The sequence below is a fragment of the Stegodyphus dumicola genome, chromosome 2 (assembly GCF_044657685.1).
Source record: "Stegodyphus dumicola isolate Sdum_Otavi_A_Nest chromosome 2, ASM4465768v1".
Taxonomy (NCBI): Eukaryota; Metazoa; Arthropoda; class Arachnida; order Araneae; family Eresidae; genus Stegodyphus; species Stegodyphus dumicola.
The window spans coordinates 180,558,434-180,761,211 of NC_140769.1; the positions used below are offsets into that span (position 1 = coordinate 180,558,434).

General features: G+C 32.3%; 2 protein-coding genes across 6 annotated transcripts; one reads left to right on the top strand and one right to left on the bottom strand.

The window, feature by feature from the left end:
• Positions 1 to 5,988: 5,988 nt before the first annotated feature.
• On the bottom strand, positions 5,989 to 62,408 carry Syx18 (syntaxin 18). Of its 3 annotated transcripts, none has more exons than XM_085811485.1 (10): positions 62,058 to 62,402; positions 61,816 to 61,880; positions 58,651 to 58,766; positions 41,852 to 41,926; positions 36,856 to 36,922; positions 26,069 to 26,234; positions 18,640 to 18,698; positions 14,744 to 14,813; positions 8,835 to 8,915; positions 5,989 to 6,236 (listed from the first exon to the last, which is right to left on the bottom strand). In XM_085811485.1, the coding sequence occupies exons 1-10, from the start codon at positions 62,220 to 62,222 to the stop codon at positions 6,141 to 6,143; spliced, it is 960 nt and encodes a 319-aa protein (XP_085667611.1). In that variant the 5' UTR covers positions 62,223 to 62,402; the 3' UTR covers positions 5,989 to 6,140. The 3 variants fall into 3 exon arrangements, 2 of the variants coding, with proteins under 2 accessions (XP_085667611.1, XP_085667612.1); XR_015039666.1 differs by having other exon boundaries at positions 6,079 to 6,236; positions 14,675 to 14,813; positions 62,058 to 62,408; XM_085811486.1 differs by lacking the exon at positions 41,852 to 41,926 and having other exon boundaries at positions 62,058 to 62,403.
• A 616-nt stretch (positions 62,409 to 63,024) lies between these two features.
• Positions 63,025 to 195,071, top strand: LOC118189567 (serine/threonine-protein kinase 10-like). Of its 3 annotated transcripts, none has more exons than XM_085811483.1 (23): positions 63,025 to 64,066; positions 78,653 to 78,817; positions 81,468 to 81,666; positions 84,102 to 84,174; positions 84,334 to 84,528; positions 86,562 to 86,643; positions 95,510 to 95,623; positions 95,702 to 95,810; positions 104,386 to 104,587; positions 115,181 to 115,299; positions 120,116 to 120,224; positions 121,285 to 122,050; positions 134,921 to 135,105; positions 139,348 to 139,392; positions 150,350 to 150,473; positions 157,868 to 157,996; positions 162,329 to 162,472; positions 166,064 to 166,193; positions 168,401 to 168,525; positions 170,025 to 170,222; positions 175,548 to 175,673; positions 181,553 to 181,666; positions 185,502 to 195,071. In XM_085811483.1, exons 1-23 carry the CDS (start codon positions 63,899 to 63,901, stop codon positions 185,652 to 185,654), a joined length of 3,774 nt encoding a protein of 1,257 aa, XP_085667609.1. In that variant the 5' UTR covers positions 63,025 to 63,898; the 3' UTR covers positions 185,655 to 195,071. The 3 variants fall into 3 exon arrangements, with proteins under 3 accessions (XP_085667609.1, XP_085667608.1, XP_085667610.1); XM_085811482.1 differs by having other exon boundaries at positions 63,031 to 64,066; positions 104,350 to 104,587; XM_085811484.1 differs by lacking the exon at positions 139,348 to 139,392 and having other exon boundaries at positions 63,038 to 64,066; positions 104,350 to 104,587.
• Positions 195,072 to 202,778: the final 7,707 nt, after the last annotated feature.

The window sequence follows — 202,778 nt, forward strand, 5'->3', positions numbered from 1 at the left end:
CAGTGGCATAGCATCAGTGGAGCAAGGAGGAATCTGTCCCAGCAAATCCAAGGGGCGCCAAATTGATGCTACGAAATTTTTGATTAAATATTTTCCAATTTTGGCAAACAGATAGGGGCGCAAATTCTTTATTTGTACCCCGGCGTTGGAAACTCTAGCTGCTCCTGGTAAGTACATTTATGATGTACAAATTAAAACTAAATTTAGCGTAAACATAGTAAGGAAATATTTAAATTGTCCAATACAGATTTACAGTATTCATTCATGTTTTTTCTGAAGATCACCTCTTGCGGACGAGCAATTAAGTGAGAATCTTTGATGTAGCAAAGTTTTTTTTAGCTTTTATTCTTCTATGAGTTACTAGTTAGTTGATTGAGAATACTGTCCTATAATACTTGCAGGCAAGACTCAAAAGCAAATACTCATATCTTTAAATGAGTAATATATATTCAAACGAAAAACATATTTGATACAAATTAAAATTTATTATTCATGAATAAAACGATGAGTATTTCTTGTTACACTAATCCCCAAAATTATGCCTCAGCCGAAAAACATTGATACAGGAATGAAATTTCACCTTTAAAACTGAAAGACTTGACCGAAATTTCCTAAAAATTTGATCGAAGTTTCCAAAAAATATTAGATGACCAACATACTGTTTAGAGATTAACAGCACATTGGCCAGTAGATGGCTTTTATCGGCATATTGTACTATAATACTTTGCCAGCATATTATTTTGTCTACTGTTAGAGGGCTTATTGATGGCCTTTACTAGTGTAACTTCATATGATCTTATGAAACCTGAAATTAGAATCTGCCAATTGTGCGGGGAAATATTTCCCAATTCACAAATACAAAATTGTAAATACAGTGCTAGATCTCAAACTGCAACGTAGCATAACATTAAGTGGGGGTGAGGGCTAAGCAGGATAAAATACTGTTGCAAAACTGTTAGACATTAGAATAAAGAACAGTTATTGTTCATAAAAATACATAATGTTTTGAACATCCAATAGTAAAAAGTGTTTGTTTGACACTGCTTGCAGAGAGAGGGAAAAACGTACATGAATGACAGTAAGCACTTTTGAGGATATAAATACGGAGCACAGTCCGTCGTGGCGTGTCATTCTTTGCACATTATCCAGCAGTTGATCCTGCTCTTCTGTCAGTGCACGGATGATAGTGTTCTAGTTCGTTGAAGAATACTTTTGACCAGCAAGTCGCCTTCCCAGAGCACCCATAACATTGTCAATGGAGTTTAGACCTAGAGGATGTGCTGGCCATAAGAGGCTTTGAATATTCTCGTTTACTAGACCAATCCTTAACAGCGAGTGTTTGATGAATCATTCGTTGTCATCAATGAAAAGAAATTTGTCACCAAAAGTACTACAAAAAAGATAGCAGTAGACTTCATCAATGTATCGTTGGCCGGTCAGAGAGAGAATACTTTCTACAGCCTGAATCATCGCTGTGGAAAATGCTGAACTCAATTTCAACATTTGTTCTGTTTTGTCCTTCTGCGATTTTTCTAATGATAAGACTATGAGTAAAATCATCTCAGTCAACTCGAAAAGACATATCGAAACTTTCAAGTTCGTCATTTAAAACCTTCTCGTAAATCTTTCACTTAGTACAACTGCCCGCACACTGCTCTCTAACTTCAAAAGCACAATCTACGTGAGTTGAGTTAATATTTTCCATCTGTCAGAAGTTTTTGAAGAAACATTCTCAATTATGTTGTCATATCTCAAGTTGGAGCCTGCAAAAACCAACTCTTAAGTATTTACAATGGCATCTGTTTACTTTTTTGGAGGTATTCAAAGAGCATCTGCAGCTTTTCCACACAAATATGAGGCCAGATGTACAGCTTTTAAGATGGCATCCCATAAGTTTGCCAATGAAATTATTTCAGATTATATTTCATGATGATTACCTTTTATGACAAAGCTTAATAACGGAATGAGATGACTGAGATGGGACGTTATTCTCAGAAAGCTGAGCCGAGACATTAATCATACAGTGAGCCAAAACATTATTCTCAAATGAAGCCAATTCCAGAAATTTCTTTAATTCTTATATCTTATTTTATTTCATTGATAGCATAACTCTTCATTTACGGAGGCACTAAAGTTACAATTTCATTTGTGAAGCTGGCATTTCTCTAAAATTTTAATCTATAGCCTGAACTTTTATTGGCACTTACAATTTCCTCTTCCATACTGGCAATGATTTCCTTAATCTCTGAAAAAGCACAAGCCGCCATTTCAGAATTCACTTAAGAGGAACTTTTCACTTTAGACACAGATGTCACAGTATTTTCCCTCATTTCTGCAGCATTTCACCCCCCCATTATATTTGAAGTTCATACCTATCTTTATTTCAGAAGAGTTGGATTAAACATTACGCAAAATGAGCATATGCTAAAGACACCAAGGAAAATTCCTGATCACAAAAAATTTCCTATTGCCAATTTTACTAAATAAAGAATGCAACATGCAGCTAAACTAAGACTGAGAGATATGGAGAATGAAGAAAAAAATGGTGTAAATGTATGTGGGGTATCAAAATTTCTTATTCCCGTTTTTACTTCAGAATACATAGCACAGTTAAACCATGGAATGAAGAAACAAAAAATAGTGTAAGTGTGTTTAGTGGGGCATTCTAACGTTTTCCACGCTTTTTCATCTAAAGTCTTAATCCGACTCTGACTTCAGTGATATTGCATCCAATGAGTTCAGTTTGGCAATCAGATTTGTAAGCTTTTAGATGTGCCTGCAACATTCTAGCAAACAGAATTCAAAGCACTAATAAAATGTAGAACATACTTTTAGAATGAAAAAACATGCTTTCTAGAAAATTTCAGAATGTCATCAAGCTGATGAGAAATCTTTATAATGTTGTCAAGACCAGACAGACGTTCTCATCTTATTTTTCTAATTCACCTTGAGCTATAATTACACTAAACAGACTCAGAATTAAAATCTTTACAGGTACTATTCCGTCAGAGAGGCATCAGTTAAAAATGGTTAAGGTTTTCCCAAACTTGCAATATGTGAAACTACAAATTTGAAAACTCATTTCTAAATTAAGCCTCTAGTTATGACAAATGCTGTTTATATTATACATTTTTTGTATACAAAAATTATAAATTTCGAATAAGATTTAAAAATGTGCCTAAAATTATGCTATCTTCAACACGTTGCTTTTATAAAATATTCGATTATCATTTTCTTTTTTTTTACTAAAGAAATATCTTATTTAGAAATAGCTAAGACTAGATTAAAAATATGATGAACATTTATATCATCTCGGTAATTTTACTGTTTATATGGTTTCAAGAAATGTGTACTAAAACATTTGTATTATTTATAATCATACAGTAAATATAAATGCACATCTCATAATTGTAACATATAATTTATTTTATGTTTGCAGTTAAAATTTTAAGCTCTGCGATTTTTTAGTTTTAATAACAATTGCATGATTCTGGGTGATTGCTCAATGAGAAAAAAGATAATGCTGTCTGATCAACTCTTAAGTATTAAAACCTACTGTGACATAGTATATGTATAACATATGTGTGAGGCATTATATGAACAGAGTGTCTGTTTTTGGTCATTTGATGTGTGAAACTTTCATATTTAGATGACATCATCATACTGTCCCAAACTTTTGATAAACACTTAAATAATTTAATATATGCCATTTTCAAGAAGTAATGAGAATTAAAATGTTATGCTAACCTTGATGTATGCAATTTCACTTGCAACCACATAAAGTACTTAGGGCAGACAGTGACTCAAAGTTGATCCATACAAAACAACTGCTATTCAAGAAATACCTACTGCAAAAAAACATGAAGCAAGTGCAATCTTCCTTCCCATCTTTTCAAACTTGCTCATAATACAGACACGTTAACCCAAAATTTTCTGAGATTACAAGTATCTAGTTCTAGAAAGTCATCACTTCAAATAATATCTGGTTGTAATGAAAATTATCTATTAAAAACGTTCTTAGTAAAATTAGAGGGGGGGGACATGAAAGCAGTACCTTTAGCATGGGTAGTAATCACCACAAAATCTATTATTTTCTGCCAACGTTTTGGTAGTTTTTCAAAGCCTTTCACCAGAAACTTAGTGGTCACGAGTCCAAAAATAGATCAACCTCATTTCAGATGTCCTGTTCAGAATGGAAGATAGCACCAGCAAGATGTAGCTGTAGGTGTGAAAAAAGTTAGAAGTCTTAAAGAGCGATGCCGAGGCTATATGGTCGGTGTAGCAAAAGATCCCATTCAAGTACGTACAGAGTCCAGCCAGTGAATGCAGACGCACGTGGTCTTGCAATATCTTGATGGAACATTACCTTTTTGCACTGGATCTTAGTTCAACATTTTTCCTTGATAGCAGCATCAATATGGACTAGCATCTTGCTGTATACCTTACCGTCGAGGGTTTTACCTTTTAACAGATATTCTTTGTGAATAATACCACACCAATCCCACCAGAGATAAAGCATGATCTTTTTGTTAGTCAAATTGCGCTTTGCGATGCTGCTGATGGGCTCACCGGGTGCAGACCAATGCCCTTTTCTGCCTGTGTTGTTGAAGTACATCCACTTTTCATCACAAGTGATGATCCAGTACAGAATTTTGTCCTTGTACTGATATTCAAGCAGATTAGTGCATGCCCAAACACATCTGTTCTTATCTGCTTGAGTCAGCTCATGCGGCACCCAGCGACTGAACTAGTATGTCATGTTTATGCTATGCATAGCATTACTAATAGATATGGCGCTAACATCTAACTCCTTAGCAAGCTCTTGAATGGTTGTATATTGATCTTCTTCAGCAAGTTCTTGCAGTCGGGCTTCATCAACATCAGTAGGCCGGCTAGAATGCTCTGCTTCTTGAACTAATAGTCCTTGTTTTTGAACTTTTGATACCTAACCTTCACAGTGTTACATGATACAACATTAGTACCTAAAGCTATACACGATTTGGTGACATTCTGTAGCTGACTTTCTAAAGCAAGTCTCTTTCTTTCAAATGCCAAAAATCATTTGATAAAATATAATTAAACACGCTAAAATGAACTGTTTGCACAGATGATATTTGTGGTGGGAAATTTACGCTAAAACCTGATACTTTTATATTAGATAACCAACAGTATAAATAATTAATCAATGATTACATGATTTAAAGCTTTTCACAGGATTCTACATTCAAAAGAAAATAATATGCCTTGAGATCACTTTGTAGAAAGTATCAGTCAAAATGTAGGAAGATATGGAAATTAAAATTTTATTCCAATAATTAAATTCTTCGTAATATTTGGTAATGGTCCAAATATTTGAAACACAATTCCCCTACAGATATCAGAAAACTTGTAGTAATCATATGAATTATCCTTAAGACATAAAACCATACTGACCATTTAGAGTATGATTAAGCACATTAGAGTATGATTAAGTATAATGCATAGAATAACATTTAAAAATTAGGAAAAATTCTGTTTCAGTTTGATGTTGGTTTTATAAAGGTGAAGGGGGAATTGCGCATTTCAAAAGAGGAGCAAGAGTTGTCCTTTCTTCAAAAAGGAAAAATACTTTGCTTCTACAATGAGTACTTTTTTTTTTTCTCTTGGAGAACCACTGCCAATTTTGTTTCATTTTGAATTTCATATTGCAAAGCTTCTCTGCCATACACATAATGGCATCTTATTGAGTTCAATCTTCTCATAAAATGTTCTTTTCCAAAATGTTACAATTTACAACAAAATATTTATTTATTTTATAAAATACTATCAGTACAAAATATGGCAAATATAAAAAAATATTTAAAATAAACTAATGTTCATGGAAACATTTCAAGCCTATGATAAAAATATGGTTTAGAAACAATTAATTAAATTTCTATTAAAGTGTCATAATATTAATTTCATATAATGAAGGAAGAATAGTTGAAGAGATAAATAAAAAGTTTGAAATGATCTATTCTGTATAATTTATTTATAATTTTAGTCTGAATTTCATCATTTCCTTTTTCACTTCTCTTAGGGGGGAAATTACAGCCTATAAATATTTAAAATAAATTTAATTAAACAAAACTTTTTACAAATTCTATACTATACAGATATAATCATGGGCTGTACCAATCCAGAAATAACAATGAAAATGATAAAACAATTAAAAAGAATAAGATCCAGACTCTGAAGCCAGCATTTTTCTTCATTGCCTACAGCAAAAAGTAAAACATTAAATTAATACACATTATTGTAAATTTTGGAGACATATAAGACACAGGAAGAATCTGTATTTGCAGTACAAGTATGTTTACCATAAGTAAATACTTATTTATTCATAGTACATATTTCAAAACATATAGGGTTCATTCAAAATAGAAACTTTAAAAAATGAAAAATTGTGTAACATACAATAAAGTGAAATACATATTTTAACAGTTCTGACTTTCTTCTTTGTTAGAAGAAATGAGAACTATAAACTAGCATGCAAAAAATCCCTTTTCTTTCAATACTTCACCTTAGATCTGATTAGTGTGTTTTGATCAATTTTATATGAGTACAAACAGTATATCCAATATAAAGGAAAAATCTGCTATGGATCCTTACTATCTATCCCGTCATTTACCTCAAAATTAACTTTTAATGTAATGAATAACAGAAAAAAGTACTAACTAACATGTTCTTCTTTCTCGATGACAAAAAAAAAAAAAAAAAAAAAAAAAAAAAAAAAAAATGGTTAAAGAAATTTATATGTAATTCAATCTCTCTAACTTAATCTATTTCTTATACAGTAGAAGCAATATAATTGTTGCCCCCCCCCAAAAAAAAAGATCAGATTGAAAGGTTTTAATGCTAATTAACCAGTTATTATGATTTTGATCCATACTATAATTTCTCTCCATATTCCTCACCAGATTACACAGTACATAAGCTGAGGGTTTTGAATGTTAGAGAGAGTTTCTGGCACTTGCACCACACTGTTAGAATTTATCCGGATCTATCTAAAAGTGATTATTATGGCTTTTGCATTCTCTCCCAGACAATACTTTAAACTTACATGCTGGTAAAATTATTTGAGTCAGCTTATTTATTTGACTGGATAGTCTTTGACTACTTTATCAATGTTTAAATTTATTCGATTGTTATTGCTTAATTTAATGTAGGCCTAAATAGTGATATTTATAGCACAAATTATGCCTTTTAAAAGTTCAAATTAAATAAAAAGGTTATTTAAACTTTTTCAAGGTCTTAATATAATATTCCGGACATAGCGATAACTAGTTATCATTGTCTAGTGAGGTCTGCAGGGCTTAACTTCCACATCAATAGCAACTTTACAAAATAACAAGAAAAAAATTTAGTTAGGAGGAATTACTGCACATCTTTAAGGGATATCTACGATATTACTGCAGCTTTATGATGGGGAATAAGTATGCTGTGTTTGTTGCTTCATTGCCAAAATATTTAGGCCCCCCCCTTTTTTTTTTCATTTCTGAAGTTTAAGCTTCTTGACATATATTTATAACATCAGTACATGGTATGTGAAATTTAGTTGGTTATTTATTTCTTGAATGCCAAGAATATTAATCCAGCTGAAATTTATCTGCAAATTATCCAAGTTTAAGGAGAACATGTAATGAATGATTCAATGGTATGAATGGATACGACTTTTTAATGAAGGATACAGATATAAATGATGATGAACAAAGATTAAGGTTAATTCTATCCATCATTTTTTGTGACTGACAACATGGGGCATTTATGTAAACAAAAGCAACAAAGCAGGTAAGTCAGTGTAATGCACATTTAAAAGTTTGCACATTTAAAAGTTTTACACTAATTTTGTCATAAAATTGTGCAACAGGAACTACCAAAAATTGTATGAACGCTGGGTGCTAAAGGTGTTGAAACTGTTTAGAGAACATCCTAAACTGAAATAACGTTGCAATGAAATGGACTCGTTGACATATTTTCATGAGCAACATTATCACTGAGGATGAAACTATTATTGCTGGCCACCCTTGAATCCAAATAGTAATACTGCAGTGGAGGCATCGTAATCACAATAAACGATGACAGCGGGTCAGATGATCTTCACTTATAAAATAACATGCACCATGTTAGGGACAGAAAAAAAAAATTTGCTGACAGATTTATAGTTTCAAGGTTTCACAACTGATGCTGAACACTTAAAAACTACTATATATTACTGAATTATAATATTACTGAACACTTAAAAACTACATAACACTGAACAACAACATGGAATGTTTACCAAGGGCACTGACTTTTTTTCATGCTACACCTACTCAAACCTAGCCACCATAACATAACTTCTAGTCATCTTTGACTAGAAACAATTTAAATATTTAATTACAGTTCAGATCTTACATCTAGTAGCTTTCACCAGCTCAAACACATGAAAGCCAACAGCAATTGCAAGATGATAACCAGGTTGAAAAACTAATTAACACATGATTTACATCCTGGGCAAACCTTCTAAGGTGAAGAGATACAACTCCTGGTTGCCCTGTTATGATAAGAACCTTAACAATGGTGGAAATATAGTGTAGCATATTTACTTAAATAATTAACACCCCCTCAAATTCATAAATGTATTCATGTTTTCCTGGAAACATTAGAATTTATCTTCTGGATATTATACACAGTTTTATAGCAGTGAATTTAACATATTTAAAAAATCTTCCCAATTTTAACTATGGAAGTATGGAAAAAACTGCAACATACGATTTAGGACCATATTCAGCTTTAAGAATTAAATCTGTAAAAATATATAAATGACAAATCACCTCACGCAGTTCTTCATTTCCTTCTTTAATGTTTTCAGTGGTACCCATGACAGTATCAGATATTCTATTTATGTCTTGATCCTGTAGGAATAATGACAAAAGTTATTGTATTTGTCTGTCGTAGTTAGAAGTTTTTTATGTATTCTAACTGAAGGTTAAAATACATAAACATGACAATACATAAACAACACAAATACATACACTACAATACATAAACATGACAAATGCATATGCACTACAATAATAATAAATGTAGCCTTTTCTTAATAAAAATCTAGAAGGTTACGTTGCAGTTCATCAATTAACACATCTGTAATAAAATTAAATAAACTCACTGCTCTCTTTGTATTTTAATATTTCCAGTTATTTAATGCTGCTTACTTCCTATAATTTTATTTTCCTCTCTTTCAGATATAAAACTACAGGTATGAAAACAATTTTCTTTAAAATAATTTTTATGTACTTTGCAAATGATATTTAACATTAACAAATTAGAAATTATTATTTTTTAAGTATTTTTCAACATTTCTAAAAAACAAAAAACACACATACAAAAAAAGGGGGGAAGAAAAGGGTAATAGAAATAGTTTTGATGACATGTACGAAATAATTAACAGGAATGGATTATAATGGAAACAATCAATAAAATAACACATACTCCTACTGATGAAAACAGCAACAACATGAAAGAATCATGCAAATAAATTACAATTTACACAGAATATGCAGCAGGATATCATATGCAAATAACTAGAATTTTAGAGTGATAGTGCATTTGTGGGATGAGCAGCTAACTCTGAACTGTCATGTTAGCTATATAAATAGACAGCTGTAGCAGAAAAACATTATAAGCACTGCTTTACTATTGGCCAACATTAACTATTTCATGTGATTTCACTACACCTCATTGATGACAAAGGGGCTTACATGTGGAAGTTATACCACTTGAACAGAGGTGAATAATTGGTTTGAGAGTAAGAGGATTTTTCGTAAATAAGATGTGGATAAGCCATTAACCTTTCAGCGGACAATGAAATAACAGAAAACTTATCCACATGACAGTGACAGACTGCACAGCTTTATTTTGACAGTTGGTGCAACTTTAGATCACGGCCTCAGGTATGTCTTTGCGTCTTTGAGAGATTCAGAAGTTTGCCAGCATGTCTTGTGACATGTACTGCATACATGCACTTTTTTGTGCAGGATTTTCTTAATACAAATGCAGGTACAATGGTCTCACTAACTCAGTCACTTGCATACCGATTAGCAACAGATTATCTTTCCAAAGAATCTTGCTTTAATATGGAATATACCTACGGTCGAGTACATGTTAGATGCTGTAGGATTGAACGCTATCTTTTAGACTGCATTATCCAATATCTTACAGGCCAGTCACTAAATGTGATGGTCTGGAGTGCCACTGGATATGATGGGTGATCTCATCTATTAAGAATTTAAGGTACTGTCATTAGCAACCACTTCATCATGGAGGTTGTGCACCCTAAGCTAGTGGTCTTGAACTGGTGGCATGTGAACCACATGCAGCCTCCAAAGATACTACAATAATGTATTTTTTGCAAAGATTTCAAGATTTTAGTTATTTGAAGTCCGAGTTCTTCTTATTTTTATTTTCATTAAAAACAAATGTGAATAACGCTCCCCAAAAACTATAAACAAAGACTGTGAATTTAAAGTGTGATATAAATCTTATTCAGAGATTTCAAGATACAGATTTTATTAAATTTTATCCATACCTGTCAAAAAATAAATTTGGTTAGTTATGAACTTTTCTCACTAGGAATATTTGCTTTGTTTTGGAATGCATTTATTTGTGAAAAACAGTTTTTTGCAGATGAAAATTAATAAGAAAGAGCATAATTGACCAGTAAGCTTTTACGATCAGTGATGAAGATAACTTTTAGTAACTTCTCCAAGTCTATAAACATTATCAGAAATGAAATGTTACAAGTGTCAGGCTACAGTAAGAAATAAAGTTTAAAATTATTTACATACAAACACATATATTTTATTTATGCATCAAAGAAAAATTTAATACATAACAGAAAGAGACTCGGTTGTTATTAATTAGTCTCAAGTTTTCTTCTACTTGATGAATTTTTATTAAAACTTACAAAGTTTTTAGAATTTGTTTACTTTCAGTTTAAATTAAAGAAGTTTACTTACTAATTAATAAAGCATGTTAGAACTGTTTAAAAGAAGCATCAGTCTAAGAATTTAATATTTAGCTGCCAATATATTTGAATTATAACTGTTATCAGCAAAAATATCTTACAGGTACAAAATTTAAGATTTCAGAAGGAAAATAAATATAAATTTGAATTTTTTTATCCTTTAAATATTTTGTAAGTGAAGTTTAAAATTTAATAAAAATATTTTTTATTTTGTTTATAAAATATTTCATTTTGTCTGGGGGGAGGATTGATCATCAGCTGATTTCAGATCTTCCATTAAGCCCTCATACAGCCTGAGTTTGGTCTAAGCAAAACACAGTTAAAATTTCAAAAGACAAGACATGAATGTCTGTTTACTGAAATGACTTAAATGTAACATCAGCTTTCTAAATAATAACACAAAGAAATTTAATACTGAATGAACAGGGTTTTTATTAGCGATCAGAATCTGATAAAGATAAATAATAATACAGAACAAAAATTGCATTAAAGATTAAAGTAAAAAAACAATGAATTAAAAGAATGAACTGCCAATTCAAAAAAATTAGCACAATAGGGCTACAAATCCAAATGTAAAGTAATATTGTAGAGATATTAGGTTATTTTTAAAGCAAGAGTATATGAAAAAGGTGCAATCCCCTTGCTGGGACTCGTACCTCTCGAATACACGCTGAGTGTGCCACCTATACACCATAAAGGCATGAAGAAAATACCTCATATACTCCCCCTTTTAAAGGGTGATTGGGATTAGGGAAATCAATTGCCAGATCCTGGTGGTGAAGAATCATCATCCACCACCTTTTAGTTCGGGTGCCACTGTAGAGTCATTAAGTTATTTTGAAGCAAGAGATGTGAAAAATGCATAATGCCCTCGCTGGGATTCAAACCTGGACCTCTCGAATACGCACACCGAGTGTGTTACCTTTACATTACGAAGGCATGCAGAAAGGAGGGAGAAAATACCTCATAACACTTAACAATAGATATGAACAAATTTATTTTAAAATAAAAATATAAATTAACTGAGAATTAATTAAAAGAAGAAATGAATGGCTATGGAAAATTAGCAATATAGATTTTAAAATTTTTGTTAAAACAAAGATAGGGAATTCAAACGACTAGAATCAAATTACAGTCCATAATTTATGAAGCCAATGGCGACTGAATTTGTGATTCTATCAGAGGTCATGTGAATATCATAATTATGATTTCACAAATATCATGTCATCTCAGACATAATGTGCTACTTTTTGAGTCTGCTACTGCTACTTTAGCTGAAAAACTTCTGGTAACACAGCTTCAGCATGTTATTTTTTTTAATATTGGACATGGGATTTAAAAACTGCTTAACAAATTTCACAATCATTTCATCGTCTAAATGTAAAATACTGTTTCTAAGAACAAATGATAAACTTTTATATATTTTACTACCTTTTGAATATCAAAGAGAAGGTTCGTTGGTTTATTTTAAAATAGCAAAGCATGCGAGGGTTATTTGCCAAAGGGAAAAAATGCCTTCGTGGAGGCCTTTCTATGGGAAACTGGCTTTAATCCATGTCATACATGTGGAAAACCACAAAAATGCCCATGCAGCCAACCCACTTACCTGGGATCGAACCCTGGTCAAACTAACAGTGTGCAGTGACTTTACTACTCAACTGCTGGTTGGCCAATAAAGGGAAGGAGAAATATTCATTTAATTTACAAATATCATAAATCTGCAATTTAGCAACAGAAATTTTAAATAAAATGTTTTCTTTAGAGAAACACAGATATGAACAAATTTTTGGAGTGGAAAAACAGTTGCTACAAAAAGTAAAAGTTTGTGTTAAAAGAATATAAATGTAAATATGCTATAAAAATATGAAAAAGCAGACAGAATATTTGCATTCTTATTATTGAAATAAAACTATAACATAGAACCTCTTACCTGCAGTAAATATTCTCATTTGTTATGAAATTTGAATTAACTTGTAGAGTTTGAGAGTTTTGAAAATGATCTGTGCTGGAAACCTGTTTCCAGAGATCTAGTAAATTTAGAGTTTTTTAGGTTACCAGTTAACTGCTAAATGCTGGGCATTTTATGGAAATTTAATCTAGCTAATTATCTGCATAAGCTGTGGCTACAGATAAAATACCCTTTTCAAGAGAAATATTTTGAAGACAAATTACTAATGGTCACAGATATGGATGTAAAACAGCAATTTTCATATTTAAAATAAAATATTGCTATTTTCTAGTTTCACAAAAGATGTCAAAGTTCATATTAAAAATGATGTATAAATATAATAAATGGCAAAAGCTTTTGACTCTTAAAACTACATGCACCCTCTAGAACCAGAAGATACATTCCCTTTTTTATTTTTCAAAATACTTTGCCTCCAGTCATAAATGAATACATGGATGATATTATGATTAAATGAATAAAAAATTTCAAAAATAATGAAAATACTATGAAATTTATGGCTGTTCTTCTTGTGTTATAAAAATCTTTTTAAATAAAGCAATATCTTACATAGTTTGGCTTTGCTCAGTCCTGATTCACCATAGTCGAGTTTGAAAAATTTATAAATTATAATTTAGCAAAATAAAAATAGATACGAAAAAAACTACCACACAGCAATATTTTTTAAATACATAAATGATCAGATTTTCCATTTATAAAGCTCCTTTATGAAGTTTATTTTTATGCTGTTTTAAATTAATGTGATACAATGCATACTTCAACTCTTTCTGAGGTTCCTTGCAGTATATATATTGGGTTTTAACAAAAGTTTCCCGCCACTGCAAATATCGCCTGCGCAAACAGTTTACATTGGTTTGTTTAACCATATTTTGTCAAATGATTTTTGGCATTTGAAAGAAAGAAACTTGGTTTAGAACACTGTGTTATAAAATATGCAAAAAAAGAATATTGCAATCATTAAGTACAAGGTGTCTGAAATGAAAACATCACACTACCAAATTAGAATCATTATTTACTTCCTGTTCTGTTGCAAAAAGTCAACTACAGAATGTCACCAAATCATGTGTATAGCTTTAGGTACTAATGCTGTATCATAGGACATTGTGAAGGTTTGGTACTAAAAGTTCAAAAATAAGGACTCTCTTTTTTCACACCTGCAGCCACATCTTCCTGGTGCTATCTTCCATTCTGCAGTGGATGCCTGAAATGAGGTTGATCTGTTTTTGTGCACTCACAGCCACCATGTTTCTGAGCTGAAGGCTTCGAAAACAATGCCAAAACATTGGCAGAAAATCACAGATTCAGGTGCTCATTACTACCCACACTAAAGGTACTGCTTTTATGTTTTATTTTTTTCCCTAAACTTTATTAAGAATGTTTCATTTTGGGGAAAAACTATCATTACATTCAGATTAGTATCTATGCCTGAGCTCTGACTACTGTTACTGGAGAAGATGAATACAGCACTGATGAGGAATGATCCATGTTGACCTTCATCATTGCTTGATAACAGCACCTACAACTATGAAGACTCAAGGTCTTGGTGGAACCTGCTACCCAGACTATGCAAGATATTGCTGTAATTAGGCTCATCAGTTCTGAACTATTTTTTAAATCAAATTCACTGCCCTAAAAGTTTTAGATAAATAACTGATAAAAGAGAGCTATAATAATGAAATTACCATCTCTTATGATCATGTAATATGAAAACATAAAAGGTGGAAGGAAGATTTTCTATAAAATATTATAACCTGCTGAAGAACTTTTTCAGAGAGTATTTCTTGTAATCTTCCAATTTCAACAACTTTTCCTTCTATTTCCCTATAAAAGATATTTTAAAGATATGAAAAATTACAATAAATATATAAATGCTACATGTAAAATTAGGTACTTGCGTATTATCACAACCACTGTGGTGCTTTTTTAAAGAAGAAAAAGGTGATTTGGTGAATTTTCAGATTGCAGCTTACAGTGGATATGGCTACATAAAGAACTGTTATGCACATGCTTGCCAGAGTTCGGCTACTTCTGAAAATTTTGTGACTACTGCTAAGATAGCTGCAATAATATGCAAGTGCCTAAAATATTACTTATATCTGTAATCAGAAAACATATAACATCATAAAATTAATTTTTTAAGAAATTAATTAAAATAAGAAAAAATGGGGTATGGACTTCCTAAATTCTCTGAAGTATAGTTTACGAATAACATATACCATGTTTATAATTCCTTAATTTTAGCTGGTAGCAGACTCTTAATAGTGATGGCCCTTTGATTTGCATCTTACTTGTGCTAAGTTTAAATCCAGCAAATAGGAGGCCCGACTTCTAATGCCAAACTTACAGGAGTATTTATCAAGCCATAATCTAATGACTGCAGACTTATAGGGTAGAGTTGAAGATCAACTATCTAGCTTTCAACTAACTAGAATTTTTTCAAATTTTATAATCTGACTCGGATGCCATTTTTAATGAAAAATTCAGCAAATGGCAAACTTGTAAAGCCATCATAAAGAATATACAGGATTATGAATTACAGAAAAATAAATAAATAAATAAAATAAAATAAAATAAAAACTGCATAAAAACTGTCACCAAACAGTATTATTTAGTGGCAAAAATGGATAAGTGCGACATAACAATATGCTCATATTATCTTTGCTTTGGTTTCATGCAATTCTGCTTAATTCTCAAAAAGCTGGTTTAGTTTTTATGAAGGATATAAGTTAACTGTTATTTATCTGTTCTGCCTCTGCATTTTGAAAAATATGGGACCTTCCCAAAAGTAGCACACGTAGAATTTAGTTTTTGAACGTGCAATGATAAGGACCTGATTTGAGTAATACTAATTTAAAAGTTCTTTAGACCAACGATTGTCAACCAGTGGTATGCAAGAGAAAAATAGGTGGTACACAAAGAAACAAAGTATTTTTAACTATTAATTTCAAAAATCTCGAGAAGAAAAAGAACAATTGATTGAAATTTTCTGTGACTGAACTCTAACTGAAGATTTTAAAAACAACCGTCTTGTTAACTTTAGGCTGAACTGAAAAAAATAATTTAAAGGCATATCAAATAAAGCTATTAAATTTTTATTCTTTTTTCGCACATCCTATTTGTGTAAATGTTACATTTGGAAAAAAAAAAAGGATCCTAATTTACGGTTAAAGCTAAGTGAAATATGACCAGACATAAAGAAACTGATCTCTCTTAAACAGGCCCAAATTTCACAATAAATTTTAAAATTAAAAAATAATAACTTAAATTTTGATAATTAAAATGGTAATTTATTATTAATTTAATATTTTATGTGTGCATATTTAATACAAATAACCAACAGGTTGAACAAATGGCAAAATATATTTTTTTAAATATTTCTATTGAGAAATTGAAAAATAATCATTGTAAAATGTAGTGGTGGTACTAAAGTATTATAATTTTTGTTTAGATGGTCAGCGTTAGTCAAAAGGTTGAGAACCGCTACTTTAGACCTTATAAGACTGCCATCTGTAAAGGTACAACAAAGTTCTATGAAGGTTTTAAATAACTTTTTGTACTAAAATTTGAACTTAACAAAAGGCATAACAACCATTAACAGAAAACTGAAAATACACTCTAAAACGGATTCGTAGCCTGGAACTAAACAAACGTGCCTCCTAAGCATTGACTGAAAACTTCTAATGATGGCATTTAATTTTGCTCAAAGAATGGTTAAGACCATTTTTCTCAACCAAACATGAGAAGATAAAGCTGCGAGCCTCATTGTTATAAGCTCTGTAGTTTGTCCACTATGCCTCTTAGAAATGGAGTTCACTTTGTAGAATGCCTCCATGCCTCTTAGAAACGAAGTTTTTTTTGTAGAGATATTAGGTATTTTTTTTGGAAGCAGGAGAAGTGAAAAATGAGCAATGCCCTCACCAGGACTCGAACCATGAACCTCTTAAATTTGCATCGAGCGTACTGACCACTACACCGCAAAGGCAGGAGAAATACCATATATACTCCCCCTTTTAATGGGCAACTGGTGTTTTAGGGGACCCAATCACCATATCCTGATGATGAAGAATTATCACTGATCATCTTTTAGTTTGGGTGCCATTGTAGAGACATTAGGTATTTTTTTGTAAGCAGGATAGAGGAAAAACGAGCAATGCCCTCGCCGGGACTCAAACCTCGGACCTCTCGAATATGTGTTGAGCGTGTAGACCACTACAACTCTAAGGCATGCTAAGAAGGCGGGAGAAATATCTTATATACTCCCCTTTTAAAAGGTGACTGGGAATTAAAGGACACAATTGCCAAATCCTGGTGGTGGAGGATTATCATTTACTACCATTTAGTTCAGGCACCACTGTAGAGATGTTAGGTTATTTCAAAGCAGAAGATGTGAAAAATGAGCAATATCCTTTTGACTGTACAGTCAAAAGTCTTTAATCCGGACTCGTCCCGCGATTCCGGATTATCAGTTTTTCCAGATTATAGATCATCAGTTTAAATCTGGTAAGATGGCATGCAAAAATTATAAAATTAAAAATATGAAACCATAATTTATGAAATAAAGAGGAATTATGATTTTAAGGGTATCAAAATTTACCCAAAAAAAATGCTTAATATATGTTTACTTTATTAAACATTTCTTTCAACACGCACATGCGTAAAGCATACATTACGCATAGTCGAAATTAGAAAATTGCAACCAGAAAACTATTTGATGTGTATTTGTGATATTTATAATAAGGAGAAATTTGATTTAAATCATATCAAAGAACGAGTACATCGAGATGAAATACTACATTTAGTAAGGATTTGTAAGCCGAATAATATAAAAACATCTGCTCTGAAGATAAGGATAGTGCTGACAAATCAACTTAAAGTTCATTGCACGCCACGACGTCCCCCCCCCCTGCAGAACAGTGGGAAATTGATAAACAGATTTCGGAATGGTTAGAGAAACAAAGGATATGCCTTTATCCATTTTTTGCAGCAATTCCATTTTTTGTTTGATAGACATCTAAACATGCTTTCGCTTTATAGATCCTCTGGCAGCTCCAGAATCAGAAACTCTTTTTGACATAATCGAAAGTTCAAGCTTACTTTTATAAAATTGCTCAACATTCTGAAAAAAATAATAAGCCGGATCCGATTTGAAGATTAAGGAACAACGCAATCTGTAACATTAACTGAAATAGATAATTAGATAATTTCAGCTTAGGTTATACTGTCCGTTATACTTTAAACGGGCATGCATAAACATATTATGCACATGTGTAAAGGTATTATGAGCATGCATAAATGCATTATGCGTTTATGCATGCACAGAAAGTTTGTAGCTTAGAGGTCTGGATTATAGATCATTCTGGATTATGGATGTCTGGATTAAAGACTTTTGACTGTATTTTTGAGAACACCAGTCTTTTGCACTGTGCAAAATTGAAAAATTGTACTGAGAAAACATGAGAGTTGGCAAATCTGCATCACATAATTATGGATTATTCACATATGATTTCACCACGATTGTCAAACCCCATGGAGAATGTAAAAAGATTTATTAATGCATTTTCTTTCCTTTCCACTAAAACACATCAAATAATTTTCCCATCTAATTAACTTATTCATAGAAATCTAAAAGTTTTTATAACTTTCATACCTAACTTCATCCACCAGAGTATTCATGTCTTCATATAGCCTCTGATTTTCTTCTTCAAACTGAAACAATTGAAAATTACATTGACTTTAAAAAGAATATGACAATTCAAAAAATCAGTATGTCACATTAAATTCAGCTAAATTTTGGTTAATATTTACAAAATATGAATATTTAAATGAGCTCATTCACAATATCTTGAAAGAAAAGTGAACTAAGAAAGTATATTTATGTTAAAATCTAAAATTATATTCTATAATGACACAAGAAAAGTTCATTCCTTTTGAGAAACAATATACAGTACAAAGTCCGAAATCCGGATTCGTTGGGACTTCGGCAATTCCAGATTTGGGATTTTTCCCGATAATAGATCATCAATTTAAATCTGGTAAGATGGCATGTAGAAGTTATACTATTAAAAATATGAAATCATAATTTATGAAATAAAGAACAATTATGATCTAAAGGGTATCAAATTTACAAAAAAAAAAAAAAAAAAACTTAATATTTATTTGTTTGTTTTATTAAACATTTCTTTCAATGTAAGTTGTTGAAGATGCTTCCATAACAAATTCAAAAATTTCCTTTTTCTTATGTCATATACAGTTGACTTTCCAATTCTATACTCTTCACATGATTTTGAGACAGATATGCCTTTATCCATTTTTTGCAGCAATTCCACTTTTTGTTCAATGGACATCAAAACATGGTTTCGCTTTGTAGATCCAATGGCAGCTCCAGAACTGGAAACTCTTTTCGATATAATCGAAAGTTCAAGCTTAATTTTTTATAAAATTGCTATAATAATAACAGTCTTAAAAAATAATAAGCTAGATCAAATTAGAAGATCAAGGAGCAGCACAGTCTGCTACATTAACTGAAATGCATTAGAATCAGTTAAGATAATTTTAGCCTAGCTTAATAGTGTCCGTTATACATTATTGGCTGTGTATCACAAGATTGGCAACGAAAGCCAAGTTCTGCTAAATTTTGTCTTGCTCCTATTGCGTACTGAATTAAGCCTATATTGTATTAGTTATTTACTATACCTACATTTACTTTTTGCACATGCTTAAAACTAATCTGAGTTCTGAATAAATAAACTCCCACATATACTTAAGGCTTTATCTAGGGCCGATGCTAGAAACCGCCTGGGCAGTCCCTATATTCTGCTACAAAGCACCTTCCTAAGTTCTAAATTTTCACCGCACCTAAACTTTAGATACCAGTGCTTTCCCCCTAAATTATAAAAAACTTCTCATACCTTTTTGCCGCTTGGTGCTTCCCCAAATTTCAAAAATTATGTCTTCCTAAATTCTGCCATCCAGTGTGGCCATATTCTGCCGCCGCTTCTAGTTTTATGGTGAATAACATATCAGTTATTCTTAATTAAAATAGCACTAAATGTAATCTTTTGGCCTATGAATTTCATTCACATAATCTATTTTTAGCATATGAAAAGAAATTTTTGTTGAATTTTTCCTCGTGAACATATCTTAGAGCATTTAAAAAATCTATAATCATTGCCAAGCATAATCTTAGCAGAAAAGGTTACCTTACTCTTGTTATTCTATTACCAATATAAAAAAAAAAAAAAAAAAGTTTAGACTTCACTGCACAAGTTATTACTGAAGCTGTCATGTATTGATGAACATGCGGTGATGAAAGCAAAATATAATAAATAATGACTCACCAAGTCGGCGTCAAGGATATAAAATAGGTGAATGTTTGAGATGTAATCCCAAGCAGACACTCAGCTACGGAGCCAAAATATTAATCTCACAAATTTATGCTTAAATGATTGTTTTTTCATAATGATGTATTTTATTTAGTGCCTAAGTGAAATTAAGAAACGGAATTTTTAAGTGAGAATCTTCACATGTTTTATTATGGAAGGAAAAGTCAAATGCGCATGTGTAAAGCATACCCTCCCCCAAAAAGGTGTATGGCTTTGAAGTCCAGATTTTCATATCATTCCGGATAATGGACGTCCGGATTTTGTACTGTATTACAAATATTGTGTAGTTTTCAATGACATTTTTGACTCTGTTCAATAATAATCAGAACCCATATTTTTGTACAAGTAAATATTTTATTAAACTTAGACACACATTCACAAGTAACATGATGTATTATTGATGTTTTTTGGCAATCTGATAAACACTCATGCTACACAAATAAGCACCAAATGCTATAAAAAAAGGCACAAATGTAAAGAGGGTAATTAAAACAAACTATTTACATATGAAGTAGAGATTGCATCGCTGAATGCAAATAGGCAACCAAAATTAACTTAAAACACAATCCCCAGTCACACCAAAAAGGAACATGGCGGACCTATGCATCAGTTAGCAAACAGCAGTAGTTCTATGTAATCCAAGATGGCCAAAGCGGAAAGCATGACTAAAGATACCACTTACAAGATGAAATGGGTTGGAGAGCTGTTGGGATGTTACAAGCTGGTGAAAGACAATTTGTGGTTCCAGAAGAGCTAAATATGCATTACAGTATCATGAATAGGCTATGGAATCGTTAAGAGGATCAAAACATTATCACTGTGGGTGTGCTATGCATCCCACAATTTTATACAGCTTACATCTTAAACAATGGGTGAATTTAGAGAAGTAAATTTTGCATGGCTAGTGACAATCATAAAGCGGAAAGCAGAAGAGGGAGTTGTGACAAACTTTTATACAAATTCCATTTCAAATCACATGACAGTTTAATGTAGAGGTGTTAGTTTTAGGCTTCTTTGATTAGTCTGCAATACAGATAAAATGACAGATCTTTTTTGTTTAGAAAATTTATTGTTCTGTTATTTTTAGAATGAAGACAGGAATTAAAGGGCTATTAAGTTATTATTTGAAAGCTAGATTTTGTATTTTACACACACACACACACATATATATATATATTAGCATTTAAAAAAAATTACAAGGTTAAAAAAAAAAAAAGCATTACTATAGCAGAAACACTGGGTAGAATTTTCTAAAGTGCGAGTTTGATTTTCGATACTTGGTTTACAATTCTAAAAGTAAACAAAAATATAATACATAATTCAAAAAGTCAAACATCAATTTTAGCAAACATTGAATGTACCACTAAAACACTAAGATAAGTTTGCTAAATGAACAAATATATAGTACATAGAATATTCAGCGAATGAGAAAATATTAGCCTTTAAAACACTTGAAACAGTCTCCTAAATATAAACAACACTATGGGAACAGTTGAATGGTTTATGATTAAAAATGGTAAAATACATACATATATAGTATATACAGTCAAAAGTCGTTAATTCGGACACCCATAATCCGGACCTCAAAGCTACAAACTTTCTGCGCATGCGTCGCTTTGACGCATGCGCGTAAGACCTTTACTGCTGCGAATTTGCGTGTGCGCGTGCGCAAAATACGTTTACGAATGCGCGTTTAATGTATAACGGACGGGATAAGCTAAGCTAAAATTATCTAATTATCTATTTCAGTTAATGTTGCAGATTGCGTTGTTCCTTAATCTTCGAATTGGATCCGGATTATTATTTTTTGCAGACTGTTAGAGCAATTTTATAAAAGTAAACTTGAACTTTCGATTATGTCAAATAGAATTTCCGATATATATTTACTAATATGTAAAGGATATACAAAGTGAAAGTATCTTTTGGAGTCCATTAAACAAAAAGTGGAATTGCTGCAAAAAATGGATAAAGGCATATCCTTTGTTTATCTAAACTTTAACGTTTGTTTATCTAAACTTTGTTTATCTTTAACGCTGCGGCTGCATGCAATGAATTGGAAGTTGATCTGTCAGCACTATCCTTATCTTAAGGGCAAATGTTTTTATTTTATTTGGCTTATAATTGCTTACTCAGTGTAGTATTTCATCTGGATGTACTCCGTCTTTGATATGATTTAAATCAAATGCCTCGTCATTATAATTCGCTTCCGATAGCGAAGAAAGTGACAGAGGTTATTGAAAACGAAAAAATTTCGATTGACAAATTAGTCGGTATTCTCGACACAGCAATTATAGGACTTGAACAGCGGAACTTTGTAACTGAACAAGAAATTATATCTGTTTATAGAATTAAAGAGAATGTATTATCACATAAAAAACGAAGCAACTTAAACAACTTACATTGAAAGAAATGTTTAATCAAGTAAACAAATAAATATTAAGCTTTTTTTTTTTGTAAATTTTGATACCCTTTAGATCATAATTGTTCTTTATTTCGTAAATTACGGTTTCATATTTTTAATTTTATAATTTCTGCATGCCATTTTACCAGATTTAAACTGATGATCTATAATCCGGAAAAATCGATAATCCGGAATCGCCGAAGTCCCGACGAGTCCGGATTAACGACTTTTGACTGTACATATATAAAATCTATGTGAAAAGGGTAGGGAGATATAACATCTAAATGACTTCATTAATGTATACAGGATGTCTCAAGAGGTCGTTGCCAAACTTAACATACTGGTCTGTATTACAATGACAAACACGATTTGCATAGGAACTTGTGCCCGAAAATTGGAACAGTGACCATTAGAGGACTATGTTTGCAGGCTTATGGGAGAGTGGGAAGTGTGTTCATTTCAGCCAAGTAGGCTGCAAGAGGAGGATGAATCAGTTTCTAACTCAGTTTTTTATGGATTTTTTGTGGAAAAGTGTTGCTAGATCTGATGGTTGATGTTCCAGCAGCTACATGCCAAAGCATCTAGTTCCAGCATGATGGAGCACCTGCATATTTATAGCAGCACTATGTGGGAATACCTTAATAGGACACGTTTAATCACTGGATTGGCAGAGGCAGACCAGTCACATGTCCAACTTGATCCTCCAAACTGACTCCCATGGATTTATGCCTGTGAAGGTACATGAAATCTATGGTGTACGAGATGACTATAATGTCAGACATGGATCTCGTCGCCAGGATCGCGGAAGTGGCAACACCTGTCCATAACACACCTGCCTGTTTTGAATGGGGTCTGTGAATCCATGTGTCGACATTGTAAAATATGCAATTTGGTGAATGGAAGGTATTCTGAACATCTTCTATGACTTAAACATGTTCTTTGATAAATGTCATATTAATACCTCTTTCAACATCCTTTCTTTCTCCGCCCTCCACCGGTCACCATTTGCATTTCTGGATACAAGTTCCTGTGTAAATCTTGTTTGTCACGGTATGACAGACCAGCATGTTAAGTTTGGAAATGACCTTTTGAGACAACCCTGCATACTTGAAAATTTCTTTAAAAAAATTTTTAAATCCGAAAGGTTTTAAATTATGTCCAAAGGGGCGTTTTTTGCACATTTTGTGTGTTACCTTTATTTATAAAATATCATGTTCTTTGCACTTAAATCATAAAATTTAGTTCAACAGCAATGTCACAAAATAATTTTAAAATTGGCATATTTTTAGAATTTTTGATATACAGTTCCGTGCACTGGAGATAAAAAAGGCCCCCACCCCCCGTAGAGTGTTGCCAAAGCTCACTTTTAAATCGTTGAGTTTGTTACTCAAAAATTCATTAAAGTTTTAAAAAACATGAAATAGATAATAAAACAAATTCCAAATTCAGACTTCCAGATCCCCACTGGAGGGCAACTAACACTGAATTTCATCTAATTTTTCAATGCCCACCAGAATATGAATTGAGCCTGATAAACCAATCCTAAACAATTTCAAGTCCATACCCATTATTTATTTATTTTTTATGTACTTTGGAAAAAAAAAAAGAAAGACAAAGAAATTTGAAAAGTTTCAGATTTTAAATTACATCCAAAGGGGCGTTTTTTTAACATTTTGTGTGTTACATTTATTTATTAAATATCACATTCTTTGCACTTAAACCATAAAATTCAGTTCAACAGCAATATCGCAAAATAGTTTTAAAATGAGCATATCTTTAAAATATTCGATACAGAGAATTGCACACTGGAGATAAGAATGTTTTTCCTGTACAACGTTGCCCTTGCTCGCTTTGAAATCTTTGATTTTGGTTTGTTAATCAAAAATTCTTTAAAGTTTTACAAAATAGGAAATCGATAATAAAACAAATTCCAAATTTCAAATTTGGTCTTCCATATGCCCATATTCTTAGGAGGATTACATCATTAAAAATTCAATGGCTCTGTGTACCGTTGTTTTATCACAATGCGAGAAATATAGATACATTTCTGCAGATTTTTCATTATTTAATTTCTTCAAATATAATGCAGGACTCTAACATTTGGCGGCAACAGTTTGAAAAGCGATTTGCCATTTATGGTGATTCAACGCAAAATTGCAAAACGAAAACAATAGTCCTTCAGGGACAAAGTCCCTTTGGACTAAAAAGGAACTATGCAAATACTTGGTATTAGATTTAAGAGCAAAAATTATGTAAAATCAATACTTGACACAACTTATCACATATCCTTAAGATTTACAACTATGGTATTGCCAACAAGAAAATTTCTCATCAAGTGTTAATCCAATAGCTAAGCATGCAATTTTAGATTATTTAACATGTTGCTCTAAACAGCACTGTCTCTAACAGCTGGTGCATGCATATGTATACAGCTTAATACATATAAAATGATTTAAAACAATGATGCACTCCCAGGTTTTTAATGGAAGGGGGGAAGAGATATAAAATATTTGCAGATTAGTTTAAACTCAGCAAAAAATGCAGCATTCCACCGATCTGAGATAGCAGCTCCTTAAATAGAAAATATTATGCCTGGAAATATTTAGAAAAAGAGAAAGTGCTTAGATTTACAATGTGTGGGCTGCAAAAAAATTAATTTTTTCCTTTTTTTGCTTAATAAGGCCTTTTTTTCCACCACTTATGAGAAAATAACGTAAGAATAGCATTACTATTTTTATTATTTTAAATACTTTTTATGTGATGACATTATTTTCCTTCTCTTTCTATGCACAATGTTCTAATATACAGCCACTTCAAAATTAAAATCTTTGCACAATTACTCTAAACATATTCTGTTCTAATGAATAAGCATTTTTAAATTCAGACTCATCAATTTTAATGTAAAAGTGAATGAAAGAAATTTAATTTAAAGCAAGCTGTATTTAATATTAACAACATCAATGCATCTTTGGTATACATCCATAAGAAATATGAAGCAAAAAACATGAAATGGAAGATAGAAAATTATAAGAAACAAAATACTGAAAGGTTCCATTTGGTCGCAATATCAATCAAGTGCTTTTAAGTGATCTTTGACTAAAACAGTAAAATGATATGAAAAGAAAAAGACATGTTTCTTACTCATAAAATGCAAAATAATTCTACATTTCTATTTCTCTGCCTCAATACCAAATCTGAGCATATTAATGGAATCAGTAAGTTGAAAATAAAGATGTTAGACAGTTATAAGGGCGAACTGCATAAAAATACATACAGAATTCATAAAAACACACCATTTGTAATTCTTCAGGAGAAAATTCTACATTGGCAGAATCCAAGGATAGATACTCATCAACAACAGGAAGTTCTTTAGAAGGAGATATTCTGGTCTCATCATTCGCATCCAACTTTGTTTCAGGTAAAGACTTTCCTTTTCTGAAGTCACTTTCTAGCCTCAACCTAAAAAATTAAGTTTCATAAAGAAAACATAGTACTGTTCTTACTCTCTTTCCAATTACCAAATATTTTGTAAAGATTTTCAAAAGATTTTTAAAAAAGTCAGTGGATTAATAGAGGGGAAATAATTATTAAAAAATATTATAAAATGTCATACTCTTTCTGGGTTTGTACACACTTTTGCACAGTGAAATTAAACACTTTTAAGGACCATTAATAAAAAGAACCATAAATAAACTAAGGACCATAATTAATTTAAGGACCATAATTAAACTAAGGATCTATCAGCAAAGGGAATTGAATAAACAAAAGAAATTATCTATACCCAAACTTCACTTTTGTAATATCATTCAAAGAATAAAAAAATTATGTACAATTGAATTAAACATAACCTAATACTTAACTATAAAACAACTTTGTAAAATTTATCAAGTAATTATCATTAAATTACAGAATTCCTACAAAATTTACACTTATTTATATTTTACCTTATAATAGTCTCAGATATTTTAAAGAAGATTAATGACATTTAAGTTTTACTAACAATTAGGTTTATGTTAATTCTTTCTTTTATGTCTCATTTCGCAATGTACTCACCCAGTCCAAAGATTTATGCAAATTTTATATCAAACGACACAGGTTAAAATCAGAAGTACAAGGTAGCCATAAATAAATTTGAAATTTTAGAGCAGTCTGTAGCAAAAATAGTACAGAGGAACTACATATAAATTGGGTAATGGCAGAATGAAATGATAGGACATTTAGATGTAAAACTATTCTTCATTCGTAATCTATTGAACAGGGAAATTTTTGATCTAAAATATGTTCCAAGCAAAGATAATCTGGCTGATCCCATGACAAAACCGCTGACTAAACATAACTTGATAAGATTTTGTGGAGCAATTTTCTTGTGAAACTTGTTTTTGTGTGTATTCAACTTTAAATTAAGAATTTTGTTTAGTAGAAAATATTATGTTGTAAGTCATATTATGATGAGTATTAGATAATGTAAAATTGTATAGTGTAGAATGTAGTATGATTGACAGGGCCCTGGGTAAATGTATTGAATGTATGATCATACATATGTCTTTGTAATGTTCGCAACATGTTGGACTTCCTTATTATGGTAAAATTTTGAAAAATGGGATAAGATATCCCCAAAGGAAAGTTTTCTTAAAACTTCCTGAATTGAATGGAGTTGTGATATTTATTTATTTATTCTTGTTTTGAATTTCATAAAAAATACTTGTGTTCAGTTTTTATTTCAGGTCGGAGATGATGATGTGGGGGGCATTTGTTGGAAAATATGACCTATTGTAACCCTTTTTCTGCATCATCTCTCCTCCTTGAAATATTTCTAACTTTTACATAAGGTTTAGTTCTTATTTTAAAGGGATATAATAATTACTTCTACTTCGTTTTTTCACTGCCACTGTTTGTATTAAGAACGGACTGTTCCAGCCTAATTAAGATGCAAAAACGAAGCTTGATGTTACGTCATCTGGAAAGCTGAGTCGTGCTGATAGCTGTTTGGTTGCCGTGAGATGACGTCATGTCTACTTCAAGTACAAGTATCTCGCGTCGCTCTGGCTTATTCCTTCTGGTTCCTGGTTCTTTGCTCCGTGGTGTGCCGTTCCAGCCCCCATTGGAAGACGATATTGAGATGCGTGCTGTCCAGTGATAAGTGCCGTGGTTCCAGTCTACAAGATGACTTTTCCTGGATTCTCAAAAGAGGCTACGATGTGAGCGACTGCCGTGGCCGGCATCCTGTTTCCATGAAGGCGGCATCTTCAACACAAGTGTTTTTCCCGAATTAGCGGCGATGCTTTCCCAAGCTGTGATTTCTTGTGTGTAACTACAGTGAGCGGCGTTTTGCCGGTTTAAGTGATCTCAAAGATTTAATTTAATTTTCCACGTGCCTTGACCACGAAGCATGGACTTATTGATAGTGTAGCGAATTTCATTATAACCGTATAATTTCTGTTTAGTAATATGTTTTTCGCATATTGAATGCCAGTATTTGGAGATCAGGTAAAATATTCTTTAATAGTGTGACATTCTTTAAAGGAAAAACCCTTGGGGTTAATGGATTATCCACTAAGTGTAATTTTTGATAATGATTATGTTATACTCTTTAAGTTTCTGATATTGATTAAATTTATTCATTGTGTTTTTATTTTTATATATTGTTAATAAATTGGTTAAGTTTAAAAATTTTTTGTCTTCAATATCTGCACAGTACATAACCTTAGGGAGTTCTATTGCTACTTTTGCTAAAAGTTTAATTTTACAACTTTAAGCTTTGCTTTTGCATCATTTTGGTTATGGGCCCAGTTCCTGAGTTATCTTTAGTGCAGACTTTTGAAGTTTAAAATTAATTTAGGACTTAAGAGACTGGGGAACGGTTTTTGTTGAAATTCAAATATGGCTACTGTTAATGTTATGCATAGTATTGCTAAACTTGATGCATGTAATTACTTTACATGGTCTAAAGACTTGAAGTTTGTCTTAAATGAGAAAAATGCATGGCTTTTGGTTAAAGGTATTGAAAAATGTCCTGATTTAAATGATGTTAAGTGTATAACAAAAGAAATTGTTGCAGACTATCAAAATAGAAGTCGTTTGGCATTATCATTGATTTATATGAATGTAAGCCCTGAATATAGAAACTTAATACAGTCAAAAGTCGTTAATCCGGACTCGTCGGGACTTCGGCGATTCTGGATTATCGATTTTTCCGGATTACAGATCATCAGTTTAAATCGCGTAAGATGGCATGCAGAAATTCTAAAATTAAAAATATGAAACCGTAATTTATGAAATAAAGAACAATTATGATCTAAAGGGTATCAAAATTTACAAAAAAAAAGCTTAATATTTATTTGTTTACTTTATTAAACATTTCTTTCAATGTAAGTTGTTTAAGTTGCTTCGTTTACTTTCTCTTGCTAATTCTATAAACAGACATAATTTTTTGTTCAGTTACAAAGTTCCGCTGTTCAAGTCCCGTTAATTGCTGTGCCGAGAATACCGACTAACTTGTCAATCGAAATTTTTTCGTTTTCACTAACCTCTCTGTCACATTCTTCACGTCTTTATCCATTTTTTTCAGCAATTCTACTTTTTGTTTGATGGACATCGAAACCTACTTTCGTTTTGTACGATCCTTTGGGAGCTCCAGATTCGGAAATTCTATTTGACATAATTGAAAGTTCAAGTTTACTTTTATAGTATTGCTCTTACAGTCTGCAAAAAATAATAAGCCGCATCCAATTCAAAAATTAAGGAACAACGCAATCATCAACATTAACTGAAATAGATAATTTTAGCTTATACCGTTCATTCGTTATACATAAAACGTGCACTCGTAAACGCCTATGCGCATGTGTCAACGCGGCGCATGCGCAGAAAGTTTTTAGCTTTGAGGTCTGGATTATAGATCATTCTGGATTATGGGTGTCCGAATTAATGACTTTTGACTGTATGTGAAATAGATGATCCGGTAGTTGCATGGAATGTGCTTGCCAAATTTTTTCAGCCAGATTATCGATCTAGACATATGTCCTTGTTTTCAGAGTTCTTAAATTGTAAAATTAAGCCAAATGAAAGTATTAGTTTCTTTTCTTCTAGATTAAAACGAATAACTGAACAATTGGCTGATATTAATCAGGCTGTAAGAGATGTATATATATGTTTTCAGTTTCTAAGGTTTCTTAGAGAAAAATATGATCAGGTAGTTCAGAAAGTTTTGAGGTGGCCAGATGAAAAGTTCATATTTAAAAATGTTGAACTCGAAATACTAGCAGAGGAAACGCGTCTTAATTTAAGGGAGATAGATATGGAAAATTCCAATAAGACTATACAAGTTCAAAGTACTCACTTTGAACCTAAATTTAAGCAGATTAAAGGCTTCAAGTGTTACAAATGTGGCCGTCCAGGTCATATTCAAAGATACTGTAGAAGGAAAGATAATTTTTCCAGATCACCCTCGCCTGCTTCTTCTGTTTCTTCAGCTGTATCTAGTAGTAATAAAACATCCCCTAAGTGTAAGAATAAACCCAAGTTGTGTAAAGGTAAAAATAATTCCCATGCTCAGTCCCTTTTCATAGCTCAAGCTAATGTTAACAACTTGGAAGAAAATGATGATAGTTGAATTTTTGATACTGCTGCATCTCATCATTTTTGTAAAAATCGTGAATTGTACGATACTTTTTCTCCTGTGAAGAATGAGAATATGCTAGTAGCTGTTAATGGGACAACTTTTCCAATTCATGGGAAAGGTACTGTTAAAATGAAATTTGGGGATAGAATTATTTTGTTTAAATATGTTTTATATTCACCTGAACTGAGACGAAATTTAATATCTGGACCTAAGGTGGATATCAATGGAGCAAGATTTTATGGTAAAAATGGGCAAATTAAAATTACTAATGATGAAAATGAAACTATTTTCAAGGCTAAGTTTATAGGAAGTAACTATCATGTATTCCCAAAAATAGTGAAAAAAGGGGTCAAATCTGTGAAATTTGAGGCATCCATAGTTCAGCATAACAATAGTGAATTATGGCATGGTCGGTTTGGTCATATAAATTATGGTGCTATTGTCAGGACTAGTAAGAGACATTCAGTTCGAGGTCTTCCTGTGTTAAAGAATTCACCTAATTTGTTTTGTGAACATTGCCAAATCAATAAGCAAAGACGAATCTCCTATAGACCTTTCAAAGGTATTCAAGTGAAGAGACCGCTTGAAAGGGTTTTTTTCTGATATATGGGAACCTATTAACATTCCAGGCAGGAATAGTGAACGTTATTTCGTTTCCTTTATTGACGAATATTCTCGTTATGTGGTAGTGTACCCCACTGTAGAGAAAAGTCAAGTGTTTGAAGTATTTGAAAGGCATATAGCACGTGCTGAAAGATCTCTGAACCTTAAGTTGAAATACTTTAGAACTGATAATGGACGAGAATATGACAATGAACAATTCAGGTCATATTGTAATAAACATGGAGTAAAGCATGAATTCACAGATATATATACTCCGGAACAAAATGGAGTTTGTGAGAGATTCAATCAAACAGCTCTCAACAATGTAAGTGCAATTTTACATGATAGTGGAATGAGTCCTGAATTTTGGTCAGATGCAGTGATGTATTTTGCATATTCATTTAATAGAATTTGTCATATAGGCCAAGATAGAACCCCATTCGAATTGTATACTAAGCGGAAACCATCAGTGCATCACCTTAACGCATTTGGAACGATTGCCTATGTGGGAATTCCAAAGGCTAAAAGAAATTCTAAGCTTGATCCAAAGGCAACAAAGGGCCAATTGATTTGATACAGTGTACGAACAAAAGGGTATAAGATTTGATTGGAAAATGAACAAAAGGTAGTAGAAACCCTAAATGCTACTTTTAAAGAGTCATTTGGAATGCAGAGAAGTGGCAGTGGAGCTGCACTGGGCACCCTTCCTGATTTGGAATCTGAAGAGAGGGTCGAGTTCCAATCTACTGATACTCCAGTTGGCTATTTTCCTGAAATAGAGGAAAGAATTGATACCAGTGTACCATCTTCTATACCTAGCACTGACATTCAATCTACATTGAGACAGGAAACTTGGCTTTGTAAACCTGTTCCAAGGCCAGACGGCACTCGTACGGATGTATACTATTTTGAGAAGGGGTCTAATCAAAGACTACGATCACCAAATGATGTAGAAAAGTATTGCACTGAGCATAATATTCAGTATGATCCTACCTTGTTTGATTTCAAGGGAAGCAATACTTATAGTGGTGAAATCGACCCAACTGGCACTCGTTCAACATCATATACCCAAAATAGCTGACTAGAGGTTTCAATTCCAAACACTTATAACCAGGCAATGAAATCCACAGAAAAGCATAAATGGATAGAAGCGATGGAAGAGGAAATAGCCAAAATGCGAAAGCATAAGGTATGGCATCTTGTTCCACTTTCTAAAGACAAGACTCCACTAGGTTGCAAAGGATTTTCAACATTAAACATGACGAATTTGGAAACATTGTTCGTTTTAAAGCTCGTTTAGTGGCTCAGGGTTATCGGCAAATTAAATACAATACCTATGACGAAACCTACTCACCTGTGGTCAACTTTTCAGTAATAAGGCTCTTTTTCTCTCTCTTAGTTGCACACCTTGGATGGGCAAATATACAATGCGATGTAAAAAGTGCCTATCTCAACGCTCCTTTATCTGAGGAAATTTACATGTCCCAACCTCAGGGTTTTGTAGAGCAAGATAAAGAAACTTTTGTGTGTCGTTTAGATAGAGCCTTGTATGATCTGCATCAGAGTGGGCGATTATGGTACTACGAGTTGGATAGAACACTATGTAACCTAGGGTTTACCAAGTTTAAATGGTGTAATTGTGTCTATCGTTTTAAAGATTTTGTCATTCTGTTGGTTTATGTTGATGATATTGTTGTATTTGGAAAAAGTGAAGTTCAGGCTAAAAGGATATTAAAAGTCCTGAATCCACATTTTGATTTGAAAATTTTGGGTAAAACAAAAAAGCTTTTGGGTGTGGAATTTGAATATGAGAACAACAGTGTCTTGATTCACCAGCTATTATATATAGAAGACATAGTTGATCGATTCAAGGATTTTAAAATACAAATTACTTCCAATAATTAAAGGTGTGAAATACTTAAAGTTCCAGTACACAAGAAGAAACGACTGACATGTTGAATTATCCTTATAGAAATGTTTTGGAATGCCTCTCATTTCTTTGCAATCGTACTCGTCCAGATATAGCGTATGCTGTTAATATATTTTCTCAGTTTCAAAGCAATCCTGGTAAGTTTCACTGGGAAGGATTACTCAAACTTTGAGGATACGTTTCCAATACCAGACATCACAAACTTAAACTGGTATGCAAGGAACTGAAGCTCAATATATATTCAGATTTGGATTTTGCTTCAACCAGGGATGATATAGTGTCTATTGGTGGACAAATAGCTTTGTTGGAAGAATCACCTGTATCTTGGTGTACATTTAAAGAAAGGGGAGCGAGTTTGTCTACTATGGACGCTGAATTTATCTCCATGACTGAATCAGCAAAAGAATTAGTTTGGTTTAAAAACATTTTGGTTTTGGCATTCAGTTTAAGATTGCAAGTAACTATGTTTCCAAACCTATATTATTTGGGGATAACATGGCTGCTATATGTTTTACAAAATAACCCATTGAAAACTCAAGGACAAAACATATAGATGTAAAACTATTCCTCATTCATGATCTATTGAACAGGGAAATTTTTTATCTAAAATATGTTCCAAGCAAAGATATTCTGGCTGATCCCATGACAAAACCGCTGACTAAACATAACTTGATAAGATTTTATGAAGCAATTTTCTTGTGAAACTTGTTTTTGTGTGTATTCAACTTTAAATTAAGAGTTTTGTTTAGTAGAAAATAATATGTTGTAAGTCATATTATGATAAGTATTGGATAATGTAAAATTGTATAGTGTAGAATGTTGTATGATTGACTAGGGCCCTGGGTAAATGTATTGAATGTATGATCATATATATGTCTTTGTATTGTTTTGTAACATGTTGGACTTTCTTATTATGATAAAATTTTGAAAAATGGAATAAGATATCCCCAAAGAAAAGTTTTCCTAAAACTTTCTGAACTGAATGGAGTTGTGATATTTATTTATTCTTGTTTTGAATTTCATAAAAAATACTTGTGTTCAGTTTTTATTTCAGGTCGGAGATGATGATGTGGGGGGGCATTTGTTGGAAAATATGACCTATTGTAACCCTTTTTCTGCATCATCTCTCCTCCTTGAAATATTTCTAACTTTTACATAAGGTTTAGTTCTTATTTTAAAGGGATATAATAATTACTTCTACTTCGTTTTTTCACTGCCACTGTTTGTATTAAGAACGGACTGTTCCAGCCTAATTAAGATGCAAAAACGAAGCTTGATGTTACGTCATCTGGAAAGCTGAGTCGTGCTGATAGCTGTTTGGTTGCCGTGAGATGACGTCATGTCTACTTCAAGTACAAGTATCTTGCATCGCTCTGGCTTATTCCTTCTGGTTCCTGGTTCTTTGCTCCGTGGTGTGCCGTTCCAGCCCCCATTGGAAGACGATATTGAGATGCGTGCCGTCCAGTGATAAGTGCCGTGGTTCCAGTCTACAAGATGACTTTTCCTGGATTCTCAAAAGAGGCTACGATGTGAGCGACTGCCACGGCCAGCATCCTGTTTCCATGAAGGCAGCGTTTTGCCGGTTTAACCCTTTAAGCGTGCTTGACGAACTCACCTCGTCATCGTCCCCACTGCAGTGCACGCGCAGGAGCAAACGCTACACGCTTAAAGGGTTAAGTGCTCTCAAGGACTTAATTTAATTTTCCACGTGCCTTCTTCACCACGAAGCATGGACTCGTTGATAGTGTAGCGAATTTCATTATAACCACATAATTTCTGTTTAGTAATATGTTTTTCACATATTGAATGCCAGTATTTGGAGATCAGGTAAAATATTCTTTAATAGTGTGACATTCTTTAAAGGAAAAACCCTTGGGGTTAATGGATTATCAACTAAGTGTAATTTTTGATAATGATTATGTTATTACTAAGTTTCTGATATTGATTAAATTTATTCATTGTATTTTTATTTTTATATACTGGTAATAAATTGGTTAAGTTTAAAAATTTTTGTGTTCAATGTCTGCAAAGTACATAACCTTAGGGAGCTTCTATTGCTACTTTTTCTAAAAGTTTAATTTTAGAACTTTAAGCTTTGCTTTTGCATCAAAAACCTGTTTGAAGCTTTCCACATCTATAAAAACACATGTGATGAAGCAACTAAATGACCAACATATTAGGACACTGCAGGGAGAAAATACAAATACAGTCAAAAGTCGTTAATTCAGACACCCATAATCCGGAATGATCTATAATCCGAACATCAAAGCTAAAAACTTTCTGCGCATGCATCGCGCATAGGTGTTTACGCGTGCACGTAAGACCTTTACGGCTGCACATATGTGTGTGTGCATGAGCATAATACGTTTACGCATGCGCGTTTAATCTATAACAGACGATATAAACTAAAATGATCTAATTATCTATTTCAGTTAATGTTGCAGATTGCGTTGTTCCTTAATCTTTGAATTGGATCGGGCTTATTATTTTTTGCAGACCGTTAGAGCAATTTTATAAAAGTAAGCTTGAACATCTCGATTATATCAAATAGAATTTCCGATGCTGGAGCTGCCAAAGAATATACAAAGCGAAAGTATGTTTCGATGTCCATCAAACAAAAAGTGGAATTGCTGCAAAAAATGGATAAACGCATATCCTTTGTTTCTCTAACCATTTCGAAATCTATTTATCAATTCCCCGCTGCACTGCAAGGGGGGGATGTCGAGGCGCGCAAAGAACTGGAAGTTGATCTGTCAGCACTATCCTTATCTTCAGGGCAGATGTTTTTATTTTATTTGGCTTATTCCTTACTAAATGTAGTATTTCATCTCGATGTACTCCGTCTTTGATATGATTTAAATCAAATTCCTCGTCATTATAATTCGCTTCCGATACTGAAGAAAGTGACACAGAGGTTATTGGAAACGAAAAAATTTCGGTTGACAAATTAGTCGGTATTCTCGACACAGCAGTTATAGGACTTGAACAGCGGAACTTTGTAACTGAACAAGAAATTATGTCTGTTTATAGAATTAAAGAGAAAGTATTATCACATAAAATGAAGCAACTTAAACAGCTTACATTGAAAGAAATGTTTAATAAAGTAAACAAATAAATATTAAGCTTTTTTTTTGTAAATTTTGATACCCTTTAGATCATAATTATTCTTTATTTCATAAATTACGGTTTCATATTTTTAATTTTGTAATTTCTGCATGCCATCTTACCAGATTTAAACTGATGATCTATGATCCGGAAAAATCGATAATCCAGAATCGCCGAAGTCCCGACGAGTCCGGATTAACGACTTTTGACTGTATGTCATTTTCCACCTATTTTAATTCTCAGCTTTTCTTTCTCTCTTTCTTTCTACATATTTAGAGTACAAAGACTAAAATTGGGAATTCGGACTATTTATCTATTACACTCAAGGCTGTGTATCTGCACAGCATTTGCTTTTCACAATAAAAAATATATCATAAACATAATATTTATATTTTAAACTTCATGTTTAAAATTAATATCAATTAAGACTGAACTTTCCATTTTTCTTTTTTAATTGATCGTAACATCACTTTATACAAATTTTGCTACAGATATCTGGCAAAGAAATAATATTTCTCAACTCGTGATAAATGGTAAGTGCTAGATACAAATTATCCGTTTTTTTGAACTAAACAACAGAAATTTAGTTTTATAAACTGACATTTTTAAAAATCTTTGAAAAAAGTACTTAAGTTATTTTAAAATATCACTTCCATAAATAGATGAAAAATTTAATCTGTATATCAGGACAAAATATTAAATTATGAATTCATCATTACACTCAGTTCCAGAAAAATAAGAAAAGTATCAAAATTTCATCTCTCATGTATGTACTTAGGCACATTATTTTTTAATGCATATTATATTAAAACAAAACAACTCACATTTTTTGACGGTCTACAGCTTGTTTCACACGAATTGCTTTTTGACCACTGTATATTTTACATACGGCTGAAATGAAATTAAAATCAATTATTATTTTTAAAAAATAGTGCCCAAATAACATAGCACTTTTAAAATTAATTAAAAAAGTCCCCAATTTTAATTTTAAAGAAGTAATCTTACTTCATCCCTCCCAAAAAATACTTTATGAAAGCAACAGCAATATGTACTTCCATTCAAGGCTATTTATAACTTACAAAGTCAATAATTACTTTATAATTATAATTTAATTACAGCAAATGTTCAAGGTGATCATCCCCATTTCCAGATGATTTTGCTCTTTAATGAAGGAGGCAGAATGTAACTATTAATGACGACAATTATCAGTTTCCATAATGTCTCGATTTTTATTTGATAGAACAGTCCCATCACTTCTATAAGTATTTATTTTAATATCTATTATCTTACTATATTACTGTTATTTATATTAAATGCATACTTCATAATTTTTATAAAATATGTATAGAAAATACCTACTAAATTAAATGCAGATGCATAAATTTTATTCTATGTCACAGTCTTTTAACAAAGTTTAATGAAAGGCTTAGATAAATGAATGAAAGGCTTATGATAAAAAATTCCCAGCCATATTTGTAAAGTATTTTTCTAATTCTTTTCAGTTGACTTTTAAAACTAAGACAAATTCTTATTCTCCTAGGAATAGTATAAATCCACTTCATCAAAAATATGGGTACTCTTCTGTTATCTCAGGGGGACCAGATTCAGAAATGTATATACAGTCAAAAGTCGTTAATTCGGACACCCATAATCCGGACCTCAAAGCTACAAACTTTCTGTGCATGCTTCGCTTTGACGCATGCGCGTAAGACCTTTACGGCTGCGCATATGTGTGTGCGCATGCACATAGTACGTTTACGCATGCGAGTTTAATGTATAACAGACGGTATAAGCTAAAATTATCTAATTATCTATTTCAGTTCATGTTGCAGATTGCGTTGTTCCTTAATCTTCGAATGGGATCCGGCTTATTATTTTTTGCAGACTGTTAGAGCAATTTTATAAAAGTAAGCTTGAACTTTCGACAGGGTTCATAGCCACATTTTGGTTAAAAAAATAAGCACCTATAAGCACTTTTCAAGCACATTTTAAGAAAAAACTAAGCACCTGTCTAATTACATTATACACAACTGCATAACCTTAAAAATTAGACTTGTAATTTAAAATATGAGAAATGCAGCATTTATTAAGAGAGAATAAGCATTACCTCAACCATGGAAAATAATTACTTTTTTTTTAATTTTAAATAACAGTTCAATTTACAGAACTAGTTTACAATGAGAGAAAAAAAAAAACTATGCAGAACTAAACTATATTACAAGATTTAATGACGAAATTTCAGTTCAAAATAGAGGAAATAAATAATAATAAGGCATATTTATTCTATTCGCTTGGAACTTAATAATAAATACAATTTATTTTCTCCCTTATATTGATATTTAACTAATTTAAATCTAAATTCTTAACATTTTCTAAATTTTCATTGTATATCAGTTTTCCCTTAACAGATATTGCAAGCAAAGTAATTTAAGTAAAAAAGAGGAACATTTCTGAAATCAGAAGACAGAAATTTGCTTCATGCAGTCATCCTTTAACAGTAAACTTTAACTACCTGCATACTTAAAAATTGACGAATATTCGGACAGTCGAGCATAACTTGAAAAAGAGGAGCGGAGGGGGGATAGACTGTAGTCGTTCTTTAGATTTTTCTGCTAAATAAATACTTTTGACATTTCGGTATGTGCATCACATAAAAACAAACCAACGGAACAGAAAAATATTCTGCTTAGCAAGCACAGTAAAACTCTTTTAAGTATTCATAAACAAATCTCGGACCGAACATCAAAATTAATTATCTCTGCAAAATATCGCAAACGTTATTGCGCAATAAGTGCGCGGTAATTCTTCCCTACATGATATTACGAAATAGGATTCAACAGCTGCCGGTATTGGGAGAATAAAGAACTAAATAAAGGAAAAGAAAGAGACTTACCAATCTGCGGTGTTTTTCATTCTAATTTTCAACAGACTGCATTAAATTTCCGGAATAGAATCATTTTTCTCTTGGGTTGGTAGACCGCAGAACTTTTAGTACTATTCAATCCAGATTGGAAAATGACAAACAAAAAAACAAAAAACAAAAAAAAAGTCCGTTGCTTGTTTTGCAGTGAACTGTAACAGTTTCAATATTCGAGATTTTGCGGAGAAAGGGGAGAACCTTTCAACCTTTGTACTGTATAATGTATTGGTCAAAAAAATGAAATTATTTTGACTATTCGATTACTTTCCCTTTGTTTAAGCCATTCCGAATATTATTAATTAGAAAGCTAATCTGTTAAAACACAACCATTTTTGGAAGTCTATTATACTTCAGCAGTTACTGCAACTATGTTATTATAAGCATTCATACATATGCTCATAATATAAGCATAATGATCATAATAAACACGAATATGAACTGACCAAGCGGAACGAGAATGCAAATTATTAAGATCTTGATAGAAATTCAAACGTGTGTAGTATTTGGGTGGGAGGAAAAGAATGCCGAATGTACCAGAATTTTCTACTGCTTTCGCAATTCTTTGAGCAACAGAACGACGGGCACCTGTCTGTACTCTCCGTGCACACCATAGGTTATGTTTATACAGAGAAAGGGGGAAAAGCTATTTCCAAGAGTATGATTCACCATTTGACATTCCATATTAGGAAGAAAAGTTTATTGAGTTTCGGCTTTGGTACGGGGAAAAATTGTGCGGTTATTTAAAAAAAAAGCACTAAAAGCAAAAAATAAGCACTAAAAACAAAAAAATAAGGGCTTTAAAGAAAAGTAAGCACCTATAAGGGCCTTTATATTTTATTTTCAAATATAAGGACTTATAAGCACTTATAAGGACCGCTACGAACCCTGTTCGATTATGTCAAATAGAATTTCCGATGCTGGAGCTCCCAAAGGATCTACAAAGCGAAAGTATGTTTCGATGTCCATCAAACAAAATTTGGAACTGCTGCAAAAAATGGATAATGGCATATCCTTTGTTCTCTAACCATTCTGAAATCTGTTTATCAATTTCACGCTGCTCTTTGGGGGGGGGGCGACACCGCGGCGCGCAATGAACTGGAAGTTGATCTGTCAGCAATATACTTATCTTCAGGGCATATGTTTTTCTTTTATTTGGCTTATAATTCCTTACTAAATGTAGCATTTCATCTCGATGTACTCCGTCTTTGGTATGATTTAAATCATATTCCTCGTCATTATAATTCGCTTCCGATAGTGACGAAAGTGACACAGAGATTATTGAAAACGAAAAAATTTCGATTGACAAATTAGTCGGTATTCTCGACACAACAATTATAGGACTTGAACAGCGGAAGTTTGTAACTGAACAAGAAATTATGTCTGTTTATAGAATTAAAGAAAAAGTATTATCACATAAAACGAGGCAACTTAAATAACTTACATTGAAAGAAATGTTTATTAAAGTAACCAAATAAATATTAAGCTTTTTTTTTGTAAATTTTGATACCCTTTAGATCATAATTGATCTTTATTTCATAAATTACAGTTTCATATTTTTTATTTTATAATTTCTGCATGCCATCTTACCAGATTTGAACTGATGATCTATAATGTGGAAAAATCGATAATCCGGAATCGCCGAAGTCCCAACGAGTTAGGATTAATGACTTTTAACTGTATATATATATATATATATATATGCATGTAATGTATGTGTTCATGGATGCATATGTATGTATATTTGTGTATATGCTTACAGGTGATGATGAATAAGCCTTTGGGTCTGAAAATTTCTGTTAACATATGTGCACACACAAACATTTCTGAATCTGGTCCCAATAACAGAACAGTACCAAAATATGCTTCTCAGAATTAGGTAATGGAAAGTTACTGATTTTAGAGTTGCATTTACATCGAATGTACTTTTAAGGGAAACCTTTTTATATTTATCAATAATACATATACAGTACAAAGTCTTTAATCTGGACGTCCATAATCCGGAATGATCTATAATCCAGACCTCAAAGCTACAAACTTTATGCACATAACACCTTTACACACGTGCATAATACGTTTACGCATGCACGCTTAATGTATAACTGACAGTATAAGCTAGGCTAAAATTATTTAATTATCTATTTCAGTTAATGTTGCAGATTGCGTTGTACCTTAATCTTCTAATTGGATCTGGCTTATTATTTTTTGCAGACTGTTAGAGCAATGTTATAAAAAGTAAGCTTGAACTTTTGATTATGTCAGAAAGAGTTTCCGATTCTGGAGCTGCCAAAGGATCTACAAAGTGAAAGCATGTTTCGATGTACCACTTCCGATAGTGAAGAAAGTGACAGAGAGGTTAGTGAAAACGAAAAAATTTCAATTGACAAGTTAGTCTTGACACAGCAATTACAGGACTTGAACAGTGGAACTGAACAAGAAATCATGTCTGTTTATAGAATTCAAGAGAAAGTATTAGCACAAAAAAGAAGCAACTTAAACAACTTACATTGAAAGAGATTTGTTTAATAAATTAAACAAATAAATATTAAGCTTTTTTTTGTAAATTTTGATACTCTTTATATCATAATTGCTCTTTATTTCATACATTACGGTTTAATATTTTTAATCTTATAATTTCTGCATGTCATCTTAGAAGATTTAAATTAATTATCTATAATCCGGAATACCCCCTAATCCGGAATCGCCGAAGTCCCGACGAGCCCGGATTAAAGACTTTGTACTGTATAAGTATCTTAAAATGCGAAATAAGTATTACAATACTGACTAGAAATAGCACATAGGTTTTTAAAAATTAAACCTAAAATTTAATCTAATGCACATTACCATTTTTTGACATCATATTTGGTTATAATTTTTGATAAATGAGCAAATACAATTCTTACCTTTTAAATATTGCTCAATCAAAGATATTACAGCTGATTGATGTTCTTTTAATTGTGGAGAGAACGGTTTTTGAACTAAAAATGTTAAAAGAGAATAGACTTTTATATTTTACAAATATAACAAAAATTTAATATGTTGAAGCTAATATTATGCTATAAAATATTAAAACTCACAGCATTATGTAAATTATAAGCTTTACGCCACTAAGTACCTATTTCTGAAGAATTAATAAGTCTTTGATTTAGTATGCAAAAATGATTATTATTCTGATACTCATATTTCATGTCATTTTGCAATCTATCTACTCTATACTATTAAAATCTGTGTGCCTCTGTCTGTTTGTTTGTGTGTTTGTAACATCATCTTCTCAAGAACGGCTGGGTGCAGAGCTTAGCGGAAGGTACCGTTGGATTCGGAATTCCCGTGGCTCGCCGTATTGACCATCGGCATCTTCGTGCGACTTTAATTAGCCGAGATATTAATTAAAAACTGATTTTCTCCCTACTTTCCCTACGTTTTGCACTTTCTTTCACGGGTTTTCCCTATTTTAGGGATTTGGCCGAGTGCCAAATTCGTTTTTCTCGAATATCTGCGGAACGGCTCCGAATTGCGATTCGAAACGCATATCCCCGGATTCGAAAAAAATCAACGAATCCGTCGATACCGGTCCCATCTTCGTACGACAATAATCGGCGGAGTTATTAATTAAAAACTGCGAAAACGTTATTTCATTTTTCGGAGTGGCAACAGTCTCGGAATTAGATGAGATAAAATTGCTTTTTCGAAAGCGCCGGGGGGAGGCAATTGCTTCCGTTTCAGATTTGTGCTGGCGAAAGGTCACATGTCAATTTCTTTTTTTCCCAAATATCTATGGAACCGGGTCGAGTTGGAATTCGAGAGAGGTATCGCCGGATTGCAAAAAATTCTCGGAATCCATTGATACCATTCTCATCTTCGTACGACTTTAATCAGCTGAGATATTAATTAAAAACTGTGAAAATGCTAATTTTCCCCCTCATCTTTCCGAGTGGCTACAGTTTCTTGAACCGCTAGAGATAAAAATCAAGGTTATATTCTGAAGTTTTAATAAAACACGCGATTTCATGTTACCTCACAGTGTATTGAAAATATTTCGTTAATGTCAGCAGCATTTTAAACTAACATTCTTTTAATTTCAGGTTTTTATAATTGCCACGATATGTTATTGCCACGTTAATTCTTTTATTACTATTGAGTAAAAGTTGTTATATTACATTCAATTTAAGTGATGGCGTTCTTGAAGTTTTACAATTTTAATCAGCTGAGATATTAATTAAAAAATCTGAAAGCGCTTTTTTTTTTAAATATGTAATTTTTTTTGAATAATAAATTTATTCTTTTTGAATAATATATTTTTTCATGGTTTTGGATACGTCTACTTAATTTACATACGCTTTTTGAATTTAAATGATATCGTAAATTAGTTCGCAACAGTAATAATTATTAATTTTTTTTTACGATTCAAAATTTCTTAATTAAATTTTAATTGAATATGAGCTTTTCCTTGCAGCAACGACGCAAAAGAATTATTTAAATTTAATTTAACTTAACTATATTCTTGTGAAACAATTTTGTTGAAACTTTGTGCGGATTCGGCTGAAGTTCAAGAAAAGGAATTTTAATAACGAATATACTGTTGGAATAATAAAGCCGAAAAAGTCGCTGAACTGATTCGTAAAGACGCTGAACACTGGTAGTTTGTTTCAACTTTCGAATCCCGGCGAGACGGCCGGCTGCACGGGTGTTTGCGTGATTTTCCGCATATGTATCGTGCATGCAGTATCTTCTGGATGCATATAGGAATCAGCCCGCGCAAAACCGCTGACACTGGTACAAATTTCGAATCCCCGGCAAGCGCGCTGGCTGCATGGGTGTTTTCGTGATTTTAAGCACGTGTATCGTGTATGCAGTACCTTCTGGATGCATATGTTAATAAAGCGGGCGCAACACGTTGAAATCCGCTGAACACTGGTAGTTCAGTCCAGCTTTCGAATACCCGCGAAACGGCTGGCAGCGTGGGTGTTTTTGTGATTTTCCGCATGTATAAAGTGTATGCAGTATCTTCTGGATGCATACGTGAATAAAGCGGAGGAAAAACCGCTGAACACTGGTAGTTCGGCTTAACTTTAGAATACCGGTGAACCGGCGAGCTGCATGGGTGTTTTCGTGATTGTTCGCATGTGTAACATTTATAAAGTATCTCATGGATGCATACGTGAATAAAGCGGGCACAGAATACTGGTAATGCGGTAATTTCGAATTCCGACGAACTGGCTGGCTCCATGGGTGTTTTCGTGATTTTACGCATGCGTATAGTGTATGCAGTATCTTCTGGATGCATATGTGAATAAAGCAGGCGCAGCCCGCGCAAAGCCGCATGACACTGGTAGTTTAGTCGAACTTTCGAATCCTGGCGAACGGGCTGGTTGCATGGGTGTTTTTTTTATTTTCTGCATGTGTAATGCGTATGCAGTATCTTCTGCATGTGAATAAAGCTGGCGCAGACCGCGCAAAACCACTGAACACTGGAGTTCGGTCCAACTTTCGAATCCGAGCGAGCGGGCTGGCAGGATGGGGGTTTTCGTGATTTTCCGCATGCTTAACGTTTATGAAGTATCTTGTGGATGCATACGGGAATAAAGCGGGCGGAGAACACTGGTAGTTCAGCCCAAATTTCGAATTCAGGCGTACGGGCTGGCTGTATGGGGTATTTCATGATTTTGCGAATGTGTAACGTTTATGAAATATCTTGTAGATGCATACGTGAATAAAGCGGGCGCAGCCCGCGTAGAACCATTCAACACTGGTAATTCGGTCCAACGTTCAAATCCCGGCTAACAGGCTGGCTGAATGGGTATTTGCTTGATTTTCCCCATGTGTATAGTGTATGCAGTATCTTCTGTATCCATACGTGAATAAAGCGGGCGCAGCTCGCGCAAAACCGTTTAACGCTGGTAGTTCGGTCTAACATTCGAATCCCGGCAAGCGCGCTGGCTGCATGGGTGTTTTCGTGATTTTCTGCATGTGTATCGTGTATGCATTGTCTTCTGGAAGAATACGTGAATAAAGTGGGCGTAGGCATCGGAAAACAGTTAAACGCTGGTAGTTCGGCCCATCTTTCGAACACCACAAAGGCATCCAACCCCAGAGTTAGCGGGCTTCAGCCCGCTCAGCTGGCGGGCTTGCCCGCTAGTTCTATACTATTATATATATTAAAATCTGTCCGCGTCTGTTTGTTTGTAACCTCATCTTCTCAAGAACGGCTTTATGGAGAGCTTAGTGGAAGGTACCGTTGGATTCACAATTCCCGTATCTCGCCATATTGACCATTGGCATCTTCGTGCGACTTTAATTAGCCGCATGTGTATGGTGTATGCAGTATCTTCTGGATGCATACGAGAAGAGAGCGGGCAAAGCCCGCGCAAATCCGCTGAACGGTGGTAGTTCGATCCAACTTTCGAATCCCGGCGAACAGGCTGCCTCCATGTATGTTTTCATGAATTTCCGCATGTGTAACGTGTATGCAGTATCTTTTGGATGCTCGAGATTATATTTGGTACAACCGCCCATTATCGGCTGAGCGGTAAAGTCGCTGAACACTGGTAGTTCGGTCCAAATTTCAAATCCCGGCAAATGGGCTGGCTGCATGGATGTTTTCGTGATTTTCCACATGTGTATCGTGTATGCAGTATCTTCTAAATGCATACGTAAATAAAGCGGGCGCAGCCCGCACAAAACCACTGAACACTGGTAGTTCAGTCCAGTTTTTGAATAACGGCGAACGGGCTGGCTGCATGGGTACTTTCGTGATTTTACGCATGTGTGTCGTATATGCAGTATATTCTCAGGATGCATACTTTAATAAAGCGGGCGCAGCCCGCGCAAAACCGCTGAACATTGGTAGTTCGGTCCAACTTTCGAATCCCGGCCAGCCGGCTGGGTGCATGGGTGTTTTCGTGATTTTCCGCATGTTATTATTAACTTTGTTAATTAGTATTGTGCTGACTTTAATTTACTTCTCAGTGCGGTTTGAATGTGTGAATTAGTATCAATTTGCATTATTCAAAATCGTTTATAAGTGCCCCATGTCTAGCAGCATGGGTCTTTTCGTGTTTTTACATATGTATATCGTGTATACAGTATCTTGTGGCTGCATACGTGAATAAAGCGGGCGCAGCCCGCGCAAAACCTCTGAACACTGGTAGTCCTGTCCAACTTTCGATTGTCGGCGAAATTTAATATGGGAACTCTTTTAGAAACGAACAATGGTCCAACTTTCGAATAAAGGGCCAACGAAAGCGGCATGGGTGTTTTTGTGATTTTCCGCATGTGTTACGTGCATGCAGTATTTTCTAGATGCATAAGTGAATAAAGCGGGCTCAGCCCGCGCGAAACCGCTTAACACGGGTAGTTCGTCCCAACTTTCGATTCCCGGGGTACGGGCCGACTCCACGGGTGTTTGCGTGATTATACGCATGTGTATCGTGCATACGGTATGTTCTGGATGCATGCGTTAATAAAGCGGGCGAAGCCCGCGCAAATCCGATGAACGTTGGTAGTTCGGTCAACTTTCGAATCCCGGGGAACGGGGTGGCTGAATGGGTGTCTTCGTGATTTTCCGCATGTGTAAGGTGTGTGCAGTACCTTATGGATGCATACTGGAATATAAACCAGTTAAAATCGCTGGACACTGGTAGATCGGTTCAACTTTCGAAAACTGCGAATTTTAATATGCGAACTCTTTCAAAAAAGAACAATAAAAAGCGGGCTTCAGCCCGCTCAGCTGGCGGGCTTGCCCGCTAGTCTATACTATTAAAATCTGTGCGGAAGCTTAGCGGAAGGTACCGTTGGATTCAGAATTCCCGTATCTCGCCATATTGACCATTGGCATCTTCGTGCGACTTTAATTAGCCGAGATATTAATTAAAAACTCATTTTCCCCTACGTTTTTGGTATTTCTTTCGCTTTCTTTGTTGGGTTTTTCCCTATTAAAGGGACATTTTTCCGCGGGAAGGGGCGAAATTAAGGTACTGGAGCATTTTCGGTCATGTCGCTAATTAAGCTTCTAATTGGCCGATCGACTTGGGATAAACGGCATACGTCGTTTGAAGATCCGCGAATTAAAAATTTGAAAATTTCAAGAAAATTGGATGATTGGTTCCCAAATTACGAATTTTCCTTAATTAAACTAAATCAGTCGGAAAAATGCACCAAAAATACGTATCTCCGGATCTAACCGACGGATTTTTTTCAAATTTTGAATTTTGCACTTCCCGGATGCTCAAATGAACGTTAGCGTTGATTGTAAACTGTTTTGCTAATTAGGAGCCTAATTAGCAGGTTCATTAAAAAAGCGCTACTACTCTTATCTCCCCTTCCTAACTCTTCCTTGAGGCCTTTGACTCGGAAAGCGACGGGTGTCGGAGGGGGGAGATGGTATTCGCTCGACTGTTGAAATCGTCAAGGCCATTCGCGAGGGGTGAAATTAGCGTAGTGGCGCTTTTTTATTCATTATGCTAATTAATCATTTAATTTGCCAATCCATCTAGAACAAAGAGCATCCTTCATTTGACCATCTATCTGTTGTAAATTTCTAAATTTGGAGCCGATCGCATGATTGGTTCCCGAGATACAAAATTTTTCTAAATTTTTCTTAATTACAGAAATTGAGCCGGAAAAATGCACAAAAATACGTAACTTTTGAAAGAATTAACCGATATCGTTCAAATTTTGCACTTCCCGGATGATCAAATAGAGGTTAGCGTTCATTGTAAACTGTTTTGCTAATTAGGAGCTTAATTAGAAGGTTCACTAAAAAAGCGCTACTACCTTCATTTCCCCTTCCAAACTCTTGGTTGACGGCCTTTGATTCGAAAGCGACAGGTGTCCGGGAGGGGAAGATGGGTGTCCACAGTACTTTTGGAATCGTCAAGGCCATTCGGCATGGATGAAATTAACGCAGTGGAGGATTTTTATTCATTATGCTAATTAATCTTCTAATTTGCCAATCTGTTTGGAACAAAGACCAAACCTCTTTTCAAAATCTGGCAATTATAAGATTCTAAATTTCGAGCCGATCGGCCTGTTAGTTGCCGAGATACGTTAATTTTGTGCATTTTTCGAACAATTCGTGATTTTTTGGATCTGAATAAGAAAAGCAAATTTGAATAATACAAATTAATATTTCTAATAGCTTAAATCAGCGTGCTCATTTGTGTTACTGAGCTACGTAATCATTCACTGCTTTTGTTATTATATATAAGTTCATTATTATATATACTGTCGTATTTTTGGTAACAAATATTTCTGTTCGCATAAAGCTAATATTACATATAATTTTAATTAAGAAATTTTAATTGCAAAAAAATAAATATAAACATAAATAAACTATTTATTTAAATTCCGACCAATTATTTTTTCGTTCAGAATTTTAAATTAAATTATTGTTGCTTGAACATGGTATATGGAAAGTTTTCTTAATATAAATAATTATTGTTGATTAATTACATTAATATATATATTGATGCACTTTTGTGTGTGATTATCTTGAAGTTTATCAAAAGGAGTTTTAATAACGAATGTACTGTTTGAATATTAAACCCGAAAAGTTTTGCGGTTACACTTGGCAAAAAGCCTGAGCAGTAAAATCGCTGAACACTGGTAGTTCAGTCCAAATTTCGAATCCCGGCAAACGGGTTGGCTCCATAAGTGTTTTCGTAATTTTGAGTATGTGTAACGTGTATGCAGTATATTGTGAATGCATACGTAAATAAAGCGGGCGCAGCCCGCGCAAACCGCTGAACACTGGTAGTTCGGTCCAGCTTTCGAATAAAGGCGATCTGGCTGGCTGCATGGGTATTTTCGTGATTTTAGGTATGTTTATCGTATATGCAGTATTTTCTGGACTTATATGCGAATAAAGCGGGCGCAGTCCGCGCTGAACACTGGTAGTTAGGTTCATCCTTCGAATTCCAGCGAGCGGGCTGGCTGCATGCGTACTTTCGCGATTTAACGCATGTGTATCGTGTACGCAGTACCTTCTGGACACATATGTGAATAAAGCGGGCGCAGCCCGCTCAAAACCGCTGAACACTGGTAGTTCGGTCCAACTTTCGAATAGCCGTTAAAGAGCTGTCTGTATGGGTATTTTCGTGATTTCACGCACGTGTATCGTGTATGCAGTATCTTCTGGATGCATACGAGAATAGAGCGGGCGAAGCCCGCGCAAATCTGCTGATCACTGGTAGTTCGATCCAACTTTCGAATCTCGGCGAACGGGCTGCCTCCATGTATGTTTCATGATTTTCCGCATGTGTAACGTGTATGCAGTATCTTTTGGATGCATACGCGAATAAAGCGGGCGCAGCCCGGGTAAAATCGCTGAACACTGGTAGTGTAATCGCTGAACACTGGAACTTTCGAATAAAGGCCAACGGGGCTAGACACTGGTAGTTCGTTCCAACTTTCGGCAAGCGGGCTGGGTGCAAGTTGTTTTCGTGATTTTACGCATGTGTAACGTGTATGCAGTATCTTCTCGATACATACGTGAATTAAGCGGGCGCAGCCCGGGTGAAATCGGTGAACACTGGTATTTCGGTCAAACTTTCGAATTTGACCGGCGAAATTTAACACGGGAACTCTTTTACACACGAGCAATATATAGCGGGCTTCAGCCCGCTCAGCTGGCGGGTTGGCCCGCTAGTCTACTATATATTAAAATCTGTCCGCGTCTGTTTGTTTGTAACCTCATCTTCTCAAGAACGGCTTTCTGGAGAGCTTAGTGGGAGGTACCGTTGGATTCAGAATTCCCGTATCTCGCCATATTGACCATTGGTATCTTCGTGCGACTTTAATTAGCCGAGATATTAATTAAAAACTCATTTTTCCCTACGTTTTTAGCATTTCTTTCGCTTTTTTTGTTGGGTTTTCCGCTATGAAAGGGATATTTCTCCGCGGCAAGGGGCGAAATTAAGGTACTGGAGCATTTTTAGGCATGCCGCTAATTAAGCGTCTAATTGGCGGATCGACTTGGGGCAAACGGCATCCGTCATTTGAAGATCCGCAAATTAAAAGTTTCGAAATTTCAAGAAAATTGGATGATTGGTTCCCAAATTACGAATTTTCCTTAATTAAACTAAATGAGTCGGAAAAATGCACAAAAAATACGTATCTCCGGATCTTACCGACCGATTTTTTTCAAATTTTGAATATTGCACTTCTCGGATGCTCAAATGAACGTTAGCGTTGATTGTAATCTGTTTTGCTAATTAGGAGCCTAATTAGCAGGCTCATTAAAAAAGCGCTACTACCTCTATCTCCCCTTCCTAACTCTTGGTTGACGGCCTTCCACTCGGAAAGCGACGGGTGTCGGGGGGGAGAGATGGTATCCACTCGACTGTTGGAATCGTCAAGGCCATTCGCCGGGGTTGAAATTAGCGTAGTGGCGCTTTTTTATTCATTAAAATTTCACTGAATTTTTCTTAATTACCGAAATTGAGCCGGAAAAGTGCACAAAAATACGTAACTTTTCAAAGAATTAACGGATTTCGTTCAAATTTTGAATTTTGCACTTCCCGGATGCTCAAATAAAGGTTAGCGTTAATTGTAAACTGTTTTGCTAATTAGGAGCCTAATTAGAAGGTTCATTAAAAAAGCGCTACTACCTTTATCTCCCCTTCCTAACTCTTGGTTGAGGGCCTTCCACTCGGAAAGCGACGGGTGTCGGGGGGGGAGATGGTTCCTGCAGGACTGTTGGAATCGTCAAGGCCATTCGCCATGGATGAAATTAACGCAGTGGAGGATTTTTATTCATTATGCTAATTAATCTTCTAATTTGCCAATCTCTCTGGAACAAAGACCAAACCTCTTTTCAAAATCTGGCAATTATAAGATTGTAAATTTCGAGCCGATCGGACTGTTAGTTGTTGAGATACTATTTTTTGCGCATCTTTCGAACAATTCGTGATTTTTGGATCTGAATAAGAAAAGCAACTTTGAATAATACAAATTAATATTTCTAATAGCTTAAATCAGCGTCCTCATTTGTGTTACTGAGCTACGTAATCATTCACTGCTTTTGTTATTATATATAAATTCATTAATATATATACTGTCGTATTTTTGGTAAGAAATGTTTCTGTTCGCATAAAGCTAATATTAAATATAATTTTAATTAAGAAATTTTAATTGCAAAAAAATAAATATAAATATAAATAAACTATTTATTTAAATTCCGACTAATTACTTTTTCGTTCAGAATTTTAAATTAAATTATTGTTGCTTGAACATGGTATATGGAAAGTTTTCTTAATATAAATAATTATTGTTGATTAATTACATTAATATATATATTGATGCACTTTTGTGTGTGATTATGTTGAAGTTTATCAAAAGGAGTTTTAATAACGAATCTACTGTTTGAATATTAAACCCGAAAAGTTTTGCGGTTACACTTGGCAAAAAGCCTGAGCAGTAAAATCGCTGAACACTGGTAGTTCAGTCCAAATTTCGAATCCCGGCAAACGGGTTGGCTCCATAAGTGTTTTCGTAATTTTGAGTATGTGTAATGTGTATGCAGTATATTGTGAATGCTTACGTAAATAAAGCGGGCGCAGCCCGCGCAAACCGCTGAACACTGGTAGTTCGGTCCAGCTTTCGAATAAAGGCGATCTGGCTGGCTGAAAGGGTATTTTCGTGATTTTAGGTATGTTTATCGTGTATGCACTATTTTCTGGACTTATATGCGAATAAAGCGGGCGCAGTCAGCGCTGAACACTGGTAGTTAGTTCATCCTTCGAATTCCAGCGAGCGGGCTGGCTGTATGCGTACTTTCGTGATTTAACGCATGTGTATCATGGACGCAGTATCTTCTGGACACATATGTGAATAAAGCGGGCGCAGCCCACTCAAAACTGGTAGTTCGGTCCAACTGGAGTTCGGAACACTGGTAGTTCGGTCCAACTTTCGAATAGCTGTTAAAGAGCTGTCTGTATGGGTATTTTCGTGATTTCACGCACGTGTATCGTGTATGCAGTATCTTCTGGATGCATACGAGAATAGAGCGGGCGAAGCCCGCGCAAATCTGCTGATCACTGGTAGTTCGATCCAATTTTCGTATCTCGGCGAACGGGCTGCCTCCATGTATGTTTCATGATTTTACGCATGTGTAACGTGTATGCAGTATCTTCTCTATATATACGTGAATTAAGCGGGCGCAGCCCGGGTAAAACCGGTGAACACTGGTATTTCGGTCCAACTTTCGTATACCGGGGAAATTTAACACAGGAACTCTTTTACACACGAGCATTATATAGCGGGCTTGCCCGCTAGTAAATTTTTAAAAACTGTCCACAGTAGGATTTATTTTTGCTAATTTATTATGCATATGTAAATCAAAATTATAACAAATTAGCAATAGCCCTACCACTCTTCATTTTAATTTGCATATCTTCTCTTTCTGTTATAAAAGTAGCAATTGCTTATAACTTTTTCTGGATTAAGTATTTTCAAAATTAATCTGTATCATTTTTTTAAAATGTAATCCTGCAATGCTCTTATCCAACCACAGATCAATATACTTCTTGACTCTCCCATACTTCTGAATGTATACTCACTTTCTGCTTTGCCTCGCTGCTGCTAACATATGTCACTCATTTCTCTGTATCATCCATTGTCTATTGTCTATACAAAATCGTGGGACGTATATCAGCAATAACAATGTGTGAAAAATATGTGTCTTAAGAATTAATCGTCCAGCAATAAATTATGTCTTATGTTCAGCCACATATGTCTATGTTCAGCCACATAAGTCATCTTTGTATCCAAGGCCTTAGCTAAATTGTTACAATCTCTAATACATTGCAGCTATCACCCAATCATCAAGATGTTCCAGATTTAGTCAGTAGGATTAGGAATTTCACCTGCCTCATGAAACTCCAATGGAAACGTATCTGCAAGTTCAAAAGTTCTAACACTCAGTAAAATAAAATGTGACATAATGACTGCAACTCACTTTAGAGAGGAAAAAGTGTATTTGAAATAATCAGCAATTCAGCATAATGGTCAAGGTCATCAATCTGTGTGTATTTACAGTGTTGAATAAGAAATAAATTATGTTGTAAACTCATGACATCTGACCTCTAAAAGTAGTTCTAAAAGTTAACTGTGCTGTTCAAAAAGGGAAAAAAAGTTTATTGGTAGTTCTCGAGTACCTCTGAAATGAAAATCTTTGCCCTTTAAATCAAAGTCCAGTTATTTTGAACGCGGACATTTTGTTTGACAAATACTTTGAGTTAACGTGACTGTTTTTGAAAAAAAAAAAAAAAATCGAATATAGTGCTGTCATTAGATTCATTAGATACCTGTTTTTGAAAGGTAATATGCCTACTTGGATTAAAGAGGAGTTGGACACAGTGTATGGGGACTCTGTGTCATCATTTACTACTGTGAAATTTCGGGCAGCTGAATTTAAACGTGGCCATACTAGCTTGGATAATGATGAATATTTAAAATGGCCAAAAACTGCAACCACTGACAAAAACGGTTACAGACGAAAACATCGCGTATGAAAACGTCGTGGGAAAAAACATCGCAGTCCTAAAACATCGTGGTCGAAAATAAAGCTTTTAAAAAACTTTGCAGTTTAAAAACATCGTTGTCGAAAATATCGTGGTAAAAAATAAAGTATCTACAAATCATCACATGACGATAACATTGCAGACATGCTTTAATAACTGTAAATGGGTATTCCCATAATGATTTGTGAGCGCAAGATGGAAAGAAGGATAATTTTTACTTCCATATTTTTTTTAACTAATAAATTTTTGCTGAGAAAATAAGAAGGAAACATAAGCATTGAAAATTAATGCCACTTATAGCACTTAATATAATTTTAAACCGACATAGTTAACTAACAAAGGCCATTAATAAATCATTTTTTATAAAGTTTTTACTGGTAATTTTTCATGAAAAGTATAATCTATAAGTTGCGTTTAATTTTCTATGCTTAAATTTCCTTCTTACTTTTTCAGCAATAATTTATTAGTTAATAAAAAAATGTGAAAGTAAAAATTATCTTTCTTTACATCTTGCACTCACAAATCATTATTTGAATATCCATTTACAATTATTAAAACTTGAAAAAAGCATGTCTGCGATGTTATCGTCATGCGGTGATTTGTAGATACTTTATTTTTTACCGCAATATTTCCAACGACAATGTTTTAGGACTGCAATGTTTTGTAGCACAACATTAGTTTGTAGTTTTCACCTTGCGCTTGCAACATGTAGTTTTCACCTTGTGCTGTTTTCGCCCGCGATATTATCGGCGGACACTGACAAAAACATCGTTAAAATTTATCAAATGGTACTGGATGACCATCGATTCAAGTTTAGAGAGATAGCAGAAGCTATTATTAATCTGTCCAAAGAACGTGCTTGCCACATACAGAACTAAGATTTAGATATATGCGAGCTGGCTGCACATTGGATGTTATCTTTGTTTGGACGCTTTGGACCGAAAACCTATCTGAATGAACATATGCACCGTTCTGTTGGCACAATAAATAAGAGTTTTTTCAACTATGAATCGCTGTACACGAAACCTGGATTCATCATTACAGCCCAAAAACAAAAATACAGTCAAAACAGTGGACTGCAAAGGGAGAATTGACTCCAAAAATGGCAAAAACTGTTCCTTCTGTTGGGAAAGTGATGGTAATAATTTTCTGGGAGAGACATGGGATTGTCTTAATAAATAATCTTGAAAAGGGAAAACCATGACTGATGCATACTATGCAATGTTACTTGATAAGCTGAAGGCAGAAATTGCAGAAAAACAGCCACATTTGAAAGAAAATTTTGTTTCACCAAGACAATGCTCCATCTGACACCTCAGCGGTTACAAAAATAGCAAAAATCCAAGAATTACGATTTGAACTGCTCGATCAAATAACCTATTCACGAGACATAGCACAAAATCACTTTTTCAGTTCCCTAAGCTAAAAGAAGCACTTAAAGGACAAAGATTCTTCAAAAGAAGAGACGTTACAGAGAAAGATTCCACATATTATTTGTGTGGGTTAAAAAGAATGGGAGCATTGCTGGAAGAAATGTATACACTTACAAGGAGACTATGTCATAAAATAAATGTAATTTTGGAGAAAAAATATCTTTTTTTTTTGTTAGGTCCGAAACTTTTCCAAAAGCCCATATACATTAATTAACAAATGCAATCAAATATACTAGATATAAACCAGGGGTGGCCAAAGTGCGGCTCGCGAGCCTGATATGGCTCTCGCAGGCAATTTGTGCAGTTCATGCATATAAAATATATGTATGAAATATGGAAATTAAAACTATTCAGTGTCCAAAAAGAAGTAAGTTATTAATTTAGACTCTTTTTACAAAGTTATCAGGGATTTCTTTCTATCTAAAACTCCTCCACTAATTCAATAATGATGTAAATATGAACTTGTGGCTTTTAGAAAATCTAGATACGGCTTTTGAACATTCCTGAATTCAAATGTGTGGCTCTTACTGACATGAAGTTTGGTCAACCCTGATATAAACTAAAATAAAATGTTATGAAAATACTTTTTTTATACTCACACTGAAATTTGTATGTAATTACTATATACAAGTTCAAAAATTAAGTAATGATTTTAGAACAAAAATATACCTAAATCTCATCATAAAAAAATAATTAAAAGTACAGTCAAAAGTCGTTAATCCGGACTCGCCGGGACTTCGGCGATTCCAGATTATCAATTTTTCCGGATTATAGATCATCAGTTTAAATCTCGTAAGATGGCATGCAGAAATTCTAAAATTAAAAATATGAAACCGTAATTTATGAAATAAAGAACAATTATGATCTAAAGGGTATCAAAATTTGCAAAAAGAAAAAGCTTAATATTTATTTATTTACTTTATTAAACATTTCTTTCAATGTAAGTTGTTTAAGTTTTGCTTCGTTTCATGTGATAATACTTTCTCTTTAATTCTATTAAACAGACATAATTTCTTGTTCAGTTACAAAGTTCCGCTGTTCAAGGCCTATAATTGCTGTGTCGAGAACACCGACTAATTTGTCAATCGAAATTTTTTCGTTTTCAATAACCTCTGTTACTTTCTTCGCTATCGGAAGCGAATTATAATGACGAGAAACTTGTTTTAAATCATATCAAAGACAGAGCATATTGAGATGAAATACTACATTTGGTAAGGAATTATAAGCCAAATAAAATAAAAACATCTCCGCTGAAGATAAGGATAAAGCTGACAGATCAACTTCCAATTCATTACGCGCCCGCTGAGCAGCGTGAAATTGATAAACAGATTTCGGATTTCAAAACATACTTTCGCTTTAGATCCTTTACATATTAACAAATATATATCGGAAATTCTATTTGATATAATCGAAAGTTTAAGCTTACTTTTATAAAATTGCTCTTACAGTCTGCAAAAAATAATAAGCCGGATCCAATTCGAAAATTAAGGAACAACGCAATCATCAACATTAACTGAAATAGATAATTAGATAATTTTAGCTTATACATCCATTATACATAAAATGCGCACGCGAAAACGTATTCTGCACTTGCGCACACTCATATGTGCAGTCGTTAACCCCTTAACTGCCGCGGGCGTATATATACGCCTTGCTCAGCCGATGCGTTAACTTTGCGAATAATTTTAGGTGTAGCAGCGCAAAGCAAATGATAGCAGTTTGGAAGGACGTATATATACGCCTGGGGCAGTTATCGGCTGAGCAAGGCGTATATATACGCCCGCAGCAGTTAAGGGGTTAAAGGTCTTACGCACACGCATAAACGCCTATGCGCATGTGTCAACGTGGCGCATGCGCAGAAAGTTTTTAGTTTTGAGGTCCGGATTATAGATCATTCCGAATTATGGGTGTCCGAATTAACGACTTTTGACTGTATTGTAGAAAACTCATACATTCACATTGAAGGTATGATAACAACTTAAATTCTTGTAACTAGCAATTCAAATACATATAATACTATATAATAATACTAGTAATGATAATAATATTAATAAAAACTTCTTTAGGATATTTTTACACTACATTTAGATTTTTATATCATCTTTTGTATCTCAAATCCCCCCCCCCACTTTCATACGTATGAAAAAACATGCATTCTAAAAAATATTCAAATACTTTATTGAGCATTACATAATATAATATATTATAGTGCACAGAATATTTTATTATTACTTTATTTAATGCTGGGAATGTCTTCCTTGTAAAAGTTATCACTTAAATTTAATTAAATATGTTATATATAATTATGTCATTAATATACGAGGGTTGGAACTTTAATAGTGGCAACTATTTATTTACAAGGAATATAAAAGTGATTCATGTCACCATGTTTTACAGTCCTTCAATATAGTCGCCAGCATTGTGTACAACCCGTTTCCAACGATGTGGAAGTCGCACAATACCTGTAGCAGCGCCTGTTTTGTTGATAGTGATGCTAAAGCAAAGTTTAAAGTTTATAAAATTAAACATTTAGCAGTAGTAGCAATAAAAGCTCCCTGAGATACTATGTTGTGCAGACAACGAAGACAATAAAGAGGTTTCAAACTTAACCAATTTATTAACAATATAAAAAGGATAAAAACACAAAAAATAAATTTAAACAATATCAGAGTCTTAGAAAAAATATAATATAACCATCATTCATCAAATAATATTTTTTACCTGGTCTCCAAAAATACTGGCATTCAATACAAACAAAATGTCCTAAACAGTAATTATGCGGTCTCAAATGAAATTGGCTACACATTCAATAAGTCCATGATCAATGGTCAAGAAAGCACCTGAAATTTAAGTTCTTGAAAACACTTAAATCCAGCCTAACTCCGCTTACATTAGTTGAACACGAGGAATCGCTGCTAACTTACTTTAAATGCCACCTTCATGAAGAACATGGATGCCGCCCACGGCAGTCACTCACACTGTAGCCTCTGGAACCAAGGAACTTATTCAGGAACAGTCATCTTGTGGACAGGAACCAAGGAACTTATTCATCGGACTGCATGCATCCTTCAAAAGGGGCTGGAAACCGCACTCCCAAGTAACTGGCCCAGGAACTAGAAGGGCTGAGCCAGAGCGACGCGAGATACTTATACCAGAAGTAGGCATGACGTCATCTCACGGCAACCAATCAGCTATCGGCACGAATCGGCTTTCCAGATGACGTAACATCACCTTCCGTTTTTGCATCTTAAATAGGTTGAAACAGTCCGTTCTCAACGCAAACAGTGGCAGTAAGAAAAAGAAGTAGAAGTAACTACTATATTACATTAAAATAAGAACTAAACCTAATAAACATTTCAAGGAGGAGAGATGATGCAGTGAAAGGTTTACAATAAGTCATATTTTCCAACAGATAGTTTGAATGGACCGGTCTACTGCCGCAAGAATCTCAGGAACAGTTTCGAAGCGAGTGCCACGAAGTGGTTCCTTCATCTTAGAAATTAAGTCATAGTCACAAGGGCTTAGATCTGGGGAGTATGGTGGATGGTAAGGCACTTCCCAGCCCCATCGCTTGAACAAATCGGTCACAGCTTGCGCTGCTTTCGGCCAAGCATTGTCATGCAAAATGAGAGGAGATAGAAATGAGTGAGTTAGATAGAAATATACTCAGAAATGCACCATTAATGTATAATTAGTTTTGCAAACCTATTTAGCTGATATTTTATGACAATGGTTCATTAAATAACTTACCCTCTAAGCTCAAAGTTTTTATAACTTCAACACACATCTGCATAAATGCTTGGGCATCACTATCTATTTTATCCCGTTCAGAATCTGTCATATTTGATACTCCATGCAAAATATGACTGCAAGACAAACAGATTTAAAAGTGGAAAAAAAAAAAAAAAACCTTCATACTAATTTATAATAAAATATTGCATATAATTATAATATATCAGAAACAAATAATATGAAGCATGCATGCTTTTCAAATACTTTGCACTCAAACAAAATGCTGAACTACAATTTTTTCCTAAAATCCATTCCATCAGGATGATTTAAAGAAGTTACATTTTCATATTTAACACAGAAAATTACTTTTTAAGAACACTTGAGGGAAAAAAAAATGCAAGATTTAACTTTTCTAAACTGAATTCTACATTTAAATTTTTAATATAAGACATACAGTTTTAGAGATAAAGCAATTTGTGTGAAACTGCTGTTGGACAGCAATTTGAATAATTAAATCTTACAATTTTGAATTTCATGTCACATTAAAAATTTGGTACTTATGTATTATCTTATAGCATCCTTCAACCCAGCAACCTTATTTAGAAATTTATTTTATACTTTAAGCTTGTGCATTTGATATTTTTTCATAATAAAACATGTGCACAGTCCCAATTCTTAATTTCACTTAAGCATTAGTACTAATCTGGAAAATCATTATTTACCATTCTTTGCTTTTCTCACCACATAACTATCAGCATGAAAAATTACTCACGCAGCAGAAATTACTCAAATGTCTAAACAATTTTGTTTTTAATTTTTTACATTATTAACTGAATATCAAAGAGCATGGTAAACTTTTGTTTCACACTTTGCTATGATTATAAACTTTAGCTGACTCTGCTGCGTAGTTTTGAATTGTTGACAAGGAGAAATTTACCAAAAGTTTCCATGTGGGGGGAAAAAAATCGTAAATGATACTCATAGGTCAAAAGATTACAATTAGCAGTTTGAATTAAGAATAATTAATTTGTTATTCACTGAAGTCCATAATCTGTACCAAAGATGGTGTGGCTTCACCGGGTGGCAGAATTTAAGACACTCAAAATTTTTAGAATTTAGGAAGGTGCCTGACAGCAGAATTTCATATCTGCAGAGACTGCATATGCCACAAAATGTCTAGCACCAGTCCTGGATAAGCCTTAAGCATATGGGAGAATATATTTATTCAAGACACTGATTAGCTTTAAGCATTTGCATGAAATAGTCATAAGTATAATAAATTACAAAGCTAATATAATTCAGCCTTAACTCAATCAGTATGCAACAGAAGCAAATCTCAAGAAAAAAATCTATCAGAACAGCACGTCTTTAGTAAATTTCATGATACATTGTAAATAATGCATAGTGGACGCTAGTTAAGTTTTATGATGATAGTTGCAAATTTGAAAATTTTCAGCTATCACAAACAAAGAGTAAAATTTTCCAATTAATGAACTTTGTGGTCACAGAAGTTAAAATGATAATAAATGATGATATGGTAACAGAAGTTTTTCATTGTGATGGCAATGTCCCAGTCATCAAACAATTAGCACATGATTCTAAATTCAGAATGAAATCACTATAGATAGTAAAGAAAGTAAGAGGTTAGTTAGAACGAAAAAATTTGATCGACAACTAACTGGGAATTCTTGATGCGGTATTTACAGGACTTGAACAAGTTAACTTTATAACTAATCAAGAAATTATGTGTATCTGTTACCGTGAAAGACCGAAATTGGAGAATGTCAATATTCACCAAATACGCCCGTGAAAGATCGAATATTTCATTACATTCTTGTACATTTGGACCCTCACCGGTGCATGTCGACAATCACAGATATGCTCTGGTGTAGGTCGAAAAGAGAGGAGTGTATGTACACGTTGTCATTGCAAAAGGAAGTGTTCCACAAATAAACGCAGTGGTAAAAGCAAGGGCCTCTTGTGCAATTCAAAGTGCCATAATAGTTTAAGTTGTTGCAATAAATAAGATTTGAATCACATAATTTAGTAAGTTTTTAGCTTCTATTATTTTCTTTTCTCATTTTGAATATACTGTGTGTTTTAAGTTCTTATATTCTTATTTTAAATCTCAAATGCATTTTTTCATGACTGAATTACAGAGAAGAAAATATAATATTGTTATATGTTCAACATTCACCATTAGTACAGGGTGAATGTCGACATTTACTGGTTAAGTCAGAAATAAGAGCATTTGGAAAATGTTTCGGACATACACCAAGCGACTAGGTGAATGTTGACATTCACTGGTGAAAGTCAACATTCTCCAGATTTTGGTGTTTCACCGTAACATATATATAAAATTAAAGGGAAAGCACTACCACAAAATATTAAGCAAATTAAAAATTTATATTGAAAGACACATTTAATAAACCAAACAAATGAATATTCAGCTATTTTTCAATAAATTTTGATTTTCTTAAGGTCACAAATTCTTCATTATTTTATCATTATATAATACAAAACTTTATACAAATTTATGGACACTTTTATAATATGAAATCACTATTTCATATTTTTAATTTTATAATTTGTACACATTGTCTTACTGAATTTAAAATGGTGATTTAACATGCAGAAAATAGCTAAATCTGAAACTGCCGGTGATTTAACATGCAGAAAATAGCTAAATCTGAAATGACATAGACAATGTATTACATGACATAGACATCAAAATGACATAGACTTTATGTATTTTATTTAAATGAAATAATTCAGTACCCAAATTTGCCTAAATGCATGCAATAGAATGTTCATATCTACTTTTTAGTAATAACTACACAGATAGTAACTAAGAATTACAAAATTGCAACAGTAATTAAAAATATCATGCAATCCCTTATGCTTCACAAAAATATTAAAAGCAAATGAAAGTAAAATAACCTAACTGAACTCTAACTCCATGTAAAATACACATAATATCAAGAGTAAATACTAGAATTTTAGAATGCAACACACATCATAACCGCTAAAGTGGATAGTAATGTTATAACACTTATAAAAGCGTTAATTTCAATCTGCAATAAATTTTACCCTAAAATTAAGCTGAGTGGAAAACAACTGTACTGTCTAAATTCCAAACAATGAGCAGTAGAAACTAATGTGAGTACAGGAATTTGAACTTACCTGACATTAATATAATCTTTACGATGATCCAATAAAAAATCTCTCATCTTCGTAATTGTTCCCAGCTAAGAAGAAAACAAAATAAACTTTAAATTTTATGCCACGTATTTTCAATTGCATATTATAATATATTTTTACAAACTGCAAATTAATATAGTTTCAAAATTCTCCGAAACTGAGCTCTCTGTCGATTTTTTTTTTTTTTTTTTAATTTAAGCTTGCGCTACAGCGCAGAAACTTACCACTTCTTTAGCTTTAACGGTAAATTCCGATTTATTTTTATTTCCTTTAGAACTGCTAGACAAAATTGACTTATCTTTGTCACCCAAACCTAAGGCTTTATTTCGTGTCCTTAATGTTTTGACACATGCTTTAAAGACCGGAGTTACATCCATGACTACATACATGAATTGCAAAGCAATATGGGATAACTAACTATTTTTCTTTCACCGAAATAAACTTGAATTTCACTAAAAATTTTTATTACGATATCAACTTTCAACTACAATCATTTCTAACGCACTACCTCCGCGCTCACAGAGCGCCAACAATCAACATACAAGATTCCTCCTCAAGAAAGTAAATAAATTTTGCTACGCTACTTCGCTGATGCCGTACTTGAACACTTTTACCGGGAGAGGGCACAACAAAACTAAGCACATGAACTACACATGTATTTTTGATCTAATAGAAAAATACAAAAATACATTAATAAACATTATTGTTTAAAGAAATTCCCAGAATTCGTTATTTAACTAGTACATTGTTAATTTAAATAATGTATTTTGATTTCAAATACATGCTGAATCACGCGTAACAAGATGGTTTTTAATTTCCTTAATATATAACAAAAAGTTTATCCAATATCTTCTTCCAGTGATTGACTTTCTTGTAAAAGGGCCATGAACTACGAAACTATATTCTTCATTATAAAGAACTGTAACACAACATACATTAATTTCCTCTACTATTTTCCTCAAGTTATAAGATCATTATGTTTAGGTAAAATCCTGTTGTAACCCATTCCAGTTAATATTTCCATACAAATCTGATAAATTAACTGTTTCAAAAGATTTTGGTAGAAGGAGTAAAAAGGAATGAATTTTTCATCTTCACCAAATCTGTTTCATCATCAACGAAATGGTTAAATTTATCTTTGTTAGCAAATAAACTTTTACTTTGTAATTCTTTACGTATACATATTTATTTCGTCTTGTGATCAACAAGTGGATAGATTTATATTCTACTTTTAATTCAAAATATGGCAATGATGTGCTAATGTTGCTTGCGCTTAATCGCAGGTGTTGTGTGTAAGAGTGCGATTTATATTAAATTATGAGAAGTATTTATTTTGTCTTATAATGTGCCAAATGTATGTAGAGATATTACTCAAGAGCATTGGAATTTGGAAGCTTACTATAATGGTTTCTTAATATATTCAGAAAATTTGTTAGTGTATTATCAATCCAATATTTATTTTCGCCCTCAGGTCGTAAAGCTTCAAAGTGACACGAAAGTTGTGTTTGTGACGTCGGAACAACATTCCATCCTAGCTATCAGGTGGAAAAGTACCACCTATGCGGAATCGAGATTTTTTCGAAATTCTTTTAGTTAAGGAATTGCTTATCAATGCTATTATCTGAAAGGAGTGGGAAAACATGAATGAAATTTGTTTATAGCCTCTGTACCGTGTTCCGGTTGAAACCACTAATTTCAAATGATTTCGTAAAGATGTAATTTTGCCTAAAAATATCGTAGAAAATTTGGGAAAGAAAATAAATTAGTATCTTCCTCCTAGTAGAAAGTGCAAAAAGGAAGGCAATTTCAAGGTCATTTACTGAATTCATAATGAAGCAATGTATGATGCTACGAGGAATAATGTATGCTTGTATCGAGTTGTACTGGTTAAATAACATTTGTTGCTTCTTGAAATATCTGTGATAATAAACCTTTTATACATTGTTGTATCACATAAAATGCCTGTTCTTTATTTATATGTAAATAGTGAAGTTAAGTTTCTCTGACATGTGAAGTAATCATCAGTTCCATAAGTATCTTCTGGTCAGCAGTATAAGTTTTCGAAATGTCTTTTTTTAGCAATTTCAAGAAAATTTTTCACATAGCCGGAAATATTGCTTCAGAATCCAAAAGGAGGAGAGTTTATCACAATATTCGTTTCAATGAAAATCCTGATGAATTCTGGGAAGTTATTGGTGAACTTGGAGATGGAGCATTTGGTAAAGTGTACAAGGTAATTAAAAATGTTTTTATTAACTTTCTAATAACAACTAATAATCTGATATTCTTGCTCAAAATAAAACCTTATCTCTGTGGGAGGGGGAATTGTTTGTCTAGAATGACTGCTAATTTTATATGATGTTGAAAATCTTCATCCTGAAACTCAAAAAATTTGAAATTATTTTAGTGTGTGGTTTGCTCCTGTATCAATAATTCTGTTTCATCTAAATGTTAATCTACATAATATAAAATAAAATATGTTTTGTTTGATCATTTTTATACTCATTTATAGATGTGCCTTATAATTAAGAATTTTATTACCTTTTCATATAATTACAAAGTTTTGTGTGGCTAAAGCTATATTTGAAATTATTAGATCATATGTAAAATTGGTATTTATTCAATCTACCTCTTTCCTGTTTTATGCCATTAACGTAACAGTGATTGGAAAATTAGCGTTTTGTAGTCATTGTCAAAGACGAAAGCATAATATGTTGTTTTCGTAATTATGAGTGCAGAAATTTCTATATCCGTTATTATAACTTCTTGTTACAGAATGCAGTCTTTGCCTTAGGCTCTTATTTTTTATTACATTTATTTTACATTAATTTGTAGGTGATATATATTGTCTGTAGTATTTTGCTAGGATAATTATGCACTTTTATATGTAGTTTACTTCAGTCTCCCTTGCAGATGTATAATATTCCAAATATACAAGTGAATTAAACAAATAGATGGGTTTTTAAATTATAAAATGCTAACCAAGTGAGAATGGACTAGGGAAATACAGCAGTTGATTCATCCAGTGTTAAAACAACTCTCCAACCATGAACGCAAATACAAAAACGTGTATTGGAGGAAAGAATTTTGTTATTCTATCATATTAGTCATATGGGCATTTTTCATATTAAATTGATAACAATTTAAACAATGATGGATTCTTAAAGAAGTTTGGAAAGAATGGTTTAGCAAAATCTTCATTATTCTAAATTTGTCTATTGCTCTAAATCAGTGGTGTCCAACCTTAGGCCTATCGCGAGCACATTTCCAAAACATCAACATTTTTGTTAATATATTTCCAATCTTATGTGATACATCTGAAATATTAATTTTGGCAAATGGGTTTGAGATGAATAATAATATTGGTTGAACATTATGGAAATTGGAGAAGCAGAGTTCAAAATTATTTTCCAGTGTATTCAGGTTCTCTGAGTATTTCTCCATTTCAATCGCCTTGTGGCATGATAAATTCTGAAAATGGGTGAATTTTTTTCCTTTCATTTGATTCATCTACATATTTAACTTTATCTGAAAAGCAGTTGCAGTCCCAGTCAATTGAAAAGGTTTTTTTTTTCTTTTCCCTGGAATCTTCGTTCAGTTTCACTGTTGTTATATCTGTGAGAAAATACAGATCGGATAACCTATTATTATCAACCAATTCTTTATAACTTTTAGTTTCCAGAATCCAAAAACTGCTTTATTGGTGAAAGAAGTTCTGCAAATCATTGAAGTACCTTGGCTGAGCCATCTGACATGTGAATGAAGCAATAAGATTCCATGTTTGTTATCAAGTTCATCAGACAACAACCAGTTATTTTATAACGTCTTGCAAGATATCTCTTATGACTATAAATGCTTACCATATTTTAACAATTAAGAAATATAAATGAATGGTTATTTTTAAAATGTTTTTTGGTCATAGAACCTAATCGGGCTGGCGAGCACATACAAAACGATCGGTGAGCACAACAAGGTTAGACACCATTGCTCTAAATTATTAGAAAGTGTTTTTTGTTAATTTTTATTTCAAAGTATATATTTATTTAAATTTTTCATTTAAAATATTTGTATTACAGAAATTAATCAATGTAAATTTATCAAATACAGTTTATTCTATTGGCCATTGAAAATGTTGCACTATGAAGGAAGTGCACAGGACATGCAAGTATTTCTAAACACGTTATAGGAAAGAGTAATGCCATTTTGAAGTACAAGCTAATCAAAAACGTTCTTGCCATTTTGGACAGTCAGAGAAAAAAAGTTATAAAACAAATAATAATCACCGCTAATCCTCAAAGTAATCACCATCGGCATCCAATGCCTTTTGGCAACGAGCGGCTAGCTGTGTGATGCCATTGCGATAAAACTCAAGTCTTGAATGCAAAGAAGTCCATGCATGCCTTTTCGAGGTCTAGCCGGTTGTTGAATGATTTCCAACAAAGATGGTTGTCCAAGGAATGGAAAAGGTGGTAGTCTGTTGGTGCGAGGTCTGGGGAGTATGGTGGATGGGATAGTGTCTTCAGCACGGTCTCTGGATGATGTCCCTGGCCTCCTGAACTACATGCGGCCTTACGTTGTCATGGAGAAGGAGTACACCCTAATGGTTACCAATGCTAGCTCTTTATGCATCAGTGCCTGATGCACACATTCCAACTGCTGCGAGTACTTGATCAATTCAGGATGCATTGCAGTGTCGAGTAAGCAAAGACAAATAGGCAGTGACACGCTGTTGCTTGTTTGCATTGGACGGTGAGTGATGCACCCACTTGCTCAGCTTGTATGCCTTTCCTATGCGGTGCAAATGACATCTGATCATTTCATCAGATACCTGGAAGTGTGCAGCAAGCTTACCACATGTTTGGTTACTGTCACTCTCTATGGCTGCTCTCAGGGCCTCATCATCCAGCGCTTGGATCCGACCGCTAGGTGATGCATCACTAAGAGATGTATCCCCTGACCTGAACTTCTGGAACTATTGCTTTAAAATCATACAGCAAACAACTCCAAACGAGCGTCTCTGATGCGTGCATTTTCATTGGTTGCTGTGCGAGTTATGTATGAAGTACCAATGCAGCGCATTTTTATACTCTTGGTCAATGTCTTGACTCCCAAAGGTTTGCCGACTATTGTTATGTTGGGGTTCACTCTTTCAGTGTCATTTAAAAAATGAAATATAATTTTTGGTTACCTTGTAGTATAAGTAAACAGACTGAAATTCTGATTTTTCATTTGAAAATTGTGTTTACTCAGTTTTTCTTATTTTAGAGGTTGTGTTATACCTCATAAGAAGGAACTCATATCAGCATATATGAGAATTTGATTGCGGGAGAACTGTAGCCTACCAAGACCACAGCTTATTGTACCATGCAGTTTCTCAAGATCCAACAATTGCAATGAGAATTTGCTATTGTTGAGTGTGGGGAAGCTATATGGTGTAACCTGTGGGCCAAAATAGCAAACATTTTATCTGCATGACTCTTGAGGATCCTTCAGCCATATCATGTATCAGGAAACTGATGTTTTGCACAGTATTATGTAGTGCAAATGTAATGTTTATAATAATTTGATGTTGTAGGTATTATTATAAACACAACATTATGTAGTGTTTATAATAATATCTACAACATCAAATTATCAGCAAAGCTGCGGTAAAAATATATTTACGGGTGCCCCTTGGTGAAAATTGATGATTTTTGGTGGTACATGGATACCGAGTTTGTGCACATCGACCTATTTTCACTTAAAGAAAAAAAAAAAAAAAAAATCAAAGAATTGCACAAACTTGGCATTGTGCATTCTTCCAACTTTATCCATGTACACATTGACCTATTTTCATTTAAAAAAAACCCGAGAGAATTGCACAAACTGGGCATTGCACACTCCTTTCACTTTGTCCATGTACACATCGATTTATTTTCACTCAAAAGGTCAAAGGAGCACCCAATTCTAGAGCCAAACAAAAAATACGTAATCTCGATCAACTACATTTTAAATCAAATTATAAAATAACATAAAAAAGGAAATTCATCTTGTGCATCTAAACACTACACAAAGCAAATACAGTCAAAAGTCGTTAATTCTGACACCCATAATCCGGACCTCAAAGCTACAAACTTTCTGTGCATGCTTCGCTTTGACGCATGCGCGTAAGACCTTTACGGCTGCGAATATGCGTGTGCGCATGTACAAAATACGTTTACGAATGCGCGTTTAATGTATAACGGATGGTATAAGCTAAGCTAAAATTATCTAATTAAGTTAATATTGCAGATTGCGTTGTTCCTTAATCTTTGAATTGGATCCAGCTTATTATTTTTTTAGACTGTTAGTGCGATTTTATAAATGTAAGCTTGAACTTTCGATTATGTCAAATAGAATTTCTGATATATATTTACTAATATGTAAAGGCTCTACAAAGCGAAAGTATGTTTCGAAGTCCATTAAACATAAAGTGGAATTGCTGCAAAAAATGGATAAAGGCATATTCTTTGTTTCTCTAACCATTCCGAAATCTGTTTATCAATTCCATGCTGCACTGTGGGGGGGGGCGTCGAGGCGCGCAATGAATTGGAAGTTGATCTATCAGCACTATCCTTATCTTCAGGGCAGATATTTTTATTTTATTCGGCTTATAATTCCTTACTAAATGTAGTATTTCATCTCGATGTACTCTGTCTTTGATATGATTTAAATCAAATTCCTCGTCATTAGTTTAATAAAGTAAACAAATAAATATTAAGCTTTTTTTTGTAAATTTTGATACCCTTTAGATCATAATTGCTCTTTATTTCATAAATTATGGTTTTATATTTTTAATTTTATAATTTCTGCATGCCATCTTATCAGATTTAAACTGATGATCTATAATCCGGAAAAATTGATAATCCGGAATCGCCGAAGTCCTGACGAGTCCGGATTAACGACTTTTGACTGTATCCTCTTACCTTATTTAGAAATTTCTGCATCTTCAGTCTGTGGCGCACAAAATTCCATAGCAGCATCCAAAAACTTCCAAAAATTATCCGAATTTTTATTAACTCGAATCCGTATGTCAATGTTGCCTACAAGCAGAACACACTATGGCTACTAAGTAAACCATCATTTACACACCAGTCAGTTAATGCTCTTTTCCTCTTTTGTTCCAAATCATACAGAAACTTTGGTTGATCTTTGGATTATGGTAACTTGGCGAAAATTTGGCGACCAACTCTGCTACAGCAACCCTCTATTTTTTTTCACCGCCATTTTGTCTTCATGAAGTAAAGACATGTTTCTTTTCATTTACTCAACACTTTTTCCAACAATCTACTAGCCGAATTGCACTGATGCTAGAAATTTTATGTAACAAAACTGCTTAATTATGACAAATATTAACTGCAAAATTCGGAAAAAGTGCAGAATCGCAAACTCCTTGCGCCTTTTTCAGAATAGCACATACACATAAACCATTTACACGTCGACTTATTTTTACTTAAAAAAACATCCCAGAATTGCACAAAAATGTCATTGCACATACTCTTAACTTTATCAGCTGATCTTTAGAATATGGTAACTGGTAGTTTGGCGACATTTTGGAGGCGATAAAGGTTACTACCTGGGACTTTGGTAATAATGTGAGCAGTACTCAGTTCCGATTACGCATTATTTTGTTTGAGAGAAATGAGAGATCATGGGATATGTCATGTGATATTAATGGACGAATTACGGTTCTTTAATCGGAAAAGGGGGGGTAATTGGGAAAAATCTGGAAATTTTGTATTTGGCTTTATTCTGTGTTGTGTGAAACAGTGTTCATTAATTTTTGGATCCCATGGCCCTAACTAAAGTGAATTCGAAATGGGTATTTAGTGGGATTGAAAATGGTAGTAATAAGTGTTTCTTTAAGGTTGTGCGAGATAGAAGTAAAGATGTTTTATTAAGTTATTTATTTTACCTGGTACCTTGGTGTGAGCTATAAGTATGATTTTAAAGATCCTGAAACAGAAATAAGAAAAGTTTATCGGACACGTAATCAAGATTCTGAAGAAGAATAGGTAAGTTAATATGGTACTATTCGGTTTCGAGGGCCGTAAGAAAATTGCAGCGAAAATGTACGCGCAAAAGCGCCAAATCTAGCAAACGCGCCCATTTAACAACTCGCCAAATCTAGCGTACACGCTGATTTCAGATTACATAAGTTTATATAGATCTATATTTCTTAAGATGCCATTGAAATACTAGTTTAATTTTTTAATCCTTTTTTGATTTTAAATCTTTTTTTGATATCCTATGGATTTAACAATTTGGGAATTGGCCATGACGAAAACTCGGCAATAGAATTTTGGGTAAAGTGCAGAATCAACCGTTGCTTGACGCATTTTTAAGAATTGCACATACTCGGTATCCATGTGCACATCGACCTATTTTCACTTAAAAAAAAAATCCTAGAATTGCACAAAAATGGTACTGGGCAAACCCTTGACTTTATCTATGTACACATCGACCTATTTTCACTTAAAAAGTAAAAAAAAAAATTGACATAAATCCAATTGTCTTTACCCTTGTAAAAAGCGGCAATCAAATAAGTGAGCGATTCTGCACTTTACCGAGAACATTTTCAAAGAAAAGGCATCATTCATTATAGAAAATTACGTTGGAACAACCAACGAGATGAAATTATGCTTTAGCGATATGTCGGTAGCGAAAAAGCGATGCAGGCATCCATTCAGTTATGTTTAGCAATTTTTATATAAATTATAATAATGATCTGAAATAGTTATTTACTCTTATGCTTCCATTCAGTCATGTTTAGCTTTTTTCATATAAATTATAATAATAAAAACGTATTATATGAAGTTAATCTTTCATCTAAATTAAAACATCAATCTTAAATAGTTATTTACTATTGTACTTCCTTTCTTGCCGCATTTATTAGGGTTGCCGCAATTATTTTTGGCAGCATTGGCATCATAAATAGTTTGGCGATTTTTTACGGCCCTCAAAACCGAATAGTACCGTTAATATTTTTAATTATTTGAGGATGTTATTTTTATGCATTGTTCTAAATGTAAGATGGAAGTAAAGTAATTTGCATAAACATGCATGGAAATAATTTAAATATTTGACACTAAGTATTTGTAACCATTTGTAATGTTTGCGGTATGAATTAGTTAGTGACGTTTGTAATATAATAGATAATGTAGAGGTAAAAGATTTTGGATATTTTATTTATTTTATACGGGGAAATGTTCATATTTGGAAAGCGTATATACTTTTTCGCGATCAGGTAATTTCATATATGTTCTTTTTACCGGGTTTAAAGATTCAGAAAATTGTTATGCATTTTCGTGAAATTTTTCTAATTTATGAGAAAAAAGCAGTGTACATGGATACTCAAACTACTCAAACGTATTCCAAAATACTACAAATATATAACTCACAAAATCACGATCATTAAATTAAAATATAATTAAATTAAAAAACACTACTTAAAATATAAATAAGCACATACATTAAATTAATAAAAATTAGATTACAATTCTAATTACTTTAAACTAAATCATTGCTAACAGCAATTTTCCAATAATACCACATTAATTTATTTACTTCTTACATTTAGAACAATGCATAAAAATAATATCCTCAAATGATTAAAAATACTAACTTACCTAATCTTCTTCAGAATCTTCATTACGTGGCTGCAGTACTACTGCTAATTTCTAAATCCTAAATCCAGTAGTCAACTGGAAGTCTATTCACCAAGTAATAAGAAATTAATAAAATTTCACCTAAACTCAAACTACTTTCAGCAAACCACGTACCCTTCCGTACACTCCTTTTCACAAAATGTCCATTTTCACCATATTTCTTGCACCGCCATTTAAACTTAACTGTAATATCCTTCCTTTCACACAATCTCAACTTATTATTATCAGATAAACGCATTAAAAATTTAGAATTCACTTAACATAGCGCCATGCAATCCGAAAATTAATCAACACTATTTCACACAACACACAATGAAGCTTTTCCAAATTAACCCCCTTTTCCGATTAAAGAACTCTAATTCGTCCATTAATGTCACGTTTCACACAACACAGAATATAGCTAAATACGAAATTTCCAGATTTCCCCCCTTTTCCGATTAAACAACTGTAATTCGTCCATTAATGTCACATGACATATCTCATGATCTCTCATTTCCCTCACACAAAATAATGCGTAATCGGAACTGAGTGCTTCTCATATTATTACCAAAGTCCTAGGTAGTAACCTTTATCACCTCCAAAATGTTGCCAAACTACCAGTTACCATATTCCAAAGATCAGCCCTCTTTTCAATACCACTAAATACCCATTTCGAATTCACTTTAGTTACGGCCATGGGATCCAAAAATTCACGAACACTGTTTCACACAACACAGAATAAAGCCAAATACAAAATTTCCAGATTTTTTCCCGATTTCCCCCTTTTTCCGATTAAAGAACCGTAATTCGTCCATTAATATCACATGACATATCCCATGATCTCTCATTTCCCTCACACAAAATAATGCGTAATCGGAACTGAGTACTGCTCACATTATTACCAAAGTCCTAGGTAGTAACCTTTATCGCCTCCAAAATGTCGCCAAACTACCAGTTACCATATTGTAAAGATCAACCAAAAAGGGTAGTAATAAATGTTTGTTTAAGGTTGTGCGAGATAGAAATAAAGATGTTTTATTAAGTTATTTATTTTACCTGGTACCTTGCTGTGAAATATAAGTATGATTTTAAAGATCCTGAAACAGAAAGAAGAAAAGTTTATCGGACATGTAATCAAGATTCTGAAGAAGATTAGGTAAGTTAGTATTTTTAATTATTTGAGGATATTATTTTTATGCGTTGTTCTAAATGTAAGGTGGAAGTAAAGGAATTTGGTATTATTGGGAAAACTGTTATTAGCAATGATTTAGTTTAAAGTAATTAGGATTGTAAGGTAATTTTTATTAATTTAATGTATGTGCTCATTTATATTTTAAGTAGTGTTTTTGAATTTAATTATATTTTAATTAAATGATAGTTATTTTGTGAATTTTATGTTTGTACGAATTTGGTATACGTTTTAGTTGAAGTAAACGTGCATGGAAATAATTTAAATATCTGACACTAAGTATTTGTAATGGTTGCAGTATGAATTCGTTGGTGATGTTTATAGTATAATAGATGATTTAGAGCTAAAAGTTTTTGGATATTTTATTTATTTTATATGTGGAAATGTTCATATTTGGAAAGGGTAAATACTTTTTCGCGATCAGGTAATTTCATATATGTTCTTTTTACCGGGTTTAAAGATTGAGAAAATTGTCATGTATTTTCGTGAAATTTTTCTAATTTATGAGAAAAAAGCAGTGTACATGGATATAGTGAAGAGTGTGCGCAATGCCATTTTTGTGAAATTCTGGGATTTTTTTTAAGTAAAAATAAGTCGGCGTGTACATGGTTTAGTGATATTTTAATTAAATGATAGTTATTTTGTGAGTTTTATGTTTGTAGGAATTTGGTATACGTTTAAGTTGAAGTAAACATGCATGGAAATAATTTAAATATCTGACACTAAGTATTTGTAATGGTTGCAGTATGAATTCGTTGGTGATGTTTATAGTATAATAGATGATTTAGAGCTAAAAGTTTTTGGATATTTTATTTATTTTATATGTGGAAATGTTCATATTTGGAAAGGGTAAATACTTTTTCGCGATCAGGTAATTTCATATATGTTCTTTTTACCGGGTTTAAAGATTGAGAAAATTGTCATGTATTTTCGTGAAATTTTTCTAATTTATGAGAAAAAAGCAGTGTACATGGATATAGTGAAGAGTGTGCGCAATGCCATTTTTGTGAAATTCTGGGATTTTTTTTAAGTAAAAATAAGTCGGCGTGTACATGGTTTAGTGATATTTTAATTAAATGATAGTTATTTTGTGAGTTTTATGTTTGTAGGAATTTGGTATACGTTTAAGTTGAAGTAAACATGCATGGAAATAATTTAAATATCTGACACTAAGTATTTGTAATGCTTGCGGTATGAATTCGTTGGTGACGTGTATAATGTAATAGATGATTTAGAAGTAAAAGTTTTTGGATATTTTATTTATTTTATATGTGGAAATGTTTATATTTGGAAAGGGTAAATACTTTTTCGCGATCAGGTAATTTCATATATGTTCTTTTTACCGGGTTTAAAGATTGAGAAAATTGTCATGTATTTTCGTGAAATTTTTCTAATTTATGAGAAAAAAGCAGTGTACATGGATATAGTGAAGAGTGTGCGCAATGCCATTTTTGTGCAATTCTGGGATGTTTTTTTAAGTAAAAATAAGTCGGCGTGTACATGGTTTATGTGTATGTGTTATTTTGAAAAACGCGTAAGGAGTATGGTATTGTGCACTTTTTCCCAATTTTGCAGTGAATATTTGTCATGATTAAGCAGTTTTGTTAGATAAAATTTCTAGCATAAGTGTAATTCGGCTAGTAGATTGTTGGAAGAAGTGTTCAGTAGATAAAAAGAAAAGAAACATGTCTTTACTTCGTGAAGACAAAATGGCGGCGGGGAAAAAAATAGAGGGTTGCTGTAGGAGAGTTGGTCGCCAAATTTTCGCCAAAAAAACGCCAAGTTACCATAATGTAAAGATCAACGAGTCCTGCTTTTGCTGTTTGCATCCTGGTAACCCTATCCATGTGTGAAATCACTGAGAGAAATGACTTATAAAAAAGCTTTCTTTTTTAATCATCGTACTAACCTAGCATTTGGACACATGATATAAGGTGTTGGTGGATACTCATCTTGTTCATCTTTTGTCCACTTATCTGATTTATGCAAAATATCTTCAACCATTATAAACTGTTGTAAACAGTTTCAAAGGAATAACTGATACATAGAAACTTTAATATCACCACAGGTTGAAATTTAAAACTCATTATTGATATTAAAAATTTTATTTTTTCTGAATTTCGCATTATTAATTTTTATTGGAATCTGTATTAAAATTGATATCTGTTTGTATAAAAAAACACAAGAAACCTAATATGGGACGGTCATCCAGAAAATAAAGACTGTTTAGTTATACAAAATGCAATATTTATTTAAAAACACAATCCTGTTGCATATCTGAAACTTCCTTCACTTCTCTACATAATCACCACCTCCACTTAAGCGTTTGATCATATCTATTCATGAGCTTCTGAATTCCAAAGTTGCTCTTCTGCTATCAGACTTGAAGGCTGAAGTGAACAACAGAATCTTGCAAGACAAGTGCGTAGCTCCCGACAAATTGCACATTGTGTTTCCAGACATTTCTTGTTGTTTGCTTGTTGATATTATGTTGCAATTTCTTGGCTACAACAAGATTTCTGCATGCTGGGTTCTGCAGCAACTGAGTGACCAACACAAAACTTGGAAAATAGCTTAACATTGACATTCTTGACGTAGTGTCGCACAGATGGAGATGCCTTTCTTGATCAGATTGCGAATGGTGATGACACCTGGGTGTCTTGCATCACTCCAGATAGCCAAGCACCAATCATTTGAGTGGCATCATCCCACATCACCCAAACATTCGAGAAAATTGAAACACTCTCTCCACATGTCATGGCATCCATCTTTCTGGATTGTAAAGGTGTTCTTTTGGTGGATTTCATTTCAGAAGATTACGGACAATGCAAATAATTGATGGACAGTTACGATCAGAGCAAATTGTTATTGTGAGACTCCAAAGGAACTGCGACGAGCCATCCAAAACAGGAGTTGAAAAATGCTTTCTGCAGGAATAGTGCTTCATCATGGCATTGCCTACCTTCGCACTGCTGCTGCAGCTCAAGAACTACTGGTTAAATATGGATGGGAAATTTTGAACATCTATCCTATAATCTGGACCTTACTTCTAGTGATTTCCACCTCTTCTCTAAGCTGAAACAGTTTTTGGGTGATAAACATGTTGGAGGTGATGAACAGTTGGAGAGAGCAGTCACCAGCTGGCTTAATGAACTGGCAGCAGAAAAGTATAACATGGGAATTTTGAAGCTCATGACCAGATACAACAAATGTTTAAATGTAGGAAGTGATTATGTACAAAGATGAAGGAAGCTTCAAGTATATAACAATTTTTCCTTTTCCAGTAAATATTGTATTTTTCATTTTTGCATAACTAAAAAGTCTTTGTTTTCTAGATGACCTTCATATTATATATATATCTATATATTTATTTTTGGTTTACTGGAAAGTTCTGCCCATTTTTGGAATAAAACAAAATGCAAATTTTTCTTACCATCAATAAACTTCATTAACCTCTTCGTCGTCCGTAACGCCTCTAGCGCGTTCAAGTGAAACTTCCGCAGGGTGGCCGTAACGCGCCACAAGCATTCTTCTACGTTTTTAAACGTTTAAAACGCTTTCTAAAAGTTTACTTGTTTGAGTTTCTATTTTTGTTTGCTCTAATACCTCTTAGAGGGCAGCACTAATCAGGCATTCTATTTCTAATTGAATTTGCCCCAGGTTTTATGAATATTCATGCCATTTTACCTAAGATACAAGACAGTGAGAGATGGCTTCAACGTCTATGCAGCAGAAAAAGAGAAAAAAATGAGGTTGTGAATTGGAAAGACAAGAAGGATGTACGTTTGATGAGTACAGTCCATAATAACTCAATGAATGATGTTGGAACACGGAAAATAACTGTAAAAAAACAGTAATTGTAAAAGATTACAACAATAAAATGGGAGGAGTGAACTGCTTGGAACAGATGTTATCAAATTATCCTGCTGTTAGAAATAAGCAGAGATATTATTTTTCCATTATGCTTTATTTCTATATAATTTTACTTAATATTCATTGACATTCATCCACTACGAAAGTTATGTATGGATAGTTACGATGTACAGAGAAAACAACATTACACGTTACGAAAAACAGACGGCCGCTGGGGAGAAATTTTCGTGGTCAGGAGAGGACGGCGAAAGGGTTAAATAATATAATTTCCAATATTATTAATGATTTCTTGCCAGCGTGAAGGCAATTTGTATATCCCATTTTTGAAAAATATATCTTTTGATGCAAAAAATTGAACCAGTACTTGTTTGATATTTTCTTTTTTGAATTTTTTGCTCTTCAAAAAATTTGTAAGGACAAAAACAAGTGATATTTGGTGGGTGAATATGGTGGATGAGACAGAATTTCCCAGCCTAGTTCTGAAATTTTTTGATGAGTCCCCAAAGCAGCAGCATGTGGTCTGGCATTATCATGATGCTGTATGTTATCCTTTCTATTGAACATCGCCGGCCTTAGACTGCTGTCTTTAAATTATCCAGTTGCTGACAATACTTCTCCGAATTGAGCTTTTCGTTAGGTTTTAAAAGCTTGTAATGTATTGGTCCTCGAGTGTTCCACCATATACACAACATTCTCTTATTCATAGTCAAATTTGGTTTAGAGTTTGAAGGGCTAAGTTTGCCAGGTTCACAATATGCCCTTTTCCGTGTGATGTTTTCACAGGTAATCCACTTTTCATCCCCAATTTCACCCGGTTCAAGAAGGGCTTGATTTTATTCCGAGCAAGCAGAGATGTGCATATGACGACTCGATTATCCAAATTCTTCTGACTTAATAACACCCATGTTGAATATTTCCATGACAATCTTATCATCTGAATATGGTCCAAAATGGTTTATTGAGCTGAATTAAGCCTTTCTGCAATCTTTGATGTTGTCAGAAAAGGATCTTGCTGCAACATGGTCTTAACAACATCGTCTTCGATCAAAGGTAGTCACCCAGAACGTGGCTTATCAGAAAGGTCGAAATCATCTGTTTCCAATTTTTTTAACCATCTTCTGCATATCCTATCAGAAACTGTACCTTCATCAAACATTTTCAATAAATTTCTACGTGCTTCTGTAGCATTTCTTCCTTGTTGAAATTCGTATAAAATACAGTGGCATACTTCTGTGTTAAAACTTTCTGTGTTCATTTAATAAATGAACAGAACTTTCTGGTAGACCGAATATTTATATATGTTTAAAAGAGGAATGTGCTGTAATGATATACAATATACTTCAATACTCAAATAAGCATGTTATTTACTTTCAAAACACATATATGTGAAAAATTAATTTTGAAAATATAAGATGTTTCTGACAAGGTAAATATCTCATTTTAAACGAAACATATATTCATATAATCTCAAACTTCCTGTCCAGTTCGCGATATATGAATCCATGCTGTTACCAGTCCTGTTACATTCTTTATGTTTACTACCTTGTTTTATATTTTTCAAACTCGGAAAACAATTAACCATAACTCGTGTTCCTTGCAAGCATGGGATTTACTCTGGAGTACATAACAAAAAGTGTAATCTTTATTTCTTTTTAAGCTCTGCATAATATGCACTGCAAGCAACAAATAATTAATATCTATATGTACAGCATAATATTGACAGACAGACAATTGTTCATTATGTTTCCACTTTTCAGCCACTATGATTTTATTAACTGCTTTCTTTTATAGTGTAGAAATTTCAATGGCAGCAGTGTAGTTTTAATTATCAAGGTGTTATTTTTTTTTTACATAATTTAGAATTTTTAATATTGCTGTATAATATAAAGATATAGCAAAGTTTTTTTTTTTTTCTTTTTAGGCCAAAAAATGTCAATTGAATTAAAAAAATTATGCATTTATATAAAATTTAGTAAATATATTGTGACAATTTAAATGCTTCTTTTATTAATGTGTATGAATTTTATTTAAATTATTTTGGCATTTATAATATAAAATATGTGTAACTTTAATAAAACCTCTTTTTTATTAGGCTAGGAATAAAGAAAATGGAAAATTAGCTGCAGCTAAAATTTGTGAATTGAAAGGAGAAGATGATTTGGAAGATTTTACTGTTGAAATTGATATATTATCAGAGTGCAAACATAAGAATATTGTAGAACTTCTAGAAGCATTTTTTTGTGAAGGAAAACTATGGGTAAGATTCTTGTTATAATTTATTAAAAAATTTCTTTTAGCTTTGAAATAAAATGTTAATTAACTGTAAATGTTAAAAATTACGAAAGGAAAAGATTGATGCCTTTCTTTTGTATGTAAATTAGAAAAAAAAAAAAAAAAACTGTATTGTGTAATATTTTTAATTAAATTTGCATTTACTGAATAAAATACTTTTTAATACTTTTAACATTTATTAGCAAACTTTTTTAATATTTTAGTAAAGGGATAGTATTTGGCATTGTATTTTCAATAACTTTCTGCATCTTGTAGTTTTCTTTGACTTACCATGAAATATTTTTTTTTTACATATTTTATTACCCTTATGTTTTCTGACTCAAACTTCTGTAGTCTTTATTTATTTATGAGAGTAGAGTTTGTGTAGATATCTGACTTTTTTATGATTGTGCTGTCTTTTAAAATTAAAAAATCCAGATGTGTTATACAACATTGGAAACTATTACAGTATAAAATCTGAACAGATCACTCTGGATTTAGATCATCAAAAACCAGGGGCGTAGCTAGAGGGGGGCATCTGTCCCCGGGCGCAGAATCCAAGGGGCACCAAACTGATGTTACGACATTTTAGAATTAAATGTTTTCCATCCTTGGCAAGCAGTAGGGAGTGCGAAATCTTCAGTTGTCCCTGGGCGCTGAAAACCCTAGGTACGACTATGTCAAAAACATTTGTTTTGAAAATTTTTCCTGTTTTCACATTGTAGGAACAGGTAATATAATACTCAAGCAAAAGCAAATTATAAATGGACTTTTGTTCTTACTAGCTGAGTACTCCCCAGAAAATATCATTATCTATGATAATACTGAATCATCCAGTATACTTCATCTTTAAACATTTGCTGGGGTAGTGAATGCATTTTCATTTTTGGCTCTCAAATGGTTGTTGGGGGGGTGCAGCATTTTTGTATCCTATTGAGTCCTGCACACAATAAGTGAAACCCAAACACTAGTTTATTTGAAGTTGAACATTGTACCAGAACATAGGCACTTAGCTGATAGGACTAAACAACATCTTTAGCTGATAGCATGCATGGTATGTTTTAGTAAAATTTGACCATATTTATCAGACAAAAGGCCTTTTCCAGAGTATGCAATGAGAAGGTTTATGGACAAAGTCCCATATTTTTCTCTTTATTTAATGCTATACAAAATATAGATTTTAAAATTAGACTGAAAAGCAACCTTAGGTTAGCATAGATTTTGAAATCGTGTTGAGAGTGATCAGACATAGTCTCTGTTTCAGTAGGGAGAATGAAAAATTTAGCACAGGGAAGTGATTTTATATGGAAAATAATGGGTGGAACAAAGTAGTAACAGAGGTGGCATGATCTGTTGTGGAAAATAGTAATGAAATGTGAAAAAGCTAACATGTTAGAATTTAGCAAGGCAATGCAATGAGCTAATGTAGAAAACTGATTTTATTAAATCATGGAAAAAATTTTTTAATGTGAAATGATTTTTGTAGGGAGTCGTAGAAATCCATTTTACTAACCGAAGACGTTTTACAGATAATTTTTGCAGATCTAGAGTCAAAGTTATGATTAAGTGTTCAGTATTTATTAACTATCAAAAATTTGTTTATTACTTCTTTTTGATCATATAATTCATGCTCTATACAAAGAAATTTCAATGCTCTTTCAATTTGGATAATATATGTCAAAACACAATGTGTATGTTAAAATTCTTCAAGAACTAAAATCAGAGATTAAATCGTTAAGAATTGAGCAATGAATTTTATTGATAAAGTTGAACTTAAGGAAAATCCGATAATTGATAGAAAAATTAAATAGATTTTGGATTAATCTGGACCAATTTTAATAAACCAATGCTGCAGGTTTTTGTCTAAATGTGCATGTTTCAACTAAATATATTGTGAGCTAAATGTATATATTGGCTAAATGCTGTTGGATGTGTCAGTAAATGTCCTTTCAGCTAATTATCATGGTCCCATGTTGCATATACTGGTTTCGTTTTGTTTACGTAGTAGGTAAAATAACGTTCTGTTTAATTTAAGCTCAATTAACACTGCTAGTTATGCTTTTCCTTAAATTTCTTATTTGACCCAGTTTATTATTTTGCTTGATCTATTATTATTGCAGTATTATCAAAATTAAAGTTTTATTAAAAATTAACATGTCGGTTTTACTCTACTTTTGAAACTTTATATATATCAGCCAGCCTATCACAAATCTATGTGGCAGTAAGGCCATCCTACAGTTCTTGAAATATCTTAATATAAAATCTGCTATCTAGAGCATTGCTAGGCCATGAGAGAATAAGTTAGCATATATTTAAAAAAATATACTTGCATAGGCCTTGGGTGATCGTTGTTTTCACAAGCAACAAATAAAGATACATTTCACTTTGAATTATGAATGCTTTGTTTATATGGGATGCTGTTCATACTAATTTCCCAGATCACCAAAAATGAAGCTGCTGGAATATATGAAACATGTTTTTAAAAGTTGGCAAGCAAGGCTGTGAAGTGCCTCTGATGATGTTATATCATGCATATATTGTAAACTGGTGTTATGAGTTATTGTATTTAAGAAGTGTTCTTTTAGTTATTATTTATATTTTAAATATTTTTTAATTTAATATTTATTTATTTTTAGATTTTGATTGAATTTTGTGAAGGAGGTGCAGTGGACACAATTATGGTAGATCTAGAAAAACCTTTGACAGAACCTCAAATTCGGTACCTTTGCCGGGAAGTTTGCGAAGGTCTTCAATTTCTACATGAAAACCGAATTATTCACCGTGATCTAAAAGCTGGCAATATACTTCTGACATTGGATGGAGGCGTCAAATTAGGTAAGAATATCTGCGTAAATGAGCGTTACAAAATAATCTAAATATTTCTTACTGTTAATTATTTCTCTAAATATATATTTAATTATTGTTTGTAATGTTATAGATTTAATGTAAATATCAGCTTGTAAATTTAAATTAGTTGAATTAAGTCAAAAAGTATGTTAAAGATGTTCCAAATAAAATTATGCAGCATAATGAAGAATTGCATCTTTAATATTGAGATGCATGGAAATAATTTAAAGATTCCTGAAAATGCAGTTTAGGAATGTTTGAAAAGCTCTGTTTGTTTCATGAAATTTTGTATAAGTTCCAAGCTTTAATGGTGGTTACATTTTAACAATGATAGAAAAGTTTGGTACTTATATATTATCTCATCAACTGTGAAACAACTGTGTTGCTAAACAGTGCAGTTTAGTGCTAATTATGGATAAGCATGATGTAACAGCACCCTCATTTCATCTGCACTTTCTTTTGGTGCAACCCTGATTGATTCTCGATGAGCTGTCTGTGGTTTTTATGAACATGGATTTTTAAGTTAATTTTTATTGCGGTATTTTTCTTGCATTAAAAACATAATTAAAATTTTGGGCCGACCATCTAAAAAATAGCAAGCAGCTGGTTATTTTCAAAGTTATAGATCCATGTCACCAGAAAAGTGTTTATCAATGGACATGATATCTTAGTAAAAGTATAATTCAGGCAATTTTTTATCACCATTCTCGTTTATGTCAATACTCTCTCCAGTAAAATGGCATCCAAAACATAATTAAAACAAAAAATATGCAATTTCAATAAACTGCATTTTAAATCAAACAAGGAAATAACATAAGAATGGAAATACATGTTATCTAATCTCCTCAGTACAGAAAAGGAAATATTGACTTACCTTATTTAAAAATTTCTGTTTCTTTGGTATGTGTGACACACAGAATTCCTTAACAGCATCCAAAAATTATTTAAAATTATCTAAACTAGAATCTATATACTGCCGTGGCCACATAAATTCACAAAAGTAAAAATCAAAAATATCCTCCATACTGCCGGACTATCAGTGGTATTTCTAACTTGCTGAAAACTGAACGAAGCCATTTAAATCTTCATTCAAACACCAGTCAATTAATCCTTTTTCCTCATTCATTCCAAACTGTACAGGAACTTCAGATTAATCTTATCACAGGCAACCAATTTATGGAATACATCCCAAAGTAGGGAATGTACTTCACACCTGACATCCAATGCAGAAATAAGCGCTGAGAAATCAAAATCACTGCGATGACACATTGCAACCAATCATGTCAAGTATTAAATTTTCCGTGTAAGATTGTTAGGCAGGCAGATTCAGCCGTGTACAAATACGCCAATTCGCTGGCCAGTTGCTTCATTTGTGGCACAGAAAACTTAATAGGATTCCATACCCAACCAAATATCGGCTTGTATAAGGTGCCAGGGGTAGCTTTGCCACCTACTGATTTTCACATTCTTTGTAGTGCTACTCATAAATAAAATACTTTTTTTGTCACAGTTTTTTGATCATTTGTTTATCTACTTGAACACTATACTATCGCCGAGTTTCGTAATTGTGGCTCAATTCTTTCTGTGTTCATACTTTTTATTTTTTAGTAACAGACAACGTATTGGACCATCTGGAATAGGTTTATAGAAAATGATTTAAAATTTTCCATGTAAGATTTGTTTTAAAATAATATGTAAAATCTACAAAATCATAAAGTTATGGGAATTACTCCTTAATTAAATAATGGAAACTGTGTTCTTTCATTGGCATTCAAGAGGCAGTTTTTCATATTGCAGATAGCATCTGTGAACTTTTTTCAACATTTTTTGGAGCAAGTAGCTTTTTTTGCGTGTTAGTGTAGTGAGCATTGCCACAGAATAACTATGAAATTATGTTTCAAATAAGAAAAACCACTGCAGAAATCCACCAAATGGTAGTTGCTGAGTTATTAAGTTGCACCAACCTCCATATAGTCTTGATTATGCTTTACCACATTTCTTTCTCTGCCTTCAAACTGGAGTCTGTACTGAAAGAATACATGTTTTGTGCATCCAAGCTGCTGTGATGAGGGAACTAAAAGCATTATGGATCGAGAATGCCTTTTAAAATGTTTTTAATAGTTTTATGAAAATTTTCAGAAGTGCTATGTATCAAAAGAAGATTACTTTGAAGTCCAGTGAGGTATACTACGCTGTGAAAATTCATTGAACTTATCAGTTTAAAAAAAGTGTAAACAATACCCGCCTCCCCCATATTTAAGTAATTCAGCTAATGCAAACTGTATTCGAGCTGTTTGATGTGGAGGCAGAATAATAAATTCTGATTCCACATACTAAAGAAAACTAAATGATTTATTTTTATATGAAGGCTTCATTACAATAAAAATTCTGTTATCTGATTAGGCAGTTTTTTATTATTTTAGCTGACTTTGGAGTATCTGCAAAAAATAAGCATACACTTCAGAAAAGAGATTCTTTTATCGGAACTCCATATTGGTAAGAAAGTTTCATTTCCTTTTTCATGATTAGTTGTCAGTATGTTAATTAGAATAAGAAATAATCTCTTTCTCTCTTCTTTTTTGTTTTTTAACTTATAGTATTGTATCAGTAAATTATACATGGAAAGTAAATGGTATTAATTGCAAATTCTTTTAGGATGGCTCCTGAAGTTGTTCTATGTGAAACATTCAGAGATAATCCATATGATTATAAGGCTGATATTTGGAGTTTAGGTATAACATTAATTGAACTTGCTGAAATGGATCCACCTAATCATGAAATGACTCCTATGCGTGTGCTGCTCAAAATTCAGAAACAAGATCCGCCAACACTAAGCCAGCCATCTAAATGGTATTTCTAAATAACTAATTTATCTTGTTTGTATATATGTATGTATAATTTTGAAAATAATCAGGTATCAAGAATATTTGTAGGTTATCAAAGCAAGTTCATTGTAAATACTATCTTTACGGTTATTGTGTTGCATTATTTGGCTCTTAAGCTATCAGCCACAATTCACTATAATTGCTTGAATCGGTGATTATCATTTTTAATGGATATTTTGATGGGAGTATGTGATTTTCAACATAAAGACATTTTATGCACGTTTTCATTGCTTGTTAATGTCGAAAGTTAGTAATGCCAGGTTTTAGTTTCTGGTCAGTTGCCAGATGAGATTAAATTCCTAAGGAACAGCTAGAGCTTGGAACATCAGGATATGAGAGAAAAGAATAATCAAAAGATTTAAACTAAGAAAAAAAAGTATTGCATATCTTGTAGCGTCTTTTAAAGGGATTGGTGCCATAAAGAAATGTAACAAAATAACCATATATATGAACTGCGTGATGAACAGTACAATAATGCTAAAAATTAAAACAGCAGGTTTCTGTAATTTTGCTTTTAAAGTAACTAATCATCCTGTAAAGATCTTATTCCTACATTATTAGAATAAAAGAAACAAGTACATAGTGTGAATCTAATCAAAATAGTCTGGTAAACAAGCTTAACTTAAAAACAAAATATCTTATTAAACAAATTAAATAGATGTACTTCAAGGGATTAATAATTAAAGAAAATGGCACAAAAGAAATCAATTGAGAGCACAAAAGTAATCAGGAAAATAATAAGAAACTGCAGTATTATAATCAAATCAAAAGGCAGAATTTTAAGAACTGTAATTATTGTAGGAATAATTGTTTTGAAATAAAATAAAATATAAAATTCAAAACTTAAATTAACCCTTTCGCCGTCGTCTTCTGTCCGCGAAAATTTTCCCCAGTGGCCGTCTGTTTTTCGTAGTGTGTAATGTTTTCTTCTCTGTACATCATAACTTTCCATACATGACCATATGTAGTGGATGGATTTTAATGAATATTAAGTAAAATTATAAGAAAATAAAGCATAATGGAAAAATAATAATATCTCTGCTTATTTCTAACTGCAGGATAATTTGATAACATCTGATCCAGGTGGTCCACTCCTCCCATTTTGTTGTTGTAATCTTTTACAATTATTGGTTTTTTTACAGTTCTTTTCCGTGTTCCAATATAAATCATCGAGTTATTATGGTCTGTACGCATCAAATGTATATCCTTCTTGTCTTTCCAATCACAACCTCATTTTTTCTCTTTTTCTGCTGAGTAGACGTTGAAGTCATCTCTCACTGTTTTTTATCTTATGTAAAATGGCGCGAATATTCATAACACCCGGGGGCAAATTCAATTAGAAATAGAATGCCTGATTAGTGCGACCCTCTAGGAGGTATTGGAACAAAAAATATAAACTCAAACAAGTAAACATTTAGAAAGCATTTTAAACGTTTAAAAATTTTAAAATGTAGAAGAATGCTTGAGATCCGTTACGGCCGTCCTGCGGAAGTTTCACTTGAACGCGCTAGATGCGTTACGGATGACGGAGAGGTTAATGTAGTTATTTAATTTCCGAGTTTTTCATTTAAACTGTATGTACGGTACATAAATTAAGGAAATAATAAAATTAATATATAAGAGAAAATTGAGAAAGGAAAAGTAGCATAAAAAACTGTGTAATACCTTGCTTGAACCAAAGTTTCATAAGGCTGCTGAAATGAAAATAAAAGCTTTTATGTGAAAAAAAGTCTATACATGTTGAAATTTATATGTGACAGTTCAACCAAATATATTGTCTAACTGCAACATATGTAACCTTTCAAAGCTGACAACCAATGTGTGCTTTGTCATAAACTGCTTATCTACTGTACTAGACATAAAATGTATAGTATTTTTTACTGAATAATTGCAAGATATTTTTAGTATTGCTAAACAGATGTTTATATGTTGTAAAATGATTTTAAATTTGTCTCCTTTTTTTTAAAATTATTATATTTTGCTATGTATGTTTTGCAGGTCAAAACAGTTTAATGATTTTTTAACAAAATGTCTAATAAAAGATCCACAAAAGAGGGCTTCTGCAAAAGAATTATTAGAGGTATGGATGTTCTTAAAATGTCATCAGAAATTATCAATAATTTATTTTCATGAAAAATTTTACCAGAATTTATGATGAGTAAAGATTAAATAATATTTTCAGGGTTTGTACGGTCCGTAAGAGTCTTTAAAAGTCCTTAGATTTTTTGGAATCGATTTTTGGTTCTTAAAAGTCCTTAATTTTGGCCAAAATCAGCAGAAGGTCCTTAATTTTAATCATCTGAAATTTGTCTCTGTTTTTACGACTGCCATTTTGAGTGTGAATAAGCATTTTGGAGGAATATTTTGCCAGTTCACTCACCTATATGGATATCTTTTGAATGGTTCATGGGTTATAATATGTTTCTATTTCTAATATAAATGATGGGATACTCGAGTTTCTAAGCAAGAAGCATTTCAAAATTCATTTTTTCTAATAAAGAGCTCTTAAACAACTTTTCGCTTTTGGGAATGTGTATTCTTTTATTAAACAGTTCTAAATATAGCGTTTTTTTAAGTTCAGTTTCTATGGAAAACTTTTAATTCCTAGATCTGAGAATTTTTTTGATGATATTTTTTTAAACATCGTAACATTGATAAATTTCATTAAAATAATAGTAATATATTGAAATTATATTTAAAAAATAATATTAAAATAAAACATTTTTATTTTTCGCTGTCATATTATAAAGTTTCATTTTGGCAACTTATTATACAATATTTTGAATCGGGGAAATAAAAAAGGTATAATGCTATAAAGCACAATTTATGAAACAGCTCTTAGCAAAAGCAAAATTAGCTAATTAATTAATTAAAAATGTCTTCTTTTTAATTTTTTCATAGTAAGAGTTTTTCCCATGTAATTGTCTCAAAATATTCAAAATTCTCAGAATATACATCAGTTTTCTCTATAAAATTAATTTTGCACTTTTTCCCTCCCCCCCTTTTTTTTTCAAAATATTTCTGGCTTTTTGCTGTTACAGAATTGGTAGGGATAATTTTTCCATAGGATTTTAGACATTGCAGCTTGGAAAGTATAGAAGGATTTGAAGGCAAGATTTATAGAACCTCGATTCTAGAAGATTCAAGAAATATATGACAAAATGCAAAATGTCTCCATGGTATCAACATGCAATGGATGTATTTTACAGAAAGTTTGCATTGAATTTCTTACTTTTTGGAGAACATCTGGAAGAACAATGAAAACATAATATCTGAATGCTTTACTTCTGATACTAGAATCTTAACATGTTTATCTTCCCTTTAGTTTCTCTACTTTTCACTAGACAAAAGTATGAAAAATATCAAAAATGCTTTTAATCTTATCACATGGGCAGGCATTATAGAGAAGGATTTTTTTTTATTAATAAAGAAATTGAAAACTTAAAATTTAAAAGATTCATCTAATATGTCTTACTGCATCATACACATAGCTGGCACTAAACATTTTCCCACCTGATGCAATTGCTGTAAATTCTAAATTCTGCTGCCTTAATGCCTTTCTAAATTCTGCTTCCAATGCCTGCTCTAAATTCTAAAAGTTTTGCCATTTCTAGATTTAGTTGTTCGGTGTGTCACTAAATTCTAAAAATTCTGCCATATCAGCTCTGTAACTAACCTTTACCATATATATTTCATATTTCTTCTGAATGTTCATATTACTAAAGAAATAAAATTAGTTGCTTTTCCTGTACATTCTAAATGCATTTAGTGTTTTTTAGAATAACAGAAATCCTTAATTAAATCCAAAAATTCTAAAATGAAAAGGAAACATGTTGAAGAAAGGAACTGAATACATAAAGAAAATTATTCTTCAAAGATATGTGCAGTTATTATTATGTAAATTACCCAATTGTTTGATTTCAGCCATTACTATAATTTCCCATTTCTATTTCCTCATATGATAGAGTTACTGAGCCAGATTAAATTAAAATTAAATTGTATAATCTTTGATGTCCACATTTTTAGCTTGAATTTGTCTGTTCTTGTTTAATTACATCGCCACCAGCTGCAGTTGATTTTGTTAGCATAAGAACATGTCCTAATGTTCTAAGTTCTTTTTATAAATATATAATAGGCTTATTTAAACGTATGTCTGACTTTGTAGTTACTTTAAGACTGCAATAATTTGCTTCACGTCTGTCAAAGGTAGGATTTGGACTATTTAACTGTTACCAGATGAACAGGTTTGCCACGCTACCGGGAAAACCAGTCAGGGAATTCGGAAATTGCCCAAACAATTCGGGGAAAAGTCAGGGAATTTAAGTGTTTTAGTCAAAATCTGGAAAAGTCAGGGAATTTCATACAACGATCTCGCCAAAAAAGGCGAGTTTTGCGCCGACGTCGGAAGAGATCACTTTTTTGGCGAATTGTGTATCACGTGAGTGTCATTCGGGCAGCTGGCATAGAGCCAATTTTCGCAGCTCCAATTTGATTGTCTTTTTAGAAAGGCAAAGCAAGTTTCCCGCAACTTTTGGTTTCCAGTAACCTCGAGAATCGCATGTGCAGTGCATGAACTAAAGAAAGTACCTGTTCTCGTATAAAACAAAATGGGTTTAGTCCTAGTATATGGTACCATGAAGGTTAAAATAAAAAAATATGTATTGTAAAGAAGGAAAACCTCTCTACAACAGACGTGGCTCCGTTCCATCATAGCGGGGAAACAGCTGTGCATGCGCGATATATATGTCGGCAAAGCTCGAAACCGGTGTCAAGTTCATAAAATGAATATCGTTTAAAATTTCTTTAAAGGAAAAGAAAATATTTTTTGGCGCAAGTAAATTAATTCATGGATCAGTTATTTGGGGGGGGGAATCTACCGTTTTTAAAATTATTGTGAAAAATCCAAGAAAAAACGTTCTTTGATAAAACGTTTCTTCTTGAATTTTTCACAATAATTTAAAAACGGATTTTCATAGTTTCCTTTTTTGTCAAAGAACGTTTCTTCTTAGCACGTGTTTCTCAATTTTCTGTACACATCGCGGAGAGGGAAATTCTGGCCTCCAGGTTCCGTCGCCAAATCCCTTGGCAAATTATCCCTCCGCTTTTTACACAGACGTTCTTTGGTTAGAATAATCTCCATCTATGGTACAGCGGGATTTGGCGACATAATGATGAGCAGTAAACGGGTCATTTTGTTCTTGGCGGCAATTTTCAAAATCATGCGAAGATCGTATCGATTACAGTCAAAAGTCGTTAATCCGTACTCGTCGGGACTTCGACGGTTCCGGATTATTGATTTTTCCGGATTATAGATCATCAGTTTAAATCTGGTAAGATGGCATGCAGAAATTGTAAAATTAAAAATATGAAACCGTAATTTATGAAATAAAGAACAATTATGATCTAAAGGGTATGAAAATTTACAAAAAAAAAAAAAAAAAAAAAGGCTTAATATTTATTTGTTTACTTTATGAAACATTTCTTTCAATGTAAGTTGTTTAAGTTGCTTCGTTTTATGTGATAATACTTTCTCTTTAATTCTATAAACAGACATAATTTCTTGTTCAGTTACAAAGTTTCGCTGTTTAAGTCCCGTAATTGCTGTGCCGAGAATACCGACTAACTAGTCAATCGAAATTTTTTCATTTTCACTAACCTCTCTGTCACCTTCTTCATGTCTTTATCCATTTTTTGCAGCAATTACACTTTTTGTTTGATGGACATCAAAACATACTTTCGCTTTGTAGATCCTTCGGGAGCTCCAGCATCGGAAATTCTATTTGACATAATCGAAAGTTCAAGTTTACTTTTATAACATTGCTCTTAAAGTCTGCAAAAAATAATAAGCCGCATCCAATTTGAAGATTAAGGAACAACGCAATCATCAACATTAACTGAAATAGATATTTATATAATTTTAGCTTATACCGTCCATTATACATAAAACATGCACGCGAAAACGTATTCTGCACTTGCACGGGTGTCCGAATTAACGACTTTTGACTGTACTAGGATTTTACCGCAAAATCATTTTTTTTTCTTTTTAATAAATACCTTGGCATTTTGCAGTAAAATAAAAAAATAGTAATCAATCATCTAGGATAACCATGTAATGTCATCTAGGATAACCGTGTAAATATTCGCTAAAATATCGTTGATTATTCTAATTAAATTTTTAAGTAATTATCTTTATTTTTATGTTATTCAGATCATTTAATGTTGCTTCTTCCCTCTAAATTTATTTATCATTAGTAAATAATATTTCCAAATTTCAGGAAATTTTCTCTGGCATAATCCTGAAATTAATTCTAGCAGTATGATGACATCACGAAATTTAATGCACATATTTTTTCCTTATGTATGCTGCGAAATAAATATAAAATACCTCAATTTAGTAAAAAAATATCATTAAATAGATTTCTTTCTTTCGTTTAGCTGCAGAATGTTTGCAAAAAAAGCCTTATTTTATTCCAGATTGGGCAGATTCTAATCTCAATCTTGAGTGAAGAAAACAACTCCTATTATAATTATATTTGTGTTTTCAAGTGTTAAGGTGCCTTTTAAGAATACACCTCACACAAATTAAATTTACCTAAAATCTAACCTAACTTTTAGCATTGCGTTGTGATTTATAAGAACTAGCCTCATGTTGAACTGGGGATAATCATGAGTAATAATTAAATAAAACGTACAGTTGTTATATTTGTATATATCTTAAATTTTATTAAGTTTTTTAAGCGGAAAAGTAAACAAAATTATCAAACAAAGTGTACTAAGAATAATTAAGAATAAATGTCCTCTTGGATTTATTGAATAATTAAGTGAATTTGCTACACAGTACAAGTAATACCATAATTAATTTACCTCTTAGCACAGCCAGTGTACATTATGCGGATAGACTGGAATTTTCTCGAAACATACCTGGAAAAGTCAGGGAATTTCATTCTCCTGTTTGAGTGGCAACCCTGATGAAGTGAACCCTCATATGTACATTGTGGTGAGGTTGACAAGTTAGGAGATAAAGCACACAGAAACTAACGAGAGCATTGGTTTGCATATTGAGACAAATCTTTAATTGTTAGAAATGATGTTTGAAGAGAAGGAAATTGATATAAACTAGCCAAAATGTCTGGAAAGGCTTCAAATTAAAATGACGAATAAATATTTTGTTGAGTGTTGTTGTGTTGAGTGTTGTTGTTGAGTGTTTATTCTACAAAACATAAATGTTTTGTAGCTTTTAATGTGTAATTTATCCTAATATCATTTAAGAATCAATGTCATAAATTACATGTATTTTGAACTGTGAAATTTTATTAGATTTTGATTTTAATAGGGCTTTTTTAACAAATATTGTTAAAAAATAAAATTTAATAGTGGTCATGTAAATCCATAATGACTAAGGATATCAAACTACCTAATTTAATTATTTATAACTAACTGCTTACTTTAAAAATTATCTCTACATATTAAAGCAAGTTATATTGCCTTTCATTAATGCTTAAGGTAAAATATAAAAATGTAGAAATTCAAGTAAAACTTATTCTTTAGCAAGACTTAAAATAATACAAAACAACCTGTCATCTCTGGCTTTAATGGCTCATTGGAATCTTAAAATATATTAACTGGGTTACAACCCCTGGAACTCTACATGAAGCTATGACACTAACTGCATCAAACAGAGCTTGACTAACTTTCAACACTTGCCAACCATGCCTACATCAGGCCTTTGAGGTTTTTCTATTCAGCTGATCTCTCTCTTGACAAGCAACAGCGGTGACAACATTCATTCTTTTGTTATGAATCATGCTGATTATGATCTTACTTCTCATTTTAACTTATGTCGTTTGACATAAAAATCTACCTGCTATTTACTAAACCTCTCAACTGACCAAGTATGTGACAAAATGAGATATAAAAAGATCAACATAAGGCTAACTGTTAGTAAAATGTAAATGTCACTTATCTTCTTTTAAATATGTCCAACTATTATAAGTGTAAAATATTTAATGCTACTTGATAAATTGCATAAAGTTTATTGTATTCTCAAACTTATTAATCATTATGTTAATTAATTCATGTTTAGTAATAATGCGTACTACTTAGGGATCTATTTTATTTTTAGCATAGTATTACAAAAGTGAAATTCAGGCATACATGATATTTTGAATTGAATTTATTCAATTCCCATTTGCTCATAGGTCCTTAATTTTTTTTCATTAATGGTCCTTAAAAGTACTTAATTTCAGTGTGCAGAAATGTGTATGAACCCTGAATTCTGTTTCTCAGAGTTGCAGATCTGTTACATGATTTGAATTTCTAGCTCTGCTGAAAATGCTGTAAAATAGATGAGCAGTACGTGACATATAGGCAGTCTTTTGCGAATGCAAACTTCAGATTATTGATTATATGGTGCTGAATTTGTATTTGAAGATATTTTCTTATTTAATATTTGTTATCTGTTTGGTATAAAAGAATACATATTCTTTATCATTATAGGATTTTTTTTTTTTTTTTTTTTTTTTGCAGAATCATTTGTGCCATAAGTGTTTTATGATGCACACAAATGAGTCATTCTATTATTTTAATTGCTCAGTAAATTAAGAAAATTAAAAAATTTTCCTACTGTTTCTTTATTTAAGATGTCATGGAAACCCTTAATTCTTGTTACCCTTTCTTAAATTTTGAAGTTACTTTTATTTTTATAAAATTTGTTAAAGGAAAAGCTTCTTAATCTTTTTTTAATAGAACTGAATTTTAAAACTGTGTTTAAGGTTAATGTTATCTCTTTTTTTTTTTTTTTTTTTTTTGTCTCTGTACCTGTTATAATGAGATTATGGTGTGACTGACCATAAACCTGAAAACACAGGTCAGAGGTTTGAATGATCTTGAACAGTTTTTCACGGTGTCAGTTTGGTAATCTTCATTTATTACTTCATAGAGCTGCATTTTGATTGATCTTTAATGAGAGATTTCAAATGGCATAATTTTTAGTGTCAGTCAGTATGAAAAGAAATTAATGATCTATAATGCTTTCTCTCCTCTCTCATTTTGGCTTTAGTAACACAAACTTGAAAGTAACTCTATGATTCTTTTAAATTTAATTGCATAATTCTTTAGAATTAAATATTGTTATGAATTTTGTATTTCAATAGTTAATTTTAGTAGAATAATAATTAAAATTGTATTTCCCCATGCAATGCAGCACGAGACAAATTTTAAGAAAAAAACTATGCCAGAAAAACTAAGTAAAAATACAGGGAGGCGTGCATTTAACATTGAGTAAATGTGTATCTCGGTAATATGTATTTAAATTGAATAAATGTAATTGACCACTATGTTAGCTGTAACCGTAATTCCACGCTCTTTTTGCTTTCCAGAAATCATGAGAAGCAGAAAGTATTAGAAAGATATCATGCAGCCAGTTGAAAACTAAAAAGCCAGAAAGAGTATCTCAGTTCAGTTGCTTAGTTACTGTTGTTGCGAGTTGTTATTTCCACATGAATTGAGAAATCAGAGTTAGCTTTCTTTTTTACATGCACTTGCATTGCATTTTATTTAATGTTTTTAGTAATTTGAAGTATAACTACTGATTATATTGAATGATATTGTGAACACTTGTATGAATATCTCTGAGGAAAATTCCAGAGTTGTGATAGATTTCTTTTGGATAAGAATAAATTTATTTACCTATTTTCAGACTTATGCATTCAATCTGTTACAAACTCGTATGCATACACCACATTTTGGTGTCAAAAGTAGGATTGAACGCCAGTGACAAGAGCGATGGAGGAACCATTAAGGCAGTTGGTAGCAGCCTTTGCTGCATTCAAAGAGGAGGTGAAAGCTGGCCAAGAATCCGTTAAAGGAAAGGTGGATGTTGGTCAAGAATTCATCGGTTAAAGAAGAGATGATTGCTATTCAAGAAAATATTGAAGCAGGTCAAGAAGAAATGAAAAAAGAAATTACCTGTATAATAGAAAACAAATTTGAGGCTATGGAAGGCAGAGTAGATACTGCTGAAAATAAAGTTGGACACATTAAAGAAAGAGTTTCTTCTTTAAAAGAACAATAGAAGACTTTCTGCTATGGAACAAAAAATTGATGGCAAGGTTTCTGTGGTTGTGAAAGAAGTTGATGCCTTAAAGAAATAGTGATGACAGGGAGCTGTTACTATGAAAGTGATGGTTTTAGATTTTTACCCATGCCTGCTTGTCCCTCTCTGAAGCTATCCATGTATGTTGGGAAGACCTTCTAGAAAGTATGTAAGACACATTTTTCTACAGTGGCGGAAGCAAATGGATGGGATTCCCAAGCTAAGGCCTGTCGTCTCGCTTCTGAGAGCAGACACAGCGGATATTCTTCAGAGTCTTCCACAAAACCAAAGGCTAGATTTTGAAGCTCTATCCGGCACGTTGGAACTGCGCTTTGGCGAGAACTTAAAGTCTTCATCGACAAAAATTTACCAAATTATGTAGTACATTAAATGTTCATTTAAATTGTTTGAAATTAAATAACCTTTGCTAATTGTGTGAATATGAATCTGTAAGATATTCAGAGTTTAAATGTGTCTAGTGGTTTCCTGGGTTTTGCACTTTTTTGGGTGTTGAACTGATAAAGACAAAGATTACTTTTAATTGCTTTTCTGAGATATTTTTAAAGTTTTAATCTTAAATTATGTTTTTATTGATTCAGAAGCAGGCTAATTTATTAAATTCTCTCATGACATCAACACTGTGATGACGATGCAATGAAAGATGTGAATTTCTAATTTCAGTTTTGGTTTAGACATGTATTGCTCACTTTTTCTTGCAGTTTGCTTGTGTGCTTCTGTTTTTTGTTTTTGTTTTGTTTTTGCATATATTAATTCTGAACTGAATATAAGATGAATTTTAAATGCATTATTTATTTTACTTTATTTTGCATTATATATATACTTTTTTTTAAAGCATCCATTCATATGTAATGCATGTGATAGTAGACCACTAAGAGAACTGATTAGTGAACATAAAGCAGAAGTTTTTGAAGAGGTTACCGAAGAAGTTACTGAAGATGACGATGAGGTAACATTTAGTTTTGTGTATACTAAAAATCTTAGTTTGATCTGTTTTTATATGAAACTAACTGTAAATTCTTTTAAGGTTCCATCGGGCTTATCTTCATCACATATGAGTGTTAATAGTGAAGCTGGTGGTGATAGCGGGTCAAATTTGAGTGATGTATCAGATACATCTGGTTTTAAAACAGAAGGTGAGTATATTTTAAATGCATATACACTTTCCCAATTTATGAAGAGGGCTTATATTTTAATTTTACATTTGTGTAGTTTCTAGAAGGGTAGAAGTTCTGTTCCATAACATTAGTTAAAGCAAACTCAAATACATCATTATTAGTCTATAGGTTTACCATTTGTTCTTATTTTCCCAGACATGAGTATATAAATATCTTATTTTAAAGGAATTAATTTACTTTTGATAGACATTTTTGCCATAAAATTATACCTGTAGGTCAGAATTTTAAAAATTCCTGTATAATAGTTGCTTTGAATACTTAGATATGTGGATTGAGCCATTTAAAGAGTTTTCTTTTTTCTAATCGATAAAACTCGGAAATTTGTCCTGTGCAGATCCATTGAATACATAAACTTAAAAAGAAACAATATTGGTGGCAACAGGCAGTTTTAATCTGTTCTGCATTTTAAAGAAATTCACGGTATATGAGGAAAATGAGGAGTATCATTTCATAAAAGAGGGACTCAATACTTCATATCTTTGGAATGTATGATTTTGAATTACTGAAAATTGCACTGCTATTCTTTTTCTTTGCTATTCAGGCTTCCTATGTTAGTGCAGAAAGATTATTTTTGTTTATTCAGATCCAATGCTCTAAAATTGTCTTTTTGTGGAGTCAGTAAAAAAATAACTATTGTGATGTAAAACTTCCAGATGTCTAGCAATCTTTTTTCACATATGAAAGCATTTAGCATTTTAGAACATATCAGATCAGTAGAGCAATATTCTTGGGCTATTTAAATGAAGTTACCTTTTACTTAAAGAACTGAAGTATGATTAATTCATTATTGAAGTTTTTATTTCTGTATGCTGTCAATATGTAATAATTTAGGGAAAATTTATCGGATTATGCACATCCATTTTAATTGTTTGAAATTAAATTACTTTTTCTCTTTATATGAATTTGCATATATGAGATAGTCAGAGTTTAGATGTGTCCAGTGGTGTCCTGACTTTTACATTCAATACATGGACACTGCACTATTGTTTCTTCATGTTTGCATTTGAGGATGTACTTAACTCTAATCAAATATTGTGAAAAAATTTTCTTTTTTTCAAGATTAGTACTTTTATAGTGAAATTCTGTTCATCTAAATTATATAGGTGAGATATTTTTGATAACTTTTGCCTTGAAAGACCCATGGTCAGGATTGTTTACCCCCTTCCCCCCAAAAAATGCATTTTTTAGGTCGCATAATTTTTGACAGTAATGTTACTTTTGAATGCTGTATTTAGGCAGATCAGTTAGTGTCCCTTTTTTTATTTATTTATTTATTTTTTAAAATTCCAGCATTTGAAAATTAAGAAAGAAAATAGCACAGTATAATTTCTAAGGGTTATTAAAAGAAAAATTGAGCTGGTAAAGGAGTGTGAATGAGTTTTTATACACTGGCCATCAAAATTAAAGGATAATAACAGAAATAAAATGTAACTGATACTTAATGAAAAATTATTATTAGAAATTTGTACAAAAGCAGTAGTTAACATAAATTAGAATGGTACTTGATTATTTGCAAAATATTGAAATTAAAACCAAACTTATGGCAATTGCAGAATGATGGAAAAGTTAAGTTACCTCGTATGAAAAGATTTTTTCTTTAATATTATGTATGATCACCTTAAACATATATACATACATACCTCACATACTAATTTCATAAATTTTACTGGAGTATTGATCAAGTCTTGTGGAATTGCATGTGCCACTCTTCTAAAAGTGCTCTTTTTCAGCTCCTTAAGGGTTGGGAAGGAATTTGGCATGTTGAAATATTGCCACCCTAAGGCATCCCACACATGCTGAACTAGATTCAAGTTGGATGAGTAAGGTGGCCAATCCATTTGAGTGATATTTTTTGTTTCCAAGTGTTGTGACGCCACATATGCTTGATGAGGCTGAGCATTGTCATCTCTTAGCAATAAACACTGGGCCTAGAGCAACTCTAAACAGTCTAATTTAGGGTTCCAATACCTTGTCCACCTATCTCAGAGCAGATACAGAACCTCATTGCATATATATATATAAGGAGGAACCCTGTTCACGAAAAGATATGCACCTCATATAATATAACCTTGTCCATGAAAAGATATGCAGCTCGGTCCAGCCATTTGTCGTGATTTATCCCCAAATCATTAAACCACGATTCCGGAAGCGGGCATTTCATGGACAAGGGAAGAAAAGTTTCATGTTTCTTTCTCTTTCCAGATCAAGACATGTGTGGAATCACTGTTCAGACTATATCTGGACTCCTCAGTAAACAATACTTGGCTCAGTCGTCTTGGCTCTATTAAACATGACGACGGCACCAGTTTAAATGGTCCCTTCTAGAAGAAGTGAGTGTGACACAAACCATTAGTTGTCTTACATACAGTCCAACCTGTTTAAACCTTTGTGCAGCAGTAGAATGGCTAATTCCATTTCCATGTGACAGCCTGAAGGTCTAACATCAAATATCTTCAAGCCGACAATGATAGAAAACGGTCTTCTGATGCAGTTGTTGCTCTTGGTCATCTTGACCAGGCTGTCTATCAACTGACCCATTGCTTGGAAAACGTCTTCAAACTCTTGTGATGACACTTTGAGAGGGATTCAAATCTTGGGTGACCTCCATTTGTGTGCTGATCTACCTCGATTCTACCAATTATTCACCACTTTTGACCTTCACTTAAATGATGCCTTTGAACTGTAACTATCGAATACTGGTCACTCTCAGAAACTACACTCGTTTTAAACAACACTACAGACCAGAATTTCAACATGTGTCCATTGTGGCCAACGTTGTCAGTTACCGAATCTGCATATTTTTGGCATTAATGTATGTGTAAGAGTGCAATTTTGTGTTCAGTTGTATTTTATTAACATAAATAGTGGCAGCGTTGAACATTGGTTGTAACATTAATTTAGTGAGCATATTTTTTCTCATTGTCCTTTCATTTTGATGAGTAGTGTATTAATATATCTCAAAGATCTCATAAACAATTATTGCCTTTTACATTGTATTTGTGTTTTACTACATTGCTACCTATTTTTAAACTCTGCAAAGTGGATCTAAAATTTTTAAATCATTCACTAAAAATGCTGGAAAAAGCTACTAATTATTGCATGTTGAACATAAAAATCTTTAAAATATGTTTTTTAACCTTTTTATTTTTTTCTTAATTGCATAAAGGAAACGTTGTGCATTAATTGTAATAACATGTGTTAAGTTTTTATTGCAGTTATCAGTTATGAAATTAGGTGTTCTACAGGTGAAGATGAAAAAATGCATAACGATTATTAATAGTAACATGAGTTTTTTTTAGGTGAACTGGGGGGGGGTCTTGTAATGTACAATAAAGATAAGTACACCCTGCTATTTCCAGATGTGAGTGAAAAATATTGATAGGTTTTCTCATAAACTTGTTAAAATTCACAAGAAGTATGTTATAGAATTTGACTTGTAAGTTATGGGAATTTTTAATATTTTAATTTTTGGATGCGTGGTAGTGTATATATGAACAGAAAATTCTTTTATTGCAAAGCAGTTTTTAATAGATGTGATTTTCCAAAGAGTGGAGGTGTTAAAAATCATTTTTAGTCTAAAGATTTCATGTTGTTTTGTTTTTGCATATAATATTCTTAGGCCATTGATTTCTAATTCAGTATAAGTCAAAATGAATGCCAGGACTTCAAAGCTTTACTATGCAATATTTAATTAATGCGTTTATTCAAAAGTTGCATTATAATTATAATAAGGTATTATACAGAATTTACAAATAGCAGTTTGTTGTTTTATATTTTGCCAGTAGATAGTGATGTAAGTGCACTCACCTTTAGCATCTGGGATAATGAGTTTAAAGAATGAAAGAATGAAAAAGATAAAGAATGAAAATGTTGCATTTAGTTATGTCTTTGTAACATGGTGATGCAGCAGCAGAAAGCATTTTCTGTCCTTGAGTAATAAAATATAGACAGACAATGCTGGATGATAAAGCAGTTTGTTGTTGGTATCCAAAACTTCAAGAGAGAGGCTGCATTTGCAAACAAAAATCAACAGGCCGTTCTTCAGTGGGCATAGTTCAGCATATTCAAGACAGCTTTGTGACAAGCTATCAAAAATCTATATTGAATTGAATGAGAACTGGGTCTGCTGCTGAAAACTGCAGGATGAGTTCTTAGAAGCATTTGCTGAGAAAACCATATCATTTGCAGTTGGTGCAGTAACTGAAATGAGAAGACCTGGTACATCGATTATCTTCCTGTGATACACTTTTGACGTTGATAGAGAATAATGAATTTTTTAATGTTTGGTATTTACATTCCAGATTAGTTACTGAACATTCTCATGAAAATGTGCACTATGGACCTGATTCCCTGAAGGTTAATATGTTATGTGTAACATCTTACTAAAATATATATGAATAATTCTTTTTTGCTGAAACTACCTTGTTGGGAATTGTGTATCTCGATATGCTCCAATTATGACTTGACTGCAGTCACAAGATGACCTGCTTAGATTTATTTTGCAGCAGGATGGTGCACCACCACATTTTCTGATTGAAATGCAGAACCACTCCAATAACACTTTACCGCAACAATGGATTCATCATGTATCTGCTTTAAACAAAACACTGTTACCTTGGTTGCCATAATTCCCAATTCTCAATGGTTTTTTGGGAGTGGGTGGGTTTGTAAAGGGTCACATGTATCTGCCTCCAGGTCCAACAACCATGACTGATTTGAATGGCCTTAATGGAGCTGCTGTTGCCAGCATTGATACTGACATGCTACAGAAGGTTTGGCAAGAATTTATGTTACAGGCTTGATATGTTGTATAACAAAGATAGCATATATTGAACATTGTGAGAATTACCTTCAAAACTTGATTATAATACCTCCATATGTCTTTTGAATAAATACATTAATTATATTTTGCATTGTAAAGCTTTAAAATCCTGGCCTTCATTTTGACTTACCCTGTATAAAATATGTATTTCACTTACAGTAATAAGAAAATGGAAAGAATTCTATTTATAAAATTAAATTGAAGTGTTATTGGATTCACTGGCTCAGTGCTACTTTTTTCCTCCAGTGTTTTGGCTAAATGAAGTTCAGTGTAGTGGCAATGTAGAGGTTGGGCTGATACTAAATTTTCTCAAATCTGAATTCAAAAGTTAAATTGTTGTCAAATTTTGAAGCATTCATGTAAAAATAATGGGAAGAAGGGGAAAAAACAGATTTTGTTTTATATTATAAAGCTTTAATAAAAAACAAAGTTTGAAATGTTTGTATTCAGTGAAAAGTAAAATCTCTGCTATTTTCAAAACACATCTATATTTATTAAGAACATACATGGACTTTAGTAAATAAAGTGCATGATTAAAACTCTTGAATCTTGAAATTCATTTTCTCAACATAATTTAATTAATATATATATATACATGAGTAACTCCTGAAATTTTTTTGTTTGTCCAAAAAAATTTCAAAATCAAAGCATGTGTGCAGAGAAATGAAGAGAAGGATTATTTCAAGAGCTAACATAGATAACATTGAAAGTGAAATACCAAATTCTCTATAGAAAACTGATAATAATCACAAACTCTTTTGATTTTCTTTTAATTAATTCTTACAGATTTCCCAGTAGATCACTGAATTTCTTGATTTTTAATTTTTAGCCTTATTAATGAAAGCATTTTTCATAAATAAAATTAAATTGTATAAAGGAAATTAAATTGAAAAAATATTTGCTCCATTTAAATTTTGCACTGTTGAATCAATGAAACTTGAATTGTACAAATTTCATCACTTCTATGATCTTAAATATTATTTTTCTTATTAAATTTTATTCTAACTGAATTATCTTAATTTATTGTAGATATTCATAAAACTTTATATGAAGATTTGACCATAAATATTTATATTTTATTTTATATCAATGTATGGTGCATTGCTAAGTTTATCTACACTGTAGTATGTATATTAATTAATCATTTTATTTTTACAATGTTTAAAAGTACCTTTGGTAAATCAAAACTTTTCTTTCCTACTCAGGATTAAGAGAGACAAAGAATATAAAATAGAAAATTGTAACTAAATTAGTTTACATCAGAATTATATTATAAATAGTTGAATAAATAGAACCGTACATTAAAAAAATGAATTTAAATAAATTTTGAGCTCTTTTAAAATAATGCCACGTATTAGCAGGAATATTTCATATTACATTACTGGATGTTAATGAAATGTAAAAAAATCAAAATCTTTGATTAAAATGTTTAACGGTTTCAGGTTTTCATATGGGGGGGGCTGAAGATTTGAGTTTTTTAACCTTAAATCCTTTTTAAGATTCACTAGATTCAAGGTTTTGGATGTTCTACCATAACTTTTTGCAGTAATAGCATGGGTGTAATTGATAAATATCAATTATAACAAGATTAATTTGCAGAAATATGCTCCTTCTTGTAATTGGAAGTTTATTCAACTAGTAATTGGAAGACCTGGAGTTTGAGCATCACAAATTTTCCATGTTTTTCAGCCCCCTTCTTAAAAATAGCTAAGGATTTTACAAGCAGTGCCTAGACTTGAGTATGATGGACAGTAATTCGTTATCACCAAGATTTGGTGACTATGTTGTATCCATACTAGTCGCCCTTCAAGTGGGGGGAAAATGTAAGGAATTTTTTCTTTGTTTACCATGTGTAGTTGTTTCTTTGTTTACCAAGCATGTTTGGCTACCAGTCTCTGGAGTTTGAATTTCAGGGAGAGCATCACTGATTCGTTGTGCTTCTTGGCTTTTTTTTTTTTTTTTTTTTTTTTTTTGAGGGGTGGACATAATGACTCTTCAAATTTATATTGTATTTTCTTCTGGGGTATTATGCTTCTCTAAAAGGCAGAGTTACAGTCTGTGTTTGTTCCTTCATATTTAAGAATGGTTTTTTTTTAAGTTACTTTTTGTGTTGAATGATAATTGTTGCTTTTTTATATGACATAATCTACCAAAGATTTCTATAGCTGTATACATTTTCATGTGTGGTATAATATATGGTGTTTATTTGCATGTTTTGACTTCTGAATTTTTCATTTGTGGGTGTAATGAAGTAATGAAGAAAAGACTTTTCCTTTAAAACTTATATTAAATAAAATAGAAATAAATTATCTGTCATGTCAAATCAATAAACTGAATTACTGTTCTTTTGTTGGGACCAAATGCACAAATGTGTAGATAATATGCTTGTATGTATGTGTTCATGTACGTACACAGTGCCAAAAAAAAGAGGGGACAGCTCTATATCTCCCGTTCTACTGGGCCGATTGATGAAATTCAAACTGTGTTTTCCATGCAATATGAAGCAATTTCATGCAATACTTAAGATATATATTAGATTTATATGTAGCATAGTTCTAACGTAGGTATTTTGATGAAAAAATATGACTTTTTCTGAAATGATATGTCAATTTTTTTCAATATTTTGGTTCTGTGACTTAAATTAGGCCTAGATATTAAATTTTGTAATTTTTGGAGAGAAATTAAAAAATTTTTATTGGTTCATTTTTTCCAGGTTGCGCCAAGTATAATTCACTTGGTGAACTGATTAATTTTATAGCAACCTATTTTCCTTTCCTTTTTTCCATTGACCATGAGTGGAAAAAAAAGTCATCATTCATACTTTCAAATAATATTTTAACAAAGTGTGTAAACCACATTTTGTTATTATCGCTTATAATAAATACATTTCAAAACGTGCCAAAAGGTAAATTCATGTATATCTTAGGAAATTTTGAATAAAAACTCTTTAATTTTTTGTAGATATACTTTATAAGGTTATAGGTTATCTTTTATAGGTTATAATTCAATTTTTTGTTGAAAAATGTATAAACATTATTTTAAAAATACAAATTAAAAAATAAATCGTAAAAAATAGGTGAATTTTATTTGGAATGAACACAAATTTCGAAATAGGAAGGGAAGAATCATGTAAGTTTAATAAAAAGAGAGATACTGATAAATATATATCAAAGCCTATTAACATTTAGGAGCTAAAATTTTGCAAGCTAATTTCTTAAAAACTATTTGTGTGATTTTTACAAAACTTGGCAGTTGGCATAATTTGAGGCATAGAATCAAAATTTGGAAAACAAATTGGCATATCATTTCAGAAAATGTCTGATTGTGTGTCAAAATACTTATATTAGAACAATGCTATATATAAATCTAATACATATCCTAAGTCGCTCTTTTGAGACATAAAAAACTCAAACTAAATTTCGTCAATCGGCCCAGTATAAGGGGAAATATAGAATTGTCCCATTTTTTCCCACACTGTACATTCATATATGTATGTACAATTGTCTGTGTACATACATACATACATGCATGCACATACATCCATACTTGTTTAGGTTTCTCAATGCAGTCCCGAAAACAGAAGAGTACATTTTTTTAAATTAGAAGATATGGTATTAAAGTATCAATTAATTGCTGCACTTTATGAATGGGGTCTGTAATATTTGGTTCTTATAGGCCCATCTCTGAAGTCTACTTGTGACTCAATTACAGATTTATCTGAAAATTCAAGGCAAATATCTAAAAACCTCAAGGATCAACATGTAAAACACATGGCTCCAAAGTATCCTGAAGTTGAAACAAAGTCACTTCAGAGACACAAAAGTAAAGAAGATGTGTCGTGTGTTAGAAACGAAAGTTTAAAAAAGGCACAAAGTACTCCATCATTATTAGAAAATGAAACTCTTTTGCCTAGGTAAATTTTGACTGTTTTCTCTTTCATTCTTTCTTTAAATAATTTTTAAAAAATTATATGTGTTTGGTGTAAAGATTCATTTTTAAACTGCGGTAAAAGAAAATTGTCATGTTTGGATTCGTTTGGAAGTGTACTGTCTGTGTATTGTGTACTATCTGTGAATAAATAAATGCAAAATAAATAAATAAAATCCGCAAGCTTTCAGATTTTACATTGTGCCCAAAGGGGTCTTTTTTTTTAACGCTTTGTGTTTTACCTTTATTTATTAAATATCATGTTCTTTGCACTTGAACCATAAAATTCAATTCAACAGCAATATCACAAAATAATTTTAAAAAGTGCATATCTTTAGAATTTCCGATATACACTCTTGCGTGCTGGAGATAAAAACATTGCTTTTTTCCGTACAGTTTTGCTCGCTTAGAAATCATTGAGTTTCTTAATCAAAAACTCATAAATGCTTTAGAAAATATTAAATAGATAATAAAACAAATTCCAAATTTGGGCTTGCAAATACCCATATTTGGGCAGAGATGTAAGTTATTCAAAATTGGGTGGCTCTAGATACCGTTGTTTTATCACAATGCGAGAAACCTACATACATTTATGCAGATTATTCATTGTTTAATTTCTGTAAATATAACGTAGGGCTTGCAGGGCAACAATTTGAAAAGTGAACTGACATTTATAGTGAACCAATGCAAAATACCAAAACGAGGTAAATAGCCCCTGTGAGCTAACAAAAATTCATCTTGGGGAGGGAGGGGTAGAAAAAGAAAAATATTATAACTAATAATATTTTGGTTATATTAAATATATGCAAATAATTTTTCTAATCTTTTGTAAAAATTGTACTTTTACTAAAATTATTGTATTTAGTAATTATGATACAAGATAACCAAAAACGTTCTTGCCATTTTGGTTGGACAGTCGGAAAGAAAAAGTCATAAAGCAAATAATAATCACCGCTAATCCTCAAAGCAATCACCATTGGCATCCATTGCCTTTTACCAACAAGTGGCTATCTGTGCTATGCTATTGCGATAAAACTTAGGAGTCTTGGATGCAAAGAAGTCTGTGAGGGCCTTTTCGAGGTCTGGCTGCGTGTTGAAGGATTTCTCACAAAGATTGTTGTTCAGGGACTGGAAAAGGTGGTAGTCTGTTGGCGTGAGGTCTGGGGAGTATGATGGATGGGGTAGTGTCTCTCAGCCCAGTTGCTGGATGGTGTCCCTGGCCTCCCGAGCCACACGTGGCCTCGCATTGTCATGAAGGAGGAGTACACCCTTATGATTGACCAATGCTGGCTCTTTATGCATCGGTGCCTGATGCACACATTCTAACTGCTGCAAATACAGGCCTGCCATGATGGCTTGGCCCACTGGCAGGAGCTTATAGTGCACCACTTGGTGACTAGTCCACCAGATACAGAGCATGATCTTGTGTGGGTGGAGAGGTCTCACAGTGTGAGGCATAGGGTCCTGTGGTGACAACGAATGTCTGGAACAGAGTGTGTCATATTGGACTTACTTTTCATCGCTGGTGCGTACTCAATCAAATGTTGAGGCATTCCAGTTCCGAGTAAGCAGTGACAAACAGGCAGGGACATGCTGTTGCTTGTTTGCATCACACAGTGAGTGGGGTGGTCACTTGCTGAGCTTATATATCTCTCTTATGGGGGTGCATATCGCATAGTGAGTCTGATTGTTTCATCATATACCTGGAAGTGGGCAACAAGCTCACCACATTTTTGGCTACTGTCACTCTGTATGGCTGCTCTCAGGGTATCATTGTTCAGTGCTTGTGGCTGACCGCTGTGGGGTGCATCACTAAGAGACATATCCCATGACCTCAACTTCTGGAACCATTGCCCTAGCTGTTCGTTCGTTAACAGCATCATTCTCAAAGTCCTGGTAAATTCGGTGACTTGATTCTGCTGCTGATAGGCCCACTTTAAAATCATACAGCAAACAACTCCGAACAAGCGCCTTTGAAGTTTCCATTTCAATCAGTCATTGTGTGAGTTATGTTTGAAATACCGATGCAACACGCTTTTATACTCTAGGTCAATGTCCGAACTTCCAACCTAAACACTTCGTCCCCATGTTGTTGACTATTTTTATGTTGGGGTTATGTCTTCCAATGTCATATCAGAAATGGAAAGAAGTTTTTTGGTTACCTTGAACTTTAATTCAATAATTTATAATTCAAAATGCTATGTTTGCTTATAGGATTTTTGGAAATTTTAAAATTTAGTATTATTTCTTGGGCAAAAATTCTACCTTGTTTATAATTATAGTCTGTATTTTCTTTTTTTGAAATATGTTATTCTGTAATTAGTGAATTTTTTTAATTAGTTTCAAAATGCTTCATAGCAAATCAGATTTAATATTTTCTACTAATGTACTCCTTTGAGTTAAAATAACATGCCATATAGTGATTATTGGAGGAGTTAAGGCAATAAGAATCAGCATAATATTCATAAATTTATAGGATTAGTTTTAGTAGCTTGACTTACTTCCTTTCATTTACATCACCTTATCTTACCACTGGCTTTTCTTTTGTCATTTGCACTTCCGCAGCTAAATAAGAAGGTTCTGTATTTATGTTCTTTTGAAACTGGTTCTGAAAAATTTTGAATATCACACTGATTCTTGTTCCATTAAATCCTTCAATAATTTACTCTTTTTAGATGTCATATTTTGGATTCAAAAATTTCCCAATAAGGATAATATGTATGTATATTGTAAGATTATGTTATAAAATCTGTGCACGGGATTGTTAAGGATTAAATTAAAAGTAGATCGTTTTCATTCCCAGTGTCGGATGTATATGTTACAGTTGATGGAATCCATTAGCTGACTTTAAGAGCTTATCTTGTAGATTTTAAATGTTAATGGATTGATGAGTGTGTTGATTGGACTGCTGAGATAGTCTGCTGTTAAACAGAATTGTATTATGTTGCAGTATTTAAAGGAATGTGGTATTTCTCATATAATGACCAAACATAAACTTTAAAAAATATATATTTGATGTACGTATGCAGGAGTTGGTAGTAATATTGTAATCAATAAGAAACTGAATGAGTTATTAGCAGTTTTAGATTCTAGAGTAATAAAAGCTTTTGATCTATATTATTAGCCTTATGTATCATATATTTATATTTTCAATTCGGATCATTCTGTTGACTACTTTGGGGTTTGTTTTAAATAAATGCTTCTGTGAAAAAACAAGTTGAAGTAATGTCTCATATGGATGAAAATAGGTTTGTATTAATTACAGAAGTATCCCTCTGTTGCCTTTTTTTAAAAGCTGTATTAAACAGTTTCTTGATTATAGAGGTGAAATACTTCACATTGCCTCTGTTATTTTTAAGATTGTATTATAAAAAATCCAGAATAAAGTCCTAAGATTTATCACTGAGAACGGATTCTCAAGAACAACTGTTATTTAAAAAATTTTAGATGAAGATCCTTAAGCAGATGACAAAAGTAATCATTAAACATGCATGAAAAATGCAGACTTTCTGTGAATCACTGCTTAAAATGACTGCTCACCTTCCAATAACAAGTTGAAAACCACTAAAACTTCATTTTCTGCAACAATCAAGATCAATGTAAAATGTGATCATGCATGCTCTATTTATGTTACCTGCTTGTCCCTAACACTCAGAAATTCTTTCTTACTGACATTCTTCTGTTGTTTTAGGGAGGGGGAAGTATAAAGTCTGTCCTGCAACATTAAGAGTGCATGTCTTAGACTGTTCCAGTCTAGAAATTACTTCATTTATATTTCTCAGCTTTTGCATACTTATACTGATATATCTTTTGAAACTAGGAAGTGGTTAGTAGTGTTCGTAGCGGTCCTTATATTTGAAAAATAAAATATAAAGGCCCTTGTAGGTGCTTACTTTTTCTTTAATGCCCTTATTTTTTTTTTATTATTATTATTTATTTATTTTTTTTTAGTGCTTTTTTTTAAATGAACGCGCAATTTTCCCCCATACCAAAGCCGAAACTAAATAAACAACATTTCTTCCTAATATGGGATGTCAGATGGTGAATCATACTCCCGGAAATAGCTTTTCCCCCTTTCTCTGCATTAACATAACCTCTGGTGTGCGCGGAGAGTACAGACAGGTGCCCGTCATTCTGTTGGTCAAAGAATTGCAAAAGCAGTAGAAAATACCGGTACATTTGGCATTCTTTTCCTCCCACCCAAATACTACACTCGTTTGAATTTCTATCAAGATCTTAATAATTTGCATTCTCGTTTCGCTTGGTCAGTTCATATTCGTGTTTATTGTGATCGTTATGCTTATATTATGAGCATGTGTATGAATGTTTATAATAACATAGTTGCAGTAACTGCTGAAGTATAATAAACTTCCAAAAATTGTTGTGTTTTAACACAGATTAGCTTTCTAATTAATAATATTCGGAACGGCTTAAATAAAGGGAAAGTAATTGAATAGTCAAAATAATTTCATTTTTTTGACCAATACATTATACAGTACAAAGGTTGGGAGGTTCTCCCCTTTCTCTGCAAAATTTCGAATATTGAAACTGTTACAGTTCACTGCAAAACAAGCAATGGACTTTTTTTTTTTTTTTTTTTTTTTTTTTTTTGTCACTTTCCAATCTGGATTGAATGGGACTAAAAGTTCTGCGGTCTACCAACCCAAGCGAAGAATGATTCTATTCCGGAAATTTAATGCAGTCTGTTGAAAATTAGAATGAAAAACACCCCAAGTCTCTTTCTTTTCCTTTATTTAGTTTTTTATTCTCCCAATATCGGCAGCTGTTGAATCCGATTGCGTAATATCATGTAGGGAAGAATTACAGTGCACGTATTGCGCAATAACGTTTGGGGTATTTTGCAGAGTTAATTAATTTTGATGTTGGGTCCAAGATTTGTTTATGAACACTTAAAAGAGTTTTTGCTAAGCAGAATATTTTTCTGTTCCGTTGGTTTGTTTTTATATGATGCACATATCGAAATGTCAAAAGCATTAAAGCATTTATTTAGCGGAAAAATCTAAAGAATGGCTGCAGTCTCTTCCCCCCTGCCCATCCGCTCCTCTTTTTCAAGTTACGCTCGACTGTCCGAATATTCGCCAATTTTTAAGTATGTGGGTAGTTAAGCTTTTATTGTTAAAGGATGACTGCATGAAGCAAATTTCTGTCTTCTGATTTCAGAAATGTTCCTCTTTTTTTATTTAAATTACTTTGCTTGCAATATCTGTTAAGGGAAAACTGATATACGATGAAAATTTAGAAAATTTTCAGAATTTAGATTTAAATTAGTTAAATATCAATATGAGTGGAAAAATAAATTGCATTTATTATTAAGTTCCAAGCGAATAGAATAAATATGCCTTATTATTATTATTTATTTCCTCTATTTTGAACTGAAATTTCATCATTAAATCTAGTAATATAGTTTAGTTATGCATAGTTTTTTTTTTCTCTCATTGTAAACTAGTTCTGTAAATTGAACTGTTATTTAAAATTTAAAAAAAAGTGATTATTTTCCATGGTTGAGGTTCCATGCTTATTCTCTCTTAATAAATACTGCATTTCTCATATTTTAAATTACGAGTCTAATTTTTGAAGTTATGCAGTTGTGTATAATGTAATTAGACAGGTGCTTATTTTTTTCTTAAAATGTGCTTGAAAAGTGCTTATTTTTTTAACTAAAATGTGGCTATGAACCCTGGGTTAGGATCTTTCTTCTGTAAGAACGTATTTGAATCTCGCATGAAGTGGCCTTCTATGATTTTAAATTGAAATCGAAGCTGTTAAATTAACATATCTTTATTGACTGACATTTTATATTTTTTTGCTACATATGTCTTAAAAGAAAGGAATGGAGGAGGAATGCTTCTATTATCTTCTAAAAGCGTGGTTCTTAAACATTTTATTGATTGTGCTTTTGTGTCATGACTGAAAATCTAATATATGCTTATGATAAAATTTTCTTGGTGAGGTTTCATAAAGACATTTATACTACCTGGTAATTCTCTACAGCACTTTTTAATTTATTGTAAAGAAATACTTATATTAAAATAACTGAAACATGTTTAATAATCAAAATTTTGTATAATTCCATTATCAGGACCATAAAAAATTGCCAAACTATGCCAGTGATATCAAAAATAATTATGGTAATCCTTTTGCAAGAAAGTGAGAGTGAATAACTGTCTAAGAATATTATCTTAATTGCACATAAAAGTTTAATTTCATACATTACGTTTTTTTATTACAATCCTTAAAATAAATAAATAAATAAGCTGAACATAACTGAAATTAAATATGGGAGGCATAATTTTTTTTTGTATCTTCCAACATTGCAGAAGAAATATGTAAAAGTCTTCACACAAATAAGAATCAAGGTACTGTCATGCAGTTGCTGATGGCATTTATTATGCCATTTAGCTCTGACCCACAGTCATTCTATTTATATATGACAGCCACTTTAGATGGTCCAAAAAATTATGTTTGTGGGTGACAATAAAATGATTAAAACTGGCATCTCGTATGTCATCCAACTTATATGCTTTCTAGCAGTCAGTATAAATAATGCATCCTTCTACAATGTTTTCATTTATGGCATTCCATAAAGTTTTTCCCAATTGATTTGGGACAGGGATTAAAAAATATTCATTTGATTCCTTTCACAATCCCTAAGAAACCCATTGTTGTGGAAGAGCATCAGGGTTGCCACGCTACCTGGAGAACCGGGAAAAGTCAGGGAATTCGAAAATTGACCAAAATATTCAGGGAAAAGTCAAGGAATTTAAGTATTTTTGTCAAAATCTGGAAAAGTCAGGGAAGTTCATACAACGATCCCGCCAAAAAAAGCGATTTTTGCGCCGACGTCGGAAGAGGTAACTTTTTTGGCGAATTATGTATCACGTGAGTGTCATTCGGGTAGCTGGCATAGAGCCAATTTTCGCAGCTCCAATTTGATTGTCTTTTAGAAAGGCAAAGCAACTTTCCCGCAACTTTTGGTTTCCAATATTCTCGAGAATCGCATGTGCAATGCATGAACTAAAGAACTGTTCTCGTATAAAACAAAATGGGTTTAATCCTAGTATACGGTACCATGGAGGTTAGAATCAAAGAATATGTATTGTAAAGAAGGAAAACCTCTCTGCAACAGACGTGGCTGTGGCTCCGTTCCATCTTAAAGGGAAAACAGCTGTGCATGTCTGATATATCTGTTGCCAAAGCTCGAAACCGGTGTCGAAGTTCGAAGGTCACGTTATCAAGAGTTCATAAAATGAATATCGTTTAAAATTTCTTTAACCACTTGCGCTTAAAAAGACGTGCCACGCACGTCAAGATGCTTTTGTCTCAAACCGCGAGCGACGTGAACACCACGTCGATAAGCATTTATCGCAAAAATGAAAATAACGTGGTGCACACGACGCCTAACAACGAGATTGTTTATTTCTCGAGTTACAGCTCTGGATTGCACTCGCAGATGCGGAGCGGCGTAAATGAGACACTTTACGGCTTGTTATATTGTAGCGCACGGCACCGCAACCGTGAAGTTTAGTCTTAGCGCAAGTGGTTAAACTCTAAAGGAAAAGAAAATATTTTTTGGCGCAAGTAAATTAATTCATGGATTAGTTATTTTCAGGGGGAAAAAAAACTACGAAAATCCGTTTTTAAAATTATTGCGAAAAATCCAAGAAGAAACGTCCTTTGATAAAACGTTTCTTCTTGGATTTTTTCGCAATAATTTAAATACGGATTTTCGTAGTTTTCTTTTTGTCAAAAAGCGTTTCTTCTTAACACGTGTTTCTCAATTTCCTGTACACATCGCGGAGAGGGAAATTCTGGCCGCCAGGTTCCGTCGCCAAATCCCTTGGCAAATTTTCCCTCCGCATTCTAGCGGCGTAATAGCATTTTACTTGTATGGAACCTTTTCTTCTTTACATAGACGTTCTTTGGTTGGATAATAATGGGATTTGGCGACATCTTGATGCGCAGTAAACGGGTCATTTTGGTCTTGGCGACAATTTTCAAAATCGTGCCAAAGCCTTACCGTATACTAGAATTTTACCGCAAAATCTTTTTAAACCTTTTTTTTTTTTTTTTTTTTTCTTTTTAATAAATACCTTGCCACTTTGCAGTAAAATAAAAAAATAGTAATCAGTCATCTAGGCTAGTCATGTAATATAACTATATTCCCTAAAATATCGTTGATTATTCTAATTCAATTTTTAAGTAATTATTTTTATGTTATTCATATAATTTAATGTTGCTTCTTCCCTCTAAATTTATTTATCATTAGTAAATAATATTTCCAAATTTCAGGAAATTTTCTCTGGCATAATCCTGAAATTAATTATAGCAGTATGATGACATACCATCACGAAATTTAATGCACATATTTTTTCCTTATGTATGCTGCAAAATAAATATAAAATACCTCAATTTATTAAAATAGATTTCTTTCTTTCGTTTAGCTGCAGAATGTCTGCAAAAAAAGCCTTATTTTATTCCAGATTGGGAAGATTCTAATCTCAATCTTCAGTGGAGAAAACAACAACTATTATAATTATATTTGTGTTTTCAAGTGTTAAGGTGCCTTTTAAGAACATACCTCACGCAAATTAAATTTACCTAAAATCTAACTTAACTATTTAGCATTGCATTGTGATTTATAAGGACCGGATTAGCCTCGTGTTAAACTGGTGATGATCATGAGTAATAATTAAATAAAACATACATTTGTTATCCAATATATATATCTTAAATTTTATTAAGTTTCTTAAGTGGAAAACTAAACAAAATTATCAAACAAAGTATACCAAGAATAATTAAGAATAAATGTCCTCTGGGATTTATTGAATAATTAAGTGAATTTGCTACACAATACAAGTAATACCATAATTAATTTACCTCTTAGCACAGCCAACGTACAATACGCGGATAGACTGGAATTTTCTTGAAATACACCTGGAAAACCTGGAAAAGTCAGAGAATTTCATTCTCCTGTTTGAGTGGCAACCCTGGAGCATGCTCAGAGGGTTTTTTTTTTTTTTTTTTTTTTTTTGAGTGAAATGCTTTTGTCTACTTAAAAATCTTGTTACATCCATTACTTTTCTTCGGTTTGCAATTAAAGCTGTGCTACCTATCTCCATGTAACTTCATCTTCATTTGGAGTTTTCAAAGTTCAATAGATGTCATCTCCCGACATCAAAAATAGATGAACCTCACTGCTGTGAGGAAGAGGATAATTCAGTCCTTTGAACAGATTTGTATTTTTAGTTCTTTCTCCTCATTGCAGGGTTCTTTCCTGCTGTGCCGTTTTGCAGTTGAGTTGTCAGTGAAACATAGGTTTATCTCATGGTGCTTCAAGCATAGTTTTCTATCATGATAGATGTCTTTTCTTTGATAAACATTCTTTTTAAAATTATTAGATCCATACCATTATCAAAGGATTAAAAAATTAAATGAGTATTTCCATGGCAACTTAAAAATCTAGAATTATCTAAATTTATGCACAATCTAAAGTCGTGCATTTTGAGAAATCGAAATTTACTTTCAGTTTGTGGTTAAATGGGTTTTTTTGCTAGATTTAGTGCTTTTACACATACATTAAGCTGCAGTTTCATGTGGTCCAGATAATGAAATTGTGCTCAAATTTTTGTCTCAACATTATCCTTTATTGAGAATCACTACGATCAGAATACAAAGTTTCTATAAAAAATGTTTTGCATTTCAAAAATAAGGAGCAAAAAATAAATCCAAACAGATTTTTTAATAAGTAATAATTTTTAATACTTATGAACATAATAGATTATGGATGTCCAATTCTCTTGTTGAAAGAGTATGCTGGCATGATATAATGTAGCTTTTCAATGCAATTTGAAACATCTAAGCAAAGATGCAGCTTCAAATTAATTCTGTTATTTTTTAAATATACCATGCATAAAAATTTTAATTTCACAAGAGAGGTTTCCCCCCCCCCTTTTAGAAAATCATAGAGTTAAAAGTTTAGCCTGAGGAATATAGCATAGCATCTGAGGAAACTTGTGGCTGGAAAGAGTTACTTTTCTATCCCCTAGAAATTTTCTTATTAAATTATGTGTGCCGCAGTTTTAGAACTACTATTCAAAAGTATCAGTTTTATTGAAATGATATGTCATCGCAGATTACTTTAATTATTAATTTGTCTTTAAAAAAAGGGCGAGGAAAAGTAAATTTGAGATGCATCAAATTGTTTTAGAAATGTAAGAAATTATTCCTTTGACAAAGACTGTGTTCTTTCAATTATTTTTTCTTTTCACCAGCATTGTTTTCTGATTAAGATAACTATTAATGATCAATTTAGCAACATAAGAGTGCCATGTTAAAATTTGCTATTGGCTTCCTTGTCATTTCTTTTGTACCGAATTTTTCACTTACATTTTATGACTATTTGCAATAATACATATCATATCACATATATTATTGTTTTTCTTCTTAGATTTATCATGTTGATAGTATGTTAAAATTTACATGTGATCGTCTAATGTAAATCCTTCAGTTAAATTTTATAAAATAATTTCTTGATTTGCATGATGTTTATCATTCATAGGAAGCCAGCTGCACCAAAAGTTCCAAAGCAAGTTTCTCCAGGCCGTCCTGTCAGTTGCATTGATTCTGTAAAAAGTATAAATTCTGCTCCTTCTGAAAATAAAGTTATTGTTATATCTAGTAAGTTATAATTTTCATATTTTAGCATTTGCTTAGTATTTAAATATCCTAATCAAGAAATACGAGGGCCATCCAGGAAGTAGATTACGTTTCCGTCTGTGTCCGCTAGGGGCGGGGCTAGCGCGGCCATCTTGGGGTCAGAGCGTTGCGCAGCTCAGTCTGCATCTAGCCGTGCTAGTGAGAGGTTCGTGCTGTGCTCCGTTCAGATACTGTGACGGTTTGAAATGTCTGCGTTAATTGAAAATCCCGCGAGCTGCGAGGTGCGCTCAGTAATAAGGTTTCTGACTGCAAAAAACTGTAAACCGATAGAAATCTATCGGCAGCTTCGTGAAGTGTATGGGGACAACATTATCACTGAAGGTGGAGTGCGTCAGTGGGTCATAAGATTTCAAAATGGCCGAACCAATGTTCACGACGAAGATCGAAGTGGGACCAGCATAGTGACCGCCGAACTTCTCGAAAAAGTCGATGCTAAAGTCCGTGAAAATCGAAATTTCACAATAACGGAACTTTCTTTGAGTTTTCCACAAATTTCGCGAAGTTTGTTGCACGAAATCATCAGCGAAAAGCTTGGTTACCACAAGTTTTGTGCAAGATGGATTCCAAAAATCTTGACAGAGGACCACAAAAATCAGCGAATGGCTGCAGCGTTGAACTTTTTGGACGCTTACCATAAGGATGGTGACTCTTTACTCGATCGCATCGTTACTGGTGACGAAACATGGGTGAAACATGTGAACTGTGAAACGAAATTGCAATCAATGCAGTGGGGGCACACAAGTTCTCCCCAAAAACCCAAGAAATGCATGCAAACAATGTCGGCAAGGAAGATGATGGCGACTGTTTTTTGGGACAGAAAAGGTGTAATTTTGGTGGACTTCCTGGAAAGAGGCACTACAATAAACTCTCAAAGGTATTGCCAAACTCTCCAAAAACTCAGAAGAGCAATTCAAAACAAGCGCAGAGGAATGTTGAGCTCTAAGATCTTGTTGATTCACGACAACGCCCGGCCCCACACGGCAAATGTCACTCGTAAAGTTCTTGAATCTTTTAAGTGGGAGTTGTTTCCTCATCCGCCGTACAGTCCCGACCTGGCACCGAGCGACTTCCACCTATTCCCAGCAATGAAGAAGTGGCTGGCTATGCAGCGTTTTGATGACGACGCACAGCTGCAAGAAGAGGTAACGAAGTGGTTGAAGGCGCAGGCGGCCGAATTTTTCGACGAAGGAATTTCCAAGCTCGTACATCGCTACGATAAATGCCTTAATTTGTATGGTGACTATGTAGAAAAGTAGTATTTGAGTGTGGCTTTCATCTGTATATAATAAAATTTGTTTCCTATACTTTGTTTATTTTTTTATTCCAAAACGTAATCTACTTTCTGGATAGCCCTCGTACAAATTAATTTTCCCAAATGAAACACTAACAAATTATGGGTAGCCAACGCATTAATTTTTAAAAATTTTTTTAAAATTTATTTTGAGATATGCAGTGCAAAGACATATTGTATAATTCTGTTTTTGTCTTTTAATAGAAAACATTTTATAATTTTGTCACACATTACTTTATTTGTTCTTATTACAGATATTCTTCTTGTGGGAAGTTAAACTTTGACGGAAGTTGCATACTTTTAATATCTCAAAGCTACATTATTATTTATATTTGATTTATTTAGTTACCATTTATTCTGTGTCTTATTCGATTGTCATTTTGTATAGTGTATTTACTCATGCATTCCCCCTTTTTATTAATTTTAATTGCATGAAAATTTCGGAGTGAATATTGCAAATAATTTTATTTCCCAGTGACATGGTTATAGTAAGTACATAACAAATGAAAAGTATTCATAATAAAATGTAATTATGAATAAAAAATATCTATCTCTATTTCCCTCTATCTTGAATCACACTTGTTCTTCTTGTGGTTCTCTTGCTATTCCCTAGGCCTCAAATCATTCCTTCCTGGTGGAACTGTTGTCTGTGTTTTCTTTTACATCTTATAATCCATCGCTGTTGTCATTGTTATTCTCACTGCTCAAGCTATCTTTCGACTTGCATTGATATTCAAAACCATTAACAGCTCTGGTATCATATCTACAAGCTACCCTCAACAGAGTGTTGGAGGAAACATTTCCCCCCGCCCAAGAAATTTGCCATTTGAATTATCTAATTGACTGATTATGCGAGCACTAGTTCTTTGAAGAAAAGTTATGAGTGGCAAAAATGAGACATTTTCATCCCCCGTGTCCTTTCTGGTGAGACATGTTTTGATTAGGTAGTCACTAGTGATAGGAGAAGGAGAAGCTTGTTTCCGAGAGAAGTTTTCCCCAGCTTTACGAGTCATTAGATATATTTCCATTAGATATCTCCGTTTTCTTGAAGATGTTTATTATATTTGTGTCATCAATCAAAACTCATGCATCCAAAATTCATGAGTAGATCAAACTGATCGTATTTAATGTTTTCCCTAAATTCGATCATATGTTAGAAGGTTCAGTAATGGATCCTTATAAATAGATAACTACTTTGAAGAATTTTTACTGAGTGTTCTAATAATCCCATCCTTACATCCCACTCCTGATGAGAGTAAATAAGAGTGGCTTTGAAAAGTTGCCACCAAATTCTTTCATGATGAGCTGTTCAGAAGAAATTTAAAAATATTTTTAAAAAAATCTGGAAGCTTTAAGATTTTATATTATGCTCAAATGGGCATTTTTTCATTGCAGACTTTCGAAAGCATTTCGGTTAACACCGCATTGTGTAAAATTATTTAAAAACAGCATATCTTTAGAATTTCTGATTGACAGTCTCGCCCGCTGGAGATAGAAATGTTTTATTCCCTACAGTGTTGCCACTGCTCACTTGTTGAGTTTTTTAATCAAAAATTCATTAAAGTTTTACAAAATATGAAATATACAATAAAACAAATTCCGGATTTGGGCTTTCAGGTGCCCATGTCCGTGTTAAGGCTACGTTAATCGAAATTTGACGAGTTCTGGGTACCATTGTTTTTTTTTACAATGCGAGAAAGATACATACAGTCATGTTGATTCTTCATTATTTATTTTCTTTAAATATAATAAAGGGTTATAATATTTGGTGTCAACAATCTGATAAGTGATTTGGGCATTAATATCTGGCTGCAACATTCTCTATGATGATTAATAATTATTTTTATAAATATCATATGAAACATATTTTGAACTTTTGATAATGAAATATAAACACAGCTAAAGCCAGATTTAACAAACTGAAACATAGCTTTCCTTTTTTTCACAGTTGTGCATATTTCTTTAGCAGTGTCATTGCGTGCCTAGCATTACTTATAAAATTAATAGTGTGTGATTTGAAGATTATATGAATTATGTTATCACTTGAAAGAATGATTAATGAGGTCCATTAAAATGCATTTTTGACTCCTCAATATACTACTTCATTCAGATGGCCCTGTTTCCTAAGTAGCCATATGGCTCACAATTTTCAAGCACCAACTTTAATGGCTATTGCAGTGTAAATGAATCCTTTTAACCTACCTAATTTTCAAATTAAAACATAAGTGTTTCTTTTCTTTTCTTTTTTTTTTTTTTTTTTTTTTCAAATTTAGTTTAAAAAGTTGCATTTTTATTGCATTTTTTGTTTTATTTTACATTTGTAAATATAAAAATGTTATTAAAACTAACATTTGATGTATTTTTAAGCATTTAGAACAATTGTTTACAGCAAATAAAACAGTATTTTCTCTGGAAGTTGACTCTTCTTCCTAGATGAGTGACTAAGAGGGAAGTTGCGCTTATGGCTGTATATGTATAAAAAATAAAATTACTCTTGGTTAAATTTACTTAACCTTTCTTTTCTAAAGATTTGATTTAGTATGATATATCTTAAAACAATGCAAGGGGCACAGTTTAACTGGGCAGTCTGATTAAAAATACTGGGTCTGTTTTCTAATCCTTTTGCTGTTGTCATTTTATTTCCATGAACTCACATTGCACATCTTACAGGTGTTTTCCTCCTGCAGATAAAATCACTTCTAAATATGTCTTTCTGCCAGTCTTAATAGAGCAGTCTTAGTAAACATCCAGGAAGACCTTTCTTTAACCTTCTGCTGTTGCCTGCCTTTCAATCAATCAAACAATAATATTTAAATGAAAATGTAAATTAATATTTATACCATCATCTGTTTTATAGTAGTAGCGGTGTCATCTAAAGAACTTTTATTACTCCTAAACTGATCTACAGACATTTCAGATTCCTGATACTGAATCGCAGCCTGAAATGCAAGAAATTAGCGGCATATATTCTGAATGTCATTATTTTATTGTAAAAATCAATTTTAACTACTTGTACATCAATAAAATTATCAAATAATCCATAAAATATATGCAAAAAAATTAAGGACTAAAATATAAAAATTTGCTGAGTCAAACAAATAACATAACAAGTGTGCACTTTTAAATCAATTAGAATGGAACAGAATAGACTTTACAAACCACCGCTTAGAGAACATCTACTGCCACTATACGACTAATTTGATATTTAAAATAGAAAAGAAATAGGCAAAATAATACAAGCAACAGAGAAATGAGATTGCCCACATGCTGTACAGGCAAATCCTCATATGGCACACAGGAAAACCAGAGAAACAGGTTAATGCTCTTTCCATGATTTTTTTATTTATTTATTTTAAATCCATAATTGTGTGTAGTATTGAGGTTATGTACTGAATATTTTATTTTACAAAGTGACAGTAATGAATATTTTTATTGTGCTAAAGTTAGAATAACAGTAATAATAAATTGTATGTAATATATTAACAGATTTTAATGATGAGAAAAATAGTTCCTGTGCTAATGAAAAATCATCACCTCCTGTTTTAAGAAGTCCAGAAAACAAGGATGTGTTTAATAGAAGTCTTTCAAATAGTTGGTATGTATTTTAATTTTCCCCTTATGATATAGTTTAGTACTGTTTGATGCTGCTCATTTAGCTTTGAAGTATATTGCCGTGCTTCATAATGTTATTGTATGCTAGTCTGCTGATATTGTGTTGCTACGAAAGTAAAAAGTAAAGATAAAGAGTAAAAAGGTCGGCATTTTGGTGCAAACAATAAGACAAGGCAGAAATTTAGGAAATTTGGCCAAATTTTGCATAAAAAATGTTTTTTTTTGGGGGGGAAAGGGGATCAGCTTTTTTGTCAAAAATGAAGAATATTGGTTTAAAATTTTGTATTTTAGAATTGAGTTCAAGAACAAAAAATATATCACCAATTTGACAATGAAACTCTGGAACTGGGAATATAACAAAAAGCATGTGAAAATGGCAGCATTGCTTGTTAAAACTGAAGAACTGTTATGTAAATAGCTGGTCACGGTTTGGCTTACTGTGAAAATTTGGCAACTTCTACTAAAGTTGTGCTTATACATAAATACCAAATATTAAAGATAAGATTATTTGAATACTCACTAGTGTCAGGATTCATGCTGAAAATTCCTGTTTCTTACTACAATGCCATCAGGGAATTTTATAATAAAGTAGTGTTGTTTAATATGAATATAACTTTTAACCATGTTTTTCTTGCTTATTTTTGAGAGAGAGCTGTTACTTCACATGCTTCACATTTACTTTAGGAGGTGCTCTGTAACTGTGGTCCCTTGTAAGAATAATGTTTGTAGTATTTATTGTATAACTTTTACGGATTTCTCATTTTTTCTTTCACCTGCTATATATTCCTTTTCAAATTTTACTGACTCATTGATGGTGCATAATGAAATATTGGGGGAAGAGAGAATAAAGTTTATTTATCCAAAACATGTTGAAGAAATTATTAAACTTATATATTCTTTTAAATGTATGTACTTATAACTTTCAAATTAATGATTTTGTAAAATATTTTATCAAATTAATAGTTCTCTTGTATATTAAAGACCATGTATGTACACATAAAAAGTCTTATCTTCCCATAGTATAAATATGTTTTTCCTTTCAGGTCAGTAAGTACATTGTCCAAAACACCTACTCCAGATAGTCCTAAAGTTATTGTGTCTTCCAGTCATAGCATTTTAAATGAACCTGACTGTGCAAAAAGCAATACATCTCCTTCTTCTTTGGATTCCAGTCACATCTCCATTGTTACAATTGGTGATATTGAACAAGTTAAAGATTCCTCAGTTTGTGTGGAAGGCACGACTACCACATCAACTGATGTCGATGCTCTGCCTCTGGAGAGTAATGAAGTTGTAATTCTCCAAACACCATCTACCCACACACTTTCAAAATCAGATGTAGTGGTAGTCAGGACATCAGACTGGACTAATAGCTCATTTAGTGAACCAGTTATTCCACAGAGTGATGATAAAACTCGTAAACCTGTAGTTGTAAATGCAGTACCCAGGTCTATATCTAGTCATAAAGATTTTAAACTGTCTGTAAAAAATACTTCAACTCCCAGAGAAATGAGCTCTGAAAAGAAACCTAAAATTAGAGTTAGTGTCAATTTGAAAAAGGATCCTTCATATCCATCTCCTCCTCATTCCCCAGTGATATCTCAGCCTGCTTCATCACCTACTCATCAGCAGACATCTTCTGATGATGGTTCTGTTTGCCCAGTGCCTTCTGAAAATGGAAGAAATTCATTAGGGAAGAAAATAACTAGTGATTCTGAAAGTGTTTCGACTCTAGATAGTATTGGCAGTAGTGATAAAGAAAACAGAAATCAGGAAGATGAGAATGAAGTAACTTTGAGAAGGAAAAAGGTAATATGGAGATTTTTATGCTGTTTTAATTCATTGAATCAATCATCTTGCTTATCAGAAGTTGTGCTTATGAAATTTGTAATTTTCTTCGTTCATTGGTGCATATTGCCACTGCTTTAAAATACTTCTTAAGAGAGAGATAGCATTATCTACGTCAGGGTTCTGCTATTATTATAGGACTCTTTATAACCAAATAGGGAGATTCTCAGATGGCTGAATTTCCTTCTTTTGTAAGGACTGTTGTAATGATTTTCCTGGTTGCCACAATAAGTTGTTGAGATCTTTGATATTAGATTTAACCTCACACTCTATATCCTTTAAAATTTTTAGATATTTCACATTCACTATAGCTTTATGCATGTATTTAGAAATAAGAAAAATTCTATTTAGGAATTCCCAAACTAAGGTATAAGTAGGCAGTATATTTATAGAAGTAAAAACCTTTAATTCTATAAGAGTTTCTAAACTAGGATATGAATAGACAGTTTATTTATAGAAGTGATAACATTGATGTATTGGGTTATCCGAAAAGTTCTGTGGTATTTTGATGATAAATACAAAATAAATACAAATGAACCAGTATGAAAACAGAAACTTTCCTTAAATCATATAAATCACATTTTTGACTGTATGACTTTTTGCGATGTCTCAGATTGCTGGAAAATTCCTTTTTTGAAGAAATCGAAAGGTTTATTCATAAAGAAGTTATTGATTTACTGTTTCGCAATCTCTAAAGAAATGAATTCCAGGCCATTCAGAGAATTTTGAAGTGACCTGAAGAGATGATATCAAGAGAGCAAGGTCATAGCATTAAACAACTAGCCATACTCTGTGAGTTTTTTTCAGCATTCATCAATATGTGAAGCTGAGTATTGTCATGATGAAGACAACAACTTAAAGATTGGCCAATTCTGGAGCTTTGCTTCAATTTCTGCTTTTAAAACTGCCATTTGAGGACAGTGTAGTTCCAGATTTATTGTTTGATTTAGTGGCAACAGTTCATATTATACAATTTCTTTGTAATCTCATCACATACAAAGCATTACTTTTTTTGGGGGAAATAACCTCCCTCTTGATGTTACTAAAGAAGATTCTTTTGGTCCAACCTGGGCCATAACTAAAGAGTTCGGGCCTTGGGGTATCGAATGATAATGGGCTACCCTTTTTATTGTTTCTGTTCGACTTAACCATTTTTTCCCCTTGTTATGCTTGATCATTTTCAAAATAATGAAACTAGCTTTAGACACTTTAATCGAAAGAAACATTTTCAGATAAGCGTCTTGTGATTAATGTGTGCTATTATGTCATAAGTTTTAGTAATGTTTAATCCTGTTAGATCAAAAAGAACATACTATATGAAACTATTAGGTGTTATACAGAGCATAATATGAAACATGAATTACATAATTATGGCAAAATATTAACTAGCATATTATTCAGGATATACTTTATTTTTACACTTGAAGTGTGAAAAATCTGTTTTCTGACAGCTAAGGTAATAAACTCATTAATTATTTTATCAAGATAAATTTTTTATACTCGATTATTCTCAGCTGAAAACAAAGCAAAACTGGCCAACCTTTCCTGTCCCTGTTTTGGACATATTATTATTATTATTATTATTATTATTATTATTATTATTATTTTCAATTTTGAGATTGATCGTTCAGCCTTAGCTATTATAGAATAGAAATCATTAAGTATATGATGCATACTGTGCATATGTCAGAAAAACTCCATGAATTGAGATTTATTATCAGTAATTGTGCTAATTGATGCTATTTTTTTCCCAAATGCTTCTCTAAATGGCACTTTAACTAAAGAAAACAGCAGCAGAGATGCTGATGATGCATTCTCTAAAAACTTTTGCACAAAATCAGCTGCTATCATAGATCTCTTTTTTTTCATTTGGTTTCATAAAAAATTCTAATTGAACTACTTGGATTCAAGAACATTTTTCATACCTTGGAAATTGTGATGAATCTGCATGCATAAAGAACCTCCCATTGGGTACAACACAGTTACCCTAAATTAAGACTTTTGATATTTTAATCACTCATCTTCACACAATTTATCATAATGTTTTTTTCACCTTCCTAGCACTACTCCAGCAAAACTAATTCTTTCTCAAAACTCAAATATCTCTGCACCAGATCTCTAAATTATGCTGATACTCTATTGTTTGAGATTGCGAAAACTTTGAAACAATACTTAAGAGCAGGACAAAATCAAACGTCTCCAGTTTTTTGTTGTGTCACTTCATTCCTTACTTGTTTTCTTTGGGTATTCAGAATTATGTGATTAAGGCATTTCATTACATCACTAAATCTGTACTTTAAGGCATATGCTTTCTTAAAAGAGATAAATCCTCACAAATTTTTAATTCCTCAGATTTACCTGTTTCTTCATTCACTATTCTCACATATCTACAAACATTCCTCAATTGCTCAGCTTTAGAGAAGTCTTGGGTTATATCCAAAATTAATGAAAAGATTGGGGCATTTTGAAGTTAACGAGCAATGTTATCTATAACTTCAGTTGCTAAAAAGCTGATAAGCCCATTTTGTAGTTTTGGGCTTAAATATTTTACAGTACTGTATAGTAGGAGGGTTGATGTAATTTGGTGAGTCATCAATGCATTTACAAGTACAGTCAAAAGTCGTTAATTCGGACACCCATAATCCGGAATGATCTATAATCTGGACCTCAAAGCTACAAACTTTCTGCGCATGCGTCGCATTGACGCATGTGCGTAAGACCTTTACCGCTGCGAATTTGCGTGTGCGCAAAATACGTTTACGAATACGCGTTTAACGCATTTGCCCGTGTCTCACACGGGCGAAAGTTTCTGGCAAATTTGCATATGCCCGTGTCTCACACGGGTGCCCTTGTATCTTGCGTTATTTTATTTCTAATGCTTGTCTGAGATCCGTTCCAGTAAAAATAAATAGGCTAGATTATAATTAAACTTATTTGACATAGATGGCACCACTATTTAGCATTTTTCTTGTGTAAACCACGTGGTGCATTTTGATGATTAGCTATGAGTTTGCTAGGAATTCTTTGCTATAAAGTAGTCGTTTGGTATGGAAAAGGTAATATATCCATTTTTATTACATAAATATAATAAAAGTAAGCAGTTAACTGCAAATTATATTACTAAGTGTTTTTGTAATTTAAAAAAAGTTATCTGATAATGAGCGACTCTGACGATGACAATTTTGAATATGCCAATTTATCAGACAGTTTCAGCGATGAGAGTGATGATTTCTTGAGTGATGGAAGTGAATCGGAAGATAATGACAATGAGATTTTGGATATAGCAAGGAATTGGTATCAAATTAGTATAAATCAACCAAACGTTGCACCACCGAGATTTCGATTTGAAGCTAACCCTGGCTGTTGTTTTACTCTGACGGATTACGATGATGCTTTGTCATACTTTGAATTATTTTTTGATAACTCTCTCATGGACATAATTCTAACTGAAACAAACAGATATGCATTTCAACATCCAGGATCATCACAGAACCTATGGTCACCGATTACTATGGAAGAATTATACATATTTTTAGCCATAACTATACTACAAGGTATAATTAGAAAGCCTGAGATAAGGATGCAGTACCATGCTTCATGGTATATCATACCAAACTGAATTTTTAGTCAGTTTTATGTTTGCAAGTATGAAAATTTGATTTAATTTGATTTTAATAACTTGAAATTTAAAATAAACATGTAATCAAATCGTTTTCACTTTGTTTGTATAATATATATATATATTTTTAAATTAGCCTATACTTGTACCCCTGTATGTTGTCTTTTCTAATACAAAGGAGCATAACAAAAGACAACTTTAAGTGAAATTATTCCAAAATTAAAAATAAGATTTTTTAATTAAATTTTTAGTTAAAAATTACTTTTATTTGTCGATCATGTCTTAAAATGCACTAGAGAATATGATTATGCAAGAAAAAAAATAGGTGATTTTTTGACCGAAAATTAGAAATTAATGTGTGCCTTAAGGGGTTAATGTATAATGGATGGGATAAGCTAAGCTAAAATTATCTAATTATCTATTTCACTTAATGTTGCAGATTGCGTTGCTCCTTAATCTTTGAATTGGATCCGGATTATTATTTTTTGCAGACTGTTAGAGCAATTTTATAAAAGTAAGCTTGAACTTTCGATTATGTCAAATAGAATTTTCGATATATATTTACTAATATGTAAAGGATATACAAAGCGAAAGTATCTTTTGGAGTCCATTAAACAATAAGTGGAATTGCTGCAAAAAATGGATAAAGGCATATCCTTTGTTTATCTAAACTTTAACGTTTGTTTATCTAAACTTTGTTTATCTTTAATGCTGGGGCGGCGTGCAATGAATTGGAAGTTGATCTGTCAGCACTATCCTTATCTTAAGGGCATATGTTTTTATTTTATTTGGCTTATAATTGCTTACTCAATGTAATATTTCATCTGGATGTACTCCGTCTTTGATATGATTTAAATCAAATGCCTTGTCATTATAATTCGCTTCCGATAGCGAGGAAAGTAACAGAGGTTATTGAAAACGGAAAAATTTCGATTGACAAATTGGTGGGTATTCTCGAGACAGCAATTATAGGACTTGAACAGCGGAACTTCGTAACTGAACAAGAAATTATGTCTGCTTATAGAATTAAAGAGAATGTATTATCACATAAAAAAACGAAGCAACTTAAACAACTTACATTGAAAGAAATGTTTAATAAAGTAAACAAATAAATATTAAGCTTTTTTTTGTAAATTTTGATACCCTTTAGATCATAATTGTTCTTTATTTCGTTAATTATGGTTTCATATTTTTAATTTTATAATTTCTGCATAGCCATTTTACCAGATTTAAACTGATGATCTATGAACCGGAAAAATCGATAATCTGGAATTGCGGAAGTCCCGACGAGTCCGGATTAACGACTTTTGACTATATTTTTTTATTTAATTAGAAATAAACTTTTAATTAGGTACGTAACTTCTGTGTTATCTTTTTTTTTTTTTTTTTTTTTTTTTTTTTTGTAACATTATTACCTAGTATCCATTTCTCATCTCTAGTAATGAGCTATTTCAAAAAAGGAACTTTATTTTTTTCCAGCAAAGAATCACTTGCCAAAACTTGAGCAAGTGTATTCTACTCTGTTAAACTGTGTAAATATACATCATAGCGGCTTACATACCCAATGTTCTTTGAATCGTCATGTATTGTACTTCTTGAAATATTTATTTTGACCAATATTTCTGATTTCTAACTGTATAACTTAAATTTTTAGCTATAGCTTCTTTTAATACGTTGTTATTTACAGGGGATTGTCATCCAGAATGGGCATCGTCTTTGAAGCTAAAATTTCCGTGCTTAACTCAAACTGTCTTCGGACTGTGTCATCAGAAATAGCATTTTCCCCATATGTAACACTACTTTTATGAGCAGTCTGACTAGCATTTTTTTTCTTCTTTCTTTTTTAAAATAAAAGAGCATAATATAATAAAAATGAACTTTTGGAGAAAATATTCTTCACTTCCTATTTGAAAAATGGAAAATTGTTTGTAATGCATTAAAATGCTCATTGATTACTAGCTTATTTTAGTACAACTTAAAGATTATGGATTAAAATTTTCATAAATACCATGTAAAAAGGTAGCACAAGATCTTAACTGGTGTATATCCATTTAAAAGAGAACTGCACTAAACTGCTTTAGAGTTAAACACTATACCATGCATCAGCATGCATGCCGAATGCAACAATAGGTAGATTGATAGATTGAAATAAAATAATTCTAGTCTCATGAAAACTGGAATTTTATGTAAATAAAAGCATAGGAAAGTATTCCTATTTTTAATCTCTTTAAAATGAATGTTCTAGCTGATGAAGGAGATCTGAAGTCAGTAAAATTCTGATTTGTAAAAATAAAAATTATGCCTCCTTATTGTTATAGCCTGCATTTTGTAAACATTAAAAACAAACAAAATTATTGATAGATCACCAACATAAACTATCTTCAAATAGCTAGCAATCTTAGTGACAGTCATTTATAGTTTGCCTATATGATAAGAGCATTAAGTAAACTAGAAGTGGGGAACTTTATTACCCTGAGAGGCCACATCTAAAATAGGCAGTGGTAAAGGAGGCTGCATAAGTTGATATACCTATCAATACGACTTTTGTGAAATTGTTATAATTTTTGTATAGTTTTATCACTTCATTACTTTATATAGAAATAATGAAAAAAAAACTTGAAGTCATTTATTAAAATAAAAATTTACAATGTAAAATATTTTTGTATTTACATAAGGCTAATAACTTATAAGATTAATTTTTAATAAACTGCATATATTTAAATACTGTTTCAATAAAAATAATAAAGTAGAAGTATTTTTCAATAAATTTATTACATTATAAGGGAAAACGATAGAAAATTAAATAATATTAACTTATAAAAAAACAACATAGTAACAGTATGTAAAATAATGTTAAAATCCGATGGAAAACATAATTGAGATATTTGCATTTGTTTCTTGCCTGAAAGTAATTGAATGTTTGGTTCAAGCTTCATAACATGCAGCTTTAACCTTAGTAGATCCTCTAAATAAGGATCTGTAATTAACGTTTTTAAACTAGTTTTAACTTTTGTCATGAGAGAACATGTTGACTTGCAGCAGTAAGTACTTCCAAAGCAGGAAAGTAAACAGCATGCATGTTTTCGTAGGCATGGATATTCAACATCATTTTTGTAGATTTCTACGGGATCCTTTTTAGCGTCAAAACAATTTTGAGGATATTATCTTTCTGCAACTCGAATAACTCCATTTCTAGCTCTGTAGGAGCTTTGGATATATCTACTAAATGTGGTTCAAATGTCAGTTTCATAGCAGAAGTGTGTTCGTCAAAATCTGAAAATCAGTATAAAAAATCCAAGACACCTACATATCCATCGAATGTTTTATTTTTACATTTTTGCTATCTCCGGGAAGTGTTCTGCAGATGTATCTGAGTAAGAGCACAATGTTTTGAAAGATGTTAATTTTTTTTTTTCCAAAATGCTTGGATCTTTTGCCACATTTCATATATATGCTTCATATTACCTTGCAGGCAAATATTTAAATTGTTTTGTCATAATATCAGACAAAAATGCAGTGTTTCTGCAAAATGCTTCATGTAATAGATCACATAGTTTTCCCTGTTCTTGGTAAAAGTTTAACATTTGTCATCATAAAACCTTTATCAAAACCTATCCTGTTGATAGCCAGCAAACCTTGCAGTGATATGGTACATCAACACTATATGTTTCTTCTAAATTTAGCGTCTGCTGAAATTCATGATGATGCATTGCGTTTACGTGAATATAGTTATCAATCGAAATAGTTCCAGAGTGTCTTGTGAAAGGTTTTTTTTTATGCAAAATGCTCATGTTTTTTTAATTCTATTAATTTTCAAATTGTTGTAATCTATATAATTAAATATTTATTAATACAGGAGCTAGAGGCTGCACAAAAAACTCAGGAAAGGCCTCATGTTCCTCACCTCTGAAGTAAACCATATGTTACCATATTTTCTTTCTTTCATTTTTTTAAATATAAATCTTAGCATTTCATGATTACTCATAAGTCTTTTCTCACGAAACTCATATTAACTCTCAGGCTACATACTAATTAATTTTTTCAAATAAATTAATTAATTTAAAGATTATTCCATTTACTGAGAAATGGGAAGGTATATTTTCTTATTAGAAGGATGCATTTTATCATACATTTGAATATGTAAAAATGGCTGTTAAATAAAACTATATATCAGTGAAAGCATTTGGAGGTGCAATATGGAAAGCTGCAAGTGAAGTAAGCGTTTTGACAGCGTATTTATTGTTTGAGTATTGTTAAGCAAAAATTTTTGGAATTTAAGATTTTGGGGAAGTGAAAATTCTGTTTCAGGATTCTCTCTTATTACTGTGATAAACCAACATTAGAAATATTAACTATTGGCTTGTGCTTACAATGGGAAAATTAAAAAAAAAAAAAAAAAATTGGAATACTGTGAAAGAAGGTTTTGGAATTTAAGTACAAGGGTCATTTTATGACATTTAATTACATTCTTGATTCTAGACCAGACTTTTGTTGGCAGTGAATTTTGTATATGAATTAACAAGTTCCAGATAAAGCTTATGTAGTATAGTTTTGGATAACTATCAACGTGTGTCCTTTTTGATGGACCTAAGCAGGGCAAGTTTGCAATTTAGAATAATTTTTTTGAACACAACTAGAAAGTTTTTGATTATGCTTACTCTGAATGAAATTGAGAATCAATTTCTTATGGTTACACTTTCATAAAAAATTAAGGTGATTTAGAAATTTCTGTCATTTCAGGTTTAATTTTGTGAAACGATTAATTGTTTGACAGCGATAAAGAAGATTTAAATAGAATATCTTCAATTGCTGCAAGCCATAAAAGTTGCATATATAAGGTGGTTTCCTGAGAAGAGAAGAAAATTTCCTGTTTAAAGCTATGGGCATGATCCCATTATACACGATTATTCCTCATGTATAATGCGTTAGAGCATTTTTCCTGTAACAAAATTCTGAAATTACGAGGCTAAATATATCCAAGTCCCATATTGTCAAGATATGCAACTGTTAAAGTTTTTGTCTTATTAAAATTCATGTTATTGTTAAAACTTGAGTTTGATGTACATTTACCCTGTATCACAACCCAGGGTTTGCGTAGCATTTTCAGCCACTACACCACAGCAGTAATATTAAAATTGGTGGCAGCGGTTAGGATTGTTCCTAAGAGTAAATTTAGAAACGAACTTTTTGACTGTGGACCTTAGTTAACATCGTACGTTATTTTCCCGTACATCTCGTCGTGTGAGTGTTCCGAATCGTCAAATGGAAGTTCCAGAAAAGGCAGTACTGTAAAGGATATTATCTGAGCAGTCAAGACTTTCTTCTCTGCACAAGAACGATCTAATTTGTGTGCAAGGACAGTTCGCGTGGTGAAGCCTCTACCGTATATTGACGACACTACAGTCCTTTCGCCGACTTGGGACAGGCATATGAAGGATTTGGATGTGATTTTAGGTCGCCTTCAGGAGGCTAAATTGACTGTTAAACCTTCAAAATGCAAATTTGCCCAAGACCATGTGAAATTTCTGGGTCATGAAGTAGGGTCTAGGAAAAGGTTGCCTAGTGAGGCCAAGATTCAAGCAATCAGTGATTTTATGACCCCCTCTACTAAAACACAGATATGTAGCTACCTTGGTTCTGTAGGCTACTACGCAAGGTACATAAAAGAATATGTGCGTATTGCGGTACCTCTGACAGACACTTTTAAGGGCAAATGCAAAAAAGGAAAAGTGATTTGGACAAAAGAGTGCGACGAGGCTTTCAATGAACTGAAGACCAAATTAGTAAAAAGTCTGGTTTTATTTGCACCAGATTATTTTAGATTATTAAGAATTAATTATATTTAAGATTATTAAGAATTTATTGTGCAAACGGATGCCAGTTTATATGGTGCAGGTATTATGAAGTCTCAAATTCAGGCTAGGGAGGAATTGTATCTTAGCAAAAAGTTTTCTAAAGCAGAGTGAAATTATAGCACTATTGAAAAAGAACTAGTGACCATTATTTATGGACCGAAGAAACTAAATCATTACTTAGATGGACAAAAATTCAAGATCCAGGTGGATCATAATCCTTTGACTCTTTAAAACAAAATGATGGGATCAAATTCTTGTTTGACTCGGTGGGCATTGTGTCTCCAACAGTACAACTTTGAAATTGTTCATGGGCCAGGCAAATTACACGGTAATGCAGATGGCTTGAGTCGGGCCTTAGTCAAGTGACTAAACATCACTAGTGGGATACAATGCAACTGAAAATTGGTGAAAATGATTTTTGTAGCATTTTGGAATTATATTTTTGTAGATTCAAAATTGTTTGCATCGTGTGTTTTATTTTCAAAATTGTTAGAATTGAATGTTTTATCGTTATCTTCAGTATTAGATTTTGTAAAATTTGAGGCATGTACTTTGTGTGAGGCAGACATTAGGAGTAGTTTAAATTATTTTTATTGTATTCTTGTTTTTATGTTTATCTGTCTCAATGTGATGTTATCTAGAAATAAGTGCAGGGTAATGTAACTGGCTTTTCTATTATCACTTAAATGGTTACCACTTGGGTTCTGAAAGCGGTCAAAAGTAGTTAGAATTTTCCCTACCATAGTCTAGGAAAATTCTTCTATGAGGGGAGGAGTTGTGATAAGGTGGCATAAAGGTTCTTTGTCTAGGATGAGTGATTTCAGAGTGCAATAGTTTTCATATTAGTGGTGCAATTCTGTGCCTTTGTTAATGATTCTGGTTGCAGCCTCTAGGGTCACTCCAGTGGACAAAGAAGTAAAAGAAGTCTTTTCATTAGGGTCAGGAGATAGACACTTTGTTAGGTATGAGTGAAAGAATCATTTCTCCCTCGGGAGTTCAGCGCAATTAAACACAGGGAGATATATAAAGTGGTTTCCTGAGAAGAGAAGAAAATTTCCTATTTAGAGCTATGGGCATGATCGCATTATACACAATCATTCCTCGTGTATAATGCGTTAGAGCATTTTTCATGTAACAAAATTCAGAAATTACGGGACTAAATTTATCCCATATTGTCAAGATATGCAACTGTTAAGGTTTTCATTTTGTTAAAATTAATGTTATTGTTAAAATTTGAGTTCGAATTTTCAACCCTGGGTTTGTGTAGCGGTTTCGGCCACTACACCACATCATATCTGTCAGTTAATGCTATATGCACCATAAAAAATTCAGAGTTTAGAAGAAAGTAAAAAGCATTTTCCCTTTAAAATTCCTGGTGGTTTCTTTTGCCCTAAAATCATTATTCACTGGTGTTCCATTGGAAGATGTGCTTAAATGTCTCAAAATGAAACTTCGAGAATTTCATTTCTCTTGTAGCTAAACTGATGAATTAATTTCCCTTACTGCACTCTGGCTGAAACAAAAACATTTTGTTTTCCAAAAGAAATATTACAAGCAGACAAAGGGAGTAGCCATGGGAAGGCTTTTTAGTCCTATTCATGCTGATATCCGCATGCATTATTATGAATCAAAATTGCTTGTAGTTTTAAGCTTCTTCTCATGATTCCGTGCATTGAAGATCCTTTACTTTCTTTGATGGTAATAAAGGTGATTTAAATAAAGTTCTTTCAGTAATGAATCTAGTGATCCTGCCATTTCAGATAACTTTTGTACTCAAGACATCCAATTATCTTCCCGTCCTTGACACGCAACAAATGTCGCGGCGTGCAATGAATTACAGTCAAAAGTCGTTAATCCGGACACCCATAATCCGGACCTCAAAGCTACAAACTTTCTGCGGATGCGTCAACGCATAATGCGTTCACGCATGTGCATAGGTGTTTACGCATGCGAGTAATGCTTTTACGCATGCGCACATGTGCCTTATACGTTTACGCATGCGCATTTAATGTATAACAGACAGTATAAGCTAAGCTAAAATTAGCTAATTATCTATTTCAGTTAATGTTGCAGATTGCGTTGTTCTTTAAACTTCGAATTGGATCGGGCTTATTATTTTTTGCAGACTGTTAGAGCAATTTTATAAAAGTAAGCTTGAACTTTCGATTATGTCAAAAAGAATTTATGATTCTGGAGCTGCCAGAGGATCTACAAAGCGAAAGCATGTTTCGATGTCCATCAAACAAAAAATGGAACTGCTGCAAAAAATGGGTAAAGGCATATCCTTTGTTTCTCTAACCATTACGAAATCTGTTGATCAATTTCACACTGTTCTGTGGGGGGAGGGGGAAAACGTTGTAGCGTGCAATGAACTGAAAGTTGATCTGTCAGCACTATCCTTATCTTCAGGGCAGATGTTTTTATTTTATTCGGCTTATAATTCCTTACTAAATGTAGTATTTCATCTCGATGTACTCTGTCTTTGATATGATTTAAATCAAATTCCTCGTCATTATAAATATCACGAATACACATCAAATAGTTTTCTGGTTGCAATTTTCTAATTTCGACTATGTGTAATGTATGCTTTACGCATGTGCATGTTGAAAGAAATGTTTAATAAAGTAAACAAATAAATATTAAGCTTTTTTTTTTTTTTGTAAATTTTGATACCCTTTAGATCATAATTGCTCTTTATTTCATAAATTACGGTTTCATATTTTTAATTTTATAATTTCTGCATGCCATCTTACCAGATTTAAACTGATGATCTATAATCCGGAATCACCGAAGTCCCGACGAGTCTGGATTAAAGACTTTTGACTGTATAGGATTCCTTTCCAATGTAGCTTTAATTTACGTTCATCAAACTAAGAGAGCTTTAAAATGTTCCACTAAGGAACATGGTACGTATATTAGGAAAAAATAAATTCTCTGCTGCCTGATACTGTTAGTCAGAAAATCTTATTTTCTATTTTTCTGCAGCCAAAGTTACTCAAAAAATATCATCTGTTAGTGAATTATTTTTTAGAGGCATTTCATATTCATAAAAATCTTTCAGTCCTAGTTAAGGATCCCATTTTCAATCTGTCTTTACCCTCAGCTTTTAAGGAAATTATTTCTTAGTTGTTTTCATTTTTCATCAATAGATGGTTCCAGTAGCATGATTTCCGTCATGTCATTCTTATCTTGTTATTTCTTAATAAAGGAAGAATACTATATATTTTCTGCTTTGATAGTTTGTAAAGCAGTATGCCAGCTCTTCTTTTTTAAAATTTTATTTTACATTAGAACATCATTTCAAAAAACTAATGAAGTTTTTTTTTTTTTTTGTTTGTTTGTTTGTTTGTTTTCTAGGAATACACAAATAATTTAGCATCTAGAAAACTAAACGGAGTTGCTGTGAAACCTAAAGCACCTCGTCCAAAAACTTTGAAAAAAACAAGAAAATTTATGGTAGATGGTGTTGTAGTTACAACTACTACAAGTAAAATAATATATGAAGATGATGAATTAACTATGAAAGAAGACCATATATTAAGGTATGTTTAAGTTTTTTTATAATTATCAAATTAATTCTGTGTTGATCATTGTCAAAATATTTCTGTTAAAAATAAGTGTAATTTTTATCTTTTAATTTAATGTGCCTCAGAATCATTTGCATTTTATACTTTTTGTAAAATAATCAATTCTGCATTATGGGTTGCACAAATTTGTTAAAAATTGTGTTTAGAATCGTAATTCTTATTTAATACTAGAAGCTGTTAATGTATTTTTATAACAAATTTTTTACACTATAATTAATGTTCAGATATTTAGACCTTAACTATCCTGTCTAATTACCATTCATACATGGGACCAGGTATTCCCAACTCTTTTCTTCCTTCAACCCCTTTCATGTTTTACATTTTTCTCAGTATTATACAGCATTCAACATAATCATAATGCAAGTAATTGCACATGACTAACTTAACCTTCCAAACATGGGATCTGTGAATAATGCATTATCCTTTTATCTTGAATATACATTCGAAATATTCTTATTATGTAGGCAGAAACTGGGTGTCAACTGCGATTGTACAGCAAGAAAAAGTATACTTTTTTTTTAAACACACTTTTATGAATTTTGTACTCGCAGGCAGAGGCAACAATTAAACAATAATTTACAACAATTAGACAGCAATATTTTGAAAAAAAGGGGCTTACTTGATTTATATTTTGTTATTTTTTATTTTAGAAATATAAACAAGTTTTCAGAAGCAAAATCACAGATTCTAATTGCATAGAAGTTCAATTTTAATTAATGTGATGACTGCACTTAATGTTTTGGTGCAATTTTTTTAATATTTGACTTTAATTTGCTTAATCTAATTCTTAAATCACCTTATTCAAAAGTATTCATGTTTTTTGATTTTCCTAGTCAGTTGATTTGACCAAAGCCTGCTTTGACTAGCTAAGAAGAGAGAAAAGTCAATAGTGTTATTTGGTAATAACTTTTATTTTGAGATTTATCTTTCGGATGAAATTTAAATTCCAAAACTTAAGCATATCCATGTGTTTCAATTCATTCATCCTCCTTTTGATGAGACTCCTGAATATCCTCCTTCAGTGTAATCAACTTTTTTTTGCACTGTAATATCAAGATCAGATATATCACATTTCAGCAGTTCTCCGAGTCATACTGACACTTTCAGATTTTCAGTGTTTTGGAAGAGAGCATTCAAATCTTCTTTCTAATTTTACAAGTGGCTTTTTTGTAACGGTATATTTTCTAAGGAAGTACAAACTGTTTCAACAATGGACAGTTACATTATCAGGTTCAATGTTTCTTCTAACCTTCTTCGGAAACATACAATGACCTGACTAGGAACAGAGAGCTTACTAAAGCTATGTTCACTAATTGTAGTAAGTAGACAGGATACAGACGAAGGGTATACAAGACCCTTTATTTTTCTTTATATACAATGACTTCCGTACTTCGGAATACAATGACCCTCCACTCGGGGTCTAAGGTAAAAGGTATAAAAATAAAACTAAACTCTAATTTAACTTTAGAATAAGATTGGCCTTATAATAACAGGAAGCGTATGTAGCACAGAGACTGTGAACACTACAATACGTTTAATTTATCAAGAGGATTAAAACCTCTGGCCTGGAAGGCAAATAGCAACTGCGTAACTTCTAAGGTAAGCGGCCTGCTTCGAACTCACTGCTTCCTCTCTCCTGCTTGGCAAAAAGGCCACACTTAAATACTTGGCGTTCGCCAGACAACTTTGCATAAAATCCTTCACGCTTATAATTCTGGCCGGAAGTAGAAAATAAGAAGTGATAGTAAAGATTTAAAATAAAATAAACGTTAGTAAAACTTAAGATCCTTACAACATTAAGTTATCAAACTAATGAAATTAATCTGAACTCAGTGTTGATATAAAAAAAGCTGCTGTAAGAATGACAATCAATAATCTTTCTAGCTTCAGTGAACCTGGTGTCTCTTCCTTGTAGTTTATTTTGTGCGCTGTTGAATAATTAATATATACCAATCAACTAGAATACATGTTTGTACGGAGTAAAAGGAAGTATTGTAATTGCGAAAAGTTTCAGGCAGCATATTTCAACAAAAATATCCATTTTGACTGCTATCGAATGCAATTTAACGATATTTTTGCGTGACATCTGTACGTAAAAGCCAGAATAAAATACTCTTTTCCTCCAAAAAAATTATAAAACTGCTTTAAAATGAATTCTGAAGAGAATTTTTCGTGGTATCTATATGTACGTACGTATCTCAGATAACTCAAAAACACGTAGCCTCAGAACTTTGAAATTTTTTATATAGGACTGCTATAACATGTAGATGTTCAGCCCGTATTTTGGTTGCAATCGGCCACACCAAACGTATATAAATATATTTATATATATCTATCCACTTTGTTACCCGGCTCAGTGATCACGTTTTTTTTACTCTTATATGCTTTTAAATTGTGCATTTTTTGCTATAAAAATGATTGAATTATGTTGTTTTTATCTTCTGGTTAAGGCTTTTATGCCTTTAGGAAATCTGCAAGCAATATTCGTAGAATTATCAACAATTTAAAAACTGTTTAAGTACGGCTAAGCTTAATTTTTAAATAACGTAGCGGACATGTTTGTTTACATTTGAAACAGCAGAATAGTAAATTTGTTGCCAATCTAGAGAGACTAAGCTTCTCAGCAACAAAGATAACGTCTTCATTTATTATTGTGAATTAAATCATGCCTAATCCTTTCTGGAATTTTTTCGAGGAAATAAGTTTTTAAGATTTACTTCGTAATTTTTAATATAGATATTTTGGGTTTTTATGTATTTTTGCCTTGTCATGAAGTAAGAACTAAATTAGTTGAATGAGAAATACTGAATCGTCTGTGAAAAACTGCTTCTTTTGTGTTTTGTTTGCTTAATTTCTTTTATACATTGTTCTAGATTTGTTATAGTATTTGAATAGAACATGTGGCAACGATTAGATAATTCTTCAAATAATATAAATTTTGTGCATTCTGAGTTATAATATGAACGAAATATAATGCTGTTAATTGAACCTAGTGCCAGAGTGTCGCTATGGTAAACAAATATTGTAAATTTTAAAGAGTGCATTTATTTTATTGTGGTTTATGTGCTATCGACGAAGTAGATTTAATTCAATCCAATAAGTTTAAATGAAATGCAAGAAAAGATGCATATAATTTATTTAATATTTCGTACAAGGAAGTCATGTGGTGTACACATCAGCTTTTTTTTTTTTTTTTTTTAAATTTCATTGATTGTGCCATCGTAAACCCTAAAGCAAAATTCAATCTTGGTTCTAATTCCTTCATATTTCACCCTTGTGGTGGCTTGTATACTGGACTAAACTGCTATAAAAATATAAAATTCTGCTTACGCGACTCTTACTTAATAAAAAGGTTGTTAGATTTTTTTATAAACAGTATTAGCTACATTCACATACATCTTATTTCAAGCTCGGAAACAAGTCATTTCTATTACTTTTGCTCAAAAATATGTCAAAATGTGGGATAATTATTAAAAATTTTTAGAAATGTAAATTCTATAGAAGTAACCTGTAATAATATTGGTAAAAATATTAAATAGCTCATAAAAGAATATAATGCTTAACAAGTCCAAATATTTGCAGTTGTAAAAAGAAAAAAATTAAGCTGTGTAGTACAAGAGTGATGAAAAGTTGATTTTTAATTCAAATAATTGATACACATTTTTTCTATACTTCTAGGCTATTTTTTCATTTTAATTATGCATTTTCCATCTATATAAAATTTTTTATTCAAAAACATTTTGCATTTTCTGTAATAAATTTATTAATGTGTATCAAAACTGAGATGATATTTAACTTGAAATTAAGTCATTATGATTGTTTCAAGACGACCAGTGATGCTGTTTGAAGTTATAAAACTCCAGTGTAAATTCTCACTATGTTATAAAGATGTGTGCGTGTTTAAACTATTTGAATTTTCATTATTTGAAATATTGGGTTGTAGCATTTTTTGAAATGGAGTGCTTCAAATTGTTACTATTTTCAAAGTGTGCTTTAAAAACTACAATTATTTCTTAAATATACTGCTGCCACCAGCCACAATGTTAAAAATATTCAGCTTTAAGTGTCAAACTTAAATTTTTCAATAATATCACTGAATATTCTGTTTTTTAAAAATTTATATGATAGTCAAAAATGACCATTTATGCTCTTCAATAAAAGTAAATTTATCCTCTATGTATTTTCATGCATACACAGGATAAGTGCTGCTCTTGAACCTGAAAACTGGGAAGGCAGAATATGGTTATTTATTTTATGCTATTAATTTATGCATGTTTAATTTATCTAATTTCAAGTTGTATAGAGGCTATTTTCACATTAATATGTAAGGAGCTTGGTTATGAAAATAGGAGTGAAGGAAAACAACCTTTTTTTATTTATATAATGATTATAAAATACTGTTTGTTGTAGCTATTCTTCATTGTACTTATTATTATTTGAGTAAAGATATCTGAAGAAATAAGTTCTACAAGTGTTTAAAATCCAAAATCTTGTTGAAACTCATTGCAAATTGCATAATGTCGGTGAAAAATGTCATGAGTGGCAGTACTGAAGGTAAATGATATTAGATGTTTGAAGTAGAATTATACAAATTTGAGGAAGAAAGTGAGTGGTAACTTACGATTTGTCTCAAATTTTATGAGGGGTCATAAATGCAATGAGCTGTGGCATGCAACAATTAAAAAAAATTTTTGGATAAATGTTTTAATTGGAAAATTGACTAAGTGGATGAATAATATTATACATTACATTTTTGTATATATTTAAAAGTTTTGTTCAATCCCATTTTTATTTCCAAGCTCTTTGGAACTTAATTAAATATCAGTGCATGGCTTGCATCTACAAATTCTTCAAATTAATGTTTTTGTCATTTTAAAATGTAACGTTAATTTCTTTATGATTGTTATGTTGCATGGTGTCTTATAAATTTATAAACATAATTTGAGAAAGTTCTTTTATATGGAATGTTTTTTTTTTTTTATTTTATTAGACATATTATATGCTAAGTGTTATATAATGTTATGTTAAGACATATTATATGTTAATTTATTTTATATAATATATAATGTGTGAACTAACATAAATTCTACCTGATTTTAAAAAGTATCAATACTAATGCAGAACCACATATGAAATAAACTCCCTTGATATATTTCCTTATGTTCTAAACTTTATATTGACAGAGAATTTCATTAGATAACTCCAAACCCTAATTCAAAGTTGTTTTCTGATTGGGAAAAATTTGACTAAGTAATTAGATTAAACTTAACTATAGTGTAAAACAGGGTTCGTACGGTCCTTAAGAGTCGCTAGATTTTTTGGAATCGATTTTTGGTCCTTAAAAGTCCTTAATTTTGGACAAAATCACCAGAAGGTGCTTAATTTTAATCATTTGAAATTTCTGTCTATTTTTACGACTGCGACTTTTGAGTGTGAATTAGCATTTTGGAGGAATACTTTTGGTTCTATGCAAGAAGTGAAACATAAGCATTTCAAAATTCATTTTTTCTAATAAAGAGCTCTTAAACATCTTTTTGCTTTTGGGGATGTGAATTCTTTTATTAAACGGTTCTAAATTTGGTGACGTTTCAACATTTTGGCGATTTTAACAGTAGTTTCTATTAGATTTTAACATTACTTAACTTCGTAACATTGATAAATTTCATTAAGATAATGGTAATATATTTAAAAAATAACATTAAAATAAAACATTTTTATTTTTCGCTGTCATATTATAAAGTTTCAGTTTGGCAACTTATACAATATTTTGAATCTGAGAAATAAACAAGATATAATGCTATAAAGCACAATTTACGAAACAGCTCTTAGCAAAAGTAAAATTAGCTATGTAATTAATTAAAAATGTCTTAAGACACAATAACACGCCGAATAAATACTAATTCAGAAGTCAAACAACAAAAATCAGCGTTAATTTACAAAATTTTCACAGGACTAGTTTCGATGGTTTTACCGAACCATCATCTTCAGCTGCAAAACTGCAAATGAACAAGATATGAAATAATGTTTAGATAAGATAAGAAAGCCTGGACAAGAATAAGCAAGTGGCGCCATCTGTTGGCGAAACCAGAACTAAAACATAATTTCTCTAAAAGCCGAAGGCAAATTTGGATCGGAATTAGGATCGTTAACTAGAACAGAAAGATTTTTATGAATGTGAAATGCCTCTAGAAAATCCAGTTCTCCAATGGAAGATGTTTTTTGAATAATTTTGGCAGCAGAAAAATTGAAAGTGTGATTTTCGGACCAACAATGTTGAGCAACAGAAGACTTCTGTGTTTCCTTTTTTCTAACATATGCCTCATGTTCTTTGACGCGAAATTTTAAGGCTCTCTTAGTTTGGCCAATGTAAATTAAACCGCACTGGCAAGGAATCCTATAAATACCCCAGGAATTCATCTCCGGAATGGGGTCCTTGAGTATAGAAGTTGGAATTTTATTGATGGGAGAGTAAACAACTCGAAAGTTAAATTTCTGCAAAATATGTGCAACTTTATAGCTAATTGATGGAAAGAAGGGAATGACAACAGAATTTTTATAATCTCCTAAAATAAGAGTGTGGCTTTTAGTGTGTTGAGATGAGAATTTTTTAACTGCTTGATTAATAATGTTGGGTGAAAAGCCCCTGTCAATAGCTATTGCTTTTAAATAATTTAGTTCTTCATCAAGGGCTAGTTTGGAGGAGCAAACTTGAAGAGCACGGAAAACTTAGGAATAAAATGAAGCTAACTTTTGTTTAGTCGGATGACATGATTTAAAGTGTGGTGGAAGGCAAACCGATGAAGGTTTACGGTAAACTGTAGTACTGAAGTTGGATGTGTTACGTGTGACCAGAATGTCGAGAAACGGAAGAGAATTGCAAGTCTCAAGTTCAAAAGTGAACTGAATAGCAGGATCAATAGAATTCATTGTTGAAAGAACTCTATTTAAATCATCTTTATTACCTTCAAACAGGGTAAAAGTATCGTCTACGTAGCGGAACCATGCCGGGAAGTTTAAAGTTTCAAATAATTTTGATTCATAATAATGCATGTAGATATCAGCCAGGATGGGACTGAGGGGGCTTCCCATGGCTAATCCCTCAGTTTGCTTGTAATATTTATTTTGGAAAACAAAATGTGTTTGTTTCAAACAGAGTTGAGTGAGAGAAATTAGCTCATCAATTTCGATGCAAGAGAAATGAAATTCGCGAAGTCTGGTTTCTAGACATCTTAATGCACCCTTCACTGGGACATTGGTGAATAATGATTTTACATCAAAAGAAACCATGAGTAAATTACGAGGAGAAATGTTTTTAACCTTTTTTACAAACTCTATTGAATTTTTTATGGTGTAAATGTTATTGTCTAATAGAGTGGAAAATCTAGAAACCAAATATTTAGCTAAAGGATACGAGGCAGTACCTAAATTTGATACAATAGGGCGGAAAGGAATACCACTTTTATGAATTTTGGGAAGAGCATATAATCTGGCACAATTCGCAACAGATGGGATAAGTGAATGTTTTAAGTTGCTTGAAATGATTTGCGAAGATTTGATCGCAGTTTTTATTTTGGATAAGTCCGAAGGTGAAGGATCTTTAGGGATCGGATTATATGGTCCTTCGTTTATCTTATCCATGACGTCGTCATGGATAAGAACACTTACATCGATGGTGTCACTAAACTCTTAAACGAACGACCATATAATCCGATCCCTAAAGATCCTTCACCTTCGGACTTATCCAAAATAAAAACTGCGATCAAATCTTCGCAAATCATTTCAAGCAACTTAAAACATTTGCTTTTCCCAAAATTCATAAAAGTGGTATTCCTTTCCGCCCTATTGTATCAAATTTAGGTACTGCCTCGTATCCATTAGCTAAATATTTAGTTTCTAGATTTTCCACTCTATTAGACAATAACATTTACACCATAAAAAATTCAATAGAGTTTGTAAAAAAGGTTAAAAACATTTCTCCTCGTAATTTACTCATGGTTTCTTTTGATGTAAAATCATTATTCACCAATGTCCCAGTGGAGGGTGCATTAAGATGTCTAGAAACCAGACTTCGCGAATTTCATTTCTCTTGCATCGAAATTGATGAGCTAATTTCTCTCACTCAACTCTGTTTGAAACAAACACATTTTGTTTTCCAAAATAAATATTACAAGCAAACTGAGGGATTAGCCATGGGAAGCCCCCTCAGTCCCATCCTGGCTGATATCTACATGCATTATTATGAATCAAAATTATTTGAAACTTTAAACTTCCCGGCATGGTTCCGCTACGTAGACGATACTTTTACCCTGTTTGAAGGTAATAAAGATGATTTAAATAGAGTTCTTTCAACAATGAATTCTATTGATCCTGCTATTCAGTTCACTTTTGAACTTGAGACTTGCAATTCTCTTCCGTTTCTCGACATTCTGGTCACACGTAACACATCCAACTTCAGTACTACAGTTTACCGTAAACCTTCATCGGTTTGCCTTCCACCACACTTTAAATCATGTCATCCGACTAAACAAAAGTTAGCTTCATTTTATTCCTATGTTTTCCGTGCTCTTCAAGTTTGCTCCTCCAAACTAGCCCTTGATGAAGAACTAAATTATTTAAAAGCAATAGCTATTGACAGGGGCTTTTCACCCAACATTATTAATCAAGCAGTTAAAAAATTCTCATCTCAACACACTAAAAGCCACACTCTTATTTTAGGAGATTATAAAAATTCTGTTGTCATTCCCTTCTTTCCATCAATTAGCTATAAAGTTGCACATATTTTGCAGAAATTTAACTTTCGGGTTGTTTACTCTCCCATCAATAAAATTCCAACTTCTATACTCAAGGACCCCATTCCGGATATGAATTCCTGGGGTATTTATAGGATTCCTTGCCAGTGCGGTTTAATTTACATTGGCCAAACTAAGAGAGCCTTAAAATTTCGCGTCAAAGAACATGAGGCATATGTTAGAAAAAAGGAAACACAGAAGTCTTCTGTTGCTCAACATTGTTGGTCCGAAAATCACACTTTCAATTTTTCTGCTGCCAAAATTATTCAAAAAAACATCTTCCATTGGAGAACTGGATTTTCTAGAGGCATTTCACATTCATAAAAATCTTTCTGTTCTAGTTAACGATCCTAATTCCGATCCAAATTTGCCTTCGGCTTTTAGAGAAATTATGTTTTAGTTCTGGTTTCGCCAACAGATGGCGCCACTTGCTTATTCTTGTCCAGGCTTTCTTATCTTATCTAAACATTATTTCCTATCTTGTTCATTTGCGGTTTTGCAGCTGAAGATGATGGTTCGGTAAAACCATCGAAACTAGTCCTGTGAAAATTTTGTAAATTAACGCTGATTTTTGTTGTTTGACTTCTGAATTAAAAATGTCTTGTTTTTAAATTTTTCATAGTAAGAGTTTTTCCCATGTAATTATCTCAGAATGTGCATCAGTTTTCTCTATAAAATTAATTTTATACTTTTTCTCTCCTTTCCCTCCCCCAAATATGTGTGGCTTTTTGCTGTTACAGAAATGGTAATGATAATTTTTCTTTACGATTTTAGACATTGCAGCTTAGAAAGTTTAGAAGGATTTGAAGGCAAGATTTTTAGACCCACGATTCTAGAAGATTCGAGAAATACACTCATGTCCAAAATTATCTTTACATACCCAAAAATGACGATATTCAATGAAATATCGAATCAATGTGATCCGTATTTGCAGGGAATGTGTGAAAACCAAGCCTAATTAGCATTATCCAATCAAAAGTAATCAAACGGTTTGTGATATGCAAATCTAGGCGTTACGTCATCCAAGGGTGAATCAAGCGCTTTGCGCAAACTGAATATTTGAGTGAATTTCTGCAACATAGCGTTTGATTTCAGTGTGTAGGGACTCAAAGCGGTTTGTTATGGCTTCGAAGTATCATTTGGAAGAATCTGTAAAGTGGCGAATTATCGGCCGTTTAGAAGCAGGGCAGTCAATCATGGAAACAGCCACATGTCTGAATATTTCAAGACAAACAGTCTCTAAGCTATGGAAACAGTTTCAAAATGATGGAAGTGTTGTAAGGTCGGAAACGAATGACAACTGCTTCTGAAGATCGGTATCTGGCATTAACTGCCCGTCGTAACAGAAAGGCTACTGCTCGCCAGTTAAGTTCAGAGCTTGCAGCCGCCACTGGAACTGTTGCGTCACGGCAAACAATATACAGAAGGCTTAATGAAAAAGGCCTTTATGCCAGAAAGCCAAGGGTATGTGTTTTACTGTCTTCACAGAAAAAGAGGGATCGCTTTAATTGGTGTAAAGAACATCAAAACTGGACTGAACATCAATGGTCCCATGTTCTCTTTACTGATGAGTCGCGGTTTAGTTTAACTGGTGATTCTAAACGTGTTTACATCTGGAGGGAGTCAGGAACACGAAATGATACCTCGAACATTGTGGAACGTGACCATTTCGGTAGTGGAGGTGTGATGGTATGGGGTGGAAAAATGATCGATGGATGTACGCCCCTACACGTGTTAGGCAGCGGATCTGTGACAGGCCAGATATATCGGGATGAGGTCTTAGATCCTTATGTAAGACTTTTCAGGGGTGCATATGGACCTGACTTTTTATTTATGGATGATAATGCCCGTCCACATCGAGCAAACCTCGTTGATGAATTCCTTGAAAGTGAAGACATTAAGCGAATACCTTGGCCACCAAACTCTCCTGACCTTAACCCGATAGAGAACTTATGGGACTACCTTGGAAGAGCAATTGCACGTATACATCCTCCTCCTAGAGATGTAAATGCTCTGAAGACGGCATTGCTGGAAGAGTGGAGATTAATTCCCCACACTGTGGTTAACAACGTTATTTCCAGCCTTAAAACACGTTGTGATATGTGTGTACAAGTCAGGGGAGATCATATTCCATATTAAATTCGTAAGACTTAATTCTTCTTCTGAATCATTCCTTTTTTTCTTAACTCTCTTTGTCACACTTTATTACCATTTTTATTGTTTCATGCTACAATTTTATATCATATGAGGTGATCTTCAATTTTTTCTTTTGCATTTATGTGTCATCATGTTATGTATGATTCCACGAAAATTCATTAAATTATAAGTCATAGTCTCTGAGAAATCTGTGAATTTATGCATGTAAACATAATTTTGGACATGAGTGTATGTGATAAAATGAAAAGTGTCTCCATGGTTTCAACACATAATGGATGTATTTTACAGAAAGTTTGCAATGAATTTCTCACTTTTTGGAAAATGTCTGGAAGAACAATGATAACATAATATTTGAAATCTGAACATGTTTATCTTCCCGTTATTTTCTCTACTTTTCACTAGACACAAGCATGGAAAATATTAAAAAGGCTTCAAATCTTATCACATGGGCAGGCATTATAGAAAGGGATTTTTTTATTAATAAAGAAATTGAAAACTTACAATTTAAAAGATTCATCTAATATTCTTAATGCATCATACACATCGCTGGCACTAGGCATTTTCCCACCTGATGCAATATCTATGGATCCTAAATTCTAAAAATTTTGCCATTTCTAAATCTTGTTGTTCGGTGTGTCGCTAAATTCTAGAAATTCTGCTACATCAGCTCTGGAAACTGGCCTTTACTATATATAAGTACAAAGTCCATAATCCGGACATCCATTATCTGGAATGATCTATAATCTGGACCTCAAAGCCACAAACTTTACGCATATGAGTGTAAAGAATGTGCATACACTTTATGCCTGCGCACGTTGAAATAAATGTGATGCTAAAGCAAAGTTTAAAGTTTAAAAAATTAAACATTTAGCAATAGTAGCAATAAAAGCTCCCTGAGATAATATGTTGTGCAGACATTGAAGACAATAAAAAGCTTTCAACCTCTAACCAATTTATTAACAATATAATAAATAATAAAAACACAGAAAATAAATTTAAACAATATCAGAGTCTTAGGAAAAATATAATATAACCATCATTCATCAAATAATATTTTTACCTGGTCTCCAAAAACACTGGCATACAATACAAACAAAAATGTCCTAAACAGTAATTATGCGGCCTCAAAATGAAGTTGGCTACACATTCAAAAAGTCCATGATCAATGGTCGAAAAAACACCTGAAATTTAAATCAAGTTCTTGAAAGCACTCAAAACCGGCCTAACTCCGTTTGCATTAGTTGAACACGAGGAATCGCCGCTCACGTATTTTTAATGCCACCTTCATTGAAGAACATGGATGCTGCCCACGGCAGTCACTCACATGGTAGCCTCTGGAACCAAGGAACTTATTCTGGAACAATCATCTTGTGGATATGAACCAAGGAACTTATTCTGGAACAACCATCTTGTATACAGGAACCAAGGAACTTTATTCAGGAACAGTCATCTTGTGAACAGGAACCAAGGAACTTTATTCACCGGACTGCACGCATCCTTCTGAAGGGGTTTCGAGCAACACGAGATACTTATAGCAGAAGTAGGCATGACGTCATCTCACGGCAACCAATCAGCTATCGGCACGAATCAGCTTTCCAGATGACGTAACATCACGTTTCGTTTTTGCATCTCAATTAGGTTGAAACAGTCCGTTCTCAACGCAAACAGTGGCAGTAAAAAAAAAGAAGTAGAAGTAGCTACTATATTACATTAAAATAAGAACTAAACTAAATAAACATTTCAAGGAGGAGAGATGATGCAGTAAAAGGTTTACAATAAGTTATATTTTCCAACAAAATGTTTAATAAAAGAAACAAATATTAAGTGTTTCTTTTTTTATTTATTTGATACCCTTTAGATCATAACTGCTTTCTATTAAATTGAGGTTTCATATTTTTAATAGTATAATTTTTGCATGACATCTTACCAGATTTAAATTGATGATCTATAATCTGGAAGAACCCCTAATCCGGAATCGCCGAAGTTCCGACGAGTCCAGACTACGGACTTTGTACTGTATTTCATATTTCTTCTGAATGCTCATATTAGTAAAGAAATAAAATTAGCTGCTTTTTCTGTACATTCTAAATGCATTTAGTGTTTTTTAGAATAACAGAAATCCTTAATTACCATATTTGACGGCATATAAGATGCACTTTTTTTTCCTAAATTTGGTCTCAAAAAAGTTACCTGTGTCTTATTTGGTAAGGACACAGGTTAACTTTCAATACTGAATGCTATTTTTAGCCCAGATAAAGATCTAGACACACATAACTTTTTCTACATCTACATATGTGTGGCCTTCTAAATAAGGTTGCGTCTTATATGCCGTCAAATACGGTAAATCCAAAAATTCTAAAAGGAAAAGGAAATGTGTTGAACAAAGAAACTGAATACATAAAGAAAATTATTCTTCAAAGATATGTGCAGTTATTATTATGTAAATTACCCATTTTTTTTATGATTTCAGCCTTAACTATAATTTCCCATTTCTATTTCGTCATATGATAGAGTTATTGAGCCAGATTAAATTAAAATTAAATTGTATAATCTTTAACCACTAGTCCACATTATTAGTTTGAATTCGACTGTTCTTGTTTAATTATGTCACCGTGAGCTGTAATTGATTTTGTTATCATCAAAACATACCTTTATGTTACAAGTCCTTTTTAAATAAGAGGCTTATTTAAACCTTTGTCTGATATTGTAGTTAATTTCAGACATAACGATAATATGTTTCTCATCTGTCGGGAGTTTTGGACTATTTAACTTTTACCAGATCAAGTAAACCCTCATAGGTACATTGTGAAGAGGTTGACAAGTTAGGACATAAAACACGCAGGAACTAGCAAGAGCATTGGTTTGCATATTGAAACAAATCTCTAATTGTTAGAAAAAATGCTTAAAGAGAAGGACATCGATATAAACGAGCAAAAATGTCTGGGAAGGCTTCAAATTAAAATGACGGATAAATATTTTGTTGAGTGTTGTTGTTACAAAATGTAAATATTTTGTAGCTTTTAATGTGTAATTATCATAATATCATTTAAGAATCTGTGTCATAAATTACATCTATTTTAAACTGTGAAATTTTATTAGATTGTGATTTTAATAAGGCTTTTTTAACAAATATTGTTAAAAAATAAAATTTAATAGTGGTCATGTAAATCCATAATGATTAAGGATATCAAACTACCTAATTTAATTTTTTATAACTAACTGTTTACAATTAAAAATTATCTCTACATATTAAAACAAGTTATTACCTTTCATTAATGCTCACTATGGTCACAAGATAAAATATAAAAATGTAGAAATTCAAGTAAAACTTATTCTTTAGTGAGACTTAAAATAATACAAAACAACCTATCACTTCTGGTGCTTTAATGGCTTATTGGAACTTTAAAGTATATTAACTGGGTTACAACCCCCGGAACTGTACACGAAGCTACGACACTAACTGCAACAAACAGAGCCTGACTAACTTTCAACACTTTTCAACTGTGCCTACATCAGGCCTTTCAGGTTTGTTCTAATCAGCAGGTCTCTCTAGACAAGCTGCAGTGGTGACAACATTCAGTCTTTTGTTATGAATCATGTTGATTATGATCTTATTTCTCATTTTAACGTATGTCGTTTGATATAAAATCTACCTGCTATTTACTAAACCTCTAGACTGACCAAGTATGTGACAAAGTGATACACACACCCATAAAGCTAACTGTTAGTAAAACGTAAATGTCAGTTATCTTCTTTCAAATATGACCAACTATTATAAGTGTAAAATAGTTTATGCTACTTGATAAATTGCCAAAAGTTTATTTTAATCTCAAACTCATTAACAATTATATGTTAATTCAAGTTTAGTAATAAATGCATACTACTTAGTTATCTATTTTATTTTTAGTGTGGTATTACAAAAGTGAAATTCAGGCATAGATAATACTTTCAATTGAATTTATTCAGTTCCCATTTGCTCATAGGTCCTTAATTTTTTTCATTAATTGTCCTTAAAATCCTTAATTTCCATGTGCAGCAATGTGTACGAACCCTGTAAAAGTAAAAGTAAACTTTTCCTGAGGGGGGGGAATAGAGGGTTATATACACAGTTTTTCCTCAAGAATGAAACTAAAGATATTTCAGTTATTGATGAATAAACAAATAAAATTGATTGGTTAATTTTGGCATTTCATGACTGGAAAATTGTTAGAAATACATCCATTTGTGTGATTTAAATGTATATTTTATTTTAGGAAACAAGAATTGAGGGAATTAAAAATGTTGCAAAAGCAAGAAACAAAACAGTTTCAGGATTTAGCTCTGAAGGCACAGTTTAATAGAGAACAGCAAGAAAAGAAATTTGAGCAAGAAATGATGGTAAATGTGTGGTATTATCATAAATACATTTTTCGTATAAATTTGGAATATTTTATAATTTTTTAAATGCAGTTTAATAATTTTAAGATGAATGTGAGTAAAATAGTAAGCATCCCCTCCACACCCAAAAAGTGATGAGTATGAATAAAATAACAGTTAACAACTAAATGAAATTATTGAAAAGTTCAGAACATTTAGCATATTTAAATATAAGAGGTTCATACTTCTATCTAATCTTTTGAGTAGATCAACCATTTGCATTTAATTTCTGTGTATTATTTAAGGAAAACCTGCTTCTAGTCCTTCATAACAAAATATTTGATACCTTTAGCAAGTGCATTTTTCAGATCATGTGAGATTAAGTAACACAAGTAATACTTAATACAACTTTCATGAATAGAAATGAGGTTTCAACTTCATTTTCTTTATTCTGTTTTCGCTGCACATACTTCTCAGAAGTAATTGTTCCAGTCTATGATACTTATATCCTGCATATCCTGTTCTTTGCAGGATGTGACTAATGCTTATTTCTTACACCAATAATAAATAACTATTACAACTATTTTAAGTATGAACCAGCTTCTTACGAACTAAATGTTCTATTGCCAGTTGTTCTGATTTTCTGCACTTGTTCCACGTTATGTTTTTTATATGATGTATAATTTTGTTATGTAAAAATAAAATATTACCAACTTATCAGCAATATACTGCGATTCCAAGAAAAGTGGATAGTTTTGGTTTTAATGCTGAACTAATTCCAGAGGCTTATTCAGAAAAAAACAAATAGAGAACACATTGAAGCAAACAGAAAAAGATGAACACATTTTTAAACAAATGTGCAAAAGCAAACTAAATTAGGTGACACAGGTGCAAGTTTAGAATCTGTTTCTGACAATGGTTTGGAGTTTATAATCAATTCTGCATCATATAGTGATCATATCTTAATAGAATAAAATATTTTTGCAAGATTTTCAGTGAATGGTGTTTGTTTCCAACCTCGATCAAGTAGATATTCTTAATAAAAGGATTAAATATTGCCAACAGCTGATTACGGATATCTGGAAAAGATTCAGGTCAGAATGCATGGATCTCTTTCTTGATTCAAAGAATTGACCACAAGAAACAGCGATGACAAATTCAACTTCTATTATTGTCAGTGATAATGTAAAATGTACTGATTGCTTTTTAGGTCTTGTTATTGAATTGTTACTTGGGAAAGATTGCTAGTTCATCCACAAACAAGAGAGAACTCTGACCAGTACAGAAACTTTTCCCAGTAGAACTTTTCTGATACTGGTTTAAAGATCATAAAAAGGAAACAAAACATGAAAATTCCAGAATTCCAATAACAGCAGAACTCTTGGTAATTAGATAACACCTGTTGCATTAAAAACAAGGACTGAGAGGACTGTTAAATATCCTCTAAATTTGAACTTATAAAATTTTGTTTTACCCTCTGAACTTCAAAAAGATAAACTTTCATTTGTAAAAACCTGGAAATTTCAAATAGAAAATGTATATTGAGTCTTTAATTTTTAAAAAAAAATTGTATGTTTTATTATACCGTTTATTTGTGTTCCACTGATTTAAGGTGTGAGGATGTCAGATCCCTGAGTTTTAAATTATATTTAGTTTGTAATGAGTGGCAACAAGTTTTATTTTTGGAATTGTTCTTGCTTTGTGTGTTTCATTTGTATCCAGAATTGACTCATTCTGGTTGATTTTATTTTGTTATGAAATGATTCACATTGATGTGCATTTTTGTCCTTAACATGCTGGTAGCTGATGTTTTTGAAATTTCTTGTGAAAGAAGAGCAGCTGTAATCACTATTTAAAATTTGTGTAATTTAAAGGGAAAGAAAAAAGAAAATTGAAAGAAAAGGATGATAATGACTAGAGATAGATTTGTTTATCGTTATTAGTATTGTTTGAATTTTAATATATGAGTAGTGAGTAATATTTCTAAAATTTGAAAAGATGAATTGTTTAATACAGTGTTTTGTTTAATAAACATGTAGCTGAAAGTAAACAGTTGTGCAAAAATTTAGGATAGTAAGTAAAATAGTAGTTTTTAGGATAGTAAGTAATAGCTGTCTTTTTGGCGTATTTTTTAGCATACATGTCACTTTAGTCAGTTTATACAAATATGCTTTACTTGTTGGAGTAAACATGCATTAAGCTTTATATTTAATAGTCATTTCACTGAACAGATCCACTGCTGTAAAATGTAAATATTCACAAATTTTTTACCCTCATTTTATTATCATTTATTTGTAAACAGATCAAACATTATGTATGAGCTGTAAGATGATCAAACAAATGTTTTTCTATAAATTCACAAAATCATGGATGATTTGGGGACTCTTCATGGGGATACAGTTAATCAGAAAGTATCATTTTTAGTTTAAACACTAAATTAATTTTAAAATAATTTTTTGTGTGCCATTTCTTTATGATGAAAATGCATGCAAACTTAACTTCAGTGGATGGTTTATAGATTCATTTTCATGTAGTAGTACAGGAATTTGTTTTGAGATGTTAAAAAGAATATGTGTTCAATATATTATAAACTAACCATTTTTCTTGCATCGGCTCGATGCAAATATATTTGGAAAAAGTACGATAAAAAATAATTTTTTTGTATAAATGAGTAAAAAAATAATTTTGTATAATTTTTATATTAATATTTTTAACTATAGAGTCTGTTACCTGGTTTTAAAATTATACTAGTTTTTTAAACAGAAATAAGTTAGGGTTGACATATTCCATTAAGAAGTTGTTTTAGATATTAATGATGTCTATATTTCTGTGGGTGGAGGAGTTTAAAATAATATCCTTAAGAAAATAACACTTCTACACCACAAAACATTTAATGAATAATAATTGATAATAGAATACCTACAGATCTGAATTAAAATAACAGTACTGTTGCACGTTCTCGTACTTATTAGATACAAGTACAGTTCTGCATGACTTTAAGTATTTAAAATAGCTGCACGGTGCCTACTCGCGCTTGCTATTTTATAAGAGTTCTTTTATTACCACCTTCGCATAGAGTCAACATCTATCTGACATTGTCTTTCGCCTCGCTTTTGCTGCAGGCGCATAGGTGATGCTCTCTGGTGGCTGTGTTGAACTAATGGATACCACAGCTCGGCGATTCTGACTCTGCTTTCGCCCTCAAAAACACAGATCAGCAACACTGATACATCAATACAGCACCTGAAAATAAATTTAAAAAAAGGTACAAGTGTGGAAGAGCAGCATGCATTTCTAAGCAGGAGAGTCCAAGGTTTCATGTGATCAGCTGCTGTGGTTGTATTCATGGTGTCCTAATTTTTCCACCTCGTACCAGTCTTTGCCTTTCCTTCCTTTACTCGGTATGGACCGAAGAACTTTGGCCTTAACTTTAGACCACCTCTATATTGCCTTCTTTGTATGGCAACTAGGTCATTCACATTGTATACCTGTGCCTCTTTTCTCTTCTTGTTGTAAGTTTTTCTATTCTCTTCCTGAATTTTTAGGATGTTTTCCCTTGCTTCCTGTCTCATATCTTCTCTATCTTTCATCATAATATTTGTTTCTTCTTCTTCGAGAATTTTCATAATCTTTAAGTCCTCTCGGTTTCTCATTTTAATACCAGTGAGGAGCTCAAATGCAGAGCTCTTTGTGCTTCTGCTCTTAGTGTTGTTCAAGATCCATTGTACATCTCCAACATATTTGTACCACTTGGTAAGATCATCTATGGATAATTTGGATAGAACTGGAATCAGAATGTGATGAATTTTTTCCACTTGTCCATTCCCTCTAGGAATGCCTAGTTGTAATATGTGCTGGATCTTCTCTTGACTACAGTAATCTTCAAAATCTTTAGAGGTAAAATCTGCATCGCTTATTCTCAAAGGATTACCAAAAATTATTTGTTGCAGTTTCAGCTTCTGCAATGCCTCTTGAGCTGATGTAGACTTTACTAGATAGAGCTACATGAACTTTGTAAATGCATCATCCACGGTCAAGGTATGATTGGAGTTCTTATTTGTCGGAAGCAATGGTCCTATAAAATCAATATGAAAAATGCTCTATTACTATCTTTTGGTATGGGATTCAGCAACCCTTCGCCCTTATCTCGTTCTCTGTCACACAAAATACACTCTTTGCAATTTGAGATAACTTGTTCGACTCACTTTGTAAGGTTAGGAATATAAAAGTCCATTTTCAGCAGATCTTCCAGTTTAGACACTGCGAAGTGTCCCTTGTAATGAGTACTATGTATGATTTCTAGCTCCAATGCTTCCGGTACCAAAAATAACTCGCGACCACTGTCGAACTTGTATAATACACCATTCTTTACTAGGAAATCTTTCTTTAGTGCTTGTTTGACTAAGCAACTGGATACGCTCATCACTTTTTTGCACAACTGCAATTTTGGCTGTAACTTGTCCCTGAGAATAGGTAACCATCATGACAGCGTTTCTGCTTAACGCATCTGCGTGCTTCATTTGCTGCCCAGATCTGTGAACAATTTCATAGTCAAATTCTTCTAGAAGTAACGCCCATCTCGCCACTTTAGAGGTTAAATCTTTCTTGAAGATTCCACCCGCGGCCGAGCGGTAAAGTTGTTGAACACTGGTAGTTCAGTCCGTGGTTTTAATCCCGCGAACGGGCTGCTGCATGGGCGTTTTCGTGGTTTTCCCCATGTGTAACGTGTATACGAGCCAGTTTCCCTTAGAAAGTCCTCCACGAAGGCATTCCTCCCCTTAAGCAGATAGCCCTTGAGGCTTTGCCATAATGACACACTCACACACTTTCTTGAACATAGTCTTCTGCGATTATTTTTAAGTCTTGTTTTCTGATATTATTTAATAAACTCATGATTATAGTAAATTGGTATAAAATGCTACTTTACCTTGCTTGATCTGACTGAGCCCGCAGATTTTCTGTGAATGGAGGAGTTGAAGATGATATCCTTAAAAAAATAACACTTCCACACCACAAAACATTTAATGGATAATAATTGATAATAGAATAGCTACAGATTTGAATTAAAATAACAGAACCATTGCACATTCTCGCGCTTGGTAGATACAAATACAGTTCTGCATGACTTTAAGTATTTAAAATAGCTACACAATGCCTACTCGCGCTTGCTATTTTAACAGAGTTTTTTTGTTACCACCTTTGCGTGGAATCAACATCTATCTGACATCATTGTCTTTCGCCTCGCTCTCGCTGCAGGCACGTAGGTGATGCCCTCTGGTGGCTGTGTTGAACTAACGGATATCATATATATTTAACAAGTGAATAAATTATTTTATAAAATAGTAATTTCCTCACCCCTGAAAATTTATGTATGGTGTTTAGCTAAAGCCTGTAAATATTGTACAAAATTTATTTTTTAAGTAAGGTCCCTTTTGCAATAAAAATTAAATAACATACAGTTCTATTATTTTTCTGCATAATTTCTTTGTTGGTTTAGACATTTATCATAGTTAATAATGAATGTGTGCATACCTCCTCTCAGAACTCTGCTACCTGTAATGATAGCCAGCTATTCACGGTCATTTTCATTTCTCCATCAGTGTCTCAATTTTCTTAAACAATTTTACCCATTTTGATATTTTTCATTTCACTCGTATTGTAGCCATATACTTAGCAACAAATATCTTTTCATGTTTCTTGCTGTTAAGAACTGTTAATTTTCTTAAAATATTTTACCTCATGCTATAAAGTATGTTGTTAGATGATGTGAATGCATGTTTGCATTGGATATGGCACAAGGAATGCCAGGATCTTGTGTGTAACTCTTTCTCACATGCGCATGAAATTTCAAACAGTATTTACAAATGACTTTTTACTTAAGTAACATACAGTGGATGGACAAAAATATGGAAACACCTTGTGAAATGCATGTTTGAAAAGAAAGATTGATTTTAATGAAATATGAAGGTGGCGCTGGCGTTTTTGACTACTGACGCCACCTATACAACATCGTAAATGTTCTAAACAGTTCAGTTGTTGTCGGAGTACTGTTATGTGAGGTTGTCATTGCATTATGTCAGAGTTAACAGACTTCGAACGTGGGCAAATTGTTGGAGCACGTATGGTAGGTGCTTCCGTAAGCAAGGTAGCCGAGGTGTTTAGTGTTTCAAGAGGTACTGTATCGAAGATTTATTCCGCATATTTGAAAAGCGGAAAAACATCATCTGCTAAATCACAGCGCGGACGAAAGTGTGTCCTGAGTGATTGTGACAGACGATCATTAAGGGCAATTGTGACGAAAAATAAGAAGACCACAGCTGCAAAAGTTACTGCTGAAATGAATGTTGTGTTACCGAACCCTGTGAGTACCAAAACAATTAGAAGGGAGCTTCATAAACAGGGAATTGCTGGCCGTGCTGCAATTGAGAAGCCACTCATCAGTGATGCTAATGCCCGTAACAGGAAAAGGGGGTGTTTAAGTCATAAAGCCTGGACTATAGAGCAGTGGGAGCGAGTAATATGGTCTGACGAGTCTTCTTTCACATTGTTTCCCACTTCTGGCTGAGTTTACGTCTGGAGAACGCCATCTCAAGCTTATAATACAGACTGCTTGTTGCCAAGAGTGAAACATGGCGGGGGTTCTGTTATGGTTTGGGCAGCCATATCGTGGTTCTCTGCTAGCCCCATGATAACTGTGTCAGGGCACATGACTGCCAAGACTTATGTGAACATTTTGGCCGATCAGGTTCATCCCATGGTACAAACTTTGTTCCCCAATGGTGATGGTGTCTTCCAAGACGACAAAGCCCCTGTTCATACAGCTCACATTGTCCAGGACTGGTTTTCTGAGCACGAGGATGAGTTGTCCCATCTCCCCTGGCCACCACAGTCACCAGACCTGAATATTATCGAACCTTTGTGGTCTACGTTGGAACGGAAAGTGCGTTCTTGTTATCCACCGCCAACATCGTTATCTGAACTTGCCACCGTTTTGCAGGAAGAATGGTATAATATTCCCTTGGCAAACATACAGGAACTGTATTTATCCATTCCGAGAAGACTGCAAGCTGTTTTGGATGCCAACGGGTTTCCTACACCATATTAAGCAAAGAAACATGTTTTTTTAAAGGTGTTTCCATATTTTTGTCCAACCCCTGTATGTTGTATATTAATAATTATTTTATTTGTTCTAAAATTAATAATCATTCATTTAAAATGTGTGTCTTTTTTAAACATGCTTTTTAGGATATTATAAAAAACAAAGCAGAAATTCCTGAAATTCATTCAGAATTTGTAGAAGGTTTTTTGTTGTTCTTACTGGGAAGGGGGATATTTATTATATGCATATTGAATACTTTGCATTTTAAATTTTTATATATTCCTCTAACATATTAAAATTACTTTTTTCATGTTAGCTGCTGGTAAGAAATTATGATAATGACTTGGAAGCCTTAAACAGACAACAGAAGCAATTAGTTGAAAAAGCAGAACAGCAGCAAGATTTAGATTTGAAGTTTGCTTCTAAAAAAATACGGGCTGATCAGGTACATTTTTTAAAGCTTTTTCATTTATTTCTTTCATGCAATATACAGTCAAAAGTCTTTAATCTGGACTCGTCGGAACTTCGGCACTTCCGGATTTTCAATTTTTCCGAATTATAGATCATCAGTTTAAATCTGGTAAGATGGCACGCAGAAATTGTAAAATTAAAAATATGAAACCGTAATTTATGAAATAAAGAACAATTATGATCTAAAGGGTATGAAAATTTACAAAAAAAAAGGCTTAATATTTATTTGTTTACTTTATTAAACATTTCTTTCAATGCAAGTTGTTTAAGTTGCTTTGTTTTATGTGATAATACTTTCTCTTTAATTCTATAAACAGACATAATTTCTTGTTCAGTTACAAAGTTCTGCTGTTCAAGTTCTATAATTGCTGTGTCGAGAATACCGACTAATTTGTCAATCGAAATTTTTTCGTTTTCAACAACTTCTTCACTATTGGAAGCGAATTATAATGACGAGGAATTTGATTTAAATCATATTGAAGACGGAGTACATCGAGATGAAATGCTACGTTTAGTAAGAAATTATAAGCCAAATAAAATAAAAACATTTGCCCTGAAGATAAGGATAGTGCTGACAGATCAACTTCCAGCATTGATAAACGGATTTCACAATGGTTAGAGAAACAAAGGATATGCCATTATCAATTTTTTGCAGCAATTCCATTTTTTGTTTGATGGACATCGAAACATACTTTCGCTTTGTAGATCCTTTGGCAGCTCCAGCATCGGAAATTCTATTTGACGTAATCGAAAGTTCAAGCTTACTTTTATAAAAGTGTTCTAACAGTCTGCAAAAAATAATAAGCCGGATCCAATTCGAAGATTAAGGAACAACGCAATCTGCAACATTAACTGAAACAGATAATTAGATAATTTTAGCTTAGCTTATACTGTCCGTTATACATTAAAGGTATTACGCGCATGTGTAAACGCCTATGCGCATGCGTCAACGCATTATGCGTTGATGCATGCGCAGAAAGTTTGTAGCTTTGAGGTCCGGATTATGGGTGTCCGAATTAATGACTTTTGACTGTAATTTATTTTCTCTTCTTCTTCTTCATAATCTCTGCTGCCTATTACAGGCCAAGGCTGTCTCTCCAAGTTTCCTCCACTTGACCCCATTCAGCGCAATAGCCAGGGTTCGTAGCGGTCCTTATAAGAGCTTGTAAGCCCTTATATTTGAAAATAAAATATAAAGGCCCTTATAGATGCTTACTTTTTTTTAAAGCCCTTATTTATTGTTTTTAGTGCTTATTTTTTGCTTTTATTGCTTTTTTTTTTTTTTTAATGAACGCTTAATTTTTCCCGGTACCAAAGCAGAAACTAAATAAACAACTTTTCTTCCTAATATGGAATGTCAGATGGTGAATCATACTCATGGAAATAGCTTTTCCCCCTTTCTCTGCATTAACATAACCTTTGGTGTGGGCGGAGAGTATAGACAGGTGCCCGTCATTCTGTTTGTCAAAGAATTGCGAAAGCAGTAAAAATTCCCGTACATTCGGCATTCTTTTCCTCCCACCCAGATACTACACACGTTTGAATTTCTATCAAGATCTTAATAATTTGCACTCTCGTTCCGCTTGATCAGTTCATATTCGTGTTTATTATGATCATTATGCTTATATTATGAGTATATGTATGAATGTTTATAACAACATAGTTGCAGTAACTGCTGAAGTATAGTAAACTTCCAAAAATGGTTGTCTTTTAACACAGATTAGCTTTCTAAGGAATAATATTCGGAATGGCTTAAATAAAGGGAAAGTAATCGAATAGTCAAAATAATTTCATTTTTTTTTGACCAATACATTATACAGTACGAAGGTTGGGAGGTTCTCCCCTTTCTCTGCAAAATCTCGAATATTGAAACTGTTACAGTTCACTGCAAAACAAGCAAAGGACTTTTTTTTTTGGTCACTTTCCAATCTGGATTGAATGGGACTAAAAGTTCTGCAGTCTACCAACCCAAGCGAAGAATGATTCTATTCCGGAAATTTAATGCAGTCTGTTGAAAATTAGAATGAAAAACACCGCAGATTGGTAAGTCTCTTTCTTTTCCTTTATTTAGTTTTTTATTCTCCCAATATCGGCAGCTGTTGAATCCGATTGCGTAATATCATGTAGGGAAGAATTACAGCGCACGTATTGCGCACTAACGTTTGTTATATTTTGCAGAGATAATTAATTTTGATGTTCGGTCCGAGATTTGTTTATGAACACTTAAAAGAGTTTTTGCTAAGTAGAATATTTTTCTGTTCTGTTGGTTTGTTTTTATAAGATGCACGTATCAAAATGTCAAAAGTATTTATTTAGTGGAAAAATCTAAAGAATGGCATCTGTCTCTCCCCCCCCCATCCACTCCTCTTTTTCAAGTTACGCTCTACTGTCCGAATATTCACCAATTTTCAAGTATGCAGGTAGTTAAGCTTTTACTGTTAAAGGACGACTGCATGAAGCAAATTTCTGTCTTCTGATTTCAGAAATGTTCCTCTTTTTTACTTAAATTACTTTGCTTGCAATATCTGTTAATGGAAAACTGATATACGATGAAAATTTAGAAAATGTTCAGAATTTAGATTTAATTTAATTAAATATCAATATGAGTGGAAAAATAAATTGTGTTTAATATTAAGTTCCAAGCAAATAGAATAAATATGCCTTATTATTTTTTATTTCCTCTATATTGAACTGAAATTTCATCATTAAATCTTGTAATATAGTTTAGTTCTGCATAGTTTTTTTCCCCCTCTCATTGTAAACTAGTTCTGTGAATTGGACTGTTATTTAAAATTTAAAGTAATTATTTTCCATGGTTGAGGTAATGCTTATTCTCTCTTAATAAAAACTGCATTTCTCATATTTTAAATTACGAGTCTAATTTTTAAGGTTATGCAGTTGTGTATAATGTAATTAGACAGGTGCTTATTTTTTGTCTTAAAATGTGCTTGAAAAGTGCTTATAGGTGCTTATTTTTTTAACTAAAATGTGGCTATAAACCCTGATAGCCTTCCATCGACTAACTCCAATAATTTATTTTCTCACATATCACAATTATTGTTCCTTTAGTTTATTAAATACCAATTTTAAAAGTACAGTTTTAAGCTATGTTTATTTCCTTAAACTGTATTTATTTGCAGCTAACTGCAAAATATTCTTTTCTATTTACTTTTCCAGTTTCTCATAAAACATACTTAAGTTTTTAATACTATTTTTGAAAGTGATTAATTGAATGGTAAAAAGTGCTTGATTTATTTATTTCCTTGTGTGAAGTAAAGGAAGTATTGTAATCACAAAAATTTCTGGTATCATACTTCAATGAAAACATTCAATTTTGATCGCTCTTCAATCCATTTGAAGGATGTTTTTGCATGTCATTTGTACAACTGGACAGAATAAAGGACTTTTTCCCCCAAAACACATTGTAGAATGAATTTAAGACTAATGTAACACGTAGTTATACACCTCCATTTTTGTTTGTATCAGGCTGCACCAAAATGTAAGTATACATATACCCACTGTGCTACCTAGCTTTGTTAGCTCAGCTTTTTTATTTTTATATGTTGGTAAATTATGCATTTTTTGCTTTAATAGTGATTGAATTATGTTGTTATGTTCTGTTTAAGGTTTTTATGCCTTTAGTTAATCTGCAGGCAATATCTCTAGAATTATCAATAATTTAAAAGTTGTTTAAATGCTACTAAGCATAACAAAGCCGCCATTTGTTTACATTTGAATATCTTAATAGATTAGTAAATTAAGTCAGTTTTTGCATCAACTTCAGTGCCTTTCTGCAGAATGGGACCAAAAGTAAATTTTCAATTTTGTGCACCAAAAAATCTGTCTTCCAGCCTGCTGGCCAAATTTCTTGTTTTTCCGTGGAATAATTATAAGTGTAAATTTTTTTAATTGTTTTTTAACTGTATTTGGTATTTGTGTGCATTTTACAATTTTTAATAAAGATGTTTTGAGTTTTTATGTATTTTTGCCTTTTTGCAAAGTGAGAACTGAATTAATTGAATGAGAAGTATATCTCTAATGAAATTTGATTAAATAAGTTTAAATGAAATCCAGTAAAATATGTGTATAGTTAAATAGGCCATATAAGGAAGTCATGTGATGACCGCATCAGATTTGTTACATTTAAGATATAGTGAAAAAAATTATCATTATTTCATTATTTATTTTTTGCTTTATATCAAATTTTATGTGAAAATTACTCAAATTTCTTTTAAATGTAAATGCTGTTAAATTATTTATTTGTAAATGATGCGATTATTATAAAATTTATTGTATTCTTTTTTAGGAGCGTGAAATCAAAGCTTTCCGCGAATCTTTAAAAAATGAATTCAAATTTCTAAAGCAAGAGACTGATACATTACCAAAAGACAAACGAAAAGATGTTTTTAGGGTTCGTCGAGAACAAATGGAACTGGATCACATTGAAAGGGTTAGCACACTTTCATATCTTTTTATACTTAGTATTTGGTTATACATTAGGATGTGTTGCAAGCATCACTTGGCATATTTTCAATTTTTATTTTTATCACTACCAGATATTGGCCGAGTGGCTAAATATTACTGGCAGTTTGCTCTGTCTTTGATTCTTGTAAGTAGAGCAAGCTAGATGCATGATCTTTTCATTGTTTTTATCATGTATAATGAAAATATGGATTTGTTTCTCTTAGAAAATCTTTCACTAAAGCATCCTTGGCAGATAGGCCCAGAGTGCTGTGTTGTATTCAGATAATCCAGTCTTATTCTGTGGCAATGTTTTTGCTGTGAATTTAAAGGCATGTGTACTTGGATAAACCAAAAAATATGATTCTTTTCTAATTCAGCATTTTACCAATAATATATTTTTAATATTTTCAGTATGACTTTTGTTATAATGTCAGTATCCAGGTTTTTAATCACTCGATGGTTTTCAATGGTTGTTGAAAAAGTCTGTGTGATTTTCTTTTGTGACTAAATTAAAAACTGCAACTTTCAACAGCAAATTATTTTTACTTGTAATCTGATATTTTGTATGCTTCTGAATTCTTCAAGTATAGTGTATTATAAAGTATAGTGACAGGTATATTATGCTGTATACCTGTCACTATACTTTATAATACACTATACTTCAAGTATAGTGACAGGTATATTATGCTGAAATTTCAACATAATATGAAAATAGATTTTTGTAAATAGTTAGATAGTGTTTATATTTGTAATTTTTGCTAAAACAATATTGTTTAAAGCAGCTCTGCTGTATTTTTTTCTTGAGGTTATATGATTTCAGTACAATCTTATGCTTGGAATCACACCAAGAGAGTGACGGAGGCACTTTTGTCAGGTAAAAAAAAAAATGAGAAAGGGCACAAAATTTACAAGTGTAAATATTAATTGTTAATGTAAACATGATGGAAAAAAATTGAGATGCAATTTTGAAATTTGCTCAGATATTATAATCAGTCAGTATATTTTTGCTTACACTGGTGTGCAAAAACTAAGGATGAGACTTTTTTTTTTCAGTATAGCACTGTGCAAAATCTTTCTAAATCAACACAAATAATACCATAAGAGCCCCAAGACATAAGAACATGGGTAATGTTAGCAAAACTCAAATCAAAATATCCTTTTGATTTCTTTTTTGGGAAGTTTTTCTTTATTAAAAGGACTTTATTGAAAAAGTAGCATGGAGCACAATGTGACAGAAGGCCAAAACATCCATCTGACAAGTGTTCTGCAAGAAACAACTAGCCTTTAATAGGGGATATGATCTGAGTGCTGGGCAGGTTTCACATTGTCTGTCCATGCTGAGTATGAGGTTGTCAATGAGTTGTTGAGGAAATGCTGCCCATTCGTCTTGTAGCACAAGTTGCAGCTCCAGAATTGTTACTGCTGATAAGTTGCATGCTGCCACATACCTCCATAGAAAGTCTCATACATTCTTAATATGCTTTATATCTGGAGACTGTGTCAGCCAATACATGCATTCAATATCCTCACTCTCCAAGGGTTCTTTGACAACAGTTGTGTGATGAGGAAGAGCATTGTCATCCACGAAGAGGAACTGAGGACGCATAGTACATCTGGAAAGACACATGTAAAGAAAGAGAACCTTGCTACAATAACAGGCCCGAGAAGATGTCAAAGTCGAGATGGCTACCAAGCATGATGCCTTCCCAAACGAGAACTCTGCAACCTCTGAACTAGCCCTTTTGATGATATTGGAGGAGTTATTGCATGTTCCCCCACTCTCTCCAAATGTATATGTGTCTAGAATAGCTACTCAGTCTAAATCTGTTCTCATCCGTAAAGAGTACTTGACCTCATTAATTATCTGTCCAATTCTGGTTGCCTTCTTCAATGAGCAGAATGGTATACACCGTACAGGTCGTCATGCGAACAGACCCGCATTGTGTAGCCATGGTAAAATGCAATATCGGTAATCTAGTCACCTATTCCATGTATCTTAGATTTCTCTTGCTGTCTGTCACCTTCTTGCCTGTGGGGCAATATACTGGTCATCCACTCCCGTGCTTGCTCATGGGCGACCACTGCTGAACAGTTGTTCCTCTAGTTTGAAATGCTTTCCAAATTTGTGAAATGATTCTGTGATCAATCTCGAGCTCCACAGCTACACTTGTCACACTTCGATCTTCCTCAGTCTTTTCAGTTATTCGACCTTGGGTAAAATTATCCAGATGTCATCTTACAGATTGTTTGACATTTCACACTGAGGCAGCAACTCGACGCCATGTAAACTAATATATGCCATGCAATAGCTTCCCTTATATGCTGAGCTCACACTGTCAATGATCTTTATATCCGTGCGAGACTTCCCCATTACATCTAGCTACATATATGCTCTAGTGATGCCATTCCTGACAGTAGTCGATCTCGTGATTTGTCTTTCAGTCAGCTCTACCTCTTCATTCTGCTGATGAGTTAATTTTTTAACTTGGTCCTTAATTTTTGCACACCAATGTATATTAAATAGTGCAAGTTTTATGTATAAAACTAATATACTCTACAAAGCATTCAGAATGAACTTAATTTCAAAGTGAACATGTTAATACTCTTATTTTATGTTATACAGTCAAAAGTCTTTAATCCGGATGTCCATAATCCGGAATGATCTATAATCCAGACCTCAAAGCTACAAGCTTTCTGCGCATGCGTAAAAGCACAATGCATTTACGCATGCACGTTTAATGTATAACAAACGGTATAAGCTAAGCTAAAATGATCTAATTATCTATTTCAATTAATGTTGCAGATTGCGTTGTTCCTTAATCTTCTAATTGGATCCGGCTTATTATTTTTTTGCAGACTGTTAGAGCAATTTGATAAAAGTAAGCTTGAACTTTCGATTATGGCAAAAAGAATTTCCGATTCTGGAGCTGCCAAATGATCTACAAAGCGAAAGCATGTTTCGATGTCCATCAAATAAAAAGTGGAATTGCTGCAAAAAATGCATAAAGGCATATCCTTTGTTTCTCTAACCATTCTGTGGGGGGGGGGGACTGGAAGTTGGTCTGTCAGCACTATCCTTATCTTCAGGGCAGATGTTTTTATTTTATTTGGCTTATAATTCCTTACTAAATGTAGTATTTCATCTCGATGTACTCCGTCTTTGATATGATTTAAATCAAAATTCTCGTCATTATAAATATCACGAATACACATCAAATAGTTTTCTGGTTGCAATTTTCTAATTTTGACTATGCGTAATGTATGCTTTACGTATGCGCGCGTTGAAAGAAATGTTTAATAAAGTAAACAAATAAATATTAAGTTTTTTTTGTAAATTTTGATACCCTTTAGAGTATAATTGCTCTTTATTTCATAAATTAGGGTTTCATATTTTTAATTTTATAATTTTTGCATGCCATCTTACCAGATTTAAACTGATGATCTATAATCCGGAAAAACCAATAATCCGGAATCACCAAAGTCTCGACGAGTCCGGATTAAAGACTTTTGACTGTATTTCATCTGGTTGGAAAGTAATTCTTCAGAAACTGTATAATGAAATTCTGTTGCACTTTAGGAGAGAATTTTCGTGGAACGTCTGAATGAAAACCATGATTTGGCTATGAAAAGATTAGCAGATGGCCACAGAGAAAAAATAGCACTCCTAGAACGACAATTTTTACAACAAAAGCAGCAGCTTCTTCGAGGTATTTTACAAAACATTAATTATTAATTTTTCAGATTTTTGTAAATGAAAGCAAATGTAATTACTTAATTTTCAGCCTCAAAATATCTGTATTTTATTTAGTTATTTTTCTTTGACGTTTATATTATTATTTAATATGTTTTTATTTTAGTAATGAAAATTTGACCTCATACCAAGGCTTTGGGAGTCAGAAAAAAATATCTATTGTCTCAAACTTTTGATTATTTTTTCAGAGTATTAGTCAGTTCCTTTTAGTTAAAACTCATAACCTGTAAAGTTTTAGTCTAGTTAATAGTTATGCCATGATGGCTTATTTATTTTTCAATAGTTAAATCACATTTCACTCATTATGTGTAAAACAAAATTTTGAATGAAATTGAAAAAATAAGATTATAAAATTCATCATTTAAAGTGTAAAGTCAGACAACTATTTTTCTGCTATACTTTCTTTTATTGAAACTTATTAATTTGATTTGATTATTAGCATATTAACCAAAATCAAGAGTTAGTATTCAATAAAAATGGGCCAAGTCCAATTCTAGAATAATGTTTTTAGTCAGTCCATAAGTTTTTACGCATTAAGAGTATGCATGGAATTCACTATGATGCATTTACTAAAACAATACAATTTTGAACCTGTTGAAACTTGTCATCGTTTGACATTGTTACTCACTTCATCACCAACTTTCGTAAATATCGAACACATTTTAGTACTCATAGAAGATGAATATAGATAATCAGTACAAATGTGCTGTGCTACATTTTTTATTTTCGTGTGGTGAATCTGCCACGTCTGCAGTGATAAAAATTAATAGTGTACATGGTGAACACACTATTAGTGTAAGGACTGCCCAGAAATGGTTAAAAATATTTTAAGTTGGAAAAAGCAGCATTGATGATGAACCCTGTTCAGGACATCCCGTTAATTTTGATGATGACATTCTTCGAAATCTTGTGGAGTCAGAGCCGCAATTAACAGTGAATCAGATCACAGAAAGGATGAATTCATCTCATGGAACAGTTTTTCGTCATTTAAAGAAGATTGGGAAAGTATCCAAGCTTGGAAAGTGGGTACCGTATGAGCTATACGAATCCAATTGCCAGCATCGAATAAACATCTGCACTTCCTTTTTATCACGCTTCGAAAGAGAGCTATTTTTAGATGGTTTGGTAACAGGTGACGAAAAATGGATTATTTATCATAACGTCACAAGAAAAAGAATGTGGACATATAAGCAGCCGATTCCAACAGCAAAGGTGTCTTTATATCCCCAAAAGATTCTTTTAAGTGTTTGGTGGTATATGTATGGTGTAATTTATTTTGAACTGTTAGAACCAAATCAAACTTTAATTCAAAAGTTTATAGTGAACAACTTTGCCGTCTAAACTCAGAATTGATAAAAAAAAATATGCATGATTAGTGAATATCAAGAAAGTGTTGTTTTATCATGATAATACTAGACCGCATACGGCTCGAACAACGCTGCAAAAAATTAATGTATTTAATTGGGAGCTTTGGCCACTTCCTGCTTACTCCCCAGATATTGCCCCAAGTGATTTTCACTTATTTTGTGCCTTGAAAAATTTTTTACTGGGAAAAAAATTAAATTCGAAATGCGGTGTACACAATGAACTTTAAAGTTTTTTTGCATCAAAACCAGAGTCTTTCTACAGCAATGGCATAAAAAAACTGCCTGTAAGATGGTGAGACATTATAGATAATGGAGGAAAATATATAATTGATTAAAATGTTAAATTGTGTTTTTTTTTTTTTTTTTTTTTTATATTATTTAAAAATATACCAAAAAATACGCACAAATTTATGGACTGACCCGGTACTTTACTTTATAATGAATATTGTTTCAGATTTCTGTAACATTCCATAATTGTTGATTAAAAAAATCTCATTTATGATAAAATGTGATTTGCTTTTAATTTAAACAGTGCATGATTTTTAATATAATACATATTTTTATATGCTTTACAATCACTTAAATTTAAAAAATACTAGAGAGAAAAATTAAATATATACTTTCACTTTATTTCAAAGAACATTAATATATTACTTATACTATGAATTACTTACTGCAAGCTAATGATAATGTTATGAAATAATATAAACAAGTATTAATGTTTTTCATGAATTTTTCTTTTTTTAAAACACTACTGAGGAGAGCTTTCCAAAGTATACTATGTTTCATATTCTAGCTCGTGAAGCTGCAATTTGGGAACTTGAAGAAAGGCATTTACATGAGAAGCATCAGTTAGCTAAGCGACAGTTAAAAGACTTATTTTTCCTTCAAAGACATCAGATGTTGGTGAGGCATGAAAAGGTTAGTTTAAATGTTAAATAAAATGTTTTGATGCATTTCATGTTAAATATATCTTATTCATTTTTTATGAAGTATTTGACTGTGTAATGCTGTTATTGCAAAATCATAAATTTAAGTTAGTTTTAAAAGTCGCTAAATAGTAAGATATAAATTTCATCATGTTCATGTTTATAGATCAACTTTTAAATATTCCTGCTTTTTTCTTATTTATCTCATGTCCAGATGGGCAAGCCAAATGAAAAATAGCAGCTGCAAAATGAATGCATCTTTGGTTGCTTGTAAATGTGTGAGCATCACTATTGATAGATGACTTTACCAAACACCTTCCAATTTAGATTTAGAGCAGCTAAAAAAAAAAAAAAAGTGTGACTCTCAAACCTTCCCTTTTTATGAAATAAGTAGACCATTTTTAATTGTTTTTACTGATGGATGATCACAACTGGCATTTAGCCATAAAATTTTTGTGTAGCAACTGTATCTACTAATACCACATGGAGTAGAAAACATATGTGAAACAAATAAACTGTGATTGAGATTTGAAATATATGGCTTTGGTTCGGAAATCAGTTTTTAGTCCAAAGGTGCTTTGTCCCTGAAGGACTATTGTTTTCGTTTTGCGATTTTGCGTCGATTCACTATAAATGGCGAATCACTTTCCAAGTTGTTGCCACCAATTGTTAGAGTCCTGCATTATATTTGAAGAAATTAAATAATGAAAAATCTGCATAAATGTATGTATATTTCTTGCATTGTGATAAAACAATGGTACATAGAGCCATCAAATTTTTAATGACGTAATCCTCCCAAGAATATGGGCATATGGAAGACCAAATTTGAAATTTGTTTTATTATTGATTTCCTATTTTATAAAACTTAAGGAATTTTTGATTAACAAACCAAATTCAAAGATTTCAAAGTGAGCAATGGCAATGTTGTACAGAAAAAACATTCGTATCTCCAGCGCGCAATTCTCTGTATCGAAAATTCTAAAGATATGCTCATTTTAAAACTATTTTGCGATATTGCTGTTGAACTGAATTTTATGGTTTAAGTGCAAAGAATATGATATTTAATAAATAAATGTAACACACAAAATGTTAAAAAAATGGCCCTTTGGACGTTATTTAAAATCTGAAACATTTCAGATCTCTTTTCCTTTCTTTTTTTCCAAAGTATATGAAAAATAAGTAAGTAATGGGTATGGACTTGAGATTGTTTAGGATTAGTTTATCAAGCTCAATTCATATTCCGGTGGGTATTGAAAAATTAGATCAATGTTAGATTTATACTAATTTCACAAATGTGCTGTGTATTTCAAAAGATAGTCTAGCACAGTCATCTTCATCGTATGCAGTAGTTTGAGAATGTTTAAATATGCTATACTTTGTTTAAATGTTAGCTTGCATTTTTTTATTGTGATATATTTTTTCGTAACTATATTCTAGGTTTAAGAAGCTTAATATATTCTTTATTATCATTTAATTTTTGCTGAACTACAGGAGTTAGAACAGATACGTCGCATGAATGATGCTAAAGAAGAAGAAATGTTGAAGCAACAGGCTGTAGAAAAACGTCAGTGGCCAAAAAGAATGCGTTCTGAGATGAAAACTAGGGAGTTGATGTTTCGGGAAAGTCTACGTATTAGTTATGCAAATTTGTCTGAATCCCATGAAGACGAGAGAGAGAAACTTAGAAAGGTTTGTTTACATCTCATTGTTATCTATTTCAGTCCTTTTTTTTACTGTGAATTAAAAAAAATGTGAGATTTTTATTCATGTTCCTTTATCATGAGATATGTGATCTGCACTAAAATTATAAACATATAATGTATATAATAATTAAAAAATTTTAGCCAAATTTTGTAATAATTAGTAATTAAATATTTTCATAGAGTTTCACTATTCACCCTAATTTCATATTCAGTCTTTTGGCATGATTCTTTTTTACTTTATACACTACTCTCAGTACCCTAAATACTCTAAAATGCTTTCTTAGATCCCTTTTCACTCTAATAGGATACGCAAATTTTTTTCTTCATGCTATCAAACTCAGTTACACTGACTTTTCTAATGTCTTGTAAGAACATTGCAGGATTCGAGGTTCGAAGTCTTTGCGATTATCTGAAAGAAAGTCAGTGGTTTTGAATTGATCAAGCTTTCTCAGTCGTGTAGAATGTCATTAATTTCTTCATGATTTAATAAAATTTTACCTAAAGACATTTTGCTAAAGTTTTTCTCAAAACTGTCTTTATAAGCCCAATCAGCCTTTTCCAAAAACCTTGCCACCAAGGGGTGTTACGAGATATGAAAATCCACATAATTGGATTTAGTTCCCATATGTTCTTCAGTTCTTTCTAAATCCCTTTTCTCTAAGGCTCCGTGTCATAACTGGTTAAAGCCAATCTTTATTGTTAGGTAACAAAACCTTGCTACGTCACAAAAACTGGTTTAAGGATTTTGGTATAATGTTCGAAGTTTTCAACTCTATGCTGTGTTGGTATAAGAGACGATCAACCAGAGCAAACGTGCGAAATGTGTTGAGTGGGAGAACAGTGCAGGAAAGCCGTAGACACATCCAATATATGTGCAAATTTAACTTTTCTAACTGGCTGTGGCTTAGACCTTGTCTGGCAGGTGTGAACAGAAATCCTGTATGTTATGCCATATGACTAAACCTCTGTGACATTTATTCCACCATCTGAACAGAGCCTTTGAAGTCTTCCTTTGTGTGCTATAAATCTCTCCAAGCTAACAAGAACATTTCGAGTTAAGATTGAGGTTAACAATTCGAGATGCACTTCATGGTAGATTGCACAAGTCAAGGTCAAAATCTAAGCCTTTTTTTTTCCCTTGAGAATGAGGCAGCCTGCAAGATCCACTCAAAGATTAAAAAAATTATGGCATCTCTTCTACGATCTTGTGGTAAATCATTCTGATACAATTATAGGTTTCGCCTTAAACCTATTGCAGATGATACAAGGCCTGATTACTTTTTTAACAATTTTTCTAGTTTTTAGATTTGAATAATTCTCTCTAGGAGGGCTCATAAGCATCTGAATTCCAGCATGTCCTAAATTTTCTTGTGTATAAATAATGAGAGCTTTCATAACTTTATGTTTGAATGAAAGTATAATGGACGAAACTCAATTCTTTATTATCATCTCCTAAATTCATTCTTATCATTTTCTTTATAGCAGTTTGCAAAAAGATGTTTTGAATGTCCAATATGACCTCTATTTTTCCTAATCTGAAGGGATTCAAAATTGCAGGTATCATTTCAGTGAGATTGGAGCCCTTTTTTACACAATCATTAAGAGAACGTAAAGTTCTTTGTTGAGCAGACCCATCAAAAACTGAGCAAATTTTATTTGTAGAATTTTCTTCAAACACCAGGTGATGGGGCAAGTAGTAAAATTTCCCAGTTTTACTAGATTAATTTGAGTTGACCTTTTTAATAATGGCTTCATTTTTCCATTCATCGAACAGCTGTTCATAATCAGTGAGTTTTCCTACAGTTCTAAAGATCTTAAGTGCTCTTCAATATTTTTTCAGCCGAATACTATCTCCAAATTTTGCTTGGTATTATATCCATGGAATGTGAATGAGCATCTGCCTTCTTCATTTCTAGATCTCGAGTTTTCAAAATACTTCAAAGCAAGATCTTGTAATTCTACTTTTGTTTACTTTTTACTGAGATCTTTTCTGCGAAACGAATCCAGTTTCCATAAATCTGATATTTTTTCAAGATTCGTAAGTAAAGAGTTCACCAATATTGAACTTTTTGGTTCAAAGCCAGATTTGTATTTATGTTTTCCTAAAATGCATTTTTACTGCCTTGAGTCTGTCAGAATGTTGTTTTTTATTACTACACAACAGTTTTCCCACAATGTCAGAGCCAAATAAAATATGAATTTCATTATCATCTTTTTTGAAAGAACAAAGCTTTGTATTCAAGAATCGATTACAAATGTATTCATTCCCTTGAGTTCTTGTAAAATGTTATAATCATTAATTCTAGGTATGCCCAAGCAAATATTCTCCTGATGATTGACTTCCATAACCAATTTAAAGTTTTCATCATGACTGTATAACTTTATCATGTGTCTATCATGAACTGAGCTAATATTATTTTTTCCTTTCCAATATTCTTCAAACCCATGGTTTTTTGTATCCTGTTTTGAAATTTATCTTCTCTGGCTTCCAATGTCTAAAATCACCATCACTAGTTGACTTGAACTTTCATTTAAAAAAATAAAAAAAAACCTCTCCTTCTCTTTGATTAGTTAGATTGGTAGACTCTGATTTGATATTATTTATTCTTTCCCCCCTTTTTTGTTGCTAAAAGGGGGGAAGAAAAAAAAGATGTAATCCAGAACAGCGGTCGTCCGTGAAGACTTCTTGATGGTCCGCAGAAAAATTGCAACATAATTTATATTTTTATGAAGATTTAGTTTAAAAAATGATGAGTAACAACACCTATTATGGAATATAGATTATACTTTTTTAAAAATTTTAGCTGCTACATTTAACAAAATTCTGTTTGAATTTAGCTACTTTTGCAAGTGTATCTAGCGACATTAGAAAATGAGAGTTGGCATCCACGAATATGCTGCTGTTATAGGTAATAGACAAGGAGGTTAGAATAGGATAATAGCACGAATTGAAATCCTCTTTCCTTTTGAATTTTAAACATAGGCTATTGTAGTTGTTAATGGCACAGATTTTTTCCATACTTGATGGATTTTTCTGAGAACCATCTTCTTTCTTTTTTATAATTGCATCACTCAAAGTTTCAGTTTTTGTTTTATCTAACTGTTTATCGATGGCGCCATTGAGTAAGCGATGATGATTGTGTTTACAATAATTAAAAAAATTTGTGGCATAATATCAGTTTATTGATACTGCTGTGTGTTTGCCAGTTTGTTCTTGCTTTTCGTGAAGTTCCTTCTCAATGATATGGAAATGTGAAACAAGAAGGTAAGATTTTTGTACTTTTCATGTAATTTTCAATGTGAACAAACTGTGTAGTTTGCTGGTTATTATAGTATAAATGTATTTACCTTTTTTTAATTAATATTAGTGGTCCACCAAATGTAAAATTATGTATGTAGTGGTCTGTGAAGTTCTAAGGGTTGACAACCGCTGATCCAGAACATAATTCACATTTAGATCTCTTAATGAGGCAATTTCGTGATATATGCTTTGCTTTTTGTAAACATTTAAAGCAAGCTCTTTTATGTCATAAAATATTTATTCTGTCTTCCAAGAAAAGATTAATCATAACATTGCAGCTTTTTGATGTACGAATTATAGAATAACAAAATAAAATAGCTGCTATCTTTTTGTCTGTATTAAATTGATATGATTGGTTACTAGTTCGTGGTTGGAAGATCCTTTAAATTTGGTTTTCTTTTCAAATTTGTTTCTCGCACAAAATTATATCTAAAATCATGTTTTCAATTGCATAATTTGAAAGACAGTTTATTTTTAGGATATGTCTTGTCACATGCTGTCAAAGCATGAGTAAGAAATGAAAGCAAACGCTGAATGTCCGAGATAGATTTGTCTTGTTATAATCTAGCACTAAATAAGTTGAAACAAAATACTTCAAAATATCTTATTGGGAGAGGTGTCTGATGATTTTAAATTTCTTAATTGCACGTTATAATTGTCAAAAAATTTCCTAAAAATTTTACCACCTCTAGTTTTTTTATGGCTGCATAGTTAGATCTTATTCATGTGTGCTTAAATCAATATCTCGGGATTGTTAAATCTGTCCTTTAATATTTATATATCTTTATCATAGTCTTCTGCCAAAATGTGAAAACTCTCGATGCTCAAAGCAGATTCACCCAGACCAGCCGTTAAATAATTTAATTTATCTACTTTGTTTAGGGATTCATTATTGTGCACAGCTGTTTTGAAACTGTTCCAAAAGGTAAGCCGTTTTGAGCTACATCTGCAAAGAATCAGGCAATACGGTATTTTCGGACTTTTAATACAAAATGACTGTGAGAGTTCAAAATTACTTCTAATTAAGGAGCTGTTGGAAGCCCATAGGTTGTCATGACTTGAGTATTTGGAAATTCTTCAATTTTATTTTATGCATGAAACTGCCAAAGCAATACTCTTTCTCTATATTCTTGTGTTGTTTTAAATTCGATATCAAATTTCTCAGGCTTCTTAAGTGTTAAGTTGTTGGTCAACTGAAGTTAAAGAGTCAAATTTAATTGAAAGAATTTATATAAGCTCCTCTCTCTTTCTAGCATTTTAATTTGTGTTTCATAATTCAGCTCCTAAATCATTAACTATCTTTATAACAGCTGTGATTTAAATTTCCTCTTTAACAACTCATATGGTTGTGCTCCAGCCGTATTTTAACTTGTATACAAATTTCCGAGGATACAGTCAATATCAAATTGAGTTCAGAATATAAAAATTTTCAGTAAACACCAGTTTTTTTGAAAGCGTACACCACACAGCTCATTTTAAGAACAAATATTTGACAACTTTTTTTTCCTTAAAAGTTCTAATCTCGGCTAAGCTTACCTTGACAAAATTTCTTGAAATTTATATTACTAGAAAACACTTCTCTTTCAAATAATCTTACACGTTGGACATGAAAAACAATTACAGAGCATTACATATATATGCGGAAAAAAAACGATCGAAAAAAGTTGCAGGCATCTTACATAATCTCTCTCTCTTTTTTTTTTAATTTGATTTCTTGTTCTCAATTTTAAATGATATATAATTTAAATATAACGTACAAAAAAACATAACTTTTCACGCCACATGCCATCTGATAAAAACGGATTTGTCTATTTTTTTTAATGGAGGCTGATTTCAACAAAAGCTGTTGTTATTATTACTTTAAAAACAGTTATTTTGTAGCATTATTTTCTGTGAGATTTCATGCATATTTTTTATATAGCTGATAGTATCTTAATTTTTTTTTCTTTTCATACTTTTTTTTTCTTTCAAATCCATCACTTTTTTTTTTTTTTTTTTTTTATTGTGAAGTTCCAAGAAGGTGAAAAGCGTCGTTACAAAGCTGAGCAACAGCGTCAAGAATTGAAACATAAAAAACAGCTAGAAGAATTAAGAGCTCATGCTGAGGCTACTGTGAAGGAACTGGAGCAAATGCAAGTGAGTAGCAAATAAAAATATTTTAATTATTTTAAACAAAATTTAGGTATAAATAGAATACAGTTAAACTGTTGTTCAAGATTCCACCCCAAATATTTGACATGTGATATAATTTGATATATAAAATAATAACAGCAGCATGCATGCATATATGTGCATTTTAGCTGCTATAAAATATAAAAAATCTTAGACAAATGCATATGATTTTAGAATTTAGAATATTACATTATAAAACTATAATTGATGATGATGTGACTTAGTTCACTTGTCTGGCAGTAACATCAGAACAAGCCCACGGAATTCATTGTGATAAGAAGTGTAAGATTGTGCAAGTCTTTGGTAAGAGCCTTGAGTACAGTACAGGTTGATAGTATGACTTTGCTCAGTCCCCCCCCCCCCCCCCCCGCAAATTCAAAGGACAGTACCTTGGGGAGACGGGACCAAAAGTTTCTCTACCATCAACTTCTGGAGAGGACTTGTGGCTTGCCACATCAAAAGAGTGCCCCATTCCACACATACACTATACATGTACAAACATCCATGACTTCTCCATGATTTGAACTCGGGCTCTTCCGTAAGACAGGCAGCATTGCTAACCACTATCCCGGTTGAACGGCAAACTATATTTATAAATTAAATATCCATAATTGTGCAATTGTACATAAACACACATATATGTAATGGAAAATATCTTCTCCACTAAATCCTTTCATGGTACTATTTTCTAAAATATTACTTCTAAAAGGAGAAGCATCAACATTATATATTTGTGTGTCAAGATAGATAGTGGGAATTTATTAAAAGAGAAATTTCTAACTTAATTTCCAACTTCTTAATTTTTAACTCAGTGCTTTATCTCAGTCACTTGTAGTAAATTTAAAGACACAGATAAGTATTTCAGATAGAAACTAAAATTATACTGCATTGAAATTAAGTGATCAAATTCTAATTGAGTCTCTCACTCAAGCAACATCATATGTTGTTATCTGTCCAAAACATAACTTCCCTTCACAATTGGATTTTACTAGCATAAAAATTATTCCCAACTAAAGAATTATAAAGCATCAGTAATGTGCCCAGGTTTTCTGTTCCTAGGCAAAATCCTCATTCATGTTTTAGTTTTCCAACATACCCTACTCCAAGATCATTTTATCTTATGTCTTATTTGCCTCAAAATCAGGAGAAAATGTTCAGCCACCATCATTGAAATATCTAAATTCCTGGTATATTGTCTTTGATTATAATCAAACTTTTGCCTTAAAAACAACAATATTTTAAAGTTAAATATTAACTCAGGGAGCAATAAATTTCTGCTACTATGGATATGGGTAGTCAGGTTAAATATAATTTCTGGAAATATTTTAAGTTGTGTTGATAATTTTGAAACTACTGAACATGAAACCTCAAGTTATTGTCTCTATCTGGAGTTATTTTTATCACTAAATTAATTAAATTGTCAAAATATGAAAGTCGAAATATGATATCAAGTCGAAATATGATATCTTACATTCTTAATTCTCATTTGAATTATTTATTATTCTCTTCATCTTGTGTCCCTTGTTTAAATCGCAGTTGAAATTTACTGATTAAGACATGTATCAATTTAAGAAAAATGTAAGTTAAGATGTATGTCTAAATAATCCTTTTAATAATAATTTCTTATATTTATGTGAAAATATTCAAAATGAAAAAGATTATGCTAATCATATTTCAAATAATGAGTGTGAAAATTACTGTGTAAATAACCAGTTTAAAGAATTATTAAGTAATTATTCTGATATATTTGCAAAAAGTAAATGATGTAGGCTGCATTAATATTGAACCTTCAAGAGCAATATTGACTTCACAAATTCCTGTCACTTTTCAACCATATAGAACATCCGCTAAAGATAATGCTGAAATTAAAAAACAAATAGGCGAGTTATTACATGCAGGTATTATAAAATTCATTTAGTCTTTATGCTGCCCTGTAACATTAACTTATAAAAGAGATAAAAGTACAAAAACTAGATTATGCATTGATTGTAGAAAACATAGCCAAATTACTAAAGCAGATTCTGAACCCATACCTAGAATAGATGCAGTACTTGATCAATTTAACAAATGCAAAAGTGTTTTCAGCCTTAGATTTAGCATCTGGTTATGGGCATATCAAGTTAAATGAGAAAAGTACTGAAAAAATTACTTTTCAACTAATTTTGGTCTTCATAAATTTAATAGACAGGGTTGCCACACTACCTGGAAAACCGGAAAAAGTCAGGGAATTCGGAAATTGACCAAAAAATTCAGAGAAAAGTCAGGGAATTTAAGTGTTTTAGTCAAAATCTGGAAAAGTCAGGGAATTTCATACAACGATCCCGCCAAAAAAGTCGAGTTTTGCACCAACGTCGGAAGAGATCACTTTTTTGGCGAATTGTGTATCACGTGAGCGTCATTCGGGCAGCTGGCATAGAGCCAATTTTCGCAGCTCCAATTTGATTGTCTTTTTAGAAAGGCAAGCAAGTTTCCCGCAACTTTTAGTTTCCAGTAACCTCGAGAATTGCATGTGCAGTGCAAGAACTAAAGAAAGTACCTGTTCTCGTATAAAATAAAATGGGTTTAATCCTAGTATACGGTACCATTAAGGTTAGAATAAAAAAATATGTATTGTAAAGAAGGAAAACCTCTCTGCAACAGACGTGGCTCCGTTCCATCATAGCAGGAAACAACTGTGCATGCGCGAAATATCTGTCGCCAAAGGTCGAAACGGTGTCGAAGTTCGAAGGTCACGTTATCAAGAGTTCATAAAATGAATATCGTTTAAAATTTCTTTAAACTCTAAAGGAAAAGAAAATATTTTTTGGCGCAAGTAAACTAATTCATGGATTAGTTATTTTGAGAGGGGGGGGGGGGAATCTACGAAAATCCGTTTTTAAAATTATTGCGAAAAATCCAAGAAAAAACGTTCTTTGATAAAACATTTCTTCTTGGATTTTTCGCAATAATTTAAAAACGGATTTTCGTAGTTTTCTTTTTTGTCTAAGAACGTTTCTTAACACGTGTTTCCCAATTTCCTGTACACATCGCGGAGAGGGAAATTCTGGTCGCCAGGTTCCGTCGCCAAATCCCTTGGCAAAATTTCCCTCCGCTTTTTACATAGACGTTCTTTGGTTAGAATAATCTCCATGTATGGTACAGCGGGATTTGGCGACATGATGATGAGCAGTAAACGGGTCATTTTGTTCTTGGCGACAATTTTCAAAATCATGCGAAGGCCGTATCGTATACTAGGATTTTACCGCAAAATCTTTTTTTTTTTTTTTTTTTTTTTTCTTTTCTTTTTAATAAATACCTTGTCATTTTGCAGTAAAATAAAAAAATAGTAATCAATCATCTAGGATACCCATGTAATATAACTATATTCGGTAAAATATTAATAAGTATTATAATAAGTCTTGTGTCTTAATTATAATAAGTATTAATGTGTATTATAAATTCATTTCAAACTATGCAAGAATTAGAGCCTTTGTATCAAATTTATTTAAAAAAGATATTCCATATAAATGGATGCTTGAATACCAAAACAGTCTTTTAAAATTTAAAAGCTGCTTTAATTTTCAGACTTATTTTAACTTTACTTAAATATAAAATATCTCAGTCGTGTTTGTAGATGTATCTAAAGAAGCGGTTGGCGAAATTTTAAAACAAGAGACCCGAGACGTAGTTTACCCTGTATAAGATAGGATCTACAGGATGTACAGTCTTATCTACATGATGTGCAATTATTGTAGGCATAATTTTACATCCTGCAACTTACAATTCTTGAAAATTAAGAACTTAGAAGAAATTTTATGCAGTTACTGAATTAGAATGTTTAGCTATTATAGATGCTAATAAGAAATTTTATTATTATTTGTATAACCATTTTATTATGCATACTGATGCTGCTGCCCTAGTTTGGCTTAAAAATATATAACACCCTATAGGTAATTAAGATATCCTATAATTAGTCTATTTTTGTGATTGTTAAAATTATCCATGTATTATTTTGAAATATAAAAAAGGTTCTGCTAATGTTAAAGCTGACATATTAACTAGAAATCTTATTCGTCAACATGTGTACAAACTAATTTATTACCATTAGAAGAAATTAAAGATCATCAAAATTTATATAATGTTTGCATAATCCTATGTATAAGAAAATTAATGATGTGTCAACTGTAAAGAAATAAGAACTGTATCACATTGTAATTACCGTGTGTCTTTGTACTAAAGTACTGGAAAAAGCTGATGTTAAATTTGGATATGTTGGTGTCTCTTCAGTATTACTGGGGGGGGGGGAATAGTAGTGCAAAACATTTGAAATTATTGTAAACATTTTGAAGTATATGAGTTTAATAAGAAAATTAAACAAAAGAAATTAAGTTTGATGCAAGCCTTACCTTCGGTATGTGAACCTTTTGAATTGTTATCTTTTGATACTGTAGGTGGTTTAAATTATTATAATTCTACTAAAAAGTACATTCACATTCTTACAGATCATGCTAAGACTTTTGCTTCTGAAAGTGTGACTAGTGATACTTATATAAATTGTTTAAGACATTTTTTTTTTTAAATTCAGGCCCCCAAAGAAAATTTTACATCCACCAAATTGAGAAAGCTATCAAAATTGCTGACAAAAGGATGATTATCATAACCTAAATAAAAAGATATGACTCCCATTTTAAAGCAAGTAATTTTAAACCTGGAGATTTAGTAATGTATGAGGAATTCCAATATCTTAACACTAGAAAACTTTCTATCTTCCTTTTTCAGGCTATTATATATTTTCAAAACAATATTCTTATAAAGTTATTTTTGAAGTAGATAAACCAAATTCCCTAAATCAGAAACTGACCATTCTATCCTACCTGTCTTTTAATGGAGCAAGTGAATTGAAATTAAATGTTAGAAATAATAGAATATTCTGTTGCTATTCAAAATTAATGAATTATTTTCTCCAAATAATTTATTAAAATTTTATCAAACTTCTAAAAATATTTGTAACTCGATTTTAACTTTTTAACGTGATGAAGATTTTAACACCTAATTGTTTCATTTTAATCTCAATTTTGACTTTCTCCCAATCTGGCTTCCTTTCCTTCTTCCCAGAGTTTTGTTGTGTGAGACACAGCCCAGAGATGAGAAGAGGGAAAACTCTACCCAGTATTTTACAATCTGGATAATAGGCCAGATTTTACAAAGACAACACTTTATTCTGCTGTAATCTTCCTCGAGATTTTACACTGTGTGTATTACTTCTCAAATCATGTTCTTAGGGAGGATACAAGCAATTGAACATGCCTACTGCCCCCATAGGAGTATTCTTAATACACAAATTAAAAATTTTTGTTATTATTAGGAGAGTCGTCTATTTTTAGGATAATCATGCTTTCTGCTGCAATTTTCAGTAAATTGTGGCAATGTGGATATGTCTGCCCAATAAATGCATATGAAAGGAAGGAATATGTGGTGTGTAATGATGCACGACAGTTTGTTTAGTCATGGCAAAAATAGACATCAGTGTTTGGTCAGTGAAATAATAAAACGTATGGCAGAGTGGCCAGATGGCTACCTTGAATATTGATGCCAGACCTTAAGGAAATTATATTGTTTGGACTTAAAAAAAGACAAATTAAAATTAACTGTTAGAAATAATAGAAAATTCTGTTGCTATCTTAAAAACTCATGTAGCTAACCACTGCTGTTTTGCTCTTAACTGAACTAATGGATACAAGAAGATGCTTGTATTATTTAGTTTTATGGTGTTACTTATTAATAGCTTGGATTCATTTACCATGTAATTTATTTTTAAGCTACTTGTGCATAATTTTTATTCATATATTTTTAATTAATTTTAGAATGAAAAAAGAAAGATGTTAATGGAACATGAAACCTTAAAATTGAAGCAGTTAGAAGAAGAACATTTAAATGAACTTAAAGAATGGAAAGCAAATCTTAAGCCTCGTAAACAGGTAATAACTAACACAGCTTTTAGTATCTGTATATGCATTTACAGTTTGTTTTGCATTTTCGATAGACTAAATATGAAAATGCATGCATTTTTTATTGCATTTTTGCATTATCAGTAAAATTTATGCATTATATTTACTGATATTATTAGATTAAAATTTAAAAAAATATTTTATATATATACAGGTAAAATATATAAAAACATGTAAAATGAATCCATAGGGGAAAATTGTTGGGGGGGAGGAAATTAAATAATTTGTACATCTGGTATTGGTTTATGTATTTTTATGAGTATTGGTGTTTACCCTGTAATATTTCAAAGTTATTTCGATTACCAGTATTTTCATTTAAATAAGTATTTTCATTTAACTGTCATAAACCATCTAAATTATAAGGGTAGCAGCTATAAATATTATTTTAATAAAATTTAAATACTGTATCCTTTCATTTATTTTTCACACTTTTTTCACAGAAAAGCAGATGAAAATGGGTGTGGTTTATACATGCGAATGATTAGAAACTACTGGTTAAGCATGTGACAACCCAGCAGCACATGCAACATAACAGCTTGTACTGAGCAACTGAGTAATTGATTATAAAATACATTATTATTGGATGACCGTTATTTAGGATTGTTTAAGTTTACTTATGATCAAATGAGTACAGGAAGCCATGACATTACCTCAAAAACAGCAAAAAGAAAAATAAAACATTTGAGTGTGCAACATGCATGTGAATGGATTCTGGAGGCTGTCGATGTGTCAAGTCCGAAACAATCATTAAGGGATTTTTTAAGTGTGGTAATATCCAGTGCTTTAGATGGCTCTGAGAATGACGTGCCTTGGAATAGCAGTACCAGCAATAGTTGTTCAGGTAACTACTCTAGTGGTACTAACAGTGACTATGAATAAGAGGTGTTAAACATATTATTGACATGTTCCCTTTGGCCGATTCTGTGGAAAGCACTGTTTTCATTTTAACTGCTTTCATAACTCCAAGGTAATTTTTAAAAATATTGTAGATAGTAGACACGACTCATCCTCAAGAAATTGTTTTTTCAAAGCTAATTAAGGGTGTGGCTTTTACATGAAAGAATACGATACTCTTTCAGCATATTTAAAATTTTCACAATCTTAAGGAATAATTTTATTTTGGAAGATATTTAAAAGTTTAATGAATACTTGTGAAACATTGTATGAATTTATTATTAGTTATGGTAATGAATTGTTTGCCTTGTGATTCACAGAATAATATGAGATAAGGCAAATTTTAAATGATATGAAATCGAATATAGTGTAATATTTCATGAAAATACCACTATGATGAAAAAAGTATTGGGAATAATTCTATAAAATACAAATTTTCGATTTATTAGTCAATATTTATGATATTTTCTTTAAAGTAATTCCTTTTGACAGCAATGCATTTACACCAATATTTTTCAGTTCTTGAAAAATGTTTAAACGTTGTTGAAACCACATCGGGACTCGCAGGGAGTATTCCTTCATTGCAGAACAGTTATATGATTTTGTACTTTTAACTGTGGAAATTAGAAGGGGTTAAAAAAAATCACATGGTGTCATATCAAGTGAATACAGAGCTTTTGGAGGTGTAACAAATTCCGTGAGTTTTGTCCCCACAGTTCATATCATTTTCTATGAATATTTGAGTTGTCTAATGCAAAAAACCTTAGACAAATCAAATATTCTTTTTTAAAAGTTTGGCCACTTGGTAGAAATTCCTGACTTGCAACATCACAGCAGTTAAAAAGAATATTTAATGTAACCTTCATTTTTGACAAACTTTGTTGTGGTCTTTTTAGTTCTGTGTTAGATTTTAAATACTTTTGTCTTAAATGGTTAGCTATTTCTATGCCTAAAGGATTAATGTATGTTTTATATGCATTGATATAATATGCATAAACATAATGCATTTTAAGGACTGGCCCTTAGAAAGCACATTTTGAGCCATTTAAAGCAGATTGTTATTTTTCTAACAACTTGAGAAGCAAATATATGCAAGTACAAATGGTCGTTTAGAATTGTTCTGCAGAATCCCATTTGATGTAGAAATTTTTTTAATAACATCCTTAACTGTATGATGAGATGTGAGGAGGAAGTCTGTAGCTTGATTGACATATTACTGACGTGAAATGGAAGGTCATCCAAAGTGCAACTCAACATGGATGCATTTCTGCCTTCCGTAAAAAATTGTCCTTCTCTAAAAAATTTTGTCTTTGATAAAATTCAATATTTCAATAATTTTTGCAGCAGAAATTCTATTTCAAAAACAAAATTTAATGTATAATCTTTTTTCATTTGCATTTGCAATTTTTGAGAAAATGTCTTAATTCCCTGTAAATGAATTTGTTTGCAAATAATAAAAGAAAGCCAACTGTCAGTGAAAACTGTTAAAATTTCGGAAAAAAAAAAAAAAAAAAAAAAAAAAAAACTGAACCAACAGTTTCTTCAAGAGAGAAGAGAAACATGCCAAAGTGAAATTAAGAATTAGACAGAACAGCAACCACGTGTATGGCTTATATTTTGAAGAAAACTCTGTCAATTTCAAGGGCAGATAGGCAAGGTTGTCAAGAGCAGAAAAATTCTGCAAAGAAGGGAAGAGACAAACATGTTTATACTGAAAACAAACAGGTGGAGCAAACTGAATATGAGCATAGTGCCATCTGTCTAGGGAAATAGTAATGAAACATTAAAAATTATTAGAATTTTAAAAGTAGTCGGAAGGACTAGATTGGAATTACTTTCATTAACTGAAGATAGTTTTTTTTTTTTTTTTTAATATGAAATGCTTTGTGGAAATTCAGTTCACCAATGGAAGAAGCTGTATGGATGATTTTTGTAAACCCAAAGTCAAAATTGTGATTAAATTCTCAGTTATGATTAGCTATCAAAGATTTATTTATTTCTTCATTTCATGTTCATAACAGTCGTGACTATGAAAAGACATAACATTCGTGTTTAACATGAATTTTTACACTCTTTTAGTTTGTCTGATATAGCGCAAACTTACTGTCATGACATACTATAAGTTTCCTAAAAATTAGAGATGGAATCTTTAAGAATAGAACACTGCGTTTTATTTTTATCGATAGGGGGAAAGTTATTTAACCACTTAACTGTGGCACTCTCGTTTAAGAGTGCGCACAGTTTTGTGTCGCCAGAATCGAGCCATGACGAGTATATTTGTCAATCACAGAGTAAGTTGAGCTGGTAAGATATTTGATGAAAAAGATGGGTTTATTTTATAAAATTGAAAATTTTATTACTAATATTTACTTATTTGGTTAACATAAGCATATATTACATACATATTAAACTAAAAACACAATAAATCAAATTAAATATTATACTTATAAAAGTGAGAATTTAAATTCCTGCTGTGGAGTGATATTCAGTGAAACAGGGTACTATATGCAATGGGATTTTGCAAATTGAACACCAGTAACGCGATTCCTTACTGATTTTACATTTGCAGCAATGTGAACACCTTCGCGTAGGGTTGTTTTTTTCGATGTTCCTGGTATATAATCTGGAACATGATTCCCGTTTCACTGAATTTTGAGCTAAATTTTGAATTTTTTAAACTTACTCTGAAATTTGTATTGTAGGATGTTTTCTTAAAATTAAAAAGCAGCCTTAAATTGTTGTATTTAACATTTTTACAAAGTGTACATTAAAAACTTACGCTTTGTGAGTGAGAGTTTTTCCTTCAAATGTTAACTGAAGTTAACAAGATATTAATTTAGACTTTTTGAAATGATTTTTCTTATTTTCATGTTTCTGAAACTAAAATATTAATTTATGTGAAATGTTTTAGAGACTTGAAGAAGAGTTTGCTCATCAGCGAGAAGAACAAGAAAGATTTTATGGCACTTCTGCTTACCTCCAAGATTATTTATCATCAGGATGTGAATCCCCTCATGCACCTGGAACTCCAAACTCTGAAGCTTCATTCCCTCGTAATTTCTAATTCAGCTATGTGCATTATTTTGATTTAATCATTTGTACAGTGCTTAAAGTATTCTCACATTGTTGTACTTGCATAATGCTTGGTATGATGTCTGATCTCACATTTTGTGTTGAGGGACATTGAGAGATTCCTAATAGGAAAATTAAATCTTTTTTTTTTTTTGTAAAGTATGGAAATTTTAATTTTATCTTCCGTAGATTTGTATTAATTTCTATAAATTGTATTCATAATAATTGGTGTACATAAGATATTTGAATTAGAACATATTCCTATAATTAAAATGAAATCTTTCAAATTTTTAACCACTGCTCATTGACAAAAAATGAATGTTGACATGTATGGGTTTGAGTATTACAATTTTATTAGCTCACATTTTATTTCAAAAAGTAATTTTTTTAAAAATTTATGTTTATAGAAGTTTATTTAAACTGATAAATCACTGGAAAAAAATGAATAGAATGTTTTATCATTTAAAAATGGTATTGAATTTGCTTTTAAATAGCTGGGTAAATATGTTGATCTAGTGTAAAATGCTTTATTTACATTTATATCTACTTTAATTATGTAAATAGTTCATTTGGGTTTGAATGCCTAGTGTATGTCTCATGTAGCAGTGATATGCCTCAGAAGGTTACATGGTAAATTTCTAGCTGTTTTCTGTGTTGTGATTGTCAAACTAGAAGTAAGTGTTGCTAGTCATCTTTTTCAGTTTTCATTATCTAACATTTTAAACCATAGTTTAAAGTAACTGATTTGTTATTTTTCTAACATACAGCAACATATATTTTATATATGGATATTACTAAAGAGATGCTTATCTGAATTTTGAATAACTTTTCTTCCTTGAAGTGTACTTAATATTGCTTCTGATGTTCTTTTTACATCTATGCAAACATTTTGTATTATGTTTAATGTTAAAATATTTCTTATAAACTCTTATGAGAGGAAGCAATGTAAGTGAAGTAGTTGAATATTGAATCGAATTGCCATTAATTAGAAATGATAATAAAAGTAATTTTGCAGCACTGTGTAATATTAAATTCAACTTTCTGTGTGAGATGACTTGAATATATGAACATTAAATGTGAAATATCTGAGAAAGAGAGAATTTTTCCAAATTTTAACATTTGATCATGTGTTATCTGATCTGGGAACAATTAATAGAAATTTACATATTTGTGTATCTATCTCAGTTGAAATATGAATTTATACTTATATTGATGAGAGCTGAATTTGAATAAAAACACTGAGTATGTAAATTGTATGAAGGATTTGTTTTTAATATGCATCTGGTAGAATATTTTACTTCTCTGATATGTAAATTAATGAAACATTAAGTGAGATGCCATGATATATTTACTGGGACATGCCATGATGTATTTCTTAGCATGTTTTTATCTTGATGGGTCTTGTAAATTTATAAATTTTTGTCAAGAAAAAATGTATGAGATTGGTGAAATTGTATATTTTAACTCAATTTTCTTTAGATATATCTCAAATGTCTTAGAAGTGAAACCTTAAGGTGACTTAACTGTGTCTTAATTCTTTATATGAAAAGACCAAGAAATGTGCAATTCCTAATTTCAAAGTCGTGAATGTATCTGCTTCTGGAATGTAATATTTTAGAATTTTGTAATGCTTGTTGTTACATTTGCTTGTTTTGCATTTTGTAATGCTTGAGATAGTTTTCTCTAAATTGATTAATTTTGTTCTGGGGGAAAAAGGGTATTCTTTTGTATAACACTTTTACTGTGGAAAAATGTGTGGACAGCAAGCAGTAAAAAATTTTTGTGCATTAGATAGGTATTTTTGTTTCAGAGTAAAAATTTATAAAATTCTAAATCAAAGCATGTACCAGTGAAATTATTAAAACTGTCTCACCTCTCTTAAAAGACTTAATAAGGTAAAAAAAAAAAAAAAAAAAAAAAAAAAAGTCTTCATATGCATTTGAGCATATGAGGCAAACTTTCATATTGCATTTTCATTAAATAATCTGAGATATATTTAGCTATATAAAATAAGACCTCCTGCCAATATCTATGTGTAGTGCCCGATATTTGACAGTTAGTATCTGTATGAAACTTGAAATGTTTATGAATCTTTCATAGCTGCCAACTCACTTGGTTTTTTTTATCACATCTTCCTGTTTCCCATTAGAATGCAATCTCCCAGATTTTAGTTTTTACTCTTTAAGAAAAATGTTTTCTTGTAATAAATTAAATTTGTTGGGTAATTGAAACTTTATGCAAATTACATTCTCTCATTCCTGTCGAATTTTAACCTAATTTTTCTTATTAAATTTTATGTGGTTTTATTGTCTGAATCTGTTTTATGTAGGGCATTTTATGGAGATGCAACCAATGTTTAATCAGTTAATATTATATTTAATTTTGTTTTGGTGAATAAATGCTATGTATTAATTATAAATTTTATTACTTTAATAAATAAAAGCTTTTCTTCAGTATCAAGATATTCTCAGCATTTAATAAAGTGTAAGAAAATTAAAAAAGGAAATCAGCTAAAGAAAATAAAATTTAGAATATATAATTAAATATTAATATGTTTTGTGTCAGAATTATAAGTAGTTCAACAATGTGAAGCATGCATTATAAAGTGAATTAAAATCAATTTGAAAAACTCCCAGAAACTTCCAACTTTCATATAAGAACTTTGATTTTTCATATTTCAGTGTTGGCAGCTATGATATTTTAATAATATGACAATTTGTATCAAAGATAGGCTGCTTAAGCTTGCAGATAAAAGTCTGTAATAGCGATGATCTTAAGTTCTAGTTTATTCAATATTTTTTATTGGTTTACAAATGCATAATGCTGTACTTAATAAATATTTCCATAAAAGATGTGATTTTCCATTTTTTTTTTCCAGTATCAGATGCTATATCTAATGAATTTTTTTACTGCTGAATGAATTTTAAAGTTTTTTCTATATTTATCTTTGAGGTAATCAGATGCTGAAATTATTTAAGTAAAATTAATAAAAGTGTCTTTTAATTTTTTTCTTTGAGAAACTGGAGGAAAGTGGATACTTTTCATTAACAGAAAATTTTAATTTGCGAGTCTTGCTGCGTGTAAAGAATTTGAAAAGAATATTTTTATCTTCACTTTTATTGCTTTTCACATTAAAAAGATGTTAAATCACATAAAGAAATTTAAAAAATTGAATGATTGGATATTTCTTTTGATTATCATATTAAACATGTAATAAACTATTAGTTATTGATGGTAATCAATGGATTTATTTTTACAATTGAAAACTAAGCAGCAAATTGCAGTGCCCATTATTTTTAGTTGTGTACTCTGAAATATTAATTTTATGTATCATATCCTTTTCAGGTAGAGTATGCATTTATGTCGTTCCTCAGGGTATTTTGTTCTTAGACACATTGCGAGAGAAATAATGATTTCAGTTGTGTTTTTGTATTATTACTTATTCATTTTTAATTCATACAAAAACTAAAATTGCCCCTTCTGAATTTGCTGAATAGGTGCATTTAATCTTTCTATCAAAACAAACTTTTATTTTATATTTATAAGTGTAAGAAAAAATGTCTTGCACATTAATAAGCACTTTGGGGGTGGAGGTAAAACTATGAGCAATAGTTCGAAACCCTTAATTTAGAAATATGTCTTCTCAGGATGTCCAGGAAACATCTCATTTAAACTGTCTTCTCATTACAAAAAATTCTCACAGTTCTCATTTTAATAAATTATTTCCTCGTCAGATCAATAATCAGAATTTGTTTATATTGTACAGAAGAATAACAGTAACTTTGGCATCTCATTATCATCAAATCACTAAAAAATTTGTTGTGAAAAATGAATTTTTCTTATAGTTGATAAAAAATTAATTTCTATTTTCTCCATTTTTTCTATGTGTATAATAATAATTTTTTTTTAATCCATAGATCAATGTATTTCTTCTTATACCACTTTTTTCCCCGTCTTTCCTTCCTATATTTTTTTCTGTGAATATATTTCAGTGCCTTCATTATTGATTAAATATATTTTAGTGAATATGTGTTGTGATGAAGCATTACAAAATATATAATAAGATTACATTAGTATTCATGATTTTGCTCAATATTTATAGCACCATTTTATTGAATCCATTGGTATTTATGTTGAAACTTTATACTAAACTGTGATAAATTATCCTGAAAATGTACAGGGATCTTTAATAAATTAGTTATTTTGAAATTATTTTACGTACTTCAGAATTTTATTTATTGTAAATAATTACAATTCATGTATATGAAGAATTAAACTGTGAAAAATGTGTGTCTTTGTGTGTACTGAAATTTGTAATTTTCTTAATTTAATAATAATTTTGATAGCATCCAAACTTTTTTAATTTTTAAAAATTTTATTTTAATAAGAATCACAGCATTTTTTTAATAATGAAAAGAATTGCTCCTTTTCCCATTCATGCATGAAAATAAACATAGGATAAATTATATATTTTGTAATTATTTGTTGTAATTTTATGATATGTGACATCACTTATACGGTGTTTTACAATCACAAATTTTATTGCAAGTAATATAATCAAAGAATTTTGCAGCAATTTTTTATTCAAATTATGTGGAATGTACCTGTACACTACCCGTGTAAAACTATAATTTATATAGCATTTTTGTTTATTCATTATAATGCTATGTGATATTGTTTGATTTATTATATATTTCTCATTTTATATATTCCACACTTAAAATTAAAAATATATGTTGCTTGATCGTGTCACGTTAATGAGCTAACTTATTAACTAAATGCTGCAAAACTCCTTTTAACTATTTTACCTTATAGCTGAAAATGGTCTTTATTTAATTTTATTTTCCTTAAAATGAATGTAATAATGTAAATATATAAGAAGATTATGATTACATTATATGATTTCATGTTAATATGTTTAGTCTAATTCTTTTTAAATATGATTTCTTTAATATTTTGCATTAATTCCTTCTGATATCATCTTATATACAGAACAGCATGTTTCTTTGTTTAAAAAAGGATTGAAAAATTGAAGGTTTCTGAGTTATTTCATTAATGTTTAACATCTTATGAAACAGTTACTGTAAGTTTGGAATAAAAATTATTATTGTGCTGAACTTATGTACTGCTTTTGATTATGCTGTAAATTTCTGCATATAATTTTTTTTAGCAGTTTTGTTCATTTATTTTAAATTATAAGTAAAATATACAGAAAAATAAATAGCGTATTGTATTGGGTTAAGTTAAATTTTTGCTATTATGTTGCCATATTCCCCTATAAAATTTTATATGTTGAAGAGTATATCAAGATTATGGCTATGAAATTTAGATATTTCATATACAGACATACTGAAAAAAATATTTAAAATTTTTTTAAACTTAAATATTGAAGAATATAAATTTATTATATCAATCAGATTCTTCATAAATATTATTAGAATATAAATTTTACAAATAAGGTCTTTTTGTCCCTTCTTTTTCTTTCTTTCCTTTGAAGCTTATGTGATATGTAAAATGTGGTTTATGCTTTTGTATGCATATTAGCTGTATTGAGAAAGAAGTTTTAAAATGTAATTAATTGTATACTTAAAATGCAGTAAAACCTCGCCAAGTTGATGCATTATGTGGTAAATGATTTATATGCAGGTATGGAGAGAATTTGAAATACATTTTAATTGTTATGAATTTTCTTTAAATTTAGAAGAAAATGATTTAAATTTTTTAATCCAATGAATTTATATATACTCTGCCTCTTTTTCTGTTTATAATATTAACTTACATATAAATCAACATTTATACTATGCATAAGTACCTTACATTTGGTTACAATGCATTTTTTTTTTTTTTTTTTTTTTTTCTAAACATGTTTAAGAAAGTTCTGAAAAGTATTTTGTCCCACCCCATTTTTTCCCCCTCTTTTGACAAACTTAAATGTTACTTGAGTCTTTCAAATCAGCTTCTGTGCCATCTTAAACTCTGATAAATTGAAACTTGATCTATAGCTTGCAAAGCTTTTTATGTTACACTTATTTTTAAATTTATCTTCTGAGCTTTATTTTCTCATCTGTAGTATCCATAAATTTATGGGGCTGTGTTTATGTAATAGCTAAATCATTATTGATATTTATTAGGTATTGCCCAAATTCTGAATCTTCTTTTTCTGAATTATCAGTCATTGCATGTTCTTAAAAATGTAATAAACAGGTGATTTTGTTGAAAGGGAGAGGAACTTATGTCAACTTAAGTGGATTTCCATTTGCCAGTATAAAGGTAACAGGTTTTCTCTCCATAACAAAATGGTGGTTAGAATTAAAACACCCTTACTCTGAGCTCTCTGTACATCGAACTACTGAGTGAAAAGGTACCAGAATTGTTGAACATGCTAGTTAAGACATGCGGAAACGGATTACGTAAAAAAAAAAAAAGAATAAGTTCCAGAAACACCAATAAATGGCGCTGTACAACAGAAAATATGCATAAGGACACAAAATACACATATGTAACACATTTTATTCGAACATACTAAACATTCGTATCACAGATGACCTTATCGATGCAGGGAAAGCTGCTCAATGTGGTTCCCTTCTTCAAGATGTAAAATCTGCAATCTGTGGACAGCTTGTTCAACTGTGGATTGTAATGGGTTGATTGAGATGCTTCTCACATGCAGAGTGATACTGTCTTTCAAATCTGCAAAGGTTATCAAACATTCTCTGTAAACAAGATTTTTTTAAGTAACCCCACAGCCAAAAATCACAGGGATTAAGATCCAGAGAGCGAGATGGCCAGGTTGTCAGAAATGCATGACTAATTACTCTATCATTTGTAAAATGCTGCCAAAGAAACCTCTGTAAACAGAGTCCAATGTGCTCCATCTTGCATAAAGGTAATTGAATCAAGACATTAGTGCTGTTGCATTTGGGGTACAACAGAATTTTCGAGTATGTTTATGCACCTCCTGGCTGTCACGGTGTATGTCACAGGGCCATCATGCATAGCCTCTTCAAAAAGGAAAGGTCCAATAATGAATATGGCTGTGAATCCTCACCAAACTGTAACTTTTGGTGAGTGAAGTGGAATCCCTGGAAGGTATAGGGTTTTCCATGTCCCAAATGTGACAGTTATAGATGTTAACACTTTACCGACCGCTAGCGGTTCAACAGCATATGCACCTCTGCTCAGCCGCAGATTCTTCATGTTCTAAATAACTGTCAGGACAATCTGATAAATTGTCTAAATAAAACTCTCCAGTACCATTTTTTTCGCTCATCGTGAACGGAATTTTTTTAAAAAACGGTGTGAAAAATGTGGGAGTTTATGAAGCAACACACATAACGCAAGTGAGCAATGTACATCAATACTAATAATAAAATGCAGATGATATAGCAAATGGCAATTGTTTATCGCAATGGCTACCGATTGATAGGCTATTTTTAGGTAGTCCCGAGAAAAAAGCAATTAATAGGGTATCGGTCCATAGGCGTTGCCTAAAAAAAGCCGATTAGTAGGCGATCGGTCGGTAGACTTTGGTGATGAAAAGCCGATTAATAGGCTATCGGTTGGTAGGTGTTGGTGATAAAAAGCCGATTAATTAGGCTGCCGGTCGGTAATGTGTTAACTGTTCCACTTAAATGGAAATGTGCATCATCGCTCTATACAATATGCTGTGGCCGCTATTCATCCACTTCGACTCTAGCCAGAAATATTGATGCAAAGGTCAGTCACTTCTTCCTGTCAATGCTGATTATGACAAATTTTGTACGGTAAAAATGCACCATTTTTCTCAATACGTTCTGCACTGTACTGTAGGGAAAGACCCAGGTGCTGTGACACCGCAAGTGCACTACTACATCCTATAATGTTATTCATTGATTGTTCAACAATAGTGGTGGCAGTATGTTCAATAACATCTGAACAAATCGACTTGTGTCCTCGACCCGGCTGAATTCTAAGAACTCCAGTTTTCTTGAATCGAGCAATCATCCTCCTGAGAGCTTGTGAAAGTAATGGTCCTTTGTGTAAATTCTTAAATCAACGAAACTCTAAGTGTAGCTGCAGCATTTCCTTTGTTTTCATAAAACAGCTTTACAAGCAAAGTGCGTTCTAGCAGTGTGACAGCCATCGCTGATAAAAATTACCTTTTCCCAGTTTTATCCCCTTTTATGCCCAAAACAGTAGCCGTGAACCAGGGTTTTATGTGAATTTTTGTGCTTATAGTGCAAAATTGTAGTTACAATGACAGTTTAAGTTTCTTCACTTTTTTATCTCCTTTTTTTCCCTATCAGCAATAGAAATTAAAAAGCAAAAATTCCATACTGCATGTGATTATTTGTCTCTTTTTATCATATTTTCTGTTGTACAGCACTATCCATTAATGTTTCTGAAATTAATTTTTTTTTCGTGTAATCCATTTTCCCATGTCTTGATTAGTATATTCACCAATTTTGGAGCCTTTACACTCAGTAGTTCAATATATAGAGAGATCAGAGTAGGGGTGTTTTAATTCTGACCATTCTGTGTATTCACCAAACAGAATTTTAAGGAAAATCAAATCACTGGAAATGTTGACTTATTGATGGTTGAGATAGCGAGGTTTCACTGTACTTAAAATTCTGTGCAATATTCCTAGGAAATAGCAATTACAGCCAAATTTATGAGGTAGTCATTTTACATTGTGTTCTGGAAAAAGATATCTGTGATCAATATCAATTCTTTTGTCTATTTCAATTCTCTGTTGCACTTTTAATTTATAAAATTATTTATGAAATGGAGGGAAAACAAGAAATGTATGTAAATATTTCGGGTACCTTCTGACTGAAAATAATATGCTAAAGAAATATTATATTGAACTGAATAGTAAAATACAATAATAGATATTAAATATTAAGACTAGGACTACTTTCCATCAAGTTTTGTGTGCATATTCAAACATGTATGTAAGGAAAGTTATATGTAAAAAAAATTGGTGTAATTTACTATTTTCTGTTATTTTCATGTTTTTTTGAGGGGTATTTGTTGTTATTGCGCTGGTGTAATAACATTATGAGAAGAACTAAGTTTAAACTTTTGAGGTAGTTGCAAAATGTTATGGTCAGAAGCTTTTTTATTGATCGACATAAATGAAGTTTCTTATATGACACTAGTTAGTAACTTCATTTCTTTTTTCTATGATATAAATTTTTAAACATTATTATTATTATTATTATTATTATTATTATTATTTTGAAAAAAGTGTAATCCATTTTTGTACATATGTATACCAGATTTGGAAAAATGCCAAATCAGGTGGTTGTGAAAATCACATTCCAGGTTGTAATTACATAATACTGTTATGTATATTTGTCACCATTTGTAATGTCTCTTAGAAGGTAATCAAGTTATGAAAGAATAAAAATTGTTTTCTTTTGCATTCTGCTGAATTATCTTGTGTTATGCATTTTATATGAAATTCAGTTTTAAGGGGGGGAATCTAAAAAATTTATGTTGCTACACTAACGCCCAAAAAGAAAGGGTGATAAATTTTAGGTACATTTTAAGATTTTCATGCTAATAGAAAATGCTGTGTTTTATTAAATGCAATTATTTTTTAATAAACTTAAAGATGTACTGTGATATTATATTATTGAATATTTAAAAGAAAAGGAAAAGAACATGCCTGCAATATAAGAAAATTTATATCCATGTAACACAAGTGTATTTAGTTGAGAGCTGGTGCTAGAACTACTGTAACTGGTGTGGCTGCATTGGTTGCCTCTCCTGAATATTGCCTCTGGTATATGCATCAGGAGAATATAGTCAGGCACTGGGTAGCAGAAAGGTTAGTACCAACCCTGTGTTCAGTTGAGAACTCATTTTGAACAACGAATCATACTATCCATCATAGATTTGATACTTGAGACCACTCAAATGGCTGTAATTACAATATTACCAGTGAGTGTTTTTTTTTTTTAACCTTTCTTTTAAAAGCAAATTATTTACATAATGAGAGCGCATTTGAAAGCTGTGATTACGTTGCTTAACAGGTAAATAAAAGGCTGATTGCATTCTCCCCTGAAACTGTGGAATTCTCCCCCCCCCCTCCTGGCAGGAGAGAATTCTTTCCTGGTTGAAAACTTAAGAAGTACACTCAATGAAATGAAACAGACAAAGGCAGAAAAATGTACTCAGATCAATTGCTAATTAAAGAATAAAATTCAGACGGGTAAGAATATTTTCCAAGGCTTTCAGAGGTGAATAGTGTTTCTGTAAGCTCAAATAATTTGCATCCATTTATCACATGTCTATATAAGATGTTCTTTTGCCATGTGCAGTTCCTCCTTTAATTGCTTTAGTTTTATCAGACATGTTTTCTCTCAGAATCCTCTTATTAATAATTGATAGTCATCTCAATATTTTCAGAATTACGCAGAGGCTGTTTCCACATTTTTTAGACGATTTTGGTAAGCTGTAATAAAAAATAGTTTGCTGCAAAAGAGGTAATTGCAATTGTACTATATTTTTAAAAGTCAAAATTATCGTCTGTGGCGTGAAAGTTTTGTTTTTATTCAAAATGGCGAATTTAACAAAGCAGTGGTTCGAAGGCTACATTTACGCTCTTTCGGAAGAGAAATATGCATACTCTGTTATCCAAAAACGATGTGAGAGTCATGGTTTTTTGATATCTATATATCTATATATCAATAGGTAATATCATCAACAAGAAAGGAAAAAAAAATGTCAAAATGGAGCCTCAAGTGGGACAAAAATTCCAAACAAGTATCCAAGGAAAAAACGGACATCCTCGACTATTGCAAAGGTACGTTGTTTAATGTTAAAAGAAAATACCCCTAGTCAAAGGACAGTTGCAAAATCATTAAAATGTTCGGTGTCCACTGTAAACAAAATGATAAACGTTGATTTAAATCTTAAGAAAGCGAAAAAACGCAATGTGCATCGTCTTCTTCCAAAGCATATCACTCAACGCAGGACACGCTGCAGAATTCTATATGAGAAACACTTATCCAAAGAAAAATAGAAAACAATTGTCACAATAGATGAAGCATGGGTGTATTTAAATGATTGTAACAGAAAAAGAGCCATTTATTATCATAAAAGGGGAGAAAAAAAATTAAGTACTTGGTTCAAAGAATCGAAAGAAAGTTTTTCTAAGGGATTCATGATTGTTGCTGGTTATTCTTATAATGGCAAGTTAAAAATAAAGAGAGCGCAAAAAAATGTTAAGATTAACTCCAAATACTATCAGAAACATATTTTATCGCCAATTTTTCTGAATGAAATACCATTGCTTTACCCACAGTGCCATCAATCTGTGAGACTCCATCAGGACAAAGCTAGCAGTCATACATCAAAATCCACTGCAAATTTCCTAAAAGAAATGGAACAAAAAACTGGTATCAAGGCCATACCCTTCACTGATATCCCTACTAAATCTCCCGATGTGTCACCTATGGATTTTTGTGCTTTCGGACTTTTAAAAACTGCATTATCCAAACGTTGTCCCAAAACCCTAACAGGACTCTGGAAAGCTGTTCGGGAGGAATGGGATAGAATATCTCTTCTGCCACTTCAAAAGGCATTATTATCCTGGAAATTGCGGTGTCGAAAGATAGTTAAGAATAAGGGATGTCAAATAGAACATTTAAAACACAAGAATTTTATGTAATTTAGTTTTGTGAATACAATATACATCGTCTAAAAAATGTGTGAACAGTCTGTAGTAGTGAGACTGTCAGTTGCTGCTGTGTGAAATATCTGTGATCTTTTTTGTCCATGCGCACACCCTGAGTATCTTGTTTCTTTGGCGTTGTACATCAAACATATATTCTAAAATGTTGAATAATCTAAATATTGGTTTCTTTTGACGTTAATTGTGTTTCTCACTTACATGATTTGTTCATATCTCCGTATATGCCAACATACGGAGGTATGGAAGGTTATACGGACAACATACGGAGGTTATTTACATGCGCCATTTCCACATATACGCACACACGGATATTCCATTATAAAATCTGTTTATTCTGGTTCCGTTTGCATTTTTTGTCAGATATATTAGAAGCACCCTTTTCTGCATACGGGTTTAAGGCAGATTTTGTGATTTGACTGTTTGCGAAGAACTTTGCGGTGGAAGTTAAATATTGAAAACAACACCACTAGACGGACCATCCAATAAAAACAGCATCAGTTGGTTCTTTATCTATTTTCCTTTATTATACCATGTTATATGCATTATTTACATTTTTCCTATTATAAGGTGGACCAACTTCCATAAAGTTATACTACATAATAAACCTATTCACGGTTCCCTTCTTCTTACATTATACAACGTTCATCTGCCAGTACTCTGACTGTTTACATTCATTGCAAAGCAGCGCCATCTTTCTCTCTTTCAACGCTCCCTACCAGTAAACGCATATGTTCACACAATCTGCTAGTGACTCGGCAACTCTGCTTTGGTATCATTATCAATTTAAAAAATCTATAGCGATGCCACTTTTATTGAAGTTTAAAAGGGATAGATTCAAGTGTGCAAGTTGCATAAAATGAAACAGCAGTTTTATAAACAAAATGTTTTGTTGCAGCATTTTGATCATGTACAGAATCTCTGAAAATGGTTAAAATTTTATTTCCCACTTCAAAATTTCCATCATCTGTTAATTTTTTAGCAAAAGGAACGTAAAAACCTTCTTGATTATATTGTAAAACTTCTAATTCAACTAGATCTTTAACATTTCAGTCCTTTTATTTCTTATATTGTATTCTTTTTTTTTTAAATAGTTATTATCTGTATATTCCAAAACAAGCTGTTTGTAATGTTTTTCATTTTTCAGATTTCAAAATGATAAACGTTGATTTAAATCTTAATTAAGCGAAAAAACGCAATGTGCATCGTCTTCTTCCAAAGCATATCACTCAGCGCAGGACACGCTGCAGAATTCTATATGAGAAACACTTATCCAAAGAAAAATGGAAAACAATTGTCACAATAGATGAAGCATGGGTGTATTTAAATGATTGTAACAAAAAAAAAGCCATTTATTATCATAAAAGGGGAGAAAAAAAATTAAGTACATGGTTCAAAGAATCGAAAGAAAGTTTTTCTAAGGGATTCATGATTGTTGCTGGTTTTTCTTATAATTTTATTTTCCATATTATAATTTTTCACTTCTCAGGTTGAAACCATATTTTTTTAGCCCAAAGGGCATTAGTCCAGAAGGGCTATTAATTTCGTTTTGGTATTTTGCATTGATTCTCTATAAGCGGCGAACCACTTTTTAAATTGTTACCACCAAATATTCGAGTTCTGTGTTACATTTAAAGATATTAAATAATGAAGAATCTGCATAAATGTATGTTTGTGATGAAACAACGGTACCTAGAGCCATCAAATTTTGAATAACGAATGTTTCCACCCGAATCTGGAAGCCCGAATTTGGAATTTGTTTAATTATCTATTTCATGCTTAGTGAAACTTTAACGAATTTTTGATTAAGAATTTCAAAGCAAGCCATGGCAACATTAAAAAAAAAAAAAAAAAAAAAAATTCTTTATCTTTAGCATGCGAGTCTGTGTATTGAAAATTTTGAAGATATGCTCATATTAAAATTATTTTGCGATATTGCTGTTGAATTGAATTTTATGGTTTAAGTGTGAAGAGCATGATATTTAATAAATAAAGGTAACACACAAGACGTTAAAAAAAAAGTCCGTTTGGGCGTAATGTAAAGCTCAAAGGAGTAACCACTGAAGAAACTTGTTTCACCTTGCAATCCGTATAGAGCTCTTAGGAGCTCGGTAGAAGAATTTTACGAGGATTTAATTTTGATGGAGTGAATCTTCAGCCTCTTACTTGATTGTCTCAATTTTCTGCGGAACTACTTCAAAATAAATTTCCTATCCCTAAGCAAGTCAAGCATTTTTATGCAATTGCTTCATAGATCTCGCAGCTATTCACAATAATATACTTAAGGAACACATTTCTCACATGAAACTTTACCTTTCGTAATAATTCCTTGGTAATACTAGGCAGAGATCATAATTTAATTCACCAATGATTGTGGATGCTGAAATATTTGGAGTCGTGGGAAAAATCACTGATTTGACAGCGATTTCAATTTTATTCGAAATGTTTAATTCCCATTTCATCAAATATTATTATTTCATATAGAGGACTTTCACCTTCATTATCAAATCTTCATATTAATAACGTTGCATCAAGCAATGAGGGATCAATAGAACGCAAACGTCTGTGTTCTCCGAAGTTTTTGTCAAAATCGGCATATTCATATTGGTGAAACCTCTTTAGCTTGTGATATTTTCTTGTATTTTTCGATTTCTTGTTTGATGACCTTTCTTTCTACCTTGCTCTAGGTTAGAGGGATTTTCTTGCACTAGGTTTGAGTCGCCGGTAACTATCGCACTGGGTTAGAGATACTTTGCTGCCCGGCATATCTAAAATCTTTCACCCCTTAGTACTGCTACTCTGCGGCTGCCCAGGCTGTGTTGAGCATGACACTTCTTTTAATCTGTTGATAATTTTGTCTTCCAAATTTTCGATCATTATGTGCGTCTGACACGTCCATCGTGAAAGCTTACTAGCCAAACGAAAAGTTGCACAATGATCCACTACTTGATCACTATAAATTTAAGGCAATAATGTGAAGGTTTGCTCCCGCAAACGTTTATTTTTAAAGTCTTATCTTTTATTTTCTAAAATATTCTCTGCTTACAGACTCCATTTCAAACTCAATTTGAGATTTATTTTCTATATACATGTTAGGTAACCCAATGGAAAGCCGTACTATGTAACCATTAGACTGACAATAATTTATTTTAACCTTTAAGTTATTTTACTTAGAAATTCAAAACGAGACGGTAAGTCATTTGACCACCTTAAGGGGTATAACATTTAGAATATGGTAGATCTGTACACTTATTTGGTAAGAGCTTAGGAAATAAACACAACCGTCTGCTGTGTTACAAAAGGCCTTGAAATCGAACATCTGTGTATGTTCATAGAAATATGAAGAGTTACACGTTCGTGTTATACCTGCATTTGTGAAATAAATTCATTATATTATAGTAGTGACAGGTATATTTTCTTTCTGTAACATTATTTTTGATTTGCCATGTATTTGAAAAACAGCTCAAAATTAAACAGCTAGTTTGAAGAATTCGACTGGTAGACAGATCGAATATTTGTGATGGATATGTGCTCGACAAAGCGTTTATATAGCCCAGCATGAACTACTAGATTTATTAGCAATAGGTTATGTACTTGTATGTTGTTGTTCAAAATTATTGTAACAATTCAAGAGGTGGTTTCGAGAATTTTCGATGAGGAGCAGGTTATCTATGTCCAAAAATTATCAGAACAATTCGAGAGATAGTTTCAAGAATTTTCAATGATGCGCATGAACTTCATTGTCTATGTCCAAAATTATTGGGAGGTTCGAATCCCGCGAACGGGCCGGCTGCATGGGTGTTTTCGTGGTTTTCTCCATGTGTAACGTGTATACGAGCCAGTTTCCCTTAGAAAGTCCTCCACGAAGGCATTCCTCCCCTTAGGCAGATAGCCGTCGAGGCTTTGCCATAATTAAATAACCTAACCTAACCAAAATTATTGGGATGATTGGAGAGATAGTTTCGAGATTTTTGGTGATGCGCATGAACGTTATCTATGTCCAATATTATTGGTACGATTCCGGAGATAGTTTCGAGAATTTTCAGTGATGCGCAGTGTCTTGATTACTAAAACATTCTGGCAGATTCTGTTCGATGCTGCGCTGAAATAGTGTATCAGTCAAGGCCGTCATGAAAAATACTGATTATTCAAATACCATTAAAATTGCGATCGTGTTCTTTTTTTTTTTTTTGGGGGGGGGGGTGAATTCTATACTGGATATTAGTAAAAGTAGTTATTCCAAAGTTTTTGGAAGAAATATTCAACAATTTCTTAGGTTAGGATCCAAAGTTTCGAATGATAACAATATGTTGGCTCTTAAGTTAATTGTGTGGTCAAACAAAATTACTTTTTAAGCTAAATGAGTTAACAGTTAGTTTATTTTTAAATAAATATTTATGCTCGAATAACGGTTTCTCTGCACTGCACGTTGACGTGTATCATTTTATTTACCCTTTCTAAAAGACTGCTAATGAGTTTTAAAAAAGTTTTCTTTTAACTAATGATTTGTAATTTACTCAAATAAAATTTTTTATGTAATTGTAGACCAATGAATATGCTTTCGATTCATTTTACTTTTACTAAAATAAAACAACAAGTAATTATAAACGGAGAGGTATAAAGAAAATCAGAAGAAAATATTTGGTTTCTCTACATGAAGAAAAAACGCATAGTTGCTCAGTACAAGCGTTATAAATTTTTATTTTCTTCTGACTTACTTTCCTGAACCCAAAACAGTAGATATAAGATGTATTTATTCATATTTATATGTAATCATATTAATCACATATTCATTAATTCAAAAGTTTCTTTCTATTCAAAACCTGTCTCATTATTTTTGAAACGATATAAATTTGGACTTGCGGCTCTCGAACGTTCCTAAAACTTATCATGCTGCTCCCATCGTCTTGGAGTTTGGCTATCTCTGCTATAGAAGATTAAAGAGAAATTCACAGCGCTTGATTACAAGACGTTAGCAAAATAAGTAAATAAATAAAAATATAATTTATTATTTTACATAAATATTATTGTAAGATTGTATAAAAAAAGGTAGTACCTAAGGTACAAAGCTATACTATGACATAGTATTCAAAGAATCTAAATGAAACTCAAAGGAAAGTCTTCTAGGAGGAGAAAAGAGCAAATAATGAAGACTCCACAAGAGCCAAATTTGCGGCTAGGGCCAACAGAGATGAAAAGAAAGACTGTGTGTCGGAATCAGATCCGCAGATAAAGCAGGAGGGATGAAAATCACGGCTCCGAAGGACTCAGATCTGCGACTAGCGCCGGAGTACTGACAGCTGGGAATCCGAGGAATAGTCTATGTACCTGAAACAAATCCTCGCACTGCCAGATAGGGAAAAACTCCATTCATTTGCAGACGGTTTGGAGGGGGGGTCAGTTCCGTTGAAATTCATCGATTCATTTAATGTT

Coding starts and splice junctions, on each gene's coding strand:
- Syx18 (XM_085811485.1), bottom strand. CDS start 62,222: ATGTATGTAGTCATGGATGTAACTCCGGTCTTTAAAGCATGTGTCAAA. Junction 36,923..41,851: donor GATTGAGCAATATTTAAAAG/GTAAGAATTGTA, acceptor ATTTCATTTCAG/CCGTATGTAAAATATACAGT. Junction 8,916..14,743: donor CTGAAAAAGTTCTTCAGCAG/GTTATAATATTT, acceptor TTATTCCTACAG/GATCAAGACATAAATAGAAT.
- LOC118189567 (XM_085811482.1), top strand. CDS start 63,899: ATGTCTTTTTTTAGCAATTTCAAGAAAATTTTTCACATAGCCGGAAAT. Junction 166,194..168,400: donor AAAGCAGCAGCTTCTTCGAG/GTATTTTACAAA, acceptor TTCATATTCTAG/CTCGTGAAGCTGCAATTTGG. Junction 181,667..185,501: donor ATCTTAAGCCTCGTAAACAG/GTAATAACTAAC, acceptor GAAATGTTTTAG/AGACTTGAAGAAGAGTTTGC.